The 212,382-nt window shown below is 58.8% G+C and overlaps 5 protein-coding genes and 1 long non-coding RNA gene across 17 annotated transcripts; 3 read left to right on the forward strand and 3 right to left on the reverse strand.

Annotated features, from left to right (window-relative positions):
- Positions 1–7,508: 7,508 nt before the first annotated feature.
- Positions 7,509–11,404, reverse strand: LOC127483421 (uncharacterized). Its single transcript, XR_007909603.2, has 3 exons — positions 10,264–11,404; positions 8,948–9,141; positions 7,509–7,885 (listed from the first exon to the last, which is right to left on the reverse strand). It is a non-coding gene; the product is annotated as an uncharacterized lncRNA (long non-coding RNA).
- Positions 11,405–31,294: 19,890 nt separating this feature from the next.
- On the forward strand, positions 31,295–35,620 carry GPR37L1 (G protein-coupled receptor 37 like 1). Its single transcript, XM_017347863.3, has 2 exons — positions 31,295–32,034; positions 34,304–35,620. The coding sequence occupies exons 1-2, from the start codon at positions 31,423–31,425 to the stop codon at positions 35,093–35,095; spliced, it is 1,404 nt and encodes a 467-aa protein (XP_017203352.2). The 5' UTR covers positions 31,295–31,422; the 3' UTR covers positions 35,096–35,620.
- A 2,311-nt stretch (positions 35,621–37,931) lies between these two features.
- Positions 37,932–45,685, reverse strand: ARL8A (ARF like GTPase 8A). Its single transcript, XM_051820489.2, has 7 exons — positions 45,344–45,685; positions 41,259–41,339; positions 40,956–41,029; positions 40,068–40,161; positions 39,527–39,594; positions 39,276–39,346; positions 37,932–38,960 (listed from the first exon to the last, which is right to left on the reverse strand). Exons 1-7 carry the CDS (start codon positions 45,464–45,466, stop codon positions 38,911–38,913), a joined length of 561 nt encoding a protein of 186 aa, XP_051676449.1. The 5' UTR covers positions 45,467–45,685; the 3' UTR covers positions 37,932–38,910.
- Positions 45,686–46,977: 1,292 nt separating this feature from the next.
- PTPN7 (protein tyrosine phosphatase non-receptor type 7) lies at positions 46,978–58,319 on the reverse strand. Of its 2 annotated transcripts, none has more exons than XM_017347862.3 (10): positions 58,231–58,319; positions 57,016–57,191; positions 56,405–56,588; positions 56,017–56,101; positions 54,168–54,244; positions 52,955–53,092; positions 51,681–51,791; positions 49,964–50,121; positions 49,032–49,145; positions 46,978–48,416 (listed from the first exon to the last, which is right to left on the reverse strand). In XM_017347862.3, the coding sequence occupies exons 2-10, from the start codon at positions 57,072–57,074 to the stop codon at positions 48,323–48,325; spliced, it is 1,020 nt and encodes a 339-aa protein (XP_017203351.2). In that variant the 5' UTR covers positions 57,075–57,191; positions 58,231–58,319; the 3' UTR covers positions 46,978–48,322. The 2 variants fall into 2 exon arrangements, with proteins under 2 accessions (XP_017203351.2, XP_051676447.1); XM_051820487.2 differs by having other exon boundaries at positions 58,153–58,309.
- Positions 58,320–61,109: 2,790 nt separating this feature from the next.
- Positions 61,110–85,702, forward strand: LOC103351005 (receptor-type tyrosine-protein phosphatase V). Of its 6 annotated transcripts, XM_070054938.1 has the most exons (35): positions 61,505–61,599; positions 62,276–62,363; positions 63,618–63,685; positions 64,002–64,050; positions 64,164–64,436; positions 64,538–64,807; positions 64,958–65,221; positions 66,339–66,593; positions 66,679–66,924; positions 67,043–67,318; positions 68,480–68,752; positions 69,189–69,452; positions 69,633–69,899; positions 70,191–70,472; positions 70,751–70,891; positions 71,040–71,250; positions 71,885–71,952; positions 73,268–73,394; positions 73,483–73,530; positions 75,998–76,091; positions 76,248–76,338; positions 76,435–76,511; positions 81,429–81,563; positions 82,461–82,583; positions 83,014–83,174; positions 83,246–83,381; positions 83,610–83,677; positions 83,815–83,902; positions 83,978–84,056; positions 84,142–84,206; positions 84,345–84,473; positions 84,580–84,696; positions 84,790–84,953; positions 85,199–85,334; positions 85,516–85,702. In XM_070054938.1, exons 1-35 carry the CDS (start codon positions 61,573–61,575, stop codon positions 85,573–85,575), a joined length of 5,220 nt encoding a protein of 1,739 aa, XP_069911039.1. In that variant the 5' UTR covers positions 61,505–61,572; the 3' UTR covers positions 85,576–85,702. The 6 variants fall into 6 exon arrangements, with proteins under 6 accessions (XP_069911036.1, XP_069911040.1, XP_069911035.1 ...); XM_070054935.1 differs by lacking the exon at positions 61,505–61,599 and adding an exon at positions 61,110–61,149 and having other exon boundaries at positions 84,142–84,473; XM_070054934.1 differs by having other exon boundaries at positions 61,503–61,599; positions 84,142–84,473.
- A 2,192-nt stretch (positions 85,703–87,894) lies between these two features.
- On the forward strand, positions 87,895–211,934 carry LGR6 (leucine rich repeat containing G protein-coupled receptor 6). 6 transcript variants are annotated; one of them, XM_017347858.3, is made up of 18 exons: positions 87,898–88,359; positions 113,188–113,259; positions 116,282–116,353; positions 121,230–121,301; positions 163,162–163,377; positions 167,397–167,468; positions 186,606–186,674; positions 190,632–190,703; positions 190,898–190,969; positions 192,413–192,481; positions 194,228–194,299; positions 195,350–195,415; positions 196,315–196,386; positions 196,744–196,815; positions 198,381–198,506; positions 199,403–199,563; positions 205,839–205,919; positions 207,984–211,934. In XM_017347858.3, the coding sequence occupies exons 1-18, from the start codon at positions 88,175–88,177 to the stop codon at positions 209,222–209,224; spliced, it is 2,862 nt and encodes a 953-aa protein (XP_017203347.3). In that variant the 5' UTR covers positions 87,898–88,174; the 3' UTR covers positions 209,225–211,934. The 6 variants fall into 6 exon arrangements, with proteins under 6 accessions (XP_017203348.3, XP_008266809.4, XP_008266807.4 ...); XM_008268587.4 differs by lacking the exon at positions 163,162–163,377 and having other exon boundaries at positions 87,896–88,359; XM_008268585.4 differs by lacking the exon at positions 192,413–192,481 and having other exon boundaries at positions 87,897–88,359.
- The last annotated feature ends 448 nt before the right edge of the window (positions 211,935–212,382 follow it).

A 212,382-nucleotide genomic window follows, 5' to 3' on the forward strand; every position in this document is an offset into this window, starting at 1 on the left:
CAAGTAGAGCCCAAGGATGCTCGGTGTCGGAGCTGGAGCAAACACTGGGAAGCAGGGGTGGGCATTTGCTGTCGTTAAGACGGCACTTTGGGGCCCATGTAACGGTGCCTGGGCGTGGGTCCCAGGTCCACTTCTAATTCCAGCTTTTTGCTAATGTGCCTGGGAGGCAGCTGGCGATGGCTCAAGAGCTTGAGTCACTGGCACCCACGTAGGAGACTCAGATGGGGTTCCTGGCTCCTGGCTTCAGCCTGGCCTGGGTGTATTGGGCCAACTGGGGAGTGAGTCAGTGGATGGAAGATCCATCTTTCTCTCCCGGTAAATCTGCCTTTCAAATAAATAAATAAATCTTTAAAAATAAATACAAAATAAAAGAAGACCCACTAGATTTTTTTTTTTTTTTTTGCCAGGCAGAGTTAGACAGTGAAAGAGAGAGACAGAGACAGAGTTATAGACAGTGAGAGAGAGACAGAGAGAAAGGTCTTCCTTCCGTTGGTTCACCCCCCAGATGGCTGCTATGACCAGACCTACGCCGATCCAAAGCCAGGAACTGGGTACTTCCTCCTGGTCTCCCATGCAGGTGCAGGGACCCAAGCACTTGGGCCATCCTCCACTGCCTTCCCGGGCCACAGCAGAGAGCTGGACTAGAAGAGGAGCAACCAGGACAGAACCGGCACCCCAACTGGGACTAGAACCCGGGGTGCCAGCAACACAGGCAGAGGATTAGCCAAGTGAGCCACGGCGCCAGCCGACCCACTAGATTTTTAGAAATATTTATTTTATGAAAGAGAGAGAAGGAGAGACAGAGAGAAAGAAAGAAATCTTCTACCTGCTGGTTCACTCCCCAAGTGGCTGCAGTGGCTGGGGATGGGCCGTGCTGAAGCCAGGAACCTGGACCTCCAACCAGGTCTCCCATGTGGGTGTGCCGTCTTCTGCTGCCTGCCCAGACACATCAGCCGGGAGCTGGATCAGAAGTGGGACAGCAGGGTGGTGCTGTGGCATAGAAGGTTAAGCCTCCACCTGCAGTGCCAGCATTCCAGATGGGTGCCAGTTTGAGTCCTCACTGCTCTACTTCTGATCCAGTTCCCTGCTAATACGTGAAAGGGGAACTGGCCTTACCCAGAAGTTCTGGGAGTGGAGTTAGACCATGAGGAGTGGCTCCTGCTGTGAAGGACACCCTGGGGGTGCCCGCTGCAGCTGGGCCTAAAGCTCATTGACCCCTGAAAATCAGGTTGGGATGGTCTGGACAGCAAACAGAGCAGTAGCTTTTCCCTGGACCACGGCCACAAGCTCAGAGCAGCACCGAGACTCCGGGTCCCATCTCTAGTTCAATCACTACCTACTCACCTGTGAAACAGTGCAAAGCCACCTGTAAAATCACTCCTTCCACCTATTGTGAGAATCAAGTGAGGGGAAGCTCTGCGAGCCGAGCCGATGCCCGGCTGCTATCGCGGTTCTTATCAAAGTGCTTCTGCCCGGTGCCTGCCAGTCCCCCTGCACCAGTCCTGGTGGGTGCCTGCTGTCCCCTTTCAATCTCAAATGTTTCGTGGTTTGCATGATAAATGACACGGCCACCACAACACATTCTAATTTAATCAGAGTGGACATTCTGTGAAGCAGAGGCAGATGTTTGGTGCAGGAATTAGGGCTTGGGAAGCCCCCATCTCTTATTGGAATGTCTGGGTTCAGGTCCCAGCTCTACTTCCAATTCCGGCTTCCTGCTAACGCACACCCTGGGAGGCAGCAAGTTATGGCCCAAGGACCTGGGTCCCTGCTACCCACAGAGGAGACCCAGATGGAGTTTCAAGCTCCTGACTTTGGCCTGGCCTAGCCCTGGCTGTTGCAGGCATTTGGAGAGTAAACTGGCAGATGAGATACTCTCTCTTTCTCTCTCTCTCTGTCTCTCTCTCCTCTCCCCTCTGTCTCCCTGACTTCCAAAGAAGTAAAAATAAATAAATAAATTTAAAAATTCTATGAGACAGGTATTGCTATCTGTTTACAAGTATTTAATAATTTACAAATGACGAGGCTCAGGGAGCACCTTCAGCTGCTGGGTGGTCAGTGTGGGTTCCTGACAAAGGTTTGGTCTTTCATAGCCAAGGGCCCCCTTCCCTACCTGGAGGTCCACTCCAGGAAACGCTCAGCAGGTCAGCAGAGAGACAGAGCTGGAGAAGGAGAGCCCGAGGGGGTGGGGCCAGCTCATCCAGCCTGGGCCAGAAAAGCTGCACCTGAGCCCAGCTGCTGGCCGGACCTTGACGGTTGTCCCTGCCACACCAATGCACACGGCACTCCCAGCGGCCCCAAGGTCCCTCCCGATCCTGTCATCACCTGGCCAGCCCTTTCCTCTCTTTTCTCCCCTCCCCTCCTGTCCTCCTCTCCTCTCCTCTCCTCTCCTCTCCCCTCCCTCTCCCCTCCCTCCTCCTCTCTTCCCCTCCCCTCCCCTCCTCCCCTCCTGTCCTCCTCCCCTCCCTTCTCCTCTCCTCTTTTCCCTTCCCTCCTCCTCCTCTTCCCTTTCCTGTCCTCTCCTCCCCTCCCCTCCCTCCTCCTTTCTTCCCCTCCCCTCCCCTCCCTCCTCCTTTCTTCTCCTCCCCTCTCCTGTCTTCCTCCCCTCTCCTCCCCTCTCCTCTCTCCTGTCCTCTCCTTCCCTCCTGTCCTCCTCCCCTCCCCTCCCCTCCCCTCCCCTCCCCTCCCCTCCCCTCTCCTCTCCTCTCCTCTCCTCTCCTCTCCTCTCCTCTCCTTCTTCCCTCCCCTTCCCTTCCCCCTCGGACACTTCCATCCGTGGATGCTCAAGTCCCTTACAACATAGTGTGGTGTTTACATAGAACCTCTACAACTCCCCCATGGATTTTATTCAATTTTTAAGTAACTCCTAAAGAAAAGTTGACCGAGACAGACACAGAGACAGAGACAGCAATCCCATCTGCTGGTTCACCCCTACAATGCCTACAATGGCCAGAGCTGGACCAGACCAAAGCCGGGAGCTGGATACTGAGTCCAGGTCTCCCACATGGGCAGGAACCCAACTACTTGAGCTGATGCCTCCCGGGGTCTACAGAGGCAAGAACTGGAGTCAGGAGCCAGAGCCAGGAGTTGAACAGAGGAGTCCAGCGTGGGATGCCAGCATCTTTTTTTATTTTTTTTTTAAGATTTATTTATTTATTTGAAAGTCAGAATTACACAGAGAGAGAAGAAGAGGCAGAGAGAGAGGACTTCCATCCGCTGGTTCACTCCCCACTTGGCTGCAATGGCTGGAAGCTCTGCTGATCTGAAGCCAGGAGCCAGGAGCTTCTTCCAGGTCTCCCACATGGGTGCAGGGGCCCAAGGACTTGGGCCATCTTCCACTGCTTTCACAGGCCATAGCAGAGAGCTGGATTGAAATTGGAGCAGCAGGGACTTGAACCGGCGTCCCTATGGGATGCTGGCACTGCAGGCGGCAGCTTTACCCGCTACGTCCCAGCGCTGGCCCCCAAGCATCTTAACCATTAGGCCAAACACCCACCCCTCCTCTAGACTGTAGATCGCCTCCAGGTTACTCATGATACCTGTGCAATCTAAACGCCATGTAAGTAGGAACAAGATCTGAACACACGCAAGTGTCAGCGCCAACGTGACCTTCTTTCCAGGACTCTCCCTCTGTGCTCAGTGTGGTCTGTGGCAGACACAGTGGCCAAGCACGCTCACGATGAGCCAGGCCGGGAGGACACAAAGAAGAAAATGCCCCCGCCTCCAGGGGCTGACCATCTGGGTGGACGTGCCGAGTAGACAGGAGCCGTGAGGAGCAGCCCAAGTGCGGCGTTGGGGGGGGGGGGGCAGAGGGAGGGTCCCACGTGCTGAGCAAGGCGCAGGAGGGAGCAGGCACCCTGCACGCAGAGGCGGCCTGGGTCACGGTGGCCACCGCGGGGAGGAGGGTCAGGCTGGACGCTGGGGTGCAAATAGGGAGGCAGGGACACGAGGCTGGGCCCCAGCAGGGAAGGCTTGGCGGGGCTGGGAAGGGGTCTGTATGTGTCCTACAGGTGGGGGAGGCCCAGCCTTCTCGAGTAGGAAGATTCCCTCTGCCAAAGCCAGGTCTGGGAGCGCGGCTTTCAGTGACTTTATGCTGGGAGGACAAGACACAGCTGGGGACTCCCAGGGACTGTCCCTTCCTGTGCCCAATAGCTAACAGCTCTTTCCGTAGATCCTTGACCCTCCTCACCCACCACAGCCAGAGGGGCCTCCAAATCCACCAGTCGGGTGCTGTCTACCCCCTACATAAAGCCTCTGGGGCCTGAGCATTGTGGCACAGTGCAGGAGCCGCCACTCGGGATGCCCGTATTTGCATCAGAGCACCAGTTCAAGTCCTGGCTCCTCCACTTCCAATTCAGCTTCCTGCTAATGCACCCTGGGAGGTGGCAGAGGGTGGCTCAAATGCTTGGGCTCCTGGCCCATATGTGGGAGACCCATTGGAGTTCTGAACTCCTGGCTTCAGCCTATCTCAGACCTGGCTTTTGTGGGCATTTGGGGAGTGAACCAGCGAATGGAAGATCTCGTTTTCTGTCTGTCTATCACTCTATCTTTCAAGCAGATGGGGAGGAAAAAGCACATGGACAGCTTCCCTTTGTCCCTGAGTTCAAGTCCAAGCTTCTGAACCCAGCTCACCTGGCCGCAGATGACCTAAACCTGCCCATTTCCCTCTCCCTGCTTTTGCTGTTCTGGCCTTTCTCACTTTTATTTTGAAGATTTATTTCATTTATTTGAAAGGCAGAGTAAGAGAGAGAGAGAAAATGAGAGAGAGAGAGAGAGATCTTCCATCTGTTGGTTCACTCCCCAAATGACCTCAACAGCTACGGCTGGGCCAGGCCTAAGTCAGGAGCGAGGAACTCCGTCTCGGTCTCCCATGTGTGTGCAGGAGCCCAAGCATTTGGGCCATCTTCTGCTGCTTTCCCAGGCCACAGCAGGGAGCTGTGTCGGAAGTGGAGCAGCAGGGACTCTAGGCGCTCCGATATGGGATGCCAGAGTCACCAGTGGCAGCTTGACCCACCGCACCATGGTGCTGCCTTGTGTCTTCCTTCCGGACGGCAGCAGTGCCGCTGCTGACCTGCTGTGCCCTCGGCCTCCGGGACGGCCCCTTCCCCTCGCTGGCTTCCCCCTGCTTCCTGTGGAGCAGAGCGAGGGAGTGAGGGGTTCCGGGTAGCACTTCCAGGTGCATTGCGAAGCTTCCCGATGCTTCAGTCTGATACACGGTTCTACAGCTGCTGGAGGGGGCAGCTGGCACAATCTTCCAGGATGAGAAATGCCTGCTCTCCTGCCCCGCCTCCCACGCCGGCCGCGGTGTCGGTGGGGGCCTGGCTCTCTTGAACCCGCAGGGCCAGGGCCAGTGCAGGGCTCGGTGTGAAGCACCGTGGCCTCTTGGACTTTGCCTGTGCTCGGGGAGTGTGTGTCCTGCCGGGGCTGAGGGCCGGGGCCGTCTCGCCGAGGGCCCACCTGGCGTCAATGTCCTAAAGGTGACTCGGTCCTGGGCAGGTGACAGATGGCTTCCCAGAGCAGGGGAGACCAAGGGCAGCCAGTGAACCTGTCTGCCTGCATGGACAGGTGCTGCAGGCTGGGCGCTGTTGGAGGAGTCCCAACATCAGGGGCATGTCTGGGGGTCCCTGGGGGCCATTTAAGACCTGAGCCCACAGCTCAGGAGGTAAGAGGTGGCACAGCTCCTGTCTCTCCCATAGGCTGGTGAGAGCAGCCGACTCCTGGGCTGCCGGTCACCCAACCCGAGGTGGCTTCGTGGAAGCTAGGCTGTCTCCTAGCCCTCTCCGGGCCTGGGATGGGAACCCTGAGGGCTGGGCGTGGGGAGGCCTGGACGAGGGAGACCATGAGGGAAGACGCACAAGGCCGTCTCTAGGCTTGGCTGCAGATCTGGCACTGGGCTCTCGCAGCCCTGAGAGCTGTTATTCTAGAACCTGATAACTGCCTGGGCTGGGCCTGAGATAAGAGGCAGCTGTTTGAAGTCCAGAGTGATAAGAGCTTCAGAGAAAGTTGATAAGAGCTGGGAGATGCACTGGGTTAAGCTCACCAGTCTTGCCTGTTCACCTGTTGCCAGTTTGAACCACCAGAACCATGCCATTGCCTCCCCACCATGCGGGAGTCCCCAGCCCTGCCAGGGTCCCCCACTGGTGAGCTGGGCGGCCCTTCTGACCACAGCAGCTGCCCGGCCTCGCCAGCCCCATTGCTTTGCCTCTTCCCGAGGGCGTTCACTCAGCAGGACTTCCACGGGAGCCCGCTTTTGAGCAGGACAGTCTGGCACTGAGACAGAGTCGGGGAGGCGCTGGGCACTGTCTCTGCCCTCACAGGACTGAGGGGCTGGGGACATGATGCACTGGAGGGCCACCGAGGGGGACGCTACCGGGCGGCTTTCCAGGGCTCAAGGCGGCCTTTCCAAGGACACTCAGGGGGACGAGAAGGGCCAAAGGTGGGAGTTTCCTGGAGAGCAGAAAGCAGGTCCAAAGACCCGGGGGCAGGAGTGCAGGGGGCCAGGACGGCAGCAGGCCCAGGTGTGAGGCTGGTGATGATGGGCTACAGAGGAGGAAGCCAAGGGAAGGGGATTGAGCAGGACCCTGATTCTCACGGCGAAGCTGTCACAGTGGCTGCTGTGTGGAGACCCCGATACAAGGGCAGATGTGACAGGCATGAGGCCTGGGCTCCAGCCCCACCACGTGCTGTCCCTTAGACCTTGGGCCGGCCATCCAGCCTCTCCATGCTTCTCACACCTATAACCAGGGCTTTGTCTTCATTGAGCACCTACTGTGTCCCAGGGCAGCTCTGCCTTGGTGGTGGTGGTGGGGGAAGCTCACCTGCTAATGAGGGGGTCCAGGCATCAAACCAGAAAACCCACACTGGTGAAGAGGCGGTCAGTGCAGCCCCCCTCTGAGGGGTGACACTTGGCCTGTGACCCAGGGGCCCCTGAGAGCCTGCCACCTTGCTGGCTGTTGGGGCCTAGCAGGTATGCAGAGTGGACAAGGCCCTGCTGTGCTGGATTCTCTGCGCCCACAGCCAGTCTCTGGATGGCACAGAGGCCTCGGGGGTATCTGCTGCAGGCATGTTTTCTGCATGGTGTTGAACCCCCGTGTCAGTCAACTCTTATCCCTCCACCTCTGCTTGCACGGGGTCCCCTAGATGTCAGAATTAACCCTGCCCTGGCACAGGGAGGGACGGGCAGGGCTTCGCCAGCTCGGGGGGAGCTGACTTCAGCCCCAGCACCGCCACTAACCTTGCTGAGTTATTTCCCTGCGCAGAGTCTCAGCCTCCCCATCTGGAAGGCGAGGCAGACTGGACGAGGCCAGGGATGCTCTGTGTGTGAGTAGGAGGGGCAGGCGCACCTGCTCTGTGGTGTCCCCAAGGCCGCCTCCAGCTCTGACAAGGTGATCTGTGCTCTGATTGAAGCACGCACTGGGGAGGCTCCCACATTGGAGAAAGCGCACTTTTTTTTTAAAGAAAATATTTTATTCCTTTGAAAAGCAGAGTGAAAGAGAGAGAGAGAGAGAGATCTTCCATCTGCAGCTTCGCTCTCCAAATGGCTGGACCAGGCCGAAGCCAGGAACCAGGAACTCCATGGGGTCTCCTACGTGGGTGGCAGGGGCCCAAGCACTTGGGTTGTTTGCTGCTGCTTTCCCAGGTGCCTTAGTAGGGAGCTGGGTCAGAAGTGGAACAGCCAGGACTTGAACCGGTGATCCAACATAAGATGCTGGCGTCGCAGACAGCGGCTTTACCCCGCTGTGCCACAAAGCCGGCATAGGAAGGGCAGGTTTGGGTCTCTGTGAGAGTGACTTAGGAGGCATCCCTCTCTGCTGGGCTCTAGTAACAGGTGCGGGGGCTGCACTCCTGGCGGCAAAGAAGGTGTTTGTGGTCTGGAACCTCCAGGCTGGCAGGCAAGAAAATGGCCACATGAATGCGACCCCGGCCAGGCACTGCCAGGTGGGAGAGGGGGTGGGGGGAGAGCCCCAAGGTGGGGGGAGGAGAGAGGAATGGGCACTTGGGAAGGGGCTGGGGGTGGCAATAGGCAGAGTGGCAGGGAGATGTGAGCCAAACAGGGGATCTGGACCCATGTGCCTGGGTGGAGACCCACCTGTGCCAAGGCCAACAGGGAGAGAGGCCCCTGCAGGTCTCAGGGGGTGTCTCTAGAAGATGGGGGGTGGCCCTGGGCCAAACCAGGCACCACCCTTTCTCGCCAGGCAGTGCCTCTGGGCACGTTCACACCCAACGCGGAGCTGGCAGGGGCTGGAACCTGAGCCGTGGGTGCCAGGAGGGGGAGAGACCCACCCTGTCCTCCGCCAGCCTCCCCCGGCTGCCTTCCCACTGCAAGGTGCACACAGGCCCAGCCCAGGGAAGGGAAGGTTCTCAGTGGGCTCGGGACCGACGAGGATTAGGGGCCGCTGACAGGTTGTCAGCAGCTGGATCCAAGGCGCCACAAGCCCCGGCACCCCGCACCCCGCACCCGCGAAGCAGTGCAGTGCTCTTTGATCCCGCCTCCCAGGCCTGATTATGAGCCACATAAAGGGGAGAACGATTGTTTCCAGCCCAGACAAAGGACTCTTTGTGCTGCCCTGGGACCCGAGCCCCAGAGCCTCTCTGGGGGAGAGGAGCGCCTGGGGTTGGGGCAGGGCAGTGCTGGGTGAGGCAGCTGCATGGCTGCCACCAAGCCTGCCCACGGAGGGCAAAGGGCGCCGGTGACGTCCCCGCTGCCCGCCCAAGGGGCCCGCCCAGGCTCGGGTCAGGGAGGAAGGGGCTCCGGTCGGTCGGAACTGCTCCAGCCTGCAGCTCAGACACACGTTTGTGCCTGTGAAGGGTACCCAGCTGCCCCTCTGCTGGGGGTGGGGCGAAGGGCTGGCTCCTCATTGCCAGGTTTCCTCACCTGAGCAAACAGGTAGCAGGGCAGGGAGAGGGGTTTGGGGCCCAGACTGGGAGTTAGGGGGCCGTGGAGAACCTGTGGAGGTGGGAACGCAGCAGGGGGCGGCTGGGGAGGAGGTAGCATTTCTGAATGCGGCAGCTTCCGTTCAGGCCGCGGCTGCCTCCCGCCGGCTCCACCTGCTCACACAGCTTGCTGGGAGACCAGCATGAAATTCTCTTCGATTTTGCAAAACAAATCAGGCTGTTGGAGAGTCTGAGAACTTTGCCGCCCTTGTAGATCAGAGGGAGAAGTCCGGATTGGTGGGGCTGCTGCCCAGCTCCAGCCACACCCCTCACCATTTGTTAGTTAAATCCAGCCCCTCCCCTCCCACCGTCGCTTCTATCCACATTCCAGGCGGCCTGGGGTTGGCCGAGAGACTGGCCGGGCTGTTAGACACAGCTGTAGGCCAGGGAGCTGGCCCTGACCCTGGGGAACTCTGGAGTCACATCTGTCCCAGGGGGTTGAGGGCCAGGCGTGGCATCTGACCTGGGGAGCTGCACCTGCAGAGACTTGAGTGGCTCGTTTTGGGAGGAAGGGTCACACAGCCAGTGTAGCCCCCTGGTATCCCAGAGTTCATTGTTTACCCCATGCAATGAGCATGGGGACTTTTGCCCAAAACGGGCCTTTCAGTGCAAGGGGCTTTGGGTATGAGCAGGCAATGGATCCCTAGTGTTTGAAGGCAGGGGTTTTGGAAGCAAGGAATTCCAACTCTTAGGGAGCAAATCCTCTGCTGATGCCTTACGCTGGGCATTTGGGGGGAGTTCCCAGCATGAACAATCAAGTCCTTTACCTGAGCAGGTGTGCTGGAACACTAAAGCCAGGCTGGTGGCACCAGGGAGTGGCGGAGCCCTGGCAATGGCACTGGACCTTGTGGGAGGGCAGGTAGTTGGTGTTTGCGGGTAAGTGGGACTGCTCTGGCGTCCAGGCTGGGGAGACAGGAACTCCAGCTGACCCCAGCGGAGGTCAGGCCCTGGGCTTGTGGACTAGAAACCAGGCCTGCAGGTGCCAAACAGGTTCCGGCTGTGTTGACTTTGGCAGCTCCACCCTGGGCCTCCTCCCACCAGAGAAAGGCTCCAAAGTGACACCGGGCCCTGCTGGGGGCTGGAGATGTTCCCAGGCCAGTCCTGCTCAGGCTGGCGGCGGGTGGCAGCTGCCCTGGCCCAGGACTCTGTGTTTTGGGGGTGGGCGACAGCTCCGGAGGGAGCTGGGACCTGGGCTCAGCAGCTGAGGCCAAGGCTGAGGGGTATCACAACCGAGGAGTGGCCTCTTGGTCTCAGACTGGTGGCCCAGGCAGACAAGCGGAGGGAAAGGAGACGGGTCGGGGACATAGGCTGTCACTGCCTTCTATGGACCTGGAATTCGATAGGCAGCAATCACATGTCACCGTATGGAGAAAGAGCGGATGGGTGGGCAGATGGGATGGATTTTGAAGTCGTTTCCCTGGCCTGCTCAGCCAAGTCTGCTGTGCCACTCGGCGGCGCCCTCCCGGGCTGCGCAGGCATCTCATTCCTACCAAGGCCACACGGGGGCAGCGGCGGGGGGGGGGGGCTCCTATCACTCCTGTGTCCTCTGAAGTGGGAGGTGACAGCCAGAAAGAGACCTGGGGAGGAGAGGGAGAGAAGTCAGAGACTGATGGGGCTGAGAAGCTAGGAGAGTGTGGGGATAATGTGCATGTGTAAAACTACTACCCACACCCCCTCCCCAATTTTTGCTTTTCATTTTATTTGCAAGGCAGACAGATGGACAGAGACAGAGACAGAACTCCCCTCCACTGGTTCCCTCCCAAAACGCCCACAACAACTGGGGCTGGGCCAGACTGAAGACAGAATCCCGGAACTGCATCCAGGTCTCCCAGGTGGGTGGCAGGGACCCAGGAATTTGAGCCGTCACTGCTGCTTCCCAGTGTGCACACCAGCAGGAAACTGGAATCCTCAGAAGCAGGTACTGGATAGGGGGATTCGGCCATCCCGAGTGGGCATCTCAGCTGCTGTGACGCACTCCCACCCACCCCCAAATTTTGACAGCCATTTTCATGTTATCCCTTTCCAAAAGGAGACAAGAACAGGTGGAATGGAGCCCGAGGGGGCCAATGGGGACAGAGGAAGCCAAATTGTGCGGGGTGGACCACAGAGTAAGGAGACGGGACAGAGGGACAGAGGGGAGAGAGCAGTGGAGACAGGCAGAGACAGATCTGTATTCCCCGGCAGCTCGTCACCATGGTGATGGCTGGCTTGGGGCCTTTTGTCCAGCTTCTGCTGCCCCAGGGTAGACCTAAGGGCCAAGGCTGCGCCCTGCTGCAGGCACTGAAGTGGGGGCGGGAGAGTGTGGGAGTTGAATGGATCAGAGCTACTGATGGGAGGAAGCAGGGACCCAGGCTCTGGGTGACGAGGCTCAAGGCTCAAGAATGGCGGAGAGGGCCTTAGCACTCCCCCTTGAAGAGAAACAGAACACCAGGGTCCTGGGAGGAGCCAGGAGCCCCCTCCTGAGGGCAGCTCAGGGCGAGGGAGGGGAGGGATGCTCTCTGTCCTCTGCTTCCAAATAAAGAAACATAAAAAGAAAAGAGCTGCAAGATGCCTCTCGCCTGAGCCATTCACGGTCCCTGCAGTTACTGTTTATAGACCATTTTCTGATTTTATCCTGACAACAACCTGCGACAGCAGGTGGGGAAGAGGCTGCTCCCCCATGGCTTGAGCGGTCACCCGCAGAGTGCAGGGAGAAGGGGGAGCAGGGGCGGAAGGCCCGGTGATTGGCACCTGGCAGAGTGCATCCTCCCAGCCAAAGCCTGTCACCTGCACACACCTGTGGATTCCACTCACCCAGCTCAGCGGAAAGGAGGAAAGAGAACGCTCCCTTCTGTGGTTTCTGGAACCCTCCCACCTGAGGGCGCCCCCCCCCCCCTCCCAGGCAGCCTTATTTCCAGGCTGTAGAATTCACGCATTCTGATGAGGTTGGGCCCATGCCTGCCCTGGTGACCGCCACCAAGTCGGGAGCGTCTCTGTCACCCTCACCCCCAGAGCCCATGGAAGTTGACCTTGTACTGACAGACAGTCCCAGGCACACCCAGACGCTAAATGGAATGCCTGGTTGTTTTCTTTCTTTTTTTTTTTTTTTTTTTGACAGGCAGAATTAGTGAGAGATAGAGAGAGACAGAGAGACAGAGATAGAGACAGAGAGAACGGTCTTCCTTCCGTTGGTTCACCCCTCAAATGGCCTCTACGGCTGGCGCTGCGCTGATCCGAAGCCAGGATCCAGGTGCTTCCTCCTGGTCTCCCATGCCAGTGCAGGGCCCAAGGACTTGGGCCATCCTCCACTGCCCTCCCGGGCGACAGCAGAGAGCTGGCTTGGAAGAGGAGCAACCGGGACTAGAACCCGGGGTGCTGGCGCCACAGGTGGAGGATTAGCCTAGTGAGCCACAGCGCCAGCCCCTGGTTGTTTTCAGTAATGTGTCTGAGATCCCCCCATAATGGTTTTTAAAACATTTGTTTGTTTGTTTGAAAGGCAGAGAGGAAAAGAAGAGAAAGAGAGGTTTCCCACCCACTGGTTCACTCCCCAAATGCCCACACAGCCAAGGCTGAGCCAGGCCGAAGCCAGGACACCTGAACTCCCCCTGGTTCTTCACGTGTCTGGCAGGGCCTCAACTACTTGAGCCTCCCAGGGTGTCATTAACAGGAAGCTGGGATCAGGAGCAGAGCTGGAATGTGAATCCAGGCACAGTGATCTGGGGTGAGGGCACTGCAAGCAACACTTAAAAGAAAGATGATTTCTTCATTTATTTGAAAGTTAAAGTGACAGAGAAGGGTCTTCCTTCTGCTGGTTCCCTCCTCAAATGGCCACAACTTCAGGGGCTGCTCCAGGCCAAAGCCAAGAGCTGGGGACTCCACCCAGGTGTCCCATGTGGCTGGCAGGCTCTCCAGTACTTGAGCTGCCATCTGCTGCTTCACAGGTGCGTTAGCAGGGAGCCGGGTTGGAAGTGGAGCAGCCGGGACTCGACCACAAGGCCAACCCAAGCAGTGTCTTGATGACTGTGCCAACGGCCTGCCCCTAGCCGTGGTGTTTCCAGCACCGGTAGTTTATTTCTATCATGGAGTAGTGTTCCATTGAACAGTATATCATAATATGCTCACCCATCCAACTGCTGGGAGACTCTGGGGTTGATTCCAACTTGGGGCTCACGTGAACAGAGCTGCTAAGAGCATTCCTGTATGGGTGGCTCTGGGATGCATGCCCTCATTCCCTGGAGTGGACAGTAGGAATGGCCATGCTAGGTTGCGTGGCTTGGAAGCAAATGCACAGTAGCGAGTGAGTGCCCTCTGGAAGTCCACACACACTCGTCCTTCTAATGTCATGACAAAGCCCTTCCACCATGGCCTCAGGTGGCCCCCATCAAAGTATCATTTCACACAGTCAAAAACAGGGCTCTCACACAGAAATAGCCAGCGTCCTTCGAAGCTTTATGAAATGGGCTAAGGTAGGGCCATGATCGGGCTCAGGTGGGAACGTGCTAGTGCTAGGAGCTCCGTTCTCAGGGTCAAGGCCATCATGGTGGGGGTGTGTTAGCGAGCACAGAACAGGCTCCTGACAAGATGCCTTTGCCTGATTCACTGTGTGTCTTGTGCAGGGTGCCCCTCACCCTCCGCCCTGTTATGGTGCAAGGCCCAGAACTGGGAGAAACAAGCAGCCTTCCGGCCGTGGTGAATTACCCGGTCTGCAGGGTCTTACACGGCAGCACAAGACAGGGGGTGTGTGCAGTTAGCAGGAAAAAAGATCGTAGACTATGATGGCAGCGTTGGGTACACAGCTGTTCATGTCCCGTGAGACAACAATGCTATAACATTTCACACTGTCTTTTTAAAGAAAAGATTTACTTATTTGTTTGGAGGGCTAAATGACAGAGAGAGAAAGACAGGGGGATCTTCCACCGGCTGGTTCACTTCCCAGATGGCCACAACAGCCAGAGCTGGGCCAGGCTGAAGCCAGGAGCCTGCTACTCCACCTGGATCTGCCACGTGGGTGCTTGGGCCGTCTTCAGCTGCGTTCCCAGGTGCATTAGCAGGGAGCAGGTGGGGAGTGGAGCAGCTGGGACTCCAACTGGCCTTCAGGTATGGGATGGTGGTGTTGCACGGGCGGCTTAGCTCACTGCACCACCCACTGCCTCCGCCTTATTTTGAGACGCTGGGTACTCTCTCCGTGAAGGAACTCAGATTGTACAAACGCCACAACATAGGAGCTGCTTCTCCCCGGCCCACGGTGCCTCCCCTCCTTAAACCTACCACTCCTCTGCAGGTGGGCCTGAGGCTGGGGCCACCTCTCACCCCTGACCAGCCCTCCCCTGGGGCCAGCAGTGCCCCCAGGGCCTAGCCCAGTGTGTGGCGGGAGGGGGAGGCTTAATAAACGCTTGCAGAATAAGGTGAACAGTGACACACGTGGGCACCGGGCTCCGACGGTCTCTTTCCAGCTTTCTTGAGGAGTCTCCATTTATGAACTGGTTGCCATGGTTACCCATTTTCCCTCCCTCCCCTCCCCCTTCCCTTGCCCCCCTGAAATCCCAAGTAGGGGCTGTGGGGAAACAGAGGCAGCTCTCATTCCAGGCCGGGCCCCTGGGAGTGTGCGTGGTGGGGAGGCCTGGGCTGGCGGGAGTGGGGGGCCCTGGTGACCACAATGGCACAAACTGACTCTGAGGTTGCCACACCTGTAGCCTAGCCCAGGCCCGCCCATGGAGGCCCCCACAGAGGCGTCCTGGCACAGACAGCTGGACTATGCGGCCATTCCTCTGTCCACACCCGGCCTGCTGATTTCTTTTAGTACCTTTTCCTTTTGACTTTGTCAGTTTCATGGGCTCTGGAACCCGGGCTCTCCAGGGGGGAGCTTACCTTGTGGGAAGCGGTAGGTGCCTCCCACCTCACATTGAGCTTTCTCCCAGAAGGATCTCTTTATTTTACTTTTTTTTTTTTCAAAGATTTATTTATTTATTTGAAAGGTAGAGCAACACAGAGAGAGAGAGAGAGAGAGAGAGAGAGAGAGAATCTTCCATTCCCCCAAATGCAGCAGCCAGAGCTGGGCTGGGCCAAAGCCGAGTCTGGTACTCTATCCAGGTGTCCTATGTGGATGGCAGGGGCCCAAGTACTTGAGCCATCATCTGCTGCCTCCCAGGCACATTAGCAGGAGGCTGGCTCAGAAGCAGAGCAGCCAGGATTCAAACCAGTGCTCAGATACGGGGTGCGGGCGTTCTGTGCCACAGACACACCCCCCAGAAGGCTCTCTCTCTGGTGCCGCCCGTCCTCTGCCCACTCCCCTTAGAACCCAGGCCCAGGCCGGGCCGGAATACTTCCCGTGCACATCCGTAGCAAAGCTGAAGACACAGACAGAGGGGTAAAACAGGAAATAACCGAGAACAGTAATGAGACCTTTGGGCTTCTTGCTGAGGGTGCCCCTCCAACCTGGGTGCTCCGCTGGGGAGAGAGGGTGCTCCCAGTGATTGTCTGGGTGCAATGGGACATGGAGTCAGCGGGTGCCATCCAAGCACACAGACGCCGGGAAACAGCTATCCCGGGAGGGCCACGGCTGCCAGGCACTCCTTTCACAAAGGCTGACTATGCCTCTGCCGGGAAGGCCCGGCAGCGAGAGGGCCCAGCCCAGAGAAGCTGCCAGTTTAGTGGAGGAGAGAGCTCATCACCAAAGAGTGGGGGAGGGCGGCGTTGTGCTGCCGCAGGTTCAGCAGAGCGCAGGTTCAAGTCCCGGCTGCTCCACTTCCCATCCAGCTCCCTGTTCATGGCCTGGGAAAGCAGTAGAAGTTGGCCCAAGTGCTTGGGCCCCAGCACCCAGATGAGAGACCTGGAAGAAGCTCCTGGCTTCAAACTGGCTCAGCCCAGCCATTGTGGCCACTTGGGGAGTTAACCAGTGGACAGAAGATCTCTCTCCATTTCTCCCTCTCTTTTTCAAATAAATAAATGGGTAGATAAATAAATCTTTTTTAAATATGCAGATGGGGGCGTGGTTAAGGGGCCCCTTGGGCACCGACATCTCATATCATAGTGCCTGGGTTCAAATCCGCACTCTGCTTCCAGTTTCCTGCTAATGCCCCCTCTCAGAGGCAACAGGTAATGGCTCGCATAGTTGGGTCCCTGCCACCTCCATGGGAGACCCAGATGGAGTGCTGGGACCAGGCTTTGGCCCAGCACGAGTCATTGTAGGTGTTTAAGGAGTGAGCCAGTCGATATGCGATCTCTCTTTCTGTCTCTCTGCTTTTCAAATATAATTTAAAATTTTTTTTAAAGTGCAGAACTCTAGGCTAGGAGAGCGTGGGGATAAACAGCAAGAAAGCAGAAGCGAGTCCTACAGAACACGCTGTAGGGGCTGGGCCCTGCCCCGACCCAGTGCTGCCCCAGGACAGCCTCTCGTGGGAGAGCCGGCCTGAGCCGGTTGCTGAAGGCCGAGTAGCAGGGACTGCGTGGAGGCCAGGGGGTGACCAGCAAAGCTCCTGGATTTTGCTGACCTTGCCTCAGCTCCCTTGTGGGTCCTCCCATTGACTGTGCAGGTCAGAGGCTGCCTGTCCCCTGCCTTGACTTTATCAATCAGTGTAGAATAAGTGAAACAAGGCCCCTGCGTTGTCCCCTTGGCTGGCAATGCAAGGGTTCGAACAGCCGCTTACTAGGCGGGCGACTGCAGAAAGTCTGTGGGACATGCATGAAACCAGAGGTTAGGCTTATCTTGGTGCAGAAAGGTTTAGGATCTGTGCCTCGCTTTTTCATAACGCACATTTTCCACGAACTTTGTGAAGCACCCCTAATATTACTAGCATTCAGTTCTCCTCCCTATTTGTATTTTGCATTTCAAAAGCTGGGTCCAGGGGCAGGTGTCCGCCCGTATCCCGTATCAGAGCGGCTGGGTTCAAGTCCCTGCTCCGCTTAGGATCCAGCTTCCTGCTAATGCACACCCTGGGAGGCAGCAGGTGAAGGCTCAAGTACTTGGGCCCCTGCTACCCGTGGAGGAGTCCCAGATGGAGTTCTGGGCTCCTGGCTTAGCCCTACCTTTTGTGGGTGTCTGGGGCGCGAACCAGAGACAGGAAGTCTCTCTCTGTCCCTCTGCCTTTCACATAAATGAACAACAAATACGTAAACGAGAGAAAAGGATTGAGCCCATGTTGTTATGGGGCAGGCGTTGTGCCCGAGCCGTGTACAGGTCACTTCACTTAATCCTCGCCACAACCCTGTGAGATAGGAATTCTCCGCCTGACAGAGGAGGGGTTAGGGAGGTCAGAACCCTGCCCCGGTCTCACAGCTGACTGGTGACAAGCAGATTTGCCGGGCTGACTGATACTGGATTCTCCAAATTCCACCGTCCCAACCACAGCTCTACGGGACGGGACTCAGAGGAGGCTGACTGCGGGAGAGAGCTGACTCAGTCGCCGGGGGGCTGCAGCTCCGGGGCACCCCGTGTTCAGGGGCACAGCAGGTGGGCACCCTGCAGCCAGGCTGCTTACTGATGGGATCCTAGCCACAGGACCTGAACTGTCCCCACTGTCCTCTCCAGGGTGGAACCCTCTTCCCAGCACCGCAGGCCCAGCCCTGGGATGTTACACCACTGGGCAGGGCTTCCAGGGATTGGTCTCACAGGGCCGGTGATGTCAGGGAGGTAGAGGGGCCACAGGTGTCCCCTGTCCCCAGGGCGCCTTAGCAATGGCTGTGATTACAAAACCGTCTCAAACCTTTTCCCGGGTTGCAAGACCAGCAAGGCAGGGAAAGCCCGCCGGGAGTTGGGCTCCTGGCTCTGATTGGGACCCAAGGCGGGCCCGGGAGACGCCAGACCACTACCGTGCCTTATGTCACTCGCTGTCTCTGGGCCGGCCCTGGGGCGCAGCCTCCCAGCTGTAAAGTTGACTAGGCTGGAGGAGAGATTTCCAGCGAGGGGGGCCGTGTGGGGCCTGAGTCAGCCGCGGTGTGGCCCTGATCCGCCTTCCTCCCGCCTCCCCCACCACCTTGTGGCTGCGGAGTGAGGACGTGACTCACAGGGCTCCCGGCTCCCAGTTTCAGCCTCGCCCCGCCCCCGCCCTAGGCCTTCCATTTGCTGTTTACTCTCGGGAGCAGGTGCACCTGGGTCACCTCACTGCAGTGGGGAGAGACACTAGGCTCTGCGCCCGGGGACACTGGGGCACCCCCACACAGGTGGCCCAAGGCCAAGACAGGGTGTGGGTGCTGCCCAGCCGGGGCGACAGTTTGGAGGGCACAGAAAGGGCTCCAAGTGCGCCCCCTCCCCCTCGCCGGCTGCCTGCTCTAATCTCCTCCCGGGAGTCTCTGGCCTCCCGCGGTCATCAGTGGTTTCAATCACTCACGTCACTCACGCTGCTCCAGAGCAACCCAGCCCCACCCTCAGCCTGAGGCCAGCAGACAGAGCTCAGCCAGCCTGGAGGGGGTGGGAGTCAGCGGCGAGCAGGGCAGGCCCCGGGCCCCCAGGAACGTGCAGAGGGAGGACAGGGTGTTGAGGGGCCGGCTTGGGCTGGCAGCCTGGCAGCCCGCGTGGGGCTCAGAGCACAATCCCCCCACCCCCACCCCGTGCCACCATTGCATCCCTCACGTCCTCCTCCCCAGGGCAGGCCCTGGAAACCCCTGCATCCATGCACCCCACAGCAAGCCGTAAAGCCTGGGAAGACCCTCGTTCCGCGGGGTCCTGCCCCACCTCCCTCGGGCGGGCAAGGAGCGCAGCGTGGAATCTGAGCAGACAGGTTGCTGCCGTCCTCCGTCCACCACCCCAGGTCCTGTCGGGCTTCTGCGTGGCTGCCCAGCCCGGGTCACGCCCGAGCAGGAGCACGAAGCTCTCTCCCGGTCTCTGGGTCTCAGTTTCTGAAAGCCTTTGATGAGCTAACCCACTGCTCTCTTCCCAAGTTGTCTTCCGCTCCAGCAGGGTCAGTGCTGACCCCTGTGCTGGGGGCGGGAGGCCAGCACACCCTTCCACACCTACACCTCACTCTGCTGGGGTGGAACAGTAGACGGGGTGGGGAGAGCCCTTGGGAGACTGAGGGGACGGTGAGGACACTACATGGTGGGTCTGGAAACCTGGCTTGCCTATTTCCTCCCTCTGTCACCTTGGCTCTGTCCCTTGCCCCCCTGGTGCCTCAGTTTCCCCATTGTACAATGGAAGGGCTCGGGGGGTAAGTCAAGGCTCCTAATGCTGGCACTGTGTGCTCCCCACAGGGCCCAACTTTCCCTCCCCCCACCCCCACAGGGAGGAAAAGAGGCCCTGCTGTGTCATGTGACAGGGGAAGTGTGGGCACCTCCAGATTCCCCCCCGGGGGGCCTGCTCCCCACCACACCCCCGCCCCCAGCCCAGGCTCCAGGCCACAGTGCAGACAACAAAGCCAGGCAGGTGGAAAATTCCCTCTGGCGCTCTGCCCGGGCACCCTGGATGGCGACAGTGCCAGCCTGGGCGGGCGAGAGCTGGGAGTTCAGGGGCCTGCCAAGGCCGCCCCCTCTCGGCTGCCCCCCGCGGCCCAGACCACAGTCTTCTGCTGGGGTAGGCAGGCAGACGGGAGGAGGGGACGACGGAGCCACGCCGGCTGTCGGCCTGGTCAGCCTGGAGCCTCTCAGAAGTCGAAGCCCCGAGCTGGGTCGGCTGTGCTGGGCACTCCCGGCCTTGTGAGTGGAGGCCTGGGCACGTGGAGGAAGGAGCTTTGCTAGCTGTTGGGGCGAGGGGCGGGCCAACGTCACAGCCCCTGGGGCTCCTGCTGGCTGCCTGGCTCCTCCTTGTGATGGCCGCCTGTGCACCCCCTACAAGGCCTTGCTGAGCTCACTGCGACCCCAGCGACGGGCATGAAGGAACCCCAGGCAAGGTCCAGGAGAAGCGAAGAGCTCCTTGTGGCCCTGTGATTTGGGGCTGGGGGCATGTGGGGGGGGATATGTGCATATCCGGGGGCCTGTGCATCTGAAAGCCAGGGCATGGACCTATTCTGCCACCTACCCCCACCACCACCCAGACCCTGAGTTACCATGGCAACCTACCAGGAGTGGAGTTGGTTTCACAGATGTTTACCCACAAACACTGCTAAGTTGCCACTCAGTGAACTGAGTGCGCCCCCCCCGCCCCCAGCCCCGGCGGCTCTGCCAGGTCATAGTCTGCTGACCCCCCTCATCCCCATCTCTCCCCTGGAGGTCCCCATCTGTCGGGTACAGGAGGGCCGAGGCATCAGTGTGTGGCAAGGTCAAGGTGAACCCGCACACTTCTGGGAAAGCTACCCAAAGGGCACGTCCCACTGACCCGGAGTCAGCAGCCTGTGAGCGTCACTGCAGGTACAAGGAACATTGTTGGTCTGGGCCGACAGGAGAAGGCCCTAAAGATAAGGCAGGGCACGAACCAGACTCCATGACAGCCCATTAGCTCCGCTCCAGGAACCCAACCGCCGTGACTCACTGACAGCCAACCAGGAGGCCCAGCAGGTACCTTTTTCAGCCAGACACACCTGCAGCCTGCTAGCCATCTGTCGGACCACACCCCTGCCCCTGACAATCTAGAAAGGAATATAAATCTCTTTCCACAGCTGCACACGGAGAGCTCTGTGTGGAGGGAGATGCACACTGGTACATACCCAGCACAGACAGAAACGCATGGGCATGCACCTGCTCGGAGCCCACGCCTCCTCGCCACTGCCAAGGTCAACACCACCTCCATCCGTTCTCTACCATCTGCACCCGAAACGGGCAAAGGAGAAAAGGCCCAGGATGCTCAGCAGAGCTGGGTGTGTTTCCCCAGCACCCAGGGGGAGCTGTCCTAGGCCAACAGTGGTCCGGAAATTCTCTCTTACTCTCTGCAAGAAACAAACCACGGGGTTGGCGCTGTGCAGTACTGGCTCCACCGCGAGTCCCAGCTGCTCCCTGCTAATGCGCCTGGGAAAGCAGTGGAAGATGGCCTAAGTGCCTGCATCCCTGCCACCCAGCGGGGAGACCCATGATGACCATCTTGGGGAGTGAACCAGTGGATGGGAGATCGCTCTCAGTCTCTCCCTCTCTCTCTGCAACTCTTTCAAATAAATAAATAAATATTGTTTTTTAAAAGAAGCATTATTAAAACAAAAACAATAAACAGAAATATCTGTTGGCCACAATGCACAGAGGTTCCTCTGGGAATTCTAAGGTTTGAGGGGTTGGAAAGCCCCCAACCAAAGCCCATCTCAAAAAGGACGGTCGGGGCCCTGGGAGAGGTTGCTCTGTGCAGAAGAAGGGCCAGTCTGCCTGAGTGCTGTCTAAAGAAAATCGCTGAAGCTCCAGAAGTCGGGCCAGAGGCTGGCGTCCCTGGTCCCACCCAGGAGGGCTTCCTGGGCAAGGGCCCCCCAGCTGGCACGGGTGGACCAGGCAGTCCCTGAGGAAGACCTGGGGCAGGTGCAAAGCACTTGTACTGCCCTCCTGCCCTTGCACCTGCCCGAGTGCTGGGTGTCCCAAGAATGTCAGTTGACGGATGTTGGAGTTCAGTGCTGTGTGCTGGAGTCGGGGTGGGGGGCTCAAGAGAGGTGCGGGGGAAGGCCTGGCTCTGTGGAAATCCACACTGCCATTTGCAAGCAGGGCACTCCTGCTGGCCAGGGCTGAGCCCCTAGACAGGGCCACCCTCTCAAGCAGAACAGGTGTGAAGGGCACACCTGTCAGGCCCGGTGTGAGGCCCTGGGAGACGGTGCCACAGAGCTCGGCACCTACAGCTCTGCACAGCAGCCTTCACCCAGGCCCCGCGCTGGGGTACCAGGGCCACAGGCGCAAAGCCCCGAGCGAGGCTGCTGCCTCGGCTCCATTCTGCTGACCCCCAGAGCTTCTGCGCTGGTCTAGAGAAATCAATCCCAGGAAGGTGCCGAAGGGGCGCAAGACCCCGACGGGCCAAGGATGCTCTGCCAGTGACGAGATCCACAGGCCTAGTGTCACCCACGACCCAGGGCAGCCGGCTGGGCCCGGCTTCTTCCAGGAATGGGGCAGGGCAGGCCGGGCAGGGGTGGGGTCTCTGTGTCTATCTTTAGCCTCCTTTACATACGGGAATTTCCCCCCTCTTTCCACAGGGGGCGTGGCCAGAGACCTTCGTCCTCCCTTCCTTTGAAGCTCTCCACCCGGGACACTGGCGTGGGGGGGATAGAATTGCACTCTCCATCCCAGGAGGGGCAGAGGAAACTCTACATTTTTGGCAGCAATCTGCAATTGGCAGGGTGTCCCTCCAGGGTGGGAGGACAGCGCGCCCGGGGGGTCCAGGGCGTCTGAGCAGTGCCCTTCGTGGGATCAGGGAATAAGGCAGGGAGTGGAGGGAGACAGAGAAAGAACTGACATTGACTGAGAACTCGCTTCGGGGTGGGTACTTAGCCTGGTGGGCAGGAGGCCCTCGTCCAGGCTCAGAGGCCCAGGGCTTGCTATCCAGTCTGCTCCAATTCCACACTCTGTGCGGCAGCAGGTGCCGGCTCAAGTGCGTGGGTCCCTGCTGCCCACATGGGAGACCGGATGGAGGTTCCAGCTCCTGGCTTCACCCTGGCCCAGCCCTGGCTGTTGCAGGTATTTGGGGGAGTGAACCAGCATTTGGGAACTCTGTCTGTCACTCTGCCTCTCAAAAAATAAATAAATAAAGTAACCCGCTTTGTGGCAGGCTCGTGGCACTGTTACGTCATTGCTGTTCATGAAGTTGTTCACCAAGGCTGCACAGCTAGGAAGGGAGGGGACGCGTTTCTGCGAATCCAATTTCATGCTGTGTTCCAGAGAACAGGGTGGGGGAGGGGGAAGGAGGTGCAGGCTTTTGGTTTAGAATCAGGAGGAGGAGCTCGACCACCTTTTCCCTCCACAGCCCCCTAGCCTGCCCCCGCCCCCACCCCAGCTGCACAGATGCCGCCCAGGGAAGGGTTAAACCTCCCCTTGGGCTCTGAGCTGCATTCTTTCACGCTGAGCTCCTGGGCTGCTGCTCAAGTCCGGCCATCAGGGCAAGAAAGCAGAAAGGACATGGCCAGGGCACCTGGCAGGGAATAGTCTGCTTGTCCCAGCCCTGTGGGCTGTGGCTGTGTGACACGGGGGGCGGGAAGGGGAACGAGCAGGAAGCTGGTGCGTGGGCCACACCTGGGGGCGAGGCCCTGGGGTGGCAGGGGCCAGACTCCTCCGAGTCCCAGACAGTCCCCCCTGAAAGGGACACCACCACGGCCCGGCCACTTCCCCCTCCCGTTCCGGCTCTGAAAACCCAACCCAGCCTGCACCAGGGCTGAGCTTCCCCTAAGGTTGTATCCCAGGCCTCAGCTCCAGGCGGCCTCCAGCTGCCCAGGGCTGGGAATCCAGCGCAGGCATCTGGAGGGCTGAGGCCAGGTGTCAGGAAGCAGCGGGGAGCGCAGATGTGACAGGGCTGAGGGCAGCCCTCCGGGGGTCTCCTCTCCCCTCCCTGGCTCAGCTGCAGCTCTGGCTGAGCCTGGGGGGCGGGGCCCAGGCTGGGGGGCAGGCTCTCTCCCGCGGGCTCTTTCCTGCCACCTCACTGCCAGGAATTTCTGGCCCACCTCCTCTCGGCCGCCTGGCTCCCTCACTCCCAGCCGCTCTCTGCTCCCGAAGCGATCTCTCTCTCTAGGAAGTCGCCCACGCCCACTGGTGGCCCTCCAGCGCTCCTGTTCTCTGTCTCCTCCACCTGTGGCTGGGGCCGGTCCCTGCTCCTGTGAGTGGGTGGTGTCGCACCCTGGTTTCTGTCCCTTCCAGGGGACAGCTATTGATGGAGGGGTTAGGCACAAATGCTTTTGAGTAGAGTTTTGTGTCTGGCACACACTACGCATTCAATAAACATTTGCTAAGCCAGTGACTTGCTCCTCGCCTACAGTCTGCACGCAGCTCATAAAATCAGAGGTTTTGTTCTGATGGGCCCGCCAGCTGCGCCTGCACGGCCATTCCCCGTGGCTGCTGTGGCACTGACGGGATCCTGCTGCAGCTCCAACCCGCAGTCTTTCCATGGGCAGGACAGGTTGGGGGGCCTGCCCAGACCCCTCCCTTGCCTGGACTGGGGGCTGAGTCGGCGCCTGCAGGGAGGGCCAGCTGGGAGCCCGGCTGCTGGTGCCCGGAGCCTGGCCTTGCCTTTGGACGCACCAGCTTTGCCTGGCTGTGCTGTGGGTAATGGGGAAAGGGGGTGAGATGTACTTGGAACATGGGGGTTTTTGGGGAGCCCAGGGCGGCAGCCTGGGGAGGAGGAAGGGTGAGGGACCCAAGGGGGACGAGCTCTTTGGGGACCAAAGATGCTTGGTGCATTCCACCAACTGCTTTGGAAGCTGTAGGTTTTCCTTCGACTAAGGAAGCCAGCATTCCTCCCTCCCAGGTCACGTACAGGTAGGGTTCGTGAGCACTCTGACACCTCTGCTTACCTGTAACTTAGTTTTTAGATTTAGTTGAAAGACACAGAAACAGAGGGACAAGACAGAGATCTTCCATCCTCTGGCTCACTCCCCAAATGCCCACACCAGCGAGGGCTGGGCCAGGCTGAGACCCAGAGCCCAGAGCTCCCTAGGGGTCTTCCACGCGGGTGGCAGTGACTCAGGCACTTGAGCCATCCCAGGGTGTGCATTGGCAGGAAGCCCAATCAGAAGCGGAGTTGCCAGGTCTCGAACCAGGCACCGTGGTATGGAAGGCAGCACCAGGAGCAGCGTCTTAGGCAGCTGTGCCAAATTCCCACCCCCCCCCCCCATTTATTTATTTATTTATTTGAAAAGCAGAGTTATAGAGAGGCAGAGCAGAAAGAGAGAAAGAGAGGTCTTCCATCTGCTAGTTCACTCTCAGAATGGCTGCAGTGGCCAGAACTGGGCTGATCCGAAGCCAGGAGCCAGGAGCTTCTTCCAGGTCTCTCATCCAAGTGCAGGGGCCCAAGGACTTGGGCTATCTTCTGCTGCCTTCCCAGGCCATAGCAGAGAGCTGGATTGGAAGTGGAACACCCAGGATTCGAACCAGTGTCCATATGGGATACCAGCACTGCAGGCGGTGGCTTTACTCACTATGCCACAGCACCGGCCCCTGTTGTTGTTGTTGTTTTCTTAAACACCTCAAGTGTCTACAGAATGCCAGGCACTGGGGAGGCAGCGAAGAAGACCTGGGCCTGGCTGCCAGAGGGTCAGGGGCTGTCTGTGGCCCGAGAGTGCCCAGGCCGCGTCCCCTCCCTCGGGCATCTCTTCAAGGCTGGGTGGAGGAAGGACATCCGTCAACCTGCAGCGGGAACACCTAGGCACTGGCCCTGAAGCCCCAGCCTGCAGCGGGACCCCGCTCAGGGCCTGCCCCCACCCTCCGATTTAGCAGAACGTGCGTGCATGAGAACGCGTGTTGAATGAGTCTCCAGGTGCGCTGACCCAGGTGCGCAGGGGACCCACCACCTCAGCGACCTTTTCCAAACCCTTCTGACCAGACCTCTTCATTTCCAGACCTCAGGTCCTGGGTGATGTGCAATACCTTTCACCAAGGAGGAAATCAAAGAAAAATGAAGTCCCTGAGCACGCGGCAGCCTGTTCTTACCCTCCATGCCCCGCGTCACTGTCTGTTCTATTTTACTAAGACATTTGAAAAACAGAGTGATGCAGAGGGAGGGAGAGGGCGAGCTGTTTCATCTGCTGGTTCATTCCTCAGTGTCTTTAAGAGCTGGGGCTGAGCCAGGCTAAAGCCAGGAGCCTGGAACTCCATCCAGGTCTCCCACATGGGTGGCAGGGGTCCAGGTGCCCCAGCCATCATCTGCTGCCTTCCCAGGTGCATTAGCAGGAAACTGGAGTGGAAGTGGAGCAGCTGGGAGGTGACCTGATGCCCCCATCGGATGCCAGCGTCCCAGGTGGTGGTTTCACCGCTGAAGCTCCTTTGCCGGCCCCAGTGTCACAATGTACAGATTTGTTATTCGCAGGTTAGTTTTATTCAGGGGACAGAGGTCCGGCCCAGCCAGTCGCTGTTTCCCACGTATCTAGGACAACGGCTGGCTGGCACGCAGTAGGTGTTCAACAAATCTGTGTACTACGCATGGGAGTGACTCCTGGGGCTAACGGGTGGAAGAGCTGGGAGCAGACCTCTGACCTCCTGCTTTTGGTCACGCATGTTCTCCCCAGGGACACTTTGCTGTCCCCTTGGGCCCGGGAGCCCAGAGTAAGGAGGAGGACTGCAGAGGGGAGCCTGCAGGTCAGACTGTCTACACCGCCCGCCGCAGCACCAGTCTGAGTCACGGCCCCAATCAGGCTTGGAACCCTGGGAGCTGGAAGGACTTTGCCCTCCCTCCTCTCTGTGCCTCAGTCTCCAAATCCATAACATGAACACCGAAAGAGCGCACTGCCTCCTGGGGTAGCTGGGAGGCCAGTGAGTTAACTCCAGTGGAGCACTAACATCTGTCGGGCACCCTGTGCCCCAGATACTGTTCCCATGGTTACATGGAGAACTCATTTGATCTTCACAGGAAGGCCTGACGTCAGCCCCATGTCCCAGACAGGGACGCCGGGGCACAGAAGCCAAGTCCTTGGCCAGGTTCACGCACACAGCCTGCGAGCTGCAGAGCCGGCAGGAGCTCTGGGCGGGAGAACGCGCGGTCCATGGCATCTGTCCCGTAAAGCACTAACTCCTGTTACTTTCGCGGGCAGCCTGTCCACGTGTGCCCAGAGCCCTCACCTCATCGGGCGCCAGGGACAGTCCCCGCCCGTCTCCCACCATGTCCACCCCAGCACCGTTTCCATCGCAGGCACTGGGGAAACTCCCAGGGGAAGAGTGGGGAATTCCTGGGAGCCGGGGGCGGCCGTCCTGGGACCTGGCTTGCTCTGAGCAAGGCCGATGCCTCGGGCTGGGCACAGAGAACGGCCTCGTCCTCACGGAGGGGTGGGGGAGGATGACAGCTCCCTGGGGACCCCGGCAGGTCACCCAGGAGAGGACGAGGGGAACTGAGGCACATCCCGCCAGCCCCTTTGACCTCTGCTCCTGGGGACACCTCTCAGCTCTGCTCGATGGCCTCGGGGCAGGAAGTCTGTGGGTGGGGCGTGGGTGCAGCCTGATGGTTTGGGGTCGGGGTGAAGCCGGCAGGCAGACCCTTAGCTCTGTCACTGGACGTTTGGCTCCACCTAGTGGCCTCTGGTATTCTCACCGCACCGACAGAGACCAACATGGGGGTAGGGTAGCAGGTGGAAGAGTTCCACAGAGGGAGGGGCGGCTGTAGACCACAGCAAGGTGTTATCCCCTGCATGAGGAACCGGAAGAGAGGGGCTGGTAGGCTCCAGACACAGAGAAAAGATGAAGTTGTGGAAAGGGTGGCTGCCCAGTTTGCACTGTGTCTATGTGTCGAAATGCTGCACTGCATCCCTTTAAAACATGCAAGCATGCGGCACTGTGTCCTGGCTGCTCCGCTTCCCATCCAGCTCCCTGCTAATGCACCTGGGAAGGCAGTGGAAGGTGGCTCAAGTCCTTGGCCCCCTGCCACTTCTGTGGGAGACCCGGATGAGCCCTGTGTTCCTAGCTTCAGCCCCATCCTTTGCAGTCATTTAAGGAGTGAGCTGGCTGATGAAGGACTCTCTCCCTTTCTTTCTGTTTCTCCGTGAGGGTCTACACCGCGGGGGCAGGTGCCTGTGGAGCACAGACCCCCGGCAGAGATGGCGTGGCCAAGACCTGGCTTTGGCCCTGACTTCTCCAGTCTTTAGTTTCCACTTCTGCAAAGTAAGAGGGCTGGTGTAGGTGGTCTCGAGGGTCTCTCCCCATGTTAACATTTTCTAAGGCTTCACAAAGAGTGACTGGGGCTGGCGTTGTGGTGTAGAGGGTAAAGCCGCCATCTGCGACACTGGCATCCCACATGGGCACCAACCAGCTACTGTGATGTCCTAGCTGCTCCACTTCTTTTTATTTTATTTTATTTTAATTTTTTTTGACAGGCAGAGTGGACAGTGAGAGAGAGAGACAGAGAGAAAGGTCTTCCTTTGCCGTTGGTTCACCCTCCAATGGCCGCCACGGCCGGCGCGCTGCGGCCGGCACACCGCGCTGCCGATGGCAGGAGCCAGGTGCTTCTCCTGGTCTCCCATGCGAGTGCAGTGCACTCCCTGGCCACAGCAGAGAGCTGGACTGGAAGAGGGGCAACTGGGACAGAATCCGGCACCCCGACTGGGACTAGTGCTCTATTTCTGATCCAACTCCCTGCTAATGGCCTGAGAAAAGCAGTGGGAGACGGTCCAAGTGTTGGGCTCCTGCATGCACATGGGAGACCTGGAAGAAGCTCCTGGCTTGGTCTGCCCACGTGGGAGACTCAGAAGAAGCTTCTGGGGGGCCGGCACTGTGGCATAGTGGGTAAAGCTGCAGTGCCGGCACCCCATGTGGGCTCTGGTTCGAGTCCTGGCTGTTCCACTTCCGATCCAGCTCTCTGCTATGGCCTGGAAAAGCAGTACAAGATGGCCCAAGTCCTTGGGCCCCTATTCCCGTGTGGAAGATCTGCAAGAAGCTCCTGGCTCCGGGCTCCTGGCTTTGGATCAGCATAGCTCTGGCCATTGCGGACATTCCGGGAGTGAACCAGTGGATGGAAGACCTCTCCCTCTCTCTGCCTCTCCTTCTCTCTCTATGTAACTCTGACTTTCAAATAAATAAATCTTAAAAAAAAAAAAAAGAAGCTTCTGGCTCCTGGTTTTGGCCTGGCCCAGTGCTGGCCATTGCGGCCATCTGGGGAGTGAACCAGCAGATGGAAGATCCGTCTCTCTTTCTCTCTGTCTCTCTGTGTGACTCTTTCAGATACATAAATAAACATAAACAAAAAACAAACAACAAAGCAGTGTCTAGGAGTCTCAGCTTTGGGGCTGGACAAAGCTGTATTTGGATCCTAGCTGTGTGTCCTCGGGCAAGTCCCTTTACCTCTCTGGGCCTGGGAAAATAACAAGAAGACACAGGAGAGCTCAGGTAATGGTGCTAATGGTGATTAGCTGATGGTGCTAATGGCGACTTTGTACCCAAACAGCCACACCAAGAGGCAGAGGCCCAGAGCCTAATGCTGCTGGGGTGCTGGGGGCTCTGGGGGTTTGGGAAGCGAGAGTGTCTCCTGAGCACGGTGCAGGGGCCGCGGGGGCGGTGACAAGGAAGGCGGACACAGGCCCTCACCAACTCTCTTTTCTTCTTCTCGGGTGCAGGGCCCCTCTGGCTAGGCTGGGGCCTTCTCCAGTGGGAAGTGTCTTGCAGAAGTTGCGTCCACTCTGGGGGACACCCCAGGTCACGTTTGCCATCTGCCCTTGTGAGCGACTCCCACCCCTGGCTGGACAGGCCCAGTTTCTCTTCTCTTTTTCTTGTCGCAAGGAGCCGGAGAGCACAGCTGCCTGCCCCCTCCCCATTTGATTCGATTGTCTTCCCCAGCGCCCCTTCCTCTGCTGCCTGGGCGAGGTGGGCGACCCAGGCCTTGCCCTGCTGCCCGCCATGCACACATGCTGAAGCCCACGTCGCCACGCCCAGCAGTTCTTCCCTGTGACTCAACCCCAGGAACCCACGGCACACAGACTTCCGTACGCGCAGAGTTGAGTCCCCAGATACACACCAGGAGCTCCAGATCTCCCCTGCATGGGGTGGGTATCCACCCATGCCTGGGTCAGCCATGAGCGCTCCCTCCACAGCAGGCGCAGGCGCAGGCGTCAATGCTGCTGGTTTTCTGGAATCTCGGCTTCTCTTCACCTGCTTTGCATCCCCTGGCTCAGCTCCCAGAGCCTGCCTTGGTCACGCCCCTGTCCCTCTCCATCGCCTTCGGGATGGGATCCTCAGCTCTGTGGCCTGGCACACAAGTTCCTTCTGGTTCATCCCCTGCTGATCTCTGCAAGCGCCTTGCCCTAAGTGCCCAGGACTCTCCCAGAGTCCTCTGTGTTCCAGCTTCCTCGTCACACTCGCTGTTCTGCAGGCATGGCTGGAGCCTCCTTCCTCCCTGTGGTCTGTCCAGCAAGCTCACAGCCCGTATTCAAATGTCACCCTGGGTGCTGACAGACTGGCAGGTTCCTCCAGGCTCTTCTGGGCGCCCTCGCCATTGTGGCCACTGCCTTTTTTTTTTTTTAATTAATTAATTAATTTGAAAGAGCTACACAGAGAAGGAGAGGCAGAGAGAGAGAGAGAGAGGGAGGTCTTCCTTCCACTGGTTCACTCCCCAATTGGCTGCAATGGCCAGAGTTGTGCCTATCCAAAGCCAGGAGCCAGGAGCCTCTTCCAGGTCTCCTATGCAGGTGCAGGGGCCCAAGGACTTGGGCCATCTTCTACTGTTTTCCCAGGCCACAGCAGGGAGCTGGATCAGAAGCGGAGCAGCTGGGACTCAAAGCAGTGCCCGTATGGGATGCCAGCACTGCAGGCGGAGGTCCCACCAGCTACGCCACAGCACCGGCCCCAGGCCCTCGCGTTCTAGTGCATCTACCATGCTCAGCTGGAGCTGTTCAGTACCCCTGGGAATGAAGCCGCTCGCCGGACAGGTCTCTCGCACTTCCGCACACCGAGTGTCTCGTGCGCAGCAGGCACTCAGCCAGGATGTGTTCCTGACAATGTCCACCCACCTTGTGTCAGCCTCAGTTGTGGTTAACATTTTTGTTGTGGCACATGGATCAAGGCACCGCTTGCAACACTGGCATCTGGCGTCGGAGTGCCGGCCGGAGCTCTGACTGTTCTGCGTCCAGTCCCGCTCCCTGCTAACGTGCTTGGGAAAGCAAGTACTTGGGCCCCTGCCACTCATCTGGGACTTCAGGAAGGAGTTCCTGGCTCGTGGCTTCAGCCTGGCCCAGACTTGACACTTGTGGCCATTTGAGGAGTGAAGCAGGAGATGGAACTCTCTCTGTCTCTCCCTTTCCTATCCATATGCCTTTCAGATAAAAAAAATATTAAAAAAGTAAATTTCAGTTGTTGGGGGTGGGCTCTGTGGTGCAGTGGTGAGGCTGCTGTTTGGAGAACTCATGTCGTGGTCCCACCTCTGCTTCCGATCCAGCTGCCTGCTACAGCCCAGCCCAGGAGGCAGCAGGTGAGCCCTTGCCAAGCATAGGAGACCTGGGTGGAGCGCCTGGCTCCTGGCTTGGGCCTGGCCCAGCCCCAGCTGTTGCGCACATTTAGGAGTGAACCAGAAGGCAGAAGGTCTCTCTGTTGTTGTGCCTTTCAAGTAAACTGAAATTTCAGATTTTGAATCTGACAAGTGGGAGCGTGGCGAGGGGTCCACCGAGAAACCAGGTGAGTGCTGGGACCCAGAAAATCTCAGGAATCGTTTGGCTTTGCATGTGGGTGCTGCCTGGAGTCAGGCAGAACCAGGGGCCCTGTGCCCCACTTCTGGTTCTGCCCCTGCCTCGGGGGGTCACCCTGGGGCAGGCTGAGCTGCCCTGGTTGTGCGGGGCCCAAGAGGGAGTGCTGGGGGTGAAGAGCTGTGTGAGGGCAGCAGAGACTGCTCAGTGTCCAGCAGAGGGCCCTGCCCAGCCCGTGGCTGGGAGGGTGGGAGGGAGGGCCGGCCACGGCAGACGCCTGACCGGGGCGGACCAGCTGCCAGCTGCCTCTCTCCGTTCTGCCCAGCTTGCAGCCCTTGCCTCACCTGCTCTCCCCAGGCAGCGGCTGCCTCCTGCTCATCCGGCCATGCGCTGGCTGTGGCCCCTGGCCGTCTCTCTCGCTGCGGCGTCGGCCACCGGACTGCACGGTGTCTTGGGCAGGTCCAGAGCCGAGGAGGTCCAGGAGCAGCAGGGCCGAGCCAGGAGGGGCACCGAGGATGAGGAGGCCAAGGGCGTGCAGCACTACGTGCCTGAGGAGTGGGCTGAGTACCCCCGGCCCATCCGCCCTGCTGGTCTGCAGCCCACCGAGCCCCTGGTGGCCACCAGCCCCCGCCCGGACAAGGACAGGGGCACGCCAGGCAGCGGGCAGGAGCTGAGGGCCAACCTGACGGGGTCCCCGGGCCAGAGGCTGCGGATTCAGAACCCCCTGTACCCGGTGACCGAGAGCTCCTACAGCGCCTACGCCGTCATGCTGCTGGCCCTGGTGGTGTTTGCCGTGGGCATCGTGGGCAACCTGTCGGTCATGTGCATCGTGTGGCACAGCTACTACCTGAAGAGCGCCTGGAACTCCATCCTCGCCAGCCTGGCCCTCTGGGACTTCCTGGTCCTCTTCTTCTGCCTCCCTGTGGTCGTCTTCAATGAAGTCACCAAGCAGAGGCTGCTGGGGGACATCTCTTGCCGGGCCGTGCCCTTTGTGGAGGTGAGTGTGGGGCCCCGGGAAGCGGAGCTGCGGCCTGGACCTGCTGCCCCTACTCTGTCTCGGGGGGAGGGGGGCATGTGGGGGTGAGCATGGCGCTGGTTCTGGGGGCTCTCAGCAGACCCTGGCGGGCAGGTGTGCAGGGTCCCATGTTCCAGTCCTGCCTGCTCCCCTGCTTTGGCCGTGCGCACATCTTCCCTTTCTCTAGACCCTGCACTGGCTCTCCCTGCTCCACCCTGCCCCGTGTCCACACCGAGACATCACCCTGCCCTTTGTGCGCCCGTGGCTGCTGCCCAGTGCCCACATCTCCCTTCTTTCCTGCCTGGTGTCCTGTCTCCCCGCAGGGAGCTCCCACGGTCCCTCCCCACTCAAGTGAGTGCCCCCACCAGAAGGAAAGGCCCTTCCTTGCTGTGACTTATTGTCACAGCCTCCTACGCCCTCTCTGAAGGGGGAGACCTGGTTTGGGCTCTGTCCTTGTCACTCACCTCTCCTTTCCAGTTTCCCCATCACCCAACTGGGGTAGACCAGATGGTCCTTCCAGCGAGCCTGTTCTATGATTCCTGAGTCTCCCCCAGCACCCTCATTTCTATGTTAACACAAACACAAGAGTGTTGGAGCATGTGCAAACCATACAGAGATGCCTTCACCAAAACACGGCAAAAATACACCAATGTCTGTGCAAGGAGGCAAGACACAGCAAGACGGCTCTCTGCATAAGAACACAGGACAAGCAGGCAGCCTCGTAGGTTCAGCTCTGTGGGGGTAAGGATGGGGACTGTTGCGGCTGCCACCTCTCTGTGAAGGCTGGTGTCCCTCTGAGGCACGCGTTGAGTGATGCAGGGGACCTGCCTGCCTGAGGAGCAGTCAGGGGCAGGCACTGGGACACAGGTCCTGTTCCCAGCCCTGTTCCCGGTCACCTTAGTGGACTGGCCTTTGGCAGCTCCGCAGTTGGAGCCGTCTTTTGCTTCCCAACCCAGGGAGACCACCTACTGGTGGCCCAAGGGGGCTCTGCCTCACAAGAAGTCCCTCCATGTGGGAGCAGCCTGGGGTCCTGGTCCCTCACATCGTGCTCAGAGCCCAGGGGCCAGGCGGACTCCTCAGGGGACTCTGGGTCAGACAGACTGGATCTGGAGTGGGCTTTGCCCCAACTAGCCAAGAGACCTTGACCTTGCCAAGTTGCTTAACCTGCCTGAGTTTCAAGTTCCTCATCTGTACATTGGCGCTAATAGTAATGATAGCGATCCGAACGAATTCTCAAAGGATTAAGTGGGGGAATTTCTATAAAATGCTTAGAATGAATATTAGCAGTGGTCTACACCTGGGAGTGGACCATGGTGCGGGGGGCAGGACAGCAGACAAGAGCCCTGTCTTGCATGTGGCTGGCAGGTCAGTGACCGTGGGTCCCCACAGGCTCCCAGGCCACCTGCTCATGCCCCCTGGAGGATAGAGATGACCCAGAGGCCCGTCAGGTCCTCCCTCTGGGCTAGGGTTGGGTGGGTGGGAGTCACAAGGTGGCCCCAGGAGGAAATGGGAGGAGGCAGCTTGGAGCAAAACTTGGGACGTTTCTGGCGCTGTCGGCAAGGAGGAGAGGCGAGTGTTTTTGCCAGGGGCTGCAGGCCGATCCGCTGCTGGCCGGGGCTTCCCGGCAGGGCTCCCACAAAGGACACTGGGAGGCTGAGCTCATAAGGGGGGAACTGTGTGGCTCCCTCCCCTCCCCCCGGCAGAGGAGGAAGCGTCTGGCCAGGCAGGGCCTGGGCGTACAGCCCCCAGTGTGCTGGGACATCACTTGAGGGCTCCAGAGGGGGCGGGCACTCCCCTACCCCCCGACCCCACGCTCTTTGGCACTTCTGTCCCTGCTACCCTGCTTCTTCCTCTGACTTTCCTGCTGCTGTGGGGGCGGGGCTGCTCAGGACAGGGCAGGGAGGGTTCAAGACCACCCACCCGGTTGATGCCCACTGTTGGGGGCAGGGAACGGCTCTCCCACGTCTTGGTCTTGGTTCTTCCTTTGAGAGGAACTCCCAGGCCCTTCGTGGGGTCTCGGGGTCTTGGGAGGCAGCGAGTCGGTCAGCGGTGGCCAGGGGGCGGCGTGTGTCATCGTCAGCTCTGCCATTCAGTTTCCTCCCCTGTGGGACGGCTGAGCAGGGTTTGTGCAGCAAAGCCGTCCTACGAGTCCCATGCCCACCCCTCGGAAGCCCAGGGCTCTCCCCCCCACCCCCGTGCGTGCGCGCCTTGACCAGGGGCCCCTCGCCCGCCCCCACGTCCTCGCCCGCAGGTGTCCTGTCTGGGAGTCACCACCTTCAGCCTGTGTGCCCTGGGCATCGACCGCTTCCACGTGGCCACCAGCACCCTGCCTAAGGTGAGGCCCATCGAGCGCTGTCAGTCGATCCTGGCCAAGCTGGCCGTCATCTGGGTGGGCTCCATGACACTGGCCGTGCCCGAGCTCCTGCTGTGGCAGCTGGCACAGGAGCCCTCCCCTGCCTGGGGCTCCGAGGACTCGTGTGTGATGAAGCCCTCGGCCAGCCTGCCCGAGTCCCTGTACTCGCTGGTGATGACCTACCAGAACGCCCGCATGTGGTGGTACTTCGGCTGCTACTTCTGCCTGCCCATCCTCTTCACCGTCACCTGCCAGCTGGTGACGTGGCGGGTGCGGGGCCCGCCGGGACGCAAGCACGAGCAGTGTGAGAGCCAGCTCAACCGCACCGTGGTGGGCCTGACCGTGGTCTATGCCTTCTGTGCCCTGCCGGAGAACGTGTGCAACGTGACGGTGGCCTACCTCTCCCCGGAGCTCAGCCGCCAGACACTGGGCCTGCTGGGCCTGGTCACCCAGTTCTCCATCTTCTTCAAGGGCGCCATCACGCCCGTACTCCTGCTATGCATCTGCAGGCCGCTGGGCCAGGCCTTCCTGGACTGCTGCTGCTGCTGCTGCGACCAGTGTGCGGGCGCCTCCGAGGCCTCGGCGCCCGGCGGCCGCTCGGACAAGCTCAAGGCCGAGGCGTCCTCCTCCCTCTACTTCCATGAGCCCAGGGAGTCGCCCCCGCTCCTGCCCCTGGGTACCCCGTGCTGAGGCCAGGCCCCCCGGAGGAGCGGGATCAGGTGGGGGGCGTGGGGGAGGCGCTGTTTCTTCCCTTGTGGGTCCTGCTCCACGGCAGGGCGTGCTTCCTACAAGGGGGCCTGGGTTCCTCTCACCGAGGCTTGGGGATGTCCAGCCCCTCCCCAAGCCTGGCCTTTCCTCTCCCTCGTGGGGGCTTCCACGGGTGGGTGGTGATGCTTCTGGGTCCTGAGAACTGTCTGGAAGCTCTCAGCCCCACCAGCTGTGAACCCGCAATTCACCGGCCCGCCCTGGTCCCAGCCCCACGCCCCTGTCCCTGCCATGGAGCCTGACTGTGTTAGCTGTGAGCTCTCCAGGTGTCACCTCCCTCTGCCACTCCGGGCCCTGTTGTGGAATGGAGGGCCCTGGGGGGCAGGGGCAGGACCACCTTGTCCCCTCCCCCCTCCCTCCTTTCTTTGGGTGCCCTGGGCTGCCTAGCCCCCTCGTTAGGTGCTTGTTCTAGAAGGCAATCCGTGACCAGCAATAAACTAGGTAGAACTATCCCGGTGCCCAGTGCACGTTCTGGGGCCGTGTCCTGGCAGCACCCACATGCACCCCAGGGGCACACCCCCCCACTTTGGCCCCGCCTCATGCCCTGCACAGCCCTGTGGCCCTTGAGGGACAGAGAGGATAAAGGGCTTGGGGAGCTGGGGAGGGAGTCCTCGCTGTGGCTCAACCCCAGCGGTCCCCGGAAGTCAGCAGGCTGCCCAGCAGTCTGGTGTGGAGCCCCCTCTGCTCCCCACAAAGCCCCCATTCAAGGCAACCCCGCGTCTTTCCTGTGCCCGCAGCCTCTCGCTGTGAGCTGCTCCTGCTGTTTCTTAGGACGGCCTGTTTCGCCTGCACAAGGCGCAGCTGCCTGTCCTCTGCTTGCCCCACCCCCAGCCGCCCCAGCCCCTGCCCCCATCTGTACAGACCCTGCAGCTCCTCCTGCTGGTCCACCCTTGAAGGCCCACCCCCCCTCTGGGTTCTTCCAGACCCACCTCACCAGGTGGGGCCCTGAACATCCCGAATGGCTGTCCCCCAAACCCCACTGCCTCCAACTGCACCTGCCTGGCCAAGCCCAGCTCCCCTGCCCCAACCCCCTCCCCAGTGCGGAGCCTGCCTTGACCAGGAAGGAGCCAGGCTGGGGGGCAGGGGACTCTGAGTGCCCCGCCCACGCCCCTTGGCCTCAGACTCCCTCTGCCCCCTCCTGGAGATCTTAACAGCCTTGTTCTCTCGCTGGCACCCACCCCAGGGCCGGGTGACGCCAAGAGAGAGGGAGGCTGTTGCTAGGCGATGGCTGCCAAGCACACACCCTTTTGTGCTGGGGAATGACACCCACCCTGTTGCCACGGCGACCAAAGCCCCCAGCTTCGCCTGCAGAAGCTGACTGGGGAGGGGACAGGTCGCAGAGGGCCCAAGGCTTGCCCTGTGGAGTAGCCGGGGCTGCGCCCCCCGCCCCTGTCCCCCAGTCCTCTGTGCACCAGCGGCTTCATTCTGGAAGTAGCAAGAGGGTTTGTGGGGAGCCGGGGTGGGAGCTGAGGGGCAGGAAAGGGGCACCCGCGCATCCTGTTTGGGGGCCTCTGCACAAAGGCACCCCCCACCCTCCCTCCCCTGGGCTGGCCGGCTCAGGGCTGGCCGGGCGGGGGAAGGCAGAGGAGGCAAGGCCCTGCCGTCGCCGCCGCCTCTCAGTCCTGCCGACGCGGACAGCTTACAGAATCGGTCAGCAGGCCGAGGCGGCCTTGGAAAACGGCCACTGTCCCCGAGCCAGGCCAGCTGGGCACAATGTGGGGTTTGTTGCTCAGGGGTCCCAGGCTCGCCGTGGGGCAGCGCCGGCTCGGTGGTGGGTGGTGGACTTGAATACGGATGCTCAGAGGCGGCACTGAGGTCCACCCCGCTGGGGGCAGACAGCAGCCCTGGTGCCAGGTGGTGGGCCAGCAGCACCGCCCCCAGCCTTGCCCCTGCCCGGGTGATCACCTCGTCCCACTCCCAGCCCCCTCCTTCATGCGGGGAGTTGTGAGCCAGGGACTTAACCCGTCGGCTTGCTGGCCACAGCGCCCTTGCTGGGGGCACGACAGGACCTGAGAAAGGCAGTTCGCCCTCAGCTGTCCCCACGTGAGCTGCCGTGGTCCTGTCCCGGGACCATCCTGCAGCGGCAGTGGGGAGCTGGGCCAGGCGTTCTGCAGGGGCCTGCTCCATTTTCCAGGGTGGAGGGGCGGCGGAGCGGAGGAGGCGGGACTTCCTCTAAAACTGGGTCAAGATGGCCTCGATCAGAGTGAGCAGCCCCACAAGGCTCAGAGGGCCAGGGGAGAGGCGCTGGGGTGGTCCCCCCGCCCCCGGCCCCCCGGGGACACCCGCAGCCGACAGGAGGAGGCCCCGGCTCCGCAGGCCCAGGCTACCCCATGAGGACCGTGGAAAGGTTCCGGGCTCGGGCCCAGGGGCAGGGACAGAGTTCTGGTTCCGGCCCAATCTGGCTGCAGGTGAGCTCCTGGGCCTGGGGGAAAGGAGCTGACTGCAGGGAAACGGCCAATGGGTCCCGGCGCGGGCCACACCCCTGCCCGCCCCCCAACTCTGCCCCCCCTCCCCCGCCACCCGCCCCAGCCCCAGCCCCAGATCTCCATAGCGCCATGTGGCGGCTGCCCCCTCGGCACAGCGCTGGCAAGAGGAGGAGAACGCCACGCCACGGCCCGGACATGCGGGCGGGGCCGCGTGTGAAGTGCCCCTGGCTGTGGTGCCAGCCTGCACCTGCCCCGTGGCCGTGGCTCCGTGCCGGGGCCCGGTGTCGGCCGCCCCACACCACCTGCAGAAGAAGAGCCATCACTGCACACACCCCCCAACACAAAATCGGTCGTTTATTTTGTTTCTGTAGTTATTAGGAGGCAAAAAAATGTACAGTTACAAGATCGTTTTCCCAACAGAGGTTAAATGTGAGCTGAAAAGTGTAAAAAAAGGAAGAGGAACATCACTTTACAAATCATTAAATTAAACAAACGAACGAACAAAACCCAAAGGACCAGCCCCCTACGCTGAGTTCTCTCCTTGTGCAACTCTGCGAAACGAGAACAGAAAACGAGGCAGGCCACAGAGCCGGGGGCGGGGCCAGACGGGAGGGAGGTGCTGGGCGGGGTGGGCCGGGGTGGGGTGGGGCCTTGGCACCTGCTTGTGCCCCGTGGCCGCCCCCAAGGCGGCCAGGGTGGACAGGAGGCCCCTGCAGAGGCTGCCAAGCCGGTGCCATTCAAGCACCGAGGGGCTGGGCCAGGCCGGGGCCGGAACACGCAGGGCAGGGGGAGGGCAGTCCCTGCCCCCCCCCCAGCCAGCCACCACCTCTCCCGACCTGAACGCGCCCCAGGCCAGCCCTACATCTCCTTCCTCCTCTCCAGACTGCACCCCTCCACCCCGGTCCAGCGTGGCCCCTGCAGCATCAAATGGCTGATTTTAGTCTTTGCTTAAATTAAAAAATTAAAATATATATACATATATATACTGTACACACAGGACAAGAACAGAGAGTGTTGCCAAGGGAAGCGGGGGATGGGACGGGCGAGCAGTGCGGGCTGGGGGCCAGGGCTGGGGGGGGGGGCAGGGCTGGGGGAAGGGACAATGGCGGCAGGAGGCGAGGGCTCCAGAAGGGGGGGCAATTTATTTTACAATAAAAACAGGAGTTCAGACCTCAGCAGAACAGGACTCTGGGAGCCCCACAGGCCCCCCCCACGCTGAGGGAGGCAGGGGGGGCGGGGGGGCGGGGGTGGGCGGGGAGCCCGGCTTCAGGTTTTCATGACCATGGTCCCTGGGGCGGGAGGAGGGCTGCGGTCTCAGCTTCTCCGTGACTTTGAGTGCTGGATAAGCCACTGTAGGGTAATGTCTGGGTGGGGACAAGAGACAAGGTCACAAGGCCTCCTCGTGCTGGGCACACTGGGGACGTGGCAGGAGGCCCAGAGCTTCCCCAAGTACACCCAGGGGTCAGGCCCAGAGCACCACGCTCCCAGCAGTGCTGAGCAGGTGGCATGGCCTGCTAGGGGCGGGGCTGGGAGGATGCTCCGAACCTGGGCCTCCACGGCTCCACCGCCCCCCAGGGCCACAGAGCTCTGGGTCCCGAGGCACCACACCCAGGCATGCCTCCCGCCTGCTTCCCCCACCGCTGTTCCCCGGATGCCAGCCTCTCCCCAGACCCACGCACCGATGTTGTCCTTTTCTTTGCAGGAGATGGAGTAGCAGCAGATCTCTCGGTCCTGGATGGCAGACAGATTCCTAAAAGGGAGACCCGGGTGGTGTGTGCTGGGGCTAGGACAGCCGTCGGGGCTGCCGCAGGGAGAGTGAGGCTCTGCTGCCACCGTGTGGCAGATACTGAGAACAGCAACAAACCCGGCCTCCAGGGCAGGTGGCTGGGTTAATTTAGGTGTAGGAAGCAGAGAGGGACAGCAAACTCACATTTTCTCAATCAGCTCCTTCTCATCCAGTGCTCCTGGGAGGTCTCGCTTGTTGCCCAGGACCAAGACCTGCAGAGTGGGAAGACGAGGGTTAGGTCTTGTTAAAATTAGTTAATTGATTATTTGAAAGAGAAAAAGAGAGATCTTCTGTCCACAGGTTCACTCCCCAAATGCCTGCCAACGGTTAGGGCTGAGCCAGACAAGCCAAGAGCCAGGAGCTCCACCCAGGTCTCCCACACGGGTGGCAGGGTCCCAAGCATTGGAGCCATCTTCTACTTCCTTCCCACGATGCATTTGCAGGAAGCTGGATCAGAGGCTGGGACTCCAACCAGCACGCGGATATGGGATGCAGGTATTCCAGGTGGCTTAACCCACTGCACCACAATGCTGGCCCCACCAAGTGGCATCTTAACTGCAGCACCAAACGCCCACCCCAGCTGGCTTCTGAGACCCCCATGTCCTCTGTGCAGCCCCCCAGGCCTGGCTCTGCCCTGCCTCCAGGCATGCCCCACCCTGCCCTGCCCACTCCCTCTAGTTCCTACCGGGATGCCCTGCAGCTGAGGTTTGTCCAGAAGGTTGTGGAGCTCATTCTTGGAGGCCTCGATCTTCTCCTGGTCGGCAGCATCCACCATGTACCTGGGGAAGGGACGCGCATGTCGACCCCCCAGGCCGGGAGGCAGGCAGGCAGGTAGCAAGGGGGGGGGCTGCTGCCTGGGGCAGGAAACCTTTCATTGCAGCCTGTCCCCGCCAGGCTGCGCAGCTGACTCGTCTGACGCTGGTGCAGTTCTCTGTATCTGCGGCAGCGACTCCTGCACCCGGCCACATCCTGCCTCCCAATGCCTGTGACGACAAAGCTGTGACTCCCAGGCAAAGCTTGGCCCTGCAGGATTAACTGTCAGTCCCCCCCCGCCCCCTCCCAAAGTGACCCTCTTATGGTTTCATGGGAAGCCCGGATAATTTAGAATGAAAAAAGCAAAGGAAACCCCAGAACATTTTCCTGCAGTAAGATACTTTTAAAAATCAGGCTTAAAAAAAAAAAAAACAAAACAGAAAACCCTATTGTTTATTGTTTCCAGAAAACAAAACAACCTATTGTTTGAAGAATAAAATCATTTTTCAAAAGCAAGGGAACGAATCATTGAAACCACCCAAAATTCAAGACAGCAGTGGTGGCTCTGGGCCACTGGGAGGCAGTGTGAGGAAGGCACAGTGCACCTGTTTGCGGAAGGTGTGCATCTAGCCTGGGTGGCGGAGCCCTTGGCATTTAGCCAGGAGGACACGCAGACTAAAGGGGCAGGCAGGGAAGTGAGGTGTGACCCAAGGATCACGTCTGACCCACTTCTGTGCGTCTCAGGTGTTTGGAGGTGGCAGGGCTGGGGAAGCTGGGCGGGGCAGCAAGTGCCCTGGGCCATGCCTCGTCCGGGACTTACACAATGGCGCTCACTCCTCGGCAGTAGCGCTCCCACATGCTGCGGAATCGGGGCTGTCCGCCGATGTCCCAGAGCTGAGCAAGAAGACGGCAAGATGGCCCCCAGCTGGCAGGCAGCCCCTCCCACCCTCCCCCATCCCCCCCCCCGCCTCCCATCTCCCCACCCTTGTCACCGTGTGGGACCCTGTGAGCCAAGCTTCCCTCTCCTGGAGGGTGCTCCTCCCAGGAGACCCACATCTTCCCCTCCCCCGCACACCAACGGAGGCCACACCCCCTGGCACCTGGCGCTTGGCCCCACCCTCACCTTGATGGTCACGTTCCCTTTGGTGATTTTGCGCATGTTGAAGCCCACGGTGGGGATCATGTCCTCATTGAACTGCCCGGACTGCAGAGAGGAGCGAGAATTGCAGACGCGCCAGCCCTGGCAGGGGGTCAAGGGGCCGCCTTCTCGCTCTCCCTACCTAAAGCCCCTTTACTGGGGTCAGGAAGCACACCCCACCGCCACCCTGGGCAAGGACCCCAAGCAGGTCATGTCTGGAGGTCGAGGGGGATCCCACGGGAAGCAGACACGCCAGTCCAAACTGGCCACCCTCAAGGCCATGCCCACCCACCAGTCTCTGCATTAGCCCACGTGCATGTTTGCACTGGCTGGGGGGCGGGTAACCAGATAACGGGGTCCTCCCCACGGTCTGCCCCCGGGGCCGGGAGCAGCTGAGGGAGCGCAGCTACGTGGCAGCATGAGCAAGTGCCTGCCCGGACCACGGTTCCACGCAGCATTGCTCATCTTCAAGCGCCAATGCTTTTCCCTTCTCCCCTCTAAAGTGTCTCGAATCTCTGGATGGTTCCGATGCACCTGCAGGCTTTGGATGGGGCGATGCCCGATGCCTTCCCCGTGGCCCCTCCATGCTGCCATGTGGGACACTTCTGCTTACCCCCCAGAAGCCCGCTGGGGGCGACAGCCTATCCCACCATCCCCTGTTCTGCCGGCATAGACAGCCTACCTGAAGACTGGGGCGGGGGGCGCCACCTAGACGGAAGCGCATGACTGTCTTTTCCCTGCGGGAGGCGCCCTCGGGCGAGGTGGGCACTGGGCACCTGTGGCTCATGGCCAGTGACAAGGTGCGGCAGGAGGCGTTCCCAACCTGGGGCCCACAGTGAGCCTTCTGTGTGCCCCGAGCCTCTGAGTGCACATGATGGGTGCGTGTAAATTTCAGCCCTCCCTGGGTGTCCATTGCGATGGGCTCCAGGACTGCCCTGGGATACCAAAAGCCACAGAGGCTCAAGTCCCACATCTAAGGGGCCTGGGGTCTGCGTGGGTGGCATAGCCCCCCGTACACTTTCCCTCTAGCTTCCTTACAAGACTGAATGCCACATGAAGACTCTGTCAACAGGGCTTCCACGGTGCCATTTATAAAATGACAAGGAGAAAGTCTGAGCGTGTTCTGTACAGATGCAATTTTTTTTTCCGCAAATATTTTCCATCCACAGCTGGTGACTTGGGGACGCAGAAGCAGCAGACACGAGGAGGCACTGCTCGCTTCTCTGGGGGAAAGGGTCCATAACTTTTCTCAGAGATCAAGACACTCAAAGGTCCCCAGAAATTAGGAGCCACTGAGCAACAGTGTGGCTGTTCTGGCTAAGTGGAGGGGCTGGGGCTGAATGTGGTACAGCCCCCTAGTCCCAGCAGGCTGCTGGCATGCCTGGGTGGGTGCACCTGCTGGACTGAAGTCCCGCCCAGCCCCCATGTGCCATGTGCAGCTGGGCTGGGTCAGAACATGGAATCCCTGGTCTGGAGGAACTGAGACGAGACCCCTCACCCTCTTCAGGCCTCGGAGTTTCTGGCTGCAAAACCAGTGGCAGGTTTTAGTTCCCCAGGACTGGAGACAGAGGCTCCCCGAATGCTGGAGACGGCTGTGCCAGAGTGCAGGGAACCGCCATTGGTCTTCCACGATGACAGGACCTACAGGCTCCCAGGTGAGTGAGGAGCCTGGCCTGACCACCCGGCCTCTGCCAGCCCCAACCCCAGCCCCAGCCCCAGCTGGTGACCATGGCAAGGGGGCTGCAGCGGGGACCTCCAGGGAGCCCAGCTCCCTGGCACCAGTTCAATTGTGCATTGCAGCGAAGGTGGCATGGAGGTGGGATTTTACTTCCCGTTGCATGGCATCCAGCTCCGCAGGGGGGCTGGGGCGCCACCGTAAGGCCCAGCCCCCCTCCCCCCCCCCTTCTCAGACTGGGATTCCCTCTGTCTTTCCAGCTATCAGGGAGTTCTTTATAAAGAGCCCAAACCCCACCCTCCTCTAACTTGCTGCGTCTCCATTTTTAAATATTTGACAATGACCCCTGCTCTCCGCCGGGGCAAGACACCTCCCATCTTTGTTGCTAGAAACTTTTTCAGAAGTCACAAGGTCCATCTTAGGTGCTTCGAAGCCTCATAAGGTCTCTGTCAAGTTTCCTCCCAGCTCCCATGCACCTGCTGAGCGGCCAGACATGCCAAACTGGGTTTCCATGGACAGCCAGATCTCAGGATGAACAGAAAAGAACCCAGGAGGGGAAAAACAGAGACAAACACAGGCCATGTGAGTGGACCGCGGGGCTGCAGAGTCAGGGGTGGGCATGGGAACAGTGCCCGGGGGGGCCTGATGGCTCATTTCTTTCTGGAAGGCGGTCGGCTGTGAGGATACAAAGGGTGGGCAGAGGGGCGGCGGCGAGACAGCCCTGGAGTCTCGGATTCCCAGACACACAGCAGGCGCTGCTTTCTTTGGAGGCCTCTTCAGGGAGGGGGCATTGAGCCCGCCCTTTAAGGACATGCCAGCTAAAGTTGCCAATTTCGCATTAAAAGAGGGAAGGCACGGCCTGGCCCGGCAGGGGGACCGTCCCCTGCCCGCCAACAGCGACCCTGGCAGTGGGATTCGGGACTCTCAGCGTCTGTCCTGCGGGAGACCCCCGCTGACTGGAGGGGAAGCTGCTCTGGGGTGGGGGGAGACCGGATCCCCCTGTGTCCCTGTGAACCCCTGCCCGGCACACGGGAGTGCTTCCTTCTCCCTGGGCTGAGCCACGGCTGAGCCTGCTTCTCCTCCCAGCCTTACCCTGCACACATCCCCCAGACAAGTCCCCCGGGGCCTGCTGAGCCAGGTGGGAGCACCCGTCAATGCCAAGTCTAAGACCCAGGGGCAAAGGTTAGCTCAGAGCATCATCCAGGCTTCAGCCTGGGCCCGGAGATGAGGAGGAGCCAGGAGCCAGTGGGAGGAAGAAGGGTGGGCACCTGCTCAGGCCATTTCAGGAAGGAAGCTGGTCCCCGGTCGTGTGACCGTGGGTGCCAGCCCCTCCAGCCTCCTGTCCACCCTCAGCCTCGGCCTGCGGAGTGACACAGTGCCCCTGTGATGTCCTGGCCAACCACACAGGCAGGTGGTGGCCCCTCTGCCGGCCAGCCCCCAGTCCTGCTGACTCTTCCCATCAGCACCTCTGACCACTCTCAGGTTCTGGCAAAGCGGACATCCCCAGTCCCTGTCCCAAACCCTCCTGAGCCCCACAAGCCTGGGCCCGCCGGGCTGGGAAGCGCAGGCCGCAGGCCGCAGCCATGATGGCAACCTGGGGCTCTCACACCCAGGGAGCTCATCTTCCCCTTTTTGAAAGAGAGATTTTAACTCTTTGCTCACCAGGCCCTGTCCCTGAAAGACTCTTGCCAACATACACCTCGGCCAGGAACGGGAGGCCCTCGGCCCCCCTGTCCCTTGTCCCTGGCCTGGGCAGCGCCCCTCCGACTCCCCCTCTGCACCCCGGTGGCAACTTCTGATGCAGCACTGTCTGTGCTGGGAGGCCAGTGTCCCTGGACCCCTGCTGGACCTCGCAACAGCAGGGGGAGAGATGCCAGAGGAGGAGTCTGGGTAGGAGCCAAGGCCCTCAGCTGACCTCCCGGCCCCCAGGGGACGCCTCCCCTCCCCCTCAATAAGGCCTGGCCTTCCTCTTGCAGCCAGGAGGGGTTAAATCCTCAGGGTGGGGCTAGGCTGGCCCAGGACCCCTCCCCAAACCGCGGCAGCCCCATCCTGCAGGCGCAGGGCGGGCAGGCCCCGGCGCTTTCGCCCAGTCATGCCCCCTTGCGCGGGGTGGAGGGGGCCTGGCCTAGCCCGCGGCCGGTCCCTCCCAGCTGAAGACCCCCTTGGTGCCGCCAACCCCCCTCGAGGGGCACCAGCCCTGCCTCTCTGTTCCCCCTCGCCGGCTCCGGGCCGTGCCATTCCGCCCCAGGGCCGGACCGCGGGTCGCGCGCCTCCCGAGTCCCCCCAAGGGCCGTGCTAGGCCCCGAGCGCCCGGGCCGGCTCCTCCCCCGCCCGGCCGTGCCCGGCCATGCCCGGCCATGCCAGGCGGCGCCCCCGGCGGCCCCGGCCCGCCTACCGCGATCACGTTGACGAAGGTGGTCTTGCCCGAGTACTGCAGCCCCACCAGCGTGAGCTCCATCTCCTCCTTCCAGAACAGGGCCTTGAACCAGTCCAGCAGCTTGTTGAACAAAGCGATCATGGTCGCCGCCGCCGGCCCCGCCCGGTGCCGGGTCCCCGCCGCCCCTCGCTGCCCTCTCGCTGCGGCCCCGAGCGGCCCCTCCCGGTGCGGCCCGGGTCCCGCTGCTCGGTGCGGGCGGAGGCTGGAGCGCGGCGGCCGACGACTCGCTGGCCCCGGATCCGCTCGCCGATGGGTGTGGCCTCGGCGCCTCCTCCTCCTCCGCCGCCGCCGCCGCCGCCCTCCCGCGCGGCCGGCCGCGTCCTGCTCGCGCCCGAGCGCGCGCTCCTCCAGCGCCCGGAGCCGCCCGGCGCCGCGGGTGGGTGGGCGTTGACGCGCAGGCTGGCGCCGGGGGGCACGTGGGGAGAAAGACGGAGCGGCGATTTTCCTCGCGTCCCCGCTGGCACCCTTGCTTCGCAGGGCGCAGTGGCACGGGGTGGGTGGGGGCCACCGGGCAGGGGCACTTCCAGGTTGAAGTGGGGCGGCTCGCGCGTGTCCAAGACGCGAAGACGCGAGCGCCACCAACGCGAGGCAACCGAGGCTTTTTGTTCCCGAACTCTCGCCCCTGAGCGTCTCTGGGTACTGACCCCCCCATAGCCACAACCATGCCCCGCCCCAAAGTGAAACAGGTGCTTGAACTCCACCGTGGTTTGCAGTGTTGCAGCGGCGCCGAAGCCCACGTAACCCCGGACGGGCAGCGCCCTTCCCAAGGAAAGCCCTGTCCCCTTTTGCGACTTCTCTGCAGCCGCAGAGCTGATGGTGGGCGGTGTCCCGCAGGGGGCAGCCCCAGGGCCTGGGTAGCCCCAACCTAGGCTGGGGATTCAGCAAGACTTGGTTTTCAAGTGAACTCAGCAGTGAAATAAACTCTCAACACCAACCCTAACCCTGAAACCCACCCAGTGATCAAACGGTTCCCAAAGTGGAGGAATCAGGAAGTGTTCGGCCAGTGTCAGGGTCAAGGTGCCAGCGGCCTCTGCCCTTTAGAATCTTCTCTCCCGCCCCAGCGTGGGTGCAAGGGTCTGAGTGTCCCTGACCCTCCGGAAATTCACCTGCTGGAAATCTAATCCTGCAAGGAGGCGGTGTTAGGAGGGGCCTTGGAGAGGTGATTAGGGGATTACTCCTCGCCCTTATAAAAGATGCAGAGAGAGAGAGCGAGAGCAGCAAGCGAGTGGACACTATCATCGCAGGAGGAGAGACAGAGAAGGTTCTGCCTGTGAGCCACAGGCCTCCTCCAGGCACTGACTCGGCAGGGGCCGTGAACGCCGCGGCCTTCGGAACTGTGAGAGATGTGCACTTCACTGGCACTGGGTGTTTGGTTTTTTGTTATGGCAGCCTCAGCAGGCTGAGCTGGTGCACCTCCGCCTCCCTGTCCAAGTTCGCTTCAGTTGCGCTTTGTCTGACGTCCTTGGAGCTGCCAGGAGACGGCATGTGCCAGGAGGCCAGACTGGCCGCCTGCTCCGGGTGTGTGGGGTGGTGTCTGCCTTGCTCCAGAGAGGTCCCTCAGGCCTGGGAAAGAGCTGCAGAGAATCGAGGACTCTCCATCCGGAAGCCTTTATTTTCCTGTTGGTTGCTTTGTCAGAGCTGTGTGCTCTGAGCTGGGGAGCGGGGAGGGGAGTGGGTGGGCTCCGCAGCTGGGGTCTGCACGCAGGGCTGGACCAGGCACCCGGGAGCCTTCCACCCACGTCCGGCAGCGCGACAGCCAGCGACAGCGGGTGAGCTGCGCCCCTGGGGCTCCCAGGACAGAGGCACCAAGTCCTCAATGAGGCCAGGCGGCAGCGCCAAGAAGTGAGGTCCGTGTTAGCACCTGTGTTCTGCAGGTGACAGCAGGCCGGGCTGTCTTCTGGGCCCCTGTGCAGGCAGCGTCCCGGGGCTGACTGGCAGGAGAGGTGGTGCCCTGCTTTCACCCTCATGGGCAGCGCGGCTGGGATTCAAGGAGGGCGAGGGGTGTGGCTGCTTTCCTGGGGGGTGTGGTTTGAGATGGATCTGGGGTGCCCTGGACATTGTGTCTGTGGGAGGCAGGCGAGGGGTGTGAGTCTCTGGGTGGGGGGTGGTCATGGGCCTGTGCGGGTGGGCCCTGCAGAGCTCATCGGAAACCACACTGGGTTGTCCGTCTTCTCCCCCTGCTTTCATCCTCCCTGGATACCCCCAGTATCTCCTGAGGTCATGGAAGCAGCATGGATGGTGCTGGGCCTCCCTAGAGAGCGGAGGGGAGTGGCCGGCGGTCGAGGAGGCCTGGGAAGCCCCGGTGGCCCCCAGTGGTCCCCACGTTTTCCCTCTTGCAGAGATTTCAACGGCCAGGCCCAGTCGCCTCTGCACCTGCTCCCTTGACGCAAGGGTGGGCGCAGGGGAACCTGGGTCCCGGAGAGCAGAGAGCCGCACTGAGCCGCTGAGAATTTGAGGTCAGGACCTGACTCTCCCAGAGCTTGCTCCTGGCCTGCATTTGGGCAGGGCCCCGGGTGGGGGAGGGGAGGAGCCCTGGGAAGAGGTGCAGCCAGAAAGGCTTCTGGGAGCTTCTCTGGTGGCTCCGTAATGGCAACAGCACTTAGGGCCCATGTCATGGACAAGGAAACCAAAGCTCGCAGAGAGCCTCTTGGAGCAGCCAGGGACGGCGGGCTGCGGAGTCTGTCACGAGTGCCAGTTCCGGGCGTCAAGTTCATTATTATGGGTTTGGGGCCGCCAGAGGGAAGCAGAGGAAAGCCGCTGCAGCCTGGCCCCTCATCCTTGCGGATGCATTTCCCCCTGTGAGCCAAGCACTCACCGGGGAGGCATTGTCCCTGTGCCGGCCTGGGCTGTCTCCGGATCACGCAGCCCACTTCCCCCACAGCTCCTTCCCCAGGCCCAGGGGACAGCAGGCGCCTGGAGGCCCGAGGGCAGCAGGGGTCAGGTGCTGGGCTCCTCGGGCAGCTGGGCGGCGTACAGGGCCAGAGTGTGATGCAGGAACTGGTACTGCTCCACGGTCTGGATCATCCCCCCTCTGCAAGGAGACGCACAGGGACGGGGGCCCGAGGGTCAGGGCGGCTGCCCGGTGGCTCAGGTCCACGTCCCCAGAGTCCTCTGGGAGAGTCCCAACTTTCTCAACAGGCCGACCTCTCTACTTCCCGCGCCTCGCTGCCCTCCGATCCCTGCAGCCCACGCTCAGGACCGGGTGTGGAGACAGAGGAAGGGCAGGGCTGGCTCAAGACTAAAATGCATGCAGTGGGCAGAGAAAAGGGGACATAGAGAGCTATGGCGACAGCTCAGTGCGATCCGAGTCAGAACCTGAGCCCTGGGCCTCCTGGGCCTGCAAACCCCGTGCATGACCCGTGGCTGCCTGGAATCCAGAACCAAGCTCACGCTAGAGAACCGGGAGGAGAAAGATGGAAAGCTCAGGGTAAACGCACGGAGTAGCACACTTAATTCTAGGCCCCCAAGCTAAAGTCCCAGCTGGAAAGTCTTCCCTGGGTATCAGCTGCACGAAAAACAACTCCTTAAGCAAAAGGTGTCCCTCACTTGGCTTGATGGCGCCGTGCCCAGCCATGCTCTGATGCCCCCAGGCACCGGTGCCCCCTCACGCATGTCACGGTCCTGTGCTCGGCAACCGTGGACCTACCTGTCTAGGCGCAGTTGGCACACAATGCCCAGAATGTCCACTTCTCCTCGGGCCTTCAGTTGTTGGCAGCCAATGCGAGTGGCAATGAAACAGCCAGTCCGGCCAATCCCTGCACTGTACACAGACAAGGGGGTGGGAGGGACATGGGAGCAGGTGGGCTGGGAACAGAAGACCCAGACGAGCTCTCTGTGGGGCCCTGGGGACGGGGCGAGGAAGCAGCAGCGCCTCTCACCCCCACCCTCTTGGTGCTTCTGCAGGAGTCCTGGCTCCTGCTGGCCTCGCACTAAGCCTCTTCTGGGTCGCCTCTGGTCCCCGGACATTTCTGCTCTCGGTGTATTTTTTTTATTTTTTATTTATTTTTATTTTATTTTATTTTTTGACAGGCAGAGTGGACAGTGAGAGAGAGAGACAGAGAGAAAGGTCTTCCTTTGCCGTTGGTTCACCCTCCAATGGCCGCCGCGGCCGGCGCGCTGCGGCCAGCGCACCGCGCTGATCCGATGGCAGGAGCCAGGAGCCAGGTGCTTTTCCTGGTCTCCCATGGGGTGCAGGGCCCAAGCACCTGGGCCATCCTCCACTGCACTCCCTGGCCACAGCAGAGAGCTGGCCTGGAAGAGGGGCAACCGGGACAGAATCCGGCGCCCCGACCGGGACTAGAACCCGGTGTGCCTGCGCCGCTAGGCGGAGGATTAGCCTAGTGAGCCGCGGCGCCAGCCTGCTCTCGGTGTATAGCTGATCGTCCCCAGCTGTGGGCTGGCTGGCCCTCTGAGCCCAGCTACCTGACGGTGACACATAACCATGAACTTGCCTCATCCTGTAGAGATGCTCAGCCCGTTTCCTGGCTCACCATGCCCACCCACACTCCTGTCCTGCCTGCTGCTGCTCTGTCCAGACCCTTCCCCAGGGAGCCCCATGGGAAGGGAGCGGCTGCGCACCTGCAGTGGACCACAATGGGCCCTGCCTTGGCGGCTGTCTCAGGGCCATCCTCCACCTCGGCCACCAGGCGGAGCAGGGGCGCGGCTGAGTCAGGGGTCTGGTGGTCAGGCCAGGCTGAGAAGAGGACATGCTTGACTGATCGGCGCTCATCCTGGTGCTGGGGGTGGGGGAGAGACAGGTGTGAGACTGGGGTCAGGGGCACTGCAGTGACCCCACGCGGGGGGACTGTGACTCAGAGCAGGTGGGGCTGTCCCTTGCCCATTGCGCACCGGCACTGACCGCCAGGACATTGGAACAGGGGGAGACCCATGTACATGTCCTGGTTCTGCCTATAGCTAGCACGTGACTGGCCCAGTTCCTTAACCTCATTCTCTTTACCTAGAAAATGGGTCTAGTTGGGTGTTTAGTGCATCAGTTCAGATGAGTTAGGATGCTGGCTGGGATGCTGCAGTCTCTGTGTGTCTGGGTTTTGAGTCCCAGCTCCACTCCTGACTCCAGCTTCCTGCTAATGTGAACCCTGGCAGGCAACAGGTGATGGCTCATGTGGCTGAGTCCCTGCCACCCATACAGGAGACCTGGATTGAGTTCTGGGCTCCCAGCTGCAGCCTGGTCCAGCCCTGGCTAGTGAAGATATTTGGAGAGTAGAACAGCAGATGGAAGGTCTCTCTGTGTCTCTTTATTTCTCTCTGCCTTTCAAATAAATAAAAATTAAAAGAAAATTAAAGCTACCGCCTGCAGTGCTGGCATCCCATATGGGCACCTGTTCAGGTCCTGGCTGCTCCACTTCCGATCCAGCTCTCTGCTATGGCCTGGGAAAGCAGTAGATGGTGGCCCAAGTCCTTGGGCTCCTGCACCCACGAGGGAGACCCAGAGGAAGCTCCTGGCTCCTGGCTTCAGATTGGCCCAGCTCCGGCTGTTGCAGCCATTTGGGGAGTGAACCAGCGGATGGAAGCTTGCTCTCTCTCTGTAACTCTGCCCTTCAAAAAAACAAATAAATCTTTCCTTAAAAAAAAGAAAGAAAATGGTGCCAGTGGTGCCTGGTTTATTTCTCAGGATACCTGGAGAATAACGAGTGGATAGATGCGTTGAAAATTGTGAAACACTACTCAGTAACAGAAGGCATTTTATAGCACCTTTAAAAAAAAAAGATTTATGTATTCGAACGGCAGAGTGAGAGAGAGATAGAAAGAGAAAGGTCTTTCATCCACTGGTTCACCCTCAAAGGCCATAACAGTCAGGGCGGGAACAGGCTGAAGCCAGGAGCCGGGGGCTCCCGCTGGGTCTCCCACATGGGTGGCAGGGGCCCGAGTACCTGGGCCACCATCAGCTGCCTTCCCAGGGTGAATTAACAGGGAGCTAGAAGCAGTGCAGCTGGGACTCAAATCAGGCCCTCTGATATGGGCTCCGGGCCCCCCAGCGGCAGCTGAACGCACGGTGCGGCACCCATGCACCTGTTAGTGCACCGCTCTTGCCAGCCACGTTCGGTCCTGCAGCTCACCGGGGAGTGCCCGTTCTCCTCACTGGGGTGGGGGGTTCTGCGTAGACGGGCGGTGGGTGGTGCTCCCTGTTGGCGCCCACGCCCACCTCTGCCCCCACAGACTAGAGGCCCCCGGGCACAGGGTCCCTGCTTTCTCTTCTGTTTTAAATGTGGTGCAGGATGCCGGTGAGCACACGCCCCGCCCCGCGGAGGGCTGGGCCCGACTTCAGGGCTGCTACCTGGATGGTGAGCTGCCGCACGGTGTACTCTGCACACTCCTTCTTGTCCCGGAGGCTGACCCGGAAGGGCCCGTAGGTCTCCTCGTCTGTGGGCCAGTAGTGCACGCATTTCTAGGAGGGAGGGGCTGGGAGTCAGAGGGGGAGGGGCATCAGCTGAGGGGCGTCCCTTTCCTGTCTCCCACCCACCCAGGGCTGGGGTGAGTGTGTGTGTGAGTGTGTGTGTGAGTGTGCATGGGTGCATGTGAGAGAGCATGTATGTGAGTGTACGTTGAGTGTGCAAGTGTAAAAGTGTGTGTGGTGTCTGTGTGAGCCTGTGCTAGTGAGTGTATGTAAGTGCCTGTGTGAGTTTGTGCTTATGTCACTGTGTGAGCCTCTATGTGTGAGTGTGTCTCACTGTGTGAGCATGTATGTGTGTGTCTCACTGTGTGAGCATGTATGTGTGTGTCTCACTGTGTGAGCATGTATGTGTGAGTGTGTCTCACTGTGTGAGCCTATGTGTGTGAGTGTGTCTCACTGTGTGAGCATGTATGTGTGAGTGTGTCTCACTGTGTGAGCCTGTGTGTGTGAGTGTGTCTCACTGTGTGAGCCTGTGTGTGTGAGTGTGTCTCACTGTGTGAGCCTCTATGTGTGTGTGTCTCACTGTGTGAGCCTGTGTGTGTGAGTGTGTCTCACTGTGTGAGCATCTGTGTGTGAGTGTGTCTTACTGTGTGAGCCTGTGTGTGTGAGTGTGTCTCACTGTGTGAGCATGTGTGTGTGAGTGTGTCTCACTGTGTGAGCCTGTGTGTGTGAGTGTGTCTCACTGTGTGAGCCTGTGTGTGAGTGTGTCTCACTGTGTGAGCATGTATGTGTGAGTGTGTCTCACTGTGTGAGCATGTATGTGTGTGTCTCACTGTGTGAGTCTGTGTGTGAGTGTGTCTCACTGTGTGAGCATCTGTGTGTGAGTGTGTCTCACTGTGTGAGTCTGTGTGTGAGTGTGTCTCACTGTGTGAGCCTGTGTGTGTGAGTGTGTCTCACTGTGTGAGCCTCTATGTGTGTGTGTCTCACTGTGTGAGCATCTGCGTGTGAGTGTGTCTCACTGTGTGAGTCTGTGTGTGTGAGTGTGTCTCACTGTGTGAGCATGTATGTGTGAGTGTGTCTCACTGTGTGAGCATCTGTGTGTGAGTGTGTCTCACTGTGTGAGCATGTGTGTGTGAGTGTGTCTCACTGTGTGAGCATCTATGTGTGAGCGTGTGTGCGTGTGTGCCGGAGCTGCTCTCCCCGGCTCCGCCTCCTACCTCCTTGCTCTCCCGGAGCTGTGTGAGCATGACGATGAGGGGCACCTCTTCTTGCCACACCATCTCCCAGAAGTCGGCCACAGTGTTGGGCATGGGGCCCTGGGTGGCGATGTAGACCTTCTCCTGCCCGCCATAGCCCTGGGGAGACCAAGTCCAGGCTGCAGGTGCTGGGATCGAGGTGAGACCAAGGACATGCACACAGACAGATGCACGCATGCCAACACAGCCCCAGAAGCCACGGAGTTCTGGAGTGAGGAACATGAGTTCATTCCCCTGCTCTGCCAGTTCCTAGCTGTGCCAGTGTAAGCCTCGATTTTCTCATCTGCAAATTGGGTATCATAACACCTATGTTGCAGGAATCTATCATGGGTTAAAATCGGGGTGATAGACTGAGAATACAGCATACAGCAGGTGCTGCATAAATGTTGCTTCCCTTGCTGTCCTGCGGCTTTCTTCCAGCACAAAATACCGAAACAGGGTTCCATGTCTGTTGAAGGAACGTTTCATTTTGCCTATTGTTCTACATATTCAGCAGCACAGTGGAGCACACTGTCTCCAACCTGGGTCTCTCCCCTTGGGATCCCTGACTGCTGCTTCTCCAGCGGTGCGATTCAGCAGGCAACGGAAGCTCTCGTTCCTCCACGGCTTCCCTCCGGGCACCTGTGCTGCCCCCTCTAGCCACTAGAGGGCACTGGTTCACACCCACTCAGGCCCAATACACAGATGTGGGAAGCGGGGGGGGGGGGGGGGGGGGGGAGTAGAGCACCCTTGGTGAATGGTTCCCATAGCTACACGTCAATCAGACCATCAGAGAGAGAGAGAGGAGAGAGAGAGAGAGAGAGAGAGAGAGAGAGAGAGAGAGAGAGAGAGAGAGAGAGGCTTGCAGATCTCCCTAGCGGGTCATCCGGAGACTAGCATTGCCAGCACCAACTCTGCTGCTGCCCATGTTAGAAGTCGCTGTGCTTTGGTGGTAGGGGTGGGGGAGAGTCAGCGGCCTCTTCCCCCAGGAACCACGATGCCCCCTCTGTTTTCTGGATTGGTGTCTCGGGGCCTGCTCAGTGTCCCCCGCTCCCCCAGGGTGACGGAGCTGTGGCAGGGAGGGAACCCGGCACCTGAACCACCCTCCCGGCTGGAGGACGTGACGGGACATCTCCAGACACAGCCCCAGCCCTTGTGTGCACCACCGCGGGGTGGGGGTGGCCGGGCCACTCACTCGGATGTAGTTGGCATTGATGTAGTCTCCATCCTCCTGGCTCTGTGCCCGGCCCAGGCAGACACGGCTCTGCGGATCTAGGAAGTAAAACTCAGAGGAGGTCAGAGGTCATAAGGTGACAAATGCAGACTCCCACAGGGTCAGAGGGAGGAGAGTTCCAGGCACAACACAGTCCCTTGTGTGTCGCAGTGGCCTGGTGCTGGTTGGGTTATTTCGTGGTGGGGGGGATGTCATGGTGGGGCCTTGGGATGCCCACATCCCATATCTGAGTGTCTATTCGAATCCTGGATACTCCATGCTTCTGATCCAGCTCCCTACTAATGCACCTGGGAGATAGCAGAAGGTGAGCCAAGTACTTGGGCCCCTGCCAGCCACGTGGAAGAGGCGGATGGAGTTCCTGGCTCCTGGCTTTGGCCTGCTCAGGGAGGGAACAGGGGAGACCACATGGGCCGGGGCTGTAGGCTTGAGATCAGCAAGAGTGGGCAAGAGGCTGTGCCGCTAGGCACAAGTAAGGAGTGAGGATGAGATTCTGGTGAGTGGCGTGCGGGCCATGGCCACGTGCTGACTGGGGAGTGGAACTGCGACTTCACTCGGCCGCCAGCGTGTCCGCCTCTTCCTCGGGGTGTGTGTGGGGCGGTCTCTGGATGAGACCCAGACAGGGAAGCAGAGAGGCTGGCTTGGGAGGAAGGGGGTGGCTGTTCTCGCTCCCCCTGGCCAGGCAGCTATAGACAGAGTGAACCCCGGCAGCCAGGTGGGTCTCAGGCAAAGGGGTCTGTGTCCTCTCTGCTGGCTGCAGGGCTGCTGGACTCTTGCTAAGAGCAAGGCTGCCCCTCCTGCCACCTGAACAAGGCCCAGGAGCCCCTGGCTTCGCCCATGCACGCAGAGGGCACACAGGGAAGGCAGGCAGGGAGCAGGATGGATGGGTGAGTTGGGCTGGGCTGAGGCCTGCAGGCTCAACTTCTCTGTGTGGAGACGAGGGAGGAAGGGGAGACTGTCAGGGCCTACGCTCCCAGGTTGGCGGCTTTCCCCTGAGGACTTAGCGATGCCAGCCCTGGGCTGTCAACTTGCAGGGTCCACCAGTTACTGCCCAGAGTCCCCGATCCCAGGCAGTCACAGCACAGCCCGCTCGCCACTGTTCCACGCCCACCCACGTCTCTTACAGTCCTCTCTGACCAGCCATCCTGGCAGTGCCTCTCCCATTGCAAACCCATGGAAGGAGGCTGTGTGACCGGGGCAAGCCCACCAACTGCTCCACGCCTCGGTTCCCTCGCCTGTAAAAGCGCCAGCTCCCTGGAGTTACTGTGTAGACTGTGGTGTGGTAGGCGATGGGTGGAGCTGCCGCGCGATGCCAGCATCCCATAGCGGAGTGCTGGTGGGAGTCCCGGCTGCTCCGCGTCCCACCCAGCTTCCTGCATGTGCGCCTGGGAAGGCAGCAGAGGATGGTCCACGTCCTTGCGCCCCTACTACCCATGGATGGAGTTCCTGGCTCCTGGCTTCCGACCTGGCTGTTGCAGGCCTTTGGGGAGTGAACCACTGGATGGAAGATCTTTCTCTCTATCTTCTCTCTCTTCTCTCTCCCTCCCCGCCAATCTATCACTCTGCCGCTCAAACAAAAAAAAAATCAGCCTTTAAAAAAGGAAAATGAGTTACTATGAAGGCAGTGCCTGGCCCACAGCAAGCACCTGCAAAGGGACTGCTGTCGCTCCTGGGATTTCACCTCCTCTTCCCCCCACCAGGGGTGGTACTGCTATTTGTCTGCCGGAAGACGGTGCTCCAAGCGAGGTCAGCCTGTGCACCTGCCAGCCCCAGCACGGTGCCCACCTCCCTGGGTCTCAGGCGCAGCCCTTACTTGGCAAGATGGTCCTGTAGCGGTCCTTGGAGGCATGCCCAGGGATGTCCAGGTCCTCGGGGCTGACAAAGTTGGAGGGAATCTTCTGGCAGGGCGAGAGGAAGTGGGTGAGCGGCACTACCTTCCCAGCCTCCTTTGCTCCCCTTGCACCCTTTCCTGGTGGAGCTGGGCCCTGGCTGTGCCTTCTTGGCGTTTGTGTGGAGGTGCGGATGTTGGGGAGGGCAGAAGAGGAAGCCTGCGGGCAGCCTCCAGCCCGGAGCCCTGGACTTCTCTTTCCTACGGAGCCCAAAGAGGAGGACCTGCCCCCCATACCTGCTGGAGAAGGGAGCCGGCTGGCTGCTCTGCACCAGGAAGGCAGAGTGTGGCAGAGCGCGCCCCAAGTTCTTACCAAGAATTCCTCCTCCAGCTGCTGGGGGCTGGGCGGCTGGTGCTGCAGAGCCCACCGGGTCAGGGGGTGTCCAGCTGTGCGCAGGAAGTGCAGGGTGACCTCCCGCGGGGTGCTCACCGAGCAGATGGGCTCCACGGCCCCCAGCGACCGGACGTCCAGCATCAGAGCCACGTTGGAGCCCCGCCTGCAGGCACAGCCACCCGGAGCCGAGTGAGCACCCGGGGTACTGGCTTCCCTTGCAAGTGTTGTCATTCCAGGGCACATGGGAGGAAGCTGCTCCGCATCTTCCCCATGACCCAGGGGCCCAGTGGGTGCCAGGGGCCAGGCCTGCTGCACGCCCTTCTCCCTTGCTCAACCTCGACGCCGACTGCTCCTTCCAGCGGCCGGCCCCTTTCCGCTGCCACCCCAAGCCCTGAGGCTCGGGCACCAGGAGGGCCCCTGGCCTTGCCCCACCTGGATGTAGGGACGGGGCTCAGGGTTGACGTGAAGCCTCATGCCCCAGACATGCAAAGCACATGCAAATGAGCGCCACTGGTTTCCTGTCCAGATTGGGGCCCGCGGCTGAGCGGAGGCTCATGGAGGCAGGGGCCCCCTCCCGGGGAAGAGCTCACCTTTCCTGCAGCCGCACATGCCTCTTGGCAGGTGCTTTGGCCGGCAGAGGCTGGGTCATGACTGCCCCCCACGGCGAGGTTGCTGGCTGTGTTTTGGAGCGCTGCTGCCACAGGCCTGGACCATGCTGGGGTGGGGTGCTGGGCCCAGAGGAGGCTCGGTTGGCCAGGAGGTCCCCCTGAAAGATGGGACCCTCAGTGGCTGGCCTCTGGCTGCCTTCTGTCTCTAAGTGCCTCTGCTTCCTCTGTGGGAGGTCTGTGTCCCCCAGCACACGGCCTCCTTGTCACCATGGGAGGGCCCGCACCTCTCTGGTGGGACCCAGGGCAGCAGGCGGTTTTGGGTGAGAGTAAGGGTGTGATAAGGGCTGGAGATTATGGGTGAAGGTAGGAAAGACAGCAGAAGGAGGAAGAGAGAGCAGAGAGGCCGGAGACCAAGGAGCCCAGGGCTGGAAGCTGGGGTCCGGGTGAGAGAAGGCGAGGGAGGACGTAGGAAAGCTGGGCTCCATGCAGAAGCAGAGGGGAAGGCGCCCCAGATCTCTCCTGCAGGAGGAGGTGGAAGCCTCTGGTGGCTGGAGGGCCAGTCAGGACCCCGAGCAAGCCGGGCTGCTGGCCGCCAGCAGGATCCTCCCCCAGCTGCCGGCATTTCCACTTCCAAGTTCATTTCTGGCTTCTGGGGTCTCTGTCCAGGGAGGTCGGCTGGGGATGTTTCCTTCCTCCTCCTGCCCATCCCCCCTATCTCCCGCCTCTGTAACCGTCACAGGAAATGGCCTCACCAAGCCCTTGAGTGACAGCGCGTGGTGAGGCGACAGCCCGGGGCACGAGAGGGGGGCACGGAGGTGATGGGACCACCTCCTCCTGGGGGGCAGCCCCCATCTCCCCAAGCCAGGGTCCCAGCTGCGAGATAGCACGGGGGTGGGTGGGAACTGTGGGCCCGCAGGGACAGAGGTGAGGGGACAGCGTGGGCCCCGGGCAGGTGTGGTGCATTGAGAGTGTTCCCCAGCAGGTGCGGATCCTCTGGCCTCTGTTCTCCTGCAGCTGCCTGTGGCTGCCCTGCGCTCCCAGCCTCGGGCCCTCGGATGTGCCAGCACCCAGTCCCCACCCGACACAGCAGCCCCCGACTCACCCTCGTGCACGCCCTACCTGGAGGCCCCGGCCGGTCCCTCGGGGCCCACGCCACCCCAGGGCGGTAGCACTGCCAGGTGCCCCTCTGGTACTCACTGAAGCAGCCGTGTCCACCAGGCTGCCTCCTGCCAGCTGTCTGTCGGTCTGTCTCTGAGACTGGGGAGGCTCCAGGAAGCCAGCTTCCTCCCTCCGCCCCTCCGCACTGCCACCCACGCATACCCCAGCTGTGTGCTGCCCTCTTGCGCCTGCTGCTGTCACCACCAGGGGTCCCGTGCCTTCTGCCTGCGCCTGCCCAGGGCGGCCAGGCTGTGTCTCAGCTCCTTTGCCGGGCCCAGGCCCTGACCACCCCATTCCTCTGGCTCCCATACCCTCTTCACTCCTGGGGGTTTCTCCTCTGGGCCTTAGGCCTGCCCAGCCCTGCCCCAGCTCCACTCCGTCCCACCAAGGACCCAGCTCGCTCCTGCGTCACCTGACTTTGGCTTCAGACTTCTTTCTACTTCTTCGCTCCTGCCCAGAGCCCTCTCTCTGGAAGCCCTCGCCGCTGTAAGCCTTGGGCCAAGCATAGGCCGCCTCCCCCCAGAGCGGTGATGCAGGAAAAAGCGGAGGCAGGGGTCTGGGGTTCCATGACTAGAGACAAAGGCCTCTCCAGGTCTCTCCAGTCCCCAAGTTCCTCAGCACGGGGGAGCAGAGAGCAGACCCCCTTGGGGAGAGTCTGAGAGGTGTCCCCCGGGCTCCAGCCCCAGCCAGACCCCCTCAGAGAGCCATGACATCCACCCAATAGACTTACACACTGTAGACAGCCTGGCCTCACACCAGCCGTCTCCACACGTCCTCTTCACTGCCAGGGCACCTGGATGCCTGGAGCCTGGGGAGCGGCCCCCAAGTCCAAGACTCCACTGACCCCTGCCCCAGCCTGGCCAGCAGCCCAGCAGGCTCATGATGGCCGCACGTCTGCTCGCTCCTTGCAGCATTCCCGACACATTTCCCGGCCCGGCCTCTGCCAGGCACAACCCGCATCCTCTCTCCTCCTCCCACTTCTCTGATTCAGCCGTCACACAGTGACAGCAACAAAGACATGATGTATAAAAGGCTCAGGAGGTGGGCACCCCGAGGGGGCGGTGGGGAGGGGGCTGGCCTCTGCTTGCCTGTGGGGGAGAAGGTTGAGGGGAAGGACAAGGATGCCGCTTTGGGGCTCAGAGGTCTTTAGCATCTGCCCTTGCTCCTGGAAGCAGGGACAGGGCCTGGCTCCTTCTTCCTGGCGCCTGAGCCCCTCTGCAGAGCAGGTGCATGTCCCAAGGAGGCGGCTGGTTAGGGCTGGGGTAGCCCGGACTCTGGTGCCCAGGTCAGGGTGGCGAGCAGGGGCCTGGGAGTCCCTAGCATCCTTGTGGGTGGTGACCGAGGCTGGCTTCTACCTCGACCCCCACAGGGCAGTGTCTCCACTGTGTTGGGGGGGGCACTGGGGAGAGAGGAGGGCCTGGAAAGAGGGCCAAGCCTCTGATGGTTATCGAGAACAGGAAGCTAGGATACCACAGGGCTGGGGAGGAGGAAGTGGCAAGGCTGTCCCCCCACTGCTCGGCCCAGTGCCCCCAGGTTTCCAGGCCTCAGCCCTGTTGGCTTGAGCACACTCCCTGCTTCTCAGAGGCCGGGGCCCCACGGGAGTTCCAGAGGCTGGAAGCTGAGCTCTTGGGCAGGCGATGAGGATGCTGGGGCCCTGGGTGGGGGTGGGGGCGACGTCAGGGCAGTAGACGAGCTCCCCCATCACCTCTGGTGGCCCTGGGATGAAGTGGAAACAACTTCCTGCCTCCTGCTTACCCTCTCCTCCTCTTCTGCTCAAAGTGCCTTGGCAGCCACGGAGGTGTGTGGCCAGGGCTCAGAGGGGCTAAGGATGCTGACCACGGCCTCAGATGGGAGCAGACACATGTCCGTGCCCTCTACCTGCCTCTCCTCTGCCTGGCCTGGGGGCCTGGCATGCCCCTCTGCCCCCTCTGCAGCAGGCTGGCTGCTGGGAGTGAGCCCCTCCCCCTCCAGCTGTCCCAGGCAGCTCTCAGACTCCCAGCACCTGACTGTCGCCTGAGTTGGGGTCTGGGTTCTAGAGGCCCTGGAGTCCAGGGAAAGTGCAGGGATGTGGAGGGGTGGGGGTGGGGGGTGGACAGCCAGAGAGGCTGCACACGAGGGTCTACGCTGCTTGTTGACCTTGTGGCCTTGGGCAAGCGACTCAGCCTCCGCTCCTCCTCAGCTTCCTGCTTCCCGGGGGGCCGACGGCGGGGCCTGCCGTGTCCGTCAGATGGTGCGAGGCCCGTGCAGGGCTTGGCTCACGGTTCAGTGCTCAGGGGGTGTAGGCGGGAAGCCAGTACCAGCTGCGGGGTGGGCCTGAGCCGGTGGAGGAAGTCACGGTCACGGTTACGGAGCTGCCTGTCACCCCACTCCCCCTTCCTCTTCTCTGCCCACTCTCTCCGGCCAGCTCAGGGCCGGGGCTGCCCGGGACAGTTTAGGTCAGAAGTGGGGAGGCTCTGGAGGGGAGGGGTCTCCCCAGCCGCCAGGATGGGGCAGAGACGGCTACAGAGAGGGCAGAGGGGGTGTGTCAGGCCATCAGGCCAAGCTGGACAAAGACATATATCTGGTCCCATGGGAGGTGGGTGCCCTGTGCGCAGTGGCAGGAGCCCCTTGGTGTTAAATCTGAGTTCCCAGAAGCCACTGTTCCCTGGCAGCCCCCAGGAGCAGGGAGCTCCTTACTACCCTGCTAAATTCCAGGGAAAGGGACCCTCGGGAGAGCACCAGGACCCCCGGATCCTGCATACCCTGCCCGTCTCAGTACCCCCCAGCTCCATGAGCTAGAGGAGCCCTAGGCTCCCAGGCAGCTGCTCCTGTGTCCGCCCCACCCCCACGCTGGGGCCAGCCTGGGCCAGCCTGTTCTGCCCCGAGGATGCGGGCCTAGGCTTGCCCTGGTTGTGTGGGGGAGACAAAGACACAGCTGGGATCTGGGAACATCCCCTCAGGAAGAGGCAGGAAGACACGGTGAGTGGGGCCGAGAGGGCTGCTGTGGGGGGCGTGGGCAGGGGTCTGGGCCAGCCAGCCTGGAGGCTGAGAGAGAGGGAGCCCCCAGGTGTAGCTCAGAGCCGCACCCTGTGCGGAATCCTCTGGATGCCTCCGCCCACCCTGACCCACTTTCCCTCCTGCTGCCTCCGGAGCCCGCAGGTGCAGGGGGATTTCCTTCGCCCCCACCCTGGGGGAGGGGAGCAGGGAGCCAGCTGGCTCAGCTGCCGGAGCCGGGGAAGAGTGGGTCTTTGCTGCCGCCACACCCGGGACCCCACCAGGACCTGGGCGGGAGGGATCCCCTCCTTCTCTCCTGAGCCTGGAGCCAGGGACATGGATGTCAGCTCCACAATGGCCTGCCCCTCCCAGGAGCTTCCTGCCCCTGCCCCTCCACGCTGACTCTGGATGCCCACTGGTGCGTTCACCAGACAGGTGTGTGCACCTCCACGGACCATGCACGCACCCCCATGTGTCCTCACCAGCCCCTCCTGGTAGGACCTAGCCCCCCTCCCCCGCCCTGGTGCCCTTCCCTAGGGTGTGGGAGGGAGAGTGGGCACCTCGGCTGTCCTGAGCCTTCCTGCCCCTCTCCTGCCTGGTGATTATCTTCCTCCAGCGTGGGGGATGCCCAAGGCCTGGCTTCAGGCTGGGGAGAGCAGGGGAGGGGCCGGAAGAGCCGCCTGGGACAGCTGCAGGGAGCCACCAGGCCAGTGCCTGGCTGGGAGCCCGGCCGCCGGGACCTGCCCGCTGCCCTCCTGGCTGGCTCTCTGTGGACGGGATCTACAAGGTGCTGAGACCTGGGGAGAACCCCAGGCTGTCTAGGGAGAGGATGTGGGTTTGTCTGGGGCTGGTGCCAGGGGGATCTGCATTTTTTTGCTGAACGGAGAGGCTTGGGTGGCTGAGGCTGTGTGTTACGTGTTAGAACCTCCTGTACTCTCTCTGGATCACCCCTCAGGTCCCCAAGGCTGCCCCGGCCTGGGCAGGGGCCTGGCAGCTGTGCCTTCTGTGGCAGGGACTGGCCATGGAGTCCGTGCTGCCCCCAACAGGCCTCCGTGTCCTGGGGACTCAGATTCCCCCCAAGCCCACATTTTGCTGCCTCTAAACCATTCAGGTTACGGATTGCGATGCTTCCGCTTCACCTCTACGCTTCCGGCTGCAGATCAGGCTGTGCCAGATAGAACCACGTGCCGCGTGCCCAGGTGAGGTGGGCTGGGGAGGGGCAAGAGAGGGGGTTCCCCCTGCCTCGGGGGGTCTCAGCCTTTCACATCCATTTCCTTAATTGCCACCCTCTTAGCCCCCACCTCTTTCATAAGAGCACACGTGTGTGTGTGTGACACACACGTGCGCACACATGCACACGCAGCCTGGAAAATCTGATGAGTTTGCAGGACTGAGTTCCTAGGCCCCCATCCAGGGCCTGAGGAGGCGGCTCTGAGGTTTGGGGCTGGGTGCCGCGGAGGAGGAGGGCTGAGCCGCGAGAGCCCGGCTCCTGGAGAAGTCTTGGAGTTCAGTCTGTCCAGCTGTGTGCTTTCTGCCCACCCTGTCCCCACTCCCTGAGCGGCCCTGGGTCCTGGGCTTTGTCATCAGGGCTGGTTCCACTCTCCCTTCCCTCGCTGTCTTGGGGTGGGCGCACCAAGGTGAGTAGCTGGCTCTGGGCTGGGGGGACAGCAAAACCTCAGGTTCAATGTCTTCTAGGCCAGGCCTCATGAAGGCTTCCCTGGGTCTCTGCGGGGCCCGCAGCCAGGTGAGGTGTCAGGGATAGGGAGCCGGGATGGGCTTCACTGATGGGGAGGTGGGGGGGGCGGGAGGCAAGCACAGCTCCCTCCCAGGAGGCGCCAGGCAGACAGCACCCTGTTTGGGGGGTTAGGAGCGGCTTGCCATCTCTGCTCTGTCGAGTCTGAAGTTCAGGTTCAAGTCCAGGATCTCTCCTTACACATGGGGGGCTGAGGGTGCTCAGCTGGGCTCTTCCCCGGAACACATCTGCAGTGTCGCCAGGAGCCACCCCCTACCCCCGCCACTGCCGGAAACAAACTCCCTATCTGTCTCGGTGACTCTGTTAGTGGAGTGGACACCATAGCCTCGGCCAGGGACGGGCCCGGGGGAGTCAGCCGCCTCGGCTATGGGTGTCCACGCGCAAGGCCGTCTCTCCTCTTGGAGTTTTCCTCCCTGGACAGCCAGCCGCTGGGAGTGGGGTGGAGGTGGGGGCAGAGGGAGGAGGTGGCCGGCCTGCCCGCCCAGAGTTAAGTCTCCTTCCGCCTTCTGGGCCCAGGGCCAGCCTCCGCCTCTCTCCCCTCCAGGAGCATTGCCAAGGCTGGGCGGGGTGGGTGCAGCCCCCTGCTCTTTGCTGCCCACTGGAAACTTCGTCCCACCCTTGCCGGCCTGCCTGCCAGACAGCGGGGCGAGGGGAGGGTGGGGGACGGCACCATCCCTATTCCCCCCACTCTCCTCTGCAGACAGCGCTGGCATGAGGCCCCCAGTCCTGCTCGCCACCCTCCTCTGGCTCCAGGGCTTTTTGGCCGAGGTAAGGTGGCCATGGGAGTCCCCCGCTGCCCACCTCCCCCCAGGGCCGCACGGCTGGACTGCCTTCGGTGAGGAGGGTGTATGCCTCCTTCTCCTCGCTTGGGCCAGCCCAGGAGGAGAGCTGGCTCCAGGCAGCCACCGGCCGGGCTGCCTCCTGCGCTTGGGCAGGGCTGGGGAGATGCCCTCTGGCCGCGTACCAGGGAGGACCCAATAGGGGAGCCTCCTCTGTGATCTCGGCCCTCCCCCCGCTGACTGTCCCAGAGGCCTGGACCCCGGAGGCCTCGTCCCATCCCCTCCTCTCTCCCCACACCCCCCAGAAAGATGAATGCCATTCCCGGGAGGGGAGCCCAGCCGAGGGGGGTGCAGGTAGGTGTCTTCCGGGGGGGTCTGGCTGGCTGGGCACAGGATTGGAATCCTCTTTGGCCTCCCCTCTTGGTGGGAGGGTCCTGGGAGAGGCTGAGTGCAGCCCCTCCCCCCAGGCCCACCCCCAGAAGTGAACATCAGCAGCCAGGGGAGGCCGCCTAGCCTCTTTGTGAGCTGGACAGCCCCGGAGCCTGGCGGGCAGGCCCACGTCCTCCGTCTCACGCGTCTGAGTCCCCTCGGCTCTCCCGAAGGCCCACAGCGCGAGGCTCACACCAACGCGTCCAGCTTTGAGTTCCAGGACCTGGTGCCAGGGAGTCGCTACCAGCTGGAGGTGACGGCGCTGCGTCCCTGTGGGCAGAATGTCACTGTCACCCTGGCTGCCCGCACCGGTACGGGGTCCGCAGGTGGAGGGAGCCGGCGTCCGGCACAGCGGGCCACTTCCGGGCAGAGGGGTGATGTCCCTTTGGCGCTTGTCTCCCCGGTGCTGCAGGCCCGTCGCCGGTGCTTGGGCTGCGGCTCCACAGCCCTGGGAGCCCATTCCGCCTGGAGGCCTCCTGGGGTGCAGCCCCTGGGGAGCAGGACAGCTACCACCTCCTCCTGTGCCACCTGGAGTCCCGCACCGTGGCTCACAACGTCTCCACGTCCCCAGAAGCCCTGGCCTACAACTTTAGTGACCTCTTGCCAGGTAGCGAGTACCTCTTGGAGGTTACCACCTGGGCTGGCACCCTCCAAGCAAAGACCAACATTCACCAGTGGACAGGTGAGGCTGGCAGTTGGGCGTGGCCCTGGCTAGGGCCACGTCCCAAGGTGGCTGGGCTTCTGCTCCGCCCCTTAGAGCCGGGTCAGCGCCTGCGTCCTGCTCCGGGGCCCTTTTCCAGACCTGACTCTGTTGTCTCTGTCCTCCCACCAGCCCCCATGCCCCCGGATCACCTGGTGCTGCGTGCCCTGGGCACCGCTGCCCTGCAAGCTTCCTGGAACGGCTCCCAGGGGGCTGCCTGGCTGCACCTGCTGCTCACAGACCTCCAAGGAGGCACCAACCTGACTGCAGTGGTCGCACGGGGCGTCTCCACTCACACCTTCCTCCACCTCTCGCCCGGCACCTGCTATGAGCTGACACTGAGTGCTGCCGCCGGGCTCCAGCGGGCAGCGGGGCCCAATGCCACCGAGTGGACCTGTGAGTGCCTGGGGCAGGGCGAAGCCCCAGGGACTACTCTGCTCAGCACCTCTAGCCAAGGAGCTGGGATGCGACTGGGGGTGAAGGGGAGCCTGGAGGCGGTGCCTACTGGTGGTGATGACTGTTAGCATGAGTTGAGCCAACCCTTGCTGGGCTGCACCCACTTCTGTGTGTAGTCTATCTCCTCCTCAGAACAGCTCTGGACAGCTGTGAGGTCCCCACTTTACAGTGGAGGGAGTAGAGGTGCGGAGTGAGGAGGAACCCAGGGCTTCGTGACTTTTTTTTAAGATTTATTTATTTATTTATTTGAGAGGTAGAGTTACAGACAGTGAGAGAGAGAGAGAGACAGAGAGAGAGAGGTTTTCCTTCCATTGGTTCACTCCCCAAATGGCTGCTACGGCCAGAGCTGTACTGATCCGAAGCCAGGAGCCAGGAGCTTCCTCCCGGTCTCCCATGTGGGTGCAGGGGCCCAAGGACTTGGGCCATCCTCCACTGCTTTCCCCGGGCCACAGCAGAGAGCTGGATTGGAAGAGGAGCAACCAGGACTAGAACCCGGTGCCCATATGGGATGCCGGTGCCGCAGGCAGAGGATTAACCTAGTGTGACACTGCGCCGGCCCCGCCTTGTGACTTTTGAGGGGCTGAGCAGCTGTGGGCCGGGGCTGGATGCCTGCAGAGCCCACGCAGACTCTGCCACGTTCTTCCTTGGGGAAGCACTATTGTGCCATGGTTAAGAGCAGAGGACGCAGGCTGCCCGAGCCCTAGCTTTTTGTCTTCCACCCTCCGACTGTGGTCCCTGGACAGAAGTGCTGGCTGTCTGCGCCTTCGTGTCTGTGTCTTTAGAAGGGGGTGAGGACAGTAGCGCCCCCTCCTGGTGTCACGAGTGTGCGACATTGCATGCCCCCATGCTCAGAACCCTGTGCTCACGCGGCTCCTGGTCCCATGGCAGCAGTCATCCCAGACGAGGCCCATGGTGGCCGGGGACATCCGGGTGAGAGAGGACATCCGGGTGAGAGGCGGCCCAGCGTGCAGAGAGAGAGAAGCTGGCGTGGAAAGAGCAGGCTTTCTCTCGTCTGCTGTCGGGTCTTTCTGCAGGCATGTGCTCCTTGTCTGTGCAGATCCCTCTGCCTCCCTGGACCTGGTGCTGACCCCCGCGCCCCCTGAGCTCCAGGCAAGCTGGAAGGCGGGGCCGGGTGCTCGCGATGGCTACCTGCTGAAGCTGAGTGGGCCGGTGGAGAAGACCACCACTCTGGGCCCTGAAGCACTCAATGCCAGATTCCCAGGGCCCCTGCCCAGTGGCCACTATGCACTGGAGCTGAAGGCTCTGGCTGGGCCGCATGAAGCCTGGGCCCAGGCCAGCGCCTGGCTGGCTGGTGAGTCTGGGCTGGTGGGGGCAGGCGGGTCCCGCGCAGGATTCCATGCAGGGTCCTCACTGTCCAGGGGTTCCCTCCTCTGCAGGGTCTGCGGCCCAGCCCAGCCCAATCCACGGAGCCACACTGCAGCTGCAGGGGCTGGAGGCCATCAGGGAGCCCGGCAGGCGGGCACTGCTCTACGCCGAGGGCACCCCTGGCCTCCTTGGAAATGTCTCCGTGCCATCTGGCGCCACCCACGTCACCTTCTGCGGGCTGGTGCCTGGCGCCCGCTACCGCGTGGACGTGGCCTCCTCTCTGGGAGCCATCACTCAGAGCCTCATGGGCTACACAAGTGAGTGCCAGCCCTCGTGTCCCTGGCCCTGGGGGCTGGAAGGCCTGGCCTTGGGGAGGGGGTGCACCAGGGCAGCTGACACTGTGTGGCCACCTTGCCAGACTGCCCTCCTCTTCAGGTCCCCTGGCACCACAGTCCCTGGAGGTCACCAGCAAGGGCAGTCCCTCCAGCTTGGTCATGGGCTGGGCCCCGGCACCAGGGCAGCGGGAAGGCTACAGTGTCACCTGGCGTGGGGAGGACAGCCAGGGGACCCTGGACGGTCTTGTCCACTTGGGCCCGGACAACTCCAGCCTGACTCTGAGGGATCTGGTGCCTGGTTCCTGCTACTCCCTGTCCATCTGGGCCTGGACAGGGAACCTCAGCTCCACCGTCCAGAGCACTCGTACCTGCACCCGTGAGTTCCTGGCTGCAGCCTTGGGGCCTTAGGGTGGGGGCCTGGCTCCCTGCCTTCTCTGCCCTTCTTCGTGCCTTGGTCTGGCATGGAGGGCACAGGTCCAGGGTAGGGCCTTTCATGAGTCTGGCCATCTGGCTGGCTGGCTGTCCGGCCACTGCCTCCCTCTCCCTGCCTCCTTCCCATGAGTTGCTAATGCCTCCCCTGGTTTTCTAGGTGTATAGCTAGATACTGAAGCTAAAAATTATGAGCTTGACAGTCTAGGAAGGAAGACTGATGGACAGATTTTTTTTTAAGAAAGAATTTTTTTTTAATTGAAAGGTAGAGTAACAGAGTGGGAGACATCTTCCATCTACTGATTCACTCCCCCAAATGGCCACAACAGCTGGGGTTGGTCCAGGCTGAAACCAGGAGAGAGGAACTCCAGCTGGGTCTCCCACGCAGGTGGCAGGGGTCCAAGTATTTGGGCCATCCTCTAGTGCATTAGCAGGGAGCTGGATCAGAGTCTGTGAGCTGGGACTCAAACCAGCACCCTGATACAGGGTAGCAGTGTCACAGGTGGCAGCTTAACCAGCTGCACCACAACACCAGGCCCGAACTGATGGTTTATACTCGTATATTATATAAAACTTACACACACACACACACACAGAGCTATAAATCCAGCAAATGATTTTATAGATCGCATTGTAGTCAATGTAAGAGCATCCACAGGAATATGCATACTGTATGAAACTGTGTTCAGGTAGATTAAAATGACTCTCAGGATTTTTTTTTTTTTTTCTAATCTAGTCCTTTTGGACTCACAGAGGGAGCACCTGCTTAGGAAATCAGAGAGGGTCCCAGAGGGGGAGGTGAGCTGGGCGGGAGGTGGGGGGGTCTGGGCGGGGTGGGGGGGGGATGCAGAGGGCTTCAGGAGGAGGCTGAGCATGTATCAAGGCCCAGGGGCCAGAGAGAGGAGTCACATGGACGGACAGACAGATGGACAGAGGCCTTGCTGGAGATGAGAGGGGGGCTGAGCTGGGAGGGCTGGGGAGCAGGAGTCAGGACAGGTGTGGCTTTGTTTGAGCCCCTGGCAAGCTGAGTTTCTGCAGAGGCAGGGCCTGGGGCGGTCAGGGGAGGCAGGACCTCGTGCGCTTCCAACCGTCTCCCCTGTCCTCACAGTGCCTGCGGCTCCTGTCAACCTGAGCCTGGGCTTCACTGCCCAGCCGCCCGCCCTGAGGGCTCGCTGGGGCGCCCCGCCGGGCCGCAGGGACGGCTTCCAGCTGCGCCTCTACCGCAGGAGACCCCTGAGCCTGCAAAGCCAGGAGACGCTGGCTCCAGAAGCCCAGAACTTCTCCTGGCCCCGGCTGCCCCCAGGTACCGAGTTCCTGGTGCAGCTGACCACCGTGCGAGGGCCGGACGCGAGCAGCAGCAGCAATGCCTCAGGCTGGACGCGTGAGTGCCCTCCCTCTGCCTTCCATGTTCCCAGGGGCTGCGGGTCCCCCTTGACCTCTGGGCCCCACACACAGGCAGCTGGGCTGACTGTGGGGCCCATGCAGTCTCCCCTCCCCCACCCTAGCACCGGCAGACCCCACTGCCCTCACTGCGGCTCCCGGGGCGGGCTCTGCCCTTCCCTCCTCGAAGAAGGTGGGCGGATCCCCACCCATCCTGGGAGGCCAGGGAGGAGGCTCCTGACCAGCTCAGCAGGGGAGAGGGGCAGTGGGGTGGGAACACCGAGCCACTCACTGGGGAGCTGGCGGGCCCTGCCTTCCACTTCCTGACCTGTGTGTTTCTTGACTGGTCGAGGATGGAGGGAGTAGTGGGAGATCTTTGGGGTTCAGATCTTTTTCTCTCTTCTTATCCACCCCCCGACAACTTGTTCTCCCGGCAGCCCCTCTTGCCCCACTTCTGGTGCACGTGACCAGCGAAGGCCCCAGCCAGCTCCGGGCGGCCTGGGCCCATGCGGCCGGGGGCCGGGACAGTTACCAGGTGACCCTGTACCAGGCGGGTGCCCGGGTGGGCACCAGAGCCTTGGGGGCCGAGGTGAACAGCACAAACTTCTGGGCTCTGACCCCGGGCACGAAGTACGAGGTGGAGATTGTCTCGTGGGCCGGGCCCCTGCGCGCTGCGGCCGCCAATGTCTCGGGCTGGACTTGTGAGTGGGGCGTGGGGAAGGCGGGCAGGGCCGGCTCTGACTCACCTGGGTTCTGCCCGATTTCCTACCTCCCACCCACCCTGATGGCCCAGCCTGCGGTCAGCCGGCCCCTGGCCCCACGTGCAGAGCTCTCAGCAGCGGGGCCGGCAGCCTGGCTGATCTGCTCTGTTTGCTCCACAGCCCCGCTCACACCCAGGGAGTTGTTGGTGTCCATGCAGGCGGGCAGCGCCGTAGTCAACCTGGCCTGGGCCAGCGGCCCCTTGGGGCGGGGGGCGTGCCACGCCCAGCTCTCCGAGGCCGGGCGCCCCTCCTGGGATCAGCCTCTGGCGCTCGGCCAAGGCCTCCTGGTGCTGAAGGGCCTCACGCCAGGACGCAGCCTCTCCCTGTCCGTGCTGTGCCAGGCGGGGCCGCTCCAGGCATCCACTCACCCCGTGGTGCTGCCAGTTGGTATGTCGAAGCCCACTGGGGAGGCGGGAGGTGTTCTGAGAGGCGGGGGCCCTGTCCAGGCTGGTGCACTGCCCATTCCAGCCTGGGCCACCTGCCCTTTCTGGGTGGATGCTGTACACACCTGCCCCTGCCCCGGGCTGTGAGGTCCAAAGGAGAAGCAGTTTCTCTGAGGGACCAAGGCCCCTCAGTGCCCCTCCCCTTTGCACCTGCCGATTTGGAGAGCTCCTGCCTGGAGGTGATCCTCTTGGTGTCTGCTGACCCCACCCAACGCCGAGCCCTTGCTTCCCGCAGAGCCGGGCCCTGTGGAGGACGTGCAGTGCCAGGCCCATGCCACCCACCTCGTCCTGAACTGGACACTGCCCACCGGGGACGTGAGCGCCTGTCTGGTCCTGGCAGAGCGGCTGGCTGCAGGAGGCCACGCCCACCCCGTGTTCCAGGCCAACACCTCCAGGGACACTCTCTTGCTACCCGACCTCTTGCCTGCCTCATCTTACCGCCTTAGCCTCACCGTGCTGGGCAGGAATGGCCTGCAGAGCCGGACAGTCACCCTGGTGTGCACCACTTCCGCCGAGGGTAGGCGCCTTCTGGTGCCTTGGAGGCACCTCTGCTCCCTCCATCTCCCTCTTCACCACCCCCCCCGGGTCCTGGCTGCCTGGGGGCTCTCTCTGTTCCCCAACCTCAGCCTTCTCCTCGGGTCCCGATGCCACTGACTGCCCGGGAGTCCTCCAGGCTGTATTTCCGGATGTCCAGCATCCAGGCACTGGGAAGGGCTCAGAGGACCACCATTCCTGAAGATGGATGGCCAGGCCCCGGTCACAACCTCAGTCTCCTCCTCCCCTCCCCCCACCCAGACTGGCATCCTCCTGCGTTGGTTGCCGCCCCCCAGCTGGAGCCCGAGGCAGGGATGGGGGTGGTGATCACGCCAGGCATGTTTGGCAAGGAGGATGGGCAGATCCAGTGGTACGGCGTTGTCGCCACCACCAACATGTCACGTGAGTCCTGGCAGCAGGGGGAGGGGAAGGGGCACCCGGAATGTTTTCGAGGCTAGGGCTGATGTTGCACTGGAATGCTGGGAACATGCTGGAGAGGCCTCGGCTCCACTGCCCACCCTGCTCTGCCCCTTCCGCCTTCCTCTCCTAGTGGCTCAGCCTTCCCGGAAAGCCATCAACCGCACGTGGTACGACCATTACTACGGAGGATGCGACTCCTACCTGGCCATCCTGCTTCCCAACCCCTTCTACCCGGGCCCCTGGGCTGTGCCAAAGTCCTGGACAGTGTCCATGGGTGCAGATGACTGTGGCCACACCCAGGACATATGTAATGGGCAGCTCAAGCCGGGTGCCCAGTACAGGTGAGGGCTGAGGCTGCAGGGAGCAGGGGGCCGTCCTGAGCTTCATCTATGGGTTCTCGGCGCGTTCTTTCCACAAAGCTGCTCCATGAGCGCCAACTGTTATTTTGGCCAAAGAAGGGAACACTCGGCTGTTACGTGGCTTTCTTTTTTTTTTTTTTTTTAAAGAACAATGGGGGTGGATTCCATTTCCGCCCACCAGGGCAGGTTCAAGGTTGTCCAGCGCCCACACCTAGAGCTGCCTCTTGCTCCCCTGGAAAGGTGGAAGAGAAGCAGGGGTGCTTTGCTCCGAGGTGCTGTGAAGCTCCACGAGCTTTTTGAAATCGAATGGAAAGGTGTTTATTTTGGTGTAAAAAAAGCTGCAATCATGCATCATTGTTTCATAATATGCGTTTTCCACGAACTTTGGGGGATTCTTCTCATATGCATGGATTTTAAGGTGTTTTTTTTTTTTTTTTGCACCAAAATAAACTACCCTTTCATCTCATTTTCCGTGAAAGACTCTCGCCTCTGAACAGGTGAGGGAGGGATGCCTACTGTCCCAGTGTCTCTGGCACAGGACCCGCCCTTCTGGGGGAGAGGGCTTTGCCCTGGTGCCCACCCCTCCCCGACCGCAGGTCCTGCTTCTCTGGCCCAGGTTCAGTGTTGCCGCCTTCACCAGGTACAACGCCCCCGAGAGCACCATCTCCTTCTCAGCCTTCTCAGGTACGGTGGGCCCCGTGCGGGGGAGCCGGGACCCCTCTTCTGAGGCTGCCCCCCCCCCCCCAGTCAGCAGCAGGAGGGGCTGGGCTTAGGCTCCCGGGAGAGCAGGCCCCGCCCAGTAGAGCCGGGAGACCCATGGCCAGGGATGGAAGTGCTTTTGGCATCAGACCAGCCTGGGTGGAGAGGGCTCGCTGTTGCCTGCTGCCTTCCTGTACGGCCCCTCCACCCGCTGGCTGCACCCGGTCCTCGAGGTTCCAGCACTGTCCCAAACCAAGGAGGACAAGCCGCCAGTGTGAACCACACACGGGGTTTGAGCTGTTCCAGTGGCCGAGTGAAAGGGACCCAAAGAAATAGGTGAAACGAATTCCAGGACCATTTAATTATTTTAAAAGATTTATTTATCTACTTGAAACATGGAGGGAGAGGGAGGGGGAGGGGGAGGGGAAGAGGGAGAGAGGAGAGGGAGAGGAGGGGGGAGAGGGAGAGGAGTGGGAGAGAGGGAGAGGAGGGGGAGGGGGGGAGAGGAGGGGGAGGGGGGGAGAGGAGGGGGAGGGGGGGAGAGAGAGAGAGAGAGAGAGGAGGGGGAGAGAGGAGGGGGAGAGAAGTCCTCTATCTGTTGGTTCACTCCCTAAATATCTACAACAGCCAGGACTGGGTCAGACTGAAGCCAGGAACCAAGAACTCCATCCAGGTCTCCCATGTGGGTGCAGGGACCCAAGCACTTGGGTCATCCTCCACTGCTTTCCCAGGAGCATTAGCAGGGAGCCAGGTCAGAAGTGGAGCAGCCGGGACCCAAACTGGCGCCCACATGGGATGAGGCGTCCCAACAGGCAGCTTAATGTGCTGTGTCACAACACTTGCCCCTGTGACAGTTTATTTAAAACAAGCTGTCTAAAAAAATTATCCTCTCCACGTGTGCTCAGTTACAAACTTACAGAGAGATTTTACCTTCTTTCCCCTAACCCCCGGACATCTGGTGTGTATTTCACGCCTGAGCACATTTTAGAAGGGAGTGGCCACATTCCATGTGCTCAACAGCCCCAGGCACCTGGCGGTCACTGCAGGGGACCAGGCAGTTCCTGGGGCTCAGGAGTGTGGGGGGCCTCTGGGGTGTGCCCAGCAGTGGGGGGCAGGGGGCCCTCTGGGTCCTCTCTGTGACCACCAGGGCGTCTCCCCAGGCGGCCTCCCCTGGCCGTGGTTTGGCATGTGGGACTTGGAAGCGGAAGGAGCTGCCGCTGAAGGCTGCACCCTGAGGGTCCCGAGTGAGGGAGCAGGGCCCCCAGAAGGACTGACACTGCCCCTCTCCCGCCCTCCCCAGAGCCCCGTGTCAGTGTCCCTCCCACGGCACTGCCCCTGCCGGTGGCAGTGGGCACTGCGGGCGGCTGTGTCCTCACCGTGTGCGCCGTGCTGGTCCTGCTGTGCTGGAGGCGGCTTAAGGGGCAGAGGTGAGCGGGAGACCAAGCTGGGGGCGAGGAGAGCTGGCCGGCCCTCGCCCCCGGGGCTGCCTCCCACCTGCCTCTGCACCCTCTGCAGAGCGGACAAGAGCGGGTTTTCCCAGGAGCTGGTGCCCCACAACATTCGGTGAGTGTGTGTCTCCCTGGATGTCCCCATGCGTGGGGGCGGCACGGCCTGCCTCGCCCAGGCCGTGGGGGCATCACCCAGGCTCCCGGGGCAGACGGCTGCTTGCACTGTGCCCAGACAGGGGCCGCTCCCTGCCAGACCTTGTTCTTCCTCGGTTGCCACCACCACTGCCACCAACGCCACTGCCACCACCACCTCCACCACCACCACCTCCACCACCATCACCCCCACCACCATCACCCCCACCACTACCTCTACCTCCTCCACCACCTCCACCACCACCACCACCACCTCCACCACCTCCACCACCATCACCATCACCTCTACCTCCTCCACCACCTCCACCACCACCACCTCCACCGTCACCACCACCATCACCATCACCTCCATCACCTCCACCACCTCCACCACCACCACCTCCACCACCACCACCTCTACCACCACCACCTCCACCACCATCACCATCACCTCTACCTCCTCCACCACCTCCACCACCACCACCTCCACCGTCACCACCACCACCATCACCCCCACCACTACCTCCACCACCACCTCCTCCACCATCACCTCCACCACCACCTCTACCTCCTCCACCACCTCCACCACCTCTACCACCTCCACCACCACCTCCACCACCATCACCATCACCTCTACCTCCTCCACCACCTACACCACCACCACCTCCACTGTCACCACCACCATCACCATCACCTCCACCACCTCCACCACCACCACCTCCACCGTCACCACCACCACCATCACCCCCACCACTACCTCTACCTCCTCCACCACTATCACCATCACCTCCATTACCTCCACCACCTCCACACCTCCACCACCTCCACCACCATCACCCCCACCACTACCTCTACCTCCTCCACCACCACCATCACCATCACCTCCACCACCACCTCCTCCACCACCATCACCACCTCCACCGCCACCACCACCACCACCATCACCCCCATCACTACCTCTACCTCCTCCACCACCACCATCACCATCACCTCCACTACCACCATCACCATCACCTCCACCACCACCACCTCCACCGCCACCACCACCACCTCCACCACCATCACCACCACCTCCACCACCACCACGACCACTACCTCTACCTCCTCCACCACCTCCACCACCATCACCTCCACCACCTCCACCACCTCCACCACCACCACCACCACCACCACCTCCACCTCCTCCACCACCTCCATCACCACCACCTCCATCACCACCTCCACCACCTCCACCACCTCCACCACCACCACCACCTCCTCCACCTCCTCCACCACCTCCACCACCTCCATCACCACCACCTCCATCACCACCACCTCCATCACCACCTCCACCACCTCCACCACCTCCACCACCACCACCACCTCCTCCACCACCTCCATCACCACCACCACCTCCACCACCACCTCCACCACCTCCACCACCTCCTCCACCACCACCTCCACCATCACCTCCACTACCACCTCCACCATCATCATGGCCACCACACCTTCTGGAGGGCCTCTCCTCAACTCCTGCAGCTCTCACCTCGCCCTCTGCCCATGCAGCTTTCCTCCTCCTGCAGGCCCAGGGTAGAGGTCAGTGTCCTCCAGAGAAACAGAACCAATGGGGGGTGGGAGGGAGAGAGAGAGAATCTTTCATCCACTGGTTCACTCCTCAAATGACCACGATGGCCTGGGCTGGACCAGGCTGAAGCCAGGAGCCAGGAGCTTCCTCCATTTCAGGGGCCCAAGGACTAGGGCCATCCTCTGCTGCTTTCCCAGGCTCATTAGCAGGGAGCTGGATCAGAAGTGGAGCAGCCGGGACTTGAACCCACGCCCACATGGGATCCGGCATCACAGGCAGCAGTTTAACCTGACAGCCCCAGAGCCACCTCTTGGTCCAGGAAGGCCCATCCTTGCTCTATCCCAGCTTTCAACTGACTGGGCGACGCCCATTCGCAGAGCAAGGGTCTTGTGCTTCGCTTAAAATCCACTGGTTTCCAAGGACACCTTCACAGAAACATCTAGAATCACATTTGACCTCTGGGCAGCGTGGCCTAGCCAGGTTGACACAAGATTAGCCATCACACCTGCTGTAGTCGTCCCCTGCTTGCTGGCTGACCACGGGGCTGATGCGGGCCTGAGCGCGGGCCGTGTGCAGGCTCCTCGGGCTCCGGGAAGGGCCCAGGAGACCTGCGAACGTTCCATGCCGTCCTGGCCTCCCCTGCCCCGGTCCCTGGCTGCTCCATCACCTTTCCATGTGGCTGGGGCCCGGCCGCCCAGGCTGGGCATCCGCAGAGCTCGCCGGGACTGCACTGCTGTCCACACCGGGTGGTGCCCTGAGCTGCATTCCCAGAGGGAATCACCGCGGGTTTGCGCAGCCAGGACTGGGCTCCCTGGCTCTGCGCCTGCCACCCCGGGGCGGCGAGCTGGACTCAAGGTGGGTGACCACTCCCCGGCTCTCCCGCCAGGCGGACGCACCGGCCCATCCCCATCCACAGCTTCCGGCAGAGCTACGAGGCCAAGAGCGCGCACGCGCACCAGGCGTTCTTCCAGGAGTTCGAGGTACGGCCATTGTGCCCCTCCCCACCCCGCCCCGGGCTCAGAGGACCAAGAACCCGGGCTGGGCGGACCCCTCCCCGCCAGGGTCTGGGGAGAACGCCCAGCTCCGCGCTCGCCACCCCGGCCCCCAGCCCACCAGTGCCTGCCCCGCTTCGGCAGGAGCTGAAGGAGGTGGGCAAGGAGCAGCCCCGAGTGGAGGCCGAACACCCTGCCAACACCACCAAGAACCGCTACCCGCACGTGCTGCCCTGTGAGGCTGGGAGCGGGCGAGGGCGCCGGGCGGGAGGCAGGGTCCGGCCGCGGGGCGGCACTGAGCGGCGAGCTTCTCCCTCCGCCCGCTCTACAGATGACCACTCCCGGGTCAGGCTGAGCCAGCTGGAGGGAGAGCCGCACTCGGACTACATCAATGCCAACTTCATCCCGGTAAGGGCCGCCTGCCCAGCGTGGGCTGGCTGCAGCCGCCCCCACCTCCGCGCACACCGCAGCTTCTGCTTCTTGAGTTCAAGGCCAGCAGGTGTTGGTGAGGGCCTGCCCCTCCCAGCTGGGTGCCGGGCCACAGGAGGCAGAGCTGAGTGAACCACTTTCCTACCCTAAAGGGGGCCCCAGGTGTGGTGGGTGCTTGAGTGTGAGTGTGTGAGAGTTGTCTGTGTGGGAGTGTGAGAGTGTGTGTATGTGAACTGTGTGGGAGTGTGAACATATGTGTGTCGTGTGTGAGAGAGTGTGTGGGCATGTGTGTGTGTGTGTGAACTGTGTGGGAGTGTAGTCATGTGTGTGTGATGTGTGAGCGTGTGAGAGTGTGTGTAGGCATGTGTGCGAGTGTGTGTGAACTCTGTGAGTGTGAGCATTGTGTGATGTGTGTGAGTGTACATGCATTTGAGAGCATGTGTGGGAGTGTGAGAGTGTGTGCATGTATGTGAGAGAGTGTGTGGGCATGTGTGCGAGTGTGTGTGAACTGTCTGTATGAGCATGTGTGTGATGTGTGTGAGCATGTGTGTGAGCATGTGTGGGTGCATGTACATGAGAGTGGGTGTGGGTATGTGTGCGTGGGTATGTGTGCAAGAGTGTGTGTGAACTGTCTGTGAGTGTGAGCATGTGTGTGAGTGTACATGCATGTGAGAGCATGCGTGGGAGTGTGGGAGTGTGAGAGAGTGTGTGTGTGAATGTGAGTGTGTGTGTGGGAGTGTGAGAGTGTGTGTGAACTGTGTGGGAGTGTGAGCATGTGTGTGAGAGCATGTGTGTGTGAACTGTGTAGGAGTGTGAGCATGTGTATGTGATGTGTGATGCATGTGTGCGAGAGTGCACACATGTGAGAGCATGTGTGTGAATGGGCATGTGTGAGTGTGTGAGCATGTGTGTGTGAGTTGTCTGTGAGCTGTGTGGTAGTGTGAGAGCATGTGTGTGTGATGTGTTTGATCATATGTGTGAGTGTGCATGCAAGTGAGAGCATGTGTGTGTGTGTGAACTGTGTGGGAGCGTGAGCATGGTGCGTGATGTGTGTGAGCATATGTGTGAGTGTGCATGCAAGTGAGAGCATTGTGTGAATGGGCACGTGTGTGTAAGTTGTCTGTGAGCATGTGTGGGAGTGTGAGAGTGTGTGTGAACTGTGTGGGAGTGTGAGAGCATGTGTATGTGTGTGAACTGTCTGTGGGAGTGAGAGCACATGTGCATGATGTGTGTGAGAGCATGTGAGAGTGTGAGTGTGTGTGGGCATGTGTGAGTGTATGTGAACTGTCTGTGAGTGTGAGCATGTGTGCAGGTGGACGAGGACACACACACTCACACATTCACACACATAAGTAGTGGGCAGGTAGACGGGGGCACACACACACTCACAGGTAGTGGACAGGTAAATGGGACACACATACAGGTAGTGGGCAGGTGGACAGGAACATAAACACACTCACAGGTAGTGGGCAGGTAGATGACATACACTCACAGTCACACACACAGGTAGTGGGCAGATGGATAGGGGCACACTTGCAGGTAGTGGGCAGGTAGACAGGGACACACTCATACTCACAGGTAGTGGGCAGGTGGACAGAGGCACACACACACTCACACTCACAGGTAGTGGACAGGTAGATGGGGGGACACACTCACACACACAGGTAGTGGACAGGTAGACAGGGGCACGCACACACAGGTAGCAGGCAGGTAGATGGGGGCACACACTCACACTCACAGGTCATGGGCAGGTGGATGGTGGCACACACACACTCACAGGTAGTGGACGGGTAGGGGCACACTCACAAACACTCACAGGTAGTGGGTAGGTAGATGGGGGCATACTCACAGGTAGTGGGCAGGTAGACAGGGGCACACACACACAGGTAGTGGGCAGGTAGATGGGACACACACACAGGTAGTGGGAAGGTGGACAGGAACACACACACACACACACACAGGTAGTGGGCAGGTGGACAGGGGCACATACTCAACGCACAGGTAGTGGGCAGGTAGACCAGGACCGGGGCTCACATGCACACTCACACTCACAGGTAGTGGGCAGGTAGACAGGGACACACACTCACACATTCACACACACAGGTAGTGGGCAGGTAGACAGGGGCACACACACACTCACAGGTAGTGGACAGGTAGATGGCACACATGCTCACAGGTAGTGGGCAGGTAGATGGGGGCACACACACACTCACACTCACAGGTAGTGGGCAGGTAGACTGGGGCACACACACACACTCACAGGTAGTGGGCTGGTAGATGGGGACACACACACTCACACTCACAGATAGTGGGCAGGTAGATAGGGGCACACACTTACACATGCTCACAGGTAGTGGGCAGGTGGATGGGTATACATACTCACAGGTAGTGGGCAGGTGGATGGGGCACACTCACACATGCTCACAGGTAGTGGACAGGTAGAAGACACACACACACTCACAGGTAGTGGGCAGGTGGATGGGGGCACATATACACACTCACAGGTAGTGGGCAGGTAGATGGGACACACACAGTCACACACTCACAGGTAGTGGGCAGGTGGATGGAAGCACACACATACACACACAGGTAGCGGGCAGGTAGACGGGGGCACATGCTCACACACTCACAGGTAGTGGACAGGTAGATGGCACACACGCACACAGGTAGTAGACAGGTAGACAGGGGCACACAAAGGTAGTGGGCAGGTGGACAGGGGCACACACACACACTCACAGTCACAGGTAGTGGGCAGGTAGACGGGGCACACACACACACATGCTCACAGGTAGTGGGCAGGTGGACAGGGCACACACACACTCACATTCACAGGTAGTGGGAAGGTAGACGGGGACACACACACAGGTAGTAGGCAGGTAGACAGGGGCACACACACTCACAGGTAGTGGACAGGTAGACAGGAGCACACACACACAGTCACACACTCACAGGTAGTGGGCAGGTAGACAGGGGCACACACTCACAGATAGTGGACAGGTGGACGGGGGCACACACACAGGTAGCAGGCAGATGGGGCACACACACACTCACACTCACAGGTCGTGGGCAGATGGATGGGACACACGCACACACTCACAGGTAGTGGGCAGGTGGATGGGGGCACACACACACTCGCAGGTAGTGGGCAGGTAGATGGAATACACTCACACACATAGGTAGTGGGCAGGTGGATGGGACACACACACACTCACACACAGGTAGTGGGCAAGTAGACAGAGGCACATACACTCACACACACACACAAGTAGTGGGCAGGTGGACAGGGCACAAACACACACACACAGGTCGTGGGCAGGTGGACGGGGCACACACACACTCACACACATTCACAGGTAGTGGGCAGGTAGATGGGGGCACACACTCACACTCACAGGTAGTGGGCAGGTGGGATGGGACACACACACAGTGGACAGGTGTGTGGGGCACACACATACACTCACACTCACAGGTAGTGGGCAAGTGGACTGGGACACACACAGGTAGTGGGCAGGTGGACGGGGTACACACACACACTCTCACAGGTAGTGGGCACATGGATGGGGACACACACAGGTAGTGGGCAGGTGGATGGGGCACACACACACACACTCACAGGTAGTGGGCAGGTGGACGGTGGCACACACACACTCACAGGTAGTGGGCAGGTGGACGGTGGCACACACACACTCACAGGTAGTGGGCAGGTGGATGGGGCGCACACACACACACTCACAGGTAGTGGGCAGGTGGACGGTGGCACACACACACTCACAGGTACTGGGCAGGTGGATGGGGCGCACACACACACACTCACAGGTAGTGGGCAGGTGGACGGTGGCACACACACACTCACAGGTAGTGGGCAGGTGGATGGGGACACACACAGGTAGTGGGCAGGTGGATGGGGCGCACACACACTCACAGGTAGTGGGCAGGTGGACGGGGACACACACACTCACAGGTAGTGGGCAGGTGGACAGGGCACACACACACACACACATTCACAGGTAGTGGGCAGGTAGATGGGGCACACACTCACACTCACAGGTAGTGGGCGGGTGGGATGGGACACACACACAGTGGACAGGTGTATGGGGCACACACACACTCACACACATTCACAGGTAGTGGGCAAGTGGACTGGGACACACACAGGTAGTGGGCAGGTGGATGGGGCACACACACACTCTCACAGGTAGTGGGCAGGTGGATGGGGCGCACACACACACACACACAGGTAGTGGACAGGTGGATGGGGACACACATACACAGGTAGTGGGCAGGTGGACGGGGGCACACACACACTCACAGGTAGTGGGCAGGTGGAAGGGGACACACACACAGTCACACACTCACAGGTAGTGGACAGGTGGACAGGGATACACACAGGTAGTGGGCAGGTGGACAGGGATACACACAGGTAGTGGGCAGGTGGATGGGGCACACACACACACACTCACAGGTAGTGGGCAGGTGGATGGGGCGCACACACACTCACACACACTCACAGGTGTGGGCAGGAAGGAGGTCCTTGCCTGAGGGCCTCGCCGGTGGGCAGTGGGGAGCCACGACAGGCGTCTGAGCAAGGGAGAGGTGCACAGCTGCTTTCCGGGAGGCCCGTCCCAGGCCGGAGACTGTTTCTGGGATGCTGGGGCCTTGTTCTTTCCTGGTAGGTTTTTCTCATCCCTTCCAAGTGAGACCCAGACAGTGGTATCTGTGAAGCCACCGCTTCTGTTTGGGTTCTGGGTGTACACATGTGTTCATACATGTGTTCATATGCTTGCACACATGTAGCATGTTCACAGTGTCCTGCTTCCTGAAGGAACCCTGCTGCTGTGCTCTTGACAGGGGGGCGGGGACCAAGGCATCAGCTGTTAGCATGTGTCTGTCCTCTAGGGCTACACTCACCCCCAGGAGTTCATTGCCACTCAGGGGCCTCTCAAGAAAACGCTGGAGGACTTCTGGCGGCTGGTGTGGGAGCAGCAGGTGCACATCATCGTCATGCTCACCGTGGGCATGGAGAACGGCAGGGTGAGCCCCGGCAGGTTCTAGAATGGCCACCAGGTGGCGCTCAGCCTCCTTACAAGAGTGGCCCCCTTGGCGTCTCCCATGAGCGACAGTGCGGCAGGCAGGTCTGGAGGCCAGGGGTGGCGGTGGGGTCTCTAGGGTCACCTGGGATGGGGAGGCAGGGGGAGGGCTCACTCCACTTCCACTGGCCCCTTGCTGTAGGCAGAGAAGGGGTGGGAGTGTTGGGAGAGCGGTGGGTTAGGGACTACCCCAGTGTGGGCACCAGAGGTGGGTGTTCTGCTTCCTTTCTAAATTGGGTCTGCCGGGCACTCCTCCGGGCTCTTCTACACAGAGAGAGGCTGCTGACTTTGACCTCTTGCTGGAGCAGACGGCTGCTGTGTAGGGTGCAGCACACTCAAAAGTCCGGCACTCAAAGTCCTCAGGGTCGCATGAGAGGTGGGGGGCGCATGAGAGGTGGGCTGGAGCCCAGCCCGGGGGGGGGGCCTTCCGGAGGAGGTGGCCCTGGAGCTGGGTGGATGCAGACAGTGGGATTGCAGTGTCTGGCAGGGGCAACAGGAGTCGGACAACCTGCAGTCCAGATGCCTGCCTTCCACACTCGGTGCCTGGGTCTGAGGCCCAGCAGCGGTTCCTGACTCCCATTTCCTGCAGTGTGCACCCTGGGAGGCAGCAGGTGGGGCTCAGATAACTGAGTTCCTGCCACCACATGGGAGACCTGGACTCAGCTCCCAGCTCCCAGCTTCAGCCTGGCCTGGTCTCAGCCGTTGTGAGGCACTGGGGGAGCGAACCAGCAGAGGGGCGGCTCTCCGACTGTCTCTCAAATAAGTAATAAAAATAAATGAAGAGGGATGGTGCGGGCCTTGAGACCACTGCCCCCTCCCCTCTCCCACCCTCTGGCCCCAGGTGCTGTGTGAGCACTACTGGCCCGCCGACTCCACCCCCGTCACCCACGGCCACCTCACCATCCACCTGCTGGCCGAGGACCCCAAGGACGAGTGGACCAGGCGGGAGTTCCAGCTGCAGCACGTGTGTGCGAGAGGCAGGGCGGGGTGGGCGTGGGGGAGGGCTGGGGGGTCCTGGGAAGCCTGCCTCGGCCCGGGGGGACCCCACGCCCCTTCCTTCTTGGGATCACAAGTGCTGGTAGGTGGTGGTGAGGGGAGGGGATGGCAGGCACAGAGAACGTCAGGGGCTTAGCTAGCGAGGTCAAGGCAGAGCCGGGCGAGAAGTGATGGCTCCTGCACCCCGAGGCCCTTGTGCCCCCCGAGCCTGTGACCTCCTGGGGCAGGAAAGCGGGGGTCAGAATCACCGCCCTGCAGGTGAGATTCCCCAGGAGACCAGAGAAGAGTGCAAGGGCTTAGGAAGCATCCAGAGGGGGGAGGCATCAGCCAGTCTGAGGGGGGAGGTGTCCCTGCCCTCGGGGAGCTGGGAAGACAAGGAGCCTGCCCTCCCCTCGCAGGGTGCCCAGCACAAGCGGCGGAAGGTGAAGCAGCTGCAGTTCACCACGTGGCCTGACCACAGCGTCCCGGAGGCCCCCGGGGCCCTGCTCGCCTTTGTGGAGCTGGTCCGGGAGCAGGCGAGGGCAGCCCAGGGCACGGGGCCCATCCTGGTGCACTGCAGGTGAGGGCAGGGGTGTGGCGGAGGGGCCTGGGACCCTGCACCCCTGCTGCAACCCTGGGGTGTGCCGGCAGCGCGGGCGTCGGCCGCACGGGCACCTTCGTGGCGCTGTCGCGCCTGCTGCAGCAGCTGGAGGAAGAGCCGGTGGTGGACGTGTTCAACGCTGTGTACGCGCTGCGGCTGCACCGGCCCCTCATGATCCAGACCCCGGTGAGCGCCCGCAGGAGAGGCTGGGAGGTGGGAGGCCTCGGGCCACAGGCTTGGGAAGGGGATCATGGGTACCCAGGGGTCCCTGGGGCAAGGGCTCAAGCGTGACCACTCGTCCTTTCTGTGAATGGGGAGGCGGCGTTGACTCCAGGGGCCCCCGCGCCCCGCCCCGCCTGCCTCACTCCCTCCCGGGCCACCCGAGCACGCTGATGGCTGCCCACCCCCTGCCAGAGCCAGTACATCTTCCTGCACAGCTGCCTCCTGAGGAAGATTCTGGAAGGGCCCTCTGACACCTCTGAGTAAGTCGAGGCTCCTGGGGTCTGGCCGGGGCGAGGCACCTGTCCTCTGCCCCCTCCCACCCACGGGCTCCCTGGTCCCTGTCTGGGGGCAGAGCCGGAGCCGGGGACCCTCGAGCGCTTCTTCCCCCCTCCCCCAGCTCCGGACCCATCTCTGTGACGAACTTCGCGCAGGCGTGTGCCAAGAGGGCGGCTAATGCCAACGCCGGCTTCCTGAAGGAGTACGAGGTATGCTTCAGGCCTGGGTGGCAGCCGGGGGCCCTGGCCTGTGCCCAGCAGGTGCGAGGGTGGGCTTCTTCCCAGCTCCTGCTGCAGGCCATCAGCGACGAGGCTGGCTCCTCGACGCCCTCTCCTGGCCGCGAGAAGGACTGCACTGACTCCGGTGAGTTCCCCTGGGGGCGGTGGGAGGGCTGCAGCCTACTGGAGCGGGGGTGTCCAGCGGCCTCCCCCTCCACCTCTCCCCCCAGATGATGGGTGTCTCCAGGTGGAGGAGAGCCCCGCCGACAGCATGCCCGAGGCCTGGCTCTTCCCGGTGAGGCAAAGCTGGGTGCATGCCCTGTTTCTTGCCCTCTCTGATGGTTTGTGCTTCCCAGGCTGGGGCTGGTCCTGGAAATGGGGGCTGGGCAGGGGACACCTCAGTTCCTGGAAGCCTACGAGCTGTGCTGTGCAGGGTGGGCCCTCCGGCCGTGACCACGTGGTGCTGACGGGCCCGGCGGGGCCAGAGGAGATCTGGGAGCTGGTATGGGAGCACGAGGCCCATGTGCTGGTCTCCCTGTGCGCACCTGACACCCAGGAGAAGGTGAGGGGAGCAGGAGTGCAAGGGTGGGGGTGCCAGAAGTCGGGGCAGGGGTGGGGCCGGGCAGAGACCCCAGGGAGCCTGCAGAACGGCTCCACTTCCGTTCCAGCCACAGGAGTTCTGGCCGTCGGAGACGCAGCCCATCACCACGGAGACGGTGACGGTGCACTGGGTGGCTGAGAACAGCACCGCAGGCTGGCCCTGCACCCTCTTCAAGGTCACACACGTAGGTGCTGGGGCCACAGGGCAAGGGGTGCTGGGTTGTGTGTGGTGGGGGCGAGTCCTGCGCTGCCTCCAATGCTGATGGTTCGTGCCCCAGGGAGAGAGCGGCAAGGAGCGGCAGGTGCAGCGGCTGCAGTTTCCAAACTGGGAGCCCGGGCGGGAGCTGCCCACCACCACGCTGCTGCCCTTCCTGGCTGCCGTGGGCCAGTGCTGCTCCCAGGGCAACAGCGAGAAGCCCGGCACACTGCTCAGCCACTCCAGGTGCCGTGGGACCCAGGCTCACTGCCTCCGGGTGGGCCTTGAGCTCTGCTTAGGTCGTGGGTCCAAATGCCCAGTCTCCTCTGTTCCTGCCCTGTCCTCAGGGGCATGGTGGGCCCAGGCTGGCTGACTGGCCAAGCCCCAGGGGCCCTCCCAGGTCCGTGGAATCAGACTGGGGCCCCCAATGTCCCTGGACACCCCCACCTTGCCCCGTCCAGGTGCCCTGTCCAACTCTAGGTCCATTACAGCAAGGGCACCGCCCCGCTGGGCACCTTCCTGGCCATGGAGCAGCTGCTGCAGCAGGCAGGGGCCGAGTGCACTGTGGATGTCTTCGGTGTGGCTCTGCAGCAGTCACAGGCCTGTGGCCTCATGACCCCAACACTGGTGAGAGGCCTCCGGCTCCACTGCGGGAGGGGGCGGGGACATCTGGTAGGTTGCCCCAGAGCTGCAGGCCTCCCGGCAGCACCCTGTGGGCGGCCACCAGGGGGTGCTGTGGAGCCGAGGGGGCCTAGCTGCTCAGGTTGGGGCAGGCAGGGTGAGGCTCCCGGCCCTGTGTCTCTCCCAGGAGCAGTACATCTACCTCTACAACTGTCTGAACAGCGCGCTGGTGGACGGGCTGCCCTGAGTCGGCGCTGGCCACTGTGCCGGGGGGTGTGTGGCCTGCCAGGCCCAGATGGCCCACCCGGGCTTCCTGGGGATGGCAGGCTGTGCTGGACCTGTGCTGTGAGGGAATAAAGGACGTAGGCAAACTGCGCTGTGTTCTGTCTGTCCATCTTCCTCGGGGCCTTGTGGGAAGTGTGGAGCCAGGATGGGAGGGGCGGGGGGGGGCTGGGGCTGGCTGAGCTGCAGCCAGTGGGCTGGTGGCTCCTCCTCGGAGCAGACCCTACCCGCTCACAGCGTGTCCACCTCTAGTGTCCTGTGGGGACGTGTGGATTCAGAGCCCCCTACCCAACACGCAGCAAGATTTGTCCCGTTCCCCACTCCCTCTCCTGCCGCCCCTGGAGTCCCCAGGGGCCTCCTTAGGTGCTGTGGACTCCCTGCTGGGGCGGAGGGGAGGGCGGGAGCAGGAGGCACCCCTCTGGCTGGAGCTGTTGTTTCCCCACTCCTGCGCTCTCCTGTGCCTCCTCTTCGTCATGCAAGAGGGAGGTAGGCGAGAAAGCAGAGCGGGGATGCAGAGAAGGGAGGAGGCAGAAGGAGAAAGAGCCCCGAGAAGAGGTGGACCTGGGCTACACATCATGGGATCAGGAGCCTTCGGGCTGGTGCTGTGGTGTAGCGGGTAAAGCCGCCACCTGCAGTGCCAGCATTCCATATGGGCACCGGTTCGAGTCCCAGCTGCTCCACTTCTGATTCAGCTCTCTGCTATGGCCTGGGAAAGCAGTAGACAATGGCCCACGACCTTGGGCCCCTGCACCCATGTGGGAGACCCGGAAGAAGCTCCAGGCTACTGGCTTCGGATCAGCTTGGCCCAGCTCTGGCTGTTGTGGCCATTTGGGGAGTGAACCAGCGGATGGAAGAACTCTCTCTCTATCACTCTGCCTCTGCCTCTCTGTAACTCTACCTTTCAAATAAATAAATAAATCTTCTAAAAAATCAGGACCTTCCCAGGGTGGGGTGAGGCTCTGGGGCTGACCTCAGGAAGGCTGAGCATCTGTGGCCCCTTCATACCCTGTGTTTGTAGTGAGTAATCACCTCACGTGGGCAGGCTGGAGGCGCAGCTCTGAGCCACCCAGGTTGGCCTCAGCTGGCTGCTGCTAAGGCTGCCACAGGCTCCGTGGTGTTTTTCCTAGCCCGTGCATCATACCTGGAGCACCAGGAGCCACGGAGGTGCAGGCCGGTACTGCCGATCAGTGAGGCCATCAGGCTGACCAGGGCAGAGGGGCTCCCGCCCTGGCCTTTCTGCCAGGCTCATCGCCCACGTGCAGGGCTGTGGCAGGGTCTGCTGGCTCCTCCGTCCAGCTGTGCAGGCTGGGGAGTTAGCAGAGGAGTGGAGAGGGGCCGATGAGGGGCCCTGGGGCATGGAGTAGAGGGTGGGAGGAATCTAGGCTGCTTCTGAGGCCCCTGGTTTCTGGTGTGCACTGTGGGTGACTGACTCACGGGGAAGGCAGGGGGAGGGGCACCCCAACCTGCTCCAGCTCTATGCTGGGGCTGGGCTCAGTGTGGGAGAGACCACAGGAAGCAACAGGTGCACGACAGAAGCACCGCCAGTCCAGTAAGGTTTAAGGAGAGAATGGGGCTGGACCCCAGTATAAGCACCATACCCCTTAGTCCTCCTGGGTTATAGGGCTGCAGGGGCAGACCTGGGCTCCCAGCCTCAGGGTGGCTGGGCTGCAGCTGCAGAACAGAGCCTCCAGGTGGCGCCAACTCGCCGACCTCCAGGCTGGCTGTGACAGCTGGGTTGGGTAGACCGAGTGCAGTCTCTGAGCCTCACTGGGTCCTGAGCCCGGATCAGGGTGATTCCCAGGACTTAAGCCTGCGTGAGGCTGCATGAGCGTATGCAGGAGTGCACAGAGGGTGGGAACCCTCGTCAGTTAAACCAGGTCGGGGCATGGCCCTCGGTGGGCTGGCTGTTCCTCCTGGCCCTGCCCTAGCCCCGCATTGCTCTGGACCCCCCAAGCCTGACCCCTTGTGGGCCAACCCTTCCTGTTCCTCTGTCCTGTGCAGGAAGACAGGGTGAGGGGGCTGCCCCCTGAGCCGTGGGATCTTGAACCTTCTCCCCTTGGTCTGCCTGCTCTCGGGTGAAGCGTAGAGGGGACCTGGGGACCTTGGGGGTCTCTAGGGTCTCTTCTGGGGGCCCCTTGTGGGTCCCACCTGGCCCCGTGGCTGTCCCCAAAGGCAGGGGGTCCTGACCGCCGGGGGCCCGCCCTGGGGCATGCTTTCCAACAAGGGCAGGTCCCCAACCAGCTTCTGGCTGCGGGGGCTTTGGGTTTCTTCACTCTCTTCCTTTTTTTCCCTTTCCTGGATGAAATTCCTGCCAGCTCGGAAGGAAGGAGGGAAGGGGAGCGAGCCGCGGCGCAGAAACTTTCCTTGGCTCCTCCTCCGCCTGTCTCCCTCCCTTGCCAAGCCCAGCCTGTGAAACCGAATAACGAAGATCGCTCAACAATGCCTGCCCCTCGCTGACTGCGCCGTCCCCGCGCTGCCGCCCAGGCCGAACAGAGCCCGCGGGGCCGTCCCCTCCGACGGCGCAGCCCGCCCGCCCGCCAGGTGCCCGCAGCCCGGCCGCCGACATGCCCAGCCCGGCCGGGCTCCGCGCGCTGTGGCTGTGCGCCGCGCTGTGCGTCTCGCCCGGTGCCGCCGCCGCCTGCCCGGCCCCCTGCCACTGCCAGGAAGACGGTATCATGCTGACCGCCGACTGCTCGGAGCTCGGGCTGTGCGCCGTGCCCGGGGACCTGGACCCCTTGACGGCTTACCTGTGAGTACCCGCGTCTGCCGGCCGCAGCCTAGCGCACCTGCCCGGGTGCGCCCCGTGGCGTGGGCATCCTGGAAAGCGCTCTCCCCTGACCGACCGCGGGGGACTGGGGATAGTACTGCGCTGGGTCTCCCAGGCGACCCTGGGCTTGGGGTGGGGTGGGGATATGCTCCCCTGGGAGCCGAGCAGGTGGGCTCTGGACCACGAGCAGGAGGGACTCGGCTGGCTGCCTCTTTTGCTGCGATCTTGTCCAGGGAGCAGTGCCCAGGACAGGCTGAGAGCAAGGCTGAGCGCCCTGGTGGTGGAGGAACCGGAGCTGGGGGTACGGAGAGATGACGCTGCTCTCCTGCCAGGACTGAGCGTCTTCCTGGAGGGGTCCCAGAGACTGTCCCCTCGGAAGGGGCTCCACCAGCACCAGCTCCCTTCACAGAGGCCTCCCGGATCCCCAGGGACCTCCCTGAAGTCCTGTCCCGGGAGGCTGTGTTGGAGACGCTAATTTGTGGGCAGGAGCCGAGGCTGAAAACCAGAGAACATTTTTAGAGTCTGAGTTGGGGTGAGATGGTGCGTGAAGGGGTCCCTGGTGGGGCAGCTCTCATGAGCACAGCTCCAAGGAGCTTCTCCCTGCGGGCCGGCAAGGGGGTGGGGGGGGCTCCTGCTGCTCCACACCTGGGCAGGAGGAGGAGGTGAGAGCACATTCCAGACCACCTACTCCCACCCACCCCACCCCCCCGGGGGGATGGGAACCCGCCCCAGCCTTGCCCTGCCCAGGTGCCTTGCCTTTTCCCACAGGAGGCAGAGCAGGTGGGCAAGGCTGGGGACAGCTGCCCAGGGGAGGGTCCCTCCGGGCTAGGGGGAGACCCCATCCTGGCTTCAGGGCTCTGAGGAAACAGGAGCTACACTGCTCAGAGCCAGGCAGGGCGCTCTGGGTTGGCAGTGCCCTGGTGGGCGTGGAGGCTCCGCATGGCAACAATGCTCCCAGTTGGTTTGTCCTCTTCTAGTCCAAAGGCACAGGCTGAGGGCCAGGGGAAGGAGCGAGAGGGAGAGAATGATGTCTGTGTTCCCGAAGGGCAGAGCGAGTCCTTCACAGCGCAGGGGCTGATGGCAGAGGCAGACTGGAATGCCAGCCGGTGCGGGAGCGGAGCCGGCACCCCGACTCCCCAGGCAGTCCCACTTTGCAGTTTCAGACCCTGGAGGTGCGAGACTTTGTTGCACTTGGAGACAGGGTTGTGTGGCTCCAAACAGCTGCAGGCTGCTCTGCTGAGCTTTTCCATAGGGGGGGCAGAAGAAGGGTCCCTGGCCTGGGATAAAGAGGCAGGGGCTACAGGGCTGTCCACACGGGCTCAGTTCGAGTGGAAGAATTGGGGCGGGAGGCACAGTGCCACGTTTGGGGTCCAGGTGCCCCGCTGACCTTCCCAATGCCTTGTCCCAGCTCCCCTGGAGCTCTGAGGTCTTCCTGGGCTCAGGGAATGTGGGGTCTTCCGAGGGCATCCTTGGGTGCTGTGTGGGGGTCTTTGGGGGAGCAACCTCTTCCTTGTGGTCTCAAGAGGCCGCCTGGGGCCTCCGAAGGTGGCGTGGGTGAGCGTGTTCATGGAGGGGAGCCCAGGCAGGGAGGTTTTGGGACTCCCCTCCCTTGCTGGCAGCACCGGCAGCAGCTGGCTCTTGCATCCGGTGACACAGCCAGCCATATTTCTCTGATGGGTCCACTGCTCCTTGGTCCCTTCCTAGCTCTGCCGCTCACTGTGTCACTGCGACCCCAGCCTCAGGTTCTGCCAGTGTACACAGGAAGAAGGGAGGGTGCCGGGAAATCAAAGCTCCCAGCATGGAGCCCGGTACCTCCAGGGGTGACGCGTAGGTGGTGGCCATCAGGACCCTGCCTCCTGTTGGGTCTAGCAGAGCTGCAGGGAAGCCAGCAGGCCTGGCGCACTGGAGGGAACCAGCCCAGTGCGTGAGCGCAGGCCTCAAGGAATGCTGTGTGGTGGGAGACAGAGGGGTGTGTGCTGGGGAGGGTGTGGGTAGCCAACTGCCTTTCTCGATGCTTGGATGGTTCTGGGGGCCTGGGGTCCAACTTGTGGGGGTGAACACTGGGGACTGGAGGAGGAAGGGGTACACGGTCAGGAAGGAAAGAAAAAGATTAAAATGCTTCCATGTGCAGGAAGCAGCGGGTCGGAGAGTTCTGGAACATCCCTGGACAGAGCCATGGAGGGACCCGCAGGAGACACCCATGGGTGCCTTACACACTCCCCGCCCCACCCCAGCCTATCCCTCCCTGATGCAGCCGCCGACACTGCCTGGGTTCTGCGGAGGACGAGGACAGAAAGTCTTCCTATCCAGCTGCAGTAGGGGGCTTTGACACTCAGAATCCACGGCTGCCTCGGGGCCGGGCTCAGAGGTGCGGGGTGGAGGTGGGGGAAGGCTGGCAGACAGACTTCAATTACTCGCAGTCCCCGGAGGGTGTCTCTCTTTTCCGAAGTCGCCTCCGCGAGGCTCCTGGAGACCCACTGGGGCTGGCTCCAGGGTGAGCCTGGGAGGAGATGGAGCCCCCCGCTCTGGGGCGATGTGTTGGGAACAGGGAGGCTGACACCTCCCGCTCTGTCTGGCCACATCTGCACGTGGTGAGGGGACAGGAACGGACACACGGCCCAAGGTCGCCGGGCAGTCGGGGCCGGGTTGCTTCTGAGCAGGGGAATCCGGGCAGCTACTACGAGTCCCTCTTGTCCAGCGTCGGGGAACAGGTGCTAAAAGGAGAGCAGCCGGGGCAGCCGTTTGTCGCCGGCCTGAGGCTCACACCCTCGTGGGCACCCTCCAGCCCCGTCCCTGCCACTCACTGCCGCCAGGGCTAAGGAGGGGCCTCGCCTCCATGCAGCCCCTGCCCCAGGCTGCTCGCCACTCCCCTGAGACCTGAAATGACATTGAGCTTGCTGGAAAGGTCGGACGGTGTGTGTGTGTGCGTGTGTGTGTGTGTGTGTGTGTGCATGCACTTGAGGATGTGTCGGGGAAGGTGTGTGTGTGTGTGTTTGGTATGTGTGTGTGTGCGCTTGGGGCAGGTTGTGTGTGTGCTTGGGGCAGATTGTGTGCTTAGGAGGGTGTGTGTGTAGAAGGGGTGTGTGTGTAGAAGCATGTGTTTGAGGAGGGTGTGTCTGTGTTTGGGGCAGATTGTGTGTGTTTGGGGAGTGTGTGGGGAGGGTGTGTGCATGTTTGGGGAGGGTGTGTGTGTGTGTGTGTCTCTGGGGCAGATTGTGTATGTGTGCTTGGGGAGGGTGTGTGTGTGGAAGCAGTGTATGTGTATAAACATGTGTTTGAGGAGGGTATGTATGTGTGTGGGGGGAGGGTGTGTGTGTGTTTGGGGGAGGGTGTGTGTGGAAGCGGTGTGTGTGTCTAAGCGTGTATTTGAGGAGGGTGTGTGTGTGTGTGTGTGTTACACGCTAGGTCCTGTTTCTCACCTCCAAGGCTCCCTTGTCGGCTGCAGTCTAGTAGATTCTAAGCGCCTGTGCCCTGCTGCTGGACGCCTGGGCACAGGGAGTCCTGACCCTCAGTCTCTGGGTCCTGGGAGCCGCTGTGCAAATCCTACAGCTCTGGGCCTCAACCTCCCCACCTGGCGGCTGCCAGTCCGAACAGTGGGAGAGGCAGGACGGAGCCCGGGGAGAGCCGCCATCGGGGGCGTGTGAGAAGAGAGGGCAGAAGCCAGGCCGGCAGCACCCAGACCAGGCCAGGGAGAAGGGCGAAGCAGGGTGGAGGGATTCCAGGAAACGAGGTTCTCTGGGCCCTCCCGTGCCAGCCTCACTCCAAAGTGCAGCCTGGGGGCCGGGCAGGCCCATCCCCCGGCAGACTGGGGGGCCGCCAGGGGAGGGTGAGTGTGTGTGGGAGCCAGCACCCCAGTTCAAAGGCAAGGCAGGAAACAGCCCCAGGCAAAAGAAAAAGGAAACCTCTCTGCTCTGGCAGCAGCGGGCAGGGGCGCGGCTGGGTGGGGCAGCGGGGAGAAGAAAGCTTGGCTCGGGGCAGAGCTGGCCCCCGCCCGCCCCACCCGCCCGCTGACGGCCCCAGTCGGGAGAGGGGTGCCCAGGGCCCAGGAGAGGGCATCAGAGTGGGGAGCCCCTGCCCAGGGAAGGGCCCTGGGTGCGGGCACCCGGGCGTGGGCACCGATGCTGGGCTTGGCTCCACCGCCATCACGCAGAGCGTCTGCTCCCATCTCTGTCCTTTGCCGAAGTGCCATGATCTTCCCGTGGAAACACCAACGGTGTCTGCCTGCAAGGCCACCGGGGCCACCCAGGAGCTGCACTGCAGGGCAGGGACTTAGGACCCTGGCCTCATCTTCTGGAGCCCAAAGGGCCGCCCCCTCCCCTTGACCTTCAGGGCAGCCACTCTGGGGGCCAGTGCCACTCTCAGGCTGGGCTGGGGGAGGAAGTGCCCCTCCCCACAGGGGTACCTGCAGGAGCCCTAGGGGCGTGGCGCTCTGCAGAGAAGGAGGGGGAGGGAGGGTCTGGGCTTCCAGGTCAGTGCTGTTTGTGGGGCAGGCTCCTCCTGGGAAAGGCAGGGTGGACAGGTGGCTTCTGCCAGGGTGAGTCCGGGGTGTTGCCCCCAGTGGACCGTGTGACTTACTCTAGGGGCCAATGAAGGCCAAGGGCTTCTGCTGGGCTGCGGACCCCTGGGGAAGGTGCGAGAGGGGGTGGGGAGAGGTTTCGGGTGCTCCCCCGCCCCTGCTGGAAGTGACTGGGCTCGCTGGGGCTGAGGAGGCCTCGCTTTCCCCCACTGTGGTTCAGGTCTCTCCTCCCGCCCCTCAGATGTGGGAGAACAGGTCCCAGGAGGAGAAAAACAGCCCAGAGACCAAACTTGGGCAGTGAGCAGAGAGTTATTTTGGAAGCAGCAAAAGGACATGGCGGGGAGCTCAGGGGCTGGCACCGCGCCCCCCCTGCCCCCGGCACCTTGCCAGGGCTGGCAGCCGGCAGGTGGGGGCTGGGCCTGGCTGTTCCGCGACAGGGCACCTCCGGGGCTGAGGTCTCCATGCCTCCATCTTCCCTTTCCACAGAACTCCCCGGAGGCCCATGCCCCAGAGCTGGAACTCTTCCCAGCCCTGGAAGTCCCCTCTAATCCGTGAGATGTGAGCCCGAGGCCGGGGCCAGGGAGACCTGGATGCCTGGGTCTCTACTGCGCCCGTCTGCTCCAGCGAGCAGTGGGGATGCTCTCCTGGCTGATGTCTGCGTTCCCTGGCCGCCTCCTTCCAGAAAGACACTAGCTCACCAGGCGGGTCCCCAGGGCTCCCGATGGGCCCGGAAACACCTACCTAGAAGCCTGCCCTCGCCCTGGTGTCCCAGCCTTAGCCGGTACCAGACCCAGCCGGCTTTTGTTGAGTGACTGCATGGCAAGACTCATACTCAGGGACTTTCCCTCCATCGTCCCCTGGAAATCTGTAAGGGCGGTGCCAGTGTTCTCCCATCTCACAGACGAGGAAACTGAGACCTTGATGTTAAGCAGGTTGCCTAAAACCGCCAGAGAGTACTTGCTGCTGCTGGGATTTCAGCCCAGCTCGTGTCTCCTGGTTCCCAAGGTCAGGGCTCCGAGGGGAAGGGAGCGGCTCTGGGCACCTAAAACCCCCATCGGGTCGCCCCTCGAAGCCCAGCTCCAGTTTCCTGTCTTTCTCGGGAGTAAGCAGTGATTTGCCCCTTCCCCTCCTGTCCATCAGCAGTGGTCCCAGGGAGTCTAACAGTGGGGCTGGCTGGAGGCAGGTGTTGGGGCCCGCGGCCGGGGCCGGTGGAACAGGCCCCCGAGTGTGCAGATTATCATCACTTACTGGGGACCACCGAGGGTCAGGTCCGCTGTGAGGCAGCCAGGGTCCTATGGTGATGACTTGGCAGGGGCACTGGACATGGGAGCCCCCTGCATCAGACCATCCGGGGGGCATCCACCGAGGACCAACAGTCAGGGCGGTGAGCATGGGGTGACCAGGGAAGGCCTGGGGGAAGGAGAAGCACTTGTGTAGGGTCCTGAGGAACAGGAGGATTTGGGCGGGGGCATGGCCAGGGGAGGCCCTCCAGGGGCAGGGGAAGCCATGCGCCTAGGAGGGTGTGGGGACCCACACTGGGCCACTTCTGTCCCCCCCCACCTGGGGCAGGAGGTCCAGGGCAGAGCTTCCTGCCTTCTCTCAGGGCATATGTCAATGCAACAAAAACCCCACGGGGCTCAGCAGCCGGGGAGTCACCCAGGACGCCACCCCGGGGCTGTGCAGACCCCGTCTCAGCGACACATCCAGACACACTGCCGCAGAGGACAGAGAGCATTGCCCCCAGGAAGGCCCAGGTTCGAGTCTCACTGCAGCCCTAACCCATGTGCTTCTTCAGTACTCGGCCTCGGTTTCCTTAGCTCCGCACTGGGTAATGGCTCCAAGCTCTCGGAAAGCCGGCTGTGATTCAGCACAGGACTTGGCACACAGCCATACGTGGGCGCCACTCTTATTACCCATTCTGGTCTCCTCTAGGGAGAGGCACCTGGAAGGGGAAACTGAGGCAGGCACAAGGTGGCCCTCAGTGTGTCCCACACAACTCCGCCTGCTTAGGGCTTTGCTGAGTGAGACCCAGGGGGCTGATTCTAGAACACAGTCCCCCCCGCCTCCCTCTTCCCCGTCGCCCTAGGAGGTGCTGGGAGTGTCCCCAAGAGTGACCAGATTATGGCAGGAAGGTGTCCAGAGCCTCCCACTGCTCCAGCGCCAGGGATCGGGATGTGGTCCCCAGGCCCAAAGCCAAGGTGGAAAGACTAATGGAGGGGTGGGGGAGGGATAGTGGCACAGAAGGGTCACCATACCCACCCAGTGCTCCTCCCACTACATCTCTGGGGTCACCGCGGGCTGAGGAAAGTGCTTCCTTATTTGGGGGAGCCAGGAGAGTGGGGACCAAGTACAGCCAAGGCCTGTGCCAACTCCTGGTGTGAGCTGCCAGCCTGAATTATCCCCGGGGAAGAGGGCCCAAGGGAGCGGCCATCACGGGCTTTTATCCCCTCCTCCGGGACCTGAGGGCTCCCTGCCCCTCCACAGTCCACTGTATACAGTGCTGCTCACAGCCTGTGCGTAAGCCCAGCCTCCCCCAGAGTACCCTGCCCGTGCTGCAGTGCCTCCGTCCCCTTGTCATGATCAGTGATGACATCACTTGAACTCCCGGGCTGGGCTGGGTGCAAACGTTCATTCATGCTAGCCCTCGTCCATCCATTGGACAAGCATGGGCGGAGTGGATGCCGGCTGCCTGCACGGCACTGTGCCCAGTGCTTTCTCCTGAGCCCACCCCTGTGACGCCAGCGCGCTGCTGTGCCCTCTTCTAGACAAGAGGAGACAGAGGGCCGAGGGGCAGGCCCCAGGCTGGGGCAGCTGGGACACCCTGAAGCCCTTGTTCTCCCCTCTGTGCTGGGCACTCCAAGGGCAGACAAGGCATGCAAGAAACTGGGCCACGGGCGGGGAGTGAGATGTGCATGGGGCTGGATGGGCGGCACGCGGCAGGCAGGGGCCTCCTTGCCTCTGGACGCCATGGACACGGGGGTCCCCGGGCGGGGGCTGTGCTGACCTGGGAGCTGGGGTTCAGGGCTGATGCTCATTTACAAGGTCGGGGGAGCAGTCCTACCCCGATGACCTGGTGGATGCATAAGGTCCTATGGGGGGTGTGGAAGTGGTGCTTAGCACTTGGAGATGTGAAATATTTCCTGTGAAAACATCAGGTAACCTGGTAGGGACTGTGCATGTCCATGTCTCTGTCTCTGGCAGGGGCTCTCAGCATTCCGGGCTTCTTGAGGACAAGAGTCAAGTGTTGCATCAGAAAGCAGGAAGGGCTCCCTTAGAGCAGGGTCCATGCCTCCTCCTCCAGGCTGGGAGCTTCCTGAAGGCAGGGTCTCTGCCCAGGGTCCCCTTTCTCTCAGGATCACCCTCCCCGCAAACACTGATACAGTCAGTACAGGTCTCTGCCTGCAGGGGGCGCTCTGGACAGGGCCATCCACCAGACTGGCATCTGTTTTCAGTCTTTTCCCCCTCCCCCTGGGCTCCAGATCTGGGGCAGCCCAGGGGTGGGTGTTTGAGGATGGGGAAGCTGGATCAAGTGTCCAGGGATTGTGAGAGCAGAGGCAGGAAGAGACCGTAAACGAATCCCCTGCCTTTGTGGTGGACAGAGCAGATTAGGAGGCTGGGAGGGGGCCGGAGTGGAAGGGGACCATTGTCCGGGACAAAAGCTGGGTAGAATGAGAATTGGGACAGGACCTGGGCTCCCCACTCCCTTCCCTGGGGACAGGCGGGAGCTCAGGACCCAGCAGAGTCAGAGCCTGGAGCCAGCTCACTGCTCAGACCACCATGGACCCCGGCCCCCAACACAGCATCTAGGAGGCTGAGTGACTTGGACCAAGCCGCTTACCCAGGGTTCCCTTCACAGCCACGCCCCTCACGTGGCCACACATGGCCCCATGGATAGGTGTGCTGCCCTGCCGCAGCCATGGTAAACTTATTAACGGTTCTGTGGCAGAGGGCTTCTCACTGCTGCTTTGCTGGACATGTTTTGTAGCCTGTGCCGCCTACACCCACTCTGAGCGTCCTCCTGCAGTTTGAAGGAGGATCGCTGAGATCTCGGCACCTGCTTTCATCCCAGGTGGTCATAAATCTGACTCAGATCACTTTTGTTGGGGGGGGGATCTGCCGATTGACAAGGTGCCACACACACACCTCTTCCATTGTCACAGTCCTGATGGGGACAACTTTCAGGCTGGTGGACTTGGGGGCCCAGGGCAGGAAGGGAAGGGAGGAGGGGCTAGAGAGGCAGCCTCTGGCAGATGCAGCAGGTGGCCCCAGGGCCAGAGGGAGCCCAGGCATCCTGGGGCTGGACGTGCACCATGGCCTTGGGTGGCACCTGCAGGGGGTGAGGGACCGAGGCGGGCACAGGTGGCACACCTGAGACTCACTGCTTCCGTGACCGAGATGTCCTCAGGGCCTTTACATCACCTGGAGGGCTGGGGGTGTTTTTTTCACAGAACAGCAGAGGGGCTAAGGGCACAAACTCTGGAGCCGCCCTGCCTGGCTTGGGGTTCAGGTCCTGGTTCTGCCTTCTCCCAGTCTGGGGAAAGGCTTACCTTCTTTGGGCTGTAGTTTCTTCACCTGTAAAATGAGGGTGATACGGTACCTGCCTGGTGGGGGCGTTGTGCGGGTTAAATGATTAGTGTACGGGAGCCTGGCACGCAGTCACCACTCACGGATGTTAGCTGCGATCACATGTCTCACGTGTATGCTTGGTAGGCACAGCCGCACGGGTGCTGGCGTTAACTCTCAACACAGGACCATCCCCAGCCATCGTTTCACTTTCCAGGGGTCAGCTGCAGTCCACAATTATTATCTGGAAAATTCCAGAAAGAAGCAATTCCTAAGTTTTAAATTCGTGCCACCCCAAGTAGCGTTGCAGAATCTCACCCTGCCTGGGGTGGGAGTCATCGTCACCCAGCAGACCTGTGCCGGGTGTGCTACCTGCCCGCGAGTCACTCGGGAGTCACCTGGGCTGTCGGGGGGTGTCGCCGGGTCACAGAGTTATCCTGATCACGCTTCACAGCGTGAGAGTAGTGGTGCTGGCAGCTGAGATCCACCCAAGATGCAAGGTGCTTCCTTTAAGCAAGAGATGTTGAGAGAGAGAGAGAGAGAGAGAGAAGCCGGCGCCGCGGCTCACTAGGCTAATCCTCCGCCTAGCGGCGCCGGCACACCGGGTTCTAGTCCCGGTCGGGGCGCCGGATTCTGTCCCGGTTGCCCCTCTTCCAGGCCAGCCCTCTGCTGTGGCCCGGGAGTGCAGTGGAGGATGGCCCAGGTGCTTGGGCCCTGCACCCCATGGGAGACCAGGAAAAGCACCTGGCTCCTGGCTCCTGCCATCGGATCGGTGCGGTGCGCTGGCCGCAGCGCGCCGGCCGCGGCGGCCATTGGAGGGTGAACCAACGGCAAAGGAAGACCTTTCTCTCTGTCTCTCTCTCACTGTCCACTCTGCCTGTCAGAAAAATTAAAAAAAAAAAAAAAAAAAAAAAAAAAAAAAAAAAAAAAAAAAAGAGAGAGAGAGAGGCAGCCCGCTCACATAGCTTGTATTATGATATATTGTTAGCACTATTCCATTTCTTTTTTTTCCCCAAAGAAAACCTTTTACTTAAATTAAATACAACTTAAATTAAATACAGCTTCAGGAATGTAGTGATTCCCATTCTTGGTCAGTATTCATCTCTTGCGAGGCCTAATTTATAAATTAAACTTCCCCATCGGTCTGTATGTGTGGGAAAGAACACAGCTTATACAGGGTTTGATACTGAGAGGTCTCGGGCATCCACTGGGGGTTTGGGATCATATCCCCAGCAGATAAGGATGGGGTGACTGTGCAACAGACGGTCCCTGGACTCAGAATATCCGCCCTGCTCAGCCCTTCTCCCAGCTCTGCTGCGCCACGGCTGTAGTGGGCAGGGAGGGCTGGAAGAGTGGGGGTTCCATAGGCCTCCTCCTCCTGCTGTGTCTGCAGCGCCCCCAAGTCCACCGCCCATCGCCATCGGCTTGCTCTGTGATCAGCGGGCATGGGATCAGGTGCACCCAGGCTGGAATTTTGTGTTTGCCACCAACTTGCTCGGTGCCTTTGGACAACTCCTCTGATCTTGTGATGCCTGCTTCTTGTAAGGTGATAGCTCCTGACCCCAGGATATTAGAGACAAATGATGGTGAGAGAGAGAGAGAGAGGGAGAGGGAGAGGGAGAGGGAGAGGGAGGGAGAGGGAGAGGGAGAGGGAGAGGGAGAGGGAGAGGGAGAGGGAGAGGGAGAGGGAGAGGGAGAGGGAGAGGGAGAGGGAGGGAGAGGGAGAGGGAGAGGGAGAGGGAGAGGGAGAGGGAGAGGGAGAGGGAGAGGGAGAGGGAGAGGGAGAGGGAGAGGGAGAGGAGAGGGAGAGGGAGAGGGAGAGGGAGAGGGAGAGGGAGAGGGAGAGGGAGGGAGAGGGAGAGGGAGAGGGAGAGGGAGAGGGAGAGGGAGAGGGAAGGAAGAGGGAGAGGAAAGGAAGAGGGAGAGGAAAGGGAAAGGGAGATGAAGAGGGAGAGGGAGGGAGAGGGGGAGGGAGGGAGGGAGAGGGGGAGGGAGGGAGGGAGAGGGGGAGGGGAGGGAGAGAGGAATGAGTGACAACAGATAGGAGGTTCTGGTGCCCGGGAGGTGCCAGGGTCCCGGGGGACTTGCAGTGTTAGCTCCATGAGACTTGAGATCCCAGGGGCTGGGACAGGGCACGGCCATCACCAGCACCTCCAGGGCCATGTGCCCAGCCAGAACAAGGCCCCCCATTAACTATGTGCAGCCAGCGGAAAGAGGAATGCCCGCCCCCCCGCCAGCCGACGCCACGCCAGCCCTCGCCTCGCTGCCCACTCCCCTGCTCTGAATGCAGAAGCCCAGGGTGCCGCCTCCCCCTCTGCCTGCCCTGCCTCCACCTGCCAGAAAGTATTAGCCTCACCCATCAGACTGGCATGGGGGCACAGAGGCACCATGCCGTGTGGCCCTGAGGGACCTGCTGGGGGTGGGGCTTGGGGTCAGGAAATACCTGGCTAAGCCCTGGAACCGGGGACAGGCCCAGTACTGATGGACAGGGAGCAGAGTGGGTAGTGAGAGGGGACTACGTGCAGGCTCAGAAGCATGGCCATCCTGATGTCTTGCTGCCCCCCGACCCCTGCCCTGGGCTGGAGGCCCTGATGGACACACCACCTTATTCAACACCTTGCCACTTGCTTTAAAGGGACCACTGGGGCGTTCTTGCTAGTGTCTCTCCTCCTTCCTGCTGTGATGCACCCAGGCCCCTTCCTGTCCTGGCCAGATGGAGGGGCCAGCAGTGAACCCTTGCTCCCCAGCCCCGCAGGCACTGGGCAGGCAGGTGGCCTGGCTTTCCCTTCCCTTTCCCCGGGAGAAAGTGACTGTGGCCTCCAGGACTGACCTTGGAGATGCCATGCACGGGCTCCCCAGGCATTGCTGCTGACCAGGGGAGGCTTCTGCCTGGAAATGTGGGACCCACACATCGCTGCAGCCTCCCTGCCTCCCAGCGCGCTGGGTGCTGGGCTGTGGCCCATCCCGGCCTCACCACCAGGGGAGAGGGCCCAGCTGGGGAGCGAAGCAGGGGCAGGATGTGAGTCTCTGCTCGGGCCTGTGGCCAGGCACCCTTGTCGGACACATCTGTGAGTTACTTAGTGAAGAAGTGACTGGAGCAACACATGGGTGAGGGCTGCTCCTGATGGATGCCGACTCCCTGCCGTCGCTTGGCTCTTGAGGCCTGGCCCATGGACCAGCTGGGGGCAGCCAGGCCTCCTGAGTCGGAGCCTCCATCTCAGAGCTTGTCCAGCATGGCCCTAAAGCGCATCTCTGGAATAAGTCAGGGCACCTGCTGAGCCTGTGGGCAACCACTCCCTGCCCTGCCTTCCATACTTTGTACTTAGATAAAGACTGTTGGGACCAGAAGAAAGAACCCACGGACGTCGCTGTTGGCGGACTGCAAGGATGTAGTTAAGAAATGCGTTCCGACGAGAAGCCTGCAGCTCTTGTCTGGGAGCCTGCGGTGGAAGCCAGGAGGGCATAGCCTCATGTAGGATGGAAGGGGGTGGCAGAGGTGGCTCTCCCTCCAGGACAGCTGCCCTAATAGCTCAACCCTGGGGGAGTGCTCCTCCCACCCCACCCCCGACCCTGGCTCATCCCTCTTGGGCTCTGACTCCTGTTTGCTGGTCTGTTTCTTAAACCAGGCTGGGAGTCCCAGGAAAGGAACCCCTCACGCCCCTCACACACAGGCACTCAAAACATTGGTGGAATGAGTGATGAGATGAGTGAATGAATGAATGAATGAGTACGTCAATCCACAAGTCAATGGCCAGGGGTCAGGACACAGAGCAGAAACCGACGTGGGCTGCAGCCAATGGGCCTGTCTTGGAGAGAGGGCCTACAGGCAGGAAGCCCTCTCCAGACCTGCTGGTGGCACTAATTTGGCTCTGCCACGGGCGGAGCCGGAGATGTGGCATCCAACCCAGACAGTGTGGTGAGGACTGAGTCGTGCCGCAGCCTCTTGAGCTGCTCCTCGTGCCAGGCTTAGCTTTCTTTTTTTTTTAATTTTTTTAAAAAAATTTTTTGACAGGCAGAGTGGACAGTGAAAGAGAGAGAGACAGAGAGAAAGGTCTTCCTTTAACGTTGGTTCACCCCACAATGGCCGCTGCGGCCGGCGCACCACGCTGATCTGAAACCAGGAGCCAGGTGCTTCTCCTGGTCTCCCATGCGGGTGCAGGGCCCAAGGACCTGGGCCATCCTCCACTGCACTCCCTGGCCACAGCAGAGAGCTGGCCTGGAAGAGGAGCAACCGGGACAGAATCCGGCGCCCCAACCAGGACTAGAACCCGGTGTGCCAGCGCCGCAGGTGGAGGATTAGCCTAGTGAGCCGCGGCGCCAGCCAAGGCTTAGCTTTCTGTTCTGGAACCCTGACACTCAGAAGCTTTGCCTTTCCTACTCACTCTCTCTCTCTCTCTCTTTTTTTTTTTTTTTTTTAAAGAAAACCTCTTTTTGAAAATATCCATCCAGTTCTTAAAAAGCAAAGATGAGGTACGTGCGTGGCCCTTGGCTTGGATGGACAGAGAGCTCCAGGGACTCGAGGCTGTGGGTTCCGGAGCCTCCACGGGGTGCCCGACCCTTGTCTAGGCTCACGAGAGCCCCTGCGTTCAGAGACATCCCAGGCTGGAGGGTCGGAAAGTCACCCGCGCATTAAGCCCAGGCAGGAGAGATGCAAAGGCTGGTTTCCGGGTGCATTCAGGCAAGGGTGGCCAGGGCATTGGGGGGAGACCCTGTGAAGACGCAGGGGCCCCAGGAGGACAGCCTGGGGACGGGAAAGGCCTTGGCGATACCGGCACCTGTGCAGGTGCGAGAGCCTGAGCAGGATGCAGAGCACCGCGCAGACTGCACAGAGACACACAGCCGGCTTCAGCTGAACGAAGCTGAGGCATAGTCCCAGGATGCCGTGGGAATCGGGGAGCAGGTGCTTAGCCAGCCTGCGGTTCACGGCCGACTAACTCTTAATTTAAAGGATGACAGACAAAATATAAAACACATAAGAGAGTACATATCGCGAGGTTGCTAACTTGTCACGAGCAATTACACTCGTACAACCAGCACCCAGGCTCAGGGACAGAACGCGGCCACACGCGCCGGCAAGAGCACACGTTTCCCCTCACAATTCGGTGGGGCTCGGGGACCATGCAGACCATGTGCCTTCTAGCTCCCACGGTTCAGTTCCTCCGGCTCCTGGCTGCCTCACTCCGCGCTCTGTCCCGTGTTCTCTGTGCGTGACCATTGTGTGTCCCATACCAAGGCCACTGCCTTCGCATTGATCTTTCCTGGGCCCCCCACTGCCTTGGCCCATCAGCCCCCCACTTACTGCCAGCCTGGGCACCCCCAACTCATCTCTCCCCTTTGCAAGTCTCCCAGTCCAGCCATCTTCTCGGTTTTTGCTTTTCAAGATTTATTTTGGGCCGGCGCCGCGGCTCACTAGGCTAATCCTCCGCCTTGCGGCGCCGGCACACCGGGTTCTAGTCCCGGTCGGGGCGCCGGATTCTGTCCCGGTTGCCCCTCTTCCAGGCCAGCCCTCTGCTGTGGCCAGGGAGTGCAGTGGAGGATGGCCCAGGTGCTTGGGCCCTGCACCCCATGGGAGACCAGGAAAAGCACCTGGCTCCTGGCTCCTGCCATCGGATCAGCGCGGTGTGCCGGCCGCAGCGCGCCGGCCGCGGCGGCCATTGGAGGGTGAACCAACGGCAAAGGAAGACCTTTCTCTCTGTCTCTCTCTCTCACTGTCCACTCTGCCTGTCAAAAAAAAAAAAAAAAAAAAAAAAAAGATTTATTTTGTTTATTGGAAAGGCAGAGCGATAGAGAGAAGGGGAGACAGAGGGAGACAGTGACCTTCCATCTGCTGGTTCACTTCCCGAATGGTTGCAATGGCTGGGGCTGGGGCTGGGGCAGGCCAGAGCCAGGCGCCGGGAACTCCATCCAGGTCTCTCACCTGAGTGCCAGGGGCCCAAGTACCCATGTGCTGCTTTCCTAGGTGCATTAGCAAGGAGCTGGAGCTCCAACCAGTGCTCAGAAATGGGGTGCAGCATCCCAGGCAGTGGCTTCACCTGCTGACCCCAGCCACTTTCTCAAGGCTAATCCTGCCCCTCTTGGCCACCTCAGGCCAGGCCTCCTCCAGGAAGCCCTCCCTGAGGGGCTGCTGGCCCTCAAGGACTTTCAATTTCCCCAGTGCTCGTGGTGGGGGCTCTGAACCTCCCCTCCCCCTGAGCTTCTGGAGGGTAGGGAGCTTCCTCCTCCTCTTTCATACACATGGGGCTGCTGGGGCCGCTCACCCCGGGCTCCCCATCCAAGGGAGCTGAGGGCAAGGAACCTGGGCTGAAGGCACCCTCCCGGCAGGGGCTGACCAAGCCCAGGGTACTATGCCCAGGGGGAGCCCCAATGCCCAATCTCCCCCATGTCCCCCTCCCCTCCCAACAACAGCCACTCCAGAGGGGCCTGTTGCAGCCCCAGCTCTACGCAGGGCACAGGAGGAGGACGGAAGAGCCTGGGGCCAGGGGAGCGAGCCCAGCCCTTTGCCTTTCCTTGGAGGAGGCTGGAGACAGGAATGCCTTTGGCTGGGAGACCCTGGCCCGGGATCAGAAGATCAAAGGCAGAGAAGATCGGGGTGCGGCAGGTGGCCCTCATTCTGAGGCTTCAGAGAGGCAGCAGCTGGTGCCTCCCAAGGGCAGGGCTGACCCAGAACGCCCTCCCCGCCCCCCCCCCCCCCGGCTTCCCTGGCCTTGCAGCCTGCCTCCCCCCTTGAGAAGGCTCAGGGCCCAGGGCTGGTGAGCAGCAGGATGCCCCCGACAGGCTGAGCAAGACCCCTGTCTAAGCCTCACCATTCCCCTGGGAGGGATTAAGTAACCGTTGTGGGATGCAGCAACTGAGGCACACAGAGGAAAAACAGCTTACTCAAAGCCAACAACTCTGGGGCCAAGAACCATGACCCCATAAACGGGAGGCAGAGGACGCAGTCTGGTCCAAGGGCACCCCGAGGGAGTGAGACTAGGATCAGGAAGGACTTCCCGCCGGGGTCTGGTCTTCCTCCAAGTTTGACGAACTAAACAGCTGGGGAGTTGGGAAAGGGTAGGCGGGTGGGAGCCAGCGAGATGGACCAGGAGGTGAGAGAGGAGAGGACCCTGCACCGATGACACAAACGGTTGGTCGAGGACCTCCTGGGGCAGGAGAGCAGGGCGTGGGGCGCCCACTCTGGAAAGTTCCACAGGCCCTCGGCAGCCCCTTGAAGTGAGATCCAGGGCCAATGCTGGGTGGGGCCCTCGTGGGTGGCGCTAATCCCCCTGCATTGTTCTGGGCGACTCCCCGCTTCCGGGCCCCTGCAGTGCCAGGGGGCGGGGGGCGGGCAGCGCGTGGGAGGGCGAGGCCCGTGGCAGGCAGGTGGCTCTCAGGACTGAGTGCCTGCGCACTGCCTCTAACAGTGTGACTTAGAGGGCAGTCGCTATCCCGATTTCTGCATTCAGCGTGGGACCGAGCAATGCCTCCCTCCCGTCTGTTCAAAGGGCCGAATTAAATGAGACCAGGCTCCGTGAATTGCACAAGACATTCACGTGGTGGTAGGGAGAGGCAGAGGAGTGGGACTGGTTGACCATCCAGGATATTGGCTCGGAGAGCCTCATTTGTAAAGTGGGCCGGTCAGGGTTTCACCACGGCGTCTGGTGGAGCACAGGTGCCTCTTGTTATATGCGCTAACCCTCGCTAGATTCGAACAGCCTGAGACCCTGCCCAATTTAGAAAACCCACCAGGCCAGGGGTTCTGGGCGGGGGCTGGCTGGGGGCTTCTCCACGTGGGGACCGTGGGCAGCGTTCTGATGAGAGGAAGGTTTGCCTTCTGGGCTGGCGCTGTGGGCAACGGCTCTGAATAGAAGGGTCTTGCTCCTAGTTGGCCACCCCCAGACACGCCCTGCCCGTGGATCTGGCCAAAGAAGGCTGCCGAGCAGGTGCCGCCTGTAAACAAACAGGGCTCAGCACGGTGGTCTGGTCCCCCATGCTTCCCACCGGCACACCCTGCCTCTCCCCCACTCCACCCAGCCCCTCTCTGGGGCCCCGTGCTTCCCACTGGCACACCCTGCCTCTCCCCCACTCCACCCAGCCCCTCTCTGGGGCCCTGGCTGGGAGCTGGTGGGTCTCCCGCACAAAGGAGGGAAGCATAGCCTGCATACACCCTAAGGGCTGTGGTGGTCTCTGTGGCAGGGGTCCCACTGTGTTTGGGCAGACAGGACTCACCCCCCACACACCTGCACATGCAGAAATGGTGCCCTTCTGGCCAGAGCTGGGGGTCACTGAGGGCTGGGAAAGACACGGGTGAGTCAGGTGAGCCCCGAGCCAGCAGGATTAAGCCGGCAGGGCCCAGGCTCGCTGGCGGGGTTTCTTCTGTCCTCTCCTGTAGCAGGTCTGTTCCACTCCCTCTCCAGTCCCTGCAAGGGAAGAGCCCACCCCTCTGTTACTATATGGAAAATGTACCATATACATATATATATGTATATGTAATTTATTTGAAAGGCAGAGTTATGGGCAGGGGGAGAGGGAGATCTTCCATCTGCTGGTTCATTCTCCAAAGATCAGGGCTGGGCCAGGCTGAAGCCAGGAGCCTGGAACTCCATCTGGGTCTCCCACATGGGTGGCAGGGTTCCAAGCACCTGGGCCATCTTCTGCTGCTTTCCCAGGTGCATTAGTGGGAGCTGGATCAGAAGCAGAGCAGGTGGGGGTCAAACCAGCACTCACTGGGGATGCTGGTGTCATAGGTGGCAGCTTTACTGGCTGCACCACAATGCTGGCCCTGGAAAATGGGCCCTCAAGCCGGTGTGTCTGTGGCGAGGTAACTGGGGGCCGTGGGGAGCTCCCAGGCTGTGTGGGTGAGCAGTCCGAGACCAGGAGATGGTAGCTTGTAATCGAGGACGGTATCGTGTGGCCCGACTTTGTGACTGGACACTCAGCGGACAGAGCCAAAGGTCACAAGGATTTGTCTGAGGAAGGTCTGTGTCACTCAAGCCCCTGTCCCAGCACTTGTCACTCATGCTCATGATTGCCCCCTCTGTTGTCATTGTCCCTGCCTGGCCTGGCCCCTTGAAGATAGGGACCTACCTGACTGCACGGTGTGGCTTCAGCTCTTGTGCTGTGCCTGTTGCATAGCATGTGCTCATTAAATGCTTGTTGAGTGGATGGCAGCTGGCATGACATGAACGGTTCAAGCATGGAGGCTTCCTGCAGGAGGAGGAGCTGGAAGTGGGCCTTGGTGAGTGGCAGTCGGGTGGTGAGCTCACAGCCAGCACTGGCTGGGTATTTACTGTGTGCTGGTCAGTGCCTAAGCATTTTATCAATGACGAAACTGATGCAGAGAGAGGCAGAACAACCTGTAAGCTGTCCAAGGTCACACAGCTGGTAAATGGCAGAGCTGGGTCGCCCTTTGTCCTCAGCCTGCCCTAACTCAGGACTCGGGGTCCCCGCAGAGCCCTCTGAGTAACAGCTCTGCTTTCCAGAGCCAGGGACATCCCTGGGCCTGGGGTGGGCCTGGCTCTCCTGCCCCTGCAGTGCTGAGGGGCAGGACCAGCCCCAGAGCTCCAGGTCCCTCTCCCGCTGCACCCAGGAACCCACACCGGCCCCTGCTGTGGCCTGCGGATCGACCCTGTCAGGAAGAGGAGGCTGGAGCAGCAGAGCTGAGTCTGAGGTTGGCTCCCAGGGCACCCACCCATCCCGTCCCACACCTGTGTATTTCAGCAGAGGAACCTCGCCTGGGTCTCTTTTCCTTGTGGCCTCCTTTCTCTCCCACTGGAGTTGGAGGAGACCCAGTCCCGTGGCCCTGGCGACATCTTGTCCTCTGAACTCCGTGGTCTTAGAACTCTGGGCTTAAACAGATTTAAGGACGAAGCCCACACTTCATTTCTGTCACCTGATGTTTAGTCTCCCTCCCTTGCCTTTACCAACCGCCCCCTCCAGCCCCCCTCAGCCCCAGGCACCGCTGGAGAGGCTCTGGGTTTCTGGTGTCTGGTGCACGTGCAGCACGGGGCCTTTGCAAACTGCCTTCCCCCCTGCCAGCAGGCGCCAGCCCCCTGCCCACCACCTGCTTCTCTCTCACTGTCCCCTCCCTCCTGTCTCCTGCCTCTCCAGGGGGCCTGGGAGACACTCTTGTTACCAACCAGGGAGCCAAGAAAGCACTCAGTGCACAGCGGGAGGAGAAGGCCCTGTGCTGCTCCCTGCTGGGGGGGGGTGCTCCCCCCCTCCCCACCCATGGCCACACACGCCCTTGTTTGGAAATTTATGAAAACTGCAGAAATCTGGGTGAACTTTGGGCCAACTCATGTGCTTGGACACTCAGAGAAAGTGGCTGGGATCCCTGTCGCCGCTGATAAGCAGGGGTCGTCTGGGGGAAAAGCGGACAGAGGGGGCTGCGTTAGAGACCTGAGATAAACCTGGCATCCCCCCGGGGCACAGGAGACCTGGCTGTCACCCCCTCTGCCGACTTGCTGTGCGACCTTGAGGACTTTGCCCTGGCTGGCCCTGCTTTCCCCTGGGGAACGGAGGGAGGGAGGTCGAGGGAAGCAGCTGCCCTGCAGGGGGAGACGCTCTCAATACCTGGGGCACCCCCACAAGGCCAGGGCTGGAAAGAGCCCCGTGGAGAAGGGGACAGCCTTGGCCACTGGGCCCCCACCTGCCCCCGGGGTTTGCTCTGGCCTCAGATCTCTGAGCCACCCTTGCCTTGTCCACACCCCACCCTCACTTCGGCCCTGGGATGCTGGTCTTCCCTGCTGACCCCTTCCACCGGGAGTCCCTCTCACGACTGCAGCCTGGACGCACAGGCCGGAATGTCTCTGGGAGAGCGGCCCAGAGCGGAGGACGTGTGTGGGTTCCTGCTGGCACTTTTGTGAGTGAGTTCTCCTTCCCCAGCCACACAGGAGACCCCACAGCAGCCGGGGCGGGACGTGACGTGTGGAGTGGGAGGTTGGAGGGGTCCTTGCATTGGTCTCACTGAGCCAGGTTCTCAGATTCCAAATTCTGTGTCCTTGTCTCTGCTACCCATCGCCTGCCTCTGTCGTCACAGAGGGGCTGGCAGAGTGTTCAGCGCCCACAGCCAGCCTCATGGTGGGAGGGAACCCCCCGGCCCCGAGCTGGCCACTGACCTTACTGACCGGGAGCCGGCTGGGAGCTGAGCCCCAAGTGGTCCTTTATAGAGGTTGTGCCCTCGCGGCAGCAGCGGGAGATACTCAGGAGCCATCAGGAAGTGAGCACTGTGGCCCCAGGGACAGAGGCCACGCAAGGCAGACTGTGGTGCACGCCTGTGAGCGGCTGTTGCACACCTCTGCTGGCCAGGCACGCTGCTGGGACTGCAGGGGTCAGGATGGCTACAGTGAAGTCCCTGCCTCTCGGAAGGGACCTGTGCTAGACCACACGCTACCTCAGGGTCGCTCTGGGTGCTGATGAAGGCCGGTGCGGCGCCAGGTCCGTGGGGAGTGCTCTGCACCGTGGTTGGGTGGGTGTGTGCAGACTTCCACAGGGACCCGGGACACCAGCCCAGCGCTGCCTGGGGAGGCTGGGCAAGGCCTCACAGAAGAGGTGACCCTCGGTATGCCTGGGGGTGGGGGGCTCAGCTCCCTGCCACCAACCTGGCTTTCTTCTGAGTAAGTAGATCCTAAATTCTCACTGCCGCCCCTAGAGTGAGTGAGTGAGGTGACGGCCATGTTAATCAGCCTGGTTGTGGTGATCACTTCACAACGTATAAGCATATGAAATCACTAAGTTGTATGCCTCAGATACAGAGACTATGAACGAGATAAAGCGTGATGGACTACCTGGCTTTTCCTGGCTGCAGGATAGGTAGCCAGAGGCCCCAGTGGAGCGGGCAGGAAGGGGGGCCCTGCCTCTTCGGCGTCTACTCTAGGCCTCCCCAACAGAACCAGGGCCTCGCCTCCCACTCTGTCTTCCCCCCATAGGAAGGCGAGATTCAAGCTGCCCTAGGCCCTGGTGGGCCCCTGGGGTGTAGCAGGCTGCCTGGGGTAGAGTCTCCGACTGCCCCACCCCCAGCTCGCGTGTGCAGCTCCCTGTCCTCAGCTCCTGCTCTGATCACACCTGCTCCTGTCTCCACGGTGGCATGGCCTCCCCAGCTACCTTGGGTGGTCTGCTCGCCTCACAGGGCGAAGCTCTAACATTTTCCTAAAATGCAGCCAGAAACACCCACTCCCCATGCCCAGCACTGCCCTGTCTTCTCCTCTTCCCTTCCCTCTCCCACTCGCCCGTCCCATCGTGGGTGTGTGCAGCTGAGAGGCCCCTCTAGTGTCCCAAAGGCTGCTGGGAGGGAGGCTTCAGAGCCACACTGGGGCCGTCCTCCCAAGCCCTTGCTCTTCTCTCGCGGGCCGAGTACGGAGTGAAAATGCGCTTCAACCCGCAGCAGCGGGATCAGCGACGCCCGAACCTTCAGAGGGTGCTGCCTGTGCAACCGCCCAGGTCGTCGGCCCCGGAAGTCAGCCTGGGGGGCACAGTAGTGTGTGGGTGTGTGCATGGTGTGCAGTGTGTATGTGGTATGTGGTGTGCTGTATATATATGGTGTATGCTGTGTGTATTGTGTATGGTGTATGATGTGTATGCATTGTGTGGTGTGTGTGCACTGTGTGTGGTATGTGGTGCATTGTGGTGTGTGTGTGTGTGTGAGTGTGCAGAGTGCCTGAGTGCGGGCATCAGGTGGCAAAGTCAGCTATAGGTCAGATGCCTGAGCAATCTAGCCTCCTCCCTGAGCCCCGAGAAGGACCCGAGACCTAGAGAAGGAACCAGGCTTGTCCAAGGTCACCCAGCCAAGTTTTTCCCATGTAAAGGGTGAGACTTGGTTGAAACTATTCATTTCTCTTAAAGGTTTCTGTTTTTATAGGTGGGTGCTTCAGGGACGTTTGTGATTTATTCAAGTTTTTTTTTTTTTTTTTTAATTAGAAAGAGAGAGAGAGAGAGCGAGTGAGCAGGAGCGCACTCCTATCACCTGGATCACTCCTTAAATGCCCACGTTGGCTAGGGAGTAGGGATGAGTCAGGGAGCCGGGTATCAATCCAGGTTTCACACGCAGGTGGCAGGAACCCAGTGACGTGAGCCATCAGCACTTTCTCCCAGGGTTTGCATGAGCAGGAAGCTGGAGTCAGGATTCCGAGCTGGAACTGGAACTGAAACCGAGGTACTCCAGCGTGGGATGCAAGGGGCCTCCGGACCCGTGTCCCCACTGCTGGGCTCAAGGCCGGCTCCCGTGTGTGACACTGACAGTCCAACACTGCAGCCTCCACGTATGCCCCCACGCGTGACACATGCATGCCCAGCACCCCAAAAAGCAGGTCCCTCCAAGAGCCTAGGTATCCTAGTACACAGCTCCTGCTCCTCCTAAGCACAGGTTCATCAGCTGAGCATCACAGCCACACCACTGCCCTCTTAGTGCCCTGGGTCCAGGCATGGCCTGAATATCTGGCCAGGGCTCTCTGGCTGCACACCAGCCTCCCAGGGCAGTCCTCCATGGGTAGGGGTCACTGACTTGGGGGACAGCCTCGGGTGGGGCTCCTGCGCTGGTTTCCTCTGGGCCGCTGCCAGGCGGGGCCTGCCCCATCCTGGGGCCTGGGGCACCAGCTGGGTAGGGCTCAGCTTGGAACCCTCACTTGGCCTCCCTTCTGCAGCTCCACCAGTTCCTCTTCCTACCCTGTTCCCTGGCACCAGCCTCGCCCCTTCTCCTTTGGTGGGAGTGCCAGGCCCGACAGGGCTCCCCTACCCCCCACGGAGCCCTGCAGCTAGACTGAGTGTTGTCTCAGGGCAGGATGTGGGGTCCAGACCTCCTCCTCCCCAGGAGAAACAATGGGGCCGCTGCTGGGGGTGGGGGTGGGGCACAGACACATCAGAGGCCCCTGCAGGGACAGCCGAGGCTGAGCCTGAGTCACACGCCAGGCTGCTCCTTGAGCTCCCTGGTTCCTGTCGGGACACATCCAGAAATGCATTAAGTAAATAGTGAGAGGTGCAGGATGAGCAGGGCCTGGGCCACCAGGGGAGGAATCCAGTGAGACCCGGGCTGTACAGGGGGGCTTTTGCCAATGCCCCTGCTTCCCTGGTAATGGCACCCTGAAGCCCCGCACCTTCCCCCATTAGCCGTCACCCGATGAAGCCTCTTGGTTCTGCTTCTCCCCAGCCTTGCCCTGGGGCCAGCAGCACCTTCTGTGTGCAAGCGGACAGCAGGAGCGAGCTGCAGACAGAGCCGCCCTGTGCAACGCGCTGCTCCCCACTCTGCCCGCCCCGAATGTCCTCCCTCCTGCGGGACGTGGAGCCAGAGCCCGCTTTATCAGAGATAAAACCTTTGAGACTAAACAGTCTTTTTATAGCTGGGTACTTGCTCCCTAGCACATGTTCCATCCTCCCTGCCATCAGCCCTTCCGGGCACACTCAGAAAGCCCACGAGTTTCTCCAGGGGACAGGGAGGCACTGAGCCATGCGGACACCCGCACACATTCCTAGGGCGGGGAGGCCTGGTGGTGCCCAGCCAGGCGGTGGTCTGATCTGGGCCACCTCTGCAGTCCCTGGGGCAGGGCCAAGCAGAGGCGAGAAGCAGCTGGAAATAGGATGAGACCCAAATGTGGCAGACACACACGTGTGATCCCAGACATTGCTGCTCACCCAGCACCGGAGAGAGAACGCTAAGGCAGGCACCACCCACAATCCAATCTCCCCAGCAACCCCCGGCCAAGGGGCTGGGATGGTGCCCAGAGCACACTGAGTGAGACAGGGAAGGCAGAAAGCAAATATTTATTGCGTATGTACTACTTATTAGGCAGTCGGTAAACATTAGCTCACTTAATCCCTGCAAGGTCCCTGCGAGGACTTATTCATCCTGTTTTTATGGTTGAGGATGAGCCCAGGGCCTCGTAGGTGACTGTGGACAAGGGATCTGACCTCAGGCCCTTTGTCTTCAGAGCGCAATGCTCCTTCTTTTTCTCCTTGGATGTGAAATGGGGAGAACGAGGGGACCTGGCTTGTGGCTGCTGTGAGGACTAGATGGGATGATCCGGCTGAAGTGGAGGCCGCCTCTGGCACACGGGACATGTCAGGGTAGTTACCGGGATCCTTGTGTGCACGGGACGTCTCAGAGGACAGCCACGTGGAAGCCACCTGCGGGGTCCCTAAAATCATCCTGGAGGCTTAGAATGTTCTAGACTGAATCCATGGAGCCATCAGGATCCTCACGTCAGGAGTACAGGCATCTGTGTGATGTTCCAAGAGCCCACGTGAGACCAAGGCAGGAAGCAGACAGGAAGGAGCCGGCAGAGAAGCCCCGACTGCAGGGCTGAATTAAGGATGCCCCTGTGGGGGCCCCGCGTTGATCACAGCGGTGTGTGAGCCTGCTCCATGCTTTGGGATGGCCGTGGGCTCTGGGCCTCGGCGTCCCTGTTGGTGAAAAGTAGATGAGCTGTATTTGCGTTATGAGCCCTGCCTTCCGGGCCTGAAATGCTCTGAGTTTTTCCTCTGGTTTCTCCCTTTCCACCCCTCCCAGGGAGTCCCGCAGAGGACTAGGGACGGTGTGGCAGAGGGGACATGGGAGACTTCAGAGTGCCCCAGGGGGCCTCACCTGGCCCAGTCCTCATTCACAATCAGCTGCCTTGCCAGACTGGCTTTGGAGTGAGGATGGCCTGGGTGTGGGGTGGGGTCTGGCAGGTGCCTCGGGGTCCCCTTTGGGGGCTACAGCTGGACAGTGCAGGGGGGCTCGGGGGGCAGCTCACAGCCCCCTTGTCTGTTGTCTGTCCCCACAGAGACCTCAGTATGAACAACCTCACGGAGCTGCAGCCTGGCCTCTTCCACCACCTGCGCTTCTTGGAGGAGCTGTGAGTAGACGCCTGGCGGGCGGGGCAGGGGAGGCTGGGGTTCCTTGGGGTGGGGTGGACTTGGGCGGGGGGAGCAGTCATCTGTCGGACGTGTGACTCCCAGGGTGGCCACCTCGGGACCACGTGGTGCAGGACGTCCAACATCTCGCTCTCATTCCACCCTGGACCAATGACCCAGCTTTGCCTCTTAAAGCCAACCACTGTACCTTTTCCAGGGAGGCATCTTCTAAAAACATTAAAAAAAATTTTTTTTCCAAATTTCTTCATTTGAGAGAGAGACAGACAGAGAATGCTTGCCCCTGCTGCTTCACTCCCCAAATACTGAAAAGCAAGGAGCTCAATTCAGGTCTCTATGTGGGTGGCAGGAACCCCTCACGTCATCACTGCTGCCTCCCAGGGTCTGTGTTAGGAAGGTGGAGTCGGGAGCCAGGGCTGGGTACTGACCCAGCCACTCCCACATGGGGTGCACCTGCTCCAGCGGGGAGTCATCGTGGGGCTGTCCTCAGTCCCTGTCCAGCAGCGGCCACGCCCAAGCCAGGTGGCTCTTCTCTGAGATGTCTCCACCTCCCCACAGTGTCTGTCCCACTGCCACTGCCCTCGACATCCGCTGCCCGTGGGGACAGGGCCTCCTACTCCATTCTAGTGCCCCCTGCACGTCTTCCCAGGGGGCATCTGCCAGCTGAAGAGGCTTCTGTGGCTCCACACTGCCCAAAGCAGCCACTGCCCTTAGGAAGCCCGCTTCCTCCACCATGTGCCCCCTGGGTGAGGCCTCCTGGTAGTGGTCACGCTGCAGCTGGAATACCTCAGGGCAGCCTCCCGCCCCAGGGTGCTCACGGGTAAGCCAGTTCCTGTGTCAGAGCGCCTGCCCATGTGCTCTGCGAGGCCAGCTCCCTCCGTTCCAGCCCTCGTTTTCCTCTGGTTCTGTTCCTGACACCTCCCGGCCCTGCCTAGCCTGACTTTCACACCACCGCAGCCCCTTGGGCCTCCACACTGCGTTGCTGGCCCTGCGCACACTCTGGGCGCTTGGCCCGAACTGCCCTCCTTCACCTCGGTGACCCTGACCTTGACCTGTCCCCTCCCCTGGCATGGGGGGGGGCTCATTCTGTCCACCCGCTGCCCTGGCCATGGCTGGGTGCTCTAGATCACGGGGATCAGGCCTCTCACCGGGCAAGCCCAGCTCCAGGTGCTCTGGAGGAAAGACCTGCCCGCGCTCTCCGAGAGCAGGCCCGAGAGGGTCAAGAGCAGCCGTGGGTGCGGGCACCTGGGGCCTTCTGTGGCAGGGGGAGGGCCGGGGACTGACAGGTCGATGCTAACTCCCCAAGAGGGGCTGCCCCATCTAAGGACCCTGCAGGGCAAACCAGCCCCAGAGACCTCAACTGCCAAGCACCCTGGCACACGGCTTTCTCTTTGTCAGCAACAAACGTCAAGCAAATAGACATTTTTAGGGGCGCAGATGTGGTGACAGCGTCTGAGAGGCTGCTACTGGGTCCACGTCCATAGGGCTCTCGGCAGGTGTCAAGGTGTGTGGTGGAGCCCTATGGGACGTGCCGAACCGGAAGTGTCTACTGAGGCGGCCGGAAGTTTCTTTCGGGACGGCCGGAAGTGTTTTCTGAGGCGGCCGGAAGTGTCCTCTGGGACAGCCGGAAGTATCTTGAGTGGCCGGAAGTGCCTTGAGGCGGCCGGAAGTGTCTGCTGAATTGTGCTGGGCTGGACTCTGCTCGTTCGGGTTCCGGCGTTCAGCCCATGTTAAGTGTCTCCCGTGGGCTCCCTTTGGAATTGGTGATTGCCCGGTGACGAACATGGAGACGCTGAAACAGACCAGAGCGTGAGGCTCGCTCCTGCGCGGCGCCATGGGGGTGACGCGGCGGCACCCAGGACCTCGCTTTCTGCTGGTGACAGCAGCAGGTGCGGGTGCAGGCTGGCCCAGGAGACGGCGGCCCGGGGGCAGCTCAGGCTGTGGAGCACGCCTGCTCTGCCCCTGGCTCGCCCTGTGACCCGGAGCGGAAGCGGCCTTTGCCCAGCCTCAGCTTCCTCGTCTGGCGTTTGGAGGTAGTACAGGCGGAGCATCCCTACCCAGAAACCCTGCCATCCGGAACACCCCAACCCGAAACTTGCCAAGCTAGAGTGGAAAATGCTACACAAGACCTCACGTGATGGTTGCAGGTGCTCTAAAAATATTGTATAGGGGCCAGCGCCATGGTGCGGTGGGTTAACGCCCTGGCCTGCAGTGCTGGCATCCCATATGGACGCCGGTTTGAGACGCGACTGCTCCACTTCCGATTCAGCTCTCTGCTGTGGCCTGGGAAAGCAGTGGAAGATGGCCCCAGTCCTTGAGCCCCTGCACCCAAGTGGGAGACCCAGAGGAAGCTCCTGGCTCCTGGCTTCGGGCCATTGCAGCCATTTGGGAAGTGAGCCAGCAAATAGAAGACCTCTCTTTCTCTCTCTCTCTCTTTCTCTCTCTGGCTCTACCTCTCTCTGTAACTCTGTCTTTCAAATAAATAAATCTAAAAAAAAAAAATTTACTTGAAAGGCAGAGTTACATAGAGAGAGGAGAGGCAGAGAGAGAGAAAGAGAGAGAGAGAGAGAGGTCTTCCAGCCGCTGGTTCACTCCCCAATTGGCTGCAATGGCCAGAGCTGTGCTGATCCAAAGCCAGAAGCCAGGAGCTTCTTCCAGCTCTCCCAGGCGGGTGCAGGGGCCCAAGGACTTGGGCCATCTTCCACTGCTTTCCCAGGCCATAGCAGAGAGCTGGATTGAAATTGAAGCAGCAGGGACTTGAACCGGCGTCCCTATGGGATGCTGGCACTGCAGGAGGATGCTTACCCTAGGGCACAGCGCCGGCCCCATCTGAAACACTCTGACCTGCAGCATTTCAGGCCAGGGCCACTGCGCCTGTCACAGGCACCTTGGAGGGTGCCGTGGGGGTGAGCACAGGTGTGCAAGGGATTGAGCACACTGCAGACCCCTCCAGGGTCCCACCTGGACCACCTGCCCATGCCTCTGACCCTGGTCTCTGATTTGCAGGCGTCTGTCTGGGAACCACCTCTCCCACATCCCGGGACAAGCCTTCTCTGGGCTCTGCAGCCTGAAGATCCTGTAAGTATGGCGTCCACCTGCTTTCCGGGGCCACGTCGAGAGCCGTGCCCCGAGTCCTGACTCGCCGCTAACCGGTGCTGCGCCCCTGACCTCCGCTGTGCCTGTTTCTTTGCTTGCATCTGGTGCGTAATGTACCTCGTCTATCCAGCAACCCCACAGGGCAAGTGAAGTGAGCAACGACCAGCAGCAGCCAGCTTTGTAGGGCTGGGCTCAGGCCCAGGTGCTCTGCCTGACAGCTTGAGGGGCCAGGAGAGGGGTCCGCTGTTTCAGGAAGGAGGCGTTGGCGGCGGGGGCGGGGGGTGGCTTTGGCTTTCTTCTTGAGACCCTGTCTTGGCGTTGGCAGCCACAGCGCCAGATTTGCATCCTCACTGGAAATGGCTGCCCCCCGCCCATCTCCATGCTGCGGCCAAAGGGAGAGGAGGGTTGGACAGGACCTTGTGCCCTTTCACCTCCCTTCGCTTTGCTGTTGAACTAAGGGCCCATTGTAGAGAAGGGAAGGTAGAGGCACCATCTCATCCCATCCCAATCCGCCTCTCTCATTAGCACTGTGCTTCCAGTGCCCCTTCGTGTTCTTAGGATGAGTGAGAGTGAAGGTGTCTGGCAGTGGATGCTGCAGTCTGAAGGCAGGTGGGAGAGAAAGTGATCCTGTGAAAATGGAATGAGGATCTGGGGGCTTCCCTAAAGGGGCGAACCATTCCCCAGTTCTGCCATTCCCTCAAGCCCGGACTAGACTGGCAAGTCATCTTTGTACAGTTGAGCAGGTTGTTGACTGTACAAGAGCATCTGGCCGAGGGGATGAGAAGGGGCTGAAGCCCAGGTCTGTGTCCTGGCATGGGGCCACGTCCACCTAGAAGGGATGCCTTTTCCTCATTTTCTCAGAGTTGCTTGTGGACTCGCGCTGACCTCACCCCTTTCTAGCTGCTCAGCCATCCGCATGTAAGCGCTGGCTCCTTTCACCCCAGCATTGGTCTTGGGCACCTCGCTTTCCCTCTGCCGCCTTGCGGGGCCCTCTGCTCCCTCTCTGGCCCTCACTCTGTCCCTCCTGCCTCTGGCCCAGTCCCAGTGTCCTGGCCTCGCCCCCTCCTCCCTGTGTGCCCCTCTCTCTGCCCCGGGGGCAGGGAAGGATTGGAGGCAGACGCGGTGCCGGCGGCCGGCGTGGCGGCGTGTCTGTGCCCAGTGGCAGGCTGAGACCTGCAGCCGGATCAGAGCGCGGGGCCCGCTGGCTGGGCCCTCGGAAGATGTGAGGCTCGCAGCCCGCTCCTAAGTCTCCGGCTTAGAGCTGAGCCTCTCCTTTCTTCTTCGCCTGCGTTAGGCAAGAAATCAAAGCCTCAGAGAAACCGCAGGCCTCCCCCCACCTTTGTGCGATGAGGAGGGCAGCCGGGAGAGGCTGCCGGGGACGGGGGAGCCGAGCTTGGCCCCACCCTGCCGTGACCCCCATCCTCAGAGACCACCGGGCCCCCAAAGCCTTCGGGCCGCTCCTTTGCCTGCAGGGCTGCCCTGTGTTGGGGGGACAGTCTCTTAGTCCCCCTGCACCCCAGGCCTACAGCCCTTTGTGACTGCCAGTGTCAGGGAGCAGGGCGCTCCAGACCTGCAAGCAGACAGAGCCCCAGCCCGGCAGCAGCACACACACAGCTTTGTGTAGGCCCAAGAGACCGAGGCGCTGGTTTCGGGGCCCTCCCCGCGGTGGGCTGTCCCGGGACAGGGGGAGCACGCTGCTACATCCTTCTCCCCTGCCCCCCCACCAAGACAGAGGACTAAGAGGCTTCCCTCTTCGATCCCATCCCCCCACCTCCCGCCCGGAGCTGTTGCCCTGGGCACCCTGTCTGGCACTGAGCTTCCCCGTCTTTGGGCCCACGGCCCCTGGCCCGCACAGTCAGCCCCTGCAGGCAGTTTCCAGCTTCCCGCCGCTGTCAGTGCCCCTGGGCCCACTGTCCCTGCTGGCACTAGAGCAGTCCCATGGGCAACCCCAGTCCTGGACTGCCAGGGCCCGAGGATTCACACAGGCACAGCTCCTGCATCCAGACAGACAGGTGCACCCTGGGGTGTCAGAGCTCTTCCCAGGGGATCCTGCTGTCAGCTGGAGCTGAGAACCATGGGTCAGGTGGCTTGTGCCCACCCCACCCCACCCCCGCCCCAGGGCCAGCCAGGGCCAGCAGGAGAAGCAGGGAAGCAAGGACACAAAAGCGTTGGCCCAGGCCCGGGGCCTGGATCCCAGTCCCCAGGCTGCCGTTGGTTTGCTGTCTGCTGCAGGCCGGTCACCTGGCCTCCCTGTCTGCATCTGTGCGGGGCTGCTCCCCGCCTTCGTAACCCAGCTGCCTTTAGGCAGAGGGAGCGAGGAGGCAGGTCGGAGTCAGGGCGACTCCAGCTGCTAGGGTTTTGATTCCCTGAAAGCCAGGATGTTCTGACTGCCAGCCCGCGTGGCAAGGGTGCTGCAGCGTGGTGTTGGGCGGGAGGTACAGGGACTTCAAAATCTTCCCAGATTTCTCTGGGATTTGGCAGAAGAAAGGGTCAGGTGGAGACATGGAGGAACCCTGGAGGGGGGAGCCCATCCCCAACCCTGTTCCCAGCCATCATGTCTCTTGTAGCCTCGCCCCAAGCACCTGAGGCCCCTGCTGCACCAAGCTGGTCCCTGGGATGGGAGTGGGGAAGGGCTGACCCTTAGGTGGAAGCTCAGGCTGGCCGGGCAGGGGCAGGGAACGTCCTGGGTTCCCGCATCTCCTGCAGCCGTTCCCTTTGCCAGGTGAGGGAAGAGGGGGTTGAGAGCGTTGGGGGTGACGTAACGGCACCCGGGAAGTGGTGAACTGAGCCCAGATATTAATAGTGATGAATGATGTCAGCAGATGCAGCCTTGAGCGTTCCCCACATGTGGGACACTTGTGGACATGTTCAGCAGGGGTTCTTGACTTTGACCCGTATGATCCATGCTTGAGGTCAGGCCTGCCGTCTGCAGCGTGTGGATGAGAGCAAGGAGGCCTGCGGAGACGGGCGTTGCACAGGAGTGCACAGCAGGTCTGGGGCAGTGCTGAGGGGAGGCCACGCCGGTCCAGGCTCCGGCATTGGAAGGGCACCCACAGGCTGTCTGGGTCCCTCCCTCCCCACAGCCTTGCCCCCTTGAGACGCTCCTCTCAGCCCCTCCCTCCCACGCCCAGGGTGCATCCAGCATTCCCTTGTTCCTGTGCTGCGGCTCTCTGGGTCATACGACGGGTCTTCAAAAGTTCATGGAAAATGCAGATAAAGAACCATGCAAGAATCTCAAACATTTTTGCACCAAAGTAAACTTATCTTTCTTTTCTAAAAAAGATTTTACTTTTACTTGAATGCCAGAGTTACAGGTGGAGAGGGAGAGAAGTGAGAGAGCTTCCATCTGCTGGTTCATTCCCTAAGTGGTCACAACAGTCAGAGCTGGGCCAGGCTGAAGCTAGGAGCCTAGAACCGCAGCTGGGTCTCCCACATGGGTGCAGGGGCCCAGGCACTTGGGCCATCTTCCACTGCTTTCCCACGTGCATTAGCAGGGAGCTGGATTTAAAATAAAGCAGCTGGCACCCATATGGGATGCCAGCATTGCAGGCAGCAGCTTAACTGGCTATGCCACAACACTGGCCCTGTAAATTTATCTTTTAAAAAGCAGGTATTTAGGGGCCAGCAGTGTGGTGTAGTGGGTTAGGCTGCTTCCTGCAGTGCCAGCATCCCATATAGGTGCCAGTTTGAGACCCGGTTGCTCCACTTCCCATCCAGCTCTCTGCTATGGCCTGGGAAAGCAGAAGATGGCGCAAGTCCTTGGGTCCCTGCACCCATGTGGGAGACATGGAAGAAGCTCCTGGCTCCTGGCTTCGAATTGGCTCAGCTCCAGCCATTGCAGCCACTGAGGAGTGAACCAGCGGATGGAAGAACTCTCTCTCTCTGTGCTTCTGCTTCTCTGTAACTCTGCCTTTCAAATAAATAAATCTTCAAAAAATAGGTGTTTATTTATTTTAAAGATTTATTTATTTATTTGTAAGTCAGAGTTACACAGAGAGAAGGAGAGGTAGAGAGAGAGAGAGAGAGGGAGAGAGGTCTTCCATCTGATGGTTCACTCCCCAATTGGCCACATCAGCTTGAGCCTCACTGATCCAAAGCCAGGAGCCAGGAGCTTCTTCCAGGTCTCCCACATGGGTGCAGGGACCCAAGGACTTGGGCCATCTTCCACTGCTTTCCCAGGCCATAGCAGAGAGCTGGATTGGAAGTGGAGCAGCTGGGTCTTGAACTGGCGCCCATAGGGGATGCCGGTGCTTCAGGCCAGGGCGTTAACCTGCTGTGCCACAGTGCTGGCCCCCAAAATAGGTATTTATTTCAGAGGCAGAAAAAGAGAAACAGAGATTAAATCGATATCTTCCATTTGCTGGCTCCCTCCCCTAATGACTTCTCGGCTTGGGCTATAGGAAGTGCGGAGGTGATACCAGTGCCGCTATACTGACCTGAGGGGCTTCCAGAGACAAGAACTACTTGAACAGAGCTTGCCTGGGGCCCTTGCACCCTAGAGGGGCCTTCCCCTCCCCTAGACCCTCCCTTTCCCCAAAGAAATCCTCAGGCTTCCAGCTGAATGGGCAGGGAAGCAGGCCTGGGGAAAGAAACCGCACATTTCTCCACGTGTTTCCAATAAGCCTTCAGCGGAAGCCCAAGTCCCGCCGCTTCCGGTCCTGCTGCTTCCCGGATGCTTCCTCTCCCTCCTCTCTGGCACCCCTTGTGCTCACCCCTCATGCTCGCAGCCTGCGGAGACACCCTCCCAGCCCCAGTGCGTGCCATTGCCGGTGGGGGTAGGGGCAGCGGTCAGTGCTGGGGCAGGGGGAGCCCCGGCCCAGGGCCTGTTCCGCCCTCACGGTGCTTTCTCTCCGTGTAGGATGCTCCAGAACAACCAGCTGCGAGGAGTCCCTGCAGAGGCGCTGAGGGAGCTGCCAAGCCTGCAGTCCTTGTGAGTCCCTGGAGGGCCCCTCTGGGCAGTCGCTAGCTCCTTGGGGCCCGAGTCACAGCCCAGGGCCCCGGCCACACTGCCCTGCTGCCTGCAGGCCCTGTCCACACAGCGGCTGCTCCTGGCTTTTGTTCCTTTGGGGTTTTGCTGTTGCCGCCAGTGTGTGTTCCCGTACCGTGTGTGTGTGTGTGTGTGTGTGTGTGTGTGTTTTGGGGACGGAGGGCTCCAAACACCCACGAGCACTGTGGGAAAGGGACCTCCCTAGGTGGGGCCACCAGGGCAGTGGTCCCCGGGGGCCTGGCATTCTGCCACGGGGGCCCAAGCAGGGGAGGCAGCTGAGACTGCCACCCCACAGAAACATCAAGAAGGGGTTATCTCCCCCACCCATTTCCGCTGCGTGAGGGAGGGACTGCAACCTGGGGCTCACAGGCCACCCCTCACAGATCCACCTCCATGGAGTCTGTAGTTCCTTCCTTCCTAGGGGCAGAGACAGGAACGCGTATTCTAGGGAGCTGTCACCCCACCCACTGGCATCCGTGGGGCCTGGGGCTGGGTTTTATTCACGTGAAACACAGCGGGTGTTTAATACACGTTTGTTGAAAGCAACAGAAGTGTCAGGCACACCCACCTATTGAATGGTCGACAGTGAGTAGCTGTTTTGGCAGAAATCAAAATTGAGGGACAGACCAGGGCACAGCGTTTAGCCAGGGGGTGAGAAGGAGGCATGGTTGACCTGAACTGTGTCAGAACCAAGGCCTGGTGATGCAAAAGTCACACAACTCTCATCTGTCGTGAGCGTCCTTGGGTGGAAGGAAGCAGGGGCCGGTAGAGGCAGCTGCCTCCCAGGGCTGGCCTCGGCCCCTGCCACCGTCCACAGCGGGGGCCTGAGCCTCGCCCTCCCAAGGTTGGGTCTTTTGCTCTCTCCCGCAGAGCCCTCCTGCTTCCAGGTCAGTACCCCAGGGCCCGCCATCCAGCTGCCCAGCGGCCCCAGCGGCAGAACCTGCCTCCTCTCATTCTTTTTCCTGCTCTCGCCTCTCCATCCAACCTCACTGCTGGCCAGGACCTTGTAAGAGGTCAAGGTCAGAAGATCAAAGGCTGAGAGAGCCCACGCTTGCTTTCCACCCGCAGGGCAGCCTAAACATTTGCTTAGGGCACCGACAGAACAGGAGCAGCCAAAAATAGAGGGAGGGCGAGAATCTGACATTTCGTCAAAGCGGACTTCCTAGGGAAAACAGCATTGGGCTTTCACTGAACTTGTGTGCACTTACTTTGAGCTTGTTATTTTCTCAAGTTATGAATCACATCTTCTGCTTAGGGTTTCTAAAGGCCGTGCTTTGCAGCTAGGCACGGCGTTCGGGGCTGCCCAGGCTGGTTCCCCTACGCCTTCTGGAAAGTGGACGGGGGCCTGAAGATGGAGATCGTTGGCCCCTTACTTCCTGGCGGATCAAGGCCGGAGACAGAGGTGCCGTCCCCAGTCCCTCGGTGTGGAGGTAGATGATCGGATTTTGCCTCTTGCAATCCCACGAGAAGGACACTGGCCTACAAGACAGGAAACGTGGCTTCGCGCCCTGGTTCTGATGCTGGCCACATGCTGCTCACCCTTTCTGCTTCAGCCTTGTTTTCCCTGCCTACCCCGTGGGGCTGCTGTGAAAATCATATCCAGAGAGTGTGAAAGGGACCAGCCTGGGGTAGGCGCCCTGTGCCTGTGATGTGTGGAGATGCCACTGGGCACTGTTCCTCTCCAACCAGTCGTCAGCTCAGCAATTCATTCAGTCACAAGTCCTCTTGAGATTTTATTTATTTATTTGAAAAGCCAAGTTACAGAGAGCTAGAGGCAGAAGTGGAGGTAGAGAGAGAGAGATCTTCCATCTGTTGGTTCACTCCCCAAATGGCCGCAATGGCTGGAGCTGGGCCAGTCCTAAGCCAGGAGCCAGGAGCTTCTTCCAGGTCTCCCACGTGGGCGCAGGGACCCAAGGACTTGGGCCATCTTCCACTGCCTTCCCAGGCCGTAGCAGAGAGCTGGATAGGAAGAGGAGCACCCGGGAATTGAACCAGCACCCATATAGGAGCCGGCACTGGGCACTGCAGGTGGCAGCTTTACCTGCTGCGCCACCGCGCAGACCCCAACTCTTGAGATTTTCCTGGGGAGGCAGAACCTGAGCTGAGTCCTGAAGGGTTAGCGTCAACCCAGTGGAAAGGCAGGGAAGGACACTCGGCCAGAAGGAGCAGCACCTGCAGAGGCACAGAGGTGCGAAGGAACCGAGTGGATGCTAGAGAATTTGCAGGGAAGCGAGCTGGGCTGAACTGTGGGCGTGTATGCCTTGGGGCACTGGCGGGAGGGACAGCCATAGAGGAAGATGTGGAGTTAGCAAGTGGCAATGCCTGACAAGTAGGCGTGGGCTTTGCTGAGGAGTTGGACTTTATGCTTGAGGCAGTGGGGAGAGCTTTTAGCAGGAGAGCAGCATGACAGGGTGTGTGTATTGGTAGGATCACGCCGGTGGCAGTTACAGAAGGCATGATGGTGGCCGGAGGAGAGGCGGGGGCGGCGGCAAGAGCAAGTGTCACGAAGCCGTGTGGTCAGGCTGCACGGCCTTTGCCCGCTGGCTGCAAGGCCCTGGGCAGGCCACTTAACCTCAGTGTTTCTGTTCCTTCAGTAGTAAAATGGCAGCGGTGAGATGGTGCCTATGTACCCCCTTAGGGTGGAGTGAAATGAGGCAATAAATGTAGACTTAGAACACTACCTTAATTATTGGTAGTGGTGGTAACAGGAGTGGGAGTTGGGGGAGGGAGGTACCGGTGACACCCAGTACTTTGGCTGTGACACGGGGGACAGGGGTGGGAGTCGGGGGAGGGAGGTGCCGGTGACACCCAGCATCCTGGCTGAGACGTGGAGGTGGACAGGGAAGCCAGGCCCAAGAGCCTGGAACCTGGTAGAACTCACTGAGAAACAGCTGAGTGAGGCGTCCCAGAGGGTGAGTGCTTCGGGGGTGCAGAGAAAGGCATTGCCGGGGCTCCCTTGCACTGGTTGAGTTTGAGCTGCCACAGGTGAGGGCAGTACAGTGGACATCAGCAGGTATGGCCTGACGTTGTGGGAGCTGGGGGATTCAGAGAGAGACCCCTCCAGCCCCATTCAGGTGCCTCCGTCTCAGATGGCGAGAGTCAAGCCCAGGTTGTGGTAGGCAGAGGGAGGGGGCGACAGAGCTCCATGGTGTTGGCACCCGTTTTCCCACTTCTCCCCCAAAGAGCCCCTCTTTGATAACGGCCTCGCTGTCATCAGAAGAGGAAACAGAGGCAGAGAGGCCCAGAGAGCTTCAGGAAGCCACCTCGTGTGGCTGTCGTGGGTGGACCTGTCTGCTCCCCGGGAGTTCCAATGAGTGGGAGTGTCCCTCTTCCTGTCCCTACGATGGACCAGAGAGGCTTCCAGGGGCCTGCCCAGCCCCTCCTGGGGTGCTCCGCCCTTGCTGGAGTAGGCCGGGGCCTCCAGGGGCTCAGGTCCCCGAGAAGACTGGACCCCTCCAAAAGGGAGCGTCCCCACACTGACTGCTGTGGACATTCCTGGTGCCTCCTGGCACCTCTGTCCTGTGTCTGCCTTCTCCCAGCTGGAGCCAGACACTGATGCCATAGGAGTGAGGCTGGGGGCACCAGCAGCAGTTCTCAGGGTGGGGGTGGGGTGCAGCCTGCGCTGCGTTCCAGGCCCAGGCACTGAGTGGGCCATGGCACACATGCTGTTTAGCTTGGCCCCAGGGCCAGCAGCACCCAGCTCTAGGAAGCCCCCTCCCTGGATGCCCTTGCTGCCCCCCAGACCAGTGTATGTGGGGGGGGGGTGGCCATGCCAGCCGGGTTGCACCAGGCTGAGCCCAGGCCAAGAGAAACTGAGGGGAGCCAGCGGAGCCCGGGGCTGAAAATAGACTGAGAGGTGAGTGGACCCAGGGCGGTGTCAGGAGGCACATGGAAAAGCAGAACAGCACCCCGGGAGGAGCAGGACCAGGCTGGCTGGTCCCAGGAGAGCGGGAAAGGCACCGTGGCAGGAATGAAGGGGAGAAAACAGGACTGCAGCCCGATCCTGGACACCCTGGGCAGGACCGCACAGTTACAGGGGCTGGCCCCGCGAAACCCGCTGTCGCTCCCCCTCTTCGTGGAGGAACGACACAGGACCCTGCGCTGTTCTTTCGTCTGCTCGGCCCTCCCCGGGTTTGCTGTTGGTTCTTCCCGGGTTGGCTACCGACCTGCCACTTTCCCCACTTCTGCGGGGGAGCGGCACACCGCCGGCCGGCCGGCTCTCTCGGGGGCTGCTCAGATGTTCCTCAGGTATTCCTGGTGCATGTTGTCTCTCTCCTCCTTTATAGTCCTCTTCCACCAATCCCAGCTCTGCTACCCACACACCGAGTATGCTGCTCTCCTCCAATCAGGAGCAGGATCAGCTCCTGCAGGTCATCACTCAAGTTGGTGAGAGACAGCTGCGTAGAAGCTGTTTACTCCTCTCCCAGCGCCATATTGTGGGAGAGCAGATGCATAGAGTAAGTCTTAATTCCAGTAACTTAGTCTAGTCCGAGTTGCTCCCCACACCTGCCAGACGTGCGTCATGCTGGGGGCCTAATCGGCATTTCAGTCTCCAGCAGAAACCCAGGTTAGCGCTGCCGCAAGCCTCCTGGCTCAGGCCTACCTTTGCCACGTGGCTGCCTGCCATGGGGGAAGCAAGATGAAGAGGCCTGGTGCAAGGGGTGTGGCAGGTGTGCTTGTGGGTGCAGGAAGAGGCCGGCCCAGGAGAGGTGGGAGCGGAGGAGGCCCTCTGCCCAGCACACAATGATACGCAAAGCATGTTCACTTATCTCATTTAATCCTGGGAACTCTGAAGGTGGCTTCCATTATGCCCATTTTACAGATGTGGCAACTAAAGCCCAGACAAGTTACGTGCTGGCCAGAGTCGACACGGCTAGGAGACAGCAGAGCAGGGGTATTGGTTTTGCTGATTCCAAAGTGCCATGCCCCATCAGCTCTTGAGTGCCTCTTTGCAGCTGCAGTGCCATGGCACCGGGATTTGGGTTCAAGTCCTGGCTCTATCACGGATTAACTGTGAGGCCATGGGCAAGTCATCGGCCCTCCTTGAGGCTAAGGTTCCCCATCTGTGAAATGGGAGGGTCACGTGGGATGACGGAGGGGTGGGTGTCGTGGTGAAGCAGGGTAAACTGCTGCTTGAAATGCCTGCATCTGTATTGGATGTCATGCCTGCTCCAGGCCTGGCTCCTCCTCTTCCGTTTCAGCTCCCTGCTAACACACCTGGGAGGCAGCAGGTCATGGCCCAAGTTCTTGGGTTCCCGCCATCTGTGTGGGAGACTTGATGGAGCTCCTGGCTCCTGGCTTCCACCTGGCCCAGCCCTAGTTGTTGTGGCCATTTGGTAGTGAACCAGCAGATGGAAGATCTCTCTTACTCTATCACTCTTTAAAACAAATCTCTTTTAAAAATGGAATGACTGGCAGGCATCCTAAAATGATGTCACACCCTGGAGATGTCAGGACTTCCCGTGGGTTAGCCAACCATGCGCTTGCGTGGCCAGTGATTGCCTTGGCCTTGCTCTCTGCGAGCCGGTTTCTCTGCACCAGGAGCTCTTCTCTGAGCCCTCTAGCCTCTTGCATATGCTGCAAGTTTGAGTGAGGAGGGAAGATCAGAGCATCCCCACGAAGTAGCAGCTGAACCATTCTGTCCAATGCCGGTATTCCAGGAGGACAGGGTTCAGAGGCGTTCCCAGGGGAAGCCAAAAGCCAGAGGCTTTGGAGCAGGCACCCCCCATCCTGCTCCTCTGACCCTCCTGTGCCCCAAGCTAACGCCCAGGGCCAGGCTCATCACACCAGCACTTGGCTGGCCCTCTGTGTGAGTAAGCCACTTGCTCTTATGTCACTGAATGCTCACAGCAGTCCTCTAGGGTGGTTACTGCTAGTAGGCATCACTCCCATTTTACAGATGAGCAAACCGAGGCCAGAGGGGTACAGAGACTTGCAGCGGAGCCAGGGTCAGTACGCATACCTGTGGTGCTGGGCTGCTTCCCAGGGGGCTCAATAAGATGACAGTCTTTGGGGACCCAGAGCTCCTGACTCACAGAGAGCTGGCCTTGTGTTATCGAGGATACTGGCTCAGTGGGTTTCTGTGCTTATCTGGGGCCATGTAGAGTGAAGCAGAGCTGGGGCAGAAGGATCGTGCTGATTTCCTGGGGAACTGGGGCTGCTAACACTGGGGCCTTGGCACTGATCCTGAAGCCCTCACTGCTGGTGGGAACCCGCGGACATGCCCAGAGAGAGGGACGAGGCTGGCTGTGCTTGGTGACCAGCAGCCGGGAAGAGCACTGAGACATTGCTAGCAGCGGGTCAGCGGCTGGAACGTGTCCATCTTGCCCTTGCAGTCTGGCGAATGCATTTGTAGCCCGTCACAGCCAGCCCCGAGAGGGGAGGTGCAGGGGGTGTGCCTTGCCTGAGATTTGCAGTGGGCTGGAGACAGAGCCCGAGGCACAACCCTGTGGGGTCTTCTTTTTAAACAACTGATTAATTAAATTTCATGTATTTGTAAGTGGGAGGAGAGAGAGATCCTCTATCCATTGGTTTACTCCCCAGATGCCCACAGCAGCTGGGGCCGGGCCAGGCCGAAGTTGCAAGGCTGGCACTTAATCCACACAGGTAGCAGGGACCCAAGTACTTGGGCCATCACCTGCTAACTCCCAGGGTGTGCATTAGCAGGAAACTGGAATTGGAAGCAGAGGCGAGACTTGGGCCCAGGCACTCTGATACCAGATGCAGGTGTCCCAAGCGGGGTCTTAATGGCTGACCTCATACGTCGGGTCTTCTTGTGTGACTGCCTCCCCACTCAGAGCCTCCTGGAGGGGAACCTTCAAGGGGCCTGGATGCTTTCCAGAGGAGGAGCTGCCCCCAGGAGGCTGCTCGCAGGTCCCGTGGGGGACAAGGAAGGCATCTTTGAGGGAGAGACTGAGGATGGAGACGGGACTGATGGGATCTGGAGAGAGCTCCCCAGACAACAGCATCTTGGGAACCTGCTAGAAACGCAGATTCTCAGGCCCACCCAGCCCCAATGAGCCAAAACCTCTGAGGGTGGGAGCAGCAAGCTGTGTCGCGGCAAAGCCTGCAGGGATTGTGGCGGGTGCAGAGGACTGAGGGCCACTGCCGTGGCGCCAGGGTTACCCTCCCAGGGCTGCAGGACTGGTGGCCCCAGAGCAGGGGCTTGACATAACACAAGCTGACCTTCTCACAGCTCTGGAGGCCAGAAGTGCAAAATTGAGGTGTCAGCCCGGCTGGCCCCTGCTGCTGAGGTTCAAGGGGAGGCGCCTTCCTTGTTGGCCTGTCACTCCCACCTCTGCCTTTGTCTTCACATGGCCCTGTCTCTTCTCCTTGTGTTTCTCTGAAGTCTCTTAGAGGACACTTCTCACTAGACTTAGGACTCACCTGGATAATCCTGAGGATCCCACCTCAAGAGCCTTAACTTGATTACATCTGCAAGACCTTTTTTTTTTTTTTTTTTTTTCCCTGAATAAGGTCCCACGTGCAGGCTCTGGGTGTTCTGACAAGAACATATTTTTTTTATGGTGGCGGGGGGCCATCACCGTTCAACCCATGGCAAGGGGTGAGATGAGGAGCAGAGAGGGAAAGTGGCCTGGATCCAGCAGGGCGATGTTTGGGGTGAAAGGTTGGGAGTTAAGGAAACGGGGAGGATCAGGAAGGACAGGCACCCTGAGCCAGCTGTGCCCACAGGGAGGGAATCTGGCAGAGTGAGGCCCAGGGCTGGCAGGCAACCGGCGTGACAAGGCCCTGGGGTCTGAGGAGCACTGATCCAAGGCCCCCTCCTGAAGATGCCCAGTCTGCTGTGGAGAAGCCCCCAGGCTGGCTGAGCTCTGCAGGTGATCTGGACACTATGGCCAGCACCACCCAGCTCTCCTGCTGGCCAGGGAGGGCCCCAAGGCCCAGCTGTGCTGTGGGCCCCGCCGAGGGGTCCCGAGGGATGCGCGAGGTGGCAGCTGGCCTCCCTGGCACAGCTATTTCAGGCGCCCTGATTATATGCTGCTGTATTTGGATCTTGCCAAGGTTCCGGGAGCTGATTACTACATGCGTCTGGGGCAGAGGCTGCTCTGAGGTGGGCGGTGGGCGGGCAGGCAGCCCCCTGCAGCCATGCGGGTCTGATCGTGGGTAATTTGGCTCCTGAGAGAGTAGCCAGCAGAGGATCTGGTGGTGACTCTTTCAGCCACAAATGCTGCTCTGGGACAGAGACAGCCCCAGCTGGACCACCCAAGAGCTGAGTGGTGCCTTGGCCTCACAGGAACACCTCGGCTCAGTCCCGGGGTCTCCTCAGCCCTTCTGCCGGGCCTCCCTGGGCGTGGTGCTGGGGACCTTCTTGGGCCAGAACATTCTTCTCTTACTGAGCCACTCCTGCCCCTGAGCCCAGTGGAGCTCTGAGACAAGCGAGAGCACCAGGATGCTGGGAACTGAAAACTCAGGGCTGGGGCAGGTGCAGGTGAAGCCCCAGGCAGAGCTGGGTGGGGGTGATCCTCTCCCCTTTAGGGCATGTAGAGGCAAGGTTCCCCCTCAGCTCTGCTCCCTCCCGTGTCAGTGCCCCTTCCTGAGCAACCAACATCAGTGTGGAGACCTGGCCTGGGTTCTGGGCACATCTGGAGGGAAGAAGAGACCCCCAACTGATGTTTATTTTTCTTTCTGCCCACCCACCCATACCCGTCTCCCACCCATCCACTCATCCATCCCATATCTTACCCATATATCCACCCATCTATCCCCCTATCTTCCCATCCACCCATCCATCCACTCACCCAATCTTTTACCCATCCACCTGTCCATCCATCTACCCATACATCCACCCATCTCCCCATTCACCTGACCACCCACCCACCCACCCATCCATCCATTTATCCACCCACCCATTTACCCATCCACCTGTCCATTCATCCACCCATCCACCCCTTTACCCATCCACCTGTCCATCCATCCACCCATCCACCCATCTCCCCATTCACCTGACCACCCATCCATCCATTTATCTACCCATCCATTCACCTGACCACCCATCCATCCATTTATCTACCCATCCATTCACCTGACCACCCATCCATCTATCCACTCCTTTACCCATCCACCTGTCCATCCATCCACCCATCCACCCCTTTACCCATCCACCTGTCCATCCATCTACCCATCCACCCCTTTACCCATCCACCTGTCCATCCATCCACCCATCTCCCCATTCATCTGACCACCCATCCATCCATTTATCCACCCATCCATTCACCTGACCACCCACCCATCCATCCATCCACCCACCCATCCACCTGTCCATCCATCCACCCATCTTCCCATTCACCTGACCACCCACCCATCCATCCATCCATTTATCCACCCACCCATTTACCCATCCACCTGTCCATTCATCCACCCATCCACCCCTTTACCCATCCACCTGACCACCCATAAATCCATGTATCCACCCATCCATTTACCCATCCACCTGTCCATCCATCCATCCATCCATCCATCTATCCATCTATCCGTTTGTTCTTTCCAGCTTTGCAGAGTGCTTGACACAGCAAATACTGAGATAATAAAACAAGGGCCTGCCTTTCACTAGTTTGTGACTTGATGTGGGACATCAGACACACCCAGACCCCCATCCTCACTGCTGCCCTCCTCTTGACTGTGGTCTTAAGCTTCTGAGACAAAAGTCCATGCTAGTGAACATGTGAAATCAGGGCATAAAAGCCAGGAGGGAGCTGATGGACGTGATGGGAACCAGGTGAAGCCTGCAGCGTGCTAAGAGTTGTGCTGGTGATTAGTGTTTTCTGAGTGCTTACTATGTTACAAGGCTCTCAAATAGTGCTTAGCAGATGGTACCTCATTTATTCCTGCAACAAATATGGAGGGGAGGTGCTGCGACACCCACCGCAGTCTTATAGAAAGAGGAAAGCAGATTGAGGAATTGATGTCAGGAATGGGGAAAGGCTCATCTGGATTCCGAGCTCACGCCACTCGTAATGTTGACTCTGGAGGGGCAGCTGGGGAGGGACCCCAGAGGCCAGGTTCCTGGGCTGCCTGCCTCACAGCACCGGGAAAGCCCACAAGTGGGCGATTCCCAGGCGCCTCCTTGGATCTCCAAATGAGGATCTTGAGGGCCAGGGTCTAGTAATCTGCTGCTCTGATCCTTGATCAAGGTGCGTACTGGGGGCCGGCAGGGAGGATGTGGCAAGTGCAGGGTCTCAGCTGCAGCCTGGGCCTGCTGATCCAGAATCCGTGTGCGTATCCCACCCTGCACCCCAGGAGGGAGTGTGCAACTTGAGTCTGAGAGCCAGTGATCGTTTGTCCAGGAGCCTCCGGGCCCCCTGCCCTCTCCCCACCTGAGCTAAGGCAGGCAGGAGTCATTAGCAGCTGTCCGTTCGCCTGCTCCTTAGGCCCCGAGGACTTTCTGCGGAACACCTCATGTTCCCCTGCAGTCACTGGAGCCTGGGGGACGGAAATACAAGGTTTGGATCTGTTTGGCTTTAGCCATGCCTGGAGGCAGCGAGGGACCAGATGACCCCTGGGGGGGCACTTGGAGAGATAAAGGTTAGACTTTGGGTGGGTCTTCCCCATCTTCAGTAACCATGTGGTGGCTAAAATTTTCTTAAGATTTACTTATTTACTTATTTGGTAGGCAACATGACAGGGAGGGGGAGAGAGAGTGAGAGTAAGCGAGAGAGAGAGCAAGAGCGAGAGAGTCTTCCATCTGCTGATATACTTCTCAAATACCTGCAACAGCCAGGGCTGGGTCAGACCAAAGCCAGGAACCAGGAATCCCAAGTGTGTCTCCACGTGGGTGGAAGGGACCCAAGCACTTGGACCATCTTCTGCTGCCTCCCAGGTGCTTTAGCAGGGAGCTGGATTGCTTTAAGCAGAGCATTCAGAACTCAAACTGGCACCCTGATGCCAGTGCTGCCAGCTGCAGCTTAACCCACTGCCCCACAGTGCCTGCCCAGGGCTCCTTCTTGTGAATGTCTGTATGTCCATCTCACTCTGATCCATTCCTGACGCTGTCTGGAAGCCCAGCGTATGTTTTCAGAATTCCTGCTTATGGAAGCCTCAGAGTAGCCGGAGAGCAGGGGAGAGGTAGAGATGGCCGCTGGGGGCAGCGGGGGCAGCACCGTGTCCTGCAGCAGCCTGGCACTGCTGCCCGGGCTCCTCAGTCCTGGTGATGAAGGTGCATCAGTCAGGGTCTGTAATTGTCCACCCTTCTCAAGCCTCTGGGAGCCGGGTGGCTGCCAGCCGCATGGGGGAGTACAGCAGTCCACACCCCTGTGGAAAATGGTGGCGAGTGCCCGCTGGGGACCACAGGCCTTGGGACTTGCCCAGCTGGAGGCGCCCCATCCCAGGTGAGGAAACTGAGCAGCAGAGAGAGGGCGCAACTTCCCCGGTGTCCCCGTGTGCTGGCCTGAAGCCCCGCCAGACCTGCAGATGCGTTTTCACTCAGAAAGGGGATGATCTATTTATGCACCTCCATGGCCACCTCAGCCAGATGGCCTGCAGATCAGTCACTCTGGAATGCGACCCCATCCGGGGGACTCTGGCCAAAGTGGCTTCCTTCCCAGCGCCAGCTCTAACACCTGTTTGGGGACTTGGAGCCAACTCCTTCCCTTGCCCTCCCTTAAACAAAACAACAGCAGTGAGATCTGGCCTGGGGGGCTCTGGGGGGCTCTGGGGACCCTGAGGAGGGGTCTGGGTAGCAGGAGACAGGGGTGGGAGGCCACAGTGTTTGTGGGGTGCGCTGCAGTGGGATGGTGGCCATCAGAGGAGTTGGTGCCTTGAGGGGTCCTAACAGCCGCTGAACCGCAAAGCTCGCCCTTCCCCGAGCGTAGAGCGAGAGGATGGCCGCCCGCGTCCCCTGGGAACAGCTGCTGCCTCGGCTGCCTGGTGAGCGGAGAGCTCAGCACCTGCTCGGGCTGGAACCTCGGAGGGCCATCACGGAGGTGACCGAGGCCCCATCCTGTTCTTCAGAGCCTGGCCACACAGGTGGGACGAGACTGGGGGAGGAGGAGGGGAGCAGACAGGGGCCAGAAGGGGGGAAGGGGGCGGAGCCTTTCTCTGGGGCTCTCCCTTCCTCAGCTGATGTGCAACAGCAGCCGCAGGATCAGAGACCACGCCGTGACACTGCCCAGGGCGCCCCCGCTGCCACCTCCCCGACCCCTCCACGGCCACACCAGTGGCCTCCGTGGCTTCGTGGCCACCATGGTCTCTGTGGCGCTCTTGGTCCAGCAGGGCGTGCTCCAGGCCTCGTCTTGTTTGGTCTCAGGGTGGCGTGTGGAGCACCCCATCTTCCCGTGGCTGCTGGGGGAGCACTGGCTCTCCCGCTCTCTCTGCCTCTCCAGCAGCTCCTCTTCCTCAGCCCTTGTTGTCCTCCTCTGTCTGCTCCCTCACTTTGTCCCGGGGCAGTTCCTTATCTGCCCGTGGGCTCAGTTCCACCCCGACCCGAGTCCATACCTCCAGCTGGGATCAGTTCGATGCACGGTCCACCGCCATAGCCCAGCAGTGCCTCGCGTGAGCCAGTCGCAAAGTCGCCCATCAGCCCCTTTCCCTTGCACTTGTCCTCGCCATGCTGTCTGCTCCATGAAGTAACAGCTTTCGTTTAGTTCCCTGATTCAGAAAACCCGAGGCTCACCCTTGATTTCTCACCACTTCTGCTTCCGATCCATCCAGGGCCGTGGGTAATCCTGATCGCTGTGGCACAAGTCCTCTTCTCTTTGTGGCCCTGTGACCACCAGGGTGGGTGTTCCTGTGCCAGCCCTTACCTGAATTGCTGGAGCAGCCTCCCTACTGGTCCCCCTGCCTCCATTCTGAACGTACTCAGTGTTTTCCCCACATTGCAGCCAGATGGACCTTAAAACACACATCTGATCAGGTCACTCCCCTGCTTAAAATGCTTCAGGGGCTCCCAGTCATCCTGAAGACAGAGCCCGAGCTCCTTGGCTGAGTTAGCACCCGTACCGCTATCTGGCTCCTTGGGCTGGGCCTCCCACTGCCTGCTGTGGCTGGCGGCGGCTCGCCGTCCCCTGGGTCTCAGCCTGTGCTGCTGCCCCTTGGTGTTCGCTCTCCCTGGCATCCTCAGCTCATCTTCTCTTACCCGTCTTTCAGGGCTTGGCTTACATGTCTCATTGTGCCGGAGGAGGCCCTTCCTGGTGCCTGTCGCCCCCCGGGGGGCAGCCTCCGTTCCTGCTCTGCCCCGCTCAGTTCACTGTGTTTCCCTCTCTGTGTGCTGGGTTCCCCGAGGGCGGCCGGGTCTTTTCCTTTTACACAGGATTCCCCACCCCCAGCACAGCGCCCAGCACACAGGAAGCACTGAGTGATCATTGCTTGTAAAGGCGCACGGTGACAAACGTGGAAGGAGGCTCCGGAGCTGCAGTGATGGCCGGGCAACCTGGAATGTATAGGGAGAACAGCTGGAATGTAAACCCAGGTGTGCCTGCGGCCAGGGCCCTGCTCTTTTGGCCCTCTGGATTCTTCTCAACACCCAAGAGGTTCTGGGGAAGGAGGAGGAAGCCCTGGTGGGGGCGGCAAGGGTCCCTCCTGACCTCCGCTGCCCCTTTCAGGGAGGCAGGAGTGAGCGGAGAAAGGGGTGAGAACAGGAAAGCTGTGCAGCTCCCGGCTGTGATGTGGGGCTGCCTGTGTGGTTGTTGGGGGGCTGTGCACCGCAGCCCCGGAGGGTGCGTGGTCAGGGTCCACATCTGGGCAGGGCTCCCCCTGAAGCAAACAGAAATGGAAGAGGTAGGTTTGTGTTTTTCTAAAAGCCACACAGCGCCTTCCAAAGCCAGGCGTGACGTTGCAGGTGCCCTCTGTCCCGGTCTTGCTGGTGTGGAGAGGCAGGAGCTGGGGGAAGCACCCCCGAAGACTGACTGCTTCCCGAGTTCCTGCTGGGGGTGGGGGTGGGGGACAAGGGAAGGATGGGAGCCAGGAGGCTCCGTTCCCAAGGGAGACGCTCCCCCCAGCCCACTCCCCTTTCCTTCCTGCTCTGTCAGCTGCGGCTGACAGCAATGAGCGGGTTTGGCCTCCTCAGGGAGCCACCAGGCCTTCTGGGCCAGTGCAGCTGTCTCGGCCGCCAGCCCCAACTCCTGCATGCTCCCCTGGCCCTCATTAACCTGCCTCGCGGCTGCACATCTGCTCACCCCAGGGCCTGAAGGGCCCTACAGTAAAACCCCCTTCAGAACATCTGGAGTGTGGGCGGGGAGGAGTCCACCTGGAAGGAAGAGGAGGTGGGAGAGGTTCTCTGTTGTGTTGTGTGGGGTGGATTGGAAGCGCTGGGTGCAGGGTGTGGCCCAAGGCTCCTGCAGGCGCCCAGTGGCATCCCTTAAGTCATCTGCTGCTCTGATCAGAAGCCACCAAGAGCCCTGATGAGGGGCCGCAGCCACACATCCTCAGGCTTCCTAACTTTTTCTTGTTTCCGAGCCTCAGCTTTGCCATCTGTAAAGAGGGTGCCAGATCTGGGCTTTTTTTTTTTTCTTATGATTTATTTTATTTATTTGAAAGGCAGAGTTACAGAGAGAGGTAGAGACAGAGAGAGGTCTTCCATCCACTGGTTCACTCCCCAAATGGCCACAATGATTGGAGCTAAGCTGATCCAAAGCCATGAGCCAGGAGCTTTTTCTGGGTCTCCCGCATGAGTGCAGAGGCCCAAGAACTTGGGCCATCCTCTGCTGGATTGGAAGTGGAGCAGCTGGGACTTGAACAGGCACTCATATGGGATGCCAGCACTGCAGGCCAGGTCTTTAACCTGCTGTGCCACTGTGCTGGCCCCTGGGTGCTGGGCTTTGGGTGACAGAGCCAACTCTCACGTAGATGAGAGGTCTGATGGGCGCTTAGCGGCAGGACTGCCCTGTGAGGCAGCCAGTGCCCTGCTGGACCCAGAGGCTGAACAGAAGCTCCTGCTGCCAGTGCACAGGGAAGCCTGGGGAGGGGCAGGCTATGGACGTGGACAATAAATAGGCATCAGCTAAGGACCTGGCTTCAGACTTGGGGGCAGGGATGCTAAGTGGTAACCTTTTGGCAAGTCTGGCCAGTTCTGAGAAAGGCCTGCATGCCCAGCCCAGGGCAGCTGGTGCCCTTCCTGGTCTCTCCTTCCCTGGGCCTGGCAGGGTTCTGAGTCTGACTGTGCCCGAGCTGCTGAGGGTCTCGAAAGTCAGAGTGAGGGAGGAGGAAAGCAGTGTGCCGAGAGAGGTGGGTCTGCTCGGTGCCTGGCTCAGTCCCAGCTGTGAGATTGCGGTGGCCCCGGGAATTCGTGTCCTGTCAGCTGTACTGGTGCAGCACGATTGCTTTAGGTCCTGCACTAGCCCTGCCTTTTTCCAGATGGAGACCACAGGGAAGTTGTGTCAGCATCCTGAGCCTCCATTGTGTGGCCTGTCGCCTGGGAACAATCGCGTGGTGGTTTTGAAGCTCTGTGAGCTGAGCACTAAGCCAGGTCCTCCTAGGCGCGTAGTACCGTGTGACCTCAGTGTATCATCAGGGTTCTCTTCATAAGGCATCCTCAGCCCCCGTCCTCCGATGCAGGAGCCCGAGGCAGGTGAGGGCCCCATGGGTGCTGGGGGAGGAGTGTGCTCCTTCAGCCCCTGCTAGGCTTCACTGCAGAAAGAGAAGATCCCGGGACTTCTTCCTTGCCGTCTCTTTTCGCCATGCACTTCCGTGTTGAGCACGTGCACTGTGTACCTGCCTTCAGTGAGGTTAGCATCAAATAAGACATACAAGACGTATTCACAGATAGTCCTTGCTAGATGGAGCAGGTACAAGCAAAAGGACCAGAGGTGGGGGAGGGGAAATGGTAATAGTTTTCTGAGTATCAGCAAATGTGCCAGGCTCTGTGTTGGGTTTTGTTTTTGTTATTTATTTATTTATTTTCTCTTTATTTGAAAGGCAGAGAGAGAGGAGTGGAGAGAGAGAGAGAGAGAGAGAGAGAGGGAGGGAGGGAGAGAGAGTGATTCATTACCCAAGTACCTGCAATAGCCAGGGTTGGGCCAGCTGGAAGCCAGGAGGCAGGAACTCCATCCGGGTCTCCACATGGGTGGCAGTACTCAGGCCTTCACCTGCTGCCTCCTGGAGTGCACATGAGCCTCTTCCCAGGTGTGCATTAGCAGGAAGTAGGATTGGAAGTGGAGACGGTGGGACTTGAACCAGACCCTCCGGTATGGCAGTGACTTAACCACTGCACCAACGCCCACCCCTCTGTGTTGGGTTTTGAAGGTGGAATAGGATTGGAACCGGTGGAGGTGAGAGGACAGGTGTTTTGGAGAGGAAGAGTTGGAGCGTGGGTGTGCCATGTTGGATGTGGAGCATGACGGCTCGACTTGTCACTGGCCTTGCTTCCTGCCATGCAGGGCTGCTGCCAGTCTGCTCGAGAGTGGGCAGCAGGTTGGCCTGCAGTGGGGCTCGGAGGCAGTGGAGGCCACGCAGGGTTTCCATGGAGACAGAGGTGTTCTGAGGAGTGCAGTGGGCCAGCTGCCCACATGTACCCCAGAGTTTCCCCAGGACAGACCCTGGACCATAGCAGTGGCCGTGTGATCAAGGGGAGGAGGCATAACCTTGAGATTCCAGTGCCAGGACCTGGCCACTGAGACCCAGGGAGAGGTGGGACACCGAGAAGGCAGCATGAGGCAGGGAGCCTCCTTCCACTGCTGGCCGCCACCACGCCCTCCCCAGCACCCTGCTGGCTCCCCCCTCCTCTCAGGGCTCCAACAGCCTGGGACTTAATTATATACTGACGCACTTTGTTTTTAAAAACATGTTTATTTTTGTTCTGACTCATTGTAGAAAATTTAGAAAATACAAAAAATAAAAAGAGGAAAATAAAAATCGCCACAATTCTGCCACCCAAACACAGCACTGGTGAACAGTTCTGTGCACTTCTCCACGAACACCCATGTGCTCATGGACACATGCTTGCTTTCTGGTGCGTTCTGTCTTTACATAGTATGCGGAGGGCTGGTTCATCGTCTCATCACATTGCACTAATACCTTACTAGTTTAAGAATTTAAGTGTTTTTAAAAACTGAGCTGTAATTTACCTAACATAAAATTCACTCTTTTATAATATACAATCCAGAGGTTGTTAGCTTATTGGAAAGTTGGTCAGCTGTCATCACTAATTCTAGACTCTTTTGGGCATCCAAAAGAAAACCTTGACCCGTTAGAAGCCATCCCCTGCCTCCCCTCCCGCACCCCTGATGACCACCATCTACTTCCTATATCTCTGGATTTGCCTGCGCTGGGCTTTTCATATAAGTGAATTTGCACGGCGTGTAGCTTTCTGTGTGTCTGGCTTCTTTCCTACAGCATAGGGCTTTCAGGGCTCCTCTGCGTGTACTGATGCAGGGCTAGAGCTTCGGTCCTCGTCACAGGTGCTGTATGCAGTGCTTCATTTCGTCTTGCCTGTGTATCAGCTGCTTTGGGTTTCTTGCTGCTGTGTACGCTTGTGTACAGGTCTGTGTGTTTTCAGGGAATGAGTATTTAGGCGTGGAGCTCTGGGCTCATATGCTGCCAGAAGGGGCAACCTCTTGAATGGCCAGATTGCTCTCCAGGTGCTGCAGCATTTCGTATTCCTCCCAGCTTCCTCACCAACACTTGGTGCTGTCTTTTTGATAACATAGTGGGTGTGAAATGAATCTCACTGTGATTTTGATTTGCATTTCCCTGATGACTCATGCAGTTGGGCATTTTTTCATGGCTTTTTGTCCATTTCTTTCTTGAAGATTTTTTTTTTTGCCCATTTTCTGAGTTGTCTTTTTGTTGTTGGTTTTTCATGCTTCTTTTTTTTTTTAAAGATTTATTTAGTTATTTATTTGAAAGTGAGAGTTACACAGAGAGAAGGAGAGGCAGAGAGAGAGAGAGAGAGAGGTCTTCTATCTGCTGGTTCACTCCCCAGTTGGCCGAAACGGCCGGAGCTGTGCTGATCTGAAGCCAGGAGCTTCTTCCAGGTCTCCCATGCGGGTGCAGAGGCCCAAGGACTTGGGCCATCTTGTACTGCTTTCCCAGGCCATAGCAGAGAGCTGGATCGGAAGTGGAGCAGCCGGGACTCAAACCAGTGCCTATATGGGATGCCGGCACTGCAGGCAGCGGCTCTACCGGCTAAGCCACAGTGCCGGCCCCTCATGTTTCTTTATATAAGACAGATACAAGTCCCTCTCAGACTTACAATTTGCAGATATTTTATCCATTTCTATATTTTGTGTTTTCATTTCTTGATAGTTTCCTGAAGCACAAAAGTTGCTGATTTTGATAAAGTCCAATCAATCTATTTTTCCTTTTACTTACTGTACTTTTTAGTGTTATATCTGAGAAACTATTACATAATCCGTGACCAGGGAAGCTTATGCCTATGTTTTTCTTCTAAGAGTTTTATAGTTTTAGGCCCCTGAACCATCTTGAGTTATTTCTGCAGTTGACTCTCACATGTGCAAAGTAGGTGAAGCCCAGCATTTTTGCATGGAGATAGCCGCTTGTGCAGTACAGGGTTTCCATTACCCCCAGACACTGTTCTTGGACAAAGCTGACCTCCGTGTAATTGACTTAACGCTCTTCCTCATGACCAGTTGCCCATAAATACAATACAATAATTTATTCCTGGGCCCTGAATTCTGTTCAGTTGCTCTTTGTGTCTTTCCTTGTGCCAGTTCTGTGTAATCCTGGTTGCTGTAGCTTCGTACTAAGTTCTGAAGTCGGTGTGTGAGTCCTCCAGCTTTGTTCTTTTCCAGGTTGTTTCGGCTGTTCTGGCTCCCTTGCATTTCCACATGAACCTTAGCATCAGCTCGTCAGTTTCTGAACCAAGGCCCTGGGGGCATCGCAGCACAGCATTGGGTCTGCAGATCAGTTTGGGGGCATCGCAGCACAGCATTGGGTCTGCAGATCAGTTTGGGGGCATCGCCAGCACAGCATTGGGTCTGCAGATCAGTTTGGGGGCATCGCCAGCACAGCATTGGGTCTGTAGATCAGTTTGGGGGGCATTGCCAGCTTAACTTTTGTAAGTCTTCCAGGCCATGAATATGGGATGTCATTCTTTAATTTCTTTGTAGTTTAATTTCTTTAAATTTTTTCAAAGAATATTTTCACTTAGTTGACGGGCAGAGAGATAGAGATAGACACAGATGGATCTTCCATCTGCTGGTTCACTCTGCAAATTCTCACCACAGCTGGAGCTGGGTCAGGTTGAATCCAGAAGCCTAGAACATAGCTGAGGTCTCCCAGGTGGATGCATGGACTCAGTTCCTTGAGCCTACACCTGCTGCCTCCCAGGTGTGCATCAGCAGGAAGCTGGTCAGAAGCAGAGCCAGGACTCTAAGTAGACACTTAACCACTACACCAAATGCTCACCCCTAGTTTCTTCCATTTAAACATTTTTATTTATTTGAGAGAGAGAGAGAGAGAGACAGAGCAAGAGCGCAAGAGTGCTATAACCCACTGGATCATTCCCTAAATGCCTACAATGGCCAGGGCTGAAGGCTGGAGCTGGGAACTCAACCCATGTCACCCTTGACAGGAACCCAGTTACTTGCGCTATCACTGCTGCTTCCCGGAGTTCTCATTAGCAGGAAGCTGGAGTCAAACAGCTGGAGTCGAGTGTGGACACCAGGTATTCCGGTGTGGGATGAGAATGCCTCAACTGGTGTTTTAACTGCTAGGCTAAATACTTGCTCTGGTGCTCCTTAATTTCTTACAACAATGTTTTATAGGCTTTGCACTTTCCTTGTTAGATGTATTCCTAAGCACCTTATTCTTGTTGGTGCTATTGTAAGTGGAATGATTTTCTTAATTTCTTTTTGGGTTGCTCATTGCTGGTGTATAGAAGCACAGTTGAGGGGCTGGCACTGTGGCACAGTGGGTTAGGCTGCCGTCTGCAATGACAGCATCCTCCTTGGGCGTTGGTTTGAGACCCAGTTGCTCCACTTCTGATCTGGCTCCCTCCTAATGTGCCTGGGGAAGCAGCAGAAGATGCCCCAAGTGCTTGGGCCCCTGCATCCACGTGTGCCAAATCCAGATGAAGCTCTGGGCTCTTGGCTTCAGCCTGGCTCAGCTCTGGCTGTTGTGGCCGTTTGGGGAGTGAACCAGCAGATAGAAGAACTGTCTCTCTCTCTGTACCTCTGTCTTTCAAACAAATGAAAAATAACTTTTTTTAAAAAAAGAAAGTACAATTGATTTTTGTATGTTGACCTTGTTTCCTGCAGGCTTGCTCTACTCACTTATGCATTCTGATTGTTTCTTTGTAGATTTTTATCAGGTATTTTAGTGTCTGATAAGGGAAGTCCCTGTCCATTTTCTTATTTTTCTCACCCATTTATTTCATGATTTAAACATTAGTTTTGTTTTTTGAGTGTGTCCTCACTCTCTACTGAAAGCATGCTGGGGCGCCTTTGGCTGAAACTCCGTTGCCTGAAAGCTGTATTGTGGCGGCTTTACACAATTAGAATATTTAATCTTCTCCTATAGGGCGGATTATTGTTCTTAATTCAAAACGTCTTGTATGGATCTCAGCAATCATTTTGTAGTTTTTGGTTTTTTAAATTAAGAATCCATGTATTTCTTATTAGAATTATTTCATGGTGTTTACTGGGTTCAGTCTGTTGGTGAGCTATTTTTGGAGGCTGTCACCAATGTGAAAAGGATGTTTTCGCCAATGTCTCTTCTGCTTCTTGCTGGAAGTTAGGAAAGTGTGGGGGTGCACATATTCCTCTTGGATTTGGTCACTTTGCTCTTATTACTCTGCAAGGTTTTACCATTGATTCTCTTCGATTTTATAAGTGTCTAATATTTGTAAGAAAGAATTACACTTCTTCCATTTTTTGTCTTTTTAAAAAGAGCTTTATTTAAAAGGCTGAGTGACCAGGATGGGAGGTGGGGGGAAGGGGTGTAGAGATGGGGGAAGAGAGAGAGAGAGAGAGAGAGATCTTTCATCCACTGGTTCCCTCCTCAAATGGCTGCAACAGCCAGAACTGGGCTATGCAGAAACCAGGAGCCTGGAACTCCATTGCAGTCGCCATGTGGGTTTAGGGGCCAAACATGTGGGCCATTTTCTGCCACTTTTCCAAGTACATTAGTAGGGAGCTTGGTCAGAAGTTAGGTGGCCGGGACTCGAACATGAACTCCAGTATGGTTCACCAGTGCCGCAGGAGGTGGCAGCTGAACCCAGTGTGCCACAATGCCAGCCCCTGTTTTCCGTCTTCTATGTTGGATCTTTTAGAATAATGGTTATTAGCAATTATGACAATTAACATACTTATCTTGTTCTAGATTTTAATGGAAGATTTCTAGCATTTTCTCATTAAGTTTGATGCTGGAAATCCTTTAATATAAGCAGTCTTTATCACTCCGAGAAAGTACTCCTTATTTTCAACACTTTGAAGTCTTTTTAAAAGAATTTACTGAGTGGCTTTTCAGTGTATATAGTAATTGTATATACTGAGTTCATTATACTATCATAGAATCCGGTATTTTACCCATCATAGTATGCTTGGCAAAGCCCTAGCCTGACGGTGGTAGATTATGCCTATTGCATTCTGCTGCCAGTGTAATATGTGGAATGTTGATGCCCCGGTGAGATACCCACAGCAAGAACACACTGCAGCTGGCTTGCTGTGCTCCCTGGCACCTTTCATTAGGCCCCCCTGAGTTCCAACAATGACTTGTGTGTCATTCCAGCCTTTTCCTTCTTGCATGAGAGTTGTTTTCTTAGTTCTTCGTTAACATTCCTAACTTATTCTTTAGTGCCTGCTCTCTCTGGGTTCCTATTTCTTAGTCCTGAGAATTATCCATTTCATCAAAATCTTTTCATTCTGTGTTAATTTTTAAAGATTTATTTATTCATTCATTTATTTGAGAGAGAGAGAGAGAGAGAGAGAGAGAGAGAGAGAGAGACAGAGTTTGTCCATTGGGTAGATATTGCAAGTGACGGCTTAATCCACTGCACCACACTGCCAGCCTGTGCTAATATATTAAATGGTTTTGGGGCCAGCGCGTGGCGCAGTGGGTTAATCTTCCGCCTGCAGTGCCAGCATCCCATATAGGCACCGGTTCTAGTCCCGGCTGCTCCTCTTCCGATCCAGCTCTCTGCTGTGGCCTGGGAAAGCAGTGGAAGATGGTCCAAGTCCTTGGGCCCCTGCACCCATGTGGGAGACCTGGAGGAAGTTACTGGCTCTTGGCTTTGGATCGGCCCAGCTCCAGCTGTTATGGCCTTTTGGGGAGTAAACCAGCGGAAGGAAAACCTTTCTCTCTGTCTCTCCCTCTCACTGTCTGTAACTCTACCTCTCAAATAAATAAATAAAATCTTTTTAAAAAAATGGTTTTAAGAAAATGATTAGATTTTGGAAAAACAGAACGATGCATGTTGTCTCACTTCTGGCATGTGTTCTGCTCTCTTTTCTAAAGCTTCGTTGATATTATCATTGTTGGCCGGCGCCGCAGCTCACTAGGCTAATCCTCCGCCTAGCGGCGCCGGCACACCGAGTTCTAGTCCCGGTCGGGGCGCCGGATTCTGTCCCGGTTGCTCCTCTTCCAGGCCAGCCCTCTGCTGTGGCTAGGGAGTGCAGTGGAGGATGGCCCAGGTGCTCGGGCCCTGCACCCCATGGGAGACCAGGAAAAGCACCTGGCTCCTGGCTCCTGCCATCAGATCAGCGCGGTGCGCCGGCCGCAGTGCACTGGCTGCGGCGGCCATTGGAGGGTGAACCAACGGCAAAGGAAGACCTTTCTCTCTGTTTCTCTCTCTCACTGTCCACTCTGCATGTCAAAATAAATAAATAAATTAATTAATTTAAAAAAAAGATATTATCATTGTTCCTCTCTCCCCCTCCTCCACTGCCTCCCCCACACTCACCTTGGTGCTCTGACTCTCAGATTGGCGCCATCTTGGTTCTCTAAATCCTAAGCTGTGTCCTCACTTTGCGTGAACACTTCTGTCTGGATTCCCTCTTTTGTCCAAAGCCTGAAAATTCCCCAGGCGGCAAGCGAGAATGAGATCATTTGTTCTCTTCTCTCAGGAATCACTGACCGGTGCTGCCATCATCTCGAATCTGGAACCAGTGGGCTAAAGGATAGCCCAGTCCCAGCTAGTCCCTCCTGCCTGGGTTTGAAGTCCAAAACTTACTCTTGAGTTTCTTGAGTTCTTCGTTTGAAGGAGATCTCTTGATTGCCTTTAGTGCATCTTTGAGTAATTTTCCCCTCAAGGGCAGACATTTGGTGCAGTGGTTAAGTCGCGAGGCGCCTGGTTCAAGTCCTAGCTCCGCTACTGATCCAGATTTCTGCTGATGGGCATGCTGGGAGGTGGCGGAGGATGACTCAAGTGCTTGAGTCCCTGCCACCCATGAGAGACCCCAGCTTCTGGCTTTGGCCTGGCCCAGCTGTGACTGTTACAGGCATTTGGAGAGGGCACTAGCAGATGCTGTGTGTGTGCGTATGTGTGTGTGTTTCTGTGTGTCTCTCTGCCTTTTAAATAAAATAAAGAAATGAAAATTAAAAAAAATTTTCCCTTGGAGCTGGCACAGTACAGCAGGTTAAACTGCTGTCTGCAAAACTGGCGTCCCATATGAGCACTGGTTCAAGACCCAGCTGCTCCACTTCTGATCCAGCTCCTTGCTAATGCCCCTGGGAAGGCAGCAGATGATGGCCCAAGTACCTGGGCCCCTGACACCCATGTGGGAGACCTGGATAGAATTGCTGGCTCTTGGCTTCTGCCTGGCCCAGCCCTAGCTATTACAGCCATTTAGGGAGTGAACAAGTGGATCTTAAAAAAAAAGTCCCCCCAAGAACAACACATGGCTACTATATTTTATGATCCCTTACAGAATTAAGGATATATTTTGTGAACTTCATAAATAATGGTCTGAATAACTACATATAAAATTCTTGGAGCATGGGAGTTTGACACACTGATTAAGTCACTGGTTAGGACACCTGCTGCCCTTATTGGAGTACCTGGTTTGAGTCCTGGCTCCTCTGCTTTTGATCAGTTTTCTGCTAATGCACACTGTGGGAGGCATCAGGTGTTGGCTTAAGTACTTGGGTCCCTGCCCCCCACGTGCAGAGATCTGGGTATGGTTCTGGGCTCCTGGCTTTGGCCCAGCCCATCCCTGGCTGTTGACAGGCTTTTGGGTAGTGAACCCATGGATGGATGATCTTTCTCTCTCTCTCACTCTTAAAGATTTTATTTATTTGAGAGGCAGAGAGAAGGGTCCTCCATTCCTGGTTCACTCCCCAAATGGCCGCAAGGGCTAGAGCTGGGAAGATCTGAAGCCAGGAGCCAGGAGCCTCTTCCAGGTCTCCCACATGGGTACAGGGGCCCAAGGACTTGGGCCATCTTCCACTGCTTTCCCAGACCATAGCAGAGAGCTGGATCAGAAGAGGAGCAGCTGGGACAGGAACCAGAGCCCACATGGGATGCAGGCTGTGCAGGCAGAGGCTTACTCTACTTATTATGTCACAGCATCGGCCCCAGTCTGTCTCTTTCTTTAAACAAAATATAAATAATAAAAAATTTAAATAATAAGCTCTTGGGTCATAACTGAGTTTTCACAGCATCCTTGACTTGTAGCTCCTCCATTTCCTCTGGCAGGGAGGCAGCGTGCCAAGAAGTCCCGAGGTCGGTTGGCCTTAACGTTGTGTTCCTTTGAGGGTAGGGTGTTTCTCTTTATGAATGCTATAGGATTTATTTTCTTTATCTTTACGATTGGCAACCTAGCCAGCGTGTGTCTGAGGATGCACCTCTGTCATTCAGTTTGCTTGGAACACAATGAACACTTTGCATCTCTCGTGGTTTTCACCTTCAGAAGTTCTCTTTCCCCTGCAGCGATTGTGTCCGTCTGGAGAACCCGCAGGCCACACGTTCTCTTCTCTTCTCTTTCCTGTTTATCGCGTCTTTGTTTTCATCACTTTCATCTCTTTGTCCTCTGCTCCCACTTCCGGGCGTGGCCTCAGCGCGCTCTGCCACGGCTGGGCCTCTGTGTTCTTATTCTGCCTTTCAGCTTCACCCTCCCCGTGGTCCTCAGGCCCCGCCTGCATTTCCATTTGTCTTTGAACTGTGTCTTTATTTTGTTCCATCCTGTGCTTCTGTTCTCTCCCAGCTTTTCCCTCTGTGTGGATCTCTGGCCCTATTTCATAGAGGTTGTGATTTCTTTTACCTTACAGAGGACGCCAGATAACTTCTCCTTTTCCCCTCATGTTCCAGTAGTAAATTATTCTCTGGGATGTGAGCTTCTGTAGGGTTTCAGGATGCTCTTCCTTTTTCCTCACTTATTTTAGAAGATGTTGTTTTCTTTCTCCTTATCTTTTAAAAATATTTTTATTTGTTCTGTACGTTTTAAATATTAATTTATTTGAAAGGCAGAGTGGCAGAGAGAAAGGAGGAGACAGAGAAAGAGATCTTCTGTCAGCTGCTTCACTCCCAAATAGCTGCAATGGCTGGAGCTGGGGCAGGCTGAAGCCAGGAGCCAGGCGCTTCATCCAGGCCTTCCACGTGGCTGGCAGGGACCCAAGCACTTGGGCCGTCTTCCACTGCTGTTTTCCCAGGTGCTTTAGCAGGCAGCTGGAATGGAAGTAGAGCAGCCAGGACTGAAACCTGCACTCTGATAGGCGATGTGGGCATTGCAGGCAGCAGCTTAACCCACTGTGCCACAGTGCCAGCCCCAAAAATATTTTATTTTTTAAGGTATGGTAAAGTACAAGTTTTTAAGTGCAGTTTGATAGCTTTAGTTACATTTACATTGTTGTACAGCCATCATCACCATCCATCCACTGAGCTCTTTTCATCCTGCAAAATCTAAGCTTTGTACCCATTGGATGATAACTCCCCACTTCCTCCTGGCAATCACAATTCCCTTTCTGTCAGTATCAGTTTTGGCTATTCCAGGAACCTCTTGCATTTATCATTTCGTCACTGGCTTATTGCACTTAGCCTCTCCAAGTTCCCTTCATGCTGTAGCAGGCGTCACACATCCTTCCGTCTTAAGGCTGAACGATCTGCCATTGTGCATATAGACCACGTTTTGTGTGTTCATTCATCTGTCAGACACGGGTGGCTCCCACCTGTTGGCTATGTGAATAAAGCTGCTGTGAGCATGGCTATTCGGATGTTTCTTCCAGTCTCTGCCTTTTCTCCTTTCAATAGCGAAAACCTTGTCTAGATGCTGTCTTTGTCTCTAGGGAGTAATAGGAATCTCCAACAGTTTTGTTCTCCCTCGTCCCGGAGTGCAATCAGTGTCTCAGAGATGCAGCTGAAAAGCAGATTGGTTTGTGTGCTGGAAAGCCAATTGTTAGCATCTCTGCAGATCCCCATCTGCTGTAGCTTCGGGTCCTGCGGTAGGCTCTGAGCCCTCAGCCAGTTCTCAGCTATCTGATTCTCTCTACCGAGGTCTGTATGAGAGTTTGCTGCCCTGGACGGGCATTAGAGTCACCAGAGGGAAGTTTATTTGGTTTTTTATTTCCTTGAGAGGGAGAAAGAGAGAGAGAAAGAACTCCCATCTACTGGTTCACCCCCCAAATGCCCAGGATGGCCAGGGCTGGACCAAGGTTGAAGCCGGAAGCCAGGAACTCCATCCAGGTCTCCCGTGTGGGTGGCAGAGACCTATTTACTTGAGCCAGCACTGCTGCTTGCAAAGAATGCCTTTCTGTGTTGCAGGAAGCTGGGATCAGAGCAGAGCTGGGAGTTGGGCCCAGGCACTCAGGTACAGAATGTGGGCATCTTCACTGGGGTCTCAACCACCAGGTCAAATGCCCACCCCTTTAGAGGAAACTTTTTTTAAAGTTATTCTATTTTCTCCTCCCCCTCCCCTCCTTCCTTCCTTCCTTCCTTCCTTTCTTCCTTCCTTCCTTCCTTCTTCTCCTTCTTCTCCTTCTTCTCTTTCTTCTCTTTCTTCTCTTTCTTCTCTTTCTTCTCTTTCTTTCTTCTCCTTTCTTTTTAAAAGATTTATTTATTTATTTATTTGAAAGGCAGAGCCACAGAGAGGCAGAGAGAGAGAGAGAGCGAGCGCGCGCTTCCATCCACTGGTTCCATCCACTCCCCAAATGGCCACAACAGTTGGAGCTGGGCTGATCCAAAGCCAGAAGCCAGGAGTCCGGAGCCCGGAGCCACTTTTGGGTTTCCCACACGGGTGCAGGGGCCCAAGCACTTGGGCCATCTTCTACTGCTTTCCCAGGCCATAGCAGAGAGCTGGATCAGAAGTGCAGCAGTTAGGATTCAAACTGGCACCCATAAGGGCACTGCAGGTGGAGGCTTTATCAGCTACACCACAGCACTGGCCCCTAGAGGGGATTTTAAACCATACTGAGCATAAGCTACACCCTGAACCGACCAACTCAGGTTCTAGAGCTGGGCCAGCTGTTACAGCTTTCAGAAGCTCCAGGTGACACGGCTGTGCTGCTTTCCCTCTGCCGAGGCTGTGTGCTCGCTGCCATGGGAACAGCCCTTGCCTCGGGGAAGCTCACTCACTTCCCGGGGTGAAGCTACCGCATCCAGACACTACCTGCCTCCTTCCTGCCTGGGTATTTTCAGGGAGTTGAAGACACAGAGTGAATATGGAAATGCAGGCTGAGGCGGCAGTGGCAGATGGAGCATTGGCCACCTCCACAAGCATCACCTACAACACAGGGCCTGGCTGTGCGCTTGTCTGGATTCTGATTCAAAATACGGATGGGGTGGGGCAAGTGCCTCCCCACCTGCTCCCCAGGTGGGCAGGCCTGCTCCGCCTGACACTACAAACCACTCCTGGTCAGCTCTTTGCCTTGGCTCAGTTGACCTCAGGGTTAGCAGCAATGTCAGGTGCTGGCTAAGTGCTGCGTTTGGCTCAGGCCTCAGTTGTCATCTGTTTTTCTGAGGCTTCATAGGTGCTTCAGGGAGAGTTGGCTCCATTCCCTCAAGTTGAACTGGAAGTAACTTCAGTGTGTGTCCTTTGCTTCCTCGGCTCAGGAGGGAGCTTGTGCAAGTCATGGCTTCTGCACAGGACGGGTGTGGTAGGGACATGTGGGTCACTCTAAGGACCAAGGAGGTGCTGGAGGTAGGAGGACTTAGGCGGAAGCTTAGAAAAAGAGAAGCACTTTGAAGGGAGGAGACAGGAACATAGTTCAAGGAGGGGCACCAGCCTATACAGAGATCCAGTAATGAATAAATACCATACTCTGGGATGAGGGGGGAGGGAAAAGGTACATTTGCAGGTGCAATGGAGAAATGGGGAGATGAGTTGAGGAATGAGGCTGGTGAGAGAGTCATTTCAGGGAAGGGATCTTGAAACTCAAGCTGAAGAGTCTGGAGTTGACTGGAAGACACAGGTGATTCTGAGCAAGAAAAAAAAAAAAAACAAGAGCATAATATAAGAAGATGATTCTCTCATCTGTGTAAGTGGATGGATGGATGGATGGGTGGATGGAAGGAAGAAAGGATGCATGGATAGAGGGTTGGGTGGATGAATAGATGGATGGATGGATGGGCAGATGTATGTATGGGTGGATGAATATATGGTGGATGGATGGTGGTTGGATGGGTGAATGGTTGGATGGGTGGGTGGTTGGAAGGGGTGGATGGATGGGTGGATGAATATATGGTGGATGGATGGTGGTTGGATAGGTGAATGGTTGGATGGGTGGGTGGTGGGATGGATGGATGGATGGATGGGTGAATTGAGGGTTGGATGGATGGGTGGATGAATGGATGGATGGACAAGAGGTGGGGAGGCTATGGAGTAGAGGATTAATGTCACCGAGATAACTGCCCCAGTTCTCCTTCTGGTTCATAGGAAGCCTGGGAGCTATGGGAAATGAAGGAGAAAATGGATTGTGGGAAGGATTGGAACTCCATAATAGGGGAGCCAGATATAATTGGAATTTTTTCCTTTCTCCCCACTTCTCCCATGGTACCTTTGGAAGTGATTTGGTTTTCCTTGATGCCTTTTATTATAGACAGCTTTTAAATATCTAAAATACCAAAATGTCACTTACAGCCCCTAACCTCCTGACACCACTGCCCCCTTTCTGGAGAGGCAAGTTAGGAAAATCCCCATCTGCTTCTCTCTCCACCAACCACAGCTGTCCTTTGCCAAGGGCAAGCATCCAGGCCCTAGCAATCACAGACCCCGGCTCCTAAACTCATTTCAGCCAGCCCAGGAGGTCCCCAGAAACCAGCCTGCTGTCTGGAATCCCATGGCTGGAGGCTGGGGGACGGAAGAGATGGCTTTTGTGGTTCCCACCCCAGGATTCCGGGATCATCACCCACAAAGCTGGCCTTCTGCCCAGATCTGCAGGCCCGTGCCTCCAGGGGAAGCTCACAAAGGCTGCACAGTCTCCTCCCTGCCTCCTTCCTGGAGGGCAGGTACATTTTTTATATCTTGCTGCTGAATAGAACACAAGGAAGGGCTTGGAGGAATGCTCAGGTATCATCCTTTGATGTCTACAAAGGAAGTGCTTTCTCTGCCTCCTGGGGTTCTCACACACATCCATTCTCTTGGCAGATGGAGGGAGGGTGGCTTGGGTATTAGCATAGTCTGGAGAACAAGCTGGGCTCACCTTCATTTTCATATCCAACTTTTGATCTGTTGAAAGACTGACAGTGAAAGGAGAATGATCTTCCTAGGAAGCATAAATCACAGCTGATGAAATCACCTTTGTGCATCACCTGCGGAGCTTCCTCGGTGTGGGGTGTGGGAGGGGAGAGTCATCCCCAGCTCTGTGTAGGGTGTGGGAGGGAGAGTCATCCCCAGCTCTGTGTAGGGTATGGGAGGGGAGAGTCATCCCCAGCTCTGTGTAGGGTGTGGGAGGGGAGAGTCATCCCCAGCTCTGTGTGGGGTGTGGGAGGGGAGAGTCATCCCCAGCTCTGTGTAGGGTGTGGGAGGGGAGAGTCATCCCCAGCTCTGTGTAGGGTGTGGGAGGGAGAGTCATCCCCAGCTCTGTGTAGGGTGTGGGAGGGAGAGTCATCCCCAGCTCTGTGTGGGGTGTGGGAAGGAGAGTCATCCCCAGCTCTGTGTAGGGTGTGGGAGGGGAGAGTCATCCCCAGCTCTGTGTAGGGTGTGGGAGGGAGAGTCATCCCCAGCTCTGTGTAGGGTGTGGGCGGGGAGAGTCATCCCCAGCTCTGTGTGGGGTGTGGGAGGGAGAGTCATCCCCAGCTCTGTGTGGGGTGTGGGAGGGAGAGTCATCCCCAGCTCTGTGTGGGGTGTGGGAGGGAGAGTCATCCCCAGCTCTGTGTAGGGTGTGGGAGGGAGAGTCATCCCCAGCTCTGTGTAGGGTGTGGGAGGGAGAGTCATCCCCAGCTCTGTGGGGGGTGTGGGAGGGAGAGTCATCCCCAGCTCTGTGTAGGGTGTGGGAGGGAGAGTCATCCCCAGCTCTGTGGGGGGTGTGGGAAGGAGAGTCATCCCCAGCTCTGTGTAGGGTGTGGGAGGGAGAGTCATCCCCAGCTCTGTGTAGGGTGTGGGAGGGAGAGTCATCCCCAGCTCTGTGTAGGGTGTGGGAGGGAGAGTCATCCCCAGCTCTATGTAGGGTGTGGGAGGGAGAGTCATCCCCAGCTCTGTGTAGGGTGTGGGAGGGGAGAGTCATCCCCAGCTCTGTGTAGGGTGTGGGAGGGAGAGTCATCCCCAGCTCTGTGTAGGGTGTGGGAGGAGAGAGTCATCCCCAGCTCTGTGTAGGGTGTGGGAGGGAGAGTCATCCCCAGCTCTGTGTAGGGTGTGGGAGGGGAGAGTCATCCCCAGCTCTGTGTGGGGTGTGGGAGGGGAGAGTCATCCACAGCTCTGTGTGGGGTGTGGGAGGGGAGAGTCATCCCCAGCTCTGTGTAGGGTGTGGGAGGGAGAGTCATCCCCAGCTCTGTGTAGGGTGTGGGAGGGAGAGTCATCCCCAGCTCTGTGTAGGGTGTGGGAGGGAGAGTCATCCCCAGCTCTGTGTGGGGTGTGGGAGGGAGAGTCATCCCCAGCTCTGTGTGGGGTATGGGAGGGGAGAGTCATCCCCAGCTCTGTGGGGGGTGTGGGAAGGAGAGTCATCCCCAGCTCTGTGTAGGGTGTGGGAGGGGAGAGTCATCCCCAGCTCTGTGTAGGGTGTGGGAGGGAGAGTCATCCCCAGCTCTGTGTAGGGTGTGGGAGGGAGAGTCGTCCCCAGCTCTATGTAGGGTGTGGGAGGAGAGAGTCATCCCCAGCTCTGTGTAGGGTGTGGGAGGGAGAGTCATCCCCAGCTCTGTGTAGGGTGTGGGAGGGAGAGTCATCCCCAGCTCTGTGTGGGGTGTGGGAGGGAGAGTCATCCCCAGCTCTGTGTAGGGTGTGGGAAGGGAGAGTCCTCCCCAGCCCCAAGCTACCCTCAGGAGGGAACGAAGAGGTTCACTCCAGACACCTTGTACCTTCTCACCCCTGCCTCCTGCAGGGAGCTTGCCTTCTCACACCAAGCTCCCGGGGGCTCTCCACATTCCCTACCCCCAAGAGGACCTATCCTCACTCCTCCGGGGCTCAGGTGCTAGCTCCCTAAGTTTCCGTCTGTAGACTCTGCAGGGCATGTGTATGCCTCTGTGAGGGCCCGGCCATGGGTCCTGGGTGTGGAGAGGCATGGCTGGGACCCAAGTGTCAACAGCTGCAAGGAGAGGCTCTTGGAGCCCAGCTCCTTCCCAGGACCCCAGCTGAGACCCTTGCTGATGGTGCTGACTGTGGGTCAGGGGTGACATACGCCCCCCACCCTGAAGGAATCAGGCAGGACAAAAGGGACCCCAAGGACACAGACCCAGAGCCACTGGCCTTCTTTAGCTCTGCCCTCTCTTCTCTCTGTGACCCTGGACAGGCCACTCACCGCTCGGGGCCCCTCTTTCCTTCCTGATTGGATGGAGGTCCCTTTCTGCTCTCACTTCTGCAATGGCCACGGCCATCTGTGTCTCAGCAAGCAGCCCTCTGAGAAGTGCTGGCAGCACCCAGAGCTGGATCAGCACTGACACAGACAGAACACCCGCAGTGGGCAGCCTCTGGGGAGAGGACACGCAGTCTGTACTGTCTGGCTCCTCCAGTCTCCGGGGGAGAAAGGCAATGAAGTGGCCATGGGTAAAGTTGTTTGAGGTCCACAGTGGGCCTTGGCCTTTCCTCCATCTTGACCATCGTCCCTCCAGTCTCAATCTCTCTGGCCAAAGTTCCATGTTCTCCAAGTCTGTCTCATTTCCAGAAGCTTCTCTCAAAAGGCTGTTCTCCATTAAGAAGTTACCCAATGACACTTGCCAGGTTATTTGAAGATATATTTATTTGAAAGGAAGGGAGAGAGAGAGAGAGAGAGAGAGAGAGAGAGAGAGAGAGAGAGAGAGAGAGAGATCTTCCACCCACTGGTTCATTCCCCAAATGGCCACAATAGCCTGGGTTGGTCCACTCCAAAGCCAGGAGTCAGGAACTCCATCCAGGTCTCTCAGATGGGTGACAGGGACCAAAGTACTTGGGCCATCTTCCACTGCCTTTCAAGTGCATTAGCAAGTGACTGGATAGAAAATGGAGGAGTCAGGACTTGAACTGGGGCTCTGATATGGGATGTCAGTGTTCCAGGTGGCAGTTCAACCTGCTGTGCCACTGTGCTAGTCCCTGGCAAGACATAAAAACAAAACTAGTAGGCAACTGCTAGACTCTAAAAAAGGAATACTTTCAGGGCCAGTGTTAGAGTATAGTAGATAAAACTGTGGTCTGTGACAGTGGTATCCCATGGGAGCACCAATTCCTGTCCTTGTCACTCTCCCAAATGGCTGCAATGGTCAGGGCTGGGCCAGGCCAAAGCCAGGAGCAGAGAGCTTCATCTAAGTTTCCCACATGGGTGCAGGGGTCCAGGGACTTGGGCTGTCTCCACTGCTATCCCAGGCCATTAGCAGGGAACTGGATTGAAAGTAGAGCAGCCGGGACACAAACCATCACCCATATGTGATGCTGGTATTGCAGGCAGTGGCTTTACCAGCTACGCCACAGTGCTGGCCCTGTTTGTGAACTTTTTTCATAATGTTCATTTCCCATGAACTTTTAGAAAACCTCTCATTCAGGTAAAGAAATGGAGCCCAGAGGGAGGAAAGGAGCTTGTCTGAAGTCCCCTGGCTCTTTGTATGAGCAGGTGCACGACCCTTGGTAACCTTCCCCCAGCTAGACTTCCCAGTGCCCATCAGTTAAGGTTCAGCTAAGCCACGCCTCCAGGGCTCAGGACATTCTCTTCCCAGATGCCTTTTCCATCTTGCCCAAACCCCCGGTCTCAGCCCCACACAGTGTGTTCTACTCACAGTACACCCGGTTAGTTGTTTCTGCTCCTGCGTTGAGTGCTGTGGGTGGCACCTGTGCACACCCTGTTCTCGGCCAGAGGCCGCTCCCTCCCCTTGTCCACTCGCTGGAAATGCAGTAATTCCCCAGGAAGGCTCAGCACAAGCATCACCTCTTCTGAGAAGCCTGTCCTGCTGTCCCTGGCCGAGGGACCCACACTTGTGGTTTGTTCCCTTAACTCTTGATGCACAGCACACACAGACACTCATGCACCACACATATGCATACACTGTTGGTCATCTGCTCATCATTGCTATGCGAGGAACTCCTCCGGGGCAGGTGTCATTCATCTGTGTCCCTGATGTCCTGCCTGGGACCTGGCTAATTTCTCAGAGCTGTCCACTACCCTAGACACTAGCCACATGTGTCAGCCAAAATGAAATAAGAATTCACTTCCTCTGCAAGACGAGCCACAGGCACATGTGCCTACTGGCTACCAGGCTGGATGACACAGAGCTGGCAGAAATCTCTGCTGGACGGTGACTTAGACCAGAGGCACCCACGTTGTAGAAGTGGTGGGTCTGGGGCTCCCATAGCTGCTCAGACTACGTATCAGGATAGTTCAAAGGCTTCATGGAAAGTGGCATTGGGGCTGGCGCTGCGGCTCAATAGGCTAATCCTCCCCCTAGCGGCGCCGGCACACCAGGTTCTAGTCCCGGTCGGGGCGCTGGATTCTGTCCTGGTTGCTCCTCTTCCAGGCCAGCTCTCTGCTGTGGCCAGGGAGTGCAGTGGAAGATGGCCCAAGTCCTTGGGCCCTGCACCCCATGGGAGACCAGGAGAAGCACCTGGCTCCTGCCATCGGATCAGCGCGGTGCACTGGCCACAGCGCACCGGCCGCGGCGGCCATTGGAGGGTGAACCAACGGCAAAAAGGAAGACCTTTCTCTCTCTCTCTCTGTCTCTCTCTCTCACTGTCCACTCTGCCTGTTAAAAAAAAAAAAAAAAGTGGCATTGAAAGATGAGCCTATTTTGGTACCAAAGATTTGGAAGTCCGTGAGTGCTCTTTCCTAATGCAGTTCCCATGAACTCTTTGAAGACCCCTTATAGGTGTCAGCTTGGAACAGGGCGGTGCTTGGAGGGGAACTCCCTGCAACTGAGCCTAGGGTCCCGTTACGTGGGTTCTAGGCTGGGTTACCACTCCCCGGGAAGGCACTGGCGAGCTCCTTTTATGGTTGCAGCCCCAAGTAGTCACCCAATAAGGACAACTTTGGAACTGCTCTCCTGAGCTCAGTTTTAAGGGCTTCTCTGGACAAGCTCTGATGCTCAAGTCTTAATAAGGAGAAACCTGACCAATAAGCCTGAGCCGAGTGGGGCCACTTCACAGTGAAGAGCCCTGGTTCAAAGGACACCTGTCAGGGTCAGTGTTGTGGACAGAGCTTAAGCATCCACCTGCAGCCCTGGCTTCCCATATAAATGCAGATTCACACCCGGTTGCTCCACTTCCAGTCCAGCTGTTGTGCCTGGAAAAGCGCCGACTTGGGCCCCTGCTGCCCACATGAGAGACCCGGATGGAGTTCCAGGCATCTGGCTTCAGCCTGGCCCAGCCCTGGTCATTGTGGTCATTTGGGGAGTGAGCCAGAAAATCAAAGATATCTGTCTCTCTGTTTGTCTCTTTCTGTAATTCTGTCCCCGATTTTATTTTTAAAAAAGACACCAGCTTGTCTCCTCTCCACCAGCCGAGATCACCCCAGGATAGGAATAAGAGGTGTTGGCCAAGGGAAGGGTGGAGGCCCTGTGAGCCGGCATCAGGGGTGGTAGGGCAACCCCAGACCCCAAACCCTGGGCAGCTCTGTGGGGCTCTGCCCTCTGTTCTGTGCTGGGGAGGGGGTGAGGTACAGGAGGGGTGCCTGGCCTGACAGTCTTGAAAAACAGGCCTTTCCTTGGTGCCTCTTCCCTTGCCTGTCTGTCCCTCTCCTCCCTCCTGGGCGCTGTCCCCCTGGAGCATTACTCCAAGGCCCTGGTTCTGACTCACACACTCGAGGCAGCTTCCCCACGGTCGCCCTGCCCCAGCCACTCTCCACGTGATCTTCCTGCGTGCAGTTGCAGTCTAACGTGTGGATGTGCCCCGTCCTTCTCCCCACGCTGGCGGCTCCACGGCAGCCCCTTCTCACACCCTTCCAAGCTGCCCCTCCTGCCTCTGGGGCTTCCCTCACACTCTTTCTCCTGGTGACCCTTCATAAAGCTGCTTCTACCTTGGGAGCCAGCTCACATGTCACTTGGGCGGTGAAGCCTCCCTGGCGTTCCCCACAGGCACAAAGAGTGGATCACAGCTCCTGACAAAAGTGTGTGCAGCTGTGAGTCTAAAACTGCAGGCCTTGAAGTCAGACCAGTGGCCTCACCGCCCTGGGCCTTGTGTTCAGCAGACAAGATGGGAGTCCGCGGGGCCAGGGTGGAGGGGAAAGGCGGGAACATTCATGAGACACTGAGCACGCCTGCACTTAGCTGGTGCTTGATGAGTGTCCACTGAGGCTTTGCTATAGTCTCGTTGCGTGATAAAGGCAATAGTCTAGGAGCTTCTCTGCAGAGGAGTTGTGTGCTGAGCTTGGACTCCAGAGCCAAGCAGGAAGCCGACATCGCCATGGGTGCACAGTGACAGTTTGTCGCCTTTCATCCCATTGACAGCCTGGTGGTTGCGGGCTGGATTCACAGGGTGGTAGAGGCTTTGGGGGGGCCCTCAGGAAACCACCAAGACCTCTCTCCTGAAAGGCAAGCTCTGATCTCTCCACAGGGGGCTGGGGGATGACAAAGGGGAGCAGAGTCTGTGGGTGCCGAGCAGGGCCAGAGCACGCTGTAGGCACCCCCTTGGAGCACTGTGGCCCTCAACTCAGAGGCTGGCACCTGGCCCTGGGGGTGGGGACAGGTACGGAGGCCAGGGCCCTGCTGCCTGGGGAAGGCCTGGGGGCACCGGCTTGCTGCTCTGCAGGTGCCAGCCTGCTCCCTGCTGGCACACTTGCTCTCCCTGGCAGGCTGAGGGCATGGCTGTGAGTCCTTCTGGGCGATCGACAGCTCCCACATGGAATAGCTTCCCCTCAGAATGCCTGTTCCCAGTGTGGCTGCTCAGTTTAGTTTAGCTTTTAGAATCTTCCCCGTCTGTGCCCCACTCTGCACCTCCGCCAAAGCCTAAGATCCCATCCCCGCTTTTCCATCCACGTCCTGCTGAACGCCTACTCTGTGTCTAGGCTGTGCAGGGCTGGGGGTTGAAGGGATGTCAATCACTGTCAATCCTCAGGAGCAAAGGAACAGTCCTTGCCCCAGGAGTCTCCCCACCCCGCTTCCGCCTTCCAGTGACGGAAGAATGGGAGAAGGCCTGGCCACAACTTGGGCTGTGTAGCTTGGGAGCAGACCACCTGTGCAGTTGCCCAGTGCCATGGCTCAGGGCTCTGCTGCCATCTTGACACTCTATAATTTTCGGGCAGAGACTTTGTGTGCTTGTTTTGCACTGGGGGGTGAAGGACGGAGCCTGTCCCACTCTGGAGGGTCTGAGCGGTGGGCAGCTTTGAGGAGACGGGGAGGCAGCCAGACTGGGGCAGGAGTCAGGCAGAGCAGCACCCCAGCACCAGAGGCCTGTTTGGTCAGTGGAAGAAAGCAGGCAGGGGGCTCCCCCTCTGACCTTGCAGCATCAGAACCTGGGCCTTGCCCCCCTTCTCACTCTGCACACACTGGCAGGCTGGTGAGGGAAAGGGACACCCCGGGTCCGAGGATTGCTGGATGAGGGGACTGCTTCATGGGAGGAACCCTGGGGCTCCATCACCCCCCTGGAGGGCCCCCAGCCCTGTGGCATCCCCACCTGCCTTCATTACTTCTGGTTTTCAGTCTCCCTCTGCACCCAAGAACCTCTGTCTCTTAAAAGCCCTGTGCCCTCCTGTGTCATGCAGTGTGGGGCTCTGAGGTTCTCACAAGGGCCTGTGGGGTGGGGCTAGTCCCGTGGGGGCTGTGAAGGCCTCTGGTTTCCAAGTGGAAACATGCTTCCCACAGCGGTGCTTGAACCACACATGTGTCTCTGCCCTCCCCTCACTGTGGGGAAGCCAGGCCAGCAGGTGGGAGGAAGCCCCCGGCTTGAGTCTCAGCCCTGCCGCGTGCTTTGGGCTTCCCTCTCTGGTCTCTCTGGACACCAGGCTCCTCACTTAAGATGAGCAAGGCTGGTCAGCTCCTTCAGGCTCGGAGTTGACGAGAGTGCCCCTGGGCTTCTTGCTGGGTACTTGTCTCGGTCAAGTGGGACTGGCACCCTCTGGCCCCAGCTCCCTGGGGTGTTCCATGACCAGGCCACTCGCTCGCCTGCCTTGCTGGCACGCCCCCCTCCCCCGCCTCAGCCTGGGCCCTGGGCATGGGTATAAAGAGCTCTTTGGCCCTAGAGAGCTTAGGCCAGTTCCCGGAGCCAGAGCAAGCCCCAGCTGGCCCAGGAGGTCCCTGCTAATCTGCCCCATCACCGCAGGTAAGAATTAGGATCAGAAATCCCTGGAGGGGCCAGGCCCACGTGGGAGAAAGAGCAGAGCTGTTGGGGTTGTTGATTTTATTCCAGAGCTTAATTGGTGTAATTGCTCTCTTCTGCCTGCCAAGCCAGCATGCTCAGGACCGGCTCTCCCACCTGCGAACAGGGAGCTGCTCCCAAAGCTGTTGAAGTCCACATGGCGGCTTCTGCCAGCTGCTCACAGGCACCCTCGCCACCCCCACCCCAGGCAGCAGGGGAGCCCAGGGCCCACTTACCCAGGGGGCTGAGGGCCCCGGGGAACCTGAACCTAATGCAAGGTTCGGAGTGTGCCCTATCCTACCGGGGCCGGTGGGGAGAGACTACTCCATGGCTACAATGCGATCCTTGGCGACTGAGTCAGAGAGGTTTGGAGGTTTGGAGAGGGAAAACAGAAGCTGCTGCTGCCTCCTGCACTCCTCCCTGGACTCTATGGGGTGTCCCCCTCCAAGGGGGTGTTTGTCTTCATGGCCAAAACCACCAGGAGGACCTATGATCGTGGCCAGCTCCTCTGTGGGTCCCGGGGCCCTCTGGAATGCCTCCCGGTTGGAGAGGAGGAGGCTGAGGAGGGGGTCACTGGCTCTGAGTTGTGCTTTTAACCCCAGCACGGTCCCGGGGTGGGCAGGTCACGAGCTGTGAAGAAACCAGTGCCCAAGGTTCAAGGGGGGCCCCATGGCTGGCTCTGTGTGACGGCCACGCCCACACTGCTTCCAGTGGGCAGCCCTGGATCGGAGTTGGGGCATACACCCGGAGCCCTGCATGGGGCCTATTTGTCCTACACGTTACTTCTCATTGATCTGCTACTCGGATTTCCTGGTAATTGTCTCAGATAGTGCATGCCACACATTTACGCTAAAAGTAACTATATTATTTGTCTGAAGTTCAGGTTTAAATGGGCAGCCGTGTGTCATGTACTCATTATATCCGGCAATGCTGCCCTGGGTCCATGTCCCACCTTCTTCACTGCCCAGCTTGCTTGACTGTTCCCTGGGACATGTCCCTGTCCCCAGGGCTGCAGGGAACTGCCCTGGGTCCACTCTGCCATGCCACGCTCATGCCCAGCTCGTCACTGGCCATGCAGGGCAGTGGGGTCTGTCAGTGCACAAAGAGGCCTGGAGCTCCGTCCAGTCCAGCCTTCCCTAAGAAGCTGAGAAAGGAAGGCCCGGCCTGAGCCAGCGCCACGCGTGGCCCAGCCAGGTAGAAGTAGCCCTTTCCCATGTGTGTTACAAAATGCAGCAGATGGCTGCAGGATTGTATGTCCCATGTGTGAAGATGCACATGCGTGTACTCACACAGAGGCGCACACATGGAAGAGACAACTTCCAAATGCCCCAGAGCTCAGAGTAAAAGACTGCTCTGCCCTTGCTCCACCCCTGGCCCCCACCTTCCCATTGCAGCCCTGTGGGGGCCGACCGCAGTCACCACCTCCATCCTGGCTGACAGGTGAGCAGCTTCTCATCTCCCTCATGCATGTGGACAGTGTCACACCGTGCTGAGACACATGCATTTCAGGGTCAGGGGCGTGGGTTAGAATCCCAGCTCTGCAGTTCGTTAGCTGTGTGCCCCTGCGTGGCTTGTTCTCCCTGGAAGGTGCCCTGTGGCCTTGCTGAGAGGGTGCGGACCATACACCTGCACCTGACGCAGGACATGGCTCATGCTGAGGGTTCCACGAATGGGAACGGTGATTGTTATTGGTGTCATGGTTGTCACTGGAGGGGTGCTCCCAGCCCAGAGCTTCAGTGAAGGAGGCACTGACCCCTCGGGGCAGTCAGGTTCCCCCATTGTTAATTTACCCATTAAAATGAGGGGGGCAGCTCCACATAGCAAGATCCAGATCCACCAGACCACCCTCTCCTCCTCTTGTCCAAATGGTACCTCCTCTAACGAGGCCAAAAGCACTTGTGACCCTGCCTGGGACTCGGGCTTAGGAGTGTGGGGGAGCTGGCACTGAGGTGCTGTCCCGGGTTCGGAGAAGGCGCTGGGTGTCTGTGGATGGGGAGAGAGATGTGAGTGAGAGCCTTCACCATAATGGAAGTGGATGTGGAGGTGGGAAAGCCACCATTGAGACAGCTGCTGGGGAGAGGGCTGTCCCTGTCTCCCCCTGCTGACTGTGTGCTTGGTTTGGCCCAAGGGAGGGCATGTGGTCACCCACTTACTCAGCAGCCCTTGGGGAGTAACATCTGTGAGTTAGGCCTGGTGCTGGGAAGTCAGAGCTGAACACGGTGCCCACTCTGCTCTGGCACATCTGGGAGCCTGAGGGGGAGTCCTCATCTTTGGGAATAATTGGTGATCAGATCCCAGATCAAGGTCTCCCAGGACCATCCGAGTACTGAGCGTGGAGGAAGGGGTCTCCTGCCTCCCCCTTCAGTCTTCTGCTCTTGTCAGCCGACCCCAGGGCATTAAGTACAGTAGCTGGAAGGCCCGGGTTAAACCAGGACTGCGCCGTGAACAAGTCACTGAGTCTGGGGTGGGGCCCAAGGTTCTGCCATCTCTAGCATGCTCCAGGCGAGGCTGGGGCTGGAGATCCGCACACCACACATTAGGAACAGAGACTGAAGGGGACATGTGAGGTAGCCTCAGAAACCCAGGCCGGGTGCTGTGCTCACGGAGACTTTCAGTCTGGCTTTCCCCCTGGACTGCGAGCCAGGGGTGCCATTTTCTCGGTAGCTGGTGTCTCTGTGGTGGGGCTCTGGGCAGAACTGTGGCCAGGGCTTTCTGTAGGAGCACCATCCTCTTTGGGCCTCAGTGGGACCTGGTTCCCAGCCTGTGTGGACCTAGAGACTCCTGGGCTGTCTTTCCAGAGTCTCAGGTCCCACCCCACGTCGTCTGCAGCACCCCAGGGAGTTGCTGAGGAGTCTGCATGTCCAAGTCTGGCCGTCAAGGGGACGAGGCCGCCATCAGAGGCCCAGGGCTGGGTCTGCCCTACCAGCACAGGACACTCCCTGAAGGGTTTGTGTCCCCTAGGGTCTGGCTGCACGTGGGTGGGAGATCGTTCCTAAGTGCAGGTTCTGGGGGTGTCCTGGCCAGTTTGCTGTCATGTCTGCCTATCCACCTGACGCCTCACCGAGAGCCAGGGCACTTCTCTCATGGGTGCCTGAGACGTTGGGCAGAGAGGACATTGGTGAGATGAAGTGGAAGAGGTGGACGCGCAGGGGTGCCGGGGATGTGTGGCAGTCACCCCCCCCCCCCCCGGTCACGGCCATGCTCCTATGGGTTTCACATTTTGGGGCTTTGGGCCTATGTGCATGAGGACTGGGGTCTCCATGGCTTGGGTACATGTGCCTGTGTGGGAGACCCAGAGCTCAACGCTGAGCCCCATTGAAGACAGTGAAGTCCAGGGATAGACTGTGGTTGTGGGCTAGCCTGTCCCGGCCCCAAGAGGCCTGCTGGGAAGGATGATGGGTTGCAGGCCGGCAGGCAGACACAGCAGCAGAGCAGCCAAGGAGATCATGGCCTGGGCACCTCTGAAAGCGAAGATGGGCAGGCGCCTTGTTTTGCTGGGCTGCCAAGGTCTTCTAGACCTCACACCTGTGTGGAGAAGTAGCAAATCAATCGCTCCCACCATGGGACTCCACGTGGGTCATCAACCGAGCAAGAAGCCCCAGGACCAAATGGCTGGTTCCTCATGGGGACGAGGAACAGGAGCTGCTAGGGGCAGGTGACAGGGGGCGGCTTACCTGTTTGGGGAGGTTCCTTTCTTTGGTTAGGTCCGGAGGGAGGAGATTTCCTTCTGCCAATGCTGGGAACATCTCCGTGTGAGGCCTTCTGGTGGGTAGGGTTGGCAAGAATGACATCGTACTCAGAACAGAAATAGATTTGGAAGCCTGGGGTTATGGGTGGGAGGGGGAGAGTACTGGGTGTTTGCAAATGACCGGTGGGCTCAGCCCTGGGTCTGGGAGGAAGCACCGGAGTCCCGAACAGAAATGCATGGCACAGAGCATCAAGCACTGCAGGTTGGAATGGAGGGATCCTGAGGGGTAGAACACAGGGTAAGCAGGGCCCAAGTCACAGCTCTAGTTCCAGCCATGCCCAGCAGCTCCACTGGGGGCCTGGCTGGCCCTGCCCAGCCCCAGAGCCTGGCCTTCATCCTGCCCTGGATTGACCCTCTCCCTCCTCTCTTCCCCCAGGCGCCTAGATGCCAACCTCATCTCTGTGGTCCCGGAGAGGAGCTTTGAGGGGCTGTCCTCCCTCCGCCACCTCTGGCTGGACGACAATGCACTCACCGAGATCCCTGTCAGGGCCCTCAACAACCTTCCTGCCCTGCAGGCCATGACCCTGGCCCTCAACCGCATCAGCCACATCCCCGACTACGCCTTCCAGAACCTCACCAGCCTTGTGGTGCTGTGAGTGCTGCCTGGGCCCCCGGCCCCAGCTGGGTCCTTTTGGGGCCGGGGCTGCATGTTTGCTCGAGTGGCTTGGAAGCCTGGCTGGCTTTGCTCTTCTGTGCATGTTGCCAAACCTTCTGGTCTCAGTTTCCCCTTTGTAAAAGAAGGAGGATGACCATCCCCTGTGGATGGTGTGGGGTTATCCTGAGGCACAATGATGTGAGACCTCCAAAAATACTCTCGAGGTTCACTAAAAAGCCAGGGTACTGTAATTAGAAGACAGGAATTGGGCTATTATTTTCTCATTGTGCCAATATGCTAACTACTCCATGTGAACTGGAAGGTCAGCCCAGAGTGGCCTAAATCAGTTTTACGTTATGTGGTGCAGTCATATGGGTCGGCACAGGGGCAGGATAAATCCCTATTATTTCCTAGGCCCGAGGAGCTATCCCTAGTAATGAGACAGCAGAGCCCCGTCAGCGAAATTACTGGGGAGATAGCATCCCTGGCAGGAATTGGAGACTGGGGCTAACTCTGCCTTCCTACTGGGCACTTCAGAGTGCAAATTAGCTCGCAGCTAATTGCTCTGAATGATTGGTAAGTTCAGAGGGTAATTAGCAAGGGCTTGGAGGTCACGTGTGATGGCTTTGGGTTACACACTAATTGCAGGAACACCTGTGGTGGTGACTCTGTCAGTGGCAACAGCGCCTCCCCCACCCTTGCAGCTTAGTTCCTCCTGAGGGGTGACAAGACAGCCACCAGTGTGTCTAATTCTGTCCCGGGAGAGTAGAGACCCACGATGGATGTCCTGAGGGCCACGCTGGGCTGCACGGCTGGCCACACCCTCCCTCCTGGGAGTCAGTGGGAATTTACAGCAGGCTGCTTCCTGCTGTGGAGGTAGCCCTGTGACATCAGGAAGGGACAAGGCCAGGTGCTGTGAAGGACATGACCCCTGGACAAACGAGAACTTCACAGTGGGGTCCAGCCCCCCGGTGCAGCTGCAGGCACTGCAGAGTGCAGGGAGGGTGGGCTACAGCTGCTGCTACCAGGAGCTTCCAGTCCAGCTGCCATAGCCAGATTCACATGGGGAAGATAAGGCACGGTGCAGCGGAGCCCAGAGCATAGGACGCACAGTGCCTGCAGCGTGGGGTGGTGTGCAGCGGGGCGAGCGTAGGTGACAGAGGGAGGCTGTGTGGAGGAGGTGGGCTCCGGGCCTGAATGGTGGCAGAGTGAGAGGAGCAGGGGCCGGGAAGCATTCCGAGCAGGGGTCAGGGAAGGTGGGGGCAGAGCCCGTGGTGTGGGCTGCGTGTGGCTGGGTGGCTGGGCTGGAGCAGGCATGGCCCAGAAGCTGGCAGGGGAGTTTGGGAACTCGCAGCGGGAGCCCAAGGAGTTTGGCTGTTATTGGCCAGTGGGGGAGGGGATCTGAAGGTTTTTTGAAGCCCTAAATGAGGGTGTCTTTGGAAGGTGAGTTTGCAGGACGGACGGGAACGGGGGAGCTTGGAGGCTTTTGTGTGTCAATCAGCAGCCAGTCCAGGGAGGTGGCGGCAGGCGTGACCGCGAGGGGTGTTTTGAAGAAAGGATTGATGCGAGCTGGAGGTTTTCAGAGGATGAAAGACCAGGAAGAAAGGGAGTCATGGATGACTTCAAGGTGTGGTTGGGAGCCAGCCAGGGAATTGGCCTGAAAGTCAGGCGTGCTATAGATGGAGAAACAATGGGGGCCCTGAGCGTGAGGCCAGGACAGCAAGCCGCAGCCACCTGCTTCCTGGGTGCGGGGAGAGGCCGGAAACATCGCCCCTCTGTCCCTTTCCTGCCTCCAGCTCGTGAGGGAGGAGAGCAGCTTCTAGCAAAACACGACCTGGGAAAGGGAGAGGAAGCTGGGGAGCTGTGTGGTGGCCACGGGATGAGCTGCAGGGAGGCCCGGGAGGCAGAGCAGGAGCACTGGGCCTGACGGGAGGCGAGAACGGAGGCACGGGCGCCCACGGAGCACAGGCTGCTGGGTGCTGACAGCTGGGGCGCTGGCGTGAAGGGGACGGGGACGGGGCAGCGAGAGCCGCTTGGGGAGAGGACACAGGAGGCTGAGGCTGTGCGTCCCCTGCTGGAGTCTGATGGGGCAGCTGGGGCAGGGCGGGGAAGGCTGGTGAGAGCTCTCCACCCCAGGACCGCAGGACTCCCGGCCCCTCCTCCTGGGTTGCCTGAGGCCTGCCTGATGTTGCCTTTAGGTCCGGCCGGTGTCTTGCAGGCCTGACCTTCCCCCCTACTCCCACTCCTGAAGATGTTTTCAAATTCTTGAACTTTAATGGCATAGAATATTCTGCGTCCAGTTTTCCTAAAAACATGCATGCTTTGAGCCTTGGATGCTGTCCTTTCTTCGTCTTAGAGAATTTCTCTGGATCGTGTCTTTGAGTACTCCTCCAACCTCGTTTTTGGATTCTGTCTCTCGGAGACGTCAGTCGCCGTGTGTTGAATCACCTCTGTGTCTTCCACGCTGATGAGTTTCTGATGGTTTTGATCCCTTTGGTCTATTCTGCTGTGTTCGCCATCCTCGTCAGAGGCGTCCTCTCTGACACCAATCCCATCCACAGTGTCTGCAGTTTTTCTGTTTCAAATGTATTGATAATTATTAACGTACTGTAGTTGTGGACTCAATATATTTCCTTAACCTACCATGTTTTCCTTTCACTTAAACATTTTTCCTTGGGCAGCTTGTTCTCAGGGCTGTCCTGCAGTGGGAGGTAATTGTGACCCAGTGCTTTCTGTTCCCCCCTCAATCTGTTTGCTCTGGGGCGTGGGCTCGGCTGGCCTTTTGTGTCCTCCCCACTCTGCCTTGGCTGCAGGTTGTGTGTCTCCCCAGTTGCCCTGTGATTTTCTCCTTTCAGGCTTGTGCTTGGTGAGCTTCCGTGCGCTCTGGGCTGCATCTCTCTGGGCCCTGGTCATTCTCCCCGCAGCCACGGTTTGTGGACAAAGCCCCGTGGGTCAGTCAGGCCCCACGGCTTTTCTATACTTGAGGGGATGGTGAAGGCCGGGGCGGGTGCTCTGAGGCGGGGCCCAGTCAGCCCTCCCAGTCTCTCTCTCTGCCCCAGCCGTGTGCAGTGTGTGAGTGCACGTCCACCCATGGGTGCCTTTGAGCATCTCTCAGTGAGGAGTTCACCCTCCCTCTCCCCTGTTCTTCTGGGAAGCTGTTAGCAGGGAGGGAAAAGGATGAGACCCAAACCACTTCAGATTTCGGGGGTTTCAGGAGGATTCTCGCCTGTCAGTTTCTGGAGGAGGGGCCTGAGGAGGAGCTCCATGCCCCTGGGCCCCGTGCTCTGCTTCTTGTGATGTCTGGGCTGGGCGTGAGGGTCCGGTTTTTGCTATGTTGGCTCAGCAGGCACAGAGAGAAGGAAATTCTGTCCCTTCTTTGCACCTGTCTGTCTTGAAAATCTCTCCCAAGCTGACCTCCTCCTCTCCCCAACCCATCCCTGCTTGGCCAAGCCCTCCACAGACACACCAGCCCCCGCCCCCCGCCCCCCGCCAGCACAGTTACCTGTGCCCGGCGCGCCCTTCCCGATGCTCGTTCAGTTCGCCCGTCCTTCCAGACCCTGCTGGGGACCACCACCCCTGTGAAGCCTCACCAGTCTCCCTGTTCCCTGAGTTTGCCTGCAGCTCTCTCCGATTGTAACAGAAAGCCCAGCCTCTAATTGTATGTTGTCTGGAGCGGTTTGCTCTTGGCTCCCGTAAGTATGTCTGGCTACTGAGTCAGGCAGGCTGGGTCCTAGGAGAAGCCTCAGACAGGAGTCCCTCTGACCTCGGGCCTCTCTCCTACGTGCTGCAGATCTTGCGCTAGCCCTAGCCCCTGGCTCTCCTCTCCCCTTCCTTCCATAGGACAGCCAAGTGGCACAGCTTTGGGTCAATCCAGCTCTGGCAACTGCAGCTTCAGCAGTCGGTCATTCTGTCCACACCTCTGCCTCCACTTCCCTGCCCTGCCGCCCTGTGCTCTGCCTCCCTGGGGCCCCGGTGCTGTGGGCGCCCAGTGTGACGCGTCTTTCCCTCCCACACAGGCACCTGCACAACAACCGCATCCAGCATCTGGGGACCCACAGCTTCGAGGGGCTGCACAATCTGGAGACTCTGTGAGTGCTGGTGCCGTCGTGGTCACGCTCTGGAGCCCCGGGTGGGGGCACGGGCAGAGGGAAGGGCTAGCTGGACAGGGGTGCTGGGACTTGGCCCCAGGCTTGTCCCCAACAGGCCCTGCCCTGACACTGTCTCTGGAATGCACCTTCCTCCTTCAGGTGGGCCAAGTGCGCCCTCTGGCAGTTGAGGGCGTCCCAAGGAGTGGGCACCCAGGACCCCTGCCAGCAGAGCCCACCAAAGTGGTGACAGTTTCAGACAGGCCGGGGAAGGGCGAGGGGATGCTGGAGGAATCAGGCTATGAAGCCTGGACCTGGAAGGCGCCGTGTGGGGCTGGGCTGACTCCATGGCAGTTTTGACATCTTTAAGGGTGGCTGCTGACAGAGGGAGGCTGATACTGTGGACTGATGCCGGCGCTGGTTGCCAACGCATCTAAGTAGCTAATGATTAATGGGGAGATGGCCCATTCAGCACTCCAGCCCAGCTATAAATAGCGCCCAAGCTGTTGACTCTTAAAACGCCGTATTATTCACACATCATCATCCTGGAATCCGGCTAAGGTCAGACTGCACCAGAATGCACCCAGCCATGGCCGCGGAGCTCTGCCAGCCCTGCAGCCAAGTGGCTGGGCAGCCCCCGATGAGCAAACAGCTGGCCAGGTTCTGTAAACGCGGCTGGCCTCACCAGCTGGGGTCCCTTCGCTCCCATGAGACGGCAGGCTGCACGGCCACCTGGTGAGGGTGGGGTGGGGGTGTTGGGGAGAGAAAGAGTCCAGCTCATGAAGCCTGAGCCGCTGAGGCCAGGCGCAGCTCATGGAGTCAGAGGGATGGATGCTCGTGGTTCCTCTCGGCACCCCAGCTCCCTCTCATGCGTAGGCACTTCCCATGCCCACCTCCCCGTGTCGCAGAGCCTGGCTGCTGAAGGGAAGGCTTTTCAAACATCCAGAGCAGCAGAGGCAAACGCCAGAGACGAGCTGTGGCCTGGGAGCCCGGCGCGGGGAACCATTTGGCAAAGTCTATCCCGGGAGGGAGTTGTGGTGGTGTGGGGAGTGGGGCCGCTGAGACCAGAGGCCCTCCCTCCTGGTTTGTGGGAGATGCAGGGGCATGGCTGTTTGTGTGGGTTCACCCTGAAGCAGGAGGAATGGCAGAGCCAGGCCCTGCTGTGCCACCCTCTGGGCCCTGCAGCTGAGTGAGTGCAGAGGAGTGGGGTGTGGGGCAACGTGCGCCAGCCTGGACTCAGGGAGGCTGGAACCTCTGCAGCCACTGTGTGTGACCTGGGCCCTGCACCCCTCACTGTAGCTGTCACAGGCAGCTGCCTGTGACAGCTCTCTGTCCAGGGAGGTGGCGTGGACTGCCAGAGTTGCTCCCCAGGTAGGGACAGGGCAGATCCAGGGGGTGTTACCACGAACACAGACATGAAGCCCTCCCAGGCTGGTGCCCTGTGTGAGCCCAGCATGTGCTGAAGGGAAAGCTTAGGACCCATGGCAGCCTTCTCCCCCCACCCCCAGGCGACATGAGCTTCGGGGCAGTGCGTGCCCCAGCAGGGCAGGTGGCGGGTGTCCAGGCCAGCAGACCCGGAGTGGGGGCTGTTACTCTGCTGGGAAATCAGGTGGGGAGGGGGTGCGGACGCCGGGTGTGGGTTGGCACCTCTCAAAAGCCGGCGAGCAGCTGTTTCTTCACTTCTGGGGCGCGCTGCCTAATTCTTTCTCAATTAGCCGCTGGATGCTGCACAGGGCATTTGGCTCAGCTGGTGCTGGCTGACTTACAGAGCAGTCCAGCCGCTGAGCACCCGCTGTACCTTTCATTTCGGGGAGGGGGGGGGCTTGGCTCCATCACCCAAAGCCCAGGGCTTGTACCCATTTTACAGATGGGTAAGCCAAGGCTCAGAGACTAGGAAATGCCCCCCCCACGTCCCACTGTTGAGGCAGAATGGCTTGGTGGCAAAGCCCTTGGCATCAGAGTGCCTGGGGTGCAGTCCTGTCTGCTGGCTGGCCTTGGGTCCCTGTGTCTCGAGTCTCGGTGTTCTGATCTGCAGCACAGCACTGCAGACAGTGCTGGGCTCCCCGGCCGCCACGTGGATTAGGGGAGGGGACAGGTGTGAAGTCCTCACAGAGCCCGGCGAGCTCAGGCTCCTTTCCCCTCCCCGCCGCCTCCTGTGCAGGCCTCCATTTCAACAGCACCCCTTTCTTCTCCACCCTCGAGGGCGAAGTCCTTCTTCCAACTTTTGATCTCCGATTAAAAGGGGGAGAAAGCATGTTCTTGATCCTCTCGTCCCCAGAGCGTTTGCTGGGGAGCCTGCGGCGGAAACCAGCTGTGGAGGGGGAGGAGTGGCCGGGAGAAGAAAGGGAGAAAGAGCCCACGATAGTCTAACCTGTTAATTGTTGCATAATTGGCACACTCCGCAGCCTTCGCTATTACGCTGGCGCTTTCATGTGAGCCTCTCACTGCAAGGGTGTTTCTCCCTCAGGCCCCGTAAATCTCTACCACTTACACCTCTCTCATCTCCGGCGGCAGAGGGAAGATCAAACCCCGCAGCCCAGGCTGCGGCTTGGCTCCCCTGCCGATGCTTCGGAGGGAGAGCGGCCCCCAGCCCTACCACCTGGGGAGGAGGGGCCGGGTGCGGGCCCCTGCATGTGCCGTCACACAGGCACCCTGACTGTGCACACGCCAAGCCCTCCCGGGGGCTCACTCCACCCCCCGCCTGCCAGCCCCCTGCACAGGGCAGGGCTGCCCCTGCACACACACCTGTAGCAACACAGGTCCTCTGTGTGTGCCCTCTCTCCGGAGGCCGGGCTGCCTGTGTTGCAGCCCAGCTCTGTGCAAAGCAGGGCAGCCTGAACAGGTCGGGAGCCTCAGTCTCTGCATCCAGGCAATGGGCTGCCTCAAAGGTGAGGCGTGAGAGAGACACACAAGCTCTTCTGCTCTGAAAGAGCACGGCCAACCCAAGTGGTGTGGGCAAGGCCCAGAGGCTGGACGCTGCTCCGCCCTCTGTGCCGCTGACTCCACGCGGGCCCCCAGGCACAAACCTTGCTGTGCTCGCAGGAAGCCGACCTCCCAGGAAGGAGGGTCCTGGGACATTTCTTCTGATGTAGTCGTCATCACTCTAGACCTCGCCAAGAAACTCCAGCCCTGGGCAGACAGAACGTGTCCTGTCCTGCATCTGCAATTCCTCTCTGCGCCCCTAATGAGCGTGACCCACCGCGTGGGAAATTCACAATCAGATCTGGATGGCCTCGCCCCTGCCTACCAAGTGGAATCAGACCGAATCCACAGGTGCAGGGCGAGAGGCCGAGTTTCTGCAGTTCGGAGGCAGTGGGCAGCCGCCGAAGCCGCTCCTCTCTCTCCATATGTGCTGGTTCCTGTTGCACCGGCTCCCTCCCAATCTGATGATTGCCAGGACTTCCTTGGGTAGGTTGAGAGCTAAGGGCAAGGAGTGAAGACTGGCCTGCGAGGGTTCCTCCAGGAGATCTCGGGACCTGGGGCCAGGTGCCCAGGCCTCGAGGTCACAGTTGGCAATGGGTGCAGGAGGACATGGGGGGCTGGTCCAGCTAAGGGCCTGGGGTTCCCAGCTAGGTTTGACAATACAGTCTTTGTGAACAAACAGAAAATGTCCTGCAGCCCCATGGCCTACTCCCTGGGACTGGGAACTGTCAGTGGGCATCACAGCCAGCACCCAGGCGAGACTGGGGGCAACAGAGCCTCCCCCCTGTGGCCTGGGCGATGGTCCTGGGCCTCGATACAACCTCGTCAGAGACATCAGGCCCTACCGGACCCCCACGCTGCTGGACGTTTCCCTTTGGAGGAGGGCCTGCGGCCTGAGCAACAGCAGAAGCCTCGCGGCCCTGGCTGCCTCCCTAAAGCAGGGCCAGCACGGCAGGGCTCTGGGGGCGACTCCAGAACTCTGCCTTCTAGTACAGGACTGCACCCTGCATTCGGCGGCCAGCGCCCTGGTGGCCTGCTTCTGCTGGGCACTTCACCTCCACGGCAGCCGTGGCTGGAAGGTCACTGCCACACCACTGCCACAGGCTTCCCTCCAAACTGCCGCGACTTGGTCCTGAACGTGTCATCTCGCTCCTGGACCAAAAACCACATGGATTCCCACTGAGGTTCCTCCAGGGATCCTGGTTGCATGTTCTCACGTTAAGTGAGATAAACTCATGCAGTCTCTGTGAGATTTTACAAAGCAGAGGATGGTTGCAAGTTCTCCCACTAAGTGAGATAATCTCCTGTGGTCTCTGAAGGCTGTTAGGAGCTTGGGCTATGCTGGCTTTCTCTTCCCTGTTCTCCCACTTCCGGCTGGATGGGATGTGTCTAAAGGCGATGGGGAGAGCATCACCCAGAGGTGCCGTTTCACAGCCGGGGGCACGCCTGCTGGAACACACTACCACGCACTTGGTGGCTGAGAGAATAAGCAGCAAGCCCCAGGGTCAGAAGTCTGAATCAGGGTGTGGGCAGGGGTGGTTCCTTCCGCAAGGTTTCGGCGTAAACTGTCCCCTGGCTGCTGGTGTCCTTGGCACCCCTTCCTGCGGACCCGTCGCCCCAGCCTGTGCCTCTGCCTTCTCCTGGCCCCCTCTCTGGGTCTCTTCCCCGGGGCTCCTCCCAAGACACCCTTGTTGGTGGATGGAGGGCTCACCCTATTCATCCAGGTGCTGTCATCTCCAGAGCCTTCACTGCCTTCTGCAAAGGTCCCCTTTGCCGAAAAGGTCACATTGACAGCTTCCAGGGGTCAGGACTGGGACCGACCGCTGTGGGGCCCACCAGCCAACCCCCTCGAGCCACCCACTGGCCCCCTATGGCAGCAGAGGTCTAGCTGAATCTCTGAACAGGCTCGCCAGTCCCTGGGCTTATAATATTCCCTGCAATTAAGGGATTGGGAGTGTTTGTCCCCAAAGGCTGTCTTACCTCCCATCACGTTTATTCCCCCCGAGCTCTTACTGAGGAGCACAAGGCCTCTCCTGTCACAGATGGAGAAACCGAGGCAGAGAGCATGACCCGCCCCAGGTCGCCCAGCTAATTCCAGCCAGGTTTGTCTGCCTTGGCCCCACGTCAGCCCATCACACCACACTGCCTCTTGAGGCTAAGGATCAAGGAACTTTTCCCTCTCCAGTTCCTAATCATCTTACATTCGTGGGCTTATTAGCTGCAAATTTGTGGGGTTTTGTGGCTTATAGAGGAATTTATTGTTCCATATAAAACTTTTCTTTCTGGCTTCCCCCGCAGAACCACTAATGACTTTGAACAGGCAGAGCATTGAGCTGTCCAATGAGTTTGTCTTGCGTTCTGTGACCGTGACGAGTTATTAATAGTTCTTCCCAGCACATCCCCTTTCCCATCGCCCTGGCGTTGGCAGGAGCCAAGGTCACGGCTCCTGTCGCCACCGCCCCTCCTCCCATGCTGGCAGTGAGGGGTAAATGCCCCCTCTGAACTGCCCCCTCCCCCGCTCCCACAGGCTCCCTGGCCAGCTGATCTGGAGTGGCAAGAGGAGGGAGGTCGGGGCACGGCGAGCAGGGCCAGAGGCTCCTTGCAGATGCCCTGGAGAGAACGCGAAGTCCAGGGCTGGCCCTGCGTGCCTGTAGGGAGGAGGAGCTGGTAGGAATCAACAGTGGCTCGTTCCGTAAATACTTCTGGAGCTTCTAGCAGGTGCCAGGGCACCGCGATAGGCATGAGGAAACATTTGTGAACAACAGCAACACAGCCCTGCCATCATCAAGGCTAACAAGTCCAGGACCAGGAGTCCTCGGTTCCTTTGAACTTGGCACTGAGGCGCTGTCCTCAGCGTGTCTGACCTCGTCACCCTGACCTCATGTGCCCCAAGACTCACCTTCCGTTTTCACTCCTTCCCTCTGTGCCCGTCTGGGCTCACGGCGTTCCTGCCCTGTATTTGCTGAGGGCTCCAGCCCACACCTGTCTCTTGAACTCCAGACTTACAGATCCAAAAGCCTGCTTCACGGGCTCACATGGGTCTTTCCCAGACATCCAGCCTGCACCCCAGACCTCCCCCTGCCCCATCCCAACCATGGTGTCTTCACCCCTGCACTCGCTCAGGCCCAGACTTCGGAGCTGCCCCCAAACAGATCTTTCTCTCTCATCCCCATCCGAGCTGTCAGAAGCACCAGTGGCTCCCTCTTCCAAAGATCTTAAAACTGAGTGTTTCTCACCCCTCCTCTGCCACGTGCGGGTCCAAGCCACCAGCACTCACCCGCGTGACTGCAGTGACCACACTGCTGTCATTCTTGTCACCCCACTGTCTTCAGCACAAGAACCAAAGTGACCTTGTTTTCTCTCCTTTTCAAAAGTGTACGTGTTAATTTTTATTTGGAGGCAGGGAGAGAGACAGGGGATTCCCATCTGCTGGTTCACTACCTAGCAACAGCTGGGCCTGGGCCGGGATGAAGCCAGGAGCCAGAAACTCAGCCCAGGTCTCCCACGTGGGTGGTGGAAGCCCAATTACTTGAGCCACCATCTGCTGCTTCCCAAGGTCTGCACTAGCAGGAAGCTGGAGACAGGATCGAGTCTCAAACCCAGGCACTCTGATGAGGGATGTGGGCGACCTAACCGGCTCTTAACCACCAGGCTAAACACCCTCCCTACAGTGACTCTCGAAGTGCAGATCAGGTCATGTGACTCTTCTGTTCAGAACCCTCCAGTGTTTCCTGGTCTTACCCCAGAACAAAGCCAAAGTTCTCCCCTGGCCTGCAGGCCTCAGTGACGTGGATCTGCTCCCTCTCTGGGCTCACGCTTTCTCAATCCACTCCTTGCAGAAATGGCCCCCTTGAGCACTCGATGTATGCTCCTGCCTCAGGACCTTTGCACAGGCTCGCCCTTTTCTGGAAGGTTCACTCCCCAAGTGTCACGTGGTTTCCTTCCTCACCTCCTTCGTGACTCTGCTCAAATATCACCTCCAGCGGGGTCCTTCCCGATCGCTCTAACCTCTCCCCAGCACCCTGCATTTCCTACTTCATTTCCCCCTCACCGTAACCTGACGTCCTATTTTATGACTTAGTGGCTCACCTTCCACCTCTTAGTGTGTCGTTTTCACTCTTGAGTTCCAAGTGTCTGACGCAGGGCTCAGCACAGGAAGACGCCAGTCCATATCTGCTGACCAGATGCATGGGCTTGCGGCCCTGGCAGATCTCTGCTGCTCTCTCAGCCACTCCATCTTCAGCAGAAGGGCCTTGGGCCAGCTTTGGGAAGGGTCTTCCCCGCTCCAGTCATGCATACTCACTGCTCTGCAACCACCAACCCAGCCCCTGCCCTGATCCAGACAGAAATGGCTGCCAGTCCGTCCTCTCACAGCCTAGGAGCTGGCATACTTACCCCCTGCTCCCCAGCCTGCAGAAGTGCCCTGGGCATGGGCAGAACCTGCTGGGGTGGCCCCTCAGCCTTGCCTTGGACCCTGGTGACCCTCACACAAGCCCAGCCATCCAGAGCCTCAGGGTTGTGGCTTGCGGCCGCTGGAGAGATCCACAGGCCACATTCCGCCGTGGTCGGGAGCACCTCAGAGCCGTCAGGTGCCTTGCGTTCACGGGCCTCTGGCCCCCGGCTTGTCCACACGGATCTGATCTCATCCAGAGGACCGGGTCCTGTTGTGGGTATTCTGTTTGCAGAGTGACGAGAGCTTTCCTGGGGAGGGTGGTGAGAACAGGAAGTACCTGTGAGACACAACTCAGAGGACAGGCGAGAACCTTGGGTGCGATAGGATAATTGTCTTCGGAGGACAGGTACACATGTTCCCTGGTCACCCAGATGACTGGCTGAGGGCCAGGGAGGTGCTGTAGCCCGGGGTGGGGAAGGGTCCTGCGCGGGAGAGGAGCCCTACAGTGGTGGCCCTGCACACCCGGCACCATCGTGTGCTTTTCCACTTAGCCCGAACGAAACCGGCTCCCCTTGCAAGCGGGATCTCAGGATTCCTGCTGCCTTTTGTCTCCCTTGCAGTGCCAGGCCTCTGCGCTGCCAGGTGCTTCGTTAGGGCCGGGCAGGGTGTAATCTCAGGATTGGAGATCAGCAGCGTTCATTACAACCACCGCTGCCACTGCTGCAGGTGCGTTCTGAATGTTCTCTCTGGCAGGGAAGACTGTGTAGGTGGAGGGCGGGCGTGTCTGTGTGTCTCAGTAGAAACTGATGACAATTTTACTAATTGCTGCGTTTATTAATGGGTGGTCTTTTATGTAGCTTGTTTAGAAGGTAGAACAATGCTATTAGTCATAAAGTTTGTGTTGGTTCCTGGCTCACCAAGTCATCTGCCCCAAGCACACGGAGTCAAAGGCTCTGTGTGTGGATGGGAAGAGCAATTAAGACGTACATTCATGGTACTTCCTTGCCTTTGTTCCAGGCCTCTGGGAGATAAAAGGGGCTCGGAGTTTACAACCTACCAGAAATTTCTGTGTTTTGTGTTCTCTCCTGGAAGCTAGGCTCGCCCACATGCCCCCATGTGCCCTTATCTATGATCTGGTAATAAACACAAATATTAGCCTCGAGAGTAAAAATGTAAGTGGAAGCCAATTAATGATACACATCTTCCTTAATTGCTGTGAAAAAGTAGATGGAGCAGCTCGTGCGCCCTCTGCGGCAGCGTCTAGGAAATGCAGTGTCTCCTGTGTGCAATGCCTAGTGAAAGGAGCTGGCGTGATTTGGACATCTGCTTTGTGCTGATCTCTGGACCAGGTGAACAGAATGGTTTTGTGCAATGGGTGTCTCATATTTAGAGGTGAATAAGCAAGCTAAGAAAGCTAAGTGTCTGCCAGTGCTGTGGCATAGCAGGTAAAGCCACTGCCTGCAGTGCCGGCATCCCATATAGGAGCCGGTTCGGGTCCCAGCTGCTCCACTTCCCATCTAGCTCTCTGCTGTGGCCTGGGAAAGCAGTAGAAAATGGCCCAAGTCCTTGGGCCCCTGCACCCACATGGGAGACCTGGAAGAAGCTCCTGGCTCCTGGCTTCAGATCGGTACAGCCCTAGCCTTTGTGGTCAGTTGGGTAGTGAACCAGCGGATGGAAGACTCTCTCTCTTTCTGCCCCTCCTTCTCTCTCTGTGTAACTCTGTCAAATAAATAATAAATAAATCTTAAAAAAAAGAAAGCTAAATGCCTTGGTTCAAGGTGATCCTCTTGGTACACAGAAGATGAGCATTTTCTCTCATTGTAAAGATTTTTTTAAAATTTATTTAAAAGGCAGAGTGACAGAGAGAGAGAGAGACATGGAGAGATCTTCCATCTGCCAGTTCACTCCCCAAGTAGCTCAACAGTTGGGTCTGTGCCAGGCTGAAGCCAGGAGCCTGGAACTTCTTCTAGGTCTCCCATGTGAATGGTAGAAACCCAAATACTTGGGCCATCTTCTGCTGCTTTCCCAGCAGGGAGCTGGATTGGAAGTTGAACCAGCTCTTGATACAGGATGCTGGCATTGCAGGCAGCAGCTTAACCCTCTGTGCCACACTGCCAGCCCAGAAGCACTTTCTCTGTAGCATGGATATCACACAAAAAGATGTTTAACCACCACAATCCTAATTATTTGGCTTTGACATGCTTATAAGCACCTGAAGACAGTCCTACAGAAGCCTCATTCTCTCCTCCATTTATTTATGCTGTTTCTTGCTTGCCCTAAAACTTTTTCCTTAGTCCTGCCCTCTGGAGAATAGCCAGGATTCAACTCTGCGTAGTACCCTTGCTATACAAAGAATTCTAAGAGGGGCTGGCACTGTGGCATAGTGGGTAAAGCTGCTGCCTTGAATGCCGGCATCCTATATGGGCATGGGGTGGTATCCTGGCTGCTCCACTTCCAATCCAGCTCCCTGATGATGCCCTGGGAAAGCAGCAGAAGATGGCCCAAGTGCTTGGGCCCCTGCCACCGACATGGGAGATCTGGATTCAGACTGCTAAACCCTGACCATAGCAGCCATCTGGGGAGTGAACCAGCGGTTGGAAAATATCTCTGTCTCTGTCATTCTCTCTTTCTCTTTCTCTGTATCTCTGACTTTCAAATGAATCTTAGAGAGAGAGAGAAAAGAAAGTGTTCTAAGCCAGGAGCCAAGAGGCCTGAGTTCAGAGGCCTGTGCCTCCGGGACTTACAGCAACATGCCTTCTCTCTCTGAGCCTCAGTTTACTTATGAGTGAAAAGAAGGGGCTGGAGAAGACGAGGGAGGGCTCTGGCCAGCGCCTCCCTCTGACCCACGGGAGTGTCTGCGGGCATCTCAGGAGCTTGGAACTCCTGCACAGCCAGCTGGAGAGGAGAGGATCGGCTGTGTGGATCCTTGAGCAGCCCAGGGCTTGTGTTGCCTGTTCTGCTGCTCGTAGCCATCGCATGGCTTCACCACCGCTTGCGATCAGATTTGGCTGGAAACAGCGAAGCAGATGCAGGCGAGGATTAGCCGTGGACAGCTGCAGCTTCCAGATCGAGCTCTGGCTGGAGTTGAGAATGGTTTCTTTCTAACCTCAGCCCTTCCCCATCTGTGTCCAGCTCCCGGGAGCGGCAGACAGGACAATTAACTCTTCCCGAGCTTCTGGCTGATTCCGGGCTGTTAAAGACAATAGACTGTAAAGCCGTGGATGAGTTTTCCAGCTGAAGTTTAGGGCGTCGTAAACCTCCCTGCAACGGAAGAATCAGGCTGAGCCCATACTGGGCCGGGGGACTTCTTCCCCATCACCAAGAGTCTGCAAGGTTGAGGCCAAGGCACTGCCCAAAGGCTAAAGGCACCTGCATCCCAGCACCTTGTCCGGGGGCTCGCATGAGCATCTTCCACAACGAGCATTCACACACGTGGCTCCCTTCCTGGCCGCGGGGAAGAGGGGGGTCCGAAAGTGAACCCAAATGCTCCCTGACCTCAGCAAGCTCCCTGTCTTGTGGAGGAGATGATACGCAGATAACCCCTCTCCGGACTGCCCGGGCTTCGCTCCCGGCTCTCCCGCGTCTGGCTCTGGAACTGTGGCCAAGAGATTACCTCTCTGTTTCCATTTCTCATCTGAAAAATGGAGGTAATAATGGTACCGACCTCAAAGGCTTGGCATGCTGGGGACCAAGTGAATTAATGTATGTAAATCACCTGGAACCACGGCTGTCGCCCAGTGATTACTGTGATTACCCTGCCGTCATCCTTCCCAGACCCGCGCTGTGCGCGCTGAGGGAGAAAGCACCAGAAAATGCCGAGAGAGTGACTCACTGGGATTGCAGGGCGAGGCTGGACTCACGGGGAGAGGTACACTTGAGCCAGACTTCAAAGGATGACCAGGATTTCAGCAGCTGAGGATGTGGGCAGAGGGCACCCCAGGCTGGGAGCACACTGGCACAGGGAAACCCTCCAGGGACGGACAGCACAGGGAGGCCTGAGACGGTGGGTGCAGCTGAAGGAGGAGTGCAGGGCGCTGGTGCCCACGGAGGCCTCTGCACCTCATTCTGGAAGCCTTTTCAGAGTGTTCGGCAGGAGAATGGCAGCCTCTGTGTGTTAAGGAGGTCTTCCTGGCAGATGTGTAGTGGCTGCAAGTATGGGCTCCGAGCTCAAACTGCCAGGGTTCAAATCTCAGCTGTGACACTGAGTGAGTGAGGGGAGGCTAAGTTGCTTTAATAAATGGACCAAAACAATGGCTGGAACACAGAAGTGTGTTTCTGGATCATGTAACAGAAGGAGGGTGTTTCTTCCTGGCTGGAGGCCCGCTTCCAGGTGGCGACTGAGGAACCTGGCTTCTTCAGATCTCGCCCGCCACAGGGCCTGACGGCGTTTGTCATGTAGCTGGAGAAAGGGTAGAGAGACCACGGAGAGGACGGGCCGGCTGATATGTAGAGCGTGGAGTAGAAGTGGCTGGCGCCATCTCTGCCCACCTTCTTGGGTGAGAAGCTGCCGCGTGGGAGGCTGGGAAACACACTCTAGTTATATCCCTGGCAGTTCCTTGTGTTGTGATAGGATGGGGCGATCTGATAGGCTTTCCTGCAGAGATGGACACGTGCTACATGTGTGCTTCTGGTAAGATGGGCGCTAACCGCAGGTTGCCATTGAGCACCTGAAGTGCGGCTGGTAAAACTGTGAGCTGAATTTCTTGATTGTTTTTAATTTAGTAAGTACGCGTGGTTATTGGACAGCTCAGTTATGGAGAAAGGAGAAGGTGCAGTTGGACAGACATAAGGTGATCCTGTCACAGCCATGGATCACATGTGCATGATTGAGTGACTGAATCTTTGTGTCTCACTTCCATCAACTGTAAAATGGGTATAATAGTGATAGCCATCTCCCAAGGCTCTCTTAAGAGATCATTCAACCAAAGCACTTAGGAGCTGGTGCGTAGTCAGTGCTCAACTCATGTTATCCCACAGTGGCCTAGAGGTGAGGGTGCCAGATAGATGGGTGTATAAGAGTCCATCTGCTGGGTCGCTCCCCAAGCGCTCCAATGGCTGGAGCTGGGCCCATCTGAAGCCAGGAGCCAGGAGCCCCCTCCAGGTCTCCCACACAGGTGCAGGGGCCCAAGTGCTTGGGCCATCTTCTGCTGCTTTCCAGGCCGTAGCAGAGAGCTGGCTCGGAAGTGGAGCAGCTGGGACTTGAACCAGTGCCATATGGGATGCCGGCACTGTAGGCAGAGACAGCCCACTACACCACAGCACCAACTCCTTGCTTCCTCTCAATCATGCTCTCCCTGCTTCGTCCACCCATCCCTTCTTACTGAAATCCTGCCTGACCAACAAGACCTGGTTCGGGAGTTTAGTCTGCACACTTCTGGCCTTCCCAGCTTCATGCTGGCCATAGTCCCTGAAGGTGCTGGTGCTCAGTACATTCAGCACCCACTGTGCACTGCCCAGGGTGCTCAGCCTGTTGCCTTGTGCATTTATCTAGACAGGAGTGATTCCACCCATCTCTCCAGCCCCCCCGCTCCTCCCATCTAACAAAATTCTTCGTGTATTTTGGGACATTTGGCAACAAGCAGCTGTGGCGCAGCGTTGAATTCATCAGGGCAGAGGGAGTTGCACAAACTCGTCCCCTGGACAGTCAGAGGCAGGGATCTCATCTACAGGCTCCAAGCAAAGCAGGACTGTGACGATAACGCAGGCCACTGAATCTGTAGACATCCGAATGGGAAGATTCAGGCCACCCCACGGGCATGGCGGTTGCAGGGCTCACTTTGACGTTTGTACAAATTTTATTCTCCCACGTTTCTCTATGAAAGCAGCCTTCTCGCACACATGTCTTTTCCTCACTGTCTGTCTGACCACTGCTGGCAAAATTCCTGACCAGAAACTGCCAAGGAGGACTGGAACCACTCAGTTTGGCTGCCTGGACATGGGTCCAATAAGCAGTATAAGGCCTCAGCGATAGCAGAGTTGCATGAGGCCCCTGCCATATGCTCCGTGGCTCTGGGCAGGCCCAACAGTCCCACTCAGGACTACCACGTGCCACCGTGGCACCAGCCAAGTGTCCCATGTCCTTTTGAACATAGGTTTTTTTTTTTCATTAATGAATGTATTTAGACCTTTTCATTTATTCATCCAGAATCTTTTGAGCTCCTCCTCTGTGCCAGGTATTATTCTGGTGTGTTTTAGCAGACAAAGATCCTATTTTCAAGTTACTTTCATTCTGGTTGGGTGGGAAGAATATAAGCAAATAGATGTCAGGTAGCAATAAATGTTGGGAAGATAAAGAAGGCAGGGTATCTTTTTATCTATTGCTATTGAACAAATGATCCAAACCTTCATGGCTCAAAATAACACCGGAGGGATGGGCGTGAAGCCGAGCCATGAAGGTGCTGGCTGAGAAGTCTGCAGCCCTCCTGGGGGTGCCCCGTCCTGCCTGCTGCTCCTGCAACCCCCTAAGAAGCAGAGGTGATGGCCCCAGGAGTTTGCTTCCTGGCAACCATGAGGGAGACCTGGTTTGCATTTCTGGCTCCTGAATTTGGGCTGGCACAGTCCCAGCCATTGTGGGCATTTGGGGGTGAACCAGCTGATGGGAGCTCTCTGTTTGTCTCTCTCTCGCTCTCTCTCTGCCTCTCAAATAAATCAGTAAATAAAGAAATTCAAGAAAACAGTACTTTATTATTTCCCCTGAACCCATGGCTTGGCTGGCTCACCAGGGTGATTCTTCCACTACTCATGGGGCTGTTGGCATGTGGATCCTTAACTAGATTTAGGGGGTCCAAGACAGACGCATACACGGGCCTGTGACACTGCTGCTAGCCATTGGCTGGCCCTGTCTCTCCATGTGGCTCTCACCATTCAAGAGTCCAGCCTGGGCTTCCTTACGTGTCGATGGGAGCATTTTAAAATTTCAAAGGCAGAGACTGTGAGGCTCGTGTGACCTTGGACCAGGTCACAGCAGATCCCTTCTGCCTCATTCAGTTGGTCAACACTGGTTACAAGCTCAGCCCAGTCTCAAGTCAGAGGCCACTTCTTAATAGGAGACAGAGGATTTGTGGCCACTTTTAATCTATTGCACTGGGGAGGGAAAAAATGAATGGCTGTGCTCTTTTATTTTCAAATTTTTATTTATTTATTTAATTTGAGAGGTAAGGAGAGAGTAAGCTCCCATCCCCTGGTTCACACCCCAGATACTCACAGTGACCCCTGATTGTGGCTGAAGCTGGGAGCTGGGGACTTGGTGCAGTTCTCCCACGTGTGTGTCAGGGACGTAGCCACTGGAGCTACCACTGCTGCCCCCTGGGATCTGCATCAGCAGAAAACTGGAATCGGGAGCCGGAGCCAGGTGTCAGATTCAGGTACTCTGATGTGGGATGCAGGCGTCTTAACTGGTGTCCTACCCATTGGGCTGAATGCCCAGCCCTGGCCACACTAACTTAGAGAGGTCAGGGAAGGCCTTGCTGATGAGGTGTAGCTTGGGCAGAGACCCAGTGAAGTGGTGGGTGTGAGCCATAAACTCATCAGGGGAAGTGTGTTCCAGGCAGGAGGAAGAGCAAGCAAAGGCTCTGAGGCCAGACCAAGGCGATTTGAGAGAATAATGCAATACTAAGGCTTTGAATGAAGGTACGTCCACAGTACTAAGGCAAATCTAGTTATCCTTGGGCAACAGAGAATTCCTCAGTGACCTGAGCCAGGTTGAAAGGGAGACATTGATGCATCTTAGGATCAACAGGGGCCCCTCCTTCATCCCTGTGACCTCCATCCTTCTCTCTCCCAACCCCATGTCCTGGAGCCCCTGGGAGAGCACCGGCAACTGCAGCATCTGAGAATCTTCTGCCTCCAGCTCCGGGGCCTCTGGTTTCAGCGGAAGAGCTTTGCACGCTCCTGAGCTCAGCTCGACTACATCCTTGCCTCTCTGTGTTTGGAGCGTGGGGGGCAGAGCTGTCTGGCTCACTGAAGAACGGAGCAGAGCAGGCAGAGCAGAAGGGGTTTATGTTGCAATTACCCAAGATCGCCGGGGCAGTCTGCGGGCAATCGGGTAATTAGCGCATGTATGTAAGGGGACAATTACCTGGCTCACTGGCTGCCAGTCGCTTGTCACTGCTCTCTGACCCTTGAGCTGGGTTTCTGGCTCTACATGCGGACTATTAAGTGTAATGACCCTGTCATGCAGGGGAGCCTGTCATTATCTCCGTGTTAACACGGTATTTATCCAGCAGAGCCTGCCAAGTCATGCTGTAATTAAAGGGCCTCCACGTGGTGCCCCTGCCCTGGCTCTGGACAGCTGTGAAAGCGGTCAGGCCAAGGGTAGCTTGATTTTATTTATTTGGAAGAGAGGGTGACAGAAAGAGACGGAGAGACATCGCCCATCCACTAGCTCATTTCCCAGATGCCCACAACAGTTGGAACTTCAACTGTTGAGCAGAGCCAGGACTCAAATCCAGGCATTCCGACGTGGAGTGCAGGCATCCCAAGTCCCATCCTAACCTCCACAACAAACACCCACCCGCCGGGTGGCTTCAAGACTGAGAAGATGGTCTTGGGGCCGGCGCTGTGGCCTAATGAGTTAGGCCACCACCTGCAGCCCCAGCATCCCGTACAGGCACCAGTTCAAGTCCCGGCTGCTCTGCTTCTGCTCCATCTCCCTGCTAATATGCCTGGGAAAGCAGTGGAGGATGGCCCAAGTGCTTGGGTCCCTGCACCCGCGTGGGAGACCTGGAGGAAGCTCCTGGCTCCTGGCTTTGGCCTGGCCCTGACCTGGCTATTGCAACAATTTGCGGAGTGAAGCATTGGATGGAAGATCTCTTTCTCTCTCTCTCCCTCTCTCCCTCCCTCACTCCCTCTCTCCCCTATAACTCTGCCTTTTAAATAAAAAAAAAAAAAAAAAAAAAAAAAAAAAAAAGACTGAAGAGATGGTTTTGAGCATTTGAGGCTGAGCGGGAAGTGTCTGAGCAGTCCCCCTGTTTCTCCTCCCTCCCATCACCAGAGCCTGGGACCAGGTGTCCCAGCAACAAGATTTTAGGGGCGTTGAGACCCTCTCCCCAAGTCAGGCACGTTTCACAGGGGGCCAACTCACTGACAACCGAGGAAAACGAAAGCCTACTTTAACATTTCGAAAGTCGCTCCCTCTTCCTAAGGTGCTCATGGCGCTGGTAGACAGGGGGCCCAGCTCCAGCACAGGCAAACCCCTGCAAGTCCTCGGTCGCTCTTACTCTCCACTTCCTGGTCTCTCCTGGACGTCCCGCCCTTTCTGCAGGCCTCGCCTGCCTTGGGGGCTCTGGGCTGTTTGTCACAAGCAGTTCTAAATCTGCTGATGAAAATCAAATTTTCCCTTGGCCTCTTCCCATTTTCCTCCCTCCCTGGCCTTGTCATAGCCACAAACAGAAGCCCCTTGAAAGAGTTGAAGGAACAAAGCTGTGATGACTCATGGGTCAGCATTTGCCTCTGTTGCCTAAACAGTGCTGTTATGAGCATCTTTATACAAATGCAAGGGTACTTCAAAAAGTTCATGGAAAATATAATTGAAAGATAAGTTTTATTTTATCGCAAAATTCTTTGAAATCTATGTATAGTTTTTTCATAGTATTCATCTTCCATGACCTTTTTGAAGAACCCTTATATGTACAATTTTAATTTTTGGCAGCAAAATAAACATCTTTAATTTCATTTTCCATGAACTTTTTGAAGTATCCTGTTCCTTTCCACACAGATACAGACTTTTCTGTAGGGTGAGAGTCCTAGACTTGGAGTCCCTGAGTGCCAATCCTTTCCTCTGAAAAGTGCTGTCACTTGCTCCTGAGAGGTTGTGCCTTCTAAGTCCCCACTAAGTTGATTGGAACCACCGTGTCGCTGTGCTGTGGACTGAACAGAACCTGTTCCCGGAATCATGCAGACGTGTGAACCCCTGAACCCCACCATCTTCCGTTCATGGCAAATGGATGAATGCTCCCGGTGAGGGGTCAGGGAGGTGGCTGGGTCCAGTGACAGCCCCGGCACTGGGCCCTGGGGGAGTGATTGGAGCGGGGTGCGTGGCTGGGGCGGTGCCTGGTGATAGACGCTTGGAAAGACCACAAGGATGGTCAAGGAAGAGAATTCCTTCCGTATCTCTGCTTCCTGGCTCGCCGCGTGATCGCTCGGCATCTGCTCCACCACGGCTGGCCTCCACCAGGCGTCAGACCAGTGGAGCCACCTGATCTTGAATTGTGAACCTCCAAACTGTAGGCTGAAATCAACCTTTTCCTGCCGAGTAATTGAGTTAAAATAATGAAAAGCTGACTCAAACACTCCACATCCAGGTCAACTTGTATCGCCCTTCCTTTGTACAGTTAGCTGTTGCTTTCTGATGATATACGTGATGTGTAATAAAAGTGGAAATGCAGAAGAGGCTAAGAGAGAATAAAGGTAAAAACCCTGCCCATTTATATTCTTTTTTCTTAAGCTTTATTTATTTATTTGAAAGGCAGTGACAGGAGAGAGAAAGAGATCCTCCATCTGCTGCTGGTTTGCTCCCCGGTTGGCTGCCATAGCCAGGACTAGGCCAGGAGCCTAGAACTCCACATCGGTGGCAGGGAACCAAGCACCGGGCCAACCTCTGCTGCCTTCCCGGCAGCATTAGCAAGAGCTGGATCAGAAGTGGAGTAGGGGCTAACACTGTGTAGTGGATGAAGCTGCCATCTGCGGTGCCAGCATCCCGTATGGGAGCCAATTTGAGTCCTGGCTGCTCCACTTCTGATCCAGCTCTCTGCTGTGGCCTGGGAAAGCAGTGGAAGATGGCCCAAGTCCTCTGGTCCCTGCACCCACGTGGGAGACCCGGAGGAAGCTCCTGGCTCCTGGCTTCAGATCAGCCCAGCTCTGCCTGTTGTGGCCATCTGGGAAGTAAAATGGGAGATGGAGGATCTCTCTCTCTCTCTCTCTCTGCCTCTGTCTCTCTGTAATTCTGCCTTTCAAATAAATAAATAAATATTTTTTTTTTTTTTAAAAGTGAAGTAGGTGGGACTCAAACTGGCACTTCTAGAACTGACACTCTCCCATATGGGATACCAGTTGCAAGTGGCGGCTTCACCTACTGCACCACAATCCCAGCCCCAAAACACGGCCCATGTTTATAGAAGACAACAGCAAGAGCTGCGGGCAGCCAAGGAACTTTCTGGAATCTCTAGTACTAGTAACAGAGTGCTAAAGATCATTCAACTATGTGTCAATTAAAAATAAAAAATAGGGGCACAGTGGTTAAGTTGCTTGGGATGCCTGCGTCCCACACCAGAGTGCTTGCGTTTCGCTCCTGACTTCACTCCCAGTACCAGCTCCCTGCCAACGTGCACCTGGGAAGCAGCAGGTTCAAGTAGATGGATTCTTGCCACCCATGTGGGAGACCTGGATTGGGTTCTGAGCTTCTGGCTTTAGCCTGGCCCAGGCTGTTTCAGACATGTAGGGAGTGAGCAGGTAGATGGAAAAATCTCTCCATCTATAGCTCTTTCTCTCTCTGCCTTTCAAAAAAATTTTTAAAAAAACACCTTGAGATGCTTTCTTGGGCTGATGGAGACTGTACGCTTAGGGAGATGGGCCCAGGTTTCCACACCCCTGAAATGTGTCCCCCCTTCTAAACAGTCTGTTGCCGGGAAGACTGCAGTCTGAGGATTTGTGGAGCAGGAAAGGAGTGCAAACATTCCAAAAATGTGTTTCCAGACATCAGCAGCTGGATCCAACAGATTGGAAAGCCATCTCCCTGGCCAAGCCCGGAGCCAAGTTTCCGTTTCTCAGGGACCCTGACATGCCCCGTTAAGCCTCTGCTCTCACGACTGCTCTGCTTTCTGTTCCAGGGACCTGAACTATAATGAGCTGCAGGAGTTCCCCGTGGCCATCCGGACCCTGGGCAGACTGCAGGAACTGTAAGCTCCTCTGCTGGTTTCTGTGGGTGTCCTCACCCCTCAAGGATGGGGGCTGCAGCCAGCCTGGGCCAGCTCCCTTGTGCCCTCACCTCCCCATCTCCCGTGGTTCTTGCAAAAGCCGTAGCTGTGCGAAGTCCCTGGGGCAGCTCTAAGTAGTCACAGGCCTCATTAGCTTGACTTTGAACATTTCCTACGGGTGTGTCACCAACAGAAATGGCCCTGGGCCTTCCAGCCCAGGAAGACACATGGCACAAGCCACTTCCTGCAGCCTGCGCCTGGCACTGCTCCCACCTCAGCGGGGTGTGTCCAGAGAAGAATGAGGAGAGGAACTGGGGGCTGGTGTACACAGCCACTCCTCAGCACCTTCTGCCTGGGGGCCTGAGAAGTTGCCTCTGCTTTCCCACAGCCACTATTGGCCATTCCATTTCAGTCTTCACTGGGCACCCCGGATGCCCAGGGCATGCTGGTGCTGAACACAAAGGGTAAGACAGACACGGCCCTCCCCCAGGTTCCTTCAGTTTTGCCAAGGACACAAAGTAACCCGTGTAAAGCAGGAGACAGCACAAACAGGCTATCATGGTGCCCCTAAAAGTTAGTAGTCGCAGCATAGGAAGATGACTGTGGAGTGATGCACCCTGAGACAGATGCTGAAGGGTAAGCAGGGGAGGAAGAGAGGGATTCCAGACAGACAGGGCAGATGATGATGCAAACAGAAGCTGAGTTGGGGATGGTCACCAGAGGGAGGCCAGCCCGCCTGGAGAGGACACTCTCGGGGATCTAGGAGACCTATTACAATGCTAGAGTGAGACCAGATTAAGGTGGCCTGCACACTCATGCAGGGTCCCCAGCTTTTAGGCAGCACAGAATCTTTATATGCACCACGGAAGACCTACAGCACCAGCCCCATGCCACCCTCCTTTGAAGGTACGAATGTCAGATGTGGGCAGCAGATAATAACAGCCAGGGACGGAGCAGACATGTGGCACAGTGGGTTAAGCTGCCACTTGGGACGTCCACATTAGAGAGCCTGGTTTGAGTCGTGGCTGCTCTGCTTCCGGTCTAGCTTCCTGCTAATGCACCTGGGAAGCAGCAGATGATGGCGCAGGTGTTTGAGTTCCTGCCACTCACATGGGAGGCCTGGCTCCTGAAGACACTGGGGAATGAGCTAGCAGATGGAAGATCTCTCTCTCTCTCTCCCTCTCTCTCTCTGTCATTCTGCCTTTCAAATAATGAATTTTAAAAATGAGCAGCTGGGCCACCTGGAAGAAAGGGTGTGAATGAGAAACTACTGGGAGTCCTCTACTGCCCGTGAGTCACCAAGGTCTGATATTTTTCCCTTTGAGCTAAAACATGAGAAGAAGGGAATCTGAGCAATCCAGAAGGCACCAATGGAACGGGGTATGCAGACGCATTAGGGAAGAAAAAGCAGAGACCTCCGTCAGCAGGAGTGAGAAGATACACATATGGGGGGTGTGTGAGTGTGTATGTGTCCGTCCATCCATCCACCCATCCATGCATCTACCATCCATACATCGACACATACATACATACGTACATACATATATCCACCCACCCATACATACATACATACATACATATATCCACCCACCCATACATACATACATATATATATATCCACCCACCCATACATACATATACGCATGCATCATATACCCATTCATACAAACTTCCATCCAACCATCTACCCATCTACCCACCCGTCAATCCACCAATCCATTCATCCATCCATATGTCCATCCATTCACCTACTCATCCTTCACCAAGCCATCATCCACCCATCCATCCATCCATCCCTCTTACCCACCCATCATTCAGCTGTCATCCAAACATTTATGTTTCTTTTTTTTTTTTTAAGAATTATTTTATTTATTTGAAGGAGTTATAGAGAGAGGTAGAGCCAGAGAGAGAGAGGTCTTCCATTCTGCTGGTCACTCCCCCAAATGACTGCAATGGCCAGAGCTGAGATGATCTGAAACCAGGAGCCAGGAGCTTTTTCTGGGTCTCCCACGCAGGTGCAGGGGCCCAAGGATTTGGGCCATCTTCTCCGCTTTCCCGGGCCATAGCAGAGAGCTGGATTGGAAGAGGAACAGCTGAGACTCGAATTGGCGCCCATATGGATGCTGGTTCTGCAGGCTGGGGCTTTAACTCACTGTGGCACAGTGCCAGCCCCCAAACACTTATGTTTCTTTCAATGAACAATTAAGGAAAAGCTGCTTGAGCAGGGGCCTCTGTCTTACAAATTTCTAAATTTCTCAAGGCTTGGCCCAGCAATTGATAAAAGAAAGTGTTTGAAAAAATATGAGTGACTCAGAGGTCATTATGTAAGTGAGATAAGCCGAGCCTAGAAAGACAAGCACCAGGGGCCAGCGCTGTGGCATAGCGGGTAAAGTCACTGCCTGCAGTGCTGGCATCCCATATGGGTGCTGGTTCAATTCTTGGCTGCTCCATTTCTGATCCAGCTCTCTGCTATGGCCTGGGAAAGCAGTGAAAGATGGCCCAAGTCCTTGGACCCCTGCACCCGTGTGGGAGACCCAGAGGAAGCTCCTGGCTTCTGGCTTCGAATCAGCACAGCTCTGACTGTTGCAGCCATCTGGGGAGTGAAATGGCAGATGGAGGATCTCTTTCTCTCTCTCTCTCTCTGCCTCTGCCTCTCTGTAACTCTGCCTTTCAAATAAATAAATAAATCGTAAAAAAAAAAAAAAAAAAAAGAAAGAAAGAAAGACAAGCACCACCTGACCTCATTCACATGTGGGGTCTACGTGAGTTGACGTCATGGGAGTTGAATGTAGAATGGGGGCTGGGGAGTAGGGACCAGGCAGAGAGGGACAGTGAAAGGTTGATTGGTGGGGACTCAGTTCTAGTTAGATAGGAGAGAGGAGTTATGAGGTTCTGTGGGGCAGTGTAGGGTGGCTGTGAGTGATGATATGCCATCTCTCTCTCTTTATATGTATATATATGTATGTATATATGAATTTTCAATGTTTTCACCATAAAGAAAGGGCATATATTTGAGGAGGGAGATATGACTACCCTGAGTTGGACATTACACATGTATACATGTGGTAAAACGTCACAGGGCACCATATAAATATGTATAATTTTTATGTATCGGTTAAATTTTTAAAAATTAAAAGCGTAATGCATAAAAAGAAGGGACAAACGAATGAATGAACAAGCAGGCCCAGGAGGGTGGCATTGGCTGGGGGTGTCCAAGGTGAGGCGTGAGGGAGAGAGCACGAAGGTGCGAATAGTGGTGGGACAGCAGGAGGACGAGCCAGGTGGGCAGAGGCAGGGCGACGCAGAGAGCAGCCGGAAACCTGCCTGAGCGCAGGTGAGTGAGAGGGGCCCAGCACAGGTTAGGCGCTTTCCCCCAACGTGTTTTCTTCTGAAACGTTCATCCCAACACACCAGACACAGAATTCCTGGCTTCCTGCCTTGGCGGGATGTCTCCTTCCCCCTCTCCCCAGCACTCCACCCACCCCCAGATTCGGGCCTGAGCCCTCCCGCCATGATGGACACTCCTAGGCTTCTTCATCTCGGGGACTCCACGAGAGGAGTCTCCCAGGGGGTCCGCTTTCCTTCCTGCATGGCCCCCTCTGTGGGACCCACCTGGGCTCCTGCCACCAGTGACCAAGGAGAGGGTACCCCCTTGGGCCCGGATCCAGCCTCTTGCTCTGGAGTTGCTCTCCCAGGCTTCCTGAGGCCTGCAGCCCGGGGTACCACTGCTCACTCTTCCCCACCTGTTAGGGGGCAGGAGGGGTGTGTGTGTTGTTGTACAAGAAGACAAGCCCCAGGCAGGACTGGAGCCTGGGACCCCCGGCTGGCGTCCCTTTGGTCCTACGGCCTGTCTGGTGGGCTGTCTGAAAGCCCCGTGGAGTCCCTGCCATTCCACACTCCCATCCAAGCCCTCACTGCCCCCTGGGTGCTGTCTTCCAGAGGATTCCACAACAACAACATCAAGGCTATTCCAGAAAAGGCCTTCGTGGGGAACCCTCTGCTGCAGACCATGTGAGTGGCTCTCTGGGCTCCTGGTGCTGAGTGGTGTTTGGGGAGGACAGCAGCGGGGGAGGCAGGAGTGGACGAGGGGTGGCCTTCCTCTCAGTGGTCTTTCTGGGGTCTCCCCTGGGAAGAGAAGAAAGCAGAGGATGGTCCTAGCTGAAAGGGATGAAAAAGGGAACTCAGGGTTTGGTTCTTTTTTGCAGACACTTTTATGATAACCCAATCCAGTCTGTGGGAAGGTCGGCGTTCCAGGACCTGCCGAAGCTGCACACACTGTGAGTTGGCACCGGGAGGCCACCAGGGTCTGGATCTCTGCTCCCCCCGCCCGCTGCCCCACTCCTTCCCGCGCTCCTGCTGCCCACCTGCCAGTCTCTCCCTGCACAGCTCACCCCCCCTGGAGGCAACGTGTTCTTCAGGGCCACAGGCCTCCACTTGGCTCAGACCAATCCCCAGAACTGTCTGGACTCCATGGCCTCTGTCCACCCACCAGCTCTCGCGTTGAAGAATGAGACCCTTCTCCGTGGTCTTTGCTGGCCTCTGCTTTCCTCCTGTTCCTGGGAGCAGCAGCCATTCCATAAGTAGCTGCTGGAAGGCCCAAGGCTGGTTTCCCAAGGCCTTGCAACACAGACCCCTTTGGTGCTTGCTGTGCCGTCCTAATGCACCTTTGTTTCCCCTCCCCCATTCTTTTAATCCCCACCCCAGTTCCCACTTCCTGGTGCCTTGCTCTCCGCCTACCAGAGCGTCAACACACAACCAATACTCCAAAGCACAGGCTTCACTTTCAGGTTCATGGTCACATTTTGTCTTCATCTAACCCTGGAGGTAGGCGCTCTCAGTCCATTTCACAGACAGCAGCTGAGGCCCTCCAATCCTGATCAGGCGTGAATGCAGGTCCCTCCGCTCCCAGCACCCCAGGCTCATCGCTGCACCTCACACAGCCTCCTGGGGGTCTTTGACACGTTCCTGTTGCATGCAGGCTCTGTGCAAAGGAAAGATGGGGAAGGGAAAGCCAGCAACCTAAAGCAGGTTCAGAAAACTGATGGGGCGCTAATTAACCCCAGCCGATGACAACGTGGGGCCCACCTGATGTCAGGCTCTAAGAAGCAAACCCTAGCAGCCAGGGCCTTTTTAGAAGCACAGAGGCCTTGGCTGTGTTGTTTTGCAGCCTGAGGCTTGAGTGATGAAGTTGCCTGGTTCTATCTGGGGTTAGCATTGGCTGGGCCAACTTAAGAAAATGGCTGGGGCCAGTGCAGGTGCAACAGTTAAGATGCCACTTAGGATGCTGCATCCCATATCACAGTACCTGGGCTCAAGTTTTGGTTCTGCTTCCAGTGCCAGCTTCCTGCTAACACACGTCCTGGGAGGCAGCAGGTGTTGTCTCAGTAGCTGGGTCCATGCCACCTGTTCAGGGGACGCAGATGGAGTTCCTGGCTCCTGGGTTTGGCCTGGCCCAGCCATGACTGTTGGGAGCATTTGAGGAGTGAACCAGCAGATGGGAGATCTGTCTGTCTGTCTCTGTATTTAAAAAAAGATTAAAAAAAAAAAAAAAAAGGAAAAGAAGAAAGCTGCTAAGCATGGCTCACCCTCCACCTGGGCTGGAGAGGTTGATTTGAGAGAGGTTGGGGTGGAGTCCCTGAGAGAGGAGAAGACAGAGGCCGAGCGCCCAGGGTGGTGGTGCGCTGACCCTGCCCCTCAGAGCTGCTTGTCTATGCTTCCAGATCCTTGAATGGTGCCACGGATATCCAGGAGTTCCCCGATCTCAAGGGCACCACCAGCCTGGAGACCCTGTGAGTGAGTTCTCTTCCTCCACCTGCTCCGTCTCCACAGCCTCACCCCTGCAGCTCTTGCCACCCCCTTGCACTCCACTTCCCTCATCTGCTGGGGGCTCCTGGGCCTACACCATCTCCTTATGTGGCTTTGCCTGCAGATAAGGCCAGGGGTAGCCGGGGAGATGGGAGTGAGAAGGCTGGGCCTTCTCCCTGGGATTTTTCAGGGATGTGTTCAAGGTTCCTGACCTCGAGCTGCAGGTGCATGGAGGACCCGTGATGGGGAAGGAAGGGCCCATGGCCTTTCTGAACCTTGATTCCCCAAAAGCCATTTTCATATTTTCTATAACATTCTGTAGAGTGAGGGAAGGGATGCCAGAGCATAGTAGACCCCCAATGCCTGTTTTTAAAAGATTTATTTATTTATTTGAAAGGCAGAGTTACAGAGAGGCAGAAGCAGAGAGAGAGAGAGAGAGAGAGAGAGAGAGAGGTCTTCCATCTGCTGCTTCACTCCCCAAATGGCTGCAACATCCGGAGCAGAACCAATCCGATCTGAGGCCAGGAGCCAAGAGCTTCATCCAGGTCTCCCATGTGGGTACAGGGATCCAAGCACTTGGGCCATGCTCTGCTGCTTTCCCAGGCACATTAGCAGAGAGCTGGATTGGAAGTGGAGCAGCTGGGACTCGAACTAGTGCCCATATGGAACGCTGATGTTGCAGGCCGGGGCTTTAACCTGCTGTGCCACAGCACTAGCCCTGATTCCTTTTTTTTTTTTTTTTTTTTTTTTAAGATTTGTTTATTTGAAAGTCAGAGTTACACAGACAGAGAGATCTTCCATCCACTGGTTTACTCCCCAGACTAGGGCTGGGCCAGGTCAAAGCCAGGAGCCAGGAACTTCATCTGGGTCTCTCACATGGGTGGCAGGAGCCCAAGCAGTTGGGCCATCCTCCGCTGCTTTCCCAAGGATATTAGCAGAGAGCTGGATCAGAAGCAGAGAAGCCAGTGCACGAACCAGTGCCCACATGGGATGCCAGCATTGCAGGTGGCAGCTCCGCCCACTACACCACAGCCCCAGCCCCCCTTGGTGCCTTTTACATGAATGAATGAGGAGGGTGGGTGTGCGGAAAAGCCAACTGTCCCGCCCCACGACCCACGACCCCTTTCTGGCATTGCTAGGGCTGGAATTCTCTGGGCCTCTATTGTCTTCCCCTGGATTCGCTGGCACATGGAAAATTTCATCCCCAAGGGATGACCTTGGCCTCGAGTCTTTCTGGGGACACCCTGTCCCTAAGCCAAGCCCATGTTCCAAGCTGCCCCCATGTCCCTGGCCACTCTGCCCCTGCTCCTCCCTCCTTTCCCTACTTGTCTTTCTCCCCTAGGGCACAGGGAGAAAGCTCTGGGCTTCATTCCCATGGCCCCACTGGGGCTGTGTCCTCTGCTCCCTGCCCCAGCCATCCCTCCTCTCCAAGTCCCCTAGAGCAGAGAGGAGGTGGTCCCTGTGTCACAGGCCCAGTGCTGCTGGAGCCCATTCCGGGACATGGGGTGGGGACAGAGCAGGGTAGGTGGGGCAGGGCTGGGCCTGCAGGACCTGTCCCTCTGCACTCCCTGCCCCCAGCCCCCTGCTTCTCACCCCTCCCCCGCCTGCCTCCTCTCTGTCATGGCAGCCCCACCCCCTGCCCAGCTCTGTTCTCCCAGAACTGGAGACGGGTGGCTGGGAATGGCAGGGCCCTGGGCCTTGTACCAGCTCTGTGTCTGTTCTCCCGGCAGGACCCTGACCCGTGCAGGCATCCGGCTGCTCCCACCAGGGCTGTGCCAACAGCTGCCCAGGCTCCGGGTCCTGTGAGTGACTCCCAAGCATTCTAGAGTCTTGGCGCTGGGCCCCCGCCCCTCCAGCAAAGAAGGCCTCCCCGCTTCTGTTGCACTTGGTCACACCTCGTTCTGAAGAGTGGGGTGGCCTAGGCTCCTGCTGAGAACCTGCCTGGGGTGGGGGGTGGGGGGGCTGCCCTGTCCGCCAGTGGTTTCTGAAGTCACACCTGCTTACCCCCAAGGTCAGTCTGTCACTGACTGACTGTTGGACTCGCATGACTCTGAGCGTCAAGTTTCCCATCTGTAGAATGTGGGCAAATGTGTGAGGGCTGTAAAACCACACACAAATCACCCAGCACACAGTGGTACTCAATAAATGGCCAGAAAACCAGTGCCTTCTGGGACCATGGAGGGCGTGCTCCACTCCCCCTTGACTCTCACCTGGACCTGAGGCCTCTCCCCGGGGACCCTGACCCCACAGCCGGAGATGGGTGCACTGATGCCTGGCACATGGGAGGAGCTGGACGTAGGCTCCAGCCCCACCTTGCCACTGACTGGCAGTGCGCCCTGGGGAGGCCCTGTGCTCTGTCTGGGCCTCAGTCTCTCGTCTGTCGAATGATTTGCTCACCGAGGGCCCCTGCTTGGACCTTGCCTGCCGACTCCGTGAGCAGTGGGCGGAGATGCCACCAGCTCGATTTGGCCTTGTCCAGATGGCTCAGTACTGCCTGAGTGTTGCCTGCTGTCTGTCTCGTGCCGCAGACCCCACTCTGCTGCCTTCCTTGTCTCCACGCCCCCTCCCTTCCTGTTCCCCTTCCCCCAGGCCTTCCCTTGGATCGAAGGTCCTCCTGTGAGAACTGCTAAGTCCACCCCACCCAGGCCCAGTGCGGAGCGGGACTCAGCAGGGGAAGCGCAGAGAAGTCTGCCTGCCGCGTGTCCACAGTCATGACCCAGCCCTCGGCTGCCTGGCAGGAAAGCCCAGCCCGGGCTGAGCCACTGTGGCTGCCCCTGCGGCCTTCTCATAGCCCTGCTTGACCACACACCCCCCACACACCCCCCCCCCCCCCGGCCTTTCTCTCTCCGCAGGGAGCTGTCTCACAACCAGATCGAGGAGCTGCCCAGCCTGCACAGGTGTCAGAAGTTGGAGGAAATGTGAGTCTGGGGGCAGGAGAAAGGCTGGGCAGGGTGGAGAGCAGGGCTCAGCGAGGGCCAAGGCACAGAGGGACCTTTCTCCCTCTCCGCATTGGCTCAGTGGTGGGGCAGGGCTGGGAGTTGGGACCCACAGCAGGTGACAGCCACTGGCACTGGCGCCCACAGCAGTCTCAGGTGGCTCTTTGAGAGTCAACAGCAGCATAGAAATGCAGTGGTGAGCGGAGGGGCACACACGGCAGAGCTCCGTGTGCCCTGCATGTGGGAACACGCTGGCTCATTTCTGCACCCCGTGAACACACATGTGCATATGGGTGCACAGGGCACAGACAGGCACAATCCTACGTGCAAGAACAAACCTGGGGCTCCAGTTCCGGGAGGAAAATCACTCTGAAAATGCTCTCAGCTCCGTTCACCCAGGCTGCTGTGTGTGTCTGCTGCTTCTCCCCAGAACAACGCCTCTGGGGCTACTGGAGGCTCTGTGCCCTCTGGGTGGAAGGAGGAGGGTCTCTGCTCTTGCCCAGGTCCTGTTTCTCAGCTTGGCCAGTCACTTGGGCTGTCTCTGCTCCTGGCCTAGGGTCTGGAGGACCCATGGTGACAGAGGGTGGGCACCGTGGGGCCGTTCGGCTGGGCTGAGAGCCAGGCCCGGTGGGAACACTGGAAGCTGACTCCCTTTTGGGCCACAGGGATGGTTTTGTGGCTTTGTCTCCTGACCCACTTACCCAAGGCAACCGGATCCCCTTGTGTTCCCTGTAATTCTGGTGACTTCTGCGGGCTGGGCCCTTTCTTCCCGTGCCAGGAGAAGTGGGGGGCTCTCCTTTCTTCCTCTCAGTGCTTGGGGGGTGTGGAACACGGCCAGGGCCTGAGCCCGCGGGCTCACCCAGCCTCTCTTGCTGCCCTAGTGGCCTCCAACACAACCGCATCTGGGAAATCAGAGCCGACACCTTCAGCCAGCTGAGCTCCCTGCAAACCCTGTGAGTACTCACAGCACCCAGGGTGGGCCCTGGGGGAGCCCCTGCCCCCCGGCCAGGCCCGTTCATACCCACAGCACACATGTGCGTTTTCAACACACGGGACGTTGCCCGCCACCTCCTACTGCCCAGTCACATGCACAGATGGCTTCTGCAGCTGGTATCCCGCAGGCCCCGAGACCGGGGGCCACGCTGTAGGTCCCCGTCCAGCCAGGAGCTGGGCAGCAGCAGGTCCCTTCCCCAAAAGACTAAGGTTACTGCTGCTGGGGCAGGTCAGACGGGGACTGTGAGGGAGAGCCCAGGTTGGGAGCGGTGAGCCCTGACCAGGTCACTGCCCTGTCACACCCTTTCTGTCCGCAGGGACCTGAGCTACAACGCCATCCGGTCCATCCACCCTGAGGCCTTCTCGACCCTGCGCTCACTGGTCAAGCTGTGAGTGCCCGCTGCACCCTCCTCCAGTGTTCCGGGGACCCGTGGGGACTGCGGCTGGTGGGTGGGAGCAGGAGGGCTGCCCAGGGCAGGGACATGCATCCAAGTGAGGCCAGCGTCCCAGGGAGAAAGCCTCTAGCCTAATCAGTCATTCAGACAGCGTGCTTGACAGCGGGGCCTGAGAAACAGAGGCCGCCTCCTGCAAGCTCCAGGACATCAGCTGCTGATGGGCTGTGGCGACGTTTTGGTAGCCTCAGACCTCGCATGCGCCCTGCTCCTGCCCCCTCCAGCCTCTGCACCCACTGAGGAAGAGGATGCAGGGTCTGGAACTCCTTCACGACACAGGAGGGTGGCAGCAACTGGAGTAGCCATGGCCCCGGGGAACTCCTGTTTGAGCGTTACTCTAGGGGGCTGCCATTCTGTGGGCAGCAGGAGACCCCGGCCCTCTAAGCAGCCTGGGATGTAAACAGGCAGCCGGCCGTGCTGGCTCCATGGTCAGCATGTCAGGGCTGGAGGGGCCCCTCGGTGGGGCTGCTGCGGCCTGTAACTCAGGTTATTCACTGCACAAGGGCCCCTGCCTGTGGGCTTGGCCAGCTGTGTGTCCGAGGCCTTGTTCTCCCAGCCCCAGACCTTCCGTGATCAATGAGAAGCCTCCTAAAGACCAAACAGCCCCAGCCCCTCACTCCACAGAGGCCTCCAAGGCTCAGGGGCAGACGTGTGCCCACGCCAAAGCCCAGAGCCTGGGCCTCCCAGACAGAACACAGTCCCTCCCCCCGCCGCTGCTCTCTGGGCTCCGGGCCGTGCCTTGGTGCCTTGCAGAACTCCCACCACTCTCTCCCCTGTCTTGTTTGCTCTGCTCCTGCCAGGTAGGTAGGGCAGTTATTTATATCCCTTTGAAAGATGAGGACATTGAAATGCAGGCAGATTTGTGACTCCCTTTGGTTACACAGTGAGTCGGTGACAGTGCCAGGTTTCCTGCCGTCCAGTCCAGGGCTGTTTCCACGACGCACAGTCTGTGGTCGTGGTGTTTGCTTTAGAGCCCTGGCTTCCACTAACGTGTCTCCGACAGAGGACCACGCACAGCCTCACCTCTGGCTTCAAAGCAGGCACGGCCAGACAGGATGGGTGACGGAATCCCTGCTGGGAGCCGGCCGAGCAGCTCTGTGCAGTCCCCAGCCCTGGCCTCTTGTGTCATCAGAAAAGCCACGGGGAGGCAGGGGAGGGGGCTGGCGGCAGGCAGGTCCCTGGGTTGGGTGGGCAGCGATTCCTGGCTGGGGCTCAGACCTGCACACAGGGGCTGTGGTTGTAGGCGAGTAGTGCCTACCCGTTGGGGTGGCTTGGCCTGAATTAGCACCGCCTGGTATAGTCAGCCCCAGCGAGTGGCTGAGCTGTGGACGGTGCCTCCAGCCGCTCTGGCCCTCTCCTGCCCCTTCCTGCTCTGCTCATCTCCTGCCCTGTGCTCCTCTCCACTTGCCTCCAGCCCAGGCACTCTGGCCACACCCTCAGCCCAGCCCCGCCCTTCAGCCATGCCACCGGCTGCCAGTAACCCTGACCATCCACTGTCCTAGGGACCTGACAGACAACCAGCTGACTGCGCTGCCCCTGGCCGGCCTCGGGGGCCTGATGCACCTGAAGCTCAAAGGGAACCTGGCTCTGTCCCAGGCTTTCTCCAAGGACAGTTTCCCGAAACTGAGGTGAGGGCCGGGGGCGCGGGGAGGGAGCTGGGAGCTGCAGGCCTCACCCTGAGAGAACCTGGCGGCCTGGCGTTAGGAAGGGCCCATCCGACTTCCTCCCCGCCTAGCTGGGGCCCCCGCATATGCCTCCCCTTCTACCTCATCTCCCTGTAGCATTTCCCTGGCCCCAGGTACCAACATCAGGAGCCTTGGACCCTCGGGCCCCTCACTCCTGCCTTGTCCCCACACCCAGACTCTCGGTCCTCCCTGGGGCCACATCAGGGCCCCTGGAGTGAGGGCAGAGCCCAGGGCATTGATGAGTGGGGAACGCGCTGCACAGCCAGGCCCTGGTGCTAATGACATCCAGGCCTCCTCGTGCCACAGCAGCTGCCGCCGCCTCCCAGCCTGTGTGGCCCAGGCCTTGTCTGCTGCACGCTAATGAGATGCCCCAGGGCATCTGCCCTCCTCCTCAGAGGGCCCAGGCTCCAGTTCCAACGTGCGCCGTGCTGGAGGAAGGGCAGTGGTCTCTCTGAGGGCAAGGGTAGAGTCCCTAGAAGAATCCCTGCCTCGTATAAAGGAGTTGCAGCCTGGGACGCTGCTGTGTGGGCTTGGAGAAGCTGCTCCCACTCCCCGTCTGCTGAGGGCGCTCCTCAGACAACGGGCAACTTCCTGCTGCCCTGCCTTCCCCGTCTGGGGATGAATGGAGAGAAGCCTGGAGCATGCCCGGAGCCCTTGGGTCAGGGGTCCAGCTGCAAGGCTTGTGCCGGAAGCCGGGGCTGCCTGCACAGTGACGGAGAACTTTGGTGTCGAAGGGCAGCTTCCCGGTACCCAATCCCTGGGCTGGAGCTCGCCTAACTCAAGCTAAAGTCTTGGACCCCAAACATGCTAAGGTGGCCCGTCTCCCCTCCTCCACCCAGGATCCTGGAGGTGCCTTATGCCTACCAGTGCTGTGCCTATGGTGTCTGCGCCAGCTTCTTCAAGGCCTCTGGGCAGTGGGAGGTCCAGGACTTGCACCTTGATGACGAAGAGGCTCCAAAGAGGCCCTTGGGCCTCCTTGCTGGACCAGCAGAGAGCCACTGTGAGTGATGGGGATTCTGGGCTGGGCAGGATGGGGGCGTGGAGAGGAAGTTAGAGAGGAGGCTTGGGGGGCCCAAAAGGGACTTTTAGGGGGCTACAGAGGGGAGCTCTGGGGTGCACGGCTGCTTTTGACCTGGGAGGAAATTCTACCACTGTTGCTGCCTTGTCCCTCAGAGGCTACACCCAAAGGTGCTTGCAGGAAGTGGTGATGGTAACAGAGCCAGGAGCGGGGTCTCCATATCTGCCCAGCCCTCTGTGGTTCACAGCGGGAACAGGCACTGTCGCACTTCAGTCCCCTGCCCTGCAGCTCGTGTGTTTTGGCTCTGTGGCTGCCTCCCCGTCACAAGGGCCCTTCAACCTTAGGGCATTCTCTGAGAAGACAGACCTATTATTTCACCGACCTGAGCCAAGTAGTATTGAATTAAGTCAATTGGATTAACCCTGCTTCCAGGAAGAAAAAAAATCCACTTATAATATGTTCTAGAACCGAGAGGAACGGCTGAGTCCATCCTGCACCCCCAGTGTGTCCCCTGAGTCTGAGAGGGAGACTTGGGCGGCCACTAGGAACAAAAGGGCCTCGCTGGGAAGGGCCAGCATGGTGCACGCGTCTCGGGCAGATCGGTCTTTGGGGTGAAAGGCAAAGGTTAAAGGCAAGCGTCCAGAGGGGTTCTGAGAGGCCTTCTAAGTGGAGTCCTTGATACAGGGTGAGAGGAGGGCTCCCCGACCCGACCCACATCACGGAACCCAAGCAGAACCAGAGAAAGGGGAGGGAAAGGGGAAGGGGCCCCTGTTCTAGGGATTTCTTTTTCCGCCCCTAATTCCCTCTGTCCGCTCTCTCGATGGAGAAGCTAAGCAGAAAAATCCAATCTAAACGTACAAGGAAGACTTGTCAGGATGGTGTAGGCAGACTGGGCCCCAAGCCCCCAACCACTCACCGGCGGCTGGCCCTGGAAGGGCTACCTAGCCTTCCTGAGCCTCAGTTTCTTTATCTTTAAATGAGACAGGTGATGCCTCTCTCACAGGCTTGGGGGAGGATTAGAAGATTCCAGAAATGGCAAAGTTACGCTGCTACTGCAGACGGGTACCCTCGGGTACCTGTGTAGGGAGCATGTGGTGGTGTGGTTCAGGATGCTGGGTGGGCACCCCGGGGTCTCTGGGAGCTCCCTCTCGGGGAACCATGGCACCTCCCTGGAGGGGGGGGGGGTCCAAGGACTCAGTGAGGAGGAGCCCAGCAGCCCGGCCGGCTCTGGGCCGCAGACGGCTGTCCCCAGGGGACATTCCCGGATGTCTGCTGTACACTCCCTCAGGGGCCTGGAAGGCGGAATGGAAACTTTCCTTCCTCAAGGTGAAACTTTCCACCAGGCTTAGGCCTTGGAGAACCACAGGGCGTCGAGCTCGCAGGCTGCCTGCCGCCTGTAACGGGAGCTGGGGCAGGGCCCCCCACTTCCTGTGAGAACTAATGAGCCCCGAGCAGGAAAGCCAGGAGCTGCTGCGCCAGCCAGATTCGATTTCCTCCTCGTTTGAAGAGTGGTTACTTAACACCTTGGCTGTGACTTTCCCAGCCTCAGACGGAGTCCGCGGGTTTCACCCCTTGTATTTCATTCATGCATTTTGATTTCACAGAATTGCTGAGCTCCATGGTGGAGAGCTGGGAAGGGCCCGTGTGGCGCAGGCCAGATCTGTCTGCTTCTGGAAGGGAATGAAAGGGAGGGAGGGGTGGAAATTCCAGGCTGCGGGCACACCTCGGCCTCCTGCCCGCCCTGACGCTGTGGGGCCAGGGCGCCTCCGCAGCCGTCCTGACTCCTGCGAAAACTCCCAATGGGATGTGTTTATTCTCCAAGTGGGGGGAGAGATCTGCTCGGGAAACAGACCTTCTGAGCCAACGCTGGGGACACGTGCAACAGACAAGACCACCTGTCCTTGACCTGCACAGCGGCAGAGCTGCCCCTTAAACCTGTCCACATAGAAACATCTTTTTGAGCCGAGCAATTCTCCCGCACCATCAGCTCTCTAGACCCCTTTCCCAGCCTGACTCAAGAAACTTAGAAGCCGGCGCCGTGGCTCAATAGGCTAATCCTCCACCTTGCGGCGCCGGCACACCGGGTTCTAGTCCCGGTTGGGGCGCCGGATTCTGTCCCGGTTGCCCCTCTTCCAGGCCAGCTCTCTGCTATGGCCAGGGAGTGCAGTGGAGGATGGCCCAGGTGCTTGGGCCCTGCACCCCATGGGAGACCAGGAAAAGCACCTGGCTCCTGGCTCCTGCCAGGATCAGCGCGGTGCGCCGGCTGCAGCGGCGGCCATTGGAGGGTGAACCAACGGCAAAAGGAAGACCTTTCTCTCTGTCTCTCTCTCTCACTGTCCACTCTGCCTGTCAAAAAAAAAAAAAAAAAAAAAAAAGAAACTTAGAAAGAGGCCGGCGCCGCGGCTCACTTGGCTAATCCTCCACCTGCAGCGCCGACACCCCGGGTTCTAGTCCTGGTCGGGGCGCCGGATTCTGTCCCAGTTGCTCCTCTTCCAGTCCAGCAGTGGAAGGCAGTGGAGGGTGGCCCAAGTGCTTGGGCCCTGCACCCGCAAGGGCAACCAGGAGGAGGTACCTGGCTCCTGTCTTTGGATGGGCGCAGCGCGCCATCCATAGCGGCCATATGGGGGGGTGGACCAACGGAAGGAAGACCTTTCTCTCTGTCTCTCTCTCTCTCACTAACTCTGCCTGTCAAAAAAAAAAAAAAAAAAAAAAGAAAGAAAGAAAAGAAACTTAGAAAGAGTAAGTGATGGAGTATTGCTGCAGAAAAATGTTTTGCCTTTATAGATTATGTTTTAGATTTTCATTTCAAAATTCACATTGTAGAATTTATGAACCCCTGAGACACCCATGATCCAGCGGAGGTCAGAGGCCCTAGTTTGAGAAACACTGCCTGGGGCAGTATCACGGGGCAGGCGACAGGCTGCCACTGCGACATTGGCATCCCATATCGGAGCGCCGGTTTGAGTCCTGGCTGCTCTGTTTCCAATCCAGCTCCCTGCTAATGCGCCTGGGAAAGCAGCGGAAGATGGCCCAAGTGCTTGGGCCCCTGCCACCCATGTAGGAGACTCTGATAGAGTTCTAGGCCCCTAGTTTCATCCTGGCCTAGCCCTGGCCATTGGGCCATTTGGGGAGTGAATCAGTGGACAGAAGATATCTCTCTGAAACTCTGCCTTTCACATAAATAAATAAATCTTAAAAGAAAAAAAAATAAATACTGGGGCCAGCATTGTGGTGTAGCCGGATAAGCCACCTCCTGTGATGCTGGCATCCCCTGTGGGTGCCAATTCAAGTCCTGGCTGCTCCACTTCCAATCCAGTTCCCTACTTGTGTGCTTGGGAAAGCAGCAGAGGATGGCCCAAGTACTTGGGCCCCTGCACCCACATAGGAAACTCGGATGAAGCTCCTGGCTCCTGGCTTTAGCCTGGCCCAGCCCCAGCTGTTGGAGCCATCTGGGGAGTAAACCAGTTGATGAAAGATATTCTATCTATCTATCTATCTATCTATGCTATGCTATGATATGATAGATAGATAGATAGATAGATAGATAGATAGATAATTTGAAAGGCAGAGTTTACAGAGACAGACAGACAGAAAAGGAGAGATCTTCTATCCACTGGTTAACTCCCCAGATGGCTGCAACAGTTGGTGCTGGGCCAGGCTGAAGCCGGGAGCTTCTTCCAGGTCTCCCACATGGTGCAGAGGCCTAAACACTTGAGCCACCTTCCAGTGCTTTCCCAGGTGCATTAATAGGGAGCTGGAGCAGAAGTGGAGCAGTCAAGTCTCAGACCAGTGCCCATGTGAGATGACAGCATCGCAGACAGCAGCTGTACCCACTACACCACAATAAATCTTGGAAAAGAACTACTGCAATAGGAAATAAGCAAAAAAATTCCATTTGATTCAAAGATGTCCCTAATCTCATTTCCTGGGACCAGAGAATTAAAGCCTAGACTCAGAGCTGGAAGGAACGGTGCAGATGGTCTCGTCTGTCCCTGACTCAGCGTGCTGGCGCGCCCTTCCACTGGGGGATTTGCCGTTCAGTGTCTCCAGTGAGCAAATCTTAGATCTGCACAGACCCTCCAACCCTCCCACTCCCTGACTGCCCCAATAAACAGTGCCTCACCTTGGGGAGTGTCGAGGCTGACCACGCGGACTCTGAGTTCTGGCTGTGAGACTGGGCAAGCCACACCCCCTTGATGAGCCTCAGCTTCCCAACCTGTCACGTGCCCCGCTCAGCTGCTGTGAGGCTGGTGAGGCCGTGAAGATGAGGGCTCCGCGCGAGGCACAGTAAGAGCTCAGGGCCACGGAGTGGACCTGTGTGCTGACGGAGCCCGTGAGCATCACAGTCGGCTTCCTGTGTCTCCACGCACTCCCGGGGAGCACGGGCATGTCTTTCACCCTTGCATTCTCCTGCCCTTGTCCAGTGCCTGACTTTGTTGTAAAGGTTTATTTATGTATTTGAAAGTCAGAGCTACAGAGCAGGAGAGGTGGGGGAGAGGGGAGGAGAGAGAGAGAGAGAGGGAGGGGAGAGGAAGAGAGAGAGAGATTGATTTTCCATCTGCTGGTTCACTCCCCAAATGGCCACCATGACCAGGGCTGGGCCAGGCCGAAGCCAGGAGCCAGGAGTTTCATCCAGGTCTCCCATGTGGATGCCGGGGCCCAAGGACTTGGGCCATCTTATGCTGCTTTCCCAGGCACATTAGCAGGGAGCTGGATCAGAAGTGGAGCAGCTGGGACGCAATTGGGCACCCCTGTGGGAAGCAGTGGCTTAACCTGCTGCAGCCCAGTGCCGGCCTTAGTGCCTGGATTTTGTCAGCATTGCATACAGCACCCGTGGGCCCTCCAGGGCATTTGTTGAAGGAAAGGTGCTCCTTTGTCAGATAACCCTGCTTGTGGGGATCTATTCTTAGCAAGAACTAGACCGTCTCCATCTGAATAATAATTTGCCTCCATCTACAATCCACCCACTGATGCTAGTTCTACCCCCTGGGAAAGACCAGCGTGTGTCAGGACCACAGGTGTTTGCACAGCAGTTATGAGGCCACCTGGGATGCCTCCTGCACACCACATTGAGTGCCTGGTTTGAGTCCTGGCTGTTCCACTTCTTCTTCTTCTTCTTTTTTTTTTTTTTTCTTTGACAGGTAGAGTTATAGACAGAGAGAAAGAGAAAGGTCTTCCTTCTGTTGTTTTACTTCCCAAATGGCCACTACGGCCAGCGCTGCACCGATTCGAAGCCAGGAGCCAGGAGCTTCTTTGCGGGTGCAGGGGCCCAAGCACTTGGGCCATCCTCTACTGCCTTCCCGGGTCACAGCAGAGAGCTGGATTGGAAGAAGAACAACCGGGACTAGAACTGGCGCCCATATAGGATGCCGGCGCCACAGGCGGAGGAGTAACCAAGTGAGCCACGTCTGGGGCCAGCTGTTCCACTTCTGATCCAGTTTCCTGATAATGCACCTGGGAAGGAAGGCAGCTGATGATGTCTAGGCCCCTAGACTTGGGTCCCTGCCACCCGTATGTGAGGGCTGTACTGAGTTCCAGGCTCCTAGCTCCGGCCTGGTACAGCTCCGACTGTTGTAGGCATTTGGAGCGTGAACCAGTGGATGGAATCTCTGTCTCTCCCCTTCTCTGTCTCTCTGTCTTTTAAATATAAGTGAAGGCGATTTTAAGAATTCAAAAAATCAGCATGTAGAAATGTTACTCCTTCCTGCCCAGTAGGCCTGCAGCTCTCTGAGCACAGCCATTACGTCCCCACTTACTCCTGTTTTCTCCAAATGAAACACCCGAAACACCCCAGCCTGTTTCTCATTCAAATGGCTCCTGCTCCTCGATTTCCCTAGCTCACTTCTGAACACACCACAGCTCCCGGACGTCCCTTTCATGTGTGTGTTCACACTGGATGTGGATGTCACAGGCAGCCTGGCCAGAGCAAGGGGACCTCGCAGTCACTTGCTCGCAGTGTCACGGTGGTGGCACCTGGACTCTCAGAGGCACCTCGTGGACGGAGGCCGACTGGAGGCGGCACAGAGCACTCTTAGTCCTTGACGGAGCAAGGCTCGCAAGGCCTTTGCTGTGCAGGACAGGCAAAGTGGCTGAGCCCCGTGGTGTGGGTAAGAGGGAGCTGGCCAGAGAGCAAAAACGGATGAGCAGGGCGCCAGGGATGACCAGTGCCGGTCTGGAACCACTACTTAAAGGCGTGGGCATTTGGACAGTGACACCAAGACCCACGACCCAGGCCACTTTCTCATCTCCCTTCGCAGATGACCTGGACCTGGAAGAGCTCCAGCTGGAGATGGAGGACTCAAAGCCACACCCCAGTGTCCAGTGTAGCCCAGTGCCAGGTGAGGGACATGTCCCCAGGGCTGGGGGAGGGGCACGCGGCCACGTGGATGAGATGCCAGCTCGGCCTGGCACCGTCTCTGCCGACACCCAACCTGCTAGGACAGGGCAGTCTGCTGCAGTTCCCTCGGCCCGGGGGCGGTCAGGCAGCCTGAGTGAGTCAGCCAGGTTGAGACTGTGCGTCCGGGAGAAGCCTGCCCTCGGTAGGGGAAGCAGGAAAGAATCGCCTGACCCCATAGCTTCCGAGCGCTCCTTCATCCGAGGCCCACACCGTGAGAGCCTGGAGCCGCTGGGCCTCTGCCAGGTCATGGAAGGGCGAATTCCCCATCCCGGGAAGACTGTTGTCCCTGTTAACTCCGCGGGGGAGCTCTCGGCAGGACCCCCAGGGAGCCCCTTGGGTTCCGTGTAACCCTTACGGCAGAGGAGGCCTCCTTTAGAGTCTGCCCTAAGTCCAGCTGGCTTCCAGAAGGAAAGAACCTCCCCTTTCTGCTTGGTGCAGTTCAGCCTGGGATAGAGTGAACAAGTGTCTGTCCTTGCTCACGAAACGCTAACAAGCGCCCCCAGGAGGCAGCAGCTGGGTGCCTGCAGGCCAGGAGCTGTTCTCATGAGCACGAGGCAATGAAGGGATGAAGGGTGTGCTGCTGCTTCTTCGTCCCACCCTCACTTCCCAGTTCTCCTCCTTTCCTCGACTCAGGCCCGTTGGCCTGCTCCCCCTGCCTCCCAAAGCCTGATGAATGCCTGCCTGATCTTGCGGGATACCAGCTCTCAGTGCTCGGTGAGAGCAGCACGCCCCCTAGTGCCAGCCCAAGGCCAGAGCACGGCCCAGCCTGGGGGCTGCAGGTGGTGTCTCTGATTTGGAAACCCACAGGCTTCATTCCCACTGCCACAGAAATTTCCCCTCTGAAAACTGGCAGTCATCAGGGAGGAAGGAAAGAGGATGTGCCAATAGACAAGGTCCAACTTGAACTTCCTTTTAAAATCTCTCATACAAATGGTCAAGTAAGTTATGGTACATCACGTGATGGAGTATTTATTACACATTGAAAAGACGCTTTGGGGAAATATAAGGCTATGGGAAAGGTGTATTATAAAATTTTAACTTAAAGGGAATAAAAGGCTATATACAATAGAATCCCAGTGTAGTTAACACACACACACACACACACACACGTAATTTTTTTCACTGAAAGGAAACATCCCCAAAATACAGAGTTTGCTCTGAAAGGTAAATTCATAAACAGTTTTATTTTTCCCATGCTATATTTTCAAATTTTCTGTAATTACCAACTATTATTTGGTAATCAGAAAAATGCCTGATTTTTTTTTAAAAAAAGCTCACAGAAAAACCTTTCAAATTCCCAAGCTACCTAGAAATACATTGAAGAACAAGTTTGTAGCCAAAGGAAATGAAGATATTATAGTAAGTGCCAAGTTACAAGGGAATTTAAGAACAGACTCGGGAGAGACGGGAAACAGCAGGCTATCACCCATGTAGCGTGGGTGCCAGTTGGAAAACCCCAGAGGTCCTCTGTGTTTTGATTACTTGCTTTGCTGATGGGCTGATGAGGATCCGAGAGGGTCTGTACCCCCTCAGGACAGGGGAGAGGCAGCCTGGCCCAGCGCCCAGTAAGGGTTCCTCCGCGCTACCTCAGTGGACGGCTGAGCGCTGTCTGGGGGTCATAGGATGGTGGCTGTCAGGGCCCTCCCGTCTCCGTGTCTCTGCTCCCACCCAGCCCCAGCCTGATGCCCTCAGCTACTTGATGACGTCTCGTCCCTTCCTTTCCTCCAGAGACCGCTCCGCGGACAGGCTGCCTTGCTCGGTGCCTGAGTTAGCGCTGTGTTATCCTGGGTATACATATGTTTCTGTTTTCTGTGTGAAACCAGGAGGAGGGTAAATACTCATCTCATATGCAGCTCGTTAGAAGACCTGTGTTTGTCCCGTCGTCTCCCCCCACCCAGCCCCAGCCAGGAGTCCCCCACCGTGAGACCTGCAGAGGCTGGCCTCCCCCAGGACGGTGCCGAGGGGCCTCTGGCCTGGCGGTGATGTGTGATCCTCTCTCCCGCAGGCCCCTTCAAGCCCTGTGAGCACCTCTTTGAGAGCTGGGGCGTCCGCCTGGCCGTGTGGGCCATCGCGTCGCTCTCCGTGCTCTGCAACGGGCTGGTGCTGCTGACTGTGTTTGCTGGCGGGCCCGCGCCCCTGCCCCCGGTGAAGTTTGTCACAGGTGCCATTGCCGGCGCCAACGCCCTAACTGGAATTTCCTGCGGCCTCCTCGCCTCAGTGGACGCCCTGACCTTCGGCCAGTTCGCCGAGTACGGAGCCCGCTGGGAGATGGGGCTGGGCTGCCGCGCCACGGGCTTCCTGGCGGTCCTGGGGTCGGAGGCCTCCGTGTTGCTGCTCACGCTGGCCGCCGTGCAGTGCAGCGTCTCTGTCTCCTGCGTCCGAGCCTACGGGAAGGCCCCCTCCCCGGGCAGCGTCCGCGCCGGGGCCCTGGGCTGCCTGATGCTGGCAGGGCTGGCCGCAGCCCTGCCCCTTGCCTCCGTGGGAGACTACGGGGCCTCCCCGCTTTGCCTGCCTTATGCCCCAGCCGAGGGCCAGCCGGCGGCCCTGGGCTTCGCCGTGGCCCTGGTCATGATGAACTCCTTCTGCTTCCTGGTCGTGGCCGGGGCCTACATCAAACTCTACTGCGACCTGCCGCGCAGCGACCTGGAGGCCGTGTGGGACTGCGCAATGGTGAGGCACGTGGCCTGGCTCATCTTCGCCGATGGGCTCCTCTACTGTCCCGTGGCCTTCCTCTGCGTCGCCTCCATGCTGGGCCTCTTCCCTGTCACCCCTGAGGCTGTCAAGTCTGTCCTGCTGGTGGTGCTGCCCCTGCCTGCCTGCCTGAACCCGCTGCTCTACCTGCTCTTCAACCCCCACTTCCGGGATGACCTTCGGCGGCTCTGGCCCTGCACCGGGAGCCCAGGGTCCCTAGCCTGTGCTGCTGCCCGGGAGCTGGAGAAGAGCTCCTGTGAGTCCACCCAGGCTCTGGTGGCCTTCTCTGACGTGGACATCGTCCTGGATGCCTCCGAGGCTGGGCGGCCGCCTGGGCTGGAGACCTATGGCTTCCCCTCAGTGACCCGCGTCCCCTGTCAGCAGCCAGGAGCCCCAAGCCTGGAGAGCAGCCATTGTGCAGAGCCAGAGGGGCCCTGCTCTGGGAAGCCACCACCCCCCGTGGATGGCGAACTGCTGCTGAAGGCAGAGGGCGCCCCTCCACCCCCAGGCAGGGCCTTCCGGCACTCTAGCGGGGCCTTCGGCTCGCACGTGTAGCCGTCCCCTCGCCTGTCTCCACGTCTCCTCCGCCCGCCCTCCCGCCGTCCTCCGTGAACGATGGCTGCTTGTACAATGAACACAACCAAAACTCAGCAGTGGGCTCCGTGGCAGGATGGCCACGTGCGGCCCCACTGCTCCCTCTCCCCCAGCCGTAGCCAACCAGGGCGTCTTGGCCCAGTTCCCTTTCGCCCTTCCTCAGCCTCACCGTCGTGCCGGGCCTCTTTCTTGCCATGCCGGAGGCCATGGACGAGGGACCTGGAAGTCTGTCTGCTTGAGTGACACGATGGGAATAAAAGCCAGCAGAGGGGTTTTGGGGCTGCGCAGGCTCAGGCTCGCAGCACAGCAGGCAGGGAGGCCCCACGGAGAGGGGCCTGGGAGGGGACCACAAAGGCATGTGGGCATCTCCCGTGGGACTCATGAATGAGATGTAAGTGTGTTCTGTGCCTCGTTAATCTTGACGCATGCCACACCAAAGCACTTTCTGTTAAAGTCAGCTTTGGAAGAGATCACACAGTTTCAGGGGACCTGTTGGCGTAGGTGCGGCCCTGAGAGGTCCTGCACCCGTAAAATCTGTTGAACTTCACTTAACCACGTTCCCCCAAACTGTCTGACGGCCAGTTGTTGCTTCTCATAGAAGTGTCATGGCTAATAGCTCATGACACTTAGCGTTGCTCTCTCCGTACCGCCTACGTGCTCACCCCACAGCATCACAAGATGGCACCACTTCTGAAAAGCCCCCCAACCCAGGGTGAAGGGTCAGAGGTCAATGATGACCCTCCCCACCTCCACACTGCCCCTCCTAAGCCTCCTCCTTACCCAGGGAGGCATGGGGAGGAGCCTGTATCATGGCTGCAGCCTCAGCCCGAGTTGGGGTGGGAAGAAAGGTGTCCCTGAGTGTGCCTCCAGCCCCCTCCCCACCCCCAGGCACCAGGAAAACTTCTGCCCCAGCGAGAGGGTCAAGGGACTCTGGCTGGCTGGGTGCCCTCTGGCTGAGTGGCCATCCTGTGGTTCTCCTCCAGATGCTGCCTGCCACCTCTGTGGCTAGCCTGGTCCTGCTTTCTCTGGGGGAGAACAAGCCGTTAGCCAGCAAAGAGGAAGGATGTGCGTCTTGTGGGTATTGCATTTTAGGCAGCACTGTGGATACCCAGGCCTGCAGGTGCCCCTGACGTCTCTCTGCCGCACCCCTCATGACGTCAGGGTTTACCCAGCCCTGCTGAGTGTTTCTATGTGACTCAGTCTCAGAGTGAGGAGGGGAGAGCCCAGGCATCCTTGCAGATGTGGGGAGAGAATCTGAGGCTCGGACAAAGGCGAGAGTGGTTTCCGGGCACAGCAGCGTCGGCTCGGGGGCTCTGCAGTGCTGACACTGAACGGGGCACAGTGCTGCCCTGGATCCTGCCGCCGTCCTCGGCCAGGCTCTCCCCAAGGGGCGCCACCGTTAGGACACCCCTGTGAAAGAAAGCGCTTCCCCTGCCTCCGCAGCTCACTGAGAGTCGGTGATTCTTGGCGGGGCAGGAATTCTCTGGGGTGATAAAGATGGCATAGCCGGGTGGTGTGGGGGAGCCTCGACTTCTGGGCAGTCACCCAGGCCTCTGCTCCCTCCCTTCCTCTCCCACCACCGCGTGGTCCCTGTGTCTCACTGTTTCAGGGAGCCGTGTTGGAGTCAGTGCAGCGGCCGAGTGTTGCAGGTTTAGGAGTTACGGGAACTGTTCCCTGTAGGTGGCCTCTTCCATGGCAAGGGGGCCAGTGCTTTCTGGGTGCAGCCCTGGGGGATCACTGCTGCCACCTCTCTGTCTGCTTCTGGCAATCTGGGCAAGGGCCAGGGCTGGACCTCCTGGTCAGCGGGGAGGTGTGGAGGAAGCGGGAATGGGGTGGGGCTGTTTGCCACGAGATAGTTTCATTGTCCAAAAAGTGTAGGAGATGCTGTGATTTTACCCGAAGCCAAACTGTGCAGTAAGTGTCTGGTTTTGACCGACTTTCTAGTAAGTCCATAGGTGACTGCTTGGCCGTCTCCATTTTGACCAGTGGAAAAGCATAAACATTTTATATTTGTCTTTAAATAATCATGAAATCAGGAGCCAAATTATTCAATGTAGAAATGCATTGTGTTTGGTTGACAAAACCTTTGAAACTGGTGTCCATGGGAACGCATCCACCAGTCACCATGGCTGGGGAGACGCTGGGGGCTGCTGACTTGGCGTAAGTTGGCCCCAGCAACAGGTGCCACCCTCAACCTCCTCTCTAGCGCGACTTGTGCAGGGGACCTTCTGAGGGGGTCCATGACTTGCGATGCAGCTGTGTGCCCGCCGAGAGGAAAACCCCAAACCTTCAAAGCTGAGATTGGAGAGCGAGGGATTAACAGAGCCTCCAGCCAGGCCTTCTCCTTGCCTCCTCCTGCTCCTCTGACCTCCCAAACTCCTTCTAGTTTCCTTTTGCAGGAAGAATTAAAAGCTTGAAGAACAAGGGAGGGGAGAGCAAGGAGCTGACAGTGAGCAGGCCTGAGTATGTAGGGATGGCAGGTGGCTAGAGCCTGGATCCCTTCTGATGCCATCTCCTCTAACTACCTCTGCTCTGGTCAGCAAGTTTTCCCGCCCACAACCCCTGCAGCCCTCTGGGGCCCAGTCGCATGGCCTCGCAGCTGTGTGAAGTGGCAGCATTGTCGAGATGTAAATACTTGGGTTCTTCTGTAAAATAAAGCACGGGTAAAGTAGCACGGGTGTCGCTCTGCTCCTTCCGGCAGCTCCCGGGGGAGCCCTGGCTCTGGACAGCGGGGGCTGCCTTGAGAGGGAGGGATCGGGGTGTCGAGGTGTCTTCTGGGTTCTGGGCGTCTGGGGCACGGTGGAGGAGACTCGGCATTGGAGTTTGGAGTCATTGAATCAGTTCCTCTCACCCGTGTTGAAGGGCCTTAGTGTGCCGGCCAAGTCAGGAGAGGAGTCAGGAGCAGTGAGCAGCCTGGCTGTCTGCTGCTCAGACCCGAGCCTTCCGCTGGGGTTTCCTGGTCCTGAGATTCTCAGAGAATCAGCTTGCCAACCCCCCCCCCCCCCAGCTGAGCTTCCTCACCCACTTCCCGTCTCGGGAATCTTCCCAGAAGCCTGCTTCAGGGTGGATGATGCCTGCCAGACAGGCAGCCCCCCCCCCCCCCCACCTCTCGAGGTAAA

Source organism: Oryctolagus cuniculus, chromosome 13 (assembly GCF_964237555.1).
Source record: "Oryctolagus cuniculus chromosome 13, mOryCun1.1, whole genome shotgun sequence".
NCBI lineage: Eukaryota > Metazoa > Chordata > Mammalia > Lagomorpha > Leporidae > Oryctolagus > Oryctolagus cuniculus.

Coding starts and splice junctions, on each gene's coding strand:
- GPR37L1 (XM_017347863.3), top strand. CDS start 31,423: ATGCGCTGGCTGTGGCCCCTGGCCGTCTCTCTCGCTGCGGCGTCGGCC. Junction 32,035..34,303: donor GGGCCGTGCCCTTTGTGGAG/GTGAGTGTGGGG, acceptor CCTCGCCCGCAG/GTGTCCTGTCTGGGAGTCAC.
- ARL8A (XM_051820489.2), bottom strand. CDS start 45,466: ATGATCGCTTTGTTCAACAAGCTGCTGGACTGGTTCAAGGCCCTGTTC. Junction 41,340..45,343: donor CCTTCGTCAACGTGATCGCG/GTAGGCGGGCCG, acceptor TCCTCTCTGCAG/TCCGGGCAGTTCAATGAGGA. Junction 41,030..41,258: donor AAGGGAACGTGACCATCAAG/GTGAGGGTGGGG, acceptor CTTCTTGCTCAG/CTCTGGGACATCGGCGGACA.
- PTPN7 (XM_017347862.3), bottom strand. CDS start 57,074: ATGACCCAGCCTCTGCCGGCCAAAGCACCTGCCAAGAGGCATGTGCGG. Junction 56,589..57,015: donor CATGTGCGGCTGCAGGAAAG/GTGAGCTCTTCC, acceptor CTGTGCCTGCAG/GCGGGGCTCCAACGTGGCTC. Junction 50,122..51,680: donor TGCGGCAGCTCACCATCCAG/GTAGCAGCCCTG, acceptor CCCCACCCCCAG/CACCAGGATGAGCGCCGATC.
- LOC103351005 (XM_070054934.1), top strand. CDS start 61,573: ATGCCCACTGGTGCGTTCACCAGACAG. Junction 64,437..64,537: donor CACCCTGGCTGCCCGCACCG/GTACGGGGTCCG, acceptor CCGGTGCTGCAG/GCCCGTCGCCGGTGCTTGGG. Junction 84,057..84,141: donor GAAGGACTGCACTGACTCCG/GTGAGTTCCCCT, acceptor CTCTCCCCCCAG/ATGATGGGTGTCTCCAGGTG.
- LGR6 (XM_017347858.3), top strand. CDS start 88,175: ATGCCCAGCCCGGCCGGGCTCCGCGCGCTGTGGCTGTGCGCCGCGCTG. Junction 167,469..186,605: donor CTGCACAATCTGGAGACTCT/GTGAGTGCTGGT, acceptor TTTCTGTTCCAG/GGACCTGAACTATAATGAGC. Junction 199,564..205,838: donor TGGACCAGCAGAGAGCCACT/GTGAGTGATGGG, acceptor CTCCCTTCGCAG/ATGACCTGGACCTGGAAGAG.